We start from the raw sequence: 256184 nt of genomic DNA, 5'->3' as shown, positions 1-256184 counted from the left end.
GGATGCTATGAATGCCGGTTAAAAATTCCCGGCGAAACGGGGCTCCAAATGGCTGCGGGAGGCTGCCTGTGCCCCACAGCATGCATAGAGCAGGCTGCTCCGTCCTGCTTGAGCCTTGCAGCGCTGCAGTGGTGGGCACTGCCTCGGGGAATCACTCACCCTGACACTCACTCACTCACTCCCCCAGTGGCTGAGGCTGGCAGGGCCCTCTGGAGCCCACCAAGCCCAAGCCCTGCCCAAGCAGGGCCACCCAGAGCAGGCTGCCCAGAGCCACGTCCAGGCGGCTTTGGAAGATCTCCAAGGAGGAGACTCCGCAGCCTCTCAGGGCAGCCTGTGCCACTGCTCCGTCACCCACACAGAAAAGACGTGCTGCCTGGTGTTCAGAGGGAACCTCCTGTGTCTCACCCCTCCAACCATCAGTGCCCGGCTGGTGATCATTCATCTACTCAGACATTTCACTTAGCTCTATCAGATTTTTGCTCTGGTTTGGGCTTTGAGCTTTTAGTGGGGAGGCAGTTGGTTCTGAAGGAGTTTATGTGTCTGTGTAGGTAGAAGTTCAGATACCTGCATCCCCAGCGCAGATGAAACCTCTCGTCTTTCAGGCTAACAGTAAAGCCCAAAACAAAACAGGTTAATGGTTCCGTGTTACGCTGGAAAGCTGTCAATAGGCAGAAGAGTAGATGTTGAAAATACAGGTCTATACTAGCTCTACTCCTTAATGCTCAGCAGTAAAAAATTATTGAAGTTGATTATATTTCTATTTGCCAATCAAGCATTTAATGAAGCGTTGACTTAATGTTGACTCAATTAGCTCTCGCCTCAAAAAAACACATTCTTACCTTCACGTTCATCTAAAGAGTTTTGTTAGAAAGCTATTGAGCTGTGTTTTAGAAAACACAATTTAGAAAAACGATCCTTAGTGTGAATTCTTGCCTGCAAAGTACTTTTCCCATTCTGTCAGACTCTTCCTCTTACAGACACTTCCTCTTACATGAAGAAGAGCTGTCGTTGAGACAAACACCAGTGTTTCGCTCCTTGACATTGCCTCCCATGAGCAGCCCATCTGGCTAAAAATGTGTAAAAATCATGTAACAAAGTAATTGTTTGTAATACTTCGTGTATATGGAGAAACACTGTGATGTATTTCAGTTTGAGGGTTGCCTCGGCTCCCCATCACCCAGGTCTTCCTGCAAGGCTTGGGCAGCATCTTACCTGCCCACCTCTCCCGTGGGTTGAGCACTGCAGCTGGGCTTTAGCTGCATCTGCCATTGCTGTTAGATTTATTGCTTCTATCTTCTATAAAAAACATTGGCTTTTTTTTTTGTTGTTGTTTTGTTTTTTTTCAGTGCCAAAAAAGGCTTTGTGTTCCCTATGGTCTGTTATATATTAACAGGAGTTATGTTGTGGTGAGTGAGGTTGGGCTTGAGTGCCCAAAACAAAAATGCTGACTGTCAGACGTTTGCATCTCAATAAGGTTGTCTGTACTGGAGAGCTTTCAGGGATAAAGTCCCAAATAGTTTAAGTATCACGCTGCATGTTTTCCTCAGCCACAACTGAGAACAGCTGAGTAGGTTTCAAACAGCACTTTTCTCTTTTCTTATTAAAAAAAAAAAAAAAATCTCGAGGATATTCTTAAGGCCTAGAAATACAATTCATTTTATTAGCTACGTTTTAAGCTGGCATGATGACAAGGGTCTCTAAGCCTTAAAATATTGTTTTTTATATATTCATTATTATGGAATGAGATTTTCCCCTAGAGGTAAAATTACCACCAGGATTTGGTAGGATGATCTTGATCTCCTTTGCCAGGCAAAAACCAAACACTTTGTCTTTTCAATTCAGATTTTTTTTTTTTTTTTTAAGGCATTTATTCCTAAAATCTTGAGGAAATGAAGTGCCTTGTGGGATTGGGCACATTAAAACTGATTCCTTTTTATAAGGTTGCGAGTTGTTTCAGATTTTTGTGACTTCTGCTAGAAATCCAACCAACTATCCAACCTTAATGAGGTTCTGTGTACAAACTTATCTGAGCCATAATCTTTTATGAAGTGGCATTTTTCAAGGGCTGGAAAATAAAACATAGAACACATTAATGTATTACCAGATGAGCAAATTAAGGAAAACATCCCAACTCCTGGCCAATGTCTGTTTGCCTGCTGTCCCCAGGCTCTGGGTTAGTGTTTGTTGTACCCGCTGATGCCCATATGCTCTCCACAGAAACATTCCCTCCTTCTTCAGCATCTTTGGAAGCTCTCCCTAAAATCTTTGCGGAGACTGCTGCATTTCCCTGCCTGTCTTTTGAAAACATACTTTTCCTTCCATTCCTGACTTTACCCCAGCTGCATCTGTCTTACCTGAGCATCCCCGAAGCTGCTGCTTGGTGCTCCTGCCTGGTGTGCCCTCCTCTCCTCCCTCTGAAGCTCATTCAGCCAACAGTTTTCATGCTGCTTCTCCCAGCACAAACATTGTCAGTCCCCTGCTTGCTCTGCCTGCTCCATCACTCTTGCAAAATTTATTCAGCTCTCTCCAGCACAGTCCCATTAAACCTCCCCTTTCTGCTGCTTTGCGTTTCACCTTCTGGATAATCCTCACCCACACCACTTTGTACCCCAGATAACCTATCTATTTCAGTGAAATCTTACTGCTATCTGTTCACAGAAATACCTGCTTCTTTTTTTATCCATAGAATTTCAAAAGCCTACTCTTTAAACCTTTCCCATTAAATGACTTACTGTAACTCCTCTCTATCTTTCTGTAAAAATCCCCACCTGTGCTGCATGAAATTTCTAAAGTCAAATCTTCATGTAAAAGTAAAATGATCCTATGACATAGCACTGCTGTCCTTCTTGACTCTTCTTTTAACCTTTCCTTGCTAATGCTTTCCCAGCCAATGCCCTGCTCTCCAGTGGCAATGCCTGCTTTCCTGCCTCAGGTCCCTCACGCTGCCACAGACCACATCTCTAGGATGAGGCAAGATCTGGTGAAGTACACTTTACCAGGACGTGTCTCCCTCCTTGCACTCTCCTGCTATTCCAGTTATATCTCTAATAGAGGATTGTATCTCTGTCAGAAACAGTCAAAAGAGTTTAAAAACTTTGGTGGTGTTCCACAGCCTTGACTGCTGGTCTCTTCCCCCTGCTTCAGAGGATTAATTTGTGGTGGTGAAGAAGCAAATCTGTGAAGGATAACATGGAGACGCTTTCCATTTGACTTCAGGACAGCAAAGCGATTACATATTTTGTCTCTAGCAAATTTTCTTTTTTAGGCATGTAGAGAGAGGTTTATTTCTGTTTACATCTGTACTGTTTGCTTTTCAAATTCTCTCTTAACCTTTGGTTATTCTCATCTTACCTACCAGCTTCTCTTATCACTTGGTCTTGGTTGGTTTTGCATTTTTGTCTAAATGTGGATAAGCTGCTATCCCTTGCAATGTAATACAACTTTCTGCTACTTCTGAGCTGTACACGCTATCTAAATCTGAGAGGCTTAGCCTATCAGCATGGATTTTTATTTCCTAAACTTTTCTTCCAGGTTTTAATTAAATTATTCTTCCCCTCCTTCATCCTCCCCCCCTTCACTGGAGCTTACTGCTGCAGTGCTAAACTTCTGGCGAGGTTTTCTGCTGTTAGGTTCTGACAGTTAGTGCTGTTCTAGTCCCTGTGGTCAATGGTTTAGCTGTATTACTTTGTTCTGGCTTTTGTCTGGAAACTCATACAAATCTGACATTCCCTCTTTCACTGAAATATCAACTGTGTACTATTTGCCGTGTTACTGAATTAGATGCCTAAAACATATATTTTTTTAAATACTAGGTCCCAATTTGAAATCTTGCATTCAATTATAACAAAGCTTTGTAAAATATTTGGATAATATTTGGATATGAAAAATGCTGGATTTATCAGCAGCTATTAGCATTCAGGATCAGTCCTAGGGGCCATACCTTCTAGTCTGGTTTCTGTACGTGGCTTTACCATTCTTGAACTCTGCTATCATTTAACCATAAATACCTGAATAGTTTCTTCAAACCATGTAGTATCAGCTCTTGCAGCAAAGTTCATTCATTGAACTGGTGGAGGCATGCAGTGTGGAAAGAAAAATAAAAACTTACAGAAGGAAGTTAATGTGATTTTTGAAGTATTTCATTTTACAGTATGAGAAACTCATGCAGAGATTGCCATCTGTCTCCAGTTTGCAGTTGTTGGATAGGAACGAGGGTAGAGATGACTTCAAAGGCTTGATAAGAACATTTTCTGCCACAGTTCACAATCACTGCTTCTCGCGTTCTGCTCTGTATGCTTTTCCTGCCTTACAGGAAAAAAAGACCTATGGCTCTGTTTATCCTGCTGCTCCTTTCTATTTGTGATGAAGTTCAGTCAGCATAGCTTTGAAATAGTTTATTGAGCAACCACACTACCTCTTTTTCACTGTCAAAATAGGTACTCTCTAGGGCCAGATCTGCATGGTGAACCGAGTGCATATGCCCTAGAGCAACTTGCTGAGGAGTGGGATGGAAAACAGACATGGAGTCAGAATGTTACATGGTGAGGTATAAGGTGGAGGAAAACCAAAGCTGACAAATCTTACAGAGTCTGGGGAAGAAGCGGGGAAAGGGTGAATGCCGTTAGGCAGGCTAGGAATATGCTTTGGGACCAGTTTGCAAAAGGCATGGAAAAACTCCAAAATCCTGGCAGCAAACCAGTAGGGCCAGGATATAGGATATGAGCATGATACAAAAGAAGCACATAGAGGAGACGGTCTTTCCATTCTGGCTCCACTTTCATGTTCCCTGTGAAGGAACCTAGGGAGGTTCTCACAGAACGCTTCGTTATGGAGGATCCGTCAAAATTAAAGTACTGAAAAGAAATAACACAATTTGATAAAGTGAAAAATCACAAATTGCCAAGCTGAGGGGTGGTGACAACGCAGTACATGGAATTCAGTGTAGACAAACCTGAAGTGACTTAGGTTGGGAAGAATGTTCTAAGGTGCTGTCTGAGCACGTACCATCTTGGTGCTCAGGGACATGGTCTAGTGGGTGACATTGGTGGTAGGGTGATGGTTGGACCTGATGATTTTGGAGGTCTTTTCCAACCTTAATGATTCTATGATCTAGACATACCTGAGCAGCACTGAGTCTGTCAAACCAAAATGGTCCCCCAGAGTGCCCGTGTTCCCTCACAGTGTGAATGTAAGGGAGGCAGTGGGTTTGGCTGCATGCTGGCTTATTAGTCCAGCCTCTACACTTGTGCTTCAGGGAACAAACAGAGGTGCTGAAGTATCCTTGCAGTCCTCTGCAGGAGAGACCATGCAGTCTTCTGGACATGAGCTACCCTTAGCTGCTTTCTGCAGTGTGTACCTGTGCACGTTGTGCTCCGCACTGCTCAGGGAGCCAGCTGGGCTGCCACCCGCACAGAGGGGCCGCCTGGTCACAAAGCTGTTGTGCCACCTCAGATAATATCTGTCACCCTGGCAATTCAGTGCTGGCTTACTTAGCTGTATGACCAAAATAATATCATGGGTTTACATTACAGTTAAGATAACCTTAAGTTATCTGAATAACACCACCTTTGTTGCTTTTTGTGTTATGTTTGATACGTTTCCAGACTGGATGTCAACATCTGATGACCTCCATTAGTGCTTAATGTAAAACTCTTTGTACACCAAGAAGCTTTTACCTGTGCTGAAGGACTATCAGCACCAGCAGAGCCCATTTCCTCCTCTTAAAGACAGCAAGCTGTGAACAGACTTGCCTCTATACAGCTGATGCTCAGGGTAGGTTTAAAGCATTGGCCAACAGATTCTGGTCCCTGACAAAGATAATTCAGTTCCTGTCTTTCTGTTTCCCCAGATGTAAGCATGCAAATGAATAATTAGAAACCAAATCCAGTGGTGACTGGGCTGCTGTCTGTCCGTGTCTGCTAGTTACACTTCAAAACCCTCTGGGGATTTTTCTTTTTCCTTTTTTTCAATAAACAGCCCTCTAGCTCTTATGAATTGTTTTGATCCTTTGAAGGGCCAATACAAAGCCAGTAAAAATGAAGTAGGTCTCCAGGCTGTCCCGTGTCCCTCTGGCAAACCTGTTCCACAGCTTCATCCTGATCCACCCCGTGCGGGGCAGGGCGCAGTCATGTGGGGGGCTCAGAGCCGTGTCCCCCCAAGGCATGCGGTTAGGACAGACTGACCAACCTCTGGGGGACCACTGGGAAACTGGGTGTTCACTGGGGTGCATGCAGAATTTAGTGCCATGGCTTTTTACAGTGCTTTGTTTGAGCTAGCTGTTTGTCTGGTGATTACTTTTCTCTTACACCACAGTATTTCTAGGACCCAGGGTTTTTCATACAACGGGCCATAAAGAAGTTGCCTTGTAGAAGGAATCAGGCAGATATTTCAGGAATTCAGTACTGGTTATTAGTAGCAATCATCTGGAAGTGTCCAAAACAAACACAAACAGCAATCAATCAATGGCCCTGACATATCAGTGAGTGTAAGCAGAGGAGGGGGAGCGGTGAAAAGAGTTCAGAGTCTTGCTAAGAGAGCAAACGAAATACAAAGGGAGAGAACAGCTTAAACAAGATAAAAATGAAATTTGCTTTCTATTGTTAAAATTATGATGGTATTTTACCAAACTTTGTTCAGTGATACCTGTCAGTGCTATAAACAGCTAGCATGAAAGCTTGGGGCTGAACATCAAAACTTATGTGCCTATATCATAACCATTTTATATAAACCAGCGTGGGCAATGCTTAAAAGTGAGCTTTGAGTTTTGTTCATAATATACATTCTTTGCTATTTCAAGGTGAAAATTGCTAAGTCATTTAAGCAAGTTTCAAATATGTATTGAAAAGAAGTTTTAAGTTAAAAAATTACTTGGAAGAAGACAAGCTGCATACTTTGTCCTGCCTGCAAGCAAGTCCACAGCCAATGCTATTTGTAAATTTTCCCCAAAGTAGCCACATTTCAATGGAAAAAGTGTAAGACTTTTAACTGCTTTCAACCTGAATCTGTTTAGAGGTACAAAGAATAGGAACAAAGCCTATGAAAAATAGTGCTGACTCCTGAGGAGGGCAGTAACTGGATTAAACAGGAACAGGTGACTTGTATGGTGCTTGGTTTATGGTAGGAGCACTCCCTTGGGTCAGAGAGAAACTGGAGTAGGTGGGAACTAAATGGCTTGGTAGAGGCATTCCTCATTCCTCCTGAGTAAAGATTAGATTATCAGGGGAAAAAAGATCCTGTGGTCAGGAAAGATTAATGGCATCTCTGAAACCATTAGGGATGTGTGCTTGTGAGAGGCTCGGGATAAGGAGGTGCAAGAAAAGGGGGAAGGGGCGGCAGGTAGCAGGGGTGGAGGGAGAGGACACCAAGTGTTGAGGCTGCAGAAGTTGTGGTCAGCAGAGAAGTTGATGGAAGATACCATGGTGCAACTATCAGCAAGAGAAGAAGTAACCCATGGTCAGCTCTAAAGAGTGAGTGAAACAACAGGGAAGCAGCAAATGAGTAGAAAATGCAAGGACCAAGCAGAAGGGTGGGAGACAGCCTATCTAGGCAGAAATTGGCAGTGACTACGAGAACTGACTGAGGAGTGCTGGGAGCTGAATGCCCCAGGAGGGTCCTGGAGATCTGGGTGGCGTACAGGAGCGGCTGAGGAGGCTGACAGCCGAGATGAGAAGAAGATGGAGTCAGTTTTCTCCAGAAGCTGTGGCATGTCAGTAAGCTTGTAGGGACTTGTTAGTAAAACATGAAGGGAGTTCTTACACTGGATGTCTGTGTGTAGCAATGCTGAGTGCCACTCCCCAGAAACTGTGGAAATTCAGAGTGCTTAAGGTCTTCAGGGCAGTGGCTTCTTGGATCTTTCGGTTATTGCGGCTATCACCCTGAACTACAAATAATGTAGCTCAAAGCTCTCCCCAGCACACAGAACAGGTATAAATGGTGGCTTGGAAATAGGGGCAGAACCCTGCCAACGCAGGGCTGAGGAGAAAAGGTGGAGGAGACTGGAGAATAATGTTAAAAGGAAAGTGAGCAGTGCTTGTGATATAGTATACGTGTTTGCAAAGCAATGATCAGGGAGGAGAGACTGACTGAGGCAAAGGAAAAGGAGACTAGAGAGATATTGCAGTGTACACAGTGCTCTGGTTACAAAGCAAAGCCTGTAAGCAACACACTTGCATGGTGGTCACACTGCAATGGGGTTGGGCAAGGAGTTAATCTGCATTTGGCATTTCAGCCAAGTTCAGTGCTGCTATAAAACACAGGCTTGCCAATACCCGATACAAAGGATTTTTTTTCCTTTTTAAAAATTTGCCTTCCCCCCCTCGTCACTGGGCTCTAGCTGAGCCTTCCTGGGGTGCTTTGCACGTGCTGGCTCCCCGGCCACAGGGCTGCTGGCACAGCGCAGGGCACCGGTGCCAGTGCCAATGCCTGTGCCAATGCCAACACCAATGTCGAGAGGCTCCAGCAGGACCATGCTAGCCAAATCTGTTCTCCCAGGCTCACCGGCCTGCCCTGAGGGGACAGTTTCAGCCCAGCAGGCTGGCCGAGAGCTCTCTGCACCGGTCAGTTTTTTGGTACGCGGTGCTCGGAGGCCTTGCTGTGCTCAGCCTCACTTCACGCCTCAATTAACTCGAGATTTCTGCTCCTCGCCCCGCTCCCTGCCTCAGCCCAGCTCTGGCTCGGCTCGCACAGAGGCAGAAGGACCTGGAGGGGCTGCCCCCAAGCAACAACAAGAGCGGGCAGTCCTGGAAACCCCCCTGCCAAACGCCTCCAGGGCGCCCGAGGGCCTGGGCCGGGCCCGGGTCGCCCCCGTCAGGGCAGCGGGGCCCGGCTGCCGCGGCCCCCGGGTGCCGCCTGCTGGCTGCCGGCACGGCCCGACCCGGGGATATAAAACGGGAGCGAATCGCTCCTCGTCGGTGCAGGGGGGAGAAACAAGCGGCAGAAGCAGGCTGGCACGGAGCTCCGGTAGCTGTAGGAAGGGGTGGCTGCGGCTGAGTTAGCAGGGTGGCAGCCCGCACGGCGTGAAGCAGCACCCGTGGCTGCAGGTTTGGTGGGAGGAAGGAGTTTCGTATCCTGCTGCTTGCCATAAAAACCTGAGGGGTGAGCTGACGACAGCTGGAGAACCGCGATAAGAGCAGTTCGTGCAAATGTGGATTTTTTTATTTTTTTATTTTTTATTTATTTATATATTTTTTAAACCATTTCACTTTTCCATTAAATCTTGTGTCTGGGCAGCAAGTACGCTGTGTCCCCACACATGTATTTTGTGTACCTTTTCCCTAGACGTGTGTTTAGTGCCAGCTGGCAGGATGAAGCTCCTTTCCCTTGGAAGCCTCAGGGTGCAGGGCTGGGTGAGCCCCCCAGAAAGCAGCAGCTTGATTTTAGCTGCAATGTATCAACTCCGAGTCAGGCCTGTCCTTTCTTGAGGCTGAGATGCAGCCTGAAAACAAGTGGCTGATGTAGACACTAACACAGGCAATGGGGCTGGCTCCCCTGTCCGCTTTGGTAGGGGAGAGCTGGGGCTGGCATAGCCACCCTCGGGGCTGGGGGCTCTGGGGTCCAGAGATGCTTCAGCTCGAGGCCAGAGGTCTGCAACCACTTCTCGCTGTGTGGTTTGCTCTAGGGGCCATTCTGCCCAGCTCATCTCCCTGCTCAAAGGACACCATGTACTGCAACAGGTGGAGCTCCCAAAGACGGTACCAAGGGTTCTTCTCCACCCCCATCCCCCCCCACTTTTTTTTTTTTTTTTTTTTTTTTTTTTTTTTATGTTTTTTCCCCTTTGTTATAAAGGCTGGAAGGACCACACTGGAAGATGAATTGTGCAGCCCTGGCTAACTACTTCTGCTAAGCTTTAATAGGCTTGCGAAACAGATGGGTAGAACCCAACCAAGGAGGGTGAAATAATTAGGGTTGGAATGCGGGGCTTTTGTCCCTGCCATCATTATCCCTGGGCCAGATCAGAAACATTAGACATCCAACAGGTGATGTTTTCAGACGAAAAAACGAACAGTTCCTCCTTTCTCTAAAGGCTACATACTTTTGCTATCTAATCAGTAATACAGACCAGGGAGGTGCTGACAAAAGTAAGAATAGCTGATGACTTCATCGGTGTGGCAGCAGCTCTCCCTTTAAAGCGTCAGCAATTCATTGTGGGTTTTTGAAGCTTTTTTTTTTTTTTTTTTTTTTTTTTTTTTTGGGGAGGGGGTATTAATTCTGTCTTTCATGCAGGAATCTGCAGTCACCTTTGGGACTGGTACATTCTTTAAGTCTATGCTGAGGCAGAGCACTGTCACTGGAGCAGGGTACTTGCTGTTACTGTCTAACAAACCCCAACTGCTGCTCTTGCACTCAAAACAAATGTAAAGCAAATACCTCCAGTCACCAACATTTTTTTTCCCTTGTTATTAGTGGCTTCGACCTAAGAACCCGAGGAAGCTGAATCACCATAGCTAAATGTTAACAATGTGTACATAATCATGCAGAGTAACAACTTCTGAAAAACTTCAGCAAATTGTCTCCTCTATCCCCAGCAGACAGACTGGCTATTCCTACATGGGGAAAAAATGTAATTTCACAGAGATGATTATCAGGACTGCAAGAATACTGTCCTAAGATTTAAAACCCTGTATAGGTTTGCTGTTGTTCTTTGTTTTGTTTTGTAGAGTTAGAACAATCCTGTGGCAACAATTCCATAAGCTTCTGGAGTTTTCTATTTAAGAACTCATGGGCAGCCTGTGCTGGAAATCCTACAGAAGATGCTGCAGTAGAAATGGAGGATTAAGGTACTTCATAAGCCACTGAAATAATAAACAATTGCAAAATGTAAGGAAAAGAAGAAATTAAAAAATAAAATTAAAAAAAAAAAAAAACAACAAAAAAACATGGGAAAGCAACCCTCTACAAGGCAACTACAATTCTTTCTTTACCTTCTTTAAAATTAGGTTCCACAACTTACATAAAGTTCATACAGTTGTGTAGTTTTTCAAACTGTATGTTACCCAGTGATTTTGTCTGGCATTTTGCTGTGACAGTCTTCAGGATTGTAGCTGGAAATTAAATTTTATCTATAAAACATTAACCTATCAGCTGTACAGTTGAAGTGTCAAAATTATCTACGGACCACACTTTATCATGTGAAGTTGAAGCTACCACTAAAAGGGGAAAAAACCTCTCAGTGTCACTGAAACTGGCGCTGCCCTCACCTTCCATATGCACCGCTCAACTTCTGAGGTGGTGATGCCTTACAGCACCTGGCATTGTGCTGTACTTCCTCCTTGCTACCTGCTCCTCTTTAGCACTAGAGATCTCCCGTCTACCATCTTACTCATCTTTTTGGTGCCTTTGCTCTTGAATATAAACCTCACTGTTAAGTCCGATAGCAGAGATAGGAGTCATCTCATGTGGAGCCCATTTCTGTATGATAAAGATGAAGGGAATAATTAAAATTTCTCCCTCAAAGCACATCTCCTGACACAGGTATCTTCAGCTCCTCAGGAGCATATTTTTCTCTCTTCTACAAGATGACCTGTATGTATTTACATTTTCTAGAAAGGAGAGAACACTTGCTCTAAGACAAGACCACCAAACAAACAGTGGCTTACAACTATTGAAGAGGGAAGACAAATATCCATTGTTTTAATGCTTATCTAAGCACAAAACAAAGTTTAGCAGGGAGAGTAACACCAAGACTCTCATGTTTTGTATTTGGTGCTCAACGAACAAATGCGCCAATCTACACAGAAAGAGCTTCTCAGACACATTTAGCATAAGTCTTGAAGTGGTGTATGGTAGGAACTGGGAAGGTCCAGAGGAAATTGTTCATGATGAGGGAGATGCGGTGGGTAAAAACACAGTTCCATCTCCAGAGCCTCTTATTCTAGGCAACTGCTAGCATTTGGACCCATTAAGTCCTGCAGCCCTACAGACACACTCCTTCCATCCTCTCTGCACCCAGCGCTGCTTCCCCACGTGTGCTCAACCCCTCCTCTCGGGGTGACAGCTTTGCTACCAGCTGGGGGTGGTTCTGTACATTCCCATTTTCTCTTCCTCTTCAGCACCAGCTACTTACATGCTGCCATCTGTTCTTGGTGTAAACTGTGGCACTTAAAGATCCCTTCCCACACTGGGACAAGTCCCCTGAAAATGTAAGCTGCTGTTTGGAATTACCATTTAAGCCATTAGTTATTTAAGCAAGCTTGCCAGTCAGCAGCCAGTTTCTTATACGCAAACCATTGCCTAAATAATAAAGTAGTCCCCTGCTACCATTTTGCTTCTGTGGTAGCTTGATTTTTTTGGGGGTGTGTTTGGTTTGCAACACAGTCAGTACAGTATGATGGTGACACAAGTTTAGCAATTGCTTTGCGAGATTGAGATAGTATTACGTAAAAAATGGTTCTCAGATTCTGCACACATACAGGTTTATGTAAAACATAGAAACATTTGTCCAAGTTGTTACAGATTGCATAAATATGGCATTTTTACTGTTGCATTTACAGATGTGCATGTACAACGATGTGCAAATAATCACAATTCGATTACAATCTTTGAAACGTACTTGAATTTGGCATCCAAGTAGCGCAATGAATGAAAAATGCCCACCAAAGAATTTAAATAGCAAACTTATAACATGGTTTAAATTCATAACAAATTTCAATGACTTCTCAGTAAAACTTTCACACATTTAAAATAGTTTGTATTCATTTTATTTGTATATGTCAAAATACATTTTTTTTTTTTCCAAAATAGTGGGTTTTGCAACTAGTTTCATGCAGATACAAGGTCTGCTCAGTACTACCAATAAAATCAATATAGCACAGTAGCCATTCATTTTTTAGATATAAAGAATAAATAACCTAAATATAAAACACTAAAATATTAGAAACACTTATTTAATCATTCACAGGCACCCAAACTTTACCAAATATAACCCAGAATATGCCTAACTGTCTTGTAACAGAACTCAATACGTTGCAGCCATTCAAACTGTTCAATTCTTTGCTTATTTTACGTTAGCATACGACAATGGAAGTTCCCTATGGTTCAGACCCACCTCTCATACAGATCAATTACAATAAGATATCTCAAACTATCTGTGTACCTTTAAAATCAAGAATCCTGAGCTTGGTAGTAAGAGCATAACCTTACATCTTCAAAAAACCAATCAACAGAGAGAGGACATCATGTCTTCCTTACCAAAACATATCCCACCCCCATAAAACTACCCTCCCCCCCAAGTAGGCAGTAGAACACAATGACCTTTTTAAATGAAGGGGTACAAATTCACATTTAATATAGTATACAATATAATCAATAATACAATAGCTACTACAAGCTTTACAATGTACAATTTGTTTTAATGGCTGATCTGTTCAGTGGTTTTAGGCAATAAACTATGTGCCAATAGGATGTTGTATTTTGAATGGTTTAGTGAAAATATAAAAGCTGTTTCTAACAAAAGCGATCTTCACTTAAGTACTTTTTTTTTGTTTTTAAAGGCCACTGAAATGTATAAAATGGTCTGACATGATGGTGTTATCAAATTAGATGCCTTCTCACATGGCAACAACAGTGCATATAAACATTAATGTGAGTGTAATGGGTTATGTTTTTCAAATGATTTAGTAACATTACTTTGGCTAGCACAACAGTTTTGGACAGCACTCAGATAAATACAGGTATGTGAAATGTAGTGAAGCAGTTATATTTATGCAATTTTTATTATGGTGAACACTATCAAATGAAAAAAAAATGGGAAGAAAAGATAATAAAGTATTTTATATAGTTTAGACCTTTTGTAAAGATAGGGCTCCATACAATGTACAATGTCTAAATTCTTTATACCATAAAAATTAATGAACTTTGTTAAACACACTATTCTGGAGTAGCCTAATTTGCATTAACAGACATTTGCAATAGGGAAATATATTCAAGCATGCCACGTGGTGGTCTGAAAAATCAAACCAGTACACATTTATATATACAGCATCACTCAGTACCTGCTCAAATGAATGTGACGATTACAGGATCTAACATCTTTCACTACAAACTTTTTTTTTTTTTTAAAGTGACCAATAAAGGCAGAAAACAGGACTCTTAAAATAATTCTAGTTTCAACTGACTTTTAAAGCATTTTGTATAGGAAATAAATGCATATTGCACAAACAGTGAAAGCAAATGTTCCACCAAGCATCTCTGTTCCAGGTGGTTGGACAATACAACTCTAGGTAGCTACACAGTTATGTAATTTAAAAGGGTGTGTGGTCTCTGCAAATGGTAAAGCTGTGAAAACACTGTACAAGAAAATCTGGTACATGAATAATTAGAAGGGAAAAAAATCCAAACTTAAGATTTAAAGAAAAACTGAGTATAGAAAAAAACCTGGGAATTGTGGCACAACAAAAACATTATTGAGTAACTGTCTTCTGTGAGAGCTGAAAGCTTTTGTTGATGTAAAAGTGTTTATGTACAACTAAGGCTTACTGGTTAAATATCTGAGGCGTATCTGGCCTTGAACACTTTCCTTATTATGCTGTAGCTGTAAACAGGATTTCTCAGTCATTTTATCTTCTCAGCAGCTGCATTTTAACAGAAACAATGATCTTGATACAAAAAACACACAGGTAAGAGGGCGTTTTGGCAGGATATCTGAAAATGACAGTCTCCAAGGGATCTTCCCACACTTCCAGTGACTGCCATACTATGGTCCACTGGAGTTACTAGTGATGTGCAATACCGTTATTTGCTGCTGTAGTAAACCCTTTATTTCGAAAGTTTGCTTATAACTCTGATCAAGGCCCCATTTTCATCTTTTAGCCTCTGGTTGTCTGCCTTCAGGTCTGGTAGCATCTATCAAAAACGAAACACAATGGTTATTTGCAATTATACACTAAGTAAAAGCAACAAGACTAGACAAGCACTAGGGACAAAAATACTTAGTTGAGGTATTTTGGCAGTTACTGTCCCCCTTTGTATCAGCAGTTCAGAAATTTCTCACCTTTTAGCACAATACAGTTAGGAGCTCTAGATTAGGATTTTCATTTGCTTGGTCTAGATACATTAAAACCAAGTGGTGCAGATGAGCAGCCTCTCCACAAAAGCATTTACAGTAGCATAAGGAAAGCAATTAAATGCTCCAGATTTCAGTGCAGAACAAAAAATGTTAATTACTGACAATTTAAAGAGGCTTGTCTATACTGCACTTGTGCGGTTTCAAAACAACATGCTGTGGCTAATTAAATCTACCACTGTGCTCTTGGATGATTTCATCCTGATCAGATACTGTGTGATTCAGCTTATTAACGCATTGCCTTTATCTTCCAATCACTGCCAAACTTGTGTTGAAGCGCACATCCTATAATTTGAGATCACATCCCTGAATAGCATGGCTCACACAAGATCAGATATTGAAACACCAGGCTGCATACTCGGGCACACAAGTTAGAAGATGGCAAGTTAAGTTTGCCACAGGAGATGGGTGACACACAAGCACAAAAGCTGGAAGGCAGAAGCCAAGTGGGGTGAGAGTTGGACAGGATCAGACACGAAAGGAGGACAAGTCAGTGCACAGAGGCTTGTACTGGTAGAACATAACTTGTCAGAGAAGCTAGAGGTAATTTCAGAAATTCTCAGTATCTCTGTTCACACACTGATAACAAGCCACCTATAAAACTCATAGCTGCATTATGTGTATGGTTTCGAGCAGCACGTTCACACAGGAGCTATCAGCCTATTCTTGCAGTGTGGTTATTCAGTAACCTCAGGTCCAAGAGCATACAAGAGGTCTAAGTCCAACTGATGACCTATGTAACAACGGCTACAGAATTGTTCATGATGAAATTTCCTTGTCACTAGTTTTGTTTTTGCTTTATCCAAACAAAATTACATCTTTGACTCCATGATACTCAGGACATTATTATGGAATAGAAGGAACTGTGAAGTTTTAAAATGTGGGGTTAATTAACCATGTGTTACGCTAGAGGCTTCCTTTACACGTCTCCAAAGGATTCCTCAGATCCTCACAGAGTGGAACATGATGGTGCACTAGGGATAATTGAGGCTATAGGATCTCTAGTTTCTTTAACTGCAAATACCAGAGTATGTGAAATGAAGATTACAGGATAACATAAGAGGAAAAACGATGGTCTCCACAGAATAATTCTGCTAACCTGGATTCCTACTCTATCTACTCACTGGAGTGGCTTAGGGCAAATCACCTAAACCGAGCTCTTCACAAGGAATCAAAGCACTTTAATTCTACAGCTTCCATTACAGTCAAGAGAAAGCTGTGCTTTGAACATAAAGTGCTGTAAAACACTGATTACTTTCAAAAACCACGTCAACATGTTTGAACTTGAGCAACACAAGTAATCATTTGCCATTTTTCAAACGTTATCTGTGCTTTCTACACTGTTAAATAGCCCATTATCACCACTTCTTATCACGTATATGCTATGAAGAGACATTAATTTACTTTTTGAAAAACTCACAGTGCAATGTGAAAAATCACACACACACGCAAAAACCCTGAGAGTAAGAGGAAATGATTTTGTGTTCTATGAGTTTGGACAGTTAAATTAATGCTGCTATCGACTCAGTGAAATAGTGCCTTCAGGAGGAAAAAAGCAAAAAGCTGTTCTATTATCCAAGGCAATTCTAATATATAGAGGGATCAAATGATTTGCACATTCTTCATTCTGACGCCTTGATTTTGTGATCTCAGGTCAGTGTCTTATCTTGACAGTGGAGAGGGTCTATTAGGAAAAGGAGGGCAAAAACTGGAGACTCCATCTAACCACCATACTGTGGGTTGAGATACGTATGCTATTGGTCATATGCAGGTAACAGGCAGGTGTGCCATGCATTTGTGCATGCACCTGTAATATTAGGATAAGCCTACGGTTGTTCTGATGTGTATATGCAAACAATGAAATAACCGTTTGTTTGGTAAAAGCAACCAACACCTTTCTTTCCTACTTTTCATTCTGTTACAGACTTCATACCAAAGATCCTGGGTGGAACCACAAAGCATTCATCTAGCTATGCACAAGGAAGCAAAGGAGTCTGACTTTGTTCTTGTTAATTGTGTATTTCTACAAGCGTCACCTTGTATGCCTTCCAGTGAAATCTCAAAGCAACTCCAGTTATTCCACAGTCCTCTTTCAGCTTAGTGACTAGGGAGCTACAGTCAATAATAAGTAATACAAACAGGCAGACACAGAAATTGATATATTTTCTGGTAAACGATTTTAACAAAAAAAAAACACTGTTCAAATTTAGAGCTTTAACATAATCCAGTACCATTACATGCCTGCAAATCTCTGTAGATTTTAATCCTGATTAAACTGATAGGTAGAATAAATATTAAGAAAATATTTTCTCCTTTGTTATGAGTCTGCTAAAGAATAGGGGAAGTCTGGCAGGAGACAAAAGGATTTGTAAGTAATAGGAGACTTATCAGAAAGTATAAGTTCAAGTAACATAAAATACTTATACTTCCCATCTATACTAATCCTGACATATAAATCCACATACTAAGCCCAGCCAAAGACATTATGCAATTTTCTTGGAGCAGTGCATTCCTATGGTACTCAGACTTCTTGTGAGGTGGTACCACATGCCTTTCATGTGCAGAGGCAGAAGAAAAAGCTTTTCATGAAATTCACTAAAATTACAATTACATACTTTGTAATTCAGATTTGCTTTTCACTAAATTGAGTAGCTTGCCTTGATGAGATTCTTGAATAAGATTACAAGTGCACTATCTGTATTGTATTATATTACTTATAAGTATTATACATAATAATACTCAAAATAATTATATTTTTTAATTATAATACTACTTTATAATACTAATTATTATATTACTTTTGCGTATCTTTATTATATAACTAGATACTAACTTCGCAGTACTGTAGCTGATCAAATAATTTTTCAATAATCACCTGATCTATGGAGCCAACTCAGTAGTAATGACTGTGTTTGCTGGAGGATTTAAGTCTGTACCTATAAAACAGCTTTGTAAATTAATATTAGAGAAAGCTCACGAGCTGTTAAGGTACCTGTTCAGATTAATCAGGCACACTGCTGTGGTTAAGCTACAATTGTAATGTCAAGCCTCGCTGCTGTATTTCCATTGCTTGTCTTTTGCTAGCCCAGATCCTCAAGCTCCACAATGATCTGCCTTTGAAAAATTCCCCTACAAAAAGGAATGCCAAATAGTTTAACATCCTGAAATGGCTTAACATAGTTAAAGGAACGCCAGTACGAAAAAAAAGAAGATGGTATGGACGTGTGGCTGTGGACAGCAGTCACTAGGTTAAGCTCGGTTGTGTTGGAAACCCATGCTTAGCTGAAGCTGCTGTAAGACAAGCTGCCCCAAAGGAACAGCTCTCCCTTCTCCTGCAGCAATATGCTCCTGCTGCTTTCTGTGTGTTAGCTTGAGCAACACAGCCACGCTGGGGTGAGATGGATCAAGTCATAAAACTGATAAAGGGATTTCTTTTCAGCCAGGTCATTGAGCGGACTTGATTCACTCAACAAGGGTTAACACAAGGGAATGCTCAGGAATGCAGGGCCTGGACCAAGAACAACCTTTCTATCTGCATCCTATTGTTAGGTGAACTTCAGGAAGACATAAAGCCAAAGGATAAACTTGCTATTTATTTCATACCTCTTAGTGGGGAAAACCTGAGATCTGACTCTGAGCAGAATGAAAAAAAGTGTATGCTCATCTCCTTGCTTCTAAGAGAGAAGGGGGGTAAGCAAAGGGAAGCAGGTTAGCATGAGCCACTGTGCAGAATAAAAAAATATTTTATTTTCATCTACAGATCTTAAAAGCTCACTGAAACGTCCACCGCATGTAGTTGTTATGTAAGAGGCAGAAGAAAGGCCAATAGATTTGGTCAATCTGTCAGTCTAGGCAGGGTATTTTTGTGTCTGTGTTTGTGTCGTCCTTGCATGATAAGATTTTGGTCCACGACTGGAATACCTACATACACAGCAACATAACTCAGTAACCTTTGACTTAGTGCTAAAATTGGGTATTTTAAGCTTAGTCTGGATAAAAATACAGATTGTCCAGAACTTCACAGCAAGTTAGTATAGAAAATATCAACTGACTTGAAAGTCTGATATGTTCTAACAGACGACACCGTTGGTCCCCTCTAAACACTACATCAGACAAATTTAAGAAACTAAGTTGTTAATGCAACTGTTCAGAAATGCACAGTACTGCAACCGTTTCTCAAACTTTCTTTAGTTCTGACCAGATTTGTATCAGTTCTATGCATTTTAATTTTACTGCAGTAAGAAAAGGTCACTTCTTAATTTCAATTTATTGGAAAACCAAAGACAAATCTATCAATTTGAGCATTTACTCAAACATCAAAACAGGGGAGTGACTTCGGTTTATCCTAGTGTGAACTCAACTCCTTTCAAATTGTTGCCAGGGTTTTAACATGTGAAAGGTCTCTCAAAATCCTTGCCAACTTAGCTTCAAGTGAAAAACGACAAGCTTCAGTGCTAGTATTGGCAATACCACACCATAACAACATATCCATGACATCTCTATTCGATACACTGGACACCATGCTTTAGCCACACTTCCATAACCGAGCAGTAAGTCAGTTTTGAACACACAAGTGTTAATAGTAAAACTCTGCTCAAGCACAAACTTATTGTCAACACCTGCCTGGCTACACAAAGAAGGAAGGAATTACAAGTCCACAGAACGCAGTTGCCTACAGGACCCTGACAGTTTGGCAATCACACGGGTCAAGGCCCTATTCTCAGTCACCAGTCGCTCATTTATGTGTTTCAAAGACTGAATCTGCTTTATTTGTTGCAGGTTCTGCAGGAATCAAAGAAATAGGAGTGAAAATGGAAAAAAAAACAAACAAACCAACAAACCAACACATATATTGTGTTGAAAAGAACTAGAGATGAACGGAATTGAAAGAAAACTTAGAAGAGACAGTCTTGTTTTAAGTAGATAAATTGTTTTGAAAACAAGTATCAAGCAAGTGGCACATTCCTGAAAAGCAATCTAAGAACCAGCAGTGATTAGCCACAGCTTTCCAAAACAGTTCAGAATACATTAACAATGAGAGTTATTCCTGGAATTCTTTACTTAACATCCCAATTGCACAAACTAAATCTCCTATTCAAAAGTCAGTAAATAATGATACATTTAACATATACGTGTGCATGAGAGTGCAGCAAATGTCAGGAAGAGTATTAATCTTTAATTCAAAACCTTCACATATTGCATATTGAAAGTAAGCTTTTGACAAAGGCAAGATGTAAGCTTTTGAAAAAGGCCAACCATCCCTAACAGAAATTTACAGGTTGGTGACAGAAACTCATATCCTGTCTTCCACTTTTAGAAATAATTATTTTCCTATGCCACAATTAGCTTTCTACATATTTCACTTCTAAAGACCTCTCCCCTCAAGGAACACTGTGTTCCCCTCCTTACAGGAAACTACCTTGGCTTGAATCCAAGGGAGCTACAGACATTGTGGTTGCCTTCTGTTTACTGCTGCTGGTCAGTCTCAACTGTATCAACAAACCTTACTGCAAGTATTTTAACGAAAAGGATTTGGAAGTTAATGCAGTTTTCAAGCACCAGAGGGAGCTCAAAAATGAGCTTTAAAGGAAACTTATTAATCACTGACAGCTATCACATGTCAAAACAGTGGTACTGCTTTAAAATTATGGGGTACAAAAATGTTTTCTATTTCATCATGGTCCACTGGTTGTCTAGTTACAGTTTAATTTTATCAGTTTGGTTGGGTCTGTACAATATTATATCCAAAGTGAACCTGCAGGATTTCTCTGTCTTCTTAATTATATCAAAGAACTTAATGTTGATAAACCAGGGAATGAGAAAAATCATACCACAACTTTTATTATTCGGTGTATGTGGTAAATGGGACTTAGCTGTCAACATCTGAAATCTAAAATCTGCTGCTTTTTGTTAACTAAAAAATCATTACTCATTCTATACAAATGGAAGTTTTTCTTTTGATATTGATAATGTGCTGCCTAATACATAAATTAATGAGATAAAGTTTTTTGAGCAAAGCAACATTTAATACTTTACCTATGGAATTATCTATGCTTAATCTATGGAATTATACGATAACATTGTTTTTAAATTATTAAAATATGAGAGTTTTGTATCAAAAACATAGATGGCAATTCTGTCTTGATTATATCAAAACATGTTTCACTGCAAACATCTCTGAATGCTTCTTGTCAGCCAATATGTTATAGAACTGTAAGCCTCAGCACCTTCCTAGAAAGTAAGTCGTACATGTATGACTGCTTATGCCAGGAAAACAGCTTCACTACAAACTAAATGAAACAAATGACTTTGAGATGTGGGTATAGTTTACTTATTTTCTAATGAAATTATAGAGAGCAGTAATATTGCTAGACTAAGTGTCGTTTAATGCCAATGACATAATCATACACTGTGTTAACAACAGTTTAACAATACTTACTTTCAGTTCCTCTTCCATTTCAGATATCCTTCTTTCTAGAGCTCTTCTTTCCTAAATCAGAAAATGTCTGTTAATACCGAGCAATAACATTCTTTTTTAATTAATGATTGTAAATATTGTGAAAACTGTGAAATACTTCAAGTTTCAAAGATCATACAACCAGAAGCATAGTGTAGACAGGAAACTTGTGATGGCAGTGATATATAGAAAATATTTCAATATTGAATTTCAATAACTTAGGAGGAAGAGATATAAAAATTTACATCAAGTCCTATTTTGTAATATACCCCTTCCTTTACAAAAACTTAGACAGTTTGTAAGCACCATTTGGAATTATTTTTCATAAGCTGGGTTTCCATAAAAGCTTAATATACAAGAAATGCAGAAAATGATCAGAAACAAACAAGAATATTAAAAGAAACAAGCACAAAAGCATAAGCTTTCATAGACAAGCAAACGTAGCTGAAAAATCTGCCTCAGCTCAGTGGGATCTGTCCACACTATAAACTGCAACGTAGTGTAGATGCAACCCAAACTTACGTTATGTGAGTTCAGCTGAGTACCAAGAAATCTAGCCACGTAAGACTACCTGCTTCCTGAGTAAATGTTTCCTGAATATTTTCTGCGTTTCTAGTATAGTATAGTTGGTAGGATTTGTTTATTTATTTTTTTTTTCCTTTTTACCTGAGAAGCAGGAGGAATTAGCCTTTGTCAAGAACTTCAGGTTGTTTTGATATCACTGATCGGAGTACCCAAGCTACTTGAAAGTTAGCTTAGGGTTTTCTATACTATGCTGCAGTCTGCAGTGCAGACACACTACCATATTTCTAGTTGATATTGTTTTGTTTAAACCTCATTTTCAACGCATCTGACAGATCAACAGCTAATGCAGTAGACTTCAGGGGTTTATAGCTTGCTTGCTTGCTTTCCTGTGTCAGACAATGCGGTGTGTCTCATGTAAAAGCAGCTGCGGTTATTCACTATTCTACATTCAGATCTTTCCAAAGTGTGAAAGGCAAAAGCAACAGATTATTGCAAAGTGTACATATGCATCTGCATACAATGGTGTTATGCAAACAGCAAGCAGCATTGACTGAGGTGTGTAAAACTTTGGTTAGATCATACCGCCCAGTAGATACTGACTCTTGCCGGTCACCTTTCAGATACAAATCATTTAATTTAGTTTAATCATAGTGCAGTTATTCCCCAACATTTTCCCATTTTAGAATACAACTTTAAAAGTTTACCAAAGTAACAGATTACTGCAGTTGTTAGTACTTAATGTACTTAACTACTTCAAGTTACTAATTTTCCTATAAGGATAAGAACTGATAGTAATGGCATAGTAAGTACCAGTGAGTTAACTGCAGTAAGCAAGTGACTAACAAAAAACCCACACCATCTTACATGACTTAGAACATTATTAGTTACCTACTGGTTTTGTAGGACTAAAAAACATTCGTCCTTTTGATGTATTTGCTTACCTAACGTGTTGAGGTTGTTTAAGAATAACTATTAGCAATAAAAAACAGTTAAGTAAAATCCTTATTTCATCAACTTTGCATACTTCACATAATACAAAGGAAACATTTAAATGGACTGGCCTAGATATAAGATTTGTTGCAAAAATATATAGTTCTAACTAGATGAAGCTATGTTTCCTGTTTTTCCTTTTTACTCTGCTAGGAAGTGGCTAAAGAAATGCCAACAAAAGAATACATCAGAGTTTCAGTAGGAAAATTTGCCAGTATTATCTCGTTAGTCCCTGGACTCAAAGATTAAGGCTTTCAAATGCCTATGCAGTGTAAAATCTTGTGATATACGTCACCATTTCTTTAATGTACACCAAGAGCATTTGTAGTTCTCAATATGAAAAAAAAGCACAAGCCAGTTTCTCATTTTATAAAAGACAACAGCTCATTTGTATGTTTTGAAGCAACCAGAAACCAGAGTCTTGGTGCAGTGAGACTGAGGTACATGGATATACGCAGGTGAAAAACTGACCCCAGAGTTTTAAAATTAAGTAAACCCAGATATTTGTTTATTCAGTAATATAAAAAAAATAAGCTCTCCCCAAAACAAATTCCCAGGTGATGAATTCCAGATTTAGGAGAAATGGGTTAAACATATCTCCAATTCAGATCCATACTGAAATCTTGCAGTGTGAGTTGCATATGACCACGTCATGAAATTCTGCAAAGAGCTTTTAACATAGTTTTCAGAGTGACAAAAACTGTATTTTTGCCTATGTACTTATTTCTAGTCCTCAAATTAAAAGTGTTGACAAAGCATCATCAAATCATATCATGGAAACCAATAAAGGATAAGTTCAAATAAAATTAAAAATCCGTATTTTCTAAATTTTGTCACAGTGAAATTCTAGGTTTAATAAATGTTCCTATTTTCCTTACTGAACAGGTATGCTTCAACTGGAAGATATCATAGTTCAAAGATGTCTTCAGTTTTTTTTTTTTTAATTATTTTTATTTTTATTTTTGTCCTCCCTTTTTCTCTGTGTACTTATATGAACATCTTTAATTTGGTATTTCATTTTACTGTAGTCTTATACTTGGAAAAGTGTATGTAGAAAAGCTCTATAGTTTGTTTTTACCTTTTACATTTATGTGGTTACTTCACACATAGATAGATGTTTTTACAATTATTCTTAAAGACCCACCATCTGAACTGAATTTAGTCAGCTTATTTCTAGAGATCAGCTACTGGTAAGTAGCAGCTGAGAATCTCACTTCAGTCACTTTCAAAGTGAAACCAGCTCCAGATTATAACAAGGAAAATATACCCACAATTAAATTCCCATCTTAAATTCTTGTCTGAAAAGAGGTAAATTAAAAATAATAAGAATACAAGGAACATATCCTAAAATTTGTGTAAACCATGTTTCAGCCAGGCAGCATCGTCACTATTTTATCTTTTTACCTGCTAGCTTCGGTATTAATAACTTCAGAATGAGTAACATTTCAGAAAGACATTTCTGCTATTGTAATAAGTGTCTTTACAAGAAAAAGGTGCAAGAATTCCTAATGATAGCCAATTGATGCAACGGCCTATTTTGGAGAAAAAGTAGCACAGTAATTTAGAACTGAAATAACGTCAAGATGTACACTACAGAATATTCTGCAGTATAAAACCTGTATAGTAATGCATACAGCTAAATCTATGAAATAATTAAATGTCCACTTGTGTGGCCATGATAGCAAGCAAGAAACCAATTAAAGTTGCTAATGAAACTTTTCTGCTGATGAAATCACTGCCTACAGCAGGATGTCACAAAAACAAGAAGAAATAGGCACTAAAAGGCCACTGCAATTATCTGGCGAGATTATTAAGATAAAAATAATAGAACTTCAGGAAGTGCCTGAGAGCATTTCTGCATCTCCATGTCCTCTTGTAAAATCAAGCAAGGGTTTGTTTATTTACCAGATAGGTTGGCAGAACTGAAATGTGTTTTCTAAACCACAAATACTGGAAAATAAACATATAAGGCTAATAAATGTGAAGTTTACTAGGGATAAATAAATATATACCATATCACATATTACTGTCAAATTCCATTTAGTTTTCTTCCCACTGAAGTATCCAATGCGTCACTCCAGGGTTAGGGGAGGAGAAAGGTACATGTAACCAGGGACATAAAAAGAAGCCAGGACCACAACAGAAGAAACTGAGTTTTCTTTAAGTTTCTGCAAAACTTGGGATGGGCTTTAAGCTAACATGAAACTACAGCTTAAAATTATCATGGGCACAACTTCTGAAATAATTCCTGCAGTCTATCTCACATGTGGATTTATTACACATCTCCTTTCCCTGTCAATTTAGGGCTGTCTCTCACCCTAATGCCCTTTTTCCTACGCTGCTCATTCATTTGCCTCCACTCCGCCCCAATACAGTGTCATTTTCCCTCTGGAAAAGTTACAGTACAAGGAAAGAGACAGACTATGCTTAATTTTACATCATTAGCAGGTTTGAGGTCTGATGTCTGTGGGGTAGAAACAGCTACTTCATTACCAATAATAATTGGTAACACGACACACATGCCTCCGGAAAGCTCTGAGGAAATTAAAGTCTCTGAACGTTGGAAATGCATTAAAAGATGAGACGTTCTGAATCTGCTTAACTCTCTGGAGAGCCAACATTGTTTTGGATGAGATGGAACAAGCAGCAGAATCCTGGAGGGCAGTGAGGTTTAGAACTTGGTTATCACTAACCAACAGACAACCTGAAGGCATTTCTTAAGAGTAATTCCATCTCACAGTATCTCACATTCATTGCCACTTTGACACCTAAAATCCCCAAATCTTCTAAAAAATGAAAGTTGTAAGAAAGGCTATCCCACTAAAATACATCGAAGCCAGGGGTTGCAAAACAAACTAAAACAAAGCCTGTATTGGACTACTCAATAGGTATTTGGCAGAAACTCACCCTTTTCTCCATTTCCAAGAGTGATCTGTCAGCAAATCTTTCTTGTCTCTGAAACACAGAATTAATAGAGACACTGGTACTTGTCCTCAAACAATGTAAAACTGAAGAAAAGTAATACAAAAGGCATTTCAGCTAAGGGCAACTACTACTGTATACTGTCCAAAATATGTCTTCAAAAGCACTTTAAAATATGTTCGGGGAAGTAACACTGAAATAAAAAAGAATGAGCTGGAGTTATCACGGACTTCCTCTGTGACCATCCCTAAGTAATTTAATCTTACGTAGCCTTTGGCAAATAGGAGCAATATAGTATATCTATCTAAAAGCTTTACAAAACAAATATCTTTTTAAATGCACTGTACTGATATTTACAGGTTGCGTATGGAAGACAGTGAAGTACATACACAGGTAAATTGTGGCAAATGTGATCTGAGAAAGGGGAACATTCTTTCTACAGCAATTTAAGAAGAATTTCACTTTTGTGTACATATATAATATTACTGTATGCGGCACTGTTATCTGAGAGCAGTTACCTGTAAGTGAAGTGCACTATTTGCTCTTCAGTTCTAAGATAAGGCTATCTAACCAGTCAGGAAGAACTGGCAGGTTATGCCAATCTGCCAGCAGGTTTATGAATTAATTAATCAAATCAGACTGACAGTTTGAAAATAGGCTTAACAGTGTAGAAAGCGTTTATCCCTACCCTGCAAAGAAGTTCCACATACATGTTGGCAAGAACCACCAGTACTTAAATAAGCAGGAGATGGTCTCACACATTTTGTTCACAGCTGAGGACCAGAATCCTGTGCTCTTTTTTCTTTAGAAACAGAGAGGTACTCTTCTTCACTCCCATCTTTGAATAAGAAACAAAGCTGATGCCTAGTAAATAGCAACCCATATACTGGGGTGCTTCTAATTTGCTATCTACTTGTCAGCAAAGTACGGGCCTTTTGTTTTATACAAACCTGAGTGGTCTTCTCCAACTGTAGTTTAAGATCTGTAAGTTCCATGTTGGTATCATGTAACTGTGCTTTCAGCTTTTCGTTTTCAGCTAGAATCTGTTCATAAAGCTAAGAAAAAATATTAATTTAATAAGAATCGTGACATTAGCTGAACATTTTAAAACCTGTGTCTGAGCTGCATGTAAAATGAAGAAATACATTAATAGTCTGAGAAGTAAAGATCAGTTACAGAGTTTAAAAATATTTAGAATTAGCAACTATAAAGAACTGCTACCAGACATTTATAGAGAAAAGCAACTTTGCACAGGGAGCATACAACTTACCTTCCATATATCACAGATTAGACACTATGGTAAACCTTTTTTTTCTTAACAAACTCCTCCTCTATTTTGAAACAAGATCTAAATAAATTTCTGTACTATATGTTTATAAGCTACCTAAGATCAAATATAGGATTTCATGCACGTATAAAGCAGTTTTAATAATACAAACAACTACAAAAACAATCTGATAGCATTTGTCATAAAAATACACATTTTGGCTCCTTAGGTTTTCTCCGTTGCATTTGAACTTTTGCACTTCGAACTCCTTAGAACTTTTTTTCAGTGCAAAAGCCATAAACTGTTCTGTAATGTATGTATTCCCCCACTGCAATGGTTCCTCTGCTCCTCCATTAAACTGAGTTGCTCTAAGCAGCATTTGTGAAATAATGTGAGATTATTTCCAATTTATGAAAAAAATATGAAAAACATTAATCAAACATTACTTTCACACCAAAATCACTGGACCAGATACCTTCTTAAAATCAGTGCTATCTTCTTTTTCTAGTCTACTGCAGTAAGGTTTTCGATCTTCAAGGTAACTTTGTGACCCAGATCGCCCCTGTGCTGAATCATAACGATCACCGGAAGACACGCTGAGTGATCCTGTATCGTATCTGTAAAAGAAAAGTTCTTATTTTTCTTTGCTTTTGTACTCAAACTGAGACTACTCACTGTATCAGACATTGCGAGTGCACCATTACCCAACTGAACACAACCACTTGCAATAACATATTTTAGGTAAGCTGCTGCATACTAATTTAATGCAAATTAAACTTTGACATTCCCTCCATATTCTTCAGTATACTTCAAGATTCTCTGAGTGAAAAAGTTTTAAAACTGCCCACCATGCCAAGTAAATACCTACCTTTTATGCTGAGAAATTTTAAAAATTAAATTAAAATATTTAATTCAAGTAAATATTTAAACGTTTTAAAGGATTTTATGCTGGTTTAGATATTTTACTTCTTTATTTTTGAAGACCTATTCTTAAAAATGTATCATAGAATACTGAGGAAGGGACCCACAGGGACGACTGAGTCCAGCTTCTGGCAAGGATTACTTTAATTGCAGTACTACTTTCAATGTAAATTTTAAGTGCCACTAATGCCATTTGAAGTTCAACCCAACTCAATACTGAGGTAAAGCTGAATTTGTACGTAAACAAATTTAAATGAGAATATGTGACTAAAAAGTGTAAAAAATTTAAATTCATTTACTTAAATCACACATACCTTGAAAGGCTATCGCTCTGAGGTTGGGAAGGGTAAAAAGAGAGAAAAAGAAGAGATCAAATTAGTAATTTATTTAAATAAAATATATAACAATCTGTAAACAAGCATAACTCAACAATTATGTTACAGCGCACATGCTATCCAGTAGTATTGTCAAGTTGCAATGTTGTTGTCTGGAACAGAAGAGAAGCATGTGCTAGAAATGTGTTTGCCAAAATGTGGTTTACAAGGATATTAGCATTACACTTTAAAATTTTGGACTGTCCTTAACGTAACAATCAGTTCAGCAGTTGGTGCGTTCTGCAACTTGACCCCCAGCTGGGGGACCCTGTTCTCTGAATTCCCTATTCCTCTTCTTCTTCTGTAACAGTAGCAATAATGTTTTTGAAAGGTCAACATAATAATGACTTCAGCTTACAATAATAATGTAAAATAAGCTACAAGATCATTGCGTCAACATACGTCAATGGGAAACTAGCTGCTGTACCAACTACATAAGGAAGCACTTACTAGACTAGATCTAAATTATGTAATTTCATTTTTTATATTAATTAATTAATTCATTACAGGTGCATCCACAGGCAGATAGTACATTCACTTTACTTGTTGAGTGAAATTTAATTAAAAGTGATGACTTAAGACTGAGGGAGTATCCTCAAAGCATTACATCACTCACATAAGCCTTTTTCCTCTCTGGGTGGTCAATACATATTCATCATTTATTCTGATTTTTATACTAATCTTGAGTGAAGACATTTCACTCAAGAAACTCCACTGTAAATCCCCCTGGATATCCTCCAATGATGTTCACCTGGCAGTGGCTGGAGCTTTCTCCTGTGCTTGTTTTTTGGGGGTAGTGGAGTGGAGGTGTTTTTTTTTTTTTTTTTATCCTACATTGAGGAAAATAGTCACATTCTCCATAACACACTCAATTTCCCCTTTGACACCTTGAAGTGGATTTACTACACATGGTTTATCAAAAGTATGTGCAACAGACTAACAACTCCTATCAAAATATTGTTATTTTCTGTAAGGGCATGAATAATGCTGAAAACTTAGGAGATTTTTGTAGAAAACATTGCAGTTAGGTGTCACGTAGCTACGCCTGGTTAGTTTTTAAGCTACTGGCCACAACATTTTTAAGTTCCACCTAAGTATGAATCATATGTTGCATATCTAAAGATTAAGATCTATATGAGATTACCGAATATCACTCCATAATTGATGACCTACAGAAACCTTTTTCCCACTGCTTACTCCTTCCTTCTCACCTTAACAAAACAGAGGATCCTTTGTCCACAAATACTTTATGTTTTCTCTTTTTACCTTGAAGGGACACCATACGAACAAAAACACTAAGCCTTTTACCCTTTAGCTAATGTGATGACACCACTCCTGCATTATTCCTTAACAAAGAGGGTTCTAAAAGCTGTTTTTCCTTGCTTCTAGTGGGCTCCCCATGATGTCATGGGAATGTGAAAGCCTCATGGATCTCCATTAACCTGCTGCTGTACAGCTTCCCAAATGGAAAGGCAAGTTATTAAGTCACACATGGAACATTTTGCAAACAGAACTTTCCAGCTCTGCAGAGGAAGACCACAGGAGCTAGTGACATAAGACAGTCCTGGAGACAGGGAAGCAACGACCCAGCCCATTCCCATTCTCCCAGCTAAGATCTGGAAACTGAGCAGCAGGGCCAGGACTCCGTGACCATCAGGAAAGTATACGTCAGCAGTCTGCATTTCCTGAAAGCTGTGAAGCCCTGCTGCTGGGCTTCAAGCAGCATCCAGCCCCCAGAGCTCATGAGGAGAGGAGCACGTTTCTCAAGCACATGCCTGTTCTTTCCCTCACTTGTCACAAAATATGTTTTTTTGAGGAGTGGTGTTTTATCTTTATTTTTTTTTTCCCCTTTGATTTCTCTTAGTTCATTCACAATTTTTCACAGTTTAATTTTTTACTTTTTTGTTCTTTTAATTGGAACTCTAAGTCTATGGATTTTGCGTAAAGTTGGTCTGAAGACAAATGAGACCAACACTGCTATATATCTCTGCACATCCAAATTACATGAGATGGGTGCTCTTAACACATTCACAGAACTGAGCAGACTGTGACAGCTGAAGTTACATAAAGCAGCACCCAAGGAGTAAGGAAAAATGAAAGTGTGTATGCATCCTCATCTACACCAGCTGACTTGACACTAACCGTAAGCTATCAGTTTATACAGACCATAAGAGGGTCCTTCCCCTCAAACACACTGTATTTGAAAATGTACACTGGGCTTCCAGACATATGTCACATTTTGGTGAGGTTAGGATAATTTCTAGTAATGGAAATAAAATATTAATTTTACGAATTGTCTACACTGGGTGAATCAGTACTTGTATAAAACTGCCACAGCCATGAAACTAAGAAACAAGGTCTGAGTACAATGTATAACCAGTGCTAGTAATGCCAGTTTCTCATGTTTATTCCCGCAGCAGAGCTAATGACATTCATTATTCTAATATTGCTATCTTTCAACCTTCAGAAGTCACATATCTGATCCCATATTAAATAAAATTTAAGTTAATTTAATTATAAACTAACCACTGTTGTAGTGACTATTTAAATTTGTAATTATTTTTAAATACATCATCTCAGGGTAGATTTTAGTTTCGCTGTTTTAATGTGTTTTTTTTATATGCTGCCCCAACACTTCTATAGGTATCTTTCTGAGTGTAGTTCAAGTGCACTCCAAGCTTCAATGCTAATGAAAACAGGACAAACTGATAACAGAAGTTGTACAATTTGTATCACTGTCAATTGATATCTGTCTTTTGCCCACTTCTAAGCAGATCATTTCTCTAACAGATCATGTTCCCATTCTCATCTCCTGCCCAAGTACAAGCTATTTCTCCTTCACCACAGATATTCCATATTCTTTCCCCTGCAAATATTCATACCACGAAAAGCTTAACTGTCAAATACCCTTGATTTCGTGTGCTTGAATTCTACTCCAAATTTCCTCATCTCCTAGAAGTTACTGGCTTCTTTTCCATTCATAATCTCTTACTGTGCCACGGGGGCACCATTTCCAGTAACAGAAGACATACTTCCATGAACAAAAGATGGCTAGAATGGAAAGGAATGGCAAGGTGGCTCACTGAGAAAAAAGCAGCAATTAGGGGAATAAAATTTTAAAAAGCACAGCAAACACCACTTTCCACATCATCACAAGACTTGGCAACTCTGTTATACCTTAAGTCTTTTTGACTGTCTGGTCAGCATTCCACTAATAATAAATCAGATTTCAATATTCATATTTGAGCTATTTTTGCTTCAGGACAAATAGCTAGCCCAAATAACTTCAAAAAGCAAAGAAATCTTGCGAATCTTAATCCACAGATGAAGTTCAACTCAAAGTAAAATCTAATTATCAAAAAGGAAGAGATCATACTAATTCCTGAAGACTACATCAACAGAACTTAAATCAGTTATCTAAACACATCTTCCCCTTCAGCCAGCCAAGAAAGAGAGCTGTTCAGGCATGTTTGACAATAATGTGAGCTGTTCCACAGATCGCTTTGGTATGTACGTTCAAAGCTGTGCTTTATGGAAATTTATTACTGAACTATGTTCTGGTAAAATTGTTTTTTCACCTTCCTGGAAATTTGTTGTGCTTTTCAAAAATAGTTCTTCTTCAGTGACATAACAAATGCCTACATTGGTTAAGACTGAGCAATCCTTTACTTTCTGTTGTTCCCTATTCACTAAATTCAGGTCAGATTTACCCACACGTAAAAGGTCTATACCTATTTCTGGCACACTGGCTACCAACAGCATGGTTCCTAATTCCTATCTCTTTCTGTCCCCAGAGTTCACACATAACTGTTCCTAGAAACCAAAAGTTAGAACAAGTTGGTGCAAGTAACGTTCTCCATTTCCCAAGAATGCTACACTGGTAAAACGTATCTGTCTACAAAAACAAGTTATTTTTTCAGTCTCAATTTCAGAATGAAATCCATGAGATGAGTGTTGGACTATAAAAGCAAAAATGTAACTGAAAAAGAGGCTTCACTGGAACAGTTTGTTATATAAAATCCCTCAGCTGCCAAAATGATCTGCAGACTTGCTTATATTTGAACTGCCTTCCTACAACGTAAGATTATCCTTCTTAGAGGAACAACAATTTCCTGTAAGTAACATGTCATTTGTTTTGCAAAGAATTTTTCATCTCTTAGCCTAAACAAAATTTCATTACAGCAGCCTCCAACTGTCATAGTGCTAGCAAAATCTGACTTCATTTTAATAGTTCTCCTTTTTGTTCTCCTTTAATGATCAACTGAAATGTCAAAAGGTAGTTCTGTATAGGGAACAAGAAAGCACAAACTGAAATCTTGTAAGACAGTTCTTTCAAAGACCTCAGAAATGAAAAGCATAAGCATTTGTCAAGTTCCTTAAAGATTTCAGGCTAGAAATTATTTTGTCTAAGGCCCTTTAGTTTTCGTTGTAGCATGTGCAAGGCTTGTTTTTGACCTCCTCTAAATTCCTGAGTTACCGCCAAAGCTCTTCAAAGTTTATAGTTGCCATCTTCTACTTCTGGCTTGTAGCTTCAACAAGTAAAAAAACCAACAGCAGCACCACATAAGGGAGTAACAGAGAATTTCAGTCTTTCCATTCTGAGTAGTGCATCAAATATTCAGTACAATTTAAAAAGCATAAATATTTTCTAAATGTTAGCCTCCATTTATAATTCTAATTTATTCCATCTCTTTCCTTCTCTCAAAAATGAAAAGGATTTATAGCCAAATAATCACGCATTTTCTACAATAAAACATGCAAGATTTGTGTCAATTGTAAGTGGATTTAGCGACTGCAAAAAGAAAAGTGGAATTGATGTAGAATCAAAAAATACATTTTTTTTTTGTCATAGAATTGGGAACAGATTGCCATTAGAATGCTTGAAGTCTATTCCACTTCTTTTTTTCTAGAGGCAGCAAAATACTGTACTGTAAAAAGTTAGTAATTTAGTTCTTTGTTTATAATTGAAAAACTCTAAATAGCTGTTCATCAAAGAGAGGAAACTACTTGAAATCTACATAATGTTTTAAAGCTCTGATAAGCTGTTTTGCGCCTGATTTACCATTATTTCACTGTAGTTTTATCTAAGTCTAATTCTATTACAATGACTGCATTCTACCAGAACAAGTTTCTAGAGAATAGAATATGAAATAACTACAGATCTAATAATTAGAGATCTGACAACAGCTACTGGTGGGAGGAGAGGAAACAGGACTAAGTATTTATGTTAACATGACAGTGGAATCAAAAATAGAGCAAAACAAAAGGGAACAGAACGAATCAACATCTAAACCAGTTAAGGAAATGTAATGGAAGCTTTTACATCACTCGAGTTTTATTACTCAATAATGACCCTGATTCCCTAGTGTGTTACTCCAGGCATTAGGTCAAAAGAAATACATTCTGCTACACCATTTTATAGTATAGCTTAAGTTGCTACTTACTTTTTAAGCCCACTTTATCCCACTCTCATGCATCATTTTATAAGGATTTTTTGCATCAAATAAAGCCATACTGTTTGCCACTGACTTTTTAACAAAACTAACCATACTGAATTAGGATGTTCAGAAATCTTTTTTCTTCAACACAGAAATAAGGTGCATTGTGCTCTTTAACTTTCTAAGCTTTCTCATATTAACATTTTCTCACATTAGATGTTAATTACATTATCAACACCACTTTTTAATTTAAAAAGGTTCTATTGTGTATTTGTCAGAGGACATCATTCCACTGAAAATAACAGAGCAGATGAAACAAAGATATTTGCATGGTAGAATCTGAAAACTCACTCCAGTTACTTGCTGCAACATGTCCCTGACCTATATGTCAGAAATTTCACCGAGACCTTCTGGGTTTAGTACCCAGAAATGTACTCTACATAATCAGAATGGAAGAGAAAAAGACAGTTTTACCTGTTGTTAACATATTAAAATTGTTATAAAATTCTGTAGTTCATATGTATACTAGAAGACAAGATTTTCACTATAAATCTGCAAAGGAAATGGCACTGAAACACAGAATCAAATTATGACTAAGAAAGCACTCATAAGGACTTCATCATGTACACTACTTTATTTGAATCCAACTGCACTGAAAGTTTTACAATTAGGATATATGTTATTAAGTTAGCATTTTTTTTGTAATTACCTGAGTTTCTTTCTTATTTGTTCCTTCTTCTGAATCAGACTGGTGTTCCTGATCATTTTCATCACTCTGGTGAAAGAGGAGGGATAAGGAAAACAGTTAAGCTGTTGAAAGCTTTCTGAGAATTTAATGTGTTCTGTATTTTTAATATCAAAAGCTAGGAGTAGTAGAATTCTACCTATCCAAAATATACAGAGCATATCCGGGATGTAAAATGAAAATTCTCAAACAAGCACTTGCTTTCAGTACCAGCAGAGGAAACACAGCTTTGCATTTTGCATTTGCACAGAAAAATCTTTTACAAAATTATATGCTGTTCCTATGACAAAGAAAAGGGAAAGGTAATCTGCTGAAACACTGGCGATATTCTTTCTAATTTGACAACAGTTCTTTCAGCTTTAAGTACATAGCTACTTGTAACATGCCAGATAATGAGCCTCATTCTTACAGCTTTGGTATGCATGCAATAGGAAAGAATTGTTCAATTTTTTTTATTTTTATTTTTTTTAAGATTATGATTAATTCCTATTACATTAAGGTTATTACAGTATTCTAGATTTTTTTTTAACCATTATCAGCATAACTTAGACTTGATTTTGAATTTGCTCCTGAAAGCTTCACAATGGAGAAACAGAATGAACGAGTACCATTTTCTCCAGAACAAGTTAGTGAAATACTCTATTATTCTAAATGGTTCTCCAGGTTAAGAATGCACTATAAGCATTCCATATTGCTACAAACTATGGCTATAAATCAGCAGTAGCTGATTGATGGTAGTTTGTCTTTTACTTACATCTTGAGTCCAAAAAGAAACTCCTGTAGATCGTCGTTTTTCTCTTGGTCGCCGCCTTTCCCGTATAGATTTAGGTTGTGACTTATCTTCTTCCTTTTCTTCCTCTTTTTTGCCCCCTTCTGTTAATGACAACTTTCTTGTTCATTTGAGACAATCTGATTTTCTGAAAATCTACTGAAATTTTCTCAGTCTCTAAAATGCTTAAAATTAATATTTTTACCTGAAATAAATTCGCTACAAACCTCACCACAGGGTTTGCTGTAATATGCATTCCTCAGAACATAGCTCTAAAATAAATACCATTCCAATTGTTGAACAACAATTGCAAAATACTAATTCCACCTAAACAGTTACGTAAACAAAATGCTTCAGTGTAACAGTAACACACCATAAATTGCACATAAAATTCGATTTTCAAAACTTTCACATAATAATTCATTAACATTTGTGTCAGTAGTTATATAAAAGTACAAAGGATAAGATAGTTCCTTATCATCCTTCAAACAAGATTTTTTTGCTTACATCAAAAATTCCTTATTAAAAATATATGTTTTAAACGTTTGTTAAGTCCTCCTTAGTGTCCCCTTTCTCGTTAGTCTTCTTCATTTTCCCATCTAAGGAATAATAAAATCAGACCTCAAAGACCTATAACTCTGTAATACAGATTTCCTTTTTCTTTAAAAGAAATGCAATTGCAGTTCAAAACTGACCTAATACCTCAGAATTGTGTTTGGTGTCCCACAAGTAACTTGCACAAAAAAGAGAATTAAACAAACCTGCCCAAACAGAAGTTATTTACCTGTTAGGTAGTTTGTTCAGTTTGCTATTCCTTTATGAGAAAGAAACCACGGAGTTGAGTTCAAATCACAGCATCCCTACTAACTTAACTGTATCATCACTGCTTTTCAGAGGTAAATGAATTTTTCAGCATGAAGCAAGAATTAAACAAAGAAGAAAGAAATATAAGTATTCATGCTGAACACCGACCTTTCCTAGTAATTGATGATTTACCTTTGAGCTTTCAGACAGTAATGTATTTCTCCTCCTAAAATCATAATTTGAAAAAAAAAACTGCTGTAGCTAATATTTACTTTTTTTTTTTTTTTTTTTCCATAGAACAGTCTAGAAAGAGTTTCCTAAAGTAAGCATGTAGTACTGAAAATTTTTATTACAAATTTCAGTTCGTGTTAGGACGGAGGGGAACAAAATCAGAAATCTTATCACTGAAGCTTAGTACTAACAACTTGTTCAGAAAATACCAATATAGAGAACAAGGTGATACTGATGCATAGTTCATGGAGATTTGATCAATGGATCATCTAATCTGAGCCTCTATATAACAAAATTATCAATTTCAATCAGTAATCCTATATCTAATCAATAATTTGAATTAATATATTTCTCCCAGCTTAACAGTGCCGCACCTCTCAGAGAGAACAGGGATCACAATGTATGTCAACAGCTTCATCCTTTGACAGGCAACTGATCAGGTACAGTATTTTTAAAGAATTATAGCAGATGATTCATATTTGAATAAAACTCTAGGCAAAAAATCTGTGACATCAAGGAAAAGCACCTTTCTGATCCCTGAATCGAGCATCTCATCTTCAGTGTAAAATTATATAAACCGGTTAGATATTAGTGTGGTTGCACATATGCACATATAATACATATTATGAACTAACACCACACTACCACCAGAAGTATCTCTTTCTCTCCTGTTTTCAGATGCTCATGAAACCATGAAAGCATCGTTTCATTCCCTCACTGTAAGACTAACCCTCCTCTCCAATTAGTTAGCAATTATTTAATCAAGTAAAATTCCTCCTCGATATCTGCACGTTTAAACTCTGAAGCGTGATATTCTGTTACAGTTGCTGTGTGAAAGCAGAAATGAACCCAGACTCACACACCGTAAGACTGAAAAACACCATCAAGTCCTCGAAGTCTTTTTTCCTCTCTACATGCAAGTTTTGGAATTTGTTACAAGATCTGGAGTGATGTATATCTACGAGAGGTCTTACACATCACACCCCATTTTGAACAGTCTTTACAAACACAAATTGCCCTTTGGCAATTAAAAGAAAAATAAAAACAGAACTTCACAGACAGTAGTCCTACCTCTCTCACTTTCCTTTGTTCCACTCCGAGAATAGGCAGAAGTTATACCTATAAGGCTGTTTGGTCTGTTTAGTTGACTTGAAGTTGAAAGAGAGCTAGTGGAGGTGGAGAGCGAGGAGGTGGATGATGAAGAAGTTGAAGTTGAAGTTGGTCTATAGCGATGATATGGCTATTCAGCAGAAAAATGTCAAAATTAATTTACAAAGATTAAACAAACATAAACCACAGGATATTAAAACATTTAAATATGTAAATGATTGTTTACAGTAATACAAAAATTACAGTGTTATAGTTGGAGTTAAGATTCATATAATTTCTCTACCTAAAGAGACCCATCATGAAAATACCTCTTCAACAGTTCGGGAATATCTTTGTCTATAATCATCATCTTTAGTTTCAGATTCTTTCTTTTCTTCTTGTTTTTCTTTGTCTTGCTTTTCTTTCTCTTCCTTTTCCTTTTCTTCATTTTCTTGTTCTCTGGTTCGTGTGGGACGATTTCTTCCTATAGTTTTTTCTGCTTCTTGAAGATCTGTCAGTGTTACACCCTGTGAAAATAGCAGTCAGCAAACAATGGTACAACGTATCATTCAGCTTGTATTAATGTAGATGATCACATTATTTATTGTTAAATATAAAAATCAGCTTAAGAAAATTAATTCTCTCTATTAAAAAAAATGCATTCTACCTACATATTCTACCTATAAACTTTTCTCTTGAATCCTGGAACCAAATATTCCTCTCTGATTAGCAGCAAGTGTTTGCTCTAATGTGATCTACCACAGGTTCTCTAGTAACACCATTTTAGTTGAACTAGTACATACAGATCATGTAGAAAATCATGTAGAAATCATTAAAGAATACACTAGCTCCCTCTAATATCATCATAACCATCATAAACATTTTTGAAAGAACCTGAAAATACAATACTTAAAAAAATCGGAAATATTGGTACCTACAAATTCACCCACTGGAACTGGATTTTTAGGTAAACGACACATCAAATAAATACACTGAGAGCACTACAGAAAGTTGTAACTAATATCTTATCTCCTTGCTGTATCTAGCTAAATGCTAGTTTTCAAATTAAGCCAGGATGCAAACAACTTCTTATATAAAGAGAACTTTTCTATACTGCAATTTTCAGCTTATCTATCTTATGGAGATACTGCTCAAAATTCTTTGTGACCTATTCCAAAGCCAAATTCCCAGCTCATTAGTTATTTAATTGATTGTTATGCTTTTCCACTGTAAAGATTCAAAAAGAATTGCTCTGTGGTTTAACAATCTTCCAGGATCTGGCTTACTACCAAGAAGTAGAAAAGAACTCCACTACGATAAACCCATGTCAAACAATGTGATCTCTCAATAGGAAAGGTAACCAGAAACATTTGAGGGGTTTAGAATTACAAAGGTTTGAAAGTAATGTCAGTAAATAATTTAGTTATAGATCTGACCTTAATGCAGATAAGGATGCTGGCTGAAGTATTTCTTTGTTCTGTTTTATCTAAGGACAATTTTGCTGATTATTCTCAGTTTGTCAGAAGACAAAGAGAGAAGGGTAGACACACTTTACAGAAGATAGTAGCTGGTAATTGCTCCAGGGCCCACAAAGCATTCAAGTCCTGTTCAGACATCATCTATTTTGCTACTATCACATATTTTGCTATGCAAGGACTGCAATGGCTGCAATTCAGTATGAGGTAGCTCTCACAGAAACTGGGAAAAACTTCCAAATATATCAAAATATCAAATATCAAAAACCTCTTCCCCAGTACTCTTACGTGTCCATGGAAACTAGGCTGAATGTGTATTTTCAGTGTCACAGATCACATCGTATATCTATATGTTGGTCTACATATTGTATGCCATGCCTAATTCTCAAGTAAAATCTTGACAGAGAAGCTGTTAGTTCTTGGTGAATTGAAAGCCGATATCTACATAAAAGCAATACAATTACTCGAGTAAGCCACTTTCACATAACACAAACAAAAACTTCAGTGGAAGCATCTCTGCTTTCAAATTTCTGTTAAATTACTCTGTGGTGATCAGAAAAAGCACTTTCCAGGACATAATGAGGGCTCCTCAAGCTTTCACGGAAATAAAGGAACTAAGAGGCATTTACTTCATCTGGTAAAAAGTTGTTTATACCAGGAAGATCAACTGATCACTTGGAGTTTTAATGGGAAATTAAAACTTCACTGTACTCAGGGAGTTGTTATATATGTTCCCATAAATGTAGAAGCTGTAATAAAACCATACCTGTGTAGATCTTCTAGACTGTCTTGCTTGCCTGGATCTAGCTTTTCTTTGGGACTCCGACTCTTCATCCCGTACTGGAGTGAGGTATGATCTAAAGAGTTAATTACAAATAAGTCAGCAAACGGTAATTTTTGTACAAATGCATTAAATGTCAGAAAAAAACTCACAACGTATGAAAACCAAAGCAGTTAGAAGAAAACCTTTAAAGATATGAAATGAATTACTGTACCATATATACTATATACATTATACATACTATATCATCTATATCATAATAACGTGTTCATCATGCTAGTGGCCTTACAACTCACTTAAAATACATAGTGTTTCCTATTTAATTTAGATTTGCTTTTCTCTAAATAAAACATAAAAAATTACAAACAAAATGTGTGTGTGTGATGTGAGTGCCCATGCAAGTAAACCCTTAACATAACTTTTAGGCTTTCAGAAAAATCTGTATGTACTGCTAATGCAGAAATGCTAATTATACCATCTATTGCACCGGAGATTAAGAATCTTTAAGGAGGTAGTTACCATATTTTCACATGAATCATCCACGATTTGGGTAATCCAATGCCCTTTAAAAACAACAGACCTTAAAAATAAATCCTCAGGAATCCCACAACAATACTGCAGAGTAAGCAAGTAATTGTAATCAAAGCCAAAGGGCTACTACAGTAACCATGCAAGGTCAGGACTCTTTAAAGAGACTTTCCAACCCAGGCAATTTGGGTAAAAAAATCAATACGTACACATACATAAATATATATATGTATGCATGTAATATATGTGTATATGTAAAACCATTGTTAAAGACCTTGAAGTTTTTAATGCATTTGTTGGTTTTCTATTACAGAACATTCTGAGAACGCTGTTATAATTTACCATCATGTTTTTTAATCCTTAGATTAAACAGATTGGAGAAAGTTGAAAAAGTAGAAACTGAAGGTTGCTAAAGGGTTGCTTACGACATAAAGCCCTTCTGAGATCCTTTAGGTAAAATTAGCTACATTAAAAGCAGAATTCTATGATATTTTCTGACTATATTATTTCTATAGTTCATTCGTTAATAATTGGCTAACGATTTCACAGAATCACAGAATGGTTGAGGTTGGAAGGGACTCCAGAGATCATCTAGTCCAACCCCCCTGCTGAAGCAGGGTCACCTAGAGCACGTTACAGAGGATGGCATCCAAGTGGGTTTTGAATATCTCCAAAGAAGACTCCACAACCTCTCTGGGCAGCCTGTTCCAGTGCTCTGTCACCTGAACTGTAAAGAAGTTCTTCCTGAAATTCCTCAGATTTAAATACTTTGGGAAGCTATTACCTATTAACACTTAAAGCATTTATCTATGGAAAACAAATCTTTTTGGTCACCTAATTATGTATTTCTCGGATTAAAGCATATTAAAACAGTTCTGAAATGGTTCTAAGTTTTTAAAATAAACTTTATTTACACAGATTATTATGCCTATGTTTTACCACCCATGTTCTATCTCTACTAACTGAATTATCTCCAAAATAGAGAAAAAATATAACTAGCTGTTATATTTACAAATGCAGAAATATCCCCTCTCAAGAACTATATTAATTTCATTCCTCTATCTTGTTCTCCTGCAAATAATATTTTTGATAAGATTTTCTGTTTTCCTAGACCCTTAGGCCCTATCTATATTAGGAAAAGGGTGCCTACTAGCTGCTTCAGCTAGCCTGAAATACAATTCATCACATAAATCTGACTCCACTTTAGAGTCAGCCAATGTATTCCTCAGCCACATAGGTAGACACAAGCTTTAACCTACCTAAGACAGCTTTGATTGCAGAGCAGGTGTAACCTTTATAGTTTGAAAACTGCTGCAAATTGCTCTGTAGGAATCCTACCCTCCAAAAATGTGAAAAGCTTTAAACCTTGCTGAAGGAAAATGACAACTCTATAGCTACTGTCAGACTGGAAACTGCCCCAGCATCCTCTGTGTATGCCTCACGGGTCAACTGTGTATTCATGATACAAAGATATTAAAGATTCAAGTTTGTCACTCTCTTCCGTGTTTCTCTAAAGCAATCCTAAAAATTAGATAAAGAATATAGCTTTTTCAGTACGTTCTGAAAGGATTCACCATTACATATTGCATTACTCAAAGTAGTTCATAACATGCTTACTTTTCATATACTATTTGAAATACTACTTCAAACATATTTTCCAATTAACATACTTCCAGTCTATATGGATTAATCAACTTCATTTCTTAAGAAAATATTTAACATATTTCATGAACAGACAAAATTTCTTTATGTGCATATAAACATACATGGATACACATACACACACACAGAGATATGTATCTGTATATATACAGATAGATATGCATGTGCCCATATTGAGGGTACTACCTTCTCACATGCACACAGGAATTATTCAGACTTTGCTGACTGTTAACACTTAATGGATATTTTAACACGCCATCACGAATACATCTACAACAGTATATTATACAATTGGCCCTGAGTCAGATTAAAAGGAAAGAATTTCAGGCCAATTGCAGGTATCTAAAACATATGTAGTATACGTATATTAGTATACACATGTTAGTGAGAGCAAACGAGACAGCAAAAGCCTTAATTCTAGATCTCCTCGTTTTTCTAGCTCATATGAGACTGAAATAGGATTTGCATTTTAAAGTTGAAACTGTTTTTGGAGAAATGATACATTTTCTTGCTTTTGTTTTGTCAAATTGCACTACGGAAAATGCAGGTTCTGGCTATGGTTGTTATGACAATGGTGGTAAGCACCTGTGGGCATCTCCCTGATCATGGAAGAGACAGAAAAATCCCCATTTAAAAGAAGGTTGTTCATCGCAGTTTCGGATATGAAAGGAAAATGGACTACGAATATCCTAAACACAGTTAAAGGTCTGTGGAATCTATGAATGTTTTTGCTGCCTTTCTTCTCTAACAACAAATAGCTATGTTCCCTCTATAAACATACAGAGGGATACACGTCCACCACTGACATAGTAGCTGCATTTCAAAACTAATACAGCAGCAACACAGAAATCTGAATGTGCATTTCAGCAGAAGGGATAAACTTTTATAAATATCAAAAATAATCAGAACCCATGGAAAACTAACAGGAATTAACAACCTTGTGAAATCTTATTATTTTGCTTTCACAAATAGTAGGTATCACCTGTTTATGGAAACATAAATATGCATCAATTGTAACTCATCCTCCATGTAGGTGTAACAGAAAAAAACCGCTGTATTCTTAAAATTTACATCAGCTTCTTACTACTTCTTCATATTGAATAGCTCGTAAACCATTGTACTTACAACTGTATATAATGTTTCAAATGGAAGAGACCCTAAATGATTGCAATGAAATGAACAAAATGTGTTTGGTTCAACACTCTTGTCTTTGTAATGGCAGACATACAAAGTGACTGGAAAAAATAGTACGTGGTAACTTGTCAGCGTACTGCCTTTGGCACAACAGATGTGCCATAGTAGACAGCAGCAGTGCATTTGCAATAAGTAATTATTGATTTTCTTATTTTTAACTCAGTGTTTTTTACGTAGTTCCATTATGGATATTTTTCAGAGGACTCATGTATTAACAGAAAAACAAATATAAAAATACAGCATACCAAATGAGAACCCAAGGACAGCCAAAATACACAGTATCAAAGCTTAAGTTTCATGGATGAGATTTATCAATGGATAAATTGAGGCATCTTGGTAGTTGTTTCAATAAACAGCAAGCAAATACCACTGCTTTACATACTGTACTATCCAAATTTGTGGTAACCAACATATTCCTTTAAATAAGAAAAAAAAAGATTATTTTTGTACAAGAGCAACATTACTCTTAGGACCTTTACACACCTCCGTCTCTCCCTGACCTCTGATGTTGAGGACACAGTGCCAGAAGTAGCTGTAGTCATGGCTGTGGTAGTGGCCGCAGCATTTACAACAGATGGTGCAACAGGAACCGTCACTGCTGTAGGAACATTTTCCTTTTCTTTCTCAGTACTATCCTCAGCCCACAAACGATTTGAGGTACTACAGCATAACAAGCAGCAACACAAAAAAAGAGAAAAGGAAACAGCTAAACAATGAAAGCACTTTACTAAACAACTAATAACATGTAACTTGAGGGACGGATTTTTTTTAAAAGCAAACTGAGAAATGTCTCTACAGTGAAAGCTCAACTTGAGCTATTAAATTGAATGAATTAGGAATTGAATGGTTCACAGTAATTGGATTCTTATTCTTCACCCTTCGATTCGAATATTGGATTTATTTATTTATAACAACATGGCTGTCACTTTACAGTAGAAAGCCATGCATAATTTGAGCCAAATCGTGTAAAATTAAAAGAAATTGAACAGGAAAGTGAAAAAATCCAGAGCCCCATGATCTACTAAACAAGAACGCATGCACGTACATAAGCACATAGTAGACCTGACAAAAAAAGAACAACAAAGAGTATACTGGTGGCATTACCTGCTTGGTACACCTGCTGAAGTAGAACCCGTTGTACTCTTTGTAGTAGTGTTTGCGCTGGCGGGCAGTGTTTTCTGAAGACCAGCGGACGAGGTAACTGTTGATGCAGTACTTGGAACATTAGAACTAATCAAATCATCTTGTCTTCTACCAAAGGAGCCACTGAAGGAGAGACATTTACAGTGAATACATTTGTATGACTTATCTTTCTTTGTTCATTAAAATATCACAAAGCTGTGAATGATCCATTGAACTTCTGCCTGTCTATTCTATGTTTCAGTTGAGTTCTGGAAACTTTTTGGGCAAAAGAAGCTTTTCCAAACGCCATTTTCTTCATTATTTCATCGAGAAGGACTTATAACTTCAACTTCTGAAAGCAACAGACCTGACCATTCCTCCACAGTAATGGGAGATAAAGTAGCATCTCACTGGTTGATACTTGTCTTGATTGCATCTACCAAAATACTCACACAGAGCCCTCAACATTCCATTTTTAAGCTGCTCTTTCACCCACACTGAAGACCTCTGAAAATACAGAACTTTACTCCACAGCTTGTCAGAAAAGAAAATGTCATTAATATCACTCCTGTAACAATTTTCAACAGACGTCCTTTTTAAAGAAACAAGCAAACAAACAAACAAACAAAAACCTCACATCACTCCCAGAAAGATTAACCCTCCCACCCATGCTTTTCCCTTGCTCTTCTAGTTGTAAAGATGATCCACACATTTCCACGTTTTTATCCCACTGGTTCTGGCTGAACATATTTTACATTACCAAGACAGGATGTTTTCGTGTGTAAACATTAGAACCCACAGTTAGGAGCATCAGAACATCACATCGCTAACTAGAAAAGATGTAAGGAAAAATGGCTGTTTGTCATTCTGCTACTGATCTTTCTTTCTTTTGCTATCAATTCTAAAACGGCCAAGAAAAAAACATCTGTACAAGAACAACTAAGGAAATGCACAATTAAAACACCATGTACCACATTAAAGGGATATGTACATGGTGTTTGAAGTCTGGAGCACAATACTGATAAAAGCTATCATGCAACAATAGTTTTCGTAAATCAAACTGTTAATATTTTCCACCCAGAATGTGAAATCTGTGCAGTATTTCTCCTACACTCAATGTTAAGAAAACTTAGTTTTCTTTTTAAGGCAAGAGGTTAGCAAAGATCTAAGATGTACTGTACTGTATGAAACAGCCTGACTACATGCTACTGAAAACACATCAATGTCAGGACTGAAAAAGATAGCATCCATCACCATGTACGTCATCAGCATGTATCAGTATACAGCTTAGCTACCTGAATGTCAAACTTTTGATCTATTCATTTAAGATATTTATTGCCCACTTCATTAATATCAATGAAAAACTTCACTCAATTAGCTTCACTGAAACTACACAGTAAAATGAGTCATGTATTAATTCCTGGATATGATCCATTCTGAGAAAATCCTGCAAGATGAGAACCATGTAGACCTGAAAATTATGTTCATATTCATCATAATTTAGTTTACCTTCAAGTGAGTTTTAGTTTTACGTTTGCATTCTATGATGGCGATACTCAAGGTAGGCATGGCCTACCACTGTGGACAGCAGACCAAGACCTCTGATACTATCACTAGCAGAATTCAGCATTTTTTCCCTCTTCTTTTCGGATATCAGGCAGAACTACTATTCCAACAGTTAAAATAGTTATCTTTGGTTCCTGATCAAATCTGGAAGGAGTCAAAATAATCTCAAACTGAAATAAACAATAGGAATAAAAAAGCATATAACTTTATATAGCAGTTGCTGTAACACTCTAAGCTGGTAAAATGGCGTAGCTTTAAAACAAGCACATGAGCTTGTACCTCAGCTTAAGTACATACTTTGTGATTACTATGAACGCCATTTTAACATGTCACCATACAATTTTAAACTGTCCTTACGAAGTTAAGGATTCAGGAATTATTTGTTTTTCTTTTGATTTGTAAAATTATTTTGATTTTAAAACAAGAGAAAATCCCACACCTTCTTTGATAACTTGTGTTTAATGATGTAGGACCTTCATTCAAACTGTTTTTCTTGACATCTTCCTCCCATTTTCTCCTTGCATAGGAACTACCACCACGTATTGAGCTAGCAGACGAGTCCCTGTAAATAAGATTTTAATTTAGCACACTCATATTAAAGCAGTTTGATTTTGATGCAAGCTGAAAATGAGTTTCAAATTAAAGATGAAAAACTTGTGTGTGGATAATGCATTTAAAATAAACGTAACAATGCAGAACAGGAATAAAGTGACCTGATACATACAGTAATTTTCAAGCTCCTGTAGAAAAATATCAGATTCATATTAACATTGCTTGAAGTATAATAGAAAAGAAGTTTCAGAAAAATACTGTTAAAGGGGATTTAATCAATAGGAAGTCAAACATCAGCTTTTATCTGTGATCATTGTTGGCTTTTTTTCCCTCCAAAAAGGATCAAGAGGCTTCTTCGTTTGCTCCTGCGATAATCCAGTGCAATCAAGGGAAAACTACCTTGTGATTTTAGAAGTTGGTTTCATAGGATTATTCATTTGTGGATGTTATAATAAGAAGTTCAAAAGCTGACTTCTCTTTAGAACTCATGATATTGTAGGCTAGTGTAAACAGGTCCGCAGTAGCCATTCCTGAGTGGCCTGCCACATATCACTAGCTGACATTACTTTAGTCATGAGGAATTTCCATTCTGTTGTTGCAGTTTATAGCAGCAAGAAATAACCTTGCAAAAATCTGCTTAGAAAAATGGCTCTGAAAACTGATACTAATACAAAAAACTCAGTGTCTAACATAAGCTCAAGATCTGAAGTAAAGTTCACATAGAAGGAAGAAAGAAATGTCTTGCACAAAACTATATATAAAAGGCTACTGTATATGTGAGGGAAAATAAAACCTTGTAAAGAGGTGTTTCATGTTCAAGATACTTGTGAACTTCAGAATTTACTCCCAATATATCCTTTTGCACAAAAATGTATGGCGGTATTTCTGTGGTTGCAAACAACCTCAGAAAAGGATCAAACGCAGTCCAATGCAATGCTATGTCTTACAAACAAAGAGAAACACTAATTCTGAGATATTGCCTACCATACATCCTAAGTAAGTCCCGCTGCATGACAAATTTTAATAATTGCTGAAGGTTTAGCTTTGCCAAGACTCTACAGACTTCAGCACTCGTCTTGTAGCATTGGCTAAACTTCTGAGGCTGGATGTCTAAGATTTGTTTATCTAAAGGCCCAACTAGGATTCATCTGGAAGTCCTTTCCATTACTCACAGTAGGAAGTTAGATGGATTACACGACATCATCTATTATCTAGACAAGCAGGTGTTCAGACAGGTGGAACAAGAACACTGCATTAAGCTAAGCAGCAAGGATAGGGATCTGGGACAAGGACAGAACCCTTATTAATTAATTAATGGATCTGTAAGGCAGAGAGTTAAATTAGTCACCATAAAAAAGGTCAGACTAAAAGTCAAAAATCTCTGATGGTTTTAAATAAATAAGCTGGGTTGTCTGCCAAGTCATACACTAGGCAAAGTACTGGTGCCTAGAAAGGCTGGCCTAAAAGCACTCTTCACCTTTCATACACCAAGGAATGAAGAATATTCTCAGGTCAACTGCTCAGACAACACTGTCAGGGCTAATGACACTGATCTAAGGTCACCCAATACATATGAGGAAAAACATAATATTGCTGGTACCCACTTTTGGAACTGTGTCTGTGAGTACGTCATGACGGTATGCCAAAGAGACTAAATAAACCTCAACACTGCACCAACATTTAATCCCTTTGTTACAAACAATAAAAAAATTGAAGAAATAAAATTACAATTAAGTATTTATCCCAATCTTAAGTTATCACCTGGTCAAGACAGTTTCAGAAAGTCATTTGAGAAGCTCTTAAAAGAATAAAACATGAAATAAGAACAATCTGTTATAAACAAACCAAAACTGATTAATGAACTCAACTTCAAATAAGAATATAGCAGAATGATAGAATGGCTTGGGTTGAAAAAGAACTTAAAGACCATCTGGTTCCAACCACCCTGCACAGGCAGAGATGTCACCCACTAGATCAGGTTGCCCAAGGCCTCATCCACCCTGATCTTGAACACCTCTAGGGATGGGGCATCCCTGTACTCTGTACTCCCTGTACCCAGGCCACATGTCCCTACTTCCACTGCCTGTGCATCTCCTTCTTACACCTCAGTCTGAGCAACAGGTCCTTGCTCAGCCATCCAGGCTTCTTGGCCTCCCTGCTCACTTTCTTACACATGTGGATGGAAGAGTTCTTGGTCTCTAAGGCATCCTTAATGAGTTGCCACCTCTATTCAAATCCTTTGTCCCTTACGATAGTCTTCCAGGGGATCTCATCCACTGGAACAAACAGTTGGAAGTTTGCTCTGTGCACGTTCAAGGTCCTGACTTTGCCATTTGCCAGGTCCGTGTTCCTTAAGATCACAGACTCAACCAGGATGTAACAAAACAGATGCCAACAAACTAAGCTGAACTTCAGGGGAGTATGAGATCTGGAATATTCCTGTTTCAAAACAGAATTTGTCACCCAGACACTGAACTTAAGCAACAGCATTCTGCAAGCTTAAGAGAAAACAGCATTTATCTCGTGTTTTCTCCGAACTGAAACGTTCTCAACAGTAGCAACAAAAAAACTCCTCTTCAGACATACGGAGATTTGTCAGTCTTATAGATAATGATTATTGTGGAGCAATGAGAAGTATTTTCATTTCAGCTCATCCAAAATTCAGCTATCTAGACACAATCTGACAGAAACAACACTTAACATTTTGTACTATGTATCATATATTGAAACTTAAGAAAGCAGCCAAGTAGAACCGTAATAAAAGAGAGAAGTGAAAAATTGGAAGGTTCTGACAACGTAAATATGTCATGAAAGTACTCCAAATACTAACAGGTGACAGGCCTATGCACCTGAACTTTTTATTCCCTTTATACTGAAAGCTGAATAAAAAATATCAGTAAAGAGAGTATTCCCAAAAGAAGATAAAAGGCCAACATGCAAACAAGAAAAATAGAAGTGAAAGCTACAAAAGAACCACTATGATTTCTGCAAACAGTTGCTGACGCATGATATAGTTTTACCAAGCACTATAAGAAAAATATTTTTTTCAGCAGAATAATGAATCCCAATATCCGCACCAGATGGCTCAAGACAAATCAGTAAAATTCTTTCAGTACCCTTCAGTACAGTTTAAAGTTTAATTTTTTTTTAATTTTGCATTTATTTTCTCCCCTAAAATGACAACACTCAATGACCAGATCAGCTCCTGTAACAAAATAATTTATGATTTACAAAATCAAAAACCTTTGGGACTACTCTACAGATTAGTATAATCTATGGAAAAGTATAATGCTCTAAACCAGCATTATCTTCATATCTGCAAGTTTGTCAGCCACTCTAAAGTCACATAATTTTATATTTAAAAGTAATTATAAATTTAGAGTCACCTGTTTTCTTTTTCATCAATGTCAGAGGTACTGGCCAGTCGTCTTGGTATTGTAGGTGCAACATATGCAAGTCTAGTTCCTTTTCCATCTTTCTCCTGAAAGACATATTTTTACTAAGTGTTACTATCATTGATTATAGAACTATAAGCTGGAAAATCATCATTATGAAAATTTCATCTGTATTTGTTGTGACCCAATTATAAAAATGAGTTTTAAGCTTTAGTTAAATATCATAAAGACTAAAACAGGGAAAGGGAACTGTTTATGTTTTCATGCTAGTTATGCAAATGATTTGATTTCCGTTTAAACTGCAAGAAAAAGAAAACTGCTTACTGAAAACAACTATTTCAGTATTTTTACATTAGTTTTACATTAGTTCAGTATTATTCCCTATCCCCAACACAGATTTGAACATTCGTACTTGAAAAAGAACCATATGTTATATGCATACCTGTTCCAAATTAGTCCTTTGCTAAGGACTGCAGTACATTTGTGTTTAATTATGCAATTAAAGTTTTGTAAATAAAAAAAGACTACAGAATACAAAAACAGCTTCCTTTTTCAGACGATTCTATCAACACTGCTCTCCAAATGATGTCAAAACTGTCAACCCTCTGGTCTCCCTTAACTGTAAAAAATACTACTACTGCCAGTGAAAGTCCCAGAAAGGGAAAAGCCCCAGACCCATGTACCAGGTCACCAGACAGTGAAGGTGCATATTGTACTTCTAAAGTACTACACAGAAGCATATATAATTTAACAGTTCAGAATTTTAGTAAAGAATAAATGAGCAGTAAACTCTAAAGAAAATGTCTTCCTTTTACAACAAACACCTACGCTAATCAAAGTTCCTCAAAATGCTGTTTCACACTGAAAAAGATTACCTTCTCTTTGTTGTCCAACGAAGAGGAAAGTCTAGGACTTGAAGCAGAACGCATAACACCTGCAGCGTCCTTTTCTTTCTGAGCTTCTTTGGAAGCAGTAATCTCTGCAAGTGCACCATAACTACCAGTTTTTCTAAGACCTAACCTCCATGAAGCAGGAGATTCATCTTTCCTCTCTTCTTCTTTGGGAGAAACCTTGCTTGTAGATGTTGGAAACTGTAAAACACAGCAGCAAATTAAAGGCTATTAATTTGCATTATCAGTGGTAATACATGATCTTTGCAGAGATTTGAGAACACAATTACTTTTAATAATCATGGAAATACTGAATTCTTAGGGGAGTTAAGGTGAAAGAAAACCTACACGCTCTTCTCTTGAATTAGTTAATGAGATAAGAAACATAAAACTGGTCAAGGAATACTAGTCCTCTAGAAGTTAGATTATAAAAACTCACACTTTGTAATAAACACCGTGGTCAGGAGATGCAAACTTAAAACCATGCAGATCTGGTATCAACACTTTGATTAAATATGTTATTTTGCAACCTATACACAAACCTGTGCACACCAGAACCTCACCATGGATTTTTCACCCTTATTGGGCACAAGAACAATGCCAGTTTTGCGCAAGCCCTGCCTCCATGATGCAGGATCTACTGACTCCACGACAGGCATGATAGGAGGAATGAAATCATACTAAAGCCAATTAAGACAAGACAAAGATGAAGATTGAAAGAACAGAAAACAGAAACAGAAGGTTGTTTCAAAAGCACATAGTTTGTTCCCACGCTTATGTCATGTAGCTCTTCATTACACCACATAATACCAAAAAGCAGAAAGACAATTACAACTTTAGTAACAGATTCTTATTAAACACAGCACAACATGTTTAGCTAGCTCAGTGACAGAACTACAGTTTGCATAGAATAGGACAGCAAAGCCTGTGGACCTAACAGGTCCGTGCCTAAATCATCATATACTGGAGAATATTACAAGATTCACACTAACATATTCATTACCTTTCTGATCTTCTTTCATATTACATTCAGATCTCTTAATATGATCACATGCTAGCTTAGCTATCAAACCCACACCTTTACTCACACACTTGCCCAAGTTTAGTGTCCTCAGACAGAAAGTAACAGTACTGAATGTGACAATGATTGAGGAAAACCCAAGTTCAAGCTTAGCACACTGCTGTGAGCAACATATGGTTCAGACACCTATGGTGTAAAATCAGAAGAGTAACTGAAGTAGCACAGATGTTGCAAGCCTGAAGAAGCAGGTGCAAGAGTAGGTTCAAGGCAACTTGTACCTGTACCAGTGCTGTTCCACCTGTTTTAGTAAAAACACTTTCAATCCTGTTTGTTCATTGACATGAGCTGCAACTGCTTCTCCAAGTCATATGTGCATACCATTTTACAAAATGATCAGCCTCAATATAAACAGGCATTTATTTTGTAAATACAGAAGACCCAGTCTTCATATTTAATTGTAGAAAGATAACTGCAGTGTACTTTTAACCTGCACTTTTTGCCTCAAAGATGGAAAAATAAGATAAGCTATTAGTTACTGCACAATAAAATTAGAACAAACTAAATGCCAATATGTTGCTGATTTGCAAAAGTTTTTCAATTAGCTTAAAATCATACTTACTTCTTCTTATCAGAACTTTTTCATACAGCATAATTTAATCATGTACCAAGAAAAAATTCTGTATAACTGATCATTCTACTCTGGAATACCAAGCCATACCCCAAGCATGCAATGATTTGATAATATCCTGTCACTGAAGGTTATATAGCTCAGAAGACTTTTGCATAGTATGAAATAAATGGATTGAAAAGCACAAGCTGGAAACTTTCACTGCACAATTTCAAGAAAAATGAAATACTTGAAGTGTTAGATACCTTAGAATATGAAGCATGCAAACATAATTAATTCCAGTACAAAAACTGGGTGGAAAGAATATTGGTTGAACAACTGTCAGAAATGCTTGTATTACTAAACTGACTTCAAAAAGATAAACTATACAGTAGGCCTGTTTCCCTGAAGTTAACTTCACACTGTATGTTTGTGTTCTCTACATTTAAGTACAGTTGGCAAACCAGAAATTCCTCACAATGTCTTCCCTTCCCCCAGAGCCCCATTTGCTATGGTTTGAGAGCCCCATTTGCTATGGTTTGCACTGAAAACTTGCGGCTCTTGAGTTCTCTGCAGCTCTTGAGCAACTCTTGTTCTCCCATAACAGAGAACCGTAACTCCTAACTCAGCCAGTGCAAACTGTTTAGATTAACATCACAAGATCACCCTGGAATCTAGTTGTTTGCCCAGCCACAAGGGCTCAGAGAGGGGAAACAGTAGTCATTCCTGCCAGTGAGCCATGCCCACAACTACCTTTTGCTCTTAATGCTTTTTTTTAAGAGAAATCTTGTGGACATTAGTCATGATGATTTTTATAAAGCAGCTTTTAGGATCAGGAAAGCTGGCTCAACCCTTTTGCACAGTATAGCATAATATGATGCTGTTGGGAGATTTAAAATATATTCCCTTTATCTTTTACATGAAAAGGTGCTAACCATTAGGTTCTAACCTATGCTTTTTAAGATTAATTATTATTATGTTCCATCGTGTATATGAAAGCACAACTCCAGTAAGTGCCAGGAAGCTAAATGCAATACATAATACTACCCCTATAGTACGTCTTCCCTCTCTGATGTGGATTCAGTGTATCATAGTCAAATTTTTTCAGAAACATCTGTAGAGGGTTAAGCTTTGATTATGACATGTGAAGAAAACTTGTAAGGGATGACAAAGGAAGCCCTACTGGCTTGCTATCCAGTTTGTTTATATATTCTGAATGATTGACTTGCATACAACCTTGTGACTGTATAGTATCTATTGTAATTTTTTTTTTTCTCCAGGCATAGATATCTCCCTTTTGACAAGCAAACCCAAGATTCATTTCAACTAACTTTTCAAATCAAGCTTCCTATAAGCAATATGGCTTTGATGGCTATGTTTTTGAGACAAATTATTTGCACTAATCACAAATTATGTGCTCCAATCCTCTGGTTCTTCCATTAGATCCTAACCACACTGAAATCAGGGCTAGAACCTACAGCATTTTCTTAGTTCAAATATCATTTTCAATTTCTGTGCCTATCATTTTCAACTTCTAGCACTAGCTGAATGTTTCTAAGGACTCTCAAAAGTACCTTAGTCATACTTCTTGCTAAGGCTTCTTGCCTTAGGAGTGACAGTAGATTCTAAAACTTTAGGAGGCATTTGGCATTAAAAAAAATACTTTTGAACAATGAAGTTTAGCTTCAGAAAAAAAAACAACAAACACAAGAATTACAGTCACTGTGCAATAGGTTTTTGCTTTTTTAAATGGATCTCGTGTTCAGCTACATTGTAGCTATATATTTTAGATTCCTGTTTAGAATCAAAACTGTTCACTCAAATTTAAAAATTTACAAAAATTGAACACAGTTTCTGCAGAAAAACAAAATATGTTAGGAATCTATTCATATTTTCATCACTGGATAACACAATTCAATTTTATACAAATATCAAAAAATGTATGCTTACAAAGAACAGAAATCTAAAATCACAACAAGAAAAGTATTTTATTTTACCTTCTTAATAGGTGATGTGGGCGTCCCTTGACCACCAGCTACCGAAGGTGCTGTCACAGCCACTGATGATGCTTGTGTACTTGTGGTATTTGCATTATTAGTTACACCTGCCAAGGTTTTGGTCTTATCTGAAAAATATTTACAAGATTCTCATTTTCATTTTTCACTCATAACTCCCTCACTTCTACAACACAGAGTTGAATTTCTTTTGAGCAAGTTTGTCAGTCAGCTTTCCCAACAATATTATTTATCCCTCAGTATTTTCCCTTTCCCTCCCACTGTATCTTAGGTTCATCTTCTTTCCATAATGCTCATACATATATTTTTTTTACTTATTTTCATTCTTCAGGAATTATTAAAACACTCAGAGATGCAGAGACAGAACCACACTCTTTCAGAGTGAAAGTGACCTAATTCAACCTCCTGCTCATAGCAGGGTCAGCATTACATACAGACCAGGCTGCTCAGGGCTTTGATGAGCCAGGTCTTGAAAACCTTCAGAGGTGCCACAACCTCTCTAGGCAAACTGTACTTTAGCAGTTGGTTAATCAGCGGGAGGTACATTGGCACGTAATAGTTAATTTGAACTACAGAAGATACTAATTCAAAGTAAAACATTTATTCTTGAATAAATGTGTATGTTGAGGATAAAGAAATAATTAACTGCATAGAGAATCTAGCCAGGGACTCTGATCAGAAGAATTTAGCTGAGGCAGGAACTTGCTCTTCCTTGGAGAAACAGAGTCCATTTGCTTCCTTCCTTCTTCCTCCCTTGTTTTTCTTATGTAAGTTTCACCGCCTACCTTCTCTGACCTCTTCTGCACTGTCTTTCCCTGCCCATGCCTTCTGCTGTGTAGCTTAATTCCTCTTATACAAACACATATAATATCCTGGTTGTCATCCAACTGTTGTCATTCACTTGCTTGAGCTTCGTAGCCACAGAATCCCAGCATTGTTTGTGTTGGAAGGGACCTTAAAGACCACCCAGTTCCAACCCCCTGCCACGGGCAGGGACACCTCCCACCAGCCCAGGTTGCCCAAAGCCCCATCCAGCCTGGCCTTGAGCACCTGCAGGGATGGGGCATCCATAGCTGCTCTGGGCAACCTGAGCCAGTGCCTCACTGTCCTCTGAGCAAAGAATGTCTTCCTTATATCTAATCTAAAAACTACCCTCTTTCAGTTTAAAATCATAGCCTCTAGTCCTGTCACTACATGACCCATTTTAAGAGTGTGCAACATTTTTATAGCGTTCTCATATCTACCATTCACATTCAGAGAACTATCAATGGTATGATTTGAAATCACACACTTAAAGCTGTTACTGTTACACACTTGCTTATGGATATAGTTTAACAGATATTTTGAAGAATTAGTTATGCAGAAAACAAAAATACATAAAAAAAACAGCTTGCACGACTAACTAAACTTAATAGAAAGCTCTTTTAAACACAAGGGGAATTAAATGGTTTTAAACTGCTGGGTCATGGTGATAAAATGTTCAATGGCGCAATGTGGGCTGACAGTATGAACTGAAAAAGGTTTACAGATGTACAAGCAGATCTGCTGGAAGTTTGTAAACAAGTAATACAGCTTTAAGATACACAGTAAAAAAAAAACAAAAAAACAGGAGTGAAAGCACAAAGAAGAAAATGCATTTTTCACAACAGCATTCTGAAATTATTTCAAGGACGGGCAGAACGCAGTACCATGCATGGCTGAGCTAATTTTCAAGAAACAGAACAGAACTCAAAGGAAGTATGTTTAAAAACTGAATTGCTGAAAGTTTTGTTTATTTTTAGCGTTTTTTCTTGTCCTTTAGGAGATGCTAGTTTTGAATTCATATTTTCCTGCTTGGTCTTACGGAGTAATGTATTTGTTGTGAAGCTGCATACCCACATAATCAATGAATCAGAACAGAATTTTTAGGAAAACATTTCAAATAACCCAACAGATTAGAAACCATACAGTTTCCAATACCTCAGAATACTGAATGACGTTAAAATATTTTACAGCTAGAATGCTCTTCCTAAGCTTAAGATTTTTCAACAGAAAACTACCTTAAGCTGAATAATGGGAAAAAAAGGAAAGCACAAGCTTGGAATTTAGAGATGCAGTTCTACAGGGAAAAGCTTAAAGTCTGGCTTGCCAAATAAAGTATGATAAAGCTTTGTTGATATTAAAAAACCAAAGTTTACATAAATTAATTCTTGTGTCACAGTCAAATTTTCCTGGCACAAACTATCTACTGGTAACGAAGAGAACACAGTTACCAGAGTCATAAAGTTCAGGAGACATTACAGTTAGTCCAGTTACTGAGAAAGTACTACATGTTATGTATCGTAAGTGTTCTGAGTTTATCCAAGTTCAGTCTCTGCAAGCAAGGGATGCAAGTACACTAAGGTGACAGAATAATTACAAAGCGTGACAGACTTTTGTTCCTGCTTATTACTGAGATGTTGGTTTCTTTCAAAATACAAAAATAATTAAAGCAAACAGAATGTTTGGTTTCACAATTCATTTTTGTTTCTGCCTACATCAAGTATTTATGATATACTGATTAGCTCTAAAATCACTCTCTAACCTTACTATTTCAGGTGAATAAATTAGAAAAAATGCTTTAAAATGAGAACTAACATGATGAAAATAGGTTTACGCATTTTAACAAGCATAACTATGAAATATTAACAAGACATTTGTAATGCCATCTGCATCTGTCTATTATGTTACTGCACCGCAATTCTAAATTCTAATTCAAAAGCTATGCTGTTCTTACATCATTATTTGCTTTAAGTCTCTGATAATCTTTCAGGAAGAAAAAAAGCTAAATTCCACTGAAGAGCAAGCTGTTGACCAAGGGAATTATTCTAAATGCTCTAGAGGAAAGATTCAGCTTCCCTGAAGGTTATCAAGGAAACCTAGACAAAAGTTAAAGAAAGAGCAAAGGTAAGCCTCATTATCCTCAGAAGGCAATGTATTTTACTTTCTTGGATTTCAGATCAGTACCAGACCTTCCAGGTATCAGGAAAAAAATCTGAAAATTGGATAGGACTGGTAAAAATCTGCAAGAGTTTCCATCTCTTCTTCTACAACAGATTTTTTCCTACATGGATAAAAACAATAACTACAGTATAGCAATACCCACAAATTTTTACAAATAAAGCAGTGTTGAATGTGCCTGTAACTTCATGGTAAATTCAATGTACGCTCCTACCAGCTGTAACAGCATAAGTAGCTTGCCTTTCAAAGATCCTGAGTGCAAGTCTCACGCTGCACTAGAATATGCACATCCCATAATGAAAAGAAGGAAAATAACTGTTATTTTTGAAATTTAATCAGTCACAACAGCAGTCAAGAACTGAAAACCTATACAAGCAACGGAAGGAAAAATATAGGACAAATAAGAAGGAATAATAATATGTGAATAAATGCAGGATTTATTTTTTTTTTAATTTCAAACACAAGGGTACTTTTCTATATTTAACGATAAGTATACGAAAGATTTATAAATCTGGAAAGTTATTAATGGTGAAATAAGAACACATGGTTACATTGTTTGATTATAATTCTATTCACCTCCCTGCTTCATTCTCTCTTTTTCTTCATTTTTTCCCACCTAATTTCCATACACAGACTTTGAGACTCAGGCACCTTTAAAAACTTCTAGAGACCTATGCATAAACACGCAAAGCATTTAATGTCTCCCCTCATCTAGGCTGCATGAATAAATTTAAACATCAATACTCAGCTTATTCTCAGAAGAACTGAGTAATGTGTTTTTTTGTATATAATTCCAAACTTTTCCAAGAACGTTCCTCTGGAAATGAAGTTTTATATGAAGCATATGTTAAAATAACACCTTTTGAAGTTTTTTTTTTTTTTTTTTTTTTTTCCCCCCAGTACATAATCGAGAGTAAGTCTGAACACCATTACTTTACTAATATCTAAGATTGTCATACTTATACTGGTTTTTACTTCAGGATGGCAAGAACAAATAAGAATGTTTGTGCACCTGCTGTTCCAGTCTCTGTACCAGATCCATAAGCAAACACTACTAATAAAGTCTTCATTTCTCATTTCTGCTTTGACCTTCTAACTTTGTTTATGTTTTTTTTACATGCTGCTTAAGGCTTATATATTCCAAAAATTTAATGAAAATAAACTGTTAAATAGACAGTTAACTAAGTCTAAAGCATTATCTGCTTTAACCTCAGTAGCCATCAATAAAATCACTCATGATATCTCTGTCATGACTTGACTTCAGACGTACATAAATGTGCTTTAAAATGATTGGAAGCTTAGTGAAATGCAGAAGTGAAACTTAATACACTTATCTATGCATCATATGACATTAAATAAGTAAATTAATAAAGCAAAAACTTAGACAATACTCAACATACCTGTCTCTGCTTCAGATTCTGAGTCGTCATCTTCCTCCTCTTCACTAGAACAACTGGATTCATCCTTCTTTCCCTCTTCCTCTTCATCTGCTTTCTCATGCTCCAGAGACTCTATACTAGATGCATTCTTTTCTTGTTCCATAATCAATGTCTCCTTACTGAATTTGAAACAAAACAAAACACCAAACTTACTAAGTCCTGAAAAACTTATTAAAACATGTCAACTAGGACCTTGTGACAGCTTGTGAAGTTATGTGTTTCATTAAGAGCTCATAATTTTTCCTAGTTTACTTACTTTTTGAATGTTTTCTGTGTCTGATTATTATCCATGTTGGCTGTGGATTCAATTAGGGGAGATTTCTTTTCCCGTTTTTCACTATGAAGCTTCAAAACATAGAATAATGCAGTTAAATTGGTAGAATGGTAGCAATGTGACAAAATTACTGGTGGAGAGAACTCTTCTTTAACTACAAAAAATGCTAGTACGTTCATACACTTTCTAAATGTCAAATCTCAACGTTCTAAAATCTCAGAAACTGTTATTTCCATTGAGATGCTGATTGCAGAAGCAATAGATCATAAAATGCCTACTGGAGAAAGCAAGTAGGAGAGCACCTTCTATCTTCCAGAGCCTTCCGATGACTGTAACTGACCAAATAATGGCCTGAAAGAAGAGCTGAGATGACTGGCATTACCTGAATTGAAGGCCCAAATCATAACTTTGATTTTAATCTATATGCTACTCTGAGATAACTGTGCACCATCATCACATGTATAATAAAGTATAACATATACATATGCAAAAATCCTACCAGATTCTGCTTCTTCTGTAATTCTTCTAAATATCCTAGAATATCTTCATCTGCCACATCAAATGCTGTCTGGCCCTGGAGAAAGGGAGAAAAAAAAACACAGTTTTGTACAGTAGAAATTAAATATAACAGATTTTGATGCCTTATCACATTGATGATGTAGGTAAGAAACAGAATTATACAGAGAAATTAGAACACATAAGCCAAGCTCTATTGCAAACTGTTAGTCTGTCAGTGACTGAAAACAATTTTGCAATATTACTTTTTTTTTTTTAATTGAAACAGAAGCATCTATACCTCATGAGTAAACACTTCTTTTAAGACAGAAAAACATGACTCAATAAAATTTTATTGTCCTTTGAAGGAAAATAAATACTATAAAGGAAAATAAAACAGGCTGAAAGAATGTAATGCTCACAACATTAGTTCCGAACAATTATTCCAATAGAAATTGTATGGATGGCCACTAACTAGTTAGTACACTATCCATCTTCAGACTACCATATACAGTTGATTTTTTGAAATTTAAATTATTTAAGAAAACATAAAAAAGTCATACTTCCACATTTTTTGCAGTAAAGCTGTATTTACATTTTCCACTCTGTTTAGAAAAGATCTTCTACAATTGTTTGCTCCTATCCCCCTTAGTGTGTGATTTTCATGGGATGTACTTGAATAAATGTCCCACTGTGATTCATTAACAGAGAGTAATGCCATTAGTTGGAATTTTCTTTGGCTTGCCGTACCTCACATCTACATAGTCATTACAATTCTTGAGTAGGCCAGATGCCCACAAGACAAGAGATTCTATCTTTAAGGTCAGAATTAGTAAAGGTTTCAAAAACTCCTTTTCTTCACCTCCACGTGAAGACAAGAAAGTCTGAATCTCACGGTTTTACAAAGAAAGACTAGCTTACTTGCTTCAAGACTGCAATAGAATGTTTTGTATTTGTAAGTCTGCATTTAAACGAAGTGAGGTTGGGATCTAGGTTAAGTCATACATCCACTGGTACAAATGCAGCTGCATCAATATGCTGGGTGGACATGTTGAAATATGGTGAGATGACAACACTAGTCAAGTAAATACTTCTGTACAAATGAACAGCAATAAAGACAGAGCTGTCATTTTAAAGTGGTCACAGCCGCTTATAAAGATAATGAAATGTGTTCATATTTATCTCATTGTCTATTTTAGTCTGTCAAAATGTTAACTAGGGACAAACATGCTCCCAATTACTTTGCAAAGTCTGTCTTAAGTGGTTAGAAAGGACAAACCTTTAAACCACTAATTTTCTCATCTATAAAGCTTCTGACCATACACCAGAAGCACACACTCCTTTCAACAAGTACTACCCAAAACAGCTTGAGGTCCTCTGACACAAACTATTCCACATAGTGTAACACAGCACTAACTTGGAAACTAAACAAAATTATCTCAAGTTTATACTTGCATTGTGATTACAGCTTTTAATCTAGCTTTCTATTTTTAGGTAGCTATTAAGTGGGTTTATTTCCAAAAAACATCAAATCAGGCCTATCATGGCCATCACTTTACAAAAAATAACTTTTTTTTTTTCCCTGTTGTAGTTGGAAGGTTTTATCTAAACTCAATCCGTAGATGTCAATACCTGAAGTTACCTCAAGTCAATACGTGAAGTGCCTAAACAATAATTGCTGAGATCTCTGTGATGCTAAGCACCTAACAACTGAAACTAAATGCAGTGGAATTCTTAATTTTCATCATCTCTTAAAGCAAAAACCTGTACTGGCTTACTTAAAAACATAACAGGTAAAATTTTCCTACCTTACATGGACAAGCCTATACAACAAATAAAACAGCTCGTATCTCTTTGTACCTCCTTTTTTCTTAATCTTGTCCTAGGTGAGCTGAACACAGGTTTATGACAGTGCTTTCAGGAATACCACCCTCCACATTTTCAAAATCCCTGTGAAAGTCTAACAGATAGCCTGCTAAACTGGCTTCAATTGCAGCAGCTTTTGATTACCTGACACAAAACACAATTATATACCTGATCTTAAGAAGCTCTGTAAGTATTATAAGGAAACAGAGTTGAGACTGTGTGAAACCAAATTCCAGATTTCTTTCATTTTACTATAAGCAACCTGAACTTCTAAAAGAAGTCAACAAAGAATAAAAATGTTAAGCTGCAGTAGTTTTGCCTTTAAATAGATACTAGCAAATTCATGACCTAATTAAGAGCCTATCTCTACCTATTTCCATGATTAACTTAAAAAAGTTATGAAAAAAATCAATGTTAAAAGTTGGTTGATATACGATATTGACAGAAATTGGGAGCAGTTAAGAATCTAGCTGAACAACATGGTGCAAAGAGAAGAAAGAGAGCTTCATCACTTACACCGTTCATCAAAGAGTCTCAGCTCCTTGTGACACCTTTGTGAGTCATTAATATATTTTTGTGAGTCATTAATATATTTTTTTTCTGTTGGGAGCAAGAACTTTCAAAGTCAACAAACTACAAAAGCTTTTGTGTAGAGGTTGAGGAAATACAGCTTAGGTAGCATCCAAGTTATGTCCAGGGAGTCCACAGATGCCTAGAAGTTTCTTAGAGTGCACCCAAAGCAGCTTAGTGGTAACTTTTTAGTATTCCAACACAAGCTGTTTTTAAGAGTTAAAAGCAGAAGCTAATGCCCAACACTACTCAAAGGCATCATCACTGTATTCAGCAAACAAATGTTGACTGAATACACTGCCTCTATGCAGTCCATCTAGTCACTAATTTTGTACCTCTGAAATATCAGTAAAACTGTTCTATTTTGAATTTTGTTGTAAATGATCACTTGGATCATTTAATATAAAAGTAAGTATAAACTTGGCCTAGAAACTAATTTAGACAATCAGGAAATTTAGTTTTGAACACAAACATGCTGTTTTGACAAAACATGCATTATATAAAGCTCCATGTACAGTAAACAGCAGTTTATCATCACTTTTCTTACCCTGGCTTCTAAAGTCACTTTAGAGACCAGAACTTTGTATCTTGACAAGGATTACATAAAAATCCTACCACTTTGTTGACAGCCTCCATATCACAAAGGTTTTCCACTAAAATGCGACATGCTTCTTCTTTACCCCAGTGAGCAGCAGCATGAAGTGGTGTCCAGCCATCATAATCTTTAATATTTACATCATAGCGAGCCTGTATTAAAAGCCTAAAGAAATACACACAATTAGATCTCGACACTACTGACATATAGCTGAACCGTCATAAAATCATTTAATTATTCTACAATAATACTCTTCTCCTTTCTCATTAATGTCAACTAAACGTATTTATTTGGGTTACTGCCATTAATTTTATTTCCCCGCAGAAATATTTGCCTTCTCATTGTTCAATGGGCATTTTTACTTTTAAGGAAAAGTCAGGAAAAATATCCTTTTCTATTTTATTTGTTAATTTCTCTTTTTTTTTTTCATTTACCCTTTTTCATTTCTTCCTAGGCATTTTTCTCTCTATGTGCAGTGATAGTGAAAAGTCTTTTTAAGAAAAAGCCTGTAAAATGCCAAAAAAAGTCAGATACACAGTTCTAATCTGTTAACTTATTAAAACTTCCTTCTATTTTAGTATTAGTTGCTTGAAGCTTGCATCTCCTCCTGTCACTAACATTTGATGCTGTAACAGCCTAGTGTTTACATATTTCAACTGGTCTCTTAGTGGCGGCTGAGCTCCTTAAATGGAGGACCTGCTCTGCAGCATGCAAATTCAGTATGGCTCTGTCGTGCCTGTTGAACATACTCAGCCCAACAAACTGTTTTGTGTAAATGGTTTTCGACCCTCTGAGCTGAAAAATTAATTATTAATTAAAGTAATTATTTAAACAATTATTTAATAATTATTAAAAAAATCAAATAATCGTGAAGTATTCTTTAATAAAAATCTCTCAGTTTCTTAAGAGCCAATATACTTATACTAATATCCTCCAATGAGTCAACTTTCACACAAAGTCTTGCAGTCTTACCTCCTACACAGAGCAGGTTTTTTGCTATTTTGAAACCATCAAGAAAATTGCCTCAACATATATTTTTACTTCTCCTAGGAAAAGTACAGGAACTGTACTACAAAAAAGACACTAACTGCCAAAGGTTAAAAAACAACAACTACAACCCAACCTCACAGTTAAAGATATAAATCCCTTATAGATGCACACTATTTTAATGTACAAATTATTATTTCAAACGGAATTATTTCTCTTTATCATGTTGAAGCATCAGGGTTTTTTTTTGTGTGTGTGTGTTTTTGTTTGTTCTGTTTTGTTTTGTTTGTTTTTGAAGCAGAACTCCTATTCTATGTAACGTGATTAAAACAATTTTCAGTCAACTTTGGTGTTGACACAGAACAATACTCTGCAAACCTTAATGGTAGCCATACTTAAGCATGGGTGTGTGCTCATCTTCATTAATTTTACAATATATACAATATATAACTGTTACTAGTCCTGCCAAGGCAGTCAAATACATTTATAATCACAGTAAAACAATGTATTAAGTATGCTGTACTTCACTAAAAGCTGAGCTTTGATGAAAAACAAATGAAACCTCTGTTACTGCATATACTTTGTGTTGTATTGTATTACTGAAATGCTACGGGTGAATTAGGGGACACCAAAAGCCTGAAGCCTTCCATGAAAGCTTTCAAGAGTCATGATTTTCAACAACAATCTCAAAAGACAGAACTAAATTCTCTATTCTTTAGGTCTGAAAACCTTTACTCTGGATCACAGACTCTGCTCTATGTATGCAAATAAACCTGGTATTGTGAAAATATGCTTCACCCAGAATGCTAACTGGCATTATAAAAATAATTAAACTTGTTTATAGAATTGACTTTAGAAACATGGAAAGCTTTTTGGTCAACTTTCTTTCGGAGCATTAAGGCTCGTTATGTACACTGTGTTCACATTTTGAATGACATCTAGAAAACCAACAGCATCATGAATTATGAGTACTTGAAAACTTAAAATCAAATTCTGAGGAAAATACAGTTTTACAGATTGTAATTTCCCAACATACAATCCCCAGCTGTCAGATATGCCCAATTCTAACAATTCCAAGCCACATTACCTCAACAAGACAATCAAATGGGAAAAATTCCCACTTAAACTATACTTACTTTAAGACTTCCGTATAGCCCTTAGCTGCAGCAACATGAAGTGCTGTACCACCAGATTTTGCATGCCTGACATCATTTATATGGCCACTGTTGAGCCACTGCCTTGCATCTCGAAGCATTATTCGTTCTTCTTCTTTTCGAGCTGCCTCTATATCAACTCCTAAAACAGATAGGGAGAAAACAGAGAGGGAAAGAGAGGACACAATGTTTTAATTCAAATACTTAAATGCAATTATACAACAAATCTTATATGCATATCAACCCCAAGAGCTTACGGAAACATCCATTACAGCATCAGTATGACACTTTGCATGCATTACACAGTTTTCCCCGAAGAAAAAAAAAATCTACTAAAACTGGCCCTCTGCTTTTAAGAATTTCTACCATCACAGTAACAATCACTAAAAAGATGTGTTCAAAAAGAGAGAAAATTTAAAGTTTAGCCTTATTAAGCATTAAAGTATTTATCTTGTTCATATCTGTAGAAACCAGAAAACAGCCACAATATTTTATACTAGTAGAAATCTGTTGGAAGAATAACGACCTAGCTTCTGAACATTGTCAAATACTTACAAGGTAGAACTATATTTTTCATACTCTCTAAAGAAATTTTGGTTAAAAAGATTTGTCTTCTATCACTGTGGAACAGAAACCTCAAATAGCCAAACCTTTTGAGATCTCCCTCTGGATTCTCAGGTAAAAATCAACCAAACAAAAAAAAAACACCACGCTGAAACCATTTGTACAGCAGATTCTCACAAAAAAATACCTCATACACTGACGAAAGGGAGGAACACAATATAACATTTACAATTATACATAGCAGTTTCAACAGGTAGAAAAAAAGCTCAAGGCCTAAACAGTGCAACAGAAAAGTGGACTTGAAGAGAACAATGCATGAGTATTGGTCCATCTATGCTAACTGAACACCAACAACTTTGCAAGGAAATGGGACCCAGGAATTGTGGTTATAAAGAGTGAAAATGTAACTGAGTTGACCTCTAAGAGAAAACTCATCAGTGGATCAACCTTGTGCAGGGTCTTGAGAAATATATACTGTTCTTCTGAATTTTTATTTTCTCTTGGAGCAAAATGTAATTTTGACATGACAAAAACAAGTGAAATCTGGAAACAGGTACTGACTTACTGGATACTATCACAAACCTCAACAGTAACCTTCACAGCCTATAAAGCAGAAATTAAACTATTTTTTTTTTTTTTTTTTTAACACTGAGATATGAAATCTCTCTCCCGCTCCTGGCCTCTGAACTAATTGCACCTTTTTTCATCTGTCCCCAAACTGTTTTTTTCCAGTAGTCATTTTTGTACCACGTAACTCTTCTAACTGCCCAGCTAATCAAAACACAATATAAAGCGATCACAAACAAGCCTATGGAAACCTAGAACATCTCTTTTCAACCCTACTCTACATAATTAATTAATTTTAATTGATTTTCAAAGCCTTCATAATGAACTGCAATTTCAGGCTCTAATGTCTTCAAAGAAACTGAGCTATTCATCCTTTACAAAGCAAATGAATGCCTAGAGTATGGAAACCAAAGAAAATCCAACTCAACTGTTGCCCGTTCAGACATGCAACAGGAATTGAGCTGAGGGATAAAAAGGTCTGCATTAAAGAAATTATGAATATCATAAAAGGAAAAGACAGGAGTGATATGTAAATGATCGTATGTAATGTAATGCATCATTTCTACTGTAAAGCAGATATATATGGTAAAACAGACTACAATAAACCAGATTCCTCAAGTTTTACTAATCCACTAACAACTAAAAAGCCAGACTTGGAACAACAAACTGGCAAACCAAAAGCAATTACGCTGGCACTGCTGAAATACCCTTCAGGCAGTGGATGGCAGATTGAGGCTTGTATTACATTACATATGAATTAGATTTTCCTTGATTGTTTTTTTATAGCACAAATATAATAAAATATCTTTCACTGAGAAACCCTTTGATTAAATTAGGGTATTATAGCACATCTATTGCCATAACAAAAACTGCAATTCACTCATTATATAAGTTAAACAAACAAACAAACAAACAAACAAAAAAGAAGAAACAACTTGACAATGACATGCCCAAATCAAAATTTCAATGACATCCAGACAGAATGAGTGGAAGCATTACATGTTTCTGGAAACATAAGGTTCCCTTTGTTTGTTTTGTTTTGTTGCCATTTTGTTTGGGGTAGCATATGACATTGCTAAACTCCCTTTTCACCCATGAAAAATGCCTGTGCTACAAGGAGGTTGAGGTGCTAATTTCTTCCCTTTTGGTATATACGTACAAGCAATACTAAGATCTAAATAGTCATTTCATGGAAAACTAAGAAAAGACCACCATACCTGAAAAAGTCATTTTTTTTTCATAAATAATTTCAACTTTTTCTGTTTTTAAACAATATTATATAATGCAACTTCAAAACCCGAGGCTTTCCTTTTTATTCAAATTAGCTACAAGCAAATTTACAATAGACTATTTTTTGTATTCTTCAGTCAATTCAAACCATAACAGATATTCCATAGCAACAAATATGCAAAAAGGAATTTAATTGCAAAAAAACACCCACAAAGTTGGACAAAAGATTCTGTTCAGTAAGAAGATCTGGTAAAATGTTATGTCAAGGATGAATTTAAAGACATAACTTTACTATCGTAAAATAACTGAGGCAGGTAATACATTAAGCGTTTTAAGCAGTCAACTGAATTTCTAGACTCATTCACTTAATCTGCTAAAATAGTCATTTCAGCCTCCGCAATTTAATAAAAAATAATAGAAACTGCTGAAAACCCATTAATCTGGGTTAAGTCTGCAAGATACAGGAAGATATGATTGTTGAAGCACTAAGCAGAGCCTATGGAGAAGCTAAAATATTGAAAGAAAGTGGAGTAAAAATTAAAGAAATGTATGTTTCTAAAACTGTCCATCTTAACCCAATGCATGACAAATCTGAACAGAGATTAGATTTCACATATCTAAAAATCTTTAGAACTCTGACCGATATGAAGAATTAAACCCAGAAACTCTGAATAAATAATGTGTTTATAATCATGTATTCTCATTCCTCCAGAAGACTTCTACATATTGTATGTATGAACTAGTGCAAACTGTAAATTTCTGGGGCCTTTACATTTCATTTTCTTTCAGAATGACACAGCAGTGCAGATCAGCAGATCTTGGGAAAATAATTCTCTGGAGTAAAATCATTTACATTTTAGTGTTTCTTGCCAGGCACAATTATGCCAATAAGTGGTTTATACATCACGTTAGGCACACTTATGTCCATCCCCTTCTTGCATGCCAGAGTTCTAAGTGAAAATGCTCGTGGCACAAGTAACTTTCTGCAGGCGAACAATCCTACATAAATTCCTTTCAACGGAAAATTGCCCACGTGTCTGTTTGTTTTGAAGCACTTTTGAGAAAACGTTCCTCCAAAAGCCTGATCCTGAAATTCCAATGGCGAATGTTTAACCATAATTTCTACGTAGGCCTAGAGAACTAAATAATTATGTCAAAATACCAGTGCTTTGGCAGAAAAAGTAATAAATGTTAAATATAATACCCTGTGAGTATCACAAATGAATGTATCTGTGAAGCCCAAACAAGACATAAAGGCTGTACAGGACCAACAGCTGCATCAATACGTTATTTTACAAGACAGTACATTTCTGATCGTGTTTCAACAGATGAAAGTAAGAGAATCTTGCCGATCTAAATAAAACGCCTCACGGTGCTAACTGGCACGAAAATGGGTATTTCTACGAACTTTGTGTCATAGAAAAAGGGCTGTGCTCTGAGATAAGCTAAATATAGCTCCCATTATTAAATACAGCTAAGAGAACACGAACAGCCTTTATTATACCTTATATGGACCTTCCTCCTTGCTTTTGCTTTTGAGACTCTGCCCTGAGACGCCAGGGTGAAGGATCCCGCTGCTGCACCTTTCCACCACCACTTTCTGCCTCCGGCCCGTAGATGGCAATGTGCTGCTGCCTCTCGGCTCCAGCCTGGCTTCCAACTCCTCTGCATTAACCTCTGGCAGCCCAAGCACGGCTCCGATCAGTAATAATTTACAGCGAAATGCTCTCATTTCTCCTATCAAGGCGTGTCAGTCAGCAGCTGTGAGGAGGTCCGACACGCTGGGCTGCGCGGGGAGCAGACGGCGGAGCTGAGCGGGACCTGAGGCGCTGAATCAGAGCCCGAGCGCGGCTCGGCCATATAAAGGCATGTTTCATAGATACCGCCGGGAACAGCGGCCCGCTTTTTGACTTCATCGAGTTAATGTTTATATACAAACGTAATAGTTCGCATTTCAGCCGCATAAACAAAGCTGAGTTAAGCAATACATTGGAGAGAGCCTCATTACATTTACCTATAATTAAGAATGAGGAACACTGGCTTCTGCTTGGAAATGAGAAGCGGCCTGCCTCCCGCCCCAGAGGAAGTGCCGCGCTGTATCCTCACCTCCTGATTCACCTCACATCACCTCTCCCCACCAGCTCACCTCCCAAGAATGTCGCCTACCATCCAAAATAACCACTCGAGCAGTTAAAAACACTTTTTAAAAGACTTCTGATGATAAATAGCCTGCCACCACTAAAAAAATCACTTCAGACCAATGCTTAAGCCTACTGAAGACTTGAAGGAGAGGCAGCATTGAGAGCTGACCGGCTTTAAATGTGATTAAAGTGGCAGCTAGGATTGTGGCCAGGGCCAAGCAAAACAGCTCTCAAGTCTGCCAGCTTTCACCAGTGCATATGAAAAGGCTTTACTAGCAAAAGACAGCTTCCATAGCTATGGTATGCTGATACGCCACAGAGCTGAAATATAAAGGGTCACATCAAGAAACTGGAAGTAGTGCTTTTAACGTAAAGGTTAAAAATGCTGTGGATTGCAGTGGCATCTATATACATGGGACTGGTCCATGATAAAGCCATCCGACATATGGAGGAAACATCAAAAAAGGTGCTAGGAGAAGTTTTTGTATAGCACGCCAAACAGTTAAAACATATGGTGTGCAAAGACTAGTTGTTCAGCACTGCACCTACGTAACTTCCATAAACCAACTACTTTTGCTACCAGTGAAGTGTTTTGTTCAGATCTGTGTCAAAAAATCTGTATATATTACTATGGCATATTTGTAATTTACCTTCTCATGAAGTATAAAATTAAATTGTGTTTTAAGCTTAAAAATAATTAAGCCATTAATTGTTCACTCTAGAAATAATGTAATAAATGTAGCTTTATTTATATAACAAAACAAATATAAAAATATTAGAGAATGTTGCAAAATTAGTCCAAATTAGACAAAATTCAGCAAAAAATCTTAATTTTCCTTTGAAGGTTCACGTAGAAAAATGCTTTCCCTATTATCAGAGTGCTGTGGCTTCGTCTATAGGATAACAAGTCCGTTAGTTGAGAATGACTGCAGAGCCCATTATATCAACGAAGGCCTGCTGTATGCTCAGCAGAATACAAGGTGGTCGCGTTGGGGGACCTGTGGCCCACATCAGAGGACACAAGAAAAGAGAGAAGCATGAACCAAGGGTCGCAGTTTAGAAGTGTTACGCATAGAGATGAGAATAACTGAAGAAGGACAATAATAACAGGCAAGTTCTGTTATTTCGTGTCCAACCAAAAGGACATGTAGAACAGGAAGCTTAATTGGCATAGTTGAGCACCTCCTCTCTAGACAGTTCAGATTTTGTAATCTGAATGCTAGAACAGGATGCGCAAACACTTTGGATCCTTCTCTGTATTAAGCCTGCAATGTCACATAGAGCTGAATTGTATCCTATTCTATCATTTCTGTCTGTGAATTTAGCATCTCCAGAAGCTCCCATTTTTAGTGCTGTCGTTAGATATATAAGTCAATGTTTGTGAAAATTGGTCATAAATACAAACAAACTAATGAAGGCTGAACTGAAAGACTCTGATTTAAACTCTTCCTATATAGACTCAAGGTCTGCAGAAGCAGCAAAAAAAGGATAAGCTAGCATGGTGATTCTCCTCAGATCTCTAACAGAAACAATGTCAAACATCATCACTTCAAAATATCTGAAATCACAATGAATCAGATCAGAGTGATCCACAAAATAGCCCTGACTGCTGATGCCAATATGTAGGAAGCCATATTCATCACATTAACTAAGCAACACACACAAAAAAAAACACTATAATAAGTGTAGGAACACATTAAAAAGTTGCCAAAGACAAGAATGAGACAGAAAATGTCTACATAATTGTCATGCTGCATGTTATACCTACACAGGGGTAAGATTTTTGGTACCCAGATTTGTTCCTTTTCAAAATAAATTGGCTTATTTTCCACTACCAGTAACACTGAAATAGGGTTTAATGTTCCAGAGACCCCACAGTCAATTTGGTTTATCAAAACTGCAGTATTGCTTTATTTTATACAAGGAGCAATGGTAAAGTTGGAAGCATATTTGCATTTAACCACATGTACATTCAAAGATGAAACTGTCACAATACATCAGTGTTAACTCCCCACTGACATAAATGATTATTTTAGAAATCTGAACTTTTCTAGCTACAACATATGTACAATTGGGCACTTTTCAAGTGACCATGATCATGGCTAAACAGTCATTCTGTATGTAATACTACTTTATGTGCAAGTTAAGGATGCCACCAAATGCACATTATTTTATGCTGGCTCCTGTGTCTTGTAATTTATTAAGATATACACTTCCATTTTATATTCAGATTCATACCCTTTCTATTCCATCCTCATTTACAATCATTAAATATTTCCTGTGATTTTATCCCTGCAGGTAAAAACCCTTAGTTTTACATTACATGCCTTCTTCCCTATTTCTACAAAACTGCAACTCCTAAGTGGTCTTGCAGTCAAAGAAGCTAGGTAGAATATATATATATTCTATATACACACACACATATATATACACACATACCTTACATATGAAAGAATATGTATATATAAAACAGTGAAAAGAATAATTTATATAAAACAAAGCACATGTGAAATACCTAGGTTGAAACCCTACAAAACTAGTTCTAGATAGATTTAACAGCAAAGAATATAGACCTTTCCAAGTTCTGTAACAGGTCTATAAGCAAGCATTAATACCAGTTCCAAGTATACATGCACATATGTGCGTGTGTACACACACACACATATACACACATATATATATTTATGTATGTAGGTTAGACTTTAGAGCACTGTTAGCACCAGGAAGGCAGAAATGCTGTCACAAATGTTCGAAGTGTGGTCACTCTTCAGGACAACACAAAGTCCCCTGTTCTCCAGAGGGCAGTCAAACCACTGCAAAGCGGAGTCCTAGGAAGTTTCTCACCTTACATGGTGCCTCCCTCAACCAATATATTGCTTGAATCACCACAGAGAGACCAGTCTTCTGAAAAACCTTTAGCCAATCCAGTAACTGGCATAAACATGTAGCAGGAATGCTTGAAAAATAGGTTTTCCCTAGCAACTGAAATTCAGTATTTTAAAATAGCCTGGATTATCCCTTTGGAAGCTAACAGCTACACTGTGGGAACATCTCCTTTCTTCTCAGGCTTGTAACAACAGTGCCATAGATATTCTACTGTAAGCTTTATAAAATATGTAAACTACACTGAAATTTTCAATTAATTGTGCCATTTAGTTCAGGTTACCAATGCTGATTTTACAATTGGGCTGTTCAAAATAATTACATTTGAAAAAAGAATAAAAATTAATGTTGAACCTGCACTATAAAAATGTACATAAAAACTTATAACAATATATTATCATTAACATAAAAGGGAGGTTTTACAAGATAATTCTTTTTCTGAATTATGTCAGTTTTACAAAGAACTACAGCCAATCAATATAGCATGCCAGTAAAGTCAAACGTATCAAAAACTACCCAAAGAATTTAGGCTGAGGTACATGCCAGAAGTGACTCTCCAGCAAGAATTAACAGTATTCTTAAAGAAAAAAAAAAAAAGAACTGTGCTTTTTTCCAAACTAATTAAAATAGACAAAAAATATTCATATCTATCTAATTCCGAGTCTTTTATGTGCTAGCTATAAGAACTATCAATTAAAATTAAGTTAACAGCAATAAATAATTGAATCAAAGCCTTTGTTGAATCTACAGTCTGCTTCTATGTATTAGCACCCATCTCTTATTTTCTGTATATCGTGTACTTTCTTTTCAACATTTCCTTTGGGCATTAAACAGGTTTAAGCGTACAAATTAAATCATGACAAAGCCTGAAGCAATTCTTGTCTACTATTACGTTATGTAAATCTGTTTTAGAGATATAAAATCAATGCTACAAAAAAGTAATGTAGGAGGAAGACTTTTAAGAGAGAGTAAGATGGCCAGAAGTAATGGAGATGCAGGTCCCTAGCACGCCCCTCACAAAGGCTCTGTCTTCACAAACTGACATCATCCTTCAGCGTATGATGTAACTCAGACTACACCATCCCTCTTCTTGTATTTAAGAGTTTTGGGATAGTAATGCATGTCTATCAGATTCAGGACAATGAGTCAACAACATCTGAATGTTCTCCCATCTGTGGAATGGGAAAACCTGAAATTTTCAAAAACCCTGGAAAAACCACTAGAGGATTGCAAAATGGGAAATAGCAATGTAAGGAGGTAAAAAGGATCAGAGAAAAATGAATCAGAGAAAAATGAATCCATATGCTTCTTTAGAGGCCAGTCCCTCTTGCAAAGATGTCACTGCTAGCATTGCCCTAGCCATTTTATAGAAGTAAAGTGGACATATTTAGGATATATGTTTTAAAATGATACTATCAAAATTTGATACTTTTCCATTAACTGTTACATGAATGCTCACCTGCATGGTGCTCTCAGGAGGGCACACAAATTACCAGAGAGCTTAAAGTTTCCTGACTGGTTGTCAGACCTAAAATAGTTTAAGAATCCTTATCCTAACAAGTAGTTTCAGACATTTGGCATAGTAGAAGGGTGTTCGAAAGGTCAGAACTAGATGCAAAGGGTGGTTTATGTAACACGGTATAGTTGTTTACTCTTGTTTCAGTTATTCTAGGCTTTCAATGGAAAGGAGTTCCCTTTGGGCTGGATTCACTTCATGCTAACACTGACATCTGAGTCACCCTAAAAGTGCCTATTTCCCTCCCACGGTAATTTACTTCAGTACAGATGTCTTGCTTCAGACACAGTTTAAAGCTGGGATATAGCAGTCTACATCCCAGATGGACTGTATACCACCCATACTATCTGAACACCAGTTATATTCTGTTGAGGTGAGTGAATATAAGAATGCAACCAACACCTTAGTTCAGTGCTTCCAAGTTCTTTCTTCTCAAAAGGCTGGGATGACTTAAAATGCCTGGAACACAGCTTTAGCACTGTACATTGTATTGACAACCCTCTTTAAAAAATAATTGAATTTAAAGTTGCTAATTTAACATTTAGCATATTTAGTGTTCAACAGACAAAAACAGCTTTTCATATTCAAAATTACCTTGTCTATTTACTTCATTCTGAAGCAGCTCTTCCATTGCTTCTTCTTCAGCAATATCTAATGGAGTGTCTCCTTCACTATTTACAGCTCCTACATGTGCTCCTTGGCTAATTAAATACCTGCCAATAGAAAAACAAACTTTTTGGTAAACAAGAAGAGAACATGAACTTCAACATAATAAAGCTGATGTAAAAAATAGCAGCCACCAGGATATCACATGCAATGGATATATATACATACACATACAATTAATAGAAGCAACCGTATTTGGTATAAGCAAAAAAAAACCCTCATGACTACCCTACAATCCCTGAATACCTGTACATCTTTTTATCATACTACCCATTTACATGAATAGAACTTCAGTTTGCCGCAAGGATTTCCAATCATATTTAAATACACACTTACATGAACTGAAAGAAGAAAATGGTTAGGTGATGAACAAAAGCAAACATACAAACAATGGCTGAAACACCAACACTCATGAGCTCCACATATTAAGCCACTCTTCCTAAAGCATCCATATTTAGTGGCACATCATCTTTCTATAATCATTCTTTCTATACCCATATATTCCTTGGAATGATGACTCTTAGTCTCTAAGCCAGGTTCATAAATTTAATAAAACGAAAATCACCTCTGGTCCAAAGTATTCCCAAAGTTAGCTTTTGTTGGGGAAATGAGAGAGAGAGGAAGCAACAGTACTTTGCACTCTATTCAAGTCCCACGTGTCTAACTGGTTTGTTATTGGAAGTACTGCTATCTTAGGATGCAACAACCTGGACTCAGTGGAATTGATTTCTGAATTTCATATTAAGTCAAATGGATGGATTCCAACAATAAATCAAGAAAGGATTAAGTTATTTCACAGTTTTAAACCATAAGCCTATGAAACTACTGAGAACCTACTGCATAAAATGTAGTCAGCTTCTAAGAAGAAATGAACAATACAGAACAGTCTTACACTTTCCGGCCAAAACATTTCTATTTCCCTAACAAATTAAACTGTTTGAGCCACAATAGCACTCAGTAAAAGCATGACATTACAAACACACCTTCTGTCCTACAGAGCTTAATTTACACCTTCCATATATTTGAGGGAAAAAAATAAAAGGAAATACTCAGACCTGAAGAACTAGTTCCCCACTTGGTAACAGGTATCGGAAATCAAAAGTGCTTTTTTAGCCTCACTATGGTGGAATGTCAAATTATGCAGAAATCAATCACAAAATTAATCCACCACTCATACAAATAATTGAAAATATTTCTATTTAACTACTGCCAGCTATTAATGACAGATTCCAGATCCAGGATAATTTTTTCCTTATCTTTATTCAACAACTTGGAGCTTCAAGTATCCTCCTCCTCTTTTTTTTCTGATGTATGATTTTAACAGCACTTGTTATTAAACCTCTGCAATTAAGTCAAGAAAAGGTAATGACTGACAGGCCACAAAATGGAAATGAATTCCCAGAAGTGTAACTGTATCTTCTGGGACACATACCATCAGTTGACACTACTAGCTTTGATGCTGGTATGTTGTGCTGTTTTTATTCTATTCCTCTTGAAAGAGCATAGCTGTGACTCTTAACCTCTCTTGAGCTTAAAGAATTAACTTCTGCTTGAATGAAAAATTAATTCAAAGTAACTAAATTTCTCAACAATACTAGTTCCACTGTTTTGAGAGTTACACAGCATTTCAGGTTACATATCAGATAATTGCTATACAGGGTATTTGCTGAACAGGCAAAAAAACGGGGAAACCTAACTTTCTAGCAATGTCAAAACTTTGGACTCAAAAACAAAGTCAACCACCAACAATAATATCCTTATAAAAAAAAATCCCAAGTCAGCATTCAGGTACTTTTCAATTTCCTTTTTCTAAAATAAACATAAAATTGGTTCTTATAAAAAGTGATTTTACCTGTTTCTACCTAATGCCTGCAGGGAAAAAATAAGCTACTTTTGCAAGGAAAATACGTACCTTATTGAAGTGGTTGTATTTTGTTCAACCTGTTCATTCAGTTCTAGACATATAGATAAAAGGATACAGTGCGTAAGATACAGGGCATAAGACTACTCCTGATAAAAGGAGCAAGCAGTGCATAAGAAAGTGCAGGGAATGAACAAAAGGCTATAGTAATACCTCAGAAAGTTATTTAGCCATGTGAACAACTTCATGGTTTTTACTTTAAAGTAAAATCCAAAAATAAAGCACCTTACACATCAAAATGAGACCAGCCAAGTTGGAGGATCAGTAGGGCTGGAGAAGTGGAGCTACTGAGTTCCCCTTTGCATGTGCTTACAGGGTTTTGGTTTTACTGGGTCAGAAAAGGAAGAACCATCTGATGAAGAAATGAATTGGTGAACCTGCTCCAAATTCACATTTGAATTGAAGGGATGGAAGAAGTAGGAGAAAGCTGACTTGCTGGGGAAATGAGAATATCTCTGTGGTGATGGTCCCTTCTCAGCCTTCCCTTGGCCACTCCATCCAGGGATCCCCCCTGCTACCCACACTGCAGGGATGAATAATGAAATTGGAATACCCAGTCTAAAAAAATACTCAAATGCCAACTCTTCTGAAGAAACCTTCTAAACCTGCTAATGAAAACAAATGTTTGTTCTGTTTTTCACGCCATTCAGTAACAGATGTCCCTAACCTGAACAAGTTTATGCATTTGTTTATTTTCCTTTACAGTAATAATAGTTTCAGCAAAGCAATGACAAGGTTCAGATGGTGCATGAAGTTACCCTGGTGCCTACAGGATGGTAGCTTTAATTAGGAAACCTGGCACTGCCACGGGAAGGGAGCACAATCATTTCAGATGTGTAGGTGGCCTGGCTCTGCATCATGTACAGAAAACAGACTTGGTAAGTGAGATCAAGAACGATGCTCCATGTTTTTAAGGCATAGCTGAGCAAAACTCAGTACAAAAACAGCCCTACAAATCAGAAGATTTATTTTTTAAATCACTTTCCAACTGAACTGTACTTCAAGCTGAATATTAATTAAAACTAATATTACGACTTTGAATATGGGCATATTTGACATTTCAGTTATTCCAGTACCATATAACTGAAATTTTCAGATGCAACAACGTATTATTTTGTGTAGGTATGTATGCATATTTAAAAAGTTATCCACGTTTCAAAATGAAAGCAAAAAATTGCTTTTTAAAAGCTTTATCAAATAGTTATTACTTTCAAATTGAAATTTCACCTTTCTAAAGTAAGTAAGCAAAATATAACTTTAATTTCCTCAGCTGATACGTAATCGATACATCCACATGGTATACAGTGAAAAAGAAACTGGAACAGTGCAACAAAAGTCTAAAACTGTGGCCTTTGATACCAAGTCCAGAAAGAGGTGCTTTATGCAAAGTAGGATGCAATAGAAAAGTTTTAAAAAAAAAAGGACCCCCACAGTCACCCACTTATAAAATATTTTGGAATGGCACTTAAATTTGCATCTTTTGTAATTTGTTTGTTGTGCTATAGCTATGTTCAACAGACAGCTATAAAAGAATAATTCAGGAAAATATGGCAATTTATACAATATTCTGGTAGGTGCTCATTCAAAATATAAGTAAATGAGAAGAGAACAGTAGTTTGATCCATATCATGCTTATTTAGGGGGACAAAGCTTTCAAGTGTAGATATTCAATCTACAGCACCTATTTTAGATACCGCTGTGGTCCAAGTATAAAGAAGCACAAGCATCCTACAAATACCAGGGAAGACAAGAGCAGGAAAACAAAATTGTCCCTGACACTTTTACCCTGAAGTTTCCACGATAAGCGTTATGCAGTCTGGGTAAGGCTGGAAGAACAAGTTTGCTTTTGTGATAGCACTGCCTTAGGAAGGTGAAAATACTTCTACCTGAAATCTCTGTTTTAGGAATCGTTGCTACATATTCCTCAATAACTAGAGAAGTATAAGCTAATGAGTTAATAAGTTAATGACCTTGAAAAAAAAAAAGATGAAGTGTTTATTTAAAATCACTATTATGTAACCCAGACTCCTATCACATTATGAGAAGTACATTTTAACTTTTTTTATAAAGAGATGGGATCTCGGTATCCCTGAGACAATAAATAATAACTCTCTGAGATTACTGTATGAAAGTCAGTGAGTCCTTACCGAAACTAAGTTCAGGAACTGCAAGTTAAAAATTTTACCCTGCAACTTGGCCCACAGTCTGAATAAAAATAAAAGGAATAATCATCTTCAATTGATGATTCTTTACGTTGAAAATTTATTAACAAAATGCACATAGAGACACAAAGTAAGCTGAGAGGAAGATGCCTCTCTGAAGACAGTACATACAAACTCAGTTATTTAGGAAGCATTTCCTTCTGAATCTCAAACTTTGGATTTTCTGAACTTCTTCAGTTGCAACCAGCTTGCTATGCTCAGAAAGTATTTTAATATTATTTACTTCGGCAAAAGAAAGGGGCATTCATTTACATTCAAACCTTGTCCCAGTTCACCATATCTGGAAACAAGTTTGTGAAGTAATTAGGGATATAATTAACTTTAAGTACTTGCTGAACCTGAAGGTCACAAAAACCATGGCAAGCAAGAGGCAGGGCAGAGACGTGGCTCCTGAACTGATTCAGTTCATTACAACTGCTTGCTGGACTCACCAGGAGCTCAGCAGCAGAAATGAGCACTGCCTGCTGCCTCATCAGACCACTGGACAGGATCCTCTAACCCCAAAAATGTGAGGAGAGGGACCCTCCTAAAACATCTCTTATATTTGAAATAAGGATGTCTGGGTTGGCCTTGCAGGGAAACAAGATTTAATGTTAGTGGGGCACCAACCAACAGCACAACTGATCTCCTGACCTTTTAACTAATTACCCATTTCAGATAGGCCCAGCTGTTTGTTTTTTTTTTCTTCTTCTTTTTTTTTTTTTTTTTTAAATCCAAAGGTGGTGGAGTTCAAGTTAATTCCACAAGAGCCTTAACTGAATGATACCGTGGAGCCAAAGATGGAAAAAGTGTCACCGTGTTCACAGCAGCTGTACAATCATTTGCAGGCACAAACAAACCAAACATCTGCCCCTGAGTTCACAGGAGGTAAAAACAAATTAAAAAGTTGCAAATCTTTGGAATATATATTTTAATTGCCTTCTTTTAGCACAGCTTGCCAATTTATTTTGCTGTATTTTTTGAATAACGTCTCGAAAAACTTTTAAAAGCACATCTTTGTAAATCATTCAAATTACTACTAAAAAGACATAAAAATCTGGCCAAACAATCAGACTTTCAAGCCACATCTAACAAGTTGAAACTATACAATTTTAATATTGCTCTTTATTTTTAAGTTAAAGTACACTAAAACTGTAACTCCTGATCCTTTTGAGACCTTCTATTGGTTGGAGTGTCTGGGAATATTTCTTCATGTAACCCCTACCAGAAGAGTTTCACTTCAAATTTAAATTCTTGACAGCACTGTTATTCACTCAGACCAAAGTGGAAATGCTACCTCAAGCTGCCTAGCCCTTCTCAAAACCATTTCTGGTTTGTTTAGCTTTTTGTTTTGTTAAATTTACAGCAAAAATGTATAATACGTAAGGCAGCAAAGCAGTAACTACCTGTACACAACCTGGGAAACAAGATATCGAGAGATAGGATCACAGCCTTTACCTGATTCTTGCACTGTTCAGGTGCACTGCTCAACATAATCACTCAGAACAACAGATTAAAGACAGGCCTTTTAAAATTTAAAACCAAAACACAACTTAAATCATACAAAATTGAAGCAAATACCCAACATGAGGCAAGTGCCTCACAGGTGTCACTACAGATGGCCAAGTTCTCATTGCCCCTTGAGGTGACACAGGCCAGGCAGCAGGCCGCTCTGCACAGCCGGGGCCTCTTCACTCTCTCCAGTGACCACCTACAAATAATTTCCCCTTTTCCCCTCTCTATACAGATGAAACACTCCTGCAGTTGCCTTTTCTCCTGAGATGTATTAATCTGATGTATTTAATGTATCAAATGTATTAAAGAAGAAAATGAAGGCTCCGTGTTAAATACTGGAACCAAAACCACACACATTTCATTGGGCCTAGAATACTTTGTGCTGAATGATTTGAAGACTGATGTAGAAGAAATCAAGTGGCCTGAGAAACAAGTCAAGTTCACAGGAAGTCTTACTCAGGAACTTTGCAAACTGCCATCTTATGCTGTCAGCCACCGCTGTGTCTCAACCTGCTGTCTCTGAACATTCAGGATCAAGTTGAAGCAGACTTAAGGAGACAGGCCACAATGAAGCCATTTAAGCTACTATTTAACCATAATAAAACTCAGGAATTTTTAAGGTTATGCTTCTTTGTAAATTCTAGAAGATTCTCGATCACATCTTTTTCATTTGGGAGAAAAGAAGCTGCAGCACTTCCTGAAGAGGACTGTTCCCCTAAGAGCACTATGATCAGCGAGCACCTACACAAAGCACCAGGTTAAATAAGGACAATTAGGATTATTTGGCAAAACTAGATAATTATTTCTCCTGAAATGCATGAGTGAAAGATTTTTAGACAGCAGATATATCAATCAGAGATATCAGGTGAATTTATGTTTTCTTCTTGCAAACTACAAAAATTAAGAATTTCAAGTGGGTAGAAGCATTTTTTTTAAATAAGTAAGAAATGGGAAATTGGAAAATGAAAAAGAAATGGGAAACAGATGACCAAAATTGTTTAAGAAAACAGCAAGTGACAATTTCTTTTCATTTTTCACTAGTCGAATCCAAGTTTCAGAGTATGTTTTTTCTAAATTATGGACCAATTTGAAAAGATTTTTATATCTTTCACTATGCAAGAGACAGAAGCAAATCCAGCTTGTTCTGATTCTCCCTCTTGAAGCTGTTGTGAAAGCGCCTTGAACAGCTACGCACCTTTGCTTCAAAATTACCAAATACTCCCAAAGCTAACCAAGTAGTATGTCACGGAGATGAGAAAAAAAAATCCACTCAGCAAACAGCTCTTTCTATTGATTCTAAGTAATATATATGCATACTAATACATTTATGAAGACAGTACTCCAAAATGTACCAAACCAACATTGAGCTCTCCCTGCACGTAGGTGGCTGTCCCTAGCCCCCACTGTAGCTGGCACACCCAAGGAAGCGCAGTAACTAGAATCACATCTGTTTTCCTTTTCGGTATGCAGGAACATGGAAGAAACAGTGTAAATATCTAAACAGAAACTGGTTATTCTTAGTCCTGAGTTCCAAGTAACCTATGAAAAAAGCCAGCAATAAGCTCTAGAAATACTTGTACGTAGGTGGCTACCTAAATATTAACTGCACAAAGATGGAACAGTAAAAATTCCTACCCGCAGCAAAAGAAAAGCAACTAAGCCTGCATATTTTACTGTATCCATATAGAGGAAAGACATACGAGGGGTGGCAGAGCAGTGTTTAGGTGAAAGTAAACAGTAACTGAGACGAGGGAAGTAGGAAACATGAAGAAAGCTATATAGGGAAACATGCTAGAACATATTCCTCCCCCCCCTAAAAAAAAATGGAGCCTGGTACTGACAGAATGAATACAGTGCAAAAACTTTAGTCAAACAGAAAGTAAAACAAAAAAGTATTTTTAAAGAGCATATTGAATGTTAATTTCATTATGCTCTCTGTGAACAAGTGTTTCCCCTCTTTATTTTGAAGTCTTTGAAAATTAAGCCACACTTTTTATGCTAGCTAATGAGGCATGCTGATTTTTCAAGCTTGGGCATATGAAATTTTATAGCAAATACTTTCAAAATTAGCATGATTTTTTAAACAAAACAAAGCAAAAAAAAAAATCAACCAAGTTTTAAGCTATCAGAACAACATGTTTTGAAGTCTAACATTCTCAAAAGATACGAGAAACAATGAAACATAATAACATATGTCAGCAAAAATACATGCGGTTTTTCAACCACAGATAACTGGTTTTCTGATTTTTTTCTCCAGAAATACTGTTTGTTATCTAAATTTGATTATTTTTCTTGTATTCTATTGTGCAAAAATGAAGGTTAAGTTTGACAAATATCTTGCCCCTTCAAAAGAGTACAGTAACTTTAACTCATGATGCTCTCTGTGCTCAGGATGCTTTCCTGTAGTAAATTTGCAAGCATTTATGGTGTTCTAAGGAAGTGTCACCAAGGTGAGTATCTAGGACTGAGTTATACTGGTTGAAAAGAGCCAACAACAGCATGGAAGCAGAAGAGGAGGAGGAAGAAGGAAATGTTGCTGCTGCCCACTCTGCTCAACTAACTGCTCACCAGAAAGAGGTCATCACACAGCTAGCGTGCATCATCCCTCCTGCCTTGAGCTAAAAGTAGCATTGCTAGATTTGACTACAGTAGCACCACAGATACTGATTTTTAGCTGCTTCTTTTTATTATAGCAGAAATTATGAGGACAGACTTAAGCTGACAACCTTATTTTCCTCCAACAGTGATGTGTTGGCATGTACATCAAAGAAATTTAAACCAAGACCAATTCTGAAAACCCCTTTTACTGCACTTAAATAGATATTAGCACGGATATAATCACTACACCATAGAACTTATCTTGTTTATAATTATTTTATGCAATAATATAGTGACCAAACCTCTATATGGAGCAACATTACCTTCATAGTACAGCTTTTAGCATCACCCAGAAGTACTATATGCAGTCTGAGCCCTCACTAAGTATCAGCAATCTGCAATGCATAGCAGCTGTGCACCTGCCCTTTGAATTCCTTGAAAAAAACTGTGTCCAAAAGAAACTTATTCTTTATACAAAAATTTGGTGAGTAGTACCTCATCTGCAATTAAGAGGTGCTGATAATTATAATTCCCTTTTTATACTTTTATCTTGTCAGACCCACTGTTTATAAACAAAATTGCATTTCTGTATCTTCATATCTGAACTGTATCCAAGAAACTCCACTCTCACTAATGCACAGCAGCCTCGTATCTCTACAGACACCACACTATATTTACACAGATTTCAAAAGAATTCAAGCAGCTTTTATCCTGCCCCAGTAAGGGATAAGAAGACTAGAAAAATACACACAGATTAAGATCACTTGCACTCGAATGACGTAGCTTAGGATATCCAACAAGAGGCACAGCTGTAAGAAAGGGTAAGTAAGTGCACAAATTGCGTTAGTGTCATTAGAAAGTGCACTGGATGTTGCAGAAGAGGGTCAAACTCACAGCAGAGTAAACATTAATTTAAAAGCTGAAAGAAAATGAGGTGCAAGAAGTGACAACCTACACCACACCCATGTTTTCTCCAAGAAAACCACATTCAAAACCAACACCTTTCCATATTTATCACTCAGCTGCTCATATTTAATTAACTTCACAAGTCGTAGTTAAGGTATCTATTACAAATTGTTCTTGGGATACCAATAAAACCTATGCTGTGTGATAAACAAGTAAGATCTTTCCTATGCATATAACATCTCAAAGCAGGATGTTTTTTTAGACACCACCCACCATTTTAAATTACTTTTCAGACAAAAAAAAAGAGTGCTCTGAGCTTTACACTGGCCATCAGTCCCTTGACTTTTCATTTGACCCAATGAACAGCTAAAGCATATTATAAGAAAAAAGATACCTTCTACTAAATCATATAGCCTTGAAGAAGGTATTTCCAAACTTAAAAATCTGTTAGATTTACTTCTGAAACAACAGAACTGCAACATACAATATTATCAAATACTATGGGGCACAAGTGGAGATGCATTCAGTGAGCCAAGCTGAAGAAGGCAGCTCCAGAGCACCAGAGCTCAGCCTTTCTTCACAAGAGAGGTGCTCCAGCCCCTTGATCATCTTTGTGGCCTCCTCTGGACTTGCTCCAGTCAGTCCATGTCCTTCCTGTGCTGGAGGCCCCAGAGCTGAGCGCAGGGCTCCAGGTGGGGTCTCAGGAAAGCAGAGCAGGAGGAAAGCCCCCTCCCTCACCCTGCTGCCCACGCTGCTTTTGGTGCAGCCCAGGACAAGGTTGCCTTTCTGAGCAGCAGGCACACATTGCTGGCTCATGTTGAGCTTTTCATCAACCAACACCCCCAGGGCCTTCTCTTCAGGGCTGCTCTCAATCCATTTCCCACCCAGCCTGTATTTGTGCTTGGGATTGCCCCAGCCCAGCTGCAGGACCTTGCACTTGGCCTTGTTGAACCTCACGAGGTTCACACAGGCCCACCTCTCAGGCCTGCACAGGTCCCTCTGGATGCCATCCCTGTCCTCCTGCACGTCAACCACACCACACAGCTTGGTGGCATTGGCAAACTTACTGAGGGTGCACCCAATCCCATTGACTGTGTCACTGAGAAAGATATCAAACAGCACTGGGACCAACACAGAGCCCTGAGGAACACCACTTTTAATTCTGCTCTTCCGGTTAGCCTTTCCTTGTGTTCTTCCAAGTAGCATCTTGTATCTGTATGAAACCGTTCACTCACCATGTAGCACTTCTATCACTCCAAACTCCGAATCAGTTTGCACAGTTTGCATGCAGTTTACATCAGACCACCAACATCACTGGCACACACAAATCAAAACTTCCTATTATCCTCCAAAGATCCATTTCTGGACATACCACTAGTAATATCACTTCATGCTCTGTTAATTAAGTCCGTAACTGAGAAGAAATCTAATGGAGAAGGGAACCATTCCCAAAAGTTTTTGTCAGTCTGCTTTGCCTAAATAATATCCTCCTCCTCTAGGATTACAATGGGTTACAGTAAAGGAGTTGATATTAAAAACTTTCCCGTAAGTAATTGCTCCAGATGATTAAGTCAGCAAACCTTAGAGAGAAATATATTAGAAACAACTGCTCTGAAAGCTATTTTGTGGCACCACCACTCTTGTATATTGCAGAAGAACATTCAACAGCACCAGCTGGTTCAGGCTTATGACGTGGGGGAACAAGGAGAGGACTCCATCTCAGCACAGACAGTGCTCCGCAGGCAGGCTTCTGATCAGAGGTACAAGCTATGTCTGAAAAGCAGCCCAGACATTTTTTTTTTTACTGCCCGCATATTTGTGCCAACTGCTGCTGGCAAGCCAGATCAGCTCACTGATCCAAAAGAGAGTAAGTCCTCCCAAACCCCCCAAGGCTAGTCTTACACTAATAGTTACCACGCTGTTGGGTGATCATTAGGTACTGCAAGGGGGGGGGGGGGTAAGAGTCCCGAGCCTGTGGAGGGGGGGAAAGCGGGGAGAGAAAGGAATGTTTGCCCATTTCTGCAGCAGCCTCAAGTTAGATCACACTGGGTGTGTTGTGAAACTGCCCTGAATCCCCTTCACTAGGTGCTGCCGGAGGAGCACTGGGACCAAGCTGGAAGAGGCAGGAGCCACTATCACCCACCCCAGATGGCAGTCCCCACGGGGCAGTTAGTAGGTCAAGTAAAGCACCTGTCACTGAGCACTGATGTATTCAGCTGCAGGTTTGCAGGTCTGTCTCACTCGCTGCATGCATGACAGCAATCACTCACGTAGTCTTAATGGGTTGTTACTAAAATAGAGAGATCTCGGGTCACTGGCTTGCAGAGGTTTCAGCAAACACGTCTGGCTGGCTTCACTTACAGGTGGCTGGAGCCCGGAGAAACGGATGGGCGGCAGCAACAAGGCAGTGGCCACACAAAAGCTTTTTCAAGTGAGCTTGACATACTGGGGCAAGGAGGGGAGACAACACAGGAAACTCTGCGCCCTTTTATATTCTTTAAATAATGAGGCTGTCCAAACCACACATAGTACTCAAAATATGAGCAAAAGGTTATCTTCATGTTCTGTTTTTTTTTTTTTTTTTTTTTTTTTTTTTTTTCCCTTCTCTCTGCCGTTATACTTCTTAACAAGGGATCAGCATTTTTGCTGAAGAATTAGTATCTTAGGAGGTGCACAACGTTACCAGATTTTCAGGAATTTAAACCATCAATGGCAATCTGGGAAGCAAGAAGCGGATCTTGCAGCACTTGAATTCTGTGATCTAGTTATGAAGAAAGAGCATTAGAAACATCATAGCAGTAATGTCTTTGGAAACAAACACAATTACAGAGTCATTCCTCGACTGGACTCCATCTAGACTACAAAGGTATGATTCACCTGCGGCTTTATTAACTAGATTTCATACATCCGTTCTGCAGAGCCCAGAAGAAAATGAATAGATGATCTCTGTAAGGTGCTGGAAACAATTTATATTAACTTCAAAGTGCTAGGAAGACTTTGAAAGTTTGCAGTATTTTGGGAATACTTATTAGCAAGCACAGATTACAAATGATTGAGGAAGCATGGCCATTAAGTGCTGGCAGAGAGTCACATTTGCTAATTACACCAGAGGGCCATGGAAATGGGTAGCCACTGGCTGCCATTGAGAGGGAAAACATTTCATCATACATTTAAGCAAGATCGTGGCAATTTTGCATATTTCAAACTGATGAGTTTTGAGTTTTAGCATTTAAAGAAAGAAATTTTAGGGAATTCAGAAAAATCTAATATAGATGAAAATTAAGTACAAACAGGAAAAAGGTTACTGTGAACCAAACATTTCTTTCACACAACTTGACAACAAGGAAGGAAATATAGGGGCATTATTTGATGATTTCAAGTTCATCCCAGCGTTGTACATTGAGTTGTATGACACTCCTCAGTTCAAGAAGCATAAGCTATCTGTGAAGTTTCTAATACAGGAAAGCACATTATCTACTGGGTACTAATATCTATCATGATAAACAATATTCATTATAAAAACCCTATTCTTACCTCGAGACATCTCCCTCCCCCTCTTTTTCTGCACAAAAGTGTAACTGTCAGTTGAAGAACTGAATTTTGTGTTATTTTTGAGAAAAACACATTTCTTACATTTCCTGAAAGATGCACTTTCTTCCATTCTGGTGAAAATGAAAGGACATTCGCATTTAAGTAGTAAAACTATACGATTGCCTCTGAATACTCACAAGCAAACTCAAAACACATCAGCTACACACAACCAGGCATGGTACACAACCACAAGAAAACGTATTCTTAACACATACTCTTTCAAAACCAAAGAAATTTATGCCATTTCAGATTTATTTTACATTAATCTGGTACAATACAAAGCATTGTAAAGAGCAAGCAATTTAATATTCTGTTTCTTAAATGCCAATTTGAACTGCTTATTGCTAATCCACTACATTTTTTTGCTTTCTAAAGAGGAATTTGATTATTCCCCAACACTGAAATAACATACAGGCTTTTAAACTGAAGAGGAAATCTATCACATAAAACAATTCTTTACATCGACCCATCCAGTTTTACTAGATGAGTTAATGTTTCAGTAACAGCTAACTGTAAGGGTCCTAACTGTTAAATACCATCTTAATGCATACACAAAATTTCTGTTAAAAGTGCTTCTGCACTGAAATTTATTTCCGTATAACTATAATTTTTCAAAGCATTTGATGCTGATATTTTAATTTATACTAACGCATTGAAGGAAAAAAAAAAAGCACTAAAAAAAAAAAAACTCCATATAAAGCTTTCTGTTTATGAAAAAACAGAAACAAATGGAAGGAGAATATTCTAGACATCTAGACAAAATCCACCTTTCTTGGCAATGTTGAATAACTTTAAACCATTCATTCTACAATTACTTGTAAGCTAATTTGTATGAACATAAAACAGATGAACATATAACTTAACGGGGAAATTCTAAAATCAAACTATTCAAAGAACTCCCGATAAGCTGAAGCAGTCCCAGCATTTGGAGATCTCAGAAACACCAGAAAGAAAAGAGCAGTTGCCTTCCATGGCAGAGTATTTGCTTATACAGCACAACCCTCCATCTGCAACCAGTTAATAACTTGTCCCACACTAAACTACATTATCTTGCTGTATTTCTACATGGGTAACCTCTTGCTGTATTTCACCTGAGGCAGGTTTCTACACAGCTAACACTTCCTAAATGCCTTTTTTAAAGGAGATGGGAAGCACAGACAAGAGAAGATGTCAGGATGAAGGTTCCAAAGAAGCTGCCAACTGAAATGGGCGGGGGATGCTGCTGGGAGAAAGTGCCACAGAATGGGAGGATGTGGTGAAGGATGCCAGGGACAGTTCTGCCCACTGTTCTTGCCCATTGGCGAGAGTGCAGTGACGCAAAGCAAAGGCAACAGCAATCCCTAACTCATTGGGGCCATGCTACAAATTCATGCAGCCCATTAGCTGTAGCCCATGCAACGGGACTAGAGCCGTTCAGCCACATGGCTGAAGGGATGGCTCCCTGAAACATCCAGGTGTTTGTTTTTTAGTGAGAAGCTCCCTACCACATCTCCTGTACATACATATCCCTACACACATATCCTGTACTTCCCCCAGATCTCCAGTACGCGGGTGCACTCACTCAGGAACACCCGAGCAGCAGCAGGGAATATTTACGAGGAATGTGTGCATTGAGAGTGAGAGATGATCAGGTGTTCAGTGAAAGCACAGAGATGGGAAAGCTCCTGCATGGATCAAATAGGCATACACAATTCCCTATTAACCGGAGAGTGATTCTCAGTCATTCCCATTTACTGTACATAATAGGAGATGGTTGCTAGTAGCAAATGGATGGAACGTGTAGAAAGACCATCTGAACTGTAAGGTGAGGGGGCACTGATTCAATTATAGAGCTGTCTGAACAGAAACCTTTCTCACTCTATAAGTGCATTATCCATCCCAATATAATCCTGCAGAAGTCACGTGAACATCAGGAGAAACGATTAACATTTAATGACTGCCGTGTGTGTGTGTGTGTGTGTGTGTGTGTTCTGAAAGCAGGAGGGTTTCACACCCTATTAACAGATCTGCAAACTTCAAAATCTTGGTTTTATTTCATAGACTAGCCCTGGGGATCATGCAAGAGATTACACGCAATGTTAAGAGAACAACTGCTTTCCTTCCTCCATTTTCTTCCCTCCCTTAAGCCTAGGAAGTGATGCACGCACATAAACAAAGAATACTAAGGTTGCAAAGGTATACATATTTCGAAGACAGACATAGAGCTAGAGGGTCACTAAATTACCTCATGAACAAAGAAATGCCCTTCATAGCAGAAAAGATCCCCATTTTCTAGCTCTGATGTTTATGTACGATTTTAGACTTTGAGAAATGAAATCCTGAAAAAATGAAAGTATGCTGTACTATGCTACATTTTTCTTATGAGTTGTAAAAATGTAAGCATTGTTATTCCCTTACTCTTCTATTCCCTGACTCTTCTCTTTTGCACCTTGGAAGAAAACAGGAAATGTGAACAGAAGCCATTCTGCACAAAAATGCCAGTCCATATCATGAAGGACAGAGATATGTCATGCTGTAATTTTTTCAGAACTTTAAGTACAATCCATGTAATTTATCCAAAAGTAAATGCACCTTTCCATGAACCAGAAAATTCAGTTCTAAAACTGCTATGTACCAGATTCATCCACAGCCACAGCCACGCAAACCACACCTTTATGCTTTCCAGGAAAGGTGTTTTCTCATTGAAACTGATGCTGATGCTGAACCCAATGTGCACTATGGGCCAAATAAAAACCAAATTTCTAATGTCTGCTAATTTCTTTCATCAGCCTCTCCTCCTTCTTCATGTTTTGCCTGAGCTGCAAACTGTTGATAATTTTGTGACTTATTTGAAGCTGAGCTCGTTCCTGGAAAAGCAGTTAGAAGAAAATCTAAGCTCTACGGGCCTCACCAGATCTAAATAATGCTCCATTCAGGTCAGGTTACCCCTCCCTCTGCTCTATGTGGAAATCAGTTTCAAGAGCTTATCCTTAAAACTCCTCACATCTTAGAAACACTGAACTTCCAACAGCTTAGAGGTCCTACATCCCACAGAACTATGCTTCAATAACCTTACTTCTTTAAAGGACATCTAGGGAAGGTATGCAAACCTTCCTGTCCTGTCACAGACTGAGAGAATAAAAAACATGACAACCTTCAAAACTATTCTTGATTTCAGATACATGGGTCAAAAGTGAAAAATGTTCTTGTGGACAAGGGAATACATTCATCTTTCTTCCCTGAACATCTGCCTATTGTAGGCTGCAATGCCAAATGAAGAACATGTACTCAACATTTTCCTATTATGGAAAAATAATAGTATATTCCTAGGATAGTAGAGTTTTACCTCTACTATACTGAAGAAAGGCGTATATTATCTCGGTTTGTAGGGAAATTCTTGTCATAGTATGGCCAACAAGTCAACACTTCCAACATGCATGCAAGAGAGATTACAGTATCTGCATAGTGTAGAAAAGCAGATTACACAAGTTAGCAGTCACACTGTCCCAATTCACAAGGATACACAAAGCACTCCAGTCTCTGAAAACTAAAAAATAAAATTTTCCCTGTGAAAGAGGCAAAAAAAGCTTCTCCTTTCCCTTCAAAACTTGTTTGAAACAATCAAGCCTCTCAAACTTGCAGGACAGAACACCAATCAACCATCCCCTAAACTAAAAATTTCCATCTTTTGCCACTGTAAGTAGTCCTCTAGCATTACTGCTTGATAGAACCCTACCTTATACTTATTTCATCTGAGTCTTACACCGGGTCAGACATCACACAATGTTTAGCAGAATTAGTGAAGTCTGTGTATTTCTGAAGGGTCTTTGGAAAGGTGCTGCTACTCTCTTTACTGCAAGAACATCGTTTTGAACAAAATATGCCACCCATTTTCTCAGATCAATTGGTACAGGTTACGACATAAAACTTCTCGAAAAAATGGATTTTCGTGCATCTTCAAAGGCCCTCCACAGGCTTAAAAGATAATACAAAAATCACTCATAGAATTCAGCATCAAAGAAACTTTAACTAATAACAGGCATCTAACTTCAACTGTAAGATTTTGGTTTATGCCCATAGCAGATATCCCCAGTTCACACCACACGTGAAAAACAGAAATTTCAAGACTGCAAATATAATTGCACTATCAATCTCCTGTATGTAGACTTATCCTGGGGTAATATTTCAGACTACAAATATAATCTAAATTTGAACTTTCTCCCCATAGCAACATTTCTAAAAAAGAAAAATATTTCTGATAAATCGTGTGACAGTCGTGAACAGTCTTAAATGTGTACATCTTATGCAATGCACAAATAGCTATACACACGGTACACTTCATAACCAAAACACAATAAAATGCAATATAAAAGCATTCTCTCTGACTGCATGTCCCAGGGGCAACCGAAAAGACAATTTATGAATGCTATTTGCTTCTCATACCCCTCCAACAATATATTAGCAAAATAGCAAAATACAGGTATTTCAAATATAGAAGAAAAAGCCTTACTCTGCTATATCAAGATATCCACAGGAAGCAGCTGCATGTAGAGGTATCCAGCCTTCATTATCTGGTTGATTAATATTTGCTCCATTTTCCACCAGAAACTTCACCATATCTACGTTATCATCTATACAAGCCTGTAAAAAAAAAGAAAGAAAGAAGTTCACATTAAAGCTGTTCTACAATAATACACATGTTTAAGTAACATATTTAGGATAAAAATAAGTATTTTCAGGTATGATGCAGGAGTGAGGTTTATTTGTTGGGGTTTGACAGCAAGACAGGAATATTTTGAGAAAAAAGCAATAGTTGTCACAGATTTGTCAAAAAATCCTTAAACAAAAGAATTCAGAGTTTAACAAAACCAATAATTATGATTTCCTCAGGTAAATTTGCTCTATTTTTCTGAAAACCCATTTACAGTCACCAGTACAACCTTATTCTCCTGTACAAAGGGGTTCCCCTTGTAAAGCCCCCAGACCCTAGCTCCATCCCAAGTCCAGCTAACCAACTGGATGCTACAATTGCCAACAGGATCACCATGCCATGGAGCAGAATTGTTGTAACCAAGAGATGGGGAGCAGTTTTGAAAACAATATCATAACATGGTTTTAATTACGACATAGAGGAGACTAAGGAGCGTGCAAGGGGATGAGAGGCCGCACTTCAGCAATACCCTGCTGTTTTCTACTGCAGCGTGCTCTATACCACCATACATCTTGCAACAGCCTATTAATCACTGTATTTATGAACTTACTTGAGTATCACTTCAGCACATGGTAAAAATACTATCGTTTGTGCACATACTACCATCTTCTGTGCACATATCCTAATTACCAAGGCAGCAGTGCTGCACGGATGCAGACCTACTGCCGCTCTCCAGATCCCCATCGCCTGGCTGCTATTTTGTCTTTCTTCTCTGTGTTTGAGTATTTTTCTCACAGGGTGCTCAGTGTGTTTTCTTGCCAACTTCCATACTGCTGCCCTTAAAAGGGCAGAGCAACACAGAGAAAAGTCCCTCTGCATTTCAGGACGGCAAGGACTCAAAACAGCTAGACCCCACAAGACTGGCATTAATTTTTTTTAGCTTAATAAATCAACAATACTACAAAACCAGAAGGCTGAAATGGGAACTGCTATTTCCAGGCTCCTAAATCCTTCTAGAGAATTATTCCTCTAATAAAAATGCAGCTAAGGTGTAAATTTTACTTTTTAGAACAGTTCTACAGAAACAAATACTGAAAATTATATATTGTTGTACTATTGCAGAACCCACAAAGTTCCTTATTTAATCATCTGTGCTTTCCAAGATGAATCCTGAAGCTTTCCTCCATTCTGTAGTGCTGAGGAAACAGTTACAGTGTAAGGGAGCCGTATTGCTGGCCTGTTTAATCAGCCCAGCAAAAACAGCAAGGAATTATCCCTCTTTGACCCCATTTGCTGTAGCAGGGTATGAACTTTAAGGCTTTGTTTAGAATGCAACACAGAACTGTTTTAACAACCAGCCTCATCTGGACTTGTTCATCCATGCACTTTCAGCTGGGCTGTAACTAGACTGCAGTAGACAGCTTGCTTTATTTGTTCTTCAATTAAAAACAAAAATACACTTGTGTGTGTAAACATAACATAAACCTGAGTCCCCTTCCTACCTTTCCAGGTATTCTAGAAAAGTGCCTTCTTAAAAGATTTTAGAAATCATCTTTTTAGCCATTTCCATCCCTATAATCAGCAATTCTTTTAATAACTGATGTACTAAGCTACTCCAACAATAAAGACTACCAGTTCCTCTAGCATACTGTCTTCCATTTCTCCCACTTACCATCAGTGTACAACGTTTACATGGTAATAACAAGCTCTTAAAAAAATAATTGCCTCTCTTTGCAAATCGTTTTGTTACTTAGAGGAAAAGGAACTAAAGGCAAGATGTCGTAACAGTTCAGGAAGAGAAGAAATTCAAGAAACACTGATGTTTACACTTAACAGAAGCAGTAACCCAACCATGTTTCACACATGCAATATGCCTAGTTTCTCTGGCAAAAATACCATATGCCTGACCACTGATATCCTATGTATATTATAATATCCACCAGGTAATCATATGCAAAATATGCTTTTATCAGAAAAACTTAGAATTTCCTGAGGACTTTTAATACTACATTCCGGTATGCTACATGCTCATGTATGTTCCGACCCTCCAAATGCATAATATATGAAAAGGGTATCTTAAAATTGATTAGCACTATTAAAAAAAAGCCAGGCCATCTGTTAGTGACACAACCTATCACAGAACAAACCTTGCCCGTTTTTCAATTATACGTAAGAAAAACTGGCAAGACATACTCATAAAAATACTGTTGCTAAGTGAATCAAAAGCTTACATATGCAGCACATTAAAAGACATATGACTAAGTGGCTAAAAATATTTGACCAAATTTGGGCAGTTTATTGTGCCATATATGGCAAGAACCAGCAGAGCTCAGATCCCCTTCTAATGTATTATCACAGATTGCACACCCATGACAAGCAAAGATAAACAATCAGCAAGATTATATATGTTGGGATGAGAGAAGAAGAGCTATTAAGATAATAAAAGAATTTACTTGTATGTGCAAATGGGCACTGCTGGTGATCTGTGAACATCTGTGAAGTTTAAATCACGTTTCTCACACCCGATTATACAATCTGAGAAACAGTTAGAACAATTTTGTTAGTGGACAACAGGAGCCACAGAAGCTGAAGTTGATGAAATGGCAGACGGTTGTGTAATTTAAAAATCCATCGCATTTGAGACTCTTTAAACAAAGATTACTTGAAAGTAAATCTTGTACCTGGAAATCTGTATCAGAAACCCACTGAGACATCCAAGAAGGCTATTACCTATTTTAAGGTGAAGAAAAGCAAATGTAATTTGTAATTGATCTCATTGCTGAAGAACGAGGATAGAGTGTGCCCTATTTCCCCTTGTCCCCTTTTTCCCTTTCATAGCATCAGAGGTGTTTGAGGGACCCAAGAGCCCTCATCACTTGCCATATGAAAGACAACTTTGATGAATGCCGAGAAACAAATGGTATAAAGGAAATTTTATCTCATTGTTTTTCCATTTCTACTCCGATTGTCGTTGTGTTATCTTCCCAGTCACTTCTAAAAGCAGTATTTATCAAGTGCCAGGAGAGCCTCTATTGTTAGAGACTGACATCTCAACCCCAAAAGGAAAGCTTTTCAGAGCCGCACGATAAACTTAAAGCAACAGCCTCAGAAAAGTCTGCCCTTCTAAACCTCAGGAGGCCGTAACCTGAATATCATTAAAACAGAAAAAGCCACAAACAGGCCACTTGCAATTAAGAGGAGTTCTGCTGACATGCAATGGGGCCAGAGCGCTGCTGCCTCCTCCCCGCTCCCCACGCTGCCTCGCTTCCTCACCCCAAATCGGGCAGAAACGTGGCGTTTCCCAAGCCAAACCTGACGGGAATTAGCCAGCGGACCCCCAGACGAACAAGAGCTGGACCACGGACCGGCAAAGAGCAACGGCTCGCTGCTCTCTGGCAAACGCACCCAGGTAGGTCCGGCTCGTCCCTGCAACAAGGTGCCCATGTTTTGGACTTCTCCTAGAAATACTTCCTGACCACTCAATAGGGAATAACCAGAGGCCCACTGAACATGCTGGATTTTAGCTGTTTCCAACATGACTTCATATCCCAATGCAAGCGGCACGTGCTCGGGCTGGCTCTCCTTACTATCAGGTGTTAAGGACAGAGGTGAAGGGTAGCTGTAAGTTAGTCTGTAATCTTAAAAATAGATAGCTTTAAAAGAGGTATCTGGGGTGTCCGGCCCCTCAGTGAGCAACCACCCTAAGGATTCAGTAGACAGGGCTCCTTCCCCACAGCAACGAGAAAACAAGTGTGCTTTTAAAGAAAAGAAAACCCACAGAAATCTTGTAGGGAAAGAGACAAGCAATCAGCTAGAGAGACCACCTCTGTCTCACATCCATGCAGCAAAGCACACTTCATTCCTCCTCATTTGCCCTTAGTATGGACAGGATTCAGAAACCATCAACACAGAGCAATATAGAGACATAAAGGTCTAAACAAGCCAAACACTTTGAATTCCCGTGGAAATGCAGGAAACAGAAGAAAGACCTCATGCAACGGCCTGTAGAATAGTTATCCCTTCCCTTGATTTACCTAGTGAACCAAGTCCAATGAGTCCATTGCAACTAAGCAGGATGTTAACGTCTTTGTTAATATACCCAAGAATTAAATTAGGGGAGAGCATCCACATCCAGCAGTAGAGATGCTCAGAAGAGGCTCCTGATCTTCCCCCTCAGCTGCTGGTTGCACACCACACCTGGACCATGGGGCTAACATACTTTGCTGAACTGGATCTCGAGTGCATCAGAAAGGCGATTAGAATTTAAAATTAAATAAAATAAGAAAAGGACTGTAATAAACTATTATCTTTATTGGATTAAAACTGCATGATTTGTTCTGATTATATTAAAATGCTTTTTATATTCAGGGAAGGCGCGCTCTGAAATTCATCTTCACGCCCTAATTCCACTACCAGAGAAACAAGACTTTGCTTTACTGTGAAATTTCACCCATTAAAAGCCCGGTGTCAAGGCTTGTTTCAAACCGAGACTTTTCTAAGAACACATTTCTCAATTTCAACCAGAATTTCTACCACTCGTTTTTTGATTTTTTGCCACTGTGAGGAAAGGGTTTTGGTAGACAGAGGAAATGAAGGTTCGCTAGTCACGCTGTTTATGAGCATCTTCTATTCGTCTTCAACTCTCCTTGGGAAATAAAAGAATTAGCTTTCCACATTGCAATTCTTAATTTTTTTTCTTTCAATAAGCCACTAACTGTGGAGGTACAAGAAGAAATTTGCTGAAAAGATACAAAGCAAGCTTGAGTAACACTTCCCACCTTTGGCAGGTCACATATTTATGCTTCATGTTAATTAAGAACACAGCATAAGAAAGTGAAGCAGCATTAAGATGCATGAAATGAAATCATAAGTTGTATCTAACTCTCCAGCTAGTGCTTTGAGGTAACCTGGCAGTTATAACCACAAAAACAAAGGAGGAATACTTTTTTTGTACTTGAAATTTAGCTGTGGGTCATTAATTCAATGTTTTTGTTCAAACCATAACAGCTGAAGAGCCCAATATTAGTAATGACAATGTCCTAACGCTCACTGAATATTTGGGAATACTTCCAGCATAAAGGGTAATAAGAATGACCAGCAAATTAGGTCATAAATTATTACTGATTATTGCACTTATTTAAGGAATCGCTCTAAATGCAGGCATTTTACACTTGCTGGCTATTCTTTCTAACAAAATACAATACACACAGGGTAGAAGGGCTGCTGTTGCTGTTCACATGTACGGTAAGAAACAGGGCAGGTTTGGTGTTGTAACAGAACTTCAGGCACTAATCTACTATTAAGGATGACAAGTGTTGCTCAATTATGAAATTAAGTATAATCTTTCCAGCGTTCATTTAGCCAACCCACAAGTTATAGCTTATATTTTTCAGTAAGCTGGGATAATACCGGATATCTCCACATACTGACAAAACACAGTTTTTATGATTTAGTATTTTATTTTTAATTGTGTTTACTAGTAAAAACGGAAGAGTTTACCTGCAAGTATTCTTGATAAACTAATAATAATATATTTTTTTGGCAACACTAGCCTTATTTTGTTGAACTTTTGTGCATGTGTGCATGATGCATCTGTTATTTTCAGTTAACAAAGGCCTACTACTTTAAATCCTGGAGGGCTGATATATACAAACTTGTTAAAATGATAGTTGCCATATTAAATAACCCAAGAAACCATTTAAAAAGCATTGCTTCTGAAGTTTTGGCAGTTTGAAATTAATTGTTTGTATTTTCCTCACCCCAGAATATGAGTCAATTTTGGCACAAATTTCATTAGCAAACCCATTTAACCCACTGCAGAGCAGCAAACTATTCTCAGGAGAAATTTCTTGGAAACCTTTCGCTTCTAACTGTAGAAAACGAGGGTCCTTCCAGACACCTGCAAAAGCAGGTGGAGAAGACACTCTCTCAAGGAGAAAACATTAATTGAGGCTGATGCAATCTTTCGTGTCCATTCATGTCTTATGGGGAAGGCATGCAGAGACTATTGAAACAAAGCATCCATTAAGCATCATTACTTAAATCAAATGCTGTATAACTGTCAAGCATTGACAAAAACAGACAAATCACTCCAGAATGCAAACTTCTGTAGCTATTAATTCCACCTCATGTAAACACCCTGTCATATACAAGAGCATATCCCAACAGACGCTCACTTAGATTATACGTGCATTCAAAGAGGTGCACATACCAGGAGCTATGTAAAACTGATCACTGCTTAGGGCAAATATCCACTAAGAACATACTGTCATTTCTATGCTGACTACAGTTTTGCCCCATTTTCTCTGAATTACTATACAAATTACTTGCACTGCAGGTTTGCCAGTTTGCAGTTTACAGTTAGCATATACCTATAATTTAATGAAGGGTACAATTCACGAAAAACACTAAAATCTGTGGCTGACTGACACAATCTACATGTCGGAAAACTAATTTCATAGGGATTTCCCACTATTTAAAACCTATTGGATGCTTACACGTGGTTCTTAATCTGAACTGTAATAGAATACATATATTCGGGTGGTGGTAGTGTGTTTCAAGTAGATAGAGATGCAATTATTCTTGTCCTCTAGCCTCCTGCTGAGATAAGTAAGGGGAACGGGAGAGTTGACCGCAACTTGTTATCTGCTATAACCAGAGTTACTTCCATTCCTGCTAGGAATCCCACTAGCTATGGATCAGGGCTTTCCTATTTTTGTTCAAAAAATAAATAAAATACTGGCCGCCTAATATTACATGCAAATCTTCTTTCAAATAACTGTTTGTTTTCTTGTTTCAGCCACATGCAAATCTGTTTTCAAGGACACTTGAAATTCTCACAGTAGAGATTATCAGTAAAAACTACCATGCTAATACCATTCTAAACATATTAAGCTTTATTGACATTCATGTATTTCAACCCAAAGAAAAACCTCAAGACAACTTGCCAACAACAACAACCAAAAAAAGAAAAAGGCATGACAAAATAAATGAACAAACATGGAAATGAGATGTCATGGAAAAAATGCTAGCTTCTAAAATTGTTTTAGAGGAGATACTGATACTCCAGCAGATATATTTGGCTGAAAGCACTTTTGTCTCCTGGCTCGGTATTTTGAAATTAACCTGGTGACGATACAGGATACAAAGGAGACTATGAAACAACCTTTGCCTAAACTTCACCCAAATCAGGCTCTCCCTTGGTTCCAAATGGTACTGTTCCTTCTCATTTCTTTCAATTTAAAAATAAAACCGGTATGTTCTGCAGAACAACATTTGCTTTTAGAAATAGATTCAGACTTATTATCAGCTTTATAATCACAGTGCAGGTGAAAAAGCATGAGTTCACTGACAGAAACGGAGCAATGAAGATCTAATTGACAGTATGGTATTACAGCTAATGTGATGTGCGACTGAACCCTAAAGGCTTAGGTATTTGTATGTACAAATTACGTATGACAGATGCTCATTTGTTATACACGTTGGTGAAAGCATTCATTCAGCAGCACCAAATCTGTGAGTGTCAGAAGCTGGGAGTTCAACCCCGAAGTGACTTTCAGGCAACAGAAATTGCTGCCTGAACAGAAAGTCACCACGCAGGTGGCCTTCCCACTCTTGCGACCCCTGGCTTTGCAGTTTTCTTTCTGGGACCATTTCAACAATGTTGGCTGATGCACTGTGCTCCGTGTGGCACACACACCACAGCACTCCACACCCACCTCCTGACAGGTACAGAAGCAGCCTTTATTAGGTTTAAAATATGTTTCTTGAATTAGAATTTAACAAAAATCCCACACTGTAAGAATACAGTGCCACTGTGCAGCTCTGTTTTTATTAAGCATTTATTGTTATTGTCTTGGCAGATAGTGTTAGCTCTCATGATAGAAATCTGGTAACACAATCTGTAAACATTAAATTTGAGAAGGAAAAGGCTGAGTCACATAGTGTATTTATTTATGTCCCAGACAAATTTAAGAATATGCCAATCATATTTCAAATTCTTCAATTTTTCACCAGTAAAGACAATCTTCTTTTAGCATACTGGCAACTAAACGAGCTCACGTGCCAAAGCAGCTTTTCAGTTTAAAATGCCTCGCATTCTGATATCCTCTAATACACTTTCTTAACCAAATTAATCATCTAACAAAACAAAAAGGCATCAAGAAAACTTGCTAGAAGAATCCATTTTTTTAAATAAACAGGTTTGTTTGCTTTCGTGTTTCTTGGATCTAAGTTAAGCCACATGTGCCAAGTTTCCCTTGTTACCATTGTGTCTATCACCTCCATAAAGCTCCGAGTTCTTCAGTGTGGTGAAAAGACAGAAAGAAAGCAAAACTGACTGCCTTTAGGAGCTACGGCCATGATCCATAGGCCACCTGGCATCTAGATCTTTTGCTTCTGCATGACCTCAGTGGGTTTTTCATTGCTTTCTACTTTTAGCAAAGTGAAGTGACACAACTGAGTAGAATAGAAGCTGCATGAAATTTCATAAAAGCAATAAGTCTACATCTCACGATGGAAAATAAAAAAAACATGCTCAGATGTTGATTGGGCATACCAAGGTAAACATTCATGCTCACTTTTCTTGCCCCTTTAACAGAAGAAACCATGATTACAGTTACGAAAAGGTAGTAAGACACTCAAATTTGAGAATACAACTGGCATCTATGCATGCTTCCTCCAGTTAACATCTGCCACATGTGGTTTTGTCCCCATCTTTATATGAAATACTAGAAGTAAAACCATATTTTTAATAAGCTGGCTTAACTGGTATTGTTCAGCCCCGCCCCTCTTAGAGAAATCTATGTAAATAAAGAACTAATTTCTATAATCTGATTTAGCATAATATATAAAACAAGCACCCTCTCCAGTGAGATTTATATATATTTTATGCATAAATAAAGAAATAAAGTAATCACTTTGCACCTGGATGAAAACAAGAATTAAATGAGAAGTGAGTAAAAGTGGCATTTTGGATTGCTTAAAATTATCTTAAATGTGTCAAATATATTAAAGTTTATCAAAACTGCTTTTGCATGTAAAACTCATTAAACAAAGCTAGCACTGCATATAAATAGGAAGCGTAACTAATTGTTTCTCATCATTCCTATTTTTAGGGAAAGAATATATTGCCACGCCTAATTTCTAATCCCAGACTGGCAAAAGAAAAGCTACCTTTCTACAATATTAATCCCGGCAATTTTTTCAATTTATGATCAAACTTCTAAAGCATTGAATAGGCTGAATAAATTAGAGTTTTCTGTTCTTCAAAAACACTTCTAAGTCCTGAATTTGACTCAGGCTGCAAGTCAGCTGGTGCCAAATGAAAGCAGAGCACCCCGAGTGTTGCTAAAATTCTAGCAGAAAAGCAAGGACTGTTGAAGTAATAAAAAAAAAATGGAGTTTTAGTGAAGTTATCTGAAAGTTTTTTTGGCAAACTTACTACAGTAAGAAGCTGATCTTTCTGAAAACTGTAATTTTTCACAGAGACTTTGTTCAGGCAATAACACGATGACAAGCCTTCCACATCTTGTCCCCTCAACATCAGCAGGTACCAGGTAAGAGCCTTTGTCAGGTGTAAGAGCTGCTCAGGGCAGCCCTAGCCCCAAAGCATGCCAGCACCCACGTGCCAATAAACCTTTAGATTCTGGCAGCATTTTAAATACCTAAAGACAGCACAGTACGTTTTACACTCATCTGTAATGCATACCCATTTCAACTACAATAAGAAAAAACAAGCAGCAGCTCTTCTGTTTTCCCTTACAGAATACACTGGCTGTCGTACACACTCATTTATACATAACTACATTTTTAAAATAGCCCAATTAATTTCTGACTTGAGAAATATATATGTTCATTGTAATACCTCAGTAAACTGGGACTTGGTCTGCATTTCTCATCTGTTGAAAGACTGAAGGTATTACTTGGGAGCACCACAGGCACAGACAACGTTAACTGTCAAATTGATAAATTTGTGGTCAGGTAATTTCATTTTCCATATTGTATATAGACAGCATCATTTTGAACAGCCTGCCCAAAGCCTTTTTTCTAAATTAATCAGCTGAAAAAAACATCGTTGTGATCCCCAAAAGGTAAGGTACTTCCAACAGACAAACACCACCTAGACTCAAATCTTCTGCATGGATAAGATCAACTCAAACTACACCTGAAGCCAAAATTCAAGTCAGACTAGGCACTCCAGGAATCTGTTCGAAGTTAAATAAGGGTGTTCTCGTGCTGTGCCGCAGCTAAATTTGCTAAACAATCTTCTAAAATAGCTTACATGAAATACATCGCAATGTTTTAGTATAGTTAACAAAAATGTTTGTATAAGCAAATAAGGAGATGAGTATCAAATGTACTATAATCTTTATTAAGAATAATGAAAAAGTGCATTCAACACTCATCTCTGTTTCTTTCAAAGGCTAGTTACGCAGCTGTTCATCCACACAGATATGGTTTGCAACTTCTAAAAAAGGCATTTTTGCCACAGTGTAACTTAATACCCTAATTTCAATAGGCCAGCCCCATCATGCAACCTACTGCGCAGATCTTCCCTGGCTGCAACAAGGTCGAAGCTCCACACTCGCCCCTGTGTGCTCCCCCCAGCCCGGCAGGATCCGCCATCCTCCTCCAACCCGTATCTGCCCAAAGCCGTAACTGGCACGGGAAAACAGCCTGGGGTGCTTCTTAGCAGATGATATATAATGACTCATCTCCTGCCACAAACTTAAGACTACATCCACTTTGTGAACCTCCCCTCTCCCAAGAAAGCACAACAGAAGCACCAACTTTGACATCTGACTGCCTCAGGTGTAGAGGAAGAGGAAGTACCTTGCCCCACTATAAACTCGTTGTGACATTAATGAACAAACTGCAGGTAAACATGAGTGCCTAGGAAACCACCTACATCTCAATGACACTAAAAAATGGGCAGGAAGACAACAGTCCACATGTGAAATAATCTAAATTTAAAGATTAACCCACCTGCAAAAGGAGACACCACCAGATATATACATACATGACACCTCAAAAGAGGAAGAAGAGACTCCTTTTTTTCCTTTTCTGTTTTTAATGTGTATCACATGGATGAGAAGCCATTATTCTACAAGAAAGAGCAATTTATGAGGAAAGTACACTAGTGCCATTACAGCCAAGCAACGGCAGCAATTAAAATAAAAAAATAACAAAAATGTGAAAATCACTATAAAAATTGAAAGGGTATAAATCAATATAAATTGCAAGCAATTGGCAGCAGAAATTTGGAAAGAAGAGCTATGAACATCAACAAAAAAACAGCTGGCAGGGACAGAAATACTGAGCCATTTTGTAAGTGTATTAATAATGGGGGAAAACCTACCAGTGATGTAGGGCATATATGTGAATGATACGGGGTGAGAGAATTGGTCAACAAATGTCTCTATTTCATGTTTTGAAAGAAGCAAAAAGTTTAATTTGTATTGCATAATGATGATTATATACCTACCATTCTACTAGTAAAAAAAAAAATAAATGCTAAAAACCCACAAATAACCGTGTACCTCAATAGGCCTTGGTAATATGAATCACAAGCATGCTTAGGCAGCTCTCTAGCCACTGTTCAAGAACTTAGGGCAGCTTCAAGTCTGCTGATACTTATTTAAACAGATCTTGAAATACCTGGGACACAGCAAAGGACTGTTACACTGCACCAGCACCACAAAGCAGGAACATGGATGGATAAACGAGTTAGCCTGTCAGCCATACTAGATAGAAGAATTAGAAACAAAACCAAAAAAATCAGCATGATTTTTCAAGATAACTGACGTCCATTAGGCTTATTACCATGCCATTGCTTACACTGCTTCAAAGGCTTGCTTAGCTTCACCAATGCTACCGCTGCTTTTTGGCACCACGCAGCTGGACTCGACCACCACTGAAGGACCCCAACTGACATTCCTAAAACCTGGGGCACCAGCAGACACAATTTTGAACCAGCTTGGGTCCACTGAGGCTTTTTAAACCTGTAGCCTTGCCAGGTAAAAGCTGACCCCACACAGGAAAACTGTCTCTGTTCATCGATGTTCAAGAAAGCTCATTAGTGTTCATGCAGCAAAGACACCTGAGGTGCTGAACCCGAAGAGGCTTCCCTGTCAGAGGACACCTTTAAGCATGTCCCACAAATTGGAATTAAACAGATGCCTCAATTTTTTTAGCCATTGTAGCCCCTCACCACAGCAAGCAGCAGAACCTAACTGCATGGTTTTGGCACACAATGCATGAAAAGCCAGCAGAAAGGGGATGTTTCTGAGAAGCAGTTCTTTAGACTGCATCTGCAACCAGTGTTATTGTGCATCTACTAACAGCACAAGAGGGAAAAGCAAACCCTTCTTCAGCTCCGTGCATATTCTGATGCAGGAGGAAAAAAAGCCACATACTGACTTTTGGTAACTGTATTAAGAAAGGCATGGTACTACGAATATTCCAGCCTTTGGTCAGTATGTTAAGAAAGCAGCTTCTTTTTCTGCCAGTTGGTGCGTGTGCCCCCCTGCTGACACCACCTCATGCCGGGCAGCTGTTTGTGTGCTGCTCCACAGCCACCGCTGCCACCGCTTGCTTGTGCAGTACGTCTGCAGCACCTCACGTGGCAGGACTTAAGGACTCTCCAGGTCACAGCTGTTGTCACTGCCTATTTTGTGTGACATGTACTGCCTGGAGAAGTAGCGCCTGCCATCCCCGAATTCTCTGACAACTCCACCACACTTCCTTCAGAGATCTTCCTATTTAAGGAGAGAGATGTGGGGAGGGGAGTAGCAAACAACTACTCTCTCTTCCCCCCCCCACCAACACGTTCTATTTGTGCAGTACCAAATGCCTGGGGAAGAGCTTAGGAACAGGGAAAGGACACAGCTTTATTTTCCCCATCTGCAGAGCCTTAGGTCCTCACCAACCAGCACAAGGAATTCAAAGATCCATACACGTGGTCAGGCGGTTTGCCTCTGCCTGCTCAGTCCCACGTGCCAGGCTTTGGAAGCACAGACATCAGTTTCAAGGAGAAAAGGCACTGAAGAAAATTGCTAGAAAATCAAAGGACGTCTTAAAACGGGCACAGTACTACTACTCACTCCTTCAGCAATGATGTCACTTTGCAGGAAGCTTTCACCTGAGTCACAGGGACACACAGGTATTTCTTCCTGTGCCTTTAACAACACATGATGTCACTATTAAGAAGTTAGTAAAAGATAACGTTGGTAAAAGTTATTGTAGAGAAATACTGACAAAAGCAAGAACTTCATAAAATTATTCTAATTGAGCTTGTAGGATCTTCTTCCCCTGCTACATTCGGTTTTAGGTAGTTATCCAAAAATGGCATCCCAGCTGATAATAACTAAGCCCTCACGTGGAAATTCTGCATTAGCATCTCTGCCCTTCAGCAGATGACAGAGTTTCAAAGTACGTATAAAATATCATTCCTATTGAAAATTTTTCTTCTCTGTGTTTCAAGATGAGTTTTAAGCAATATTCTGTTCTCTGCAGGAGGTAGTGTTATAAAACTAGCAAACCCTAACCTCTTGGAGCTAACAAATGCTATCCACCCAGGGCACGATCCTGCAAGAGCTCACTGTTGACAAACAGGGAGGTCCCAGGCTCCCTCCTCATTCTCAACTGCACACTCCCAGAAGCATTTGTCAGCCTCTCCATTAGCCAATTGAGCTCACCAACATGGCAGAAACAACCCTTTCTCCTCCCCCACCCACTAAAAAAAAACACACAACAAACACAACAACAGGAAAGGAAACAGCAAGGTGGGAGGAAGAAGCAAGAGCACGCCCTTTTCAAGGCAGTAAGCCTATGACCTCAGTTGCACCTGGAGCCGCAGCCACGTCTGACTGCTCATTCTCGTGACCAATTTTGGAGAAAAGGTTAAAAGTCTACATGTCAGATTATGTAGTAAGTCATCGGTGCTGACTGCTGACTTCTGAGAGACCACTGACACCTCTAAATGCGGGACACAGAACACGCTGCCTTTCCCTTTACCAGTACTGTGTTGGCTTGAGAGAGATGACTAGGTCCTAACTAGGACCCCCGAGTCCACCGTTTACCTGACCCTGGCAGCGTGCACATCATCACAAAATTAATCATAAACGCTCTGAAGTCTGCTTCTTGTACATCAGGCTGCTTGTTAAAGATTATAATTATCAAAGAGCACAAAAATGAAAGCCTGGTTTAAAAGCACATTTGCTTCAAGTTTAGTCAAAGAAATGGGACTGACTTTACTGATTGCATTTCTCTTGCAAATATGTGAGAACAAGAGCTAAAGTAAAAAGGGGGGAGAAATGCAAAGAATGACACAGATTTGATTATATGGAGAAAGCTGCCTGAGAACAGGGAAAGCCCCTGTGCTGCAGAGCTTGGGGACAGTGGGGACAGAGCGGCAGCAAGGGCAGGACAGGCTCAGACAGGGCCGACTTGCAAGCCTGCCATCCAGACAAGCTGACAAAGGCCCACCTGGCTTCCTCTGCTATTCCATCATCCACCACTCCTGCTGCAAACCAACAGCTCCTGCTACACAAACTGTTTTTAGGCTGGGTCCTCAATTCAGCCTCAGGAGCTATCAAGCCATCTGGCTCAGGCCTACGCTCCAAATACCTCAAAGCACACAGCAAGAAACTGCCTCCGTGTTAATCAGAAAACTGAAACTCGCCCCTGACGTGCCAGGGGACTGACTACCTCTGCTGCCTGGAGCTTGCTTTTTCTCCTCCGTGGTGCACATCTCCACAAGAATTCCTGGAGGGGAAAGCTGTTCTGCCACTTAATTTACAACATTAAATTAGCCAAAACGTGCTTAAGCTTTATGCTTCTCTAAGGACTTATATTAAATATCGTTTATGCACAGACCTATATATAAGCAATAATAAGGCCAACCAGCCAAATACTCCAGGAGTAGGAAATGCTTTAATTAATGCTGCCTAAGCCCAATCAACTGGCCCCACAAGCATGACCCATGCACAGTCCTACGTGACCACTACTTCCCTGTGGCCAAAGGATCTTGCTTCATTCAGTCCATGAGATTATCAGTGCTTCCTTAATGTGAAGCTATTCAAAACTTTGGATTTTTCTTCACTGTTGAGTGTTTGGCCTGTGCTACTCAGATCTTGTTCCAGACAGAAGTCATTTTCTCATGGGCTCTTCTGCATACCAGCGCTTATCTCCATTTAGGTACATAAGCAGTATTTTTGTAAAATCTCTGGCACAAAAGTATGTTACCATTTTACAGATGGCAAACAGACAGAAAGGTCATCATAAATAGTATCCCCTGCTTCAACCATACACTTTGAAATAGCACTGAACAGAGATTTTAGGATATAAACCACCTCATATGTTTGAAGACATTTCCTTTTGTTATATTCACAGGCACACAAGTACATCGTTTCTACAAGCCTTCCTGCAGTCTCCTACTCCATATACCATTTTCTTTTTTTTTCCCCCACTGATAAAGCAGAAGTTTCTCACACAACAGCATCTTTAATCAGTTGGTCTGAATTATCCCAAGAGCAAATCCTCCATACAGGTTCTATAAGCCAGGTATGATGACAATAAATTAGAGCATTAAGAGATTAATGTGTTTAAGTCCAAGCAGATATTTCACAAGTAGCATTAACTTAACTACCTGATATCCAGTACACCACCACCCAAGTTCCATTATTTCAGTGCTCCAGGTACCATCCGTTCTTTCCTGCTTCCTTTTCCACATCACCATTTAATTTTCCCAACTCTTGGTTCATGTTGACAGCCAGCCCACATCTGACAGCTCCCTTTTGCCTCCACTCTTGTGACTCACTTGTACATCCCTATGCTGTGTCTCCATCTGATGGCTTCTTCCTCTGTGCCACTGAAGGCAAAGTGGTCACAGCACAGATAGTACCAGTGTATCTCTAGAAGAATTTTGGAAGTCTATAGCAACCTGACATCTGTATTGCTTCTGTGATCTGAACTATCATATTCAAAAGTAACTTAAATATATCACTGTACAGTGCTACAGTCTCTTTAGGTCTTGGTAAATTCTCTTGGATATCAGTTTTTCTCTGAAGCACTGTTCTCCTCTGGTGGATCTAAAAATATTTGGAAAAAAAAAAATCTTCCAAAAAATACTAATACTCTCCATCATGCTGGAATATTAAAAACATGTATCCATCCAGCAAGACTTTCTCTTTGCTTCTCTCAGCCTCATTAAGTATAAAAACATCCAGCTGTCATTCTGCAGCTACAACTGCCAGAACATCTTGTTGTGGTGGCAAACCCAACACTGACTAGCGTAAGAAAAAAGGCAGTATCATCCTTCCTTACAGTTCTTAACTACTAGTAGTTAACTACTAATAAGAATTAACAAATAGTAAAAGAACAGCCTTTGCAGAGACCCATGTTGTTGATCAAAGGCATGGACTATCTGCCATGAAAAGAACTCAATAGGCCAGGCCTCTTCAGCCTCGAACAAGATTTCTTCAATGACCATGTAATAGATGGCTACAAATCATGAATTATACAGAGACAGCAAGCAGCAATCAGCTGTTCACCCTTCTCCTAGGACAAGGAGTAGAAGTCATTATACCAAGCCAGTGAGAGCCGGGACCAAAAGCCATTAAAAAACAAAAGCTGCTTTTTGAAAGCTGATTGGAATGCCCCGTATCAGCAGAAGCAGAGATGACTTATTACTGAGCTCAGTAGATTGGCCTTTCCTTTTAACACAAATCAGGCACTGGAACTATGTGATTAACTGAAAGAGTCCTAAAGGCCTTAGGCAGCCTGGATATAAAAAAAAAAAACACTCTTCACTACAAGTCAAGTGAATACTGTAATACTTTCACAGCTCGATCTCCTCATCTCAGGAGGTAAGTAATAAAGTGCCCTGTTTTTCCCCTCTGTGATAGCACACGTCGTTGTTTCATTAATATTCCAAATTGAGGTGCTGACACTCTTGCATCTTCAATTTATTACGCTTCTTGTAAAACAGGATTCTGCGTATCTGGAGAAAGAGATGTGATTATGTGCAGTCTCTCATTCAGGAGGGTTTTCTAAAGTATAGGTATGTAAGTTACCACAGGAGAATTACAGCAAAGCCTACGTGCGCCCTAATACTTGCGAGTAAATACAGGGTAGCTCACACCTCACTGCAAACACAGTCATTTTCAATGAGTGGTGCCACCATACTCGGATGCTTTTTCCAGAGGAACCTGAACCAGATCTCTCTGAAGCAATAGCTTCATATGCAAACCTGCACAAACGCTTATTTGAAGCATTAGCATCTATTCAGGCAACTAACAAACAGGTCAAACGCATGGAAAAAAGGGATGCCGAATTGGGTCGCCTACCTTTGTTTGTAACAGCTAGAAGAAATTATCTATCACCAGTTTACAGCAAGCTGGGGTGAAGGCACAACAGCTTATCTGAGAGCAAAAGTTCAGCACGCAACAAAGCGGGACTATCAATGCATTACCAGTCTTTATTAAAATAGCGTTAAATCTTCGGTATACAGCCACTGCCACAAAAGGAATTTCTTCCACTGGCTACATAGGCTCTTGCCACACTTTTAGTTTTAATAATTAGCTACTGTGCTACTGAAGGAGGCCAAGAAAGAGGGTATTATGGACAAAGCCAAAGCCAGCTGGGCTGTGTTTTTTTTGTTGGATGGCTGCCTTCGTTTCCCTGAAACACTACAAAGCGAGTTGACCATATAAGGCACTGGGATTCCCATGGAAAATGCTTACACAAATCAGATCCATACCGTCTTTTTAGCCTGTATGTCACGGTTAATGCGAACGCTTGCCCTACATTTTTAAAAGATACTTCAGGATTAAATCGTAGGTATATAGCATTACTTCTGCTTTAGCCGAGTTTATGTAAATAGCCTTCCAGAAGAATCCACAGCATAACATTCATCTGAACGCATTTCTTCTGGCAGTATTAGCCCAGATCAATTTCAAAATTGCAGGCAGCATTAATAAGCACAACATCGCTGATTTTGGTGCAAACGAGAAGTGCCAGAAGAGCCTAATTCACAATTTAGGGGCTAACAGCGAACGAATCTCCCTGCCAACCGCTGGCTGCAGCCCGCATTTATCAGAGGCAGCAACTTGCTGCATGGAAAGATTATTTGTAGCCTAGATTCCAACGAGAATAACTCTAACAAGCAAGGGCTTATAAGGAGATGGTAATACAGAGTCTACAGAGAAAGGGCAGGGAGAACTGGAGAAAGCACCATTCTTGAACAGGCGGGGGGTGAGAGACAGGCTGCGGGGAAGGGAAGGGAAGGGAAGGGAAGGGAAGGGAAGGGAAGGGAAGGGAAGGGAAGGGAAGGGAAGGGAAGGGAAGGGAAGGGAAGGGAAGGGAAGGGAAGGGAAGGGAAGGGAAGGGAAGGGAAGGGAAGGGAAGGGAAGGGAAGGGAAGGGAAGGGAAGGGAAGGGAAGGGAAGGGAAGGGAAGGGAAGGGAAGGGAAGGGAAGGGAAGGGAAGGGAAGGGAAGGGAAGGGAAGGGAAGGGAAGGGAAGGGAAGGGAATCTTTTGAGTCAATGCAAGGAAAATGTTGAGAATCTCAAAGAAGGGACGGTAAAGAAATACATGAGGACTTTAGAGTTAGGGCAGACAAACACAGGAATACAAAAAGCCTTAGAGCTGTGTGCCTGCATGACAACTGGGTCTTCGGAAGTCTAGGATATATTATTTTCGAAGGAATCAAGCACTCAGATGTTGGGAAGCAACACTTCTAACACGGTATCAAAATTAGCAGAAAACTCTGCCACTCCTCTTGTATCCCATTTTCACTTACTTTTTGTATTTATTAAAAGTTGGGGGATTTTTTTTCTTTTTAGGTATAGAATTTCACAATATGGATGAATGCTTTATGAGAACTTAATTTTGCCAGTATGTTGTACAATGTGGCGAACAAATGCCCAAACCTCACAGTATTCTGTACAGCAGACAACCTGCGCTGGTAAATTAACTAGGACGTTTGCATCTGCTATAACTGGGACTAGAAAATAATTCTTCAATAAACACAAAGTCGGTTGGCTCATAAGGACAAAAAATGCGCCTGTAGTTTAATACAATCTAAACAAAACTATTCCTTCCAATAAATGCCAGCTGCTGACAAGCCTAGCTGCCTTCTTGCAGTTCACAGAACATCCTCCATAACCTAGCATCGAGACTAACCTCTCTAGTTTTATTAAAAAGAATATTCAGCAGTTTTTGAAACCAGCCCTGCTTCCTTATTACTATATGGACTGGTGACCAACTGACTGTATGACACAGGCTTGCGTGGCGTGACGTTGGGAGTTGGTACTTCCAGTACAGTACTATCCATCTAAAAACTCCCTTCTCCTACTGGAGATGGGAAATTTTAGATTATCATCATGCTGTCCATCATGGGAATGAGATATGTTCAGTGAAACAACGTGCATAAATACTAAGCAGTGTCAGTCAGCAACGATTCTATTAATTACCCCAAATTTAAATGTTTCTTCCATTACATACAGCTTATGCTATCCACAGCTGTTTGGGGATTCCCTCTGCCACAATCCAACTGTTTACAAACTGAATAACTATGTCACCAACCTCTTAGCTACTATTTCAATCACATCAAAGAATATGCAAAATGTCAGGTTGTGCACTCAACTTCATATATCCTTCATAAAAATACAGGGGGTTCAATTTAACCATTCTCATTCCATTGTCTACAAAACTATCTGAGTTTTTCCCATATGCACACTGGAAAATTTAGCTATCAGCACACAACCACCACCTGCTCTAACACCTCACCACTCTATCACAGCACCACAGCATCCCTACATAGAGCAATTCCTGGGCCAAAAACTAAAGTAAACTTCAAATGTTTATTTTAAATTACACATCCCCTAGGATCCTCCTGATTTTTCTTTCTAATTTTCTGAGGAAAAGAGGAAGACTACGTTACTGCTTACCTCAATGTCTGAATTTTAAATAATCTGTACCTCGCATTTTTCGTTAAGGTGACTGCCAAAAGACAGGGTTCTGATTTGGAAAAGCAAAAGCACTCACAGAAGGATAAATCTATTCTAACTACAATGCTGATTTATGCTTGCATCCATAACCAGAATACAACAGCCATAATTTATAAACGTGAACAACTCTCTCCTCATTGAGAATTTTAAGGACAGGCCTCTAAATATTGTAAGAACATGAGTTTGGTTTTTTGTTCTTGTTTTTTTGTTTTGTTTTGTTTTGTTTTCCTACAATGCAAATAAACAGATTCCGAATGGGATGGGCCGACAAAACAAAAAGGTAATTTAAAGGAACAGTCCTCAAGATCTGGGATAGAACAGAAAAGTAGCAAGATGCAGAAATCCACTAGTCTCTATTCCCTTAAGAAATTTATTTAAAAACAGGGACACCTTTCAGGGACGGGTGATGTTGTTGGGGTGTCTTTTCATAGTCACTAAATATAAAATGATGCCTACTACAGAAATTTCTGTTTAGATATTTTTCCTATCAAACTAAACAAACATATACATATATATCTCCTGTAGATGCCTTTTCTATTCCAGATGAAGGGCTGAGTTACTAAGAAAAATCTGAAAAATCGGTTGAATCCAGATGTTCCACTTTTCTCTTCCTGGATGAACTTGGGAGTTTCTGTGCATAAGTGAAGAGTAACTAACCACATCGCACCATTTCACACTTACTATGTTCAGTACTGAAGTTCAGCTAAAAAACTAAGGTTATCCTGGACCAGTAAAGACAGAGAAATGAACGCAGTGAAAAATTTCTGGGTCAGATCTCTACCAACTTTTATTTCTCAGTTTTGCCTCACAAAACAGTAAGTATGATGTTAAAGACAGCCTAAAATCTTATAGTCACTAAGATTTATGTAACGAGCAGGATAGGCAATACCCCCAGTTAGAAAAAGTAGCAGAAGAAGTAGCATGTAGCCAAACAGGACCCATAATCACTTTTATTACGGAACTTTAAGTATGTATGTGACCACGGTATAAATACAGACATGAAGTGGAGAGATGCCAACTGCATTTCTGTGTAAGATGAAATTTCAGTCTGTTGTTAGATTTCGCCACAAAGCTAACCACCTTTGAAACCTATGTGCCACACAAGGAATCAGAGCCTTTTCTGTGCAAGTCTAGAATTCACTTGGCTAGTGCTCCCCCAAATTAAAAAGATCACTTAAGGAGGTCTAAAGTTTTTAGATTTATACAATTTTATCCACCGAGGAGAGCTATGACTCCATTTCTCCACGTCTTATCATTGGGTTGTCCTAAGCAGTAATTTAATGGACTGCTCAATTAGTTCTTAATACCAGTGTTTTGGGAATTACTGCATTCCTATTGCTAACTTGTCTACCACGTGATTTGCCAAGCAGACAAACTTCTCTCCGTAGAGTAAATGAGCCCAGAAACCTACAGGGGCTGCCAAAAAGTACTGTGCTTAACTAGGCATTTAGTCTATAATAATGACAGCACGGAAGTTCAGTGTATCCACATCCCAACCTACCTAAAGTAAATGCACATAGTTCAGAAAAAGGTACTTCAGATAACTACAGTAGCTACAACTGCATTCCTGCTCTGTAGGATATTAATTTGCTAAAAGCATGTTTTATGTGGCCTTGGACTCAAAAATCCACATACCCTTGCAGCTTGAGATACATGGACTCTCCTTACAAGTTTCATCTGAGGAAGTGTGCTCTCATTCAGTTTCTGTGGGCACCCCAGACAGGGTATCCTCTGGGGCAGCTGGTATCACAAACACTTGTCTGGAAGTACTGCATGCAGTATGGAGACACTTCCAGAACCCATCAAAGGTATTCTCAAAAAGTCCTGCACTTTTTATACATAATATATTTTAACTATATATTTGATATATAGTAACATGTTAACATTGCGGTAGTATAGCGTTAAAATGCTGTTGGCCTTAGGAAAGGCACAGAAAATACTTCCTGTTCAACTGAGGACTCACCCTTGTTACACTAAATTAGGTTTAACTGAAAACCACAGCACAACCGTAGTGTGCTGCAGACATCTGAACGCTATGACCATGGAAGGTCAAAGTCCCCTGCAATGTGGTAGCAAGCAAGCGGAAGAGGAAAATGAGATAGCATGTGAGATTTTATCTTTCCCAGTCAGTCTAGTCCATAGACTACTTCATTCTCATAGGAACAATGAATGCCTTAGACCGTACAGGTTGATGAAGCAGCTAAGTACTTAAATGTCCTAAGTTAGTCTGGTGTACAAGGAGGGGGGTTCTACGCAGACAATAGCTGATGCTACACGGTCACTCTGGACCTCCTTGTCCTGTCACCAGCAGTCACTGCCTTCAGATTTTACAATCGCAGAATGAGTGAATCGGTGAGTATCTCACCCCTTTCCCCTCCCGCTGCCTAGGAACTGAGAAGAGGGCAATCGCCTACCAGCAGAATTTAGGCCAGCAGTCTTCATGATCACTTAGGAAAAGAATGGAAAGTCAGGTCAGGGCAAAACAAAAGCATACACCCTTGTTAGTTTAATGAGTGACAATCTAGAATGTCTTAGGCCTTGTAAGGTGACAAAGAGTAATATGCACTCCTCTTTCAAAACCCGATCTCGATCACATGCTGGGGCACTCCTTCCTCATCCTCACGGATCTTGCGAAGGCACATCTCGCACAACTGGAGAGGACGGTTGTGAAAGATGATGTTGCAGAATGCAACCGCCACTTTCTGAGGTCACAGTGAAGAAGGATTTAGATTCAGGCTAGTTGAATCCAAACCCAACTCAACAATCTTCTGACCACGAAGCTTTCAGTAACTTTGTGATCACTCCCTGTTATCTTCGTACAACATGACACTGTTGAATATTCATCAATACAATAATGTGTACATATTTGCACTAAAATCAATGTAGGCGTAGAGTTTCAGAAGAACAGACTGACTTAAGATGGTTGTAAGAATCAATTCTCTCTTCACAGCCCTAATGAAAAGCAACAGGTCATCTGGGACACCAGTGATGGCACCCTTATTAATGAGATGGTGAATGAAGAAATGGAGCTGTGTTGGGTCACTCAAAGTTCTCACATGAAGAAGACAAAAGCAAAAACAGTGAGTGGTGAGACAGAAGGCACTCTACCACCTTCCTGTTCTAGAGGTTTGAGTTTAACCACACTAAGCAGTGTGCATACTTACGGAACAGACCAGACCAAAAAAAAAAAAAAAAAAAAAAAAAAGAAAGAAAAAGAAAAAAAGATAAAACAGCACTTTGATACTGTCTGCAGTAAAACAGGTTTAAGTATTACCATAGATGGTTCCCTTCACTAAGCAATGTATTTAGTTAAAGCAGATGCAAAGTGGGCTTAGATAAGAGTTGTTTACTGCATTTAGAGATGGGGAAAATAATGCATTTGCAAACTGGGAAGTTACTACCACGAGCTACATTAAAATTATACCTATAGCTTTGAAGAATCAAGAAACTAGAATGTATGAATTTACATGTGAGCATTGACAAAAGAGTGCTCCAATTCTACCAAGAAATTGCTGTAGCTTAGCCCTGGCTGAGGAAACCTTATGGATGATTTTTTTTAAAGCTACGGAAAGCACTTCCAGGTGCAGATGCAAGATTCAGTTTTTGGGTCTATGTTCCCTCCTGAATGCAGCAGGAGCCTGTAAAGAGTTCCCAACAAATTAATCATTGTCTCAAACAAGTACCGATAATTGAGGTTTTTGGATGAAGCTGTCACACTTGGAGTAACATTGTTCTTAGACTAATGACATGAAGGGCCTGGAACACAAGTCCTATGAGGAGCAGCTGAGGGAACTGAGGTTGTTTAGTCTGGAGAAGAGGAGGCTCAGGGAAGACCTTCCTGCTCTCTACAACTACCTGAAAGGAAGGTGTGGGGAGCTGGGGATCAGCCTCTTCTCACAGGTAACTAGTGATAGGACTAGAGGGAATGGCCTTAAGTTGCACCAGGGGAGGTTCAGGCTGGAAATTATGAGACATTTCTTCTCAGAAATAGGCATTGGGACAGGTTGTCCAGGGAGGTGGTAGAGTCGCCATTCCTGGGGGTGTTCAAGGAAAGGCTGGGTGTCATGCTCAGAGACACGGTTTAGTGGGTGACATTGGTGGTACGGGGATGGTTGGACCAGATGATCTTGGAGGTCTTTTCCAACCTTAATAATTCTGTGATTCTAAGTGTAATTTGAACCAGTTTTATCATGGGACAAGATAAAGAGGATGAATTCTAATAATTCTCCCGGTAGCTTAAGCCATCTCAGTCATGACGGTAGACTTATCTCTAATAAGACTAAAAACACTGCTAGACTTCACCTTTGTAGGCACTGGCCAAGTTAACACAAAGCCCTTGCTCTGGAGCCTCACTGTTCTTACGCTGAAAGCTAATGCTATCTGCAGAGTGTGCCTATGCACACTTGGGCCTTGAGACACCTTTATTATATAGACATCTTTCACACAGCAGAAGCCAACATCACAGATTGGATGTGGGAAGGTAAAAGCAGTGTAAGACTGAAAATTATCACACTAAGAAAGTGATTATGAAGCTTTAAGAGTAAGTTGTGCTTAATTTTCACTTCCTCTCGGGAAACCAGGTAGCCAAGCCAGTTTCCTTTTGAAACTCATGAGCATACCATAAAAAGAGGAGCTTGCTCCTCTAAGTTCCCATGTTACAAGTGTGTTTAAGGAGTAACTTTAAGGAATAACAAACAAAGTGTCTATAAAATAAATGTCTACCTAATTGCAACACACGTTACAACACAAGTTCCAGGTATTGCTTTGGCAGATACCTGCTACGTGCACAGCAGCGTAGTAATATTCAGCTGTGTCATGCTCTATGTAGTTAAAGCAGAATATTCTAGTAGCTACTTTTAGTTCGGGCAAAGGTACAGTTAAGGCAGGAATCCATGGAAACAAGCATGTTATTGTTGATTTGATTAATGCTGTTCTTTGGGAAAGATGTCTATGAACTAACCCCACTCAACTATGAAGTAATGAATCCTTAATTACAGCAATCTTCTCTATTAATGCTTAACATTTAAAATTAACCTGTACTTGAGGTCTTGAACTGAGAGGTCTAAAGGAAGGTTAAAGGCAGAACTACACTACATGATTTGTCTTGCTCTGAAGGAAAGCATATTTTCTCATCTGAGATTCATTTGATCTCCATCTCAAAACCCTAGCACATAGGCACAGAACCTGAGAAACTGAACAGGCGATAGCTCTCATCCCATCAGCAACCTCCTCATCACTCCTAAGCACGTGCTTCATGACACAGCAAGTGGAAGATGAGCACACTCGCCCTGTCCTTATTCTTCAAGTGATATTGTGAAGTGTGCAGCATGAGTTTCCTCTGTTAAATTGTGCCTTAATCTCAGCTGATGGCACTTGCTTGAAATAAAGCAGCAATTGACCACTTCTAGAATATCAAAGTGTGAAACCTTCTCAGCAAAACTGGGAAGTTTTGGTAAAAGTGATACAGGAACCCTTACTGAGGTAGTTGGGGAACTGGACAGAGAATAAACTGATCTACAACCTACATGTCTGAGAACAGTTTATGAAGCGCTTCTGTTGTAAGGATTACTGCGTATTTGCCTTTTAGCTAATTTCTGTTTCCAACTCGTACTGAGTCATTTTTTCCATTACTGCAAGCTACTTTGTTTTTATTGGATGCTTTCAGTCTAAGCATGTTCAGAACATCACATCTTCAAAATTATGGTTAAAAGCAAGATAAAATTTGCCAAAATTAGCAATTAAAATGAGCCTGAAGTAACCAGTATGGCTATGTACTTTAAAAAAGATTTCTGTACAACACTTGAAATACAAATTTAAACAGTTCCTTCAAGTAATTCATAGTAACAATTTTACTACCTTGTCGATGGATGTTTGAGACCCAACATTGTTTCATCACCAGGTAAAATCATACCATCACAGTGGCTAAAAGGTGATCAACTCAACAGTTTTAATTTCTTACTTAGGATCTTGGCTTTACATAAATGAAGCTAAATAAAGACTACAGACTGTATGATCTGCTGCTTCGTAGTACTACAAATAAGACTTCTGAACAGCAAAATGGTATTTTTTCTTTAATAGCTATTGCATTAAGCATAAGAAAACACCATTACAAAAAAAAAGTTTACAGCATCTGATAACTTCATACAGTTGTGAGAATTTATGCTAGTTTTCACAGAAAATACATTTTAAACTTATAATTATTCCTTAAGGCAGTCTTGCTACACCTATCCAACTACTCAGTTTCAATTCATCAAGTACAAAAAAAAAACAAAAACAAAAACAAACAGCAGTACTTGAACAGCAGACATCTTATGCTTATTACACTTCCCCACAATTTGCAGGTAGAGATACAAAGTAAGTACAACCCACATTTAATAGTATAAGTCAAAAAATTGTTTTCCTTCAACTTGAATCTGACATAAAATTATACTAGCTTGCATTTTTTTTTTCATATTTGATTATATTAATCCACTCCAGATGTCTTCTATTATAGAGAACCGTAGAGCAGGAGCCATGTCTTCAGAGGTCTGTACAGAGTCCAGCAGAAGTGAAGTCACTGTCATTAGGAACTTCTGCTCACTCTGTATGTCAGGCAGATCACGGGCTAAGAACGATTTAATAGTTAACATAGCTTCCTGGTGTCGGTATCACTGTAACACCAAGGAGTTACAGCCATGGACCAGGATCAGGATGTGGATGAAATATATCCACATTCATGGGGCTATTCAAGTTTTCTGGAAAAGGCTTCCTGCCTCAAAATCCAGAAGTCTGTTCGAGTATAGCAAGAACAAGAGTGTCTCCAAAATGGAACAGAAAAAAAAAGGATGATTATTATTAGCACACCAAAGGTCTTGAACTCCATAAACAATACTGTGGACAAACTATCTAGGGCATCTGAATTTCTGCATCCACTTCTAAGAATGACTATTCAGCACAGACAGGCTGAACTATGTTTTAATTAAAAAGATACTGCTGTTCAAACTGACTTATCATCAAGTCAGAGACCCCATTTTTTTATTTAACCTATTTACTATTTTTTAAACCTATTTACACAGTTGTCATTTTCTAGACAGAAGTCAAAAGCCACAATCTTTCTTTTGAAAAGATTAAGCCTCAGCCTTGAATAATCAAAAAGACAATCTAAGGCATAGTCTTCTGGAATATCTAGAACGATGCTGCAGGATAACCAATTTATGAATTTAATACTCACTTACACAGAACTGAGAAGTGAAGGACTAGATTTTACACTGTTGCTTTGCAGAACAAAGAATGCTTTGGTGTAATGAGATTTATTGTTCTTCTCACATCACACCTTTCATTCCATACACTGTTGCTGTTCCTCCTTTCTTCTAGTTCCTCCATTCTGCATTTCCTACACCGTGCTTTTCAGGAACTATGACCACTTAATGAGTGCAAGTTCTACCCAGTGGGAAGATACCTACCTAGCTGCCAAAGAAACAGACTCCTGGGCTTGTGAACAGGCTGAGTGGAGACACGCCCTTCTCAACGGGGTGACACCCACATACTCACTCAGACTAGAGAGAGCCCCCTTGCTTGGTCTTGCTGGAACAGGACACATTGCACCACAAGCTACAGAGGTCAGTAAAATACCAACTAGCGGTCTATAACTGTCTACTGCAAGTACATAGTTACGAGAAGACAATCTTACTGCTTTTTGTAACCTTGAGAAAACAAGAGGCCACCCAGAATACAGCAGGAAACAGAACAACCAGTACCCAACTGCAGCAAATACCTAGCCTCCACATATTTGTGTCCCACAGCCAGGGACCTGCGGAAGCTGGAACTCCTTGGACCTCCTTAAAGTAAAAAAAAAAAATATATAAAGATTAAAAGGTAACTTCTGAGATAAACAGACAGCCCTCCTCCCATTTTTACTGCACCTAAGAATACCCAGAGTAAGCAAATACCCTCCAGATACTTGAATGGTAAAAGCACTGAAGAGTACAGCCTTCCACTAGGTACTCAAAAGCGGGGGGGGGGGGGTCCTAAAGATGCTTTGCATTAAAAACAGCCCACCTCATAAGAGAAGGCAGTATCACATTCACAGTACCTACTCCTTGAGCTGAATCGAGAAACCCACACAAGGGCAGCTCCTTGTTGACGAGGCCCAGCAGAAAACATTCCCCCTTCAAAAGAAATTTTGAGCAAGCCACAGCTCTGCTTCATCTTTCAGCTTCTCAGTAATCCTCCAAAACAGCACTTTCTATCAAAATTAGTTACTAGCCTGACCTGCCTATTGGGAAAGATCCCAGCTATCCTGCACATGCCATTATATTAGTTCTGTTTTTTTTCAATCCCAAGGCACAACTTCAAGAGCCTGCTATCTTTAAAGGCAAGGTCGGAACACAGCTACAAGGTTTGACAGATTGCAGTTACAGGTTGCATCACTTTTCTTCCAATTTACGTAGGACATTTGGGAACATGTAAGCATACCCATTTGGTAGTTTGCTTGAATATCTTCCCAGCTCTACTTTTGCTTAGAAGTCATCAAAAACAAAACCTGAAGTAGTACTAGCAGCAAGCCTCCACCAAAACCTGAAACATCCAGCAAGCTTTCCCATAGGACTAACCTCAGGTGGTTTTGTAAGTTTAACTCAATAGTTCCCTGAGAACAGCACAGACCACTATCAACAGTGGTAGCACAATTTCATCCAGGTTCTCTTTAATTTCCAAAGCTGAGACAAAAAAAGAAAAAAGGCAGTAAGCCTTCCATCTAGGCAAGACCATTTAGACTGAATTACAGTGGAGCACAGACTCATGGAAGCAGCGTTCATAAATATGCTGCTTCTCACATGTTTTTATAATAGTCCTTTCTGCTCAGGAGTTCCATACCAGCCTCTCAGACTGCAGGTCACCAGTCACCACTGCATGCATAGGAAAACACGTGCACACAAAGCTGTCAAACTATTCCAGTTTCATGCCAGTCAGTCTGAAAAAGATGATTAAAGGCTAAGAAATAAAAAAAGTTCCCCGAAACAGCAGCCACAGAGGTGAAGGGTGAGGGTGGATAATGAGGGCTTGGTATCTAGGGGAAGAAAAGGAGTAAAAATAGTTAGGGAGAGAAGGAATTATGAGAAAATGACTTTTAAAAAACAAAACTTTAAATATTAGGCAGTGTCCTCATACAACTACTATCTCGCTTCATGGAAGAGATCTTTAAGATACAGAAGGAAGCAGTAGCAAATGATGGAATCAACTGCTGTTGTTGAACACGAGTAATGTTATGAATTTGCCTCAGTATTTGTCTCCTGGAATTCACAGCTGCTTGGCTCCGATTTCCAACTGCAAAATGAATAATTTCCATTTTAGGAGACCAACTTGAAGGAGGTCAAAGCAATCCAGCTATCCTTGATTACACATCACAATTGGTTACAACCTGATGGATCTGCTTGTACTGGTACATGCACAAAAACAAACTTCAAAGCAAGTGTACTAGATCTTCATCAGCTGAAGCAGTAGTACTAAGTTTTACTAGAGATTCTGCTACTACTGGACAACGTCACATCTGCTTCTGGCAGTTTTAGAAGTAGTGCTGGATGAAGTTAAAAAAACTAACAATCCCATGTAAAAGTACTGGTGAATAAACATCTTGATTTCACAACATCCAAAGACTTCTCCTCTATCTTCAAATTCAATAAGATGTACAACTCAACATATGCTTGCTGATTAGCAAGCACAGAACATCTCTCTCTCCCCTTCCCAAACTCTTGGGTTTAGAAGAACTCAGAAGATTCCTGGCTTATCACCTTTAGTGGAAGTACAGAGTGTTATAATTCTTTCATATTATGCCAGTAGTTAAAACAATGCAAAAAAAAATCACAATTCTTTCATTTAAGTGGCATGTATATCAAAGTCATGGTAGAACCCAGCACAAATTTAGGACAAAGTTAAAGCTTGCTAATTTGAATGCTCTTCTAAACAGAAAAAGTTACTGTTAACATGGTCACTTGAAGCCCCAAGCTTAAGAAGAATGTTGTCAACATTTATTACATTAAAGATACAAGATTCAGAGACATAAAGCCAGAATTTTAACTATTTGTTTTACAGCTGAGAAGTGTTACCAACCAGCTAAGCACCTGTACTGTTGGGTAATCAAGGCAGCCAAAAATATTAGTAAAAACAGTATTAAGGTTTACTAACAACATGGAGATATTGCAACCACTTCACAATCCAGAGGCTCTAGCATACACCTGCCTATTCAATCCTGTACTTGCAATGCCACAGCAGTTGAAAAACTACACAATGTGGAAGTGTCTCCTCCTAATAGCTACAAAAAGCCACTCTGAATGTTAAGAATTACTAGCCATGCATGCAGCTTGCATTTGAAGTGGGAGGGAAGAAAAGCCATACACACCATAACCACCATATATATGCTACCATTCTTTGGCTTAGAAATTAAAAATTCTCTAGCCAGAAGAGATCAATTAGAAACTCATACTCCAAACAACTCTAAAACTAGGTAAGTAACCAAAGCATTACTAGTTTGTTCTTATCTAGCACCTCTTAATTTCTTGTAAAGGACACCAAATGTAACTTTTGTTCTCCGTAGTTGCTACTAGCTACAGCATCTTCTGCAACATGTTTCCATTGAGCTTCACTTCGTATTTTAACATCTATAGCATTCACCATAATCAGTCCAATCTGACATTTTGCTGTCTCATTCAGCAAGATGCAGCACTCCCCTTTGATTCTTGCTTTTGTGGACATGAGCTGTGAGAGCCAAAGGGAACAGCAGTAGCTGATAACTAGTCAAAAGCCTCAAGATAAACATGCCTGAGAATACACATTCAAAAACAAGATAGGAAAGTAGCCAGAACTACTGGATCAGCTGCAGAAATGTATGTCTTGCTGGCTGAAGAAAGGATTCTTCTGGCATGATTGAGCAGTCTCTTTGGCCAATAACTTGCTGCCTAATTATAGTTCTCAGTTTGACATCGTGCCAACCCAAAGGTGCAATTTTACAAATCAAGGGTTGTTCTCATCCCTCCCACCCCCTCTAAAGCAGATGGGTCAGACAAATTGTCCTTCCTCAGTTATTCCAACAGGCTACCAACAGCCTGCTGCTCACCTTTCATGTGTCAGCATGATCTTATAAGCAAGAAGTTCCCTTCATTCAACATCTTCTAAGTTGGCCACAATATTATTTTTGTAGGACTGAAGTGTTTTAGGAGAGAGGGGAAATTGTTTTCTTCCAAGAGACCGACCACTTTTGGCAATGTTCACCAGAGTGGCTAAGCTTTTTTCCAAGCACTGTTTTCTCATGGAGTCATGCTCTGCCAGCTGATAAAACAGTCACAAGTATCTGGAACTTCAAGGCTTGTATTCAGAAAACAAGGAAGCCATGGAAAAGCCAAAACACCATGCTGTACCAAAGCAGGCAGATTATCTGCATCTTGTAAGAATTTAAAGAGATTTACATGTGATCGTTAAAGCCAGAGCCTTACTAAAATTGGCCTTCACCCAGAAGTATTTGAGATTAAGGCAGCAACCAGCCTACCAGAGTCATCAATATTCTCAGTGAATCAAGACTCCCTGAAAGCATCAGAGGCATTTCATGATCTACACAAAGACAGTGACAAAAGCAAGAGTTCAAGTTCTTTGGTTCATGCATGTGACTTTATAAGTGGTTCACATCCCTTTCCTCACACTTTGTCACTCTGTGCATTAAGCTAAGTCAAAAACACGCTAGAGAAACTTACAGTGAAAGCAAGTAGAGCCTAAGTCATGATCTTGGGTATCCTCTTGAAGTCAAGTCATATCCTGAGTCTCAGTTGTATGTATCAGTTGCTGATATCACCAAAGGAAGTAAACAAAGCAGCAACAGACCTTTCTTGGAGCAAGAAAACACAGTAGGGCACATGTTGTGTTTCAATAAGCACCAGCTCCTTGCCCAATGCTATGCAGATGCAGACTTGAATTGAGTTTGGTTTTATACCTCAAAAGCACAGCCAATACTCAGTAAACATCACTAGCTGTTTTGGTTGCCTCATAACTTCTCATGTGTCAAGATCCAGGTTCCACAACACAAGGAGACAGGAAAAGAGAAAAAGGAGCAGTTTATCTGGATTAAAAAAAAAAGAAATTGCATCTCTGACATTGTTTTATCTTATGATCGGGGTAATTAATATTCTCTACCCTCTCTTGCTCTGTGCCCACCTTTGTCTAGTTTGAAGGACTTCTTCCAAGAGCAGCTTATGCAACTGCAGGATGTAGTACGGGACTCATGAATCACAGGTAGCTACAAGTAAGTTACAAGAGTATATAAAAATAGCAGTTTACTACTCATTAAGTGAAATGTAGTTTTACAGTCTATCGTGTGAGCTTCAATGAATATTTGAAGCTAAATTTTAGGCCACTTATTTAAAAAAAAAAAAAAAAATGAAGGTTCTGGCTTAATGTTTAAAGGGTTTTACTACCCAAACAGTATTTACAGTTGAAGCTGCCACACAACAGTCCAAGTTAGTGAAATGTGCTATTATGTTTTTAAACTCTGTATAAACAAACACCTTCCACTTATTAACAGAATGTAAAGCACATGCATGTTATCTAATACATTATCAACAATAGTGGAACATGACAAGGCAAAACAGGGAAAAAAGTTAAATGAGAGAATTTTCTTATCTAATATTATTTTCTGCAGATAATTAGAGAAGAGTTGAAAATCCTCAAAATCCAAGAGGGGACAAATTAAGACACCAAAGGCAGCCATGAGTAAATGCTTACCTTTGTGTACAGTAACAAGCTAACAGCTACAGAGACAAAGTCCCTGGAGGAACTCCAACAGAGGGGAAATTACACATCAGCTCTTTTAAGCAAACACTTGAGTCATATCTGTGTAGTTGATGATAAACTATGTCACTGATGACTCTGTGACTCTGAAGTCAACAAAACTTCTTATTAGAAAGTTACTTTTAAGTCCTGTTGGTAGGACTTTTACTGGAATCCCCCATAGCTTGCACACCTCTACCTTTAGCCACATTTAGGTATATGCAGTATTTTGCAAAAAGCTTAAATAGAAAAACATGTTTGGTTAGACTATCATATAAGCCTTTCCACACCAGAACTTCCCAATTTGTGCTTTAATCCAGCATTTACACCTGACATGACAGATCACATCCTCTAAAAGAATACTGAACAGTTAATAGCATCAAAAGAACTTTTAAAAACCACCATCTTCATCAATCAAGTACTTTGTTTTAGTAGGCTCTTTGACTTATGAAAACTTTACCAAAACCCAAACTGAGGTTGACACCCAGCACCTGACTTTCCCTCAAGAACTGCCCCACAAACATCCAGGAGGACTTGCCCATTTCCATGTTCCTTATGCCAGAGGATCTGCTAAGTCAAGCTCCAAAAAGCTACAGTAACATCAATTCTCACAAGTAGGTTTCTTACATTCACTATGAATAAACTACAGAACTTCACCCAGCACACCTTCCTCATTTTGAGATGCAATTGCTTTCCTCTGTTGCACTGACCAAGGAAATGAGCATCTTCCCAGCTTACTGCAGCATTCCTGCCTTGGTGACAGAAGGGACAATTGTACTAGCATCAAGAAACACTCAGTTACCAGTAGGTAACTGTACCAGTAGGATTAGTGAATTTCAGTAGAGAAACCTATAATCTTAGGCAGAATTCGGAATGTTCTGAAAAATCAGTTTTATCTAATGGCTCTTTGCATAAGGGACTGACAAACACTGTATCCTCTTCAACACGACCCTGACTTCATATATACTAAACTTCAATTGGTAGATACAAAATAAGCCCATTACTTGACCAGTTGTAGTACTACAATCATTGTAACAAATATAACCAGGTCATGAGTGTGGTAGCTGCTAATTATGTTTCACACTTTGCATTACTTTCATGAATTGTGAACCAAAAATGCTGATTAAGAAGCCAGAACTCCAGTAGTCATTTTACCAAAGCACTGCCTTACACTCAAAACTATATCTGATATTTTTACTAGTCTTCAGTAAAGCTTGTTCAGGGTGGTAGTTTTTCTTGCAGGGAGAAGGGAAATGACATGTTTGAGCATGAAGTTCTTACTGAAGGTAATATGACATTCAAATACTTCACGGGAGCCTCTAGCCTTAAACAAAACCAAAACCAACAAACTAAACCTGAATACTAGCTAACCTGTAACTAGCAAGAAGATAAATCAAGCAGTCCTTCTCAGGCATGTTAAGACAGTACCACACAATCACCTGGCACGCAAAGCCTACAGTGCTTATTTTCTATCTATCCTTCTCCAAACTTTATCTCCATCCTATATGGAGTGTACTATACATATATGTGTAGAGCTATCAATACAGTATAATTTGGCTCCAGGGACTGAGAGGGAAAATCTGTTTAAGAACTGCTAAAGTCCACTCAACATATCTAAGGTGGTTTTGTTTTTGCAAGTATAAAAGGCAGCTTCTCAAGCTGCCACAGATTAATTGTGACAAAAAAGGCAAAGGGACAGCTGGATTGAAATGGGGTTTCCCTCCCAGTGACATAAATAACTTATCTTGCATGTTCTCCCTCATGAAAAAGGAACGAGCTACATTTAACATGCTAATTCTTACATAAAGAAACAGAAATAGCCTAACATCTACTGCACTACCCTGTAAACAGGGTATCTGACACTAAATATTTTTCCTAGTTAATGGTTGCAAACCAGCTACAATTAGCACCATGTGAAACTTAATTCCCCCTATGGGGGGACACGGGGAAAAACTTCTGGTCCATATTTATTTAATGTAACCTCATCATAAGACTGAGGTCTTTAATACCACATAGACACCAGAACAGCACATTGACTCCAAACTCAGCCTTATGAAATGCGATTATCTTTGCTATTCATTAGTGCAAAGCTAGCCCATTAGCAAGGAATTAGTCAGGAATTACTAATTTTAAGTGAAAGACAGCTACATACTGAGGTTAGCACCAGGATAATCTAATTCAAGAACAACGCTCAAGAGCAAATTAGGGAAAGGGTAAAATTCCCCCAGATCTCTCATCCGATTTTCAGCAGCCAGAACCAGAAAAGCAAGTACTACCTCTTCTTAACAGGAATTCCTACACAGAAACTGTGAGAGGTTGCTTGTGTTTCCATGCTTCACATCAGTACCTACAGCTGTATCCAGCACCTGTATGCATTGCCAAAGCACGAATTTCTCAGGACAGCCTCTTCCTGGATCCCAACCGCAGCTCCTTGGAGATCTTTCTTTCCACAAACTATTATGACCTACAAATGATTTTAGGTTTTTCCTCCTAGTTTTACATTTGTTATATTTACACCTGGAATTATTTATGTAATAACAAGAAAAAAATATCTTATTCTAGAAGCAGGAAGTAGCCAAAGAAACTGATGTTACACACAGATTGTTCTTACAAAAAGAAAGCATTGAGCTATTTTCCACAGAGTGCCAGACAAAGAGCACAGTCCTTGTGAACAAAAAAAAAAAAAGGAATTATCATTAGGGCCTAAAATAATTCCAGTTGCTGAACAAGGTAGAGTAGTTAAGTTTAGTAATCTTCCTAAAAACATTGTTTTATACGGTTTGATGGAAGCAACTTAACAACAGGAGTCCCAGTTTAGATGAGAGGCACAATACTACCATTCTGATCTCACTCTTTACTGAGTAAAACCTAAGGCAATTCTCAACAAATTAGACACCTGAAATATCACGCCAGACTGATTTGGAAACATCTCCAAAAAAAAGACATGTACTGAGATTTAAAAAAGCAAACAACTTTTGAACTTGCTTTGCTAACTAGATTAAGTAAAGCTACACCTGTAACAGCAATAATCAGGGTTACTTACAGTTTATAGAACCATCACAGGGAAGGCAGTCGAAATGCAGACCAATCAAGAAGATGCTACCAATAGCTTTGGGTTGTTTTAGTTCTGGCATTTGGATGAGAGAACGGGCAGGTACTTTTAAAAACTCTCCCTGATTTCATTAAGGTTACTCATGTAATTAACCCTACTCATTCAAGCATAATTGCATATATTTATAAACAAAGCTTTTGTTAAAAGTTGGCCTGATATCCACTGTAACTAAAAATAACAATTCACTTCAACAATGGAAGTATAGGTTTTAAACCAAGAATGCTGTAGCAAGTTTCAGGACATTAAGCCAAACATTTCAGAGCCAGAAGTCCTAGATGGTATTTTGGTTTCCAAAGGGGCCCACAAGGATCCCAAATTTGACAGAGGAATGCAGCTTGTCAGCATAGGCTTCATCCACTTTTAAGTATTTCAGAAGGTAGCACTGACCACACGTACAGCAGTGTACATGAACAGTCAGCAGAGTTCACCTTTGTTGCCAAATGAAGACACTTGTTTTGCCTTGGAAAGGTACTCAATTCAAGTATGAAGTTTTAAGAAAAAAAAAATGTTAGGCAAGTCCTTCCTGTAAGTTTGAAGCAAAATCTGATAATGAACAGTTTTTGTGTTGCTAGTTTATCTTAGCCATTTTGTGTAAGAATCCAAAAAACTAACAGGTAAATAAGTCACACAAACATTTCAGAGCCACAACACAAGGCTAAGACTTGTATACAGTTTCCTGATGTAGAAAAAAAAATCAAATACTCAAGTGTGTATAGAAGATGCTTGGCTTCCTCTTCCAGGATCACTATCAGGACAATAAAAACAACAACAGCAAAAGCAAACAAACACCCCCAGAATTAAAACTTGAGTTGTAACCACTCCTGGCTGGCCAACTGATCGCTTCAAAGCGAACTGCCTCAATTTGCACTCAAGACCATGCATTGCAACCATAACCTAGGAAAAATAAATAGAAGCATATTTCAGACTGACTTTAAGAAAATAATCCATGAAACTTGGCCCCAACAGAAAGTTTTAAAGCTGGAACTGTCTCTAACAACCATTGCTTACAGATATTTTGGTATTATAATAGATGGTTTTATGCTGGTTTTAGACAAAACGTAAAGCTAATGTTTGTGTGAAGTTACACTCATACCAGAATCATTTACTTGCAACCTTGAGAACAAACCTTTTGATATTTCCACGCTTGGGCCCAAAATAAGACTGTATTGGCTGGTCAAGTTTTTTTGTTTTTTCTTTTTTCCCCCCAGGGGGTGTTTCACCATCTTAAACTCAACTTCACTCTTCATTTAGAGTAGCAGACCTTTGGAAGCCATTACTCTAAGAAACATATTCATAGAATTGTATCACAGAATAACTTGGGTTGGAAGGGACATTTAAGATCACCCAGTTCCAACTCCATGCCATGGGCAGGGTCACCTTCCACTAGATCAGTGGATGTCAATGGGCTAAGTGCTAACACAGTTCATGCAAAAAAAGGAAACAATCTTGTTCAAAAACTTCATCGCACTGTTAATCGAATCTTTGACTACTGATTCACAAAAACAACATTTGCAGGATAAGCACAGTGGCTGAATTAGTGCTCTAGCAGAAAACAGAAGCCAGGTACCAGGTCTTGTCAAAACAAAGCATGAAAAAAAAAAAATCCTCAAGTACTTCACCCTACAAATACCCTGATCATCTTTTGTCTTCTTATTCTATCCTTATCCTCTTGAAGCTACTAGAAAGGAAACAGCTGAGGAATGCCGCCACTCTTATGCCATGCTTTCCATTGACTGTCATTTCAGGAATGCGTATAGGAAAGTAAAGCAGCTTGGAATGTCTCCACCCACCCAGCAGCATCAGGAGCTGCCCAGCTCACCAGCAGCTCCATAGCCTTGCAGCTGCATCCCAGTTTACACTCCTGTGGTCATCCAGATCAATAAAGATAGATAAATTGTTAAGAACTGATGTAGTAGTTGTTACGTAAGTGTTCTCATATGCTGCGCTTTCTACATGGCATATAGTATGCATTGGTAGTATGGCAGTAATGACGTAGAGCTCCCAATTTCTTGGTTGCAACAAGTCCCAGAAGTATGTACTCGTGCTATAGTCATCCAGAAATACCACCACACTTGTACATCAAATGTATTTGAATTTGGGGATAAATTGAAGCTTGGTTTTTGAGAGAATTGCAGTGACTATCTTACTAGCCCAAGTAAGATGAGAGAGAGCGAGTGCAAGCATGCATAAAGGCATAAACAAGTACAGGACTGGCCAAGAGCCTGTCAAGCCATCTGTTCCAACTTAAGTTTAGCATGTACCCTTAAGCCTGGAATACAGAGATGTGACTTAAGACTTACAACTGAGGAGCTGCTAATGATCTACACTGGCTAGTTCTGTCTGCTAACCTCAGATCTAGCTAATAAATTGAAAATTAGTAATTTGGTAAGCAGCAACCAAATGGTAATCGAGAAGCTTGCTACTATGATGCCAAGATCAAGAAGGCCTCAAACCAAGCATGCTCACATCAGTTTTATTCACACTTATAATTGCACTTATTATCTACTCTTAAAAGCTGCTTTTGATGATTTATCATGAAAAGAATGTTCTAAGATACTGAACATATGCCAGAATGCACACAAAACCATGGATAAAGCTTGAGTGTAAAGGCACTATTAATGCCACAGTGAAATTCACAGCTAGAGACCAGCAGAAGTTGTTCCTGAGCATCAGTGTCAGCAAACACTAAAGCCTTATCATCTGAACATGTCCTTACACTGAACGCAGAACTCTTCGTACATGACTCAATAAATGTCAAACAAGGAAATCTGCTTTAAACGCTTCATTACTATGCGCTAGAGTTCATTTGAATTTTCTATTTATGCATATTACCCATAGTGATGAAAACTGTTACAAAACCAGAAATGAAAACCCTGGGTTTAGACTTGACAGAGTTTAAAGAGACCAAGAGACACTTGGAGATAACAAACCTAAAAAGGCAGGAAGATTGCCACTGATTTTCTGCTTGGTATTACAGAAGTAACAATTACTTCAAAAGCAGCATTTAAAATTTCCACTACTATACTTAAAGTATATTGTGAAGAATTACATCTTTTCTCTCCTCTTGCCTCCATTTCAAAGGGTAAAAAAAAAAAATCTTAGATGACATGATCATTAGAAAGCTAACAAGTACATATTGTAGAATCTGAACCTAGCTACTGTAACTATGGAGAGACAGATCTATGGCCCACACAAGAACCGACTCCAATTACAAAGGGGATTTTAAACAAATATGCCTCTGTAGTCTAATCACCAAGTGAAGTCAAAATTACACTTATTTCAGGACTCATTTTTTGCTATGCTTTGTTGTACAGCTCGAGAATTAAACAAGTCAGGATAACATAATACAAGCTCAACAAATGACTCCAAAATTCTCACTTGTGTATCATCTACAAGAGCTTCTGGGGGCTGCGTGGGTGGGAAGCTGTTCCCCCTCCAGAGAGGGGGAGGTTTAGACATCAGGTTCATCGCCATGCACAAAGCCTTTCTGTGCAAAAGGAAGTTCTCCTACTTGATAATCTCAAAAAAATGAACAGGTTTACCATACACAGCAGTATTTCCACTCCCTGAAAGAAGCAGTGCAGAAGTCATAGCTGGGAGGTTACTAAGATAGCTTTGAGCTATTTCTATACCTTCCTTATCCTTGGATGATGGGTGCTGCTGCTATGATGCAAACACCCTGGAGATTTAAGACTGCAGCAACCTGTTCTTTGCTCTTATGACTTGACGTGCTCTGCATGCTGTGGCCCCAGCTCAAATACATGACCTGTGTTATCATTTGTCAAAAAGGATTCCGGCAGTGCAGCCTTAATATCCTCCATCCAGACCTAAGGCAGAGAGATCCAGTGCTGGTCAAATTTATGTCCCTTTTTCACCTTCTGTTTGAAAGGATGTCATAACTAAGATGACATTGATGCCTACTGTAATGATACCCTTTACCATGTCAGGTACTGTGACGATACCGCCAGGAATCCTGACAGAATTTTTCCTATAAACTACCAGGAAGCTTCCTTCAAGGAAGCTACTTCTTACTCACAAAATAAAACCCAAGCACAGGACTCACAGGATATAGTAGGTCAGTGGTAACAGTGAATAGTTTGGATCACTTGTGAATAGTTTCTCAGCATCTCCTCTACTACTGATGGACCAATGCAGAGCACTATAGCAGTGGCATCAATAAGAGTTTCTATTCAACCCTGCATACTAATCAGGCCTCTAAACTGTTGTAAAATTATAAAGTTGACTATTTAACCTGCTTTATATGTACACTTAGTACTCGAAGAGTTACAGAAAAACACTGAAATTTTGCAACAGAAAGAGGGAACAGCCTTTGGGAGACTTTGCTTAATTAAACTCTACTTGTCCTGAAACAAAAGGTGCACACGCTCTTCATTATGCATTAGGAACTTCTCTTGCTGTTCAGCCTTCAGCAGTGACAACACCTGGAGAACACAATGCCCCCTACGCACCAATAGCCAAAACCCTGTCCTTGTGCTCCCCAAGCAGAGCACCGACCAGGCCTGAGAGACATCTTCTACGCTCTGTAGTGGCACGAGACTGCAGCACCCGCCTCCCTCACGCAGACGGAAGGAGTGCAAACAGCAAGCCACCACCTCCTAGATCTGCGAAGCCTCAAAGGAAGAAGGCAGCTGAGAAGAAAGCCACACGAGTTGTCAAGGCCTGATCCCAGCTGCCTGCTGTATCAGGAGCACGCAGGTACTCACTCTGCAGAGCAGGCCTGCGCTCCCCAGGGAGCTGCACGCGCAGGAAGCGCGGCCTTCCAGGAACCCGGGCACATCCCAGCCCCTCCCCAGCACACGCAGCCTTCCCACGCTGCTGCCCAGAAAGGGTGGGCTCCTCTTTCCTGTACGAAGCTCTGTGCAGCTTTTAGGCCAGCCACTTGCAGTCACTCAGCAGCAAGTCCCAGCCGGGGCGAGCCAAACGCTTCCCCTTGCGTGGAGGGCAAGGGAAGAGCATGCAAACCCCGAGGAAGGATAGGTGCTTTGCTTTAAACAGTACAGAATTGAATCCCCCTTTTGGTAAGTATGCCCCATAAGGTTTCACTGAAAAACACAGTCTTTTCTTATTTCACAATATGCCACTTTTCCCCTCTCTGCAGCAGCCATTAATCTGGGAGGCCACAGCTCACCTCTGGGCCCTGTTTTTCTCCAGTCCAATTGTTACTGCAGATAAGACAAGCTGCACTATCTGTACGCTGCATCTCAGCCTGTGTGACAGCTGTCTGGGAATGCACTATTTAACAACATTATCAACTTAGCCTCCAAGTTAATCGAACAGACCTCTGATTTCAAGTTAGACCTCATAAATTTATAAAGGTTTTCTGGTCTCACACACATAATATGTATATAACTTAAGATACTGCAACAGGATGCATAAAAATATCCTGCTGCAATATGCTACACTATGTACATCCTCCCATAGATGGATTAATTGCATATCCACTTTTGTCTTTTTTTTTTTTTTGCTGAAGGCCTAAGCTGGATGTATGCTGAAACAAGTTCCTAAACGAAGAAAACGTCCAAATCCAACATTATATACAGGAATAAAAATCACTATCTAACAACAGGGTTTTTCCACAGTTCAAGATTTAACTCAAAGCAACTTAATTGATATGCCCTCAGCTATAATGCACTCAAGTCTGCAGTGAAATAAAATGAAATCACTCACTAACATTGATGAGAGATGAATGAAATGCCTGCATATACCCTCCCTCTTCCTCCTCTGAGCAAAACCAACCCAATTGTATTTTTCCCCCCACCATGCACAGTAAGAAAAATAATTCTACACAGAGCTTTCTGAAGGTAATGACATCTTACCCCACTGAAATGGGAAGTTCAGCTAATTACTTCAGTAGCAAAGCTTGATGCTCCATTAAAGACAAGATCTGAAGCTCACCAGAATTTCAGGATTAATAGTACTTCCCCCTCAGCATTTCCAACCACCCGGGGTGTGGGAAAAAAAAAAAACAAAAACTACACAGCTTAGGCCTTTTCCTATAACTGTTATATATAACTGGGGAAAAAACAAAGGCCAAGTAGGAAGAGAATTAAACATTTCATATACTGTCAGACACGCGTTTGTTCTTAATAATTGCGGAAGAAAAGTTAGACGCAAGACAAAAACCTACCCAAACAAGGTAGAGTCACTTTGTCTTTGTGGACAAGTTTATTCCTGTGAAGCAGTAAAACCTACAGGGAATCTGACAAACAAAAAAAACTAACAACAATGCAACAGCAGCCATGGCAGTCTTAAACACAACAGACTTCAACATTATTGACATTTGTCACTCTTCCTGACAGTTCTGACTGAGTAGTTGCGAAGAGTTTCCTTTGGGAACAGATAAAGCTTTGTTCTATTCTGCAGCCAAATCTGATTAAATGAATCAATGCTATAGGCTGCATAATGTACGATTTGCACCTTTTATATGGCATACTAGAGAAAACATATTGATGATAATAAAGTGAAACCATAACAAAACGGTTGCGGGCAAGGATTTGTTGTTATGTCTGCCCCCCTCCACACCTTTTTTAAAAAAATATAAGATGCCTGGACTGCCTCAAGAGGATTATCGTTTCACAACTGATCTTCTTATTTGCGTTTAATATCATAAGACCAGAAAAGGCTCTTTGGTATCACTAAGAGCAGGAGAGTGAGCAAGAGTTTTAACAGCGATGTAAATCTTTACCTCTGTTCTCTTAGACTTCACCCTTCCCAACTGCAAACTGACTACAGGTAGAAAGAAGGGGAGAATAACTCCCAAGAAATTTTGCTGCAAGCTTTGCTGCCCACAGCGTCAAACATTTTGAAAACGCTATCTAAATGCCATAGAGAAAAGCAGCACCATTCGTCTCAGGGAGTTAAACCAAACGTCATCCTTCCCTACCAATCACCGGCCCACAGTAACTCGCAGACCCATCGACCTAACCAGTTAAGGAATGACTTCCAATACAGAGCTCCCCCCATGCACAAAGCAATCATAACTTGATTCAAAAAGAATAAATACAAAAAAAAAAAAAAAGCAACACACTCTGAAAGTGACAGGGTAGCCTGGAGTCAGGTAAGCCTGCTGCAGTAACATTGTGACAGAGTTAACCACAACATGCAGTCATTCTTCCAGTTCAGTTCACAACTGAAAGTAAACCAGCCCTTTCCACAGCCAAATGAGAGATGACTTACATACAGGAAACAGGGCAGAAAGTAGTAGAAAATTACATCTTATGTTCAGAATTTGGCTCTGTCCTTTCTTACTTCGTTACTGTGGGGCAGCTAACGCTTGGAGAAATTCACATCCTCAAAAAATCTTTATGGGGCGGATAAGATGCACTGAATTCGCCACCTAATTTTTGAGAAAAGCACGACATAACCGTGTCCTCACCTAACCGTTTGGGGAAGGTTTCTGCTTGATCAACCTACATCTCATCCGTTCTCCTTTTGCTTGAAAAAGTGAACAACTGCTAAACTCAGGAACAAGAAGCCAGCCTGTCAAAGACTATGTTTTTTTTTGCTTTTTGGACATCCAGTGAACGTAATATCACGTCGAAGCTCTTGGCCTTCTAGAGAAAGAAAAACTATTCAGGCAAACCCGCATTATCTCCGGATTGCCACAGCCTTTCCTTATTTGGCTAACGTTTTGAGATTCCAATCAGACTGCTATGAACTTCAACATGCACAAAGCATCCATTTTGAGGAAACTTCACAGCCAGTTTCCCTTCCATTCCCCCCCCCCTCTGCCCCGAGCGCGAGTTCCCTCCGGGCAGCGCCCCCCACGCCCCGCACCCCCCCCTCCTTTTTATTTCCCCCCCCTCCCCTCGCCGCAGCCCCACGGCAGAACAAAGCCATCCGGATTCCTTCGGGCTGCTCCCAGCGAGCGGCCCGAGCAGCCCCGCAGCCCCGCTCGGCTCCCACACTGCGGCAGGAGCCATGGCTACGGGCAGGAGCCCTCCCGGCACGGTTACAGCAGGAAGCCGCCCCCGGGACCCCGGCCCCATAGGAAGAAGGGGAGGGGAAGGGGGGCGAGACCCCCTCGGGGGAGGCCGCCCCAGCGCTGCGGCCCCCCGGGGGGGGGCACCTGCCCCGTTCCCTGTTCTCCAGCCTCGGGAGGGCCCGGCCGCTGCCCCCTGCCCCGTGTCCCCCCCCCCCCCCGCCCGCACGGACCTGGTGGAGCGCCGTGAGCCCGTCCACATTGGCGTAGTTGATGTCGGCGCCGCGCTCCAGCAGCCGCAGCACCTCCTCCGTGTCGCCGCTGGAGCAGGCGGCCAGGAAGACGGCGCCGTCGTCGAACTTCACCTTGGTCTTCTTGCGCTTCACCACGGGCGGCTCCAGGTCGGTCTCGGAGCCGATCCAGCGCTTGAGCTGCTCGTTCCGCTTCTGCTTGGCGTCCGCCATCTTCATGCCCCGCTCCCGCCGGGCCCCCTTGGCGGTCGCGGCGCGGCGGATAGGCTTTATACCGCCACGATCCCACAGCGCACCGCGGCCCGCGCTCGCCCTCGCTCGCTCGCGCACCCACCCAGCCGGAGGGCGCGGAGCGGGAGGGAGCCGGAGGGGAGGGGCGGGGCGGCGCCGCCGGCCTCCTTAGCATAATCCCGCGAGATTTCAGCGCTGGGGCAGGGTGGGGGAGAGGAGGAGAAGGGGAGGGGAGCGCGCGGGGCGCGGCCAGTGGCGTCATGGCCGGGGGTGGGGAGGAAGGGGCCTAGAGCCCCCCTCTTCTGGTGGTGTTAAACGAGTTAGAACACACACACACGCCCCATTTGAAGGTGCAGACCCTAAAGTGTACTTCCTCAAGACACACAGCTTTCAGGAAGCGAGCCATGCCGTGCAGTTAGTGCCCTTCCCGGTGCACAGCGTGTTTTCCTGACTGTAAACAATACACGTTTTCGCTTAAATTGAGGCATCTCTGGGGATAAAACGTGGTTTTAATCTCACTGGGAACAAAAAAAATAAAGTTTTAATTTCAAGTAATTACAGGAAGCAAAGTATAGCTTGAAAGGGTCACCAAAACCTCACGCTCTTCGAATTTTGCATGGTTTGTTCTTTCCTTAATTATAATGTCTCCTTCTTTTGTTACGGTGGGCGGCCACAGAGCCCGCTCTGCCTTCTTATTTCCGTTTTTATCCATAAGAATGTCAGTGGCATTGCACAAGAAGTGATGGTTCAGGTTACATACCTTTAGCAGTGTGTTCTCACTGGTGCTCTTCACAGCAGATTATCAACTGCAACTGTTTCAGTGGTATTGCTCCCACAGTGGTGTGTGACCTGCAGCCCACCGAAAATTTGCAGGAGCAACACAATTGTGGGTGTTTGAAAGACAGTACCTGGTAGGCAAGACAAGAGATTTGCCTAAGAAAGTCTTGCAGTCTAAATAGGTGGATGAACAATGACTTGGCATCTAATTAATACATTCCCATTGATGACCCATGTGTCTACTCAAACATACAGTTTAGGTTCCTGGACCTGATTGTGCATAATCCCCTTCAGAAGTTGTCTTTGTAATGTTTTTTACTCACACGGGTAATTGAGTGGTGCCCAACATGCACAGTTACCAGCCTGCAGCTTGGCTGCAACTCCTGACTTGTGGCAAAGGAGAGGATCTGTGCGGCATCCAGCTGCATACTGTGGTCTTGTCCTCTTGGGCATCCTTCCCTGGAGACAGACTCTCAATCCAATGACATTCTGTAAGGAAAGTACCTTCCCACAAAAACGAATGAACGTCCTCTGTCCCCAGGTGTCTCCAGTATTGTGGGTGTACCCTCCCCAGTGCCCTGCAGAACTCTTTCCCTCTGAACCAGCTCAATCAGCTGTCTGAAAATTTGGCTCTTCAGAGAAACCACATACCTGAAGAATGTAGTACACTGATTTCAGCAAGGATTTAACTCAAGAATCAAGTGCTTTACTGACAGCAAAGTAATTCTAGGCAAACTGATAGGTATTTACTTGAAATGCCATCTCAGGAATTTCATTGGTAGGGAGCGTTTTTTTAGGTTTCCATCTGGGCTCCTGTGCCCACTCCTTGAATTTTTTCCTCATGCTCAGCTTTTTCTTTCTGGTCATGGGTCCTAAGGAGCTCCTTAAACTCACTGTCCTTGGCTTGCTAGGGAAATGCAGAGGTTTTCCAGCTCAGAAAGGATGTCCCTTTCTGTTCTTAAGTAACATACAGTCTGCTTTTAAAGACCATGTCTAATAACTTCCTCTTGATTCCTGTCTCCAGGGCATTTTTCACGGATTCATCTCCAGCTTCACAGAGAACTTTGACAAATATCTTTTCTTACACTGCAGCTATTGGGATATTCTACATTCTTGACTTCATTTTTTCTTGACTTTTTCATTTTCTTTTCTTTTTTGGTTGTACCTCATTATTTGGGAGTTATGTCATGTTTGAGCCTTTTAACACACCCCACAAGCAATGTATGATTCATCCGTGCAGCTGGTTTAAATTCAGATGTTCTGTGTATATGGGGTATATGTGCCTTTCCCAGATACCTGTGTGCTCTGTAGTAAATTATTTTAATTGTACCTTGAATGTGATTTAGCAAACATATGATCTTTCTTAAATAAAAAAGTATATAGCTGTCACTCATGTACATTCATTCATCTCTACAATTGTCCCCATTTTCTGTATCCAACAAAATTAAGCCACACTTCAGACCAAGAATGATAAGAAAAATAATAATAATTCTTAACGCATGTTCTTATTTTTCTTCCTTATTTTTCCTTTTTCATATAAGCTTATAATTTCATAAAAGCTTATATTTCCAATAGTAAAGGCATACTGGGCCTACTCAGTCATACCAGTTTGATGTCATTTGTTATCAGTGTAAAATCAGAATACCTGAGAGGAGATGAGACCCTCTACAGCTTCTAATTCAGTACTAATTAAGATGAACACATTCAATTGAGATAAATATAGACAAGTACCTTTCTGCAGAAAAGTACTTGTATAGACATATAGACATATATGTCTATATTCTACAGAATATAGAATATATAGACATATTCTGTAGAAAGGTACTTGTATAGACAAAGGTATAGAGGTATAGACAAGGTACAGACAAATACTTTCTGCAGAAATCTAGTGAAATTCATCTGTACAGAGTCCGGGCCCAAACCCTGTATATTAAGGCTCACTTTGAAGACCATGTTAATATTGAGTATAAAATTTTCCCTGAAACAGGCATTACTGGTTGGTTTGATTACAAAACAATGTCACAAAATGGCATTAGATCACTGTGTAAGCGTGTGTGTGTGTTTACGACAATATCAGTGTGCTGATAAGAGTCACCATTTTAGGCACATGATCTGTGTCCAACATAAGGGTACACCAAGTAGACCTAGTTTTACCAAGCTGTTTTGATATGTCCCTAGCAGACTATTTTCTGTAAAATCCTTTGTATGTATATACATAGCACTAAAAGTGATTGAATGTATAATTTTCCACATATGAATAGTAACACTGAATTCACTAGGCATACCTTTCTCTTGAGATAACTGTGTAAATACTTGCAGAGATGGCATCTATGCATGTATATATTTGCAGTTAGTTTAATGACAGGCTCCAAATGATCAACAAAGTGATTTAACACTTGGATTTTTATCAGTGTGTTTTCTGGTTTTCCATTTTCTCTTAAAAGAATTGCAGGCATTGTTCAAAGCTAATTCCTGCAGTCTTCTGTACAACAGAAGTACACAGATGAAGTTTTTGCACTGCCCGAAATAGTCAGCTTCTGGGATGTAGAATTTTTCTTCTGACCTCCTAAGGATAATTGTTGAATTGTCTTTCATCTCAAACAGCAACAGACACATTGTGGCTTCTAAAAATTTTGTCCTAATGTTTTTCTCTCCCCAGTGAAGAAAACTAATATATCAAAGTTAATTTAATCAACTCCAGCTCTGGAAAAAATGAATAATTTGAAGGGACAGTGACAAATACTGTATATATTGACATAAAACTTCCTGATAATTCTTCCAGAATTTTATAAAGAATAACAGATTTTAAAATGAGAAATGGGATAAGAAAATATAGAAGCCTTTTTCATCATGAAAAGGCCATAATAGAGATACTTATCATAAGAATAAGACATTTCTTTCATATTTTTTGATAGTCGTATTCATTTCTATAAATATGTTGTATTCTCTTCTCTGATTGTGTGACAAACCCACACAAGTAACAGTGAAAACTCTCATCCATTCTTTATCCAGAAAAAAAGAGATAGAAAGAGTATGCACAAAGTGCTATCAAAGTTTTGAAGTGAGTTATGTAAGAGGCAGACTTCTCATTCTTTGGTTTCTTTCAGTTCAGACTAAGGTTCTTCCCAGAAATGTCATATTTCAAGGTGGTTTAGTTTTTAATGCTGCATAATCCTGAGTCACCAAAACCAGAACTAAAACTACCATAGCAACCTAGGCACGTATTTATAGGCTGTGCAGTTCTGAATCAGATTTGCAATGGTGTATTCTCCCAGCATCTTCAGTAAGCTTTATACAGATTGCCATCTTAATATTCTTGGATGGCAATGCAAGCTAACATTTAAACTTGATTCACATACAGATTCTCTGACATTCTTCTACTTGTACCCATCTGTTAAACTGGCATGCACTCTACTGACAATTTCAATAGTGTATGGGTTAAGCTAAAAATAGTTGTTTTGGTTAGTAAAGAGTAACACCATGCCCTTTAGAAATGGGGAAATATGCTTATTTATAAAATTGACTTTAGAAAACCATTCTTACTTTCAGTTGTATTTAAGTTTTGCCTTGTCACTCCGTGAAAAATATCAAGATTGAACTGTATTTTTTTTAACAGAAATAGAGGCACTCCATTTCTTTGTGGTCCCTGCAGTCCTGGGAATTCTGCACATATGTAAGTGCAGACCTCTTGTTAGACAGTGCTGTGACAATTGTCCATTTTGGCCTTGTGCTGTTGAGAACAAGTACCTTAGCTTTATTCTAATGTAAAAAATGCCACATAATCTTACATGTACGTCTGCTTTTACCAATCTCTGGTAAGCTGGCAACATGTTTCTTTTCCACTGTTCCGTGCGGTTTGAGTCAAGGAGCGTGACACTGAAATGCACAATTTAAATACTTGGGGGAAGGGAATGACCTGTCACTCTGAAATGCATGCAAGATGTTCCCTGGGAGCTGCATTCTGAACATATCACAGCTGAGAAACGTACTTCAGGGCTGCAGGAGGACGCTTTGGATAAAGAGAAATGAAAGACATCCAAGTCTAGCTTCTCACAATGCAAATATACGTACACTAAAGGGTTATTGACAGTTGCGACACTTAGATTTCTGCCTTTGTGCTACTGGAAGGCATGTGACTTTCCTTTTTAGATACTCGTCTTGGTATGTGAAAGTGTCCTTTCTCAAACTGTAGGTTTAAAAATACTAAAATCTCAGTTTGGGCAAAATTGGCTTGGCTTGGATTTTGGGCATCTATGAGTATGCCCTGCTGGTCATGGTGCCTACAGGCTCTATTTTTGTGAGCCAGCAGAGCATATGACATAACTGCGCACTCACATCATGACTAGTCTTAGCAATGTAGTAACATAAGTAACACACCTATATCAGTGACAAAAATAAAAATGTCTCCCTTTGGCTTCTTCAGGAAGCCATTAAAAGGAAAACCAATTGCTTTTCTTTAAAAGAGAAGTGGCTGATAGTACTGTGATGCTTTTTTACAAGGATATTCATAATAACTATAAGAATATTCATGATAACTATAAGAATATTCATGATAACTATAAGAATATTCATAATAACTTTTTTCTCTAAATACAACAGAGAGCAAAAGTGGTTTTCTTCTCAGAAGTCACTTTTTCTAGTAGTTCAGTGTCCTAATAAACACTTCCACTATTGTTTTTTCCCCCTTTGTTTATTATTAGCCCTGTGTTTGCTATGTAGAGTTACTTCTGTAGGTAACTCCTCAGGCTACAGCTTCACTAATCAGACTTCATCCTAAGTCATCAAGTGACTTCTGTGGTGACCTCCTATTGTTCCTTAGCACGAGTTTACAAAGAAATTGACTTGCTTTATCCTGTCAGTTTAAAAGAAGGGTGACTTAACTGTGACAATTAATCTGACACAACATTAATCTGTGGCAACCATTAATGTAACACTAAGGTACTCCAGAAGCTTTAACTTCAATATTGTGAATACAGAGAAGCGTGCTTCCAAACCTTTTAATATGTCTTCCTGTTCAACAGGTTTATGATTTTCAACTCCCATCTGATAAAATTAATTTTCTTACCTATTCCCAAAATGGATTGCTGGCCTGCAACTCCCCCATTCAGTCATCATGGTAACTTCAAAGGCCTGATTGAGATGGGACCCATAACAATATTTTTCTCTAGCAGATGCTTGAAGTAACTCAAAACCAGCTTCTTCCCACCAAAACATTATTTAGTCACTTAGTATAAGAAGAGAAAAAGGTCATAACCTCTAGATCTTGTCCAAAATTTATTACTTTCCTAGACATTCTGGATTTATGACACAGACTTCTATTTGCTGAAAGAGAAAGCATCTCTTCCCAGCATTTTCTCAGTCTCTTCTTTAGAGACTGAGGCTAAGTTTCTCCAATTAGCTGAGGCATCCAGGCAAGTTACTGCCAGGACAAGGGCCAGTCCTTCACCCTTTGTACTGCCCTCTCCCTACTCCCAGAGGCACAGACACTGTTTCCAGCCTTTCCGCAGGCTTTGTTCATTTGACACCACAGTGAGCGGTCAACACTGGCAGACTTTTTACTTTTTGGCTTGGTTAGTTTCCAGATGCTCTAGAAAATTGAATAGACTTGTAAAAGAGTCACAGAAGCTTTCCAGAAAAGATGTGAGTTTGTGGCCAGGACTGGAGAAAGACAGAGCTGCTCTTCTCAGAAGCAGGGAGACATTCAGTAGGCTCGACCATCACATGAAATATAACCCACAGTTCTAGCTGTGAACTTTGTTATTTTTCCTGGGAAGGGTTTTGTTTGTTTGTTTTTGTTTTTGTTTGGTTTGGTTTGGTTTGGTGTTCTTTAGTCCTAGGTTTTGTCTTGTGTAAAGTAAATCTGCAAGCTGGAGTAAGGCGAGAGAGCACAGGCGAGTCAGTTCTTTCGCCCAGCATTATGTCTTCTCAGTGGAGGTGCTGTACGTGGGAGGGCTTCGCTTCCTGTTTCCTTCTGAGAGCTGCCAAATAGGATTTTGTACAAACACGATGAGTGGAGGGCTAGAAAATTTTCATATTAAATGATAAAGCTAATGTTCTCATTCTTGACAGTCTTCATTTTAAACTGAACTCTCAGTCGTGGGAGTACAGCAACAGAAAGCCAGGACCCCAGCCGAGATTCACCCCAGAGACAGAGACAGGCGATTCCGAGGTTCATCTCCCATGTCCTCCTGCCCCTTCCTCCCAGGCGTGTTTGTGTCCCGGTCACTTCCCTGTGAGCACTACTGGTGTAGCTACTTTTTGTAACTAGGAAAGAGTCATAGGGTACTTTTACTTCAAGCACTAAGTCAGATCTAAAGCTCTGAGATTGCTAAGATCAGACACCTGGCTCCAGGTTGCATTAAGTATTCCTTGATTTGTGTTTTTATTTATGTGCATTTTGTTGCTCTCTCCTTCTGATGGAACTCAAGAAAGTAAAGGCTGGTCCTCTGAAAGTTTTGCATTATGCTTATTTTAAGACAGATAGATAATTATGTATTATGAATTGCTACTATTTAAGCCAGATTAATAGGAATACAATGAACTTTCTAATTGTGTGATTAATTACAGTTTACTGATATGATTTTAAAGTTAAATTGTTTTAACTCTTTTGATTATTAACATTTTAATTATTTCTTTATGACTGTGTCCTAATGAGCAGAATAACTAACAAGAAGTTAGAACATTTCTCGCTCTGCATCTCAGTCTTGATTTTACATGGAATAAATAACTCCAAGTTCTTAATTTTCCATTCCTGACCTCATTTTGTATTTAAACCTCAGGAGCTGAATAAAGTATGTTGATCACAGTAATTAGATTCTTTCCACTCCCAGTCCTCACAATTTAAGGTTTAAAACATTTAAGTTAAAGCCTTAATAAAGATATAAAAGCTGCAGGTAAAGCCCCCAGTGCTACAGCTTCTTTTGCAGTGGGGTTTTTGATTGAGCAAGGAGTGCTCAGAAAACCCACAAATACTTTATGTTTTAGAAAACAATACACTTATTTCTTTGATAAAATGTCTGTGCTACAGTTTTGTGGGTTCTCATATTTCAAAAACTTATTTTTATGTATAATTTTAAAAATAGGTGTAATATTAAATCTTAGGATCTTGCTAAAATCGTAGTGTCACTCCCAGGAAAATAAATGTCAAACAATTACTGCAAAATGAGAAGGGTCTGCCATACTCTCTCATCATTTTGCATTTAGATAAGATTGGAGAAGACGGGCAAATACTATAGAAAAGGAAAGACTGTAAAAAATAATAGCTTAAAGTACCTTTCTGATGTCTGCTTCCTGTAAAAAATAACTAATCCATATCAAAAATTCATAATCTGTCCCTGCTTTTCTGTATCACATATTTAGGAACATCTTCACTTTCAAAGAGTCATCAGGCAGTTCCCTGCACAAAATGGGAATATCCTGCAACCACATCCCGCAATATCATCACCATCATATTACACTCACACTTCTCTGCAGCAGCATAAGCACACTGAAAAATGTATTTCTTAATGTTTTACACCAAAAATATATGCAGATTTAATATACATTTATTCTAGAAATATAGTAATTTCATAGATGATACATATATAGGTCACGTTAGATGCTTGCTCCAGCTAGCGAAAGTATAGATACCTTAGTTTATATCTATTTAAATTGGTCAAGGCTAGATTTGGGAACTTCTGCTCTTTTCAGTGAGTTTATACAAGCTGCCACTAATGTCCCACTGAAACCCACTGCAGCTACTTATACAAGTAAATGATTTCCAGTATAAGTATAGGTTCCAAAATCTGAAATTTAATTATATGTTAACTTATTGTGGGGTTATACACCACACAGACAATTTACAGCCCGGCTGTTTATTCAGATTAGGCATATTATGGCAGATTGGGAGTTGCATTCCCTTATTATATAACATTCCCACAGCTTTGCACTTCGGCTTTGATAAGGAGATGAAAATCAGGCCTCAAAGCAACAATTACACTACATGGTCCTCACACATAGAGAGATAAAACTAAATATAACATAAAGAATGCCATTTGCCCATACAGTGCTAAATGAGCTCCATACCATAATCAAAACATAGTTAAACAAAAACACGCAGTTACCTAGAAACAAAGGCACAAAAGTCTGTCTCTATCACATGCCTGAAAGTGTTTATGGTCAGATCCTGCCACTGTTGCTCACATTGTACAGCCCTTGTGAGCAGCCCCATTGAACCACTAGGGCATTGGAAATGATTTGGAAGTCAATAAATGCTTCATAGCTTTTAAAACTGCCCTGAAATGTGCACTGTTTAGATCCAACATTTGCTTTATTGCTTCCAGAATACAGGAACGTTTGTTAGGCTTGCGTTACCTGGCATGGGTACAAGCTATAGCAGCATGGAGCTCAGCCTAAGCTGCAGAAGTCCGGTAGCCTAAATCAAACCCGCAGTAGCCGACACTAGTTTCCACTGAGCTTTATGCAACCCAAGCATGCTGCTACCAGGAGCTGCACTGGTTAGTTTTAAGGTAGCTCAAGCACATTTTTGTGGTGTACTCTGACCCTGTTGAGGTTTCATCTGTTGATGTGGAAGTTACACAGGATCAAACCAACAGCTGGTGTGAATGTATTGGATGGAGGCCTGAACTTCAAATTTTAGTACTTCAGGTCAAAGATTTGATTTGGGGCTGAAAATGCTTCTCCCATTCTCAAAATGAAAACAAATGCTCAAAACAGCAAAAAGCAATCCAAAGAATGGGACACTGAGAGAACTGTCTTCCCTTACCCTGTAGCTCCTACATCTTACCCAAATGTTTTGAAACACAATTTCTATGCTTCAGCTGAGTTGCACAGTGAACATAGACAGTGTTTTCAGGTAAGCTAAGAACAGCTTTTAGATGAGATGAGACAAGTTTAGTAGAGATCTTTCTGCTTTCGCCTCTGTCCCACACAGAAGATTTCTATCTCCCTATGTGTCATGAAGGATGCCGCTCAACATCTGGGCAAACACTGAGACATCTATACATTCTGTCTCTATTCAGCATTTACATTTACTCTGTGCCCTAAAAGTTAGTATCAGTTACTACAGGTTTTTATAGGTTTATATATATAATTGAACAAGTATAGGCAGAGATGGTTTCATTTTTTTTCTGTGCTCCACGTTGGCGGTGTGTCTTTTCTGGAAATAAACATGCTCTTCCTTTCAGGCTCTGTGGGTATAGAGCTTCCAGACCAGAGTTAGCTTGTTTCTGCCCAGCTTGGAGCTGTATTGGAACAAGCTGCTGTCTGCCTGCACCTGTCCGTGTAGACTGTTGTGACGGGACAAGGGTGTTGCACGCCTCATAGTGAGGCCCCAGGCTGAAGTCTGGGTGGAGGCAGGAGCCAGGTGATGTAATTAAGGCAATCTGAAATCAAGAACCAGAGACATATAATACTCATTAGCCTAACAGAGCAAGGCAAGAATATGGTCAGAAGTAGGGTTTGGCAGCAAGAAGCCAGGGAGTTTGTATGCACTTTGACAAGAACACAGCCAAACTTCAGATGCCGTCAGGGCAGCAGAAGTGCAGGTCTTAATGTGAGGGCCAGGGGAAGGAGCACACGGAGCAGGAACAAGGACAGATAGCTCAGGCCAGAACTATGACTATGCAGGCAGCAGGCGTGAGCTGGGTCCTGGAACTGCGAAACCAAAGACAACAACATAGACCAGGCCTAGAGGCAAGGCAGAGAACAGAGTTCAAGCCTCTGTGCTTATTCCGGGGAAATCATTTGTGCACACACCTATCTACCGACATCTAAGGACATCTGTCTGCTGGCTGTAACAGCTGTTTTGGAAGCCAGGTCCACCTCCTGAGGGCATGGCACACAATGACTGGCCTCTTGAGGGATGAGTCTTCCTTAGCTAGCTGTTGCATAGTCATACCTAGAAGGGACTGCATTTATTAATTCTAGCAAAGTTAGAGAAGGATTGTAAGGAAACTTGTGAAGCATTTGTTTCCATGCAATATTAATCAATATAATGAGGTGCAATCATGTAATCAGTCCCTCTGCGACCTATAAGGCCTACTAGGTATGCATATATTTATATCTATATGTGCTAGGTAAGCATGTAATTATTAAGGACTCTACTTCAATGCAAGCAGGAGCCTTAATTTTCTAGGGAATGAAAGGCTGCAATAAACAGTGGAACTGGGTATTTCAGTACCTGTAGGGCTGATGATGGTGCAAGAAGATAGGTTAGCTTTCTGGCATGTGTGTCAGTCAGTACAATAAAGTATTTTGATGCAGAGGCATGCACATCTTTTCAGTGTCTGTGAAATGATTGGCATGAACATGAATATTGGAATCACAGAATCATAGAATGAGATGAATGCTTATATAGGTTAATGCTATATAAATTATGATATTTAGATTAATCTAACCAAAGGGATACACCAACAATTCTGTCCATGTTGCCCATTGCTCTTGTGCAGTGCAACAGAACTGGATAAGAGCCTTTTTTGCTTGGTGCATCTGCTTCTAGCTGGAAAACAGTGAAGATTACATGCAAGTGCGAGAAGTTGGGCTTCTGCCAAAATGCCATTTGACATGATGCCAGTTTTTGGTCCTTCAAAAACAAAAAGCTTTTGGCCTTTACCATTTAGGCACTGCACCAGTTCATTCCCAGCTTACCCTTAGACTTGCAAACTATTAGTAAAACTAATTACTCAGCAATGAGATAGGATTTTCAGGGTGGGATGTTCTTACATAACTGTAAATGTAAATGAGAAAGCTAAAGTAAAAAAAATTAGCCAGCATGCTGAACTATCCACATTTGCTTATTTCTGTCAAATACCTTCCTCAAACAGAATTTTCTTCTGGATTTGTTGACAGTTTATCCCAGGGGGAAAAAAATAAAATAAAAATTCTTTGATATTAAATAGGAAATGAAAAAGGCAATATTATCCCTTATATTATGTTTAGGATATGTATCCAACTTATCCAACTCAAACATAAGGTTTCCAGTGCCATGTTCTTTGGATGAGTTTATTGTGTTCTGGTAAACAAACTGCAGTTTTGTATTATCCTTGCTCTAGCTGAATGGTTTGGGAGCTTTACTTTTTGAAGCAGGCGCTCTTCTGTTTGCTGTTTAGCAGGTAGTTTAAAAAGTAAATTTTTATAAAGCTTTAGGATTATTTTCCTCTGGCTCCACAAGGTAAAATTCTAGTGCATCACATTTAAGAATCACATGGGTTTCTCATGAAATAACCACATTTAAAAAAAAATCCATGCTATATAATAATCACTTTTTTCCCATCATTTTTAATGCATTAAAATACATTTATTCACTATTTTAATGCACTGTTACGTTCTAGAGGTCCTAATTCAATTGCCAATAGGTTATATTGCTATGCCTTAGGGTGTGTTTCCATTGCCTGAGTTCAGTTATCTAAGTTAGCTGATCAGGGTTGTCCTCTGGAAGGATCTTTGTCTTTCAGGTGACTACAGAATAAAAGAAGATTGCTCTCCGAAGATGGGTAACTGAAGTTTGTCAGTGTTAAGATCCCCCACTGCGCACTCATTTAAATGAGCAAAACGTGAGTGCAAAGTGGACTGAAAGGACTGAGTTCTGTTACATTTTATTTGCATGCCTGTAAATGGCTGGACAGGGAATTGAGCTGTTTCAATTCCATCTCAGCCTGTAAAGACTCTCATTGAATGTATGCAGCTTAGATGAGCAAAGGAGGCAGAATCCAAAGTGAAACTTACCCCACAGAACCTGTAAGAAGCAATTGTTCACAGCTTTCACTGTTGATCCATGCTTTGTAGATCTGTTTTGGAAATGTGTGTTGACACAGAACCTGAATCCCTGCTCAGTACTCAGTAGTCAGCTCCACACTACTAGGTCCCTTCCAACTAATCTGTTCTATTCTAAATATTATTTGTAGGCTTCAGTATGCTTTGTGCATTGCTAGATGTTAGTGTCACGATCACGTCTACATTACTAAGTAACTCAGTGCAACAGCAGCAGATCAGCAGCTGGAGATGGCTGGCTCCAAGTTCTACATTTGTATGTTTTATGTATGGGCATTATACCTCAGATCAGATTTACTGTGATGTTTGAACTATTTCTAGGTTTGTATTGTGGTTGGTCCCTATCACAGATGTGGTTCATAGTCCTTATGCCCTAATTAGGCTTGGAGCAAAGTAGATACACTTTTGAAGTGAAGATTACTCTTTCATTTCCCCCAGAGAGAAGATATTTTGTATGCACCAAAACCACTCTGCAAAACAAACAAGCTTATAGTAAGTGGGGATGATGACTTCAAAACTTCACTGCTATTCTCAACAGAAACACTGCTGTAGATACAGTTCTGAAGACTGCTTACTGAGACTGTTCCTGCTGCACTGCAAAACAATGGCCAGGTTGTCCACAGGATCAGTACTGCTGCCCTTAATTAAAATACAAATCACATTAGTGCACGTCTGGGTGATGAACGACATCACTGCCATTTCAGCACTGCTAACACTTCCATTTAGAACCGTGGAAAACAACTGGAACATTGCATTTTTCACTTTATTTTGATATGTGATATTTGACTGTATTTTGTGGATATAAGCCAGCTATTGTGGGTCTTATATGCAGGAAGACGAATTTACTTTTCATATAAAGAACTGAAGATAGATGCTTGCTTTCATTTTTTTTTTTAATTTTTTTTTTAAAGCAAGATGACATTACAGAAGCTACTGTGCATATGTGAACAATATTAGTCTAAAAGCTTGTATTTCATTAAATATGCTCCTAATAAATCACCCTTAGTCTTCTTACATTTTTAGTGTTTCGAGAACAATTTGCCGCTGTCCCAAGGCATGAACTTTTCAGTCTGACAATGAGAGCATTTAATTTCAGCTCACTTTAAATAGATTCTTCCAGCTCAGAATGAAGAGGCCTGGCAGCAAAAGTATACGTTAATGCCATAGTGATGAATGATTTAAAATATGTTATTTAACTTGGCTACTAATAAAAGTTATTTTCCTGTAACTTTAACATTTCAATGTAAATAATAAAAATGGTCTTTTTTCAGCCTCTGTAATATTTGATAGCTGCTTTGCTGAAGCTAACATGTCTATCAAGTTCTTGGGAAGAGACTTGAAAATTCAGGTTATAATATATTAACTCAAAAGCTCTGTTAAAAAAAAAAAAAAAAAGGCAATTTACTGAGAACTTCTAATGAATAGTAACAAAAGTAAAATGGAAGAATGGAAGACACACAAAAAGGTTAATTTTAAAATAATTTGAGTTAGTAGTATACAGTATATACACTTTATGAAGTTTTAGAAAATCAAGTGTGAACTAAGATAACCCAGACTGGCAAAAAGTATTTACAAACAACATCCATATGATAAATATAATTTAGGAACTGTTCAGAAGTACTGGGAATGTTGTAAAATGAATCACAGTCTAGTTTTCTACTCCACACTTACTATAGATAATATGTGTTTGGGGGGGTGTGGTAGGAGAAATGCTGCTTTTGCTGGAAGTCAGTGTCCTAAACCTGTAAATATCCAAATGCATAGTACATAGTAGAATAGAAAGATCCTGCTTTAGACTGAAATATGCTGTACTGCATGGGGATGCTTGCTCACTGCAGAGATTTGGATATTTCTCTTTAACAGGCAGCTACTGAAGGATTTTTGTTGTCCTTGGTGTAATAAAGCCTTTCCAGCACTCCAAAGATGACACGTGTTTCAGAGGTGTCTGTTAAGGATCAAGTCATCGGCTAAAAATGAGATAAAAAGAAACTACCACTGAAGAGGTATTGTATATGCCATTAGTGCAGAGAAGCCTCAGTTGGTTCCATAGAGTTATAGCAATAGTGACTCAAAGTGATTCAGCAATTGCTGTTTCACAATAAGCAAAGATTAAGGAAAATAAAATAATAAGAAAGAAAGAAAGAAAGAAAGAAAGAAAGAAAGAAAGAAAGAAAGAAAGAAAGAAAGAAAGAAAGAAAGAAAGAAAGCCATTATTTGAGCTGGCTCCTACAGATTTAAATTTTAGCAACTATTCCAGATGGATTTGTGGTATTCAGTCTGGTTCTATTGGATGATGGAGACTCAAATTAGAGAAGAATGCAAGAACTGCTTTTTAGTTGCCTTGTCTTCACTGATAATTAGTGTGGACTTTGTATTTACCCTGAAAGCCAGACATAATCACTCTTTCGACTCATCCCTCTGATGCTGAGTCTTCCAGCCTGGCCACTCTGCTAAACAGGGACATGAGCTATATTCTGCCTTTTCTTGTTTCATAAACCAGAATGGCTCCCAGGCATTCAGGGACTTAAAGAAAGGCAAGGAAAAAATTCTCTCTGACTTGAGCTGTGGAAGGAGATCCTGAGCAGTGGCTATAGAATCTAAGATATGAAAACAGATTTCCTGATAGATGAAATTAATATACCAGAGTGTAAGCTGTAGACTGCAAGCAGTAGAAGCAGAAAGAGATCTTGTCAATACGATTGTCAGCAGCCTGTCTGCATGCATAATGATAGTTTCTGTGATACAGTGATGAGTAAAGATTGGCATATTTTAGAAGATGTCTTCAGAATAATGATGAAGACTATTAACATTTAGCAAATCCAAAGTTATTACTGTTAAATATAGGTAGCCAAGGTTGAGCCATCATGATTTTATCAGTAGAACCACCCCTGTTTTGGCATTTACTTCCACATTGCAATGTGAAATCTGGTTGTTAAAATCTCAAATGTATGCTTATCAAATAAAACTAGCTGATGTATATTCACTTTTGATCCTTTTCCATTAGTGTATCCCTGGATGCTGCATTAATCCTCAGTGGAAGCAGTCCTCTGCCAGCAATGCCTATGTTCCCACAGTTACAGTCTTGAACTCTGTGGCCTGAAGTCACAGTAATTACATCTCAAAGCCCTCCTATCCCTCCATTATAGTACCCAGTGTGTTTATATATATCTCTTCCCTGGTACTTCCACCTCTAAAGCACAGAGGTATGACTTGGTGCAGATCTAAAAGAAAAACTCAATTCAAAGCCTAGTTCCTTGACTTTCTTGTGGAAGGAGCCCTCAATTTCTCAGTCTATGTAGAGAAGAATTGGTTATGAGATTGGCTGCAGAACAACCCCAAGAGTAAAGATGAAACTCTGGCAGAATTATCACTGTGAGATATCCCACAGAACAAACACAGCCCATTTCAGCTTATTCTAGTATGGCTTTGGCATCCTGACAAGCAAAATATCAGCCAGAATCACAAGTATTATCAGTTATCTCATCACTATCAACATCCATCAGTCCACTGGTCATGTCCTTCACATACTCGTTTCACTGGGATTTGTTGAGCTGTCCTGAATGAGCAACCTAAACCACATTAAATAATTCTAAGAATATCGTTATGGAAAAGTTGGAAGGTTTTTCTCATTTACATGTTTCTCATCAGATAATTCTCAGTGTTCTTTCTGTTCTATACTTGAACAGCTAGTATGGGAACTTAATCAGAAGAAAAAAGAAAAAAAGAGGACATGGTCTCTTTTTTATTAAATTTAAGAGTGTGGAGGCTAGCACATTGGACACTAAGGAGTGGACTGAGTATCTTTTTAAGAGAGGGCAGGAGATCCAGAAGGCGGTTCAGCAAGTAGACAAGATGTTTTGCAGCCCTTCAGATACCAAAAGAATGTATTAGGATGCAGAAGAACCTGAGACATACTTGCAGGAACTACTGTACTGTATGGATGGTTTTGTGGTCTAGGTTACAGCCATCTTCTGCCTCACGGTAATATATTATGGCCAAACTAGGTCTTTCACTTGACCACAGTGTGCATTAAGGGGAATTATACGCTAATATGTGATTCATATAAGAAAGGTCAGCACCTTGAACTCTCTTTCTCATAGTTTAAATCTTCATAGAAGCATCTCCATTTATTATTATTTCCTATGTGGATCACGATTTAATTTGTCTTTCAAAACTGACATATTCATTTAAAATCAACACTACAAGTCTATATGCAAGCCAACTACCACAACACAACTTAGCAACTTAGCAACTTAGCACAAAGCAGATATTCCTCTGATTCTGACATACTGTCAAAGTATGCCCTTAAGGCCTCCTTCAGGTGTGCATCTCTACTGTCTGCTCTGATAATTACCTTTGTGTCTGGCAGTTCTTAATCAGCAAATGTACTTCTGTCCCTACCCCCTTTTCTGGTAACATTTTCCTTCCTACTTTACAAATATTCTCTGAAATGCAACATTCAAACATCAGAACAAAACATTTTTGTCTTACTTAGACAATCAAATTCTGAGGCATTTCCAGCATCAGTCTTTAAATACGTGTTAAACAGTCATTTTGTGTGGCAATGCAAAATGCTCGGGTGATGCTCATATTCTTTTTTATATCCATGATGAACAGGAAAATAGTTGTTTCCTCAGAAAGCTGTTAGACTGGCAGCAACACCAATGTTAATATGGCAGTCTGGGAAGATGGAGTTAGAACTTGCAAAAAGACTATAAAAAAATCCTCTCTGAACATAGTCCTCCCTGATCAGCTGTGTTCACACTAATATGATATGTCCCTGATGATCTAGTAACATTTTCTCAACTGTGGCAAGTTAGCTCTTTCTTTTCATTGGCAAAGTAGAGAAGATGCTGTGGGTGGCAAAGTGTTTATATTATTTCTCTCTAAAGCTCAGACTGGGAGGAAATTGCATTGTGTTCCTTTGTTATTTTCCCTCTATTGCCAATGGTCACGATAAGATGCAGCAAGGCATACTCAGTAGCTTTGCAGCCTTGGATCTTTCAGATTCCACATAGCTGTTAAAACACATACTGTAGCCTTCAGCAGTGCAAGTGTTGTCTCTTTTTCCTCAAAAAAATCTCTCATCATTCAGTGGATGTTGGAGGGCTGGAGCTGAAATCTCCAAGAGAGCTGTCTTCCATAGCCCCTCTCCTCCAGGTGATCATCAACACTTGTACAACAGTTTAGCCTCACCTCTCATTACTTGTTTCACAAGCTCTGTAGCTTTCCTTTACCAAATGTAGACATTATTTTGATGCTCATAGCATTCAGGATCTAATTTATTGTCCACCCCAGTTATTCTCACTGCTCTACAACCAGGTATTTTAGTAACTGATGAAATTCTGCAAATCAAAACCAAACCAAAACAACAATGCTCCCCCTTCCCCACCCAAAAAAACAACAAACAGCAAAAACAAACAAACAAATGCAAACCAAATTGATGCTCTGTGTCTCATATTCAAAACCATATATTGACTGGTTTACCATCTGTATTTCTATGCAAGTTAAGCAAGAGAATGAATTGTAGCAGGAAAAAGATTACATATATTACAGAGAAGATATAAACAATAGGCACAAGAAGAGAAGATTAGAGGAAATATAGGCCAGGAACTTTCCACCACAAGGCCCACAGCCCTGAAGAAGGGTTTCTGGAGTCCCAGGACACCGCTGAGCCATCTCACCGGGCGGTGCCGCAGCAGGCAGTGTGCTGAGGGGCTGTGGGACACGTTGCACTGGGAAGGCCAACCCCAGCAAAAGCCCCGAGTGCTGACCCCATCCACCCAAACTGCCGTGCTGCCAGCTGCGTGCCAAAAGGGACACCGGCAGGTAAACATCCTCCTGCTGACATGGCCCTGAATACTTGAAAATAGGCCAACTATGCGTAGCTGCTGTGTGTCTGAGAACCTGTGCTCTGCCATAGTGAAGAGAAGTGTTAAAACAAGTACTTTCCTGCAGTATTCATATGGTTTCTCTCCAAAGTGCATCTGCAACTGCAGCTTGCTCATACACGCAGCGTTGGCCTGGTAGGCCTCAGGGCAGAGCGAAGGTTGTGTTCCTGAAGTGGATGTGTTTCACCTTTGTACTTCCTACATTTTAGAAGCGTGAGTTTCTGCCATTTTAATGATTCATTTCCTACTTCTTAGAGAGGTAATTCCCACAATAGAGGTACATTGCTCAGGGAGTGTTCTTCTCCCTGGCAAAGACTTCTTAAGCTGCCACTGACTGTCCCAAGTGGCAGGTGCAGTCCAGCTTCACCACCTAATGTTAATTTTTATATGGCTTGAGATTTTTTTGTATGTGCCGAGTCTGAAGCATATGTGATCAGAATGGAAATGGAGCCAGTCTGAACTCAAATGTGCTTAAGAACATGGTAGCAAAACCAGTGATTTTTAAACACATATGTTGAGGGAGATTATAATTCTTTAAGTCAACCTAATGTCGGTCACTTATATTCCTACAGCATTAGCTACAGCAAATGTCAAGAGCAACAGAAAACAGAAAACAGGAGAGTTCTTTATTTAGTTCAAAATTCCTGTCTTTAAACAGTAAGCACCATTCTGTTTTTACAGAGATATCAGAGCAGTGGTGCTAGTCTGAAGAGAATACACTCAGACCACAAAATGCCATCTTTAAGAGGAATTGAAGTCTTCTGAAAGCATTTAAATTATATCAATTTAAAATTGCAGCAGAAACATTCGTAACTCAAGATGATCTTTGTAAAACATTAGAATACCAACATACTTTACAATGCTTGTCCTGTAGTTAAGCAAAGTTTATGACTTTTAACCAAAAAAAAAAAAAAAAAAAAAAAAAGAAAAGAAAAAGCCCATTTGCAGGACACCTTCTGCTTGTAGAGGCAAATGTGGCAGCCATTATGCACTTAGCATTAATCACACACTGTTTTAATACTACTTCTGCTAAAGACTGGGATGTTGGCCGAGGCATTGGGGTTATTCCCCTATTCTTTCCAAAATATCCCCTGAAACCCTAGGTCAGTGTCTTGCTTGAGAGATGAAGCCACTGATCATTCAGCCTTCTGTCTGCAGCAACAGATGTGAGCTCGGGCTGCACCATTAGATCTGGACACCACCTTTCTGCCAGGGGGCAAAGGGGCAGCAGCCCATGGCTGCTGGGGCTGCCCAGAAGTCCTGCCTGCATGCTCAGTGCCATCCTGTGATCCCCAGGACATTTTACTGAGCTCTATTCTTTATGGACCATGTCTGCCCATCCTTATACTGAATCAAGACAAGAAGAGTTTTTTGAAAGGTTAAAGACAGTGCTTCACTGTAAGCCATATGTTAAGGACCGATGAAATGAATAAATAAGTCAGAGTTAATCAAAGGGGAGGAATCAAATTTAGAGTGGATGTAGATGAAAATAAATTAGTCTTTGTTATTTTAAAATCATAAAACACAAACAAAATTCATTCCTGAATGAATGAATGAGCAATGTTTTGGTACATGATTAGTGCAGCAACAAACTCTAAGAAATGAAAGGAATAACAATTTTTCCGTATTGGTGCCTAAAAAATACCTGCTTCTGATATTATATAAAGGCTCTATGGATACTTTGTATATTTAGGATTTAAAATCCCTTCTATCTTATCCATTTCTAAAGTTTTGTTTTCCAAGGGTATCCATCTATTTAGATTTTTTTTTTCAGTTGACATCAACAGAAAGTAAAAAGATTGTTCAACCTACATAAATAAATGTATCATAAGATAAATGTATGGAACAGAAAAAACAGGAAGATAGATAGGATGTAGGGAAGGAGAAGGGATGTGGACACACAAACACCCCATGAGTATACCTGAAGAGAATGAATGAAGCTGGGTGCATCAGTAGGCCCTAGCAAACAGTAAATTGATAGATTTCAAAAATATGGTTAGGAATTGTGAGATAGAATATCCATAAAAGAAAATCTTTTTAAACTCTTAGATTTGCATGTAGGGGCAAATGTTTTCCCCAGAGCACAATCTGAACAGACCAAAGATGTGCAGGTGTCAGGGTGGGGCTGCAACAATAATCCCTCAGGGTCTCTGTGTGTCTGTTCCATAAATACTAGACTGGGGTTTTAGGATTAAAGCTGGTTAAAAACTTCCATTGAGTTCACCTGAAGTGAAAATGTCCCCTTGGCAGAGGGACTTCTGTGAGAAGGATCCATTTTTTATTGATTTTTTTAAAACAGAGTTTCAAAGGTACTTTTAGCTAAAAAACATTTCCTGACCATCTTCGCTCAGGAATCTGCATGGCTGCAGGCTGCCTGTGCAAGACAGAGTGACCTTTAGAGCAACATAGTCCCGGCATGAGCTGTTTCCCACCCCCTTCTGCTACAAAAAAGCCCTGTCTGAGACAATGACAGTGCAAGTCTGTCTTAACTCTGGTTGGCACCTTGAGCTTAGATCTGTGGAGAATGCTGATTTGAATTTGAGCTATTATCCAGAGTTAGACCCCAGATTACCTTGTTCTTCCTGCTGCTTTAACCCATTAGCAGCTGTTAGCAATGTACTTCTTGGCCCCAAGAGACAGAGGGAATGACAAGTTACCACCTCAGTGATTTCATGATCCTGTTTCAATCACGTAATTGAGTACAAGGAAAATTAACATTAGGAAAGCACTTAATATGTTTACAGGCATCTTCTAATACAGTTTTGGCATGGAAACAAGGAGAAGCCAACATCTTATAACCAGCTCTTTGCTTACATAAATGAAGTTACTAAAAATTGGGAACTACTGCTTTAATATGACATTGAATGGTTATTCCTGCTGACCCTCCCCTTTTGGAATATAAATCTGTGTTAGAGCCATGTGGCAATACTTTTCTTTGCCACACATCTGTTCTAGAGTTTTCCTCTTCCTGGAGGTTTCTTCCTACCAGTAACCCTCCTTTTCTGAAGGACACGACTGGATCTTCTACCCAGAAATTTACCTGAATGGTAGATGAGGGGGGAATTAATTCCCCTGCAGAAAGCAACAAAGTTATTTAGTACAATAATGTAAGTAGTAGTTTAAACGCTATGAGGAAACTTGGAAGTAACAGCAAGGCATCAAGAAACTGAACTCATGTTTTCCTGTAGCACTACCGAGGGCAGTGGATTCCCCTCAGATTTATGCTTCAGCTTTATGCTCTCATATGAGCAGCCTGATTTCACTTAAAGATAACAGTCATATCCCTGATAAATATACATGAACAAAGAAGTTTCATAATAAAGATCGCATGCAGGTAGCCCTGCCCCTCTGTGAGAGCACAGATCTTAGATGAAGCTGTAGAGGAATGCACAAAGTTAACAGCCTTGCTCTCAGTATTATAGGCCATCCCAGAGCAAGGTCAGACTCACAGTTATGCATTAGTATGATTTGTTATGAAAAGTGGCATTTAAATATTTAAATGTACCAGGTCCTATGTGTTTAATTTCATTGTTTAATCGTTGCATAGTTTCCCAACTAAGTAGTAGCTGGCACAGAGCAGTGGGCTGCTCTTTATTTATGCACTTCTGCAGCTTTCCAGAGCAGTTCAGTGATGGTGAGGCATTTCGGCTATACATTATTCCTTTTTTGCTCTTGAAAGTTTACATCAAGATATATAGGATATTAGCAAGCTTTTCTTCTGTGGAAAATGGTTAAAAAAAAAACAGCGTCCCTGTATATATTCAGCAGTTCCTATACAGAAATCTTTGCCCTTTTAGAGAGCAGCTATGAATCCATGCATAATGTATCATGCCAAGAGTGAAACACAGGGTAGATGTATATGCTACTGATAATAGCAGGAGTTGCGTATATATAAAAGCCTTGCAGCATGTTAGAAGTGCACTTTGAGGCATTTATACAATGTTTAACAGGTTGTAGCTACTGTATAGAATAATCAACTACAGCAAAAACCATAGATGGCATCCTAGCTGTCTCACTGTATACGCTAACAAACCTTTCTAATGTCACATGTTTTATACAAAGTAGGCATCCTCACTGAAGGAATGGGATTGCCTGCTAAGGTCTGTAACTATGCTGATGTCCAATTTAAACACACAGACAACTGAACAATTGAGACCAAAATGCAAAACTAGAATTGTTTATATTGGTTTGCTGAGCACAAAAAGCGTAATAAAGTGAAGTCATAGATGCTCCCACATTCACATTTACTATGATGTTTACAAAAAAAAGTCCCAAACTGGAGGGATGTAAAGGCCAAAATAAATGGAGACAGAGGGGAAAGACAAAACAGGATTCAAGACAGAGAAGAGAAAAGAAAGGATGTCAAACATCATAATGCAAACATGCAACAAGCATTGGAAGTAAGATACTAGCAAAACAGTGCAGCTGGGCTTCAAATATTTATTCAGATATTTATTTCTATTCTTTCCCTACATGCCCAGAAGGAGACTGTTCAACAGGCCTACTTCTGATGGAGCTGGGGCAATGCAGGGTGTGTGTTTCCTTGTGTTTGCAGGTGTAGGTTTCTGTATGTGTACTGATTCCCCTGAAAAAAGCTCCTAAGCAAGCCTCCTTTTCTCCCAAGAGGATTACTCTAGCTTCCCAGAGAAAAATCTGAAAAAAACAACCCACCCTGAAATCCAACCCCCCTTGTGCCTTGTGTTTTGGATAACTGTTCATTAGCATTGTGGTGCATGCTAAATTTACTCTTGCAGCATTGGCATTTGCTCATCTTAGGACTGTTGCATGCACTTGGTTAATAAAAGGGATATTTTAAAAATCAATGGATTAATTATTTCAAATGTGCTCCTAAAACTTACAAAAAGTTATATTGCAATTCTATCTACAGCATTCCCTTAGTTTATGTCACCAGAAAAGCCCCCACAAAGAATTAACAGCATCTTATGCACAGTTCACATAAGGACAAGTCCTTTTTTTCCCTCCCAGTGAATCCTTGATTGCACTGTAAGTAATGCAGTCTGCTGCATAGTTTTCTATAAACTGCCTGCACAGGCACAAGGTTTGGGTAGGTCCAGGGGCTTGTTTTCCCTCAAAAGTTGTGGGTTTGTTAGTTGATACAAGCCAGATTAAAGCAGAGGTAAGACTGTCCACAAAGGTGTCAATTAAAAAAATCTTGACTACAATTTGTTGTTAAACTGGTATGTATCTTGACTGAACTGGTCTCCAGCTTTGGCTGTGTGAGAGAGTGTTTACGCAGATGGAGAATTCTCTGCAAAGCTGCGCACACGGGAATTTCCATCCATATTAAAGGCATATACAAACTTACATGGAATGAAATTTATTTTTTTCTCTGGGAAGATGGAGCTGCTGCTGTGAGTGCACAGGGACATGGTTACAGCTGCATCAGACACATGTGCAGATGGTACTGATGGGGACACATTCTCCCCCTACTTCTGTGAGAAATGTATACCTAATAAATGCACCTATGTGTATAGACGTGGATAATGAAATAGATGTTAAACTTTTTTTATTATTAATTTATTAATTGATTGATTGATTTTTAACAGGTTGCTGTTAAACATCTTACAAACTATGCTTGTAACTGGTATATTCAGCTATTGTGAAGACAAACTTTGTTTTGGCAGCAGCCTGTTCTCTGCCAAAACAACTCAAGTGAGTAATTAAAAGTATATGGTCACAGAAAACAATGTACTCCTCCCTGAAGTCAGTAAAATGATGCTTCATTACTATCTATGTCTTGTTCTCTTCAAAAACAGAATAAAAAGCACTAATACAATCCAACTCTCCAGCAGCTGGTGACCCAGCAGTCGCTATGTCCTGCAAGGATTGGCCCTGGAACATTCTTTCAGACACGGAGAGCTCTGCTTTAGATTAGATTGCCCAGCCCTGAAGCTCACAGCAAGCCCTACTGAAAACAATTAAGTAATTTATACTTAGAAGCAACCGTGACCTTAGCCAGACAAATACCTTCCCATTATTAGGACAAAAGAGACAGCATGTTATTTAGCTTTCACTGGTATTATCTACTATACTGGTATTTTTAAAATGATGGGGAATCAACTAAAAAATGATATGCTGTCTAGCAACAAAGAAAACAGACACAAACAAAAGAGAAATGGAGCGATAATTCTACTTCTGATATCATATATTTCTACCTTCAGGTAAGCTCAGTAAAACTAAAACAACAAACTAGTTAAAATGAACTGGAAAATTAACCTCCAAACAGTGAATTGATACCAGGGCCCTGGGTCAGTCCAAATGGGTGTTTTATTTCAATTTCAGAAGCATCTGAGATTCATTAAGTTCTTCTAGGGATATTTAACTTTATAATTCAATCTTTTAAATTTAATCATTAACTTACAGAACAAACAACCATTATTTTCCCCTTCAGACATTTCTTCCCTTGAAGAAAAAGAGTTTAACTTTTCAGTTTTCTTTAAACTCCATCGTGAAAACCGCTTAACCCCAAAACAGGGATATCCTGATGAAGTATATGGCTTTTTGCAAAATTTAGTAGTAGTATATAAATATATTAGTTATGCCATGATAATATGCTAAATGGCATAATAAAGCTACTACTAATAATGTTGACATAAACAAATTCTACATTTAACTTTGCAGCATATGAACAGGAAAAAAAATATAATGAAAGAAAGGAGAAAAGGACTATGGTAAACAAACAAACAAACAAACAATATATCAGCTAAGATCCACTGAAGTCAGTGGTGGTTGTAGCCATACTTTTAAGAGAACAATGTCAAGGCTTAACTCACTGGCCAAATGTAGTGACCAGTCATCCTCCCCACTTGCTGGTGTGCTCCTGGAGATACCCATATGCTATGTTTGAAGAAAACCATCAGCTACGCCCCATGCTTTAAACTATACTTGAACCACCTCCAAGTGCCTGTCTGCCATTGCAGTGGCAGCACAAGGTCACTGCTGGACAGATGGGGTGGTTGAGGTTGACACCTCGGTGTGGTCCCAACACGTGCTGACTGCTGCAGCTCCAGGTGGGATTGCTGGGCAGGCTGAACTCGGGTCTGTGAGGATGGCGTGAGCTCACCGGGCAGGATCTTGGCTTTCTCTGGATTGCAGAAAGCTCCTGAGACAAAGGAGAGACAAAGTAAAAATATGTTAAATGTTGTCCTCAGCAAGGAGTGGATTTGAGATAGAACCCTGTTGGGTGAGGCGGCATGGTGCCAGCGCGGCCTTCCTGCGGACCTCAGGGAAGCGGCCATTTTGAAGATACCCTGAGCTCTGGAAGCGCATGTGGGACCTCTCCACCTTCCCTGGTCGCACACATTCACATGTATGCATGCAGGAAACAGGAAAAATATTCCAAAAAGCAGCAAGGAAGAAATCTTTTTCACATTTTCACTGCGACTTCATTAGGGGTGGAGTGAGCTTGTACAACAGGAGCACTGGAGGAGACTCGGTCTTTAATCCTGGAGCATGCCCAGCATATGAAGTGAGCAGGGTTAGCTCCTGCACTTTCATTAGTGCAGGAGTTTTGATCTGCACTGTCATTGTAACAGTTCCACCTCTCTGGGTTTTTCTAGGATTGAACTAGAACTGAACTGTCTGAAGGAGACCATTCAGACTAAGGGGAATGTTCAGTGCTCATACCACACAACTCTCACCTGCTGAATTTGGACTTAACCAAGGCTTAGCCTGCACTTCAAGTTTTAGAAAAAGAAGTGGCAAGGGATGCTAATCACCTCATATACATATATATGTGTGTGTGTGTATTATTTTATTTTTTATTTTTTTTTCGGAGAACCTTAGAATTTATCTCATGGACCTAGTCTTAGGAATTCATTATGCTTAAAGAAATTCAAGACAGCATAAAATCACATTTTCACACATGGTGATGTTTCATTTCCTTCATCTGTATGTTGTGACAACACACACATCTACAACGTACAGACTTGGTGAAAAGGTGTCAAGAAAATGGCACAGACATCTAAATAGATATTCAAAGAATTAAAAAGAATTCAAAAAATGTAAATAAGATGTCACTGACCGTAACTTCTTTGAAATTCCTTATTTTCCAAGGCCTTGTTAGCAGCTATGTAATCACCATATTAAATGAAACAAAATAAATTATTAGTGTCCAGCCTATTAAGAATATTACTGATGCCATATCTAAAGCAGCAGTGACAGATGTCTAACCCTTGTAGCCACCTAAGCAACAGTAAGGAGAAGAACTTTGAAAACTTACCATTGTCTTTGAGTGAAAAATATATTTGACCTATGAAAGTGATTGAGTTGCAAGACCATGCCAGAAGTAATTGGTGAACAATGTAATTTGTTGTACCACTCATACTTGTGGTGTGGGATTTGTCATCCCTGTACAACAACACCCTGAAATCGGAACTAAATCCATGACTGTTGTACAGTTTACCCCGAGCCTTGAAGTTCCCAATTTGCCTCCTGCAACTTCTAGGACAGTTGCTGAAAGCAAGAGCTATCAGAGCACTGGAGATGAACCGTGAAATTCAAATGATGAATTAAAAGATACAGCAGTGATGTTAGCAACTTCCTTTCTCTAGTGAAGGAAACTATAGTCTGTCTGCTCTACTGCATTGTGATAGAAGCTAATGACCTATGTCATGCTGTTGCAAGCAACTAGCATAACTAACAAACGGGAATCATCTGAGACAGTTAAGAGGTGGATCATGTGCATGTTTCCAATTTCACCAGTCTGTTGTAATCTAACATGCTTTTACAGCATCATTTTCATACATATAAAATACATATGACTTTTCAATCATGTTATTTACTTTCCAAAGTAACTCATAACACATCATTTTCAGATAGGCAGCCTAACCAGGTCACTAACTGATAAGGTTCATATATATCTTTACTGAATTTAGCAAATATTTAAGCAAAAATATAGCCTTTTTTTTTTTTTTTTTTTCTAGCTGCTGAACTAGAGATATTGCAAAGTCTACTAGCTCGAAAATGAAAATAAGAGGAAGTATGCAATAGTCCATATTGTAGTAATAGTCCATATCTAAAGTAAAATCTAATTTTGCTTTTGCCATAAGAAAATGAGTTTTTAGCAAAAGCAAGCCCAAATAAGAGACATCCCAGTCAATCTCTGCGCATCCTGAGAGGATAACAAAGCAAGAAGTAAGGAGTAGTAGCCCCTAAGGAATTGTCAAGAATAATTTGTCTATCTAATTTCCTTTTATAACAAGGTAATGGGCCTTGTACCCTGAAGACTGAGCCAGTGAAGTAGAAAATAAATTCATCAGAAGAACATAAGAGGAATAATGAGGCTTGGTCAGACCAAAGGTTCTGTATCCTGTCTCTGACAATGGCGAAGGCACTTGTTTATGGAAGAATATAAAAACATGGCAAACACATAGTGATGCATCCTTGGTATATTCTTAATTTTTCCACTACTTTGTGGCTTAGGGATTACATAGGCAAGAGGTGATCTCTTTATTTTTTCATTTCTTTTTTTTTGTTTGTTTGTTTGCTTGCATTTTGCAGAAACGTATCCAATTGTTCTTTGAATTCATCTAATCCTTTGGCATCTACAATACCCCGTTGTAGATTGTGTGAAAAAGTATTTCCTTTAGTCTTCTTCGTATCTCGTGTTTTGAATCCTCCTTGTTTCTTGCATTATGGTGAATGATAGTTCTATGCTCAGTTTCTCCAAACCACTCATGGTTATATAGATTATTGTATTCAACCCCAGCATCTTGCATCTTTTTTTTTTTTTTTTTTTTTAAACCTAACCGGTTTCTTCCTGTATAGAAACTGTTCAATACCTTTCATCTTTCTTTTGGGTCAGCATGTAACTGTTCCCATTCTAAAATATTCTTCCTGAAATACAAGAAGACCATTTAAGAGGTGGATGCACCATGGATTTAAAATATAACATAACAGCATTTTATTTGTTTATTTTTTTAGCTTCCTTTCCTTGATTTCCTCTTCTGCCCTCATTTGCCTGACTGCCACTGAGCTGTGTTTTCATAGAACCATGTAATATAACTCCCAGACCCCTAGAGATTGCTAAGCCATAATATGGGGTCACTGTGCATATGAACTGTCCTTCTATGTGTGCATCATTCTGCATTTATTAACATCATCTACCATTTTATTATCCAAGAATACAGTATCACTATATCTTTTGCAACTCTTTGCTGATTGTTTTTTCTTTTACTGCCCTGAATAATTTTAGTCTGCAAACTTCATTACCATATTTGCTTCCCTTTTCAAGGTCACATATAAATGTTTCACAACAGAAGTCCTAGCACAGATCCCTGTGGAAAACCATTGGTGATCCTCCTCCCCCCCCTCCATTGTGAAAACTGGGCGTTTATTTCTAATCAGTTTCCTATCTTCTAACCAGTTACATAGGATATAGAGAGTTTAGTTTTTTTAAGAGATTTTGGTGAGGAAAATTACATTTTGTAACAAATTTGAGACCCTCCTAGACACATACAGAGCGAGGCCTTCAGGGAACACTAAAAAGCTTCTGAGGCAAGAATTCACTCTGTGAAGGTTGTTATATTTGTCCATATGCCTGTTAGCTTTGTTCTAATGATTGTTCTAGTGAAGGAAGAATTTTGACAGAACTTTAATTGTTGGGTTGCACTTTTAGGACACTGAACAATTTATTTAAAGGAAGAGCTAATGGAGAGATAATCATGACTAGTAATCTATTTTCCATACAAAAAAATATGAAAAAAAAAAAAAAGAGAGAGAGAGAGACTGCATAAATTCAACTACTCATCTTCTGTTATCATCTGAAACTAAGTAATATGGCAAAATTAAATTTTCTGGAGGTACATTTGCCTATACTGTCTTCAGCTACTAGATATCTTTGAATATTATCAAGCAATGAGGAAACCCCATTATCTGAATTACAGTGTGTTCATTTTCCTACCATTCTCAAAAATACTTGCTAAGAAAAGTTATTAAAGAAGACACATCTGACTGAATATTAAAGCCTTAATTTATGAAAAGGTAAATGATGTTCACTTAGTGCTCTATACAAAAAATAAAATAAAATAAAATAAAATAAAATAAAATAAAATAAAATAAAATAAAATAAAATAAAATAAAATAAAATAAAATAAAATAAAATAAAATTTGGGGGGAGGAGTCCATGCTAGGTTTACTTTTTTTTTTTTTTTTTTTTTTCTTTCTTTCCAATGGAGCTAGACTTTCTGATGTGAGCTACTGACAAGTACTCACTTAATCCCTTCGGGTTATTAGCAATCAAGTCTCCAAATGCAAAGTGCAGCCCAGCACTCTCTGAGGTCAGTAGAGAGACTGCCGTTAAATTCAAAAAGGTTTTGAACCAATTAATGCAAAAAATAAGTCACAATATGCTGTCTGCACTAGGATAGATTTGGATTTGAATTCCTCAGTCTGTGTTTGGAATGAAAAGACCATAGGCTTCCATTACGTGAATGGCTTCCACTAGCACAAAATTCAACAGCAGCAAAGGATTCCTGTAATCTGTTTTCAGGGGACTAAAGAGTCTTAAAGGCTAAATTTTGTTCTGGTATGGTCATAAATGATCATATAATACACAAAGGATATAGCAGGTTTTGTGTATTTCCTAATAATTGCTGTTAAACTGCCTGATCCTAAATGTGATTATATCCGCATCTACATCTTCTAAGACTTCATGATGCCTACAGTCGTAGTTAAAGCAGTACATTACCTAAATAGGCATCACATTGCTCACCGCTTAAATTTAGCCATTTCTGGGATAATATCTGGCAAGTAGTTAAAAGGCTACACAAAAATTTAGAGTAGGAAATAAATAGCAGGTCCATTAGAAGAGATAGCACCTCGAACGGCACACTGCCTCCTAGCAACTGGCCTGAAAATTTGTTTAATAATGAGTCAGAAGAAAGGGTCCAATATACACCAACACTGCTTTCCATGGCGCTGCATATTTTTCTTGGAGGATTTCCAGCTAAGCACAGGCTTAGCTCAACCTTGCTCAGCTCAGGAGCAGCGAAGAAGGCATAGGTCATTATGATAGCAATTCAGGATAAATTTGTAAAAATATAATACCTTTCTCTGCTGTTTACCTCAGTCAAATGGCAACACCTCTGACACTGTTTATCTCTGCCTTAACTAAAGTCAAGAACTGATAAAATATTTTCTTTCTCTATTACGTTAGTAATGTTGATGGATTGGGGGACGCAATGAAAGTGCAACAATGCTCCTTCCCAAAAAACCATGCAATAGTTTAGAAAGAAAAATATTTCTGAAAGCCATTGCTATGTTACACTAAAAATCAGCAGGTTTAATCGAGACAGGATTGCTTTCAATGATTTTGATATGCAAAATGCATAAAATGAATATGATACATATTTCTAATTCATTTTTCTTACATTTATTTCCTGTGCCTGTTTCTGTGATCAGATCTTACACTTATCACTGGAATTTCACAGAAAATGCTGTAACAGCATTTAAATATGGAGGTGATGAGTCCCATCAGCAGCTCTTGCTCCTGCATAAAGAATAAACATTACTACATACTGTAAACATTATGAAACACAAAATTATAAAACATGATAATAAATGCTGTAATAAACACCATTCTTAATTTTTAAAATTGTATATACCTTGTACCAAAAATAAAGCAAGAATAATATGCCATATTGGAGCATTATTTACCATTCTATATTCTTTACAAATCCAAACCTAAGAAATGGTAGAGCATCTGAAATCTGCAGCTTTATTGAGAAGTGAGTACTTGAGAGATCTATGGAATACAGTCAAATCTTCAAATCTGTCATGCAATTGGAAATTTTCACTTGGTCTCCTCACTGCAGAGCACCAGCAATGATTGTCCTCTGAATAGAGCCTTCTTAGCAGCCGAGAAGACAAAGCTGGATCATGTATCCTAACAACACCCCACCTCAACGCAGGAGTTTCCATATCACAAGTATGTCAGCCACTTCAGTGAGGCTATCTGTGGAGTAATACAGTTCATGTGGTGTGTAAATACAGGATGATATGGCCCTCTGTTCAGCTACAGAAAAGAGCCAATCAAATGGAAAACAGGAATCTAATAAACAACCTCCTCAACATTCTCTTTATGAGGCTTAATACACAATATTCAGGTCCCAGGGGAGGCACCAACTAAACTCTCAAAAGAAATCACGTTGTTATCACATAGCTTGTTTGTTGTGGCAAGCGAGCAGATGCTAGTCAACAACCAGAATAATAAGGCTTTGATATAATTATCTGATACAGACCTGCACGAGACATAAGGAATGCTGAAAAGGTGGTTTACCACAGATTCAGTCCAGGGATACAAAGAGAAATCTGAGGTTTTTGTTCCAGAGCTCTAGTAAATTCATTGTGCACCATGCATTTGGGGTTATTTAGACTTACATGACTTACTGTTGGAGTGTTTGTATATATGTTAGTTTATAATGTCACCTTCCATGATGAAAATATTTTGCAGCAACTGTTTTAACATCATACTGTGTCAACCTTAGTGGGGATCTGATGGCTTAGTTTCCAGCCAGTCTGCTTTCCTGGAGGGTTTTCTGCTTGGAAAGTGTTTCCTGCTTGGAAATGCCCACTACAGTGAAGGTATAGGTCGAGAACATCCTCTTAGATTACAGGAAACCCCAAAATAGAGCTTTTTCCTAATGTAGCGTTCCCTAATGGGAACGCTACAAGGTAGATTTAGCTACACTATTCCTATTCCTATTATTGCGCTAATGCCTCCTGAAACAGGCATTAGGTTTTTGGTGTCTGCTAGTCAAATATTAAACAAAAGAAAAAAGGACATTATTGAAGGTGCAAGTTGCCCAACCAACATTTGAGGCATATTTGGTGACAGTACACTCACATAGATTAAATTAGGTCTTTAGGTTGGTTCAGGTTCGTAAGAGGAACATTTCAGCTCATATAATCATGCAGGGATCAAACCTAGCTCTTAGTTCTCTGCTGGTTAATGGAATAAATGGCATGAGGGCACAAGACTCCAAAGTAAATGGGAACACCAGTATCACAGTGTACATTAGTAAGTTCCTGTAGTCTCTGCATTTGTGGGGGACATTTTGAAGATCAGTTCTCTGACCTCTGTGTCAGAGAATATTCAAGTCAGTTACTATTCCCAAAATTGCACTTAAAGTCTTCAGCAAACTGTTGATTATAAACAATGGTCTGAGGAGATATGACTCTCTTTGACTTCATTATAAAGTGAGCAGGTTCATAGTTTATAGCTGAAGTTTGATCCTGACTAGCAAAAAGATGTAAATGTGAATTACTCTTTAATCTTGTTGGTTCCCCAGCAGCACAATTATTTTGATCACCTGGCCAAAAGTGGGAGAAGAGTCTCATATACAAAAGTGTGAATTATCTCATATGTTCCTGGAGAAGATTAACACAGAAACAAAGAGAAGCAAACTGTACTTAAAAACTATTTGGTACTACACTTAATAAGTGGCATGCCTTAAAATAGATCCTTGTCATTTTCCATTAATTTTCTTAAATTGGAAACAGCAGACAAAAATTTTAAAAATATATAAATTAGCCCAAACTAGGCATATAATTTTCCTCAAAGAGGGTGGTTCTGTTCAAACTCGAGAAGCCTGGCACCATTATTGACTGTTAGAAAAACATATTGCGTTGGGAGGATGGGTTCCTTAGAACTGTGAAGTATCCACACAACCCTCCGGGCTCATTTGTTTACTTATTTGGATAGTTCTGTTTACGGCCATGCAGCAAAAGCCCTAAATAAAAAGCAACATATGTAGTCAATCGTATACAACATTAAAATCAAACAGATGTATACAAAATACATCTTACAAACTTAATACAAACTTAAACATATATAATCACCTTTACCAAACACAACAAATAACAGGAGATACAATCCAGGCTAGAATTATCTGGCCCAGTTAAATTATAAAGTATAGCAGCTTCAGATTTATTTAAACTAATTACAAAGGTGATGATATAATATGCCTGTGATGCTGCTGTCAGTAAAGATAGCTTTTGCAATAATAAATATAACTTTTCTTTCTTGTTCCTCTCTTTCATTTTTTAAATGTGAGGTAGCGAAGAGTAAATAATTTCTCTAGGTAATACACAGCTTGTGGAAAAACTTGGTTTACTTCTCTGATGCTGGCATAACATAATAATAAGTAAATGTTATTATGCAAAGTATGTTGTTAAATTAATTGTTTCTGCCACGAGAAAAAAAAAATAAAACCTGCTTAAATGAGAGAAATACTACCCATCCTATTTCTTCAATAACATATGCAATAATATAAAAGGTTTTGATTTGACAAAATGAAGAATAAAAAAATTCACACCTGTGAATACTGGTAAATGTCTAAACAGGAATGCATCTTAAAGGCCCAGATCCCTTAGATTATGGAGACCTTTCCTTAGTTTTATGCTGGTGTCTGCTTTGGGACTGCACAACAACTGTACTGAATGCCTAGGAAGCTAAAAAGAGTTGCCTTGATTTGTATGGTACCAAGATAGTTTGTCTAGACTGTAAAACCTGCACTAATCTAACTAAATTTACAGCGTTTGCCTAGTTACAAACAGAAAGTCCTTATGAACATGTTCAGAAGGCTGAAACCACGCAAAAGCCAGTTATGTTTGTATCAATAAATTACCATATAAAGCTAAACTAAAATTTGGTTTGGTCAGAACCCTATCCACTCCAGTAAAACAGTATGAAGCAAATTATCATCCCCCAGTTAGGTGATCCCTAACTGGTTGAGCAATCCTTGTCAGTAGCATACAAAGTAAATCACTCATGATTTGTTTAAACAAATGCATTTGCTTTGCGTTGAAACATATCAGGGATACATGGTTTCAACTCCTCTCCTGCAGATGTGACCTAAATCGTAAAAACCCTATAAACCTTGTTAAACCATCACGATCCTTCCAGCGATTCTGCAGTGTTTGTCATTTGAATACACGGCCTGAGATGCCAACCTCCTACCCAGGTAGGTTTGAGCCAGCTTGAATCTAAGTTTTGTTTTCATCCTGTAAAAACAAGGAGAGGTTACAGAGCTGTCACTGGGATATGAAGTTTCCAAAATATGAGGCTGCCCATGCATGCTGTCAACAATCAGACCCACGTAAGCATTTAATTTACAATCACGAACAAAGAATATGCCGTGAGGTGCAAAACTGAATCTCTCTCCTGGTTGTGCAAGCTGCTGACAGTTCAGAGGAAATCCAGATGCATTTGCATGGAGTAAACTTCTGTAAACATGTTCTGCACTCCAGCAAAGAAATAAATGTCAAGGTAAGCTTGGCAAGCAACAAAAAAGGATGAGTCATATTTCTCCAGTTTCATTCCAAAGATGCTATCTTTTACCTTCCTCAGTCCTGTAGTCACAAGACTGACAGTGTTTCTGCTCCTTTATGGGAAACAGTATTCAAACACTGCGGGTAAATGATTTAGTGGAGCCCCATAGTCATTTTTCACACATACTTTGTTTTCATTACCAAAATCTGGAAGGAATAAGTTTCCATATGCAGCGATCGATGTGAAATTACCTATCTAAAATGTTTATAAGTCACTCCTCATCCATTCTTGCAGTTGATGTATTTACATTGAAATATATAAGATGAAGTCATTTTATGAAAGATTTGTCAAGTAATTAATGTAAAATGCTATTGCAGATTTTGCAAAAGAAACTGAGGTGGCATCCCTAAGACTGGGCTTCCAAGCAGTCATTAGATTAGGGGTGTTTAAGTTCAGATTAACCACGTTGACATGCCTTGGAAACTTGTTTTCAAGAGTGCTATGCATTGTAATTTTCAATTAACATTAACAGGGTCTATATACATCTACTGCATCTGAAATTCAGGCCAAGTACTCAGAAATTAAGGAATTGGGAAGGAAAGGCCACTTTGGAAAAGATCTGCACAAGATTACATGTGATGTCTAGGACACAGCCCAGAACTAAACTCTGTCCCATAGTCTCAGACCAGAGAATTAACAGAGTAATTATTGTTCCTGCTAATGCTACTGATTAGCAAGTCCTTTCCTAACACCGACGGTTAAAAGATGAATAAAAAGTACTTTCTGTCTAGCTCATCCCTATTCCCTACAGGTTTGCTAATCTGACTGTGCCTAATTAACATTATTTTTTTTCCCAGAATGCTTGACTATTTTCACTTTGGTGAACAAAAGTCAGTACATGATACAAATATTATGTATCCTTGAAAATGCAGTGGAAATGTTCTAATGACTTTGTGTTACTCTGCATGATTAGCATTGCAGAACACAGCCATGCTCTTTTTTTTTTTTTTTTTGGTAAATTTCTATCTAACAGAGATAATAAAATCTGGATTATAAAACCATTTGTGATCTGTTGAATTCATCATATTTCTACGCATATCAACTCAAGATGAAATAAGTTTAATATATACAAAGCTCAGCATTTACAAAGGAGTTGGAAGTTAGGCTTTAAGGACTTTATTCATGCTTACGTACATCGATATGCATGCTGATGCATAGAGAAGACATTTATTTGGGTGCCAGTGAACAACACCATGACTATTTTAAAAAGCAAAGTCACCACATTTTCATTCAGTTCTGCCTAATGTCATTAGCTAAGCGCAAGAAAGAGCAGTATCCAGAAAATCCATTCTGAAACCTTACAACAATTATCTCTAACAGAACAATAGAAACATTTCTAAGACATGCATCTTGCTGTTATTGTTTTATAAACCTCTCAAAAGCAGGTTTCTGTATTTTTAAGATATTTCTGGTTCCTCTTAGTTATGAAGAAATCAGAAAGAGTTCTTACAGCACGGGCTCTGGAAGCTTAAGTTTTGCCATTTCCAGGCTACAGAAATAAGCACAGATGTGCAGGAGAGAAACACTAAAAGCAAGAGAGATGCAAGGCTGGTTCATGGAAGCTCTGACCTTTTCTGTGTGGTGGATTCATTCAGCTTTGCTTTAACCACATTTAGTGATGTGATTCCCCCAGCTGTGCCGGTGCACATCCCTTGTCACTGGGATGGCAGGAGTACAGCTGAGGAAGCTATCTGCCCCTCTGTGAGAGCAGCCAAGCAAGATCTTCCTTTACACCCCCTGTCCCAGCTCAGCTCTCACATATCTCTCCCTTTGCATTTCCATGTGTCAATGCTGTCACTTACCTGCTTCCTGCTACTTTCTCATGGTATCTTTATCTTTGTTTTTTCAACATTGGAAGAAAAAGATTAAAGTTAAACCTGTCAAACGATACGCATAGTCATGCATATTATGCTCTGTAACAACAAGATGTATTTACTGTGTCCTCCCACTGTACCTTTTCCCCTGTTACTGAGCCTCAGATCAGAGTTTCAAGGTGAAATTCATCTCTCCTGAATTCAGACATCAGCCCCTGAGCCAGTCTCTTGTGGGTCTGATGTATGATCATGGAAAGAAATAGGTGCTTAGAAACATGATTCATCCCCTGTGTTTTAGATCCCCGCGTGATGAAACGTGCATTTTAGAAGACCCTCTTTCTTTCTGCTGATAATAAGGGTAGCCCAGAAGATTCGCTCAACCACAGATAGCCCTGTTTCAGATAGTTACATTTGGTCAGACAGGTCCTAGTAATACTTAGGAGGCTATGTCAATTATTTTGTGTTTTTCTGACTCCTAGAAACTGTGAAATTTCCAATTCTACATGTAGAGTACAGTGGCAAGTTGTTCTGACATAGGACTGCAACACTTTAATTGTCCTACCACATATGGACTGGAAGAAGCCAAAGAGAATTAGAAACTGGGTGACAGATGAAAACCACAATTTCAGCTGTAAGAAAAATGAATATTTAGAATTGGCAGTACTAAATAACCCTTTACTTATGAAGGTTTTTCCATACAATTGCTGTTTGCAAGTGTGCAATTCATATGTTATAAATAAAATAAAGTTTCAACAAAATCCGAATCAACAGAAACTGTAACCCCCAACATGATCTTGTAAAAATACCCTTTTACACTACAGGTTTGGCTTGATGCTTTAGATATTACGGCTGCCACTCTTTAACTGGTTTCTAGACATGAAAGATTGGATTTATGGCCCTACAAGCATGGAGGTGAGGAATCATAAGAAAAATAAGCACATTGATTCACATGAAAAGTATGTGCCAAATAAAGCCTTAAATCATTTTATGTAGCCTGTCACTCAAACATATTTGACTGTCATCCAAATTGTTGGAATTGTCTTTCATACTGAAAAAAAATCTGTTTATTTTTAGGCTAATTGGAAAAACAACAGATTATCTTTAAATTAATGAATAAGTCAACTTGTTTTTATAAGCTTAGTAATATTTTCCATTGTCACTCCCTCCTTAACACCTATCTTTATTGCCTAATCATTCACATACTTTATCTTTTTGCATTTAGATGAGTCATGAAGAGCACATTACGATGATAAATATATCATCTGCTTCCTCTTAGTGTTAACTCAGCTGCATGATTCACGCCGTAAACCTATTTTACTCATTCTATCCTTTGTTGTTCATAACCTTGACTGTTCACATCAACAGTATTGTTAGAATCACGTTCTTACTTAAAAACTAACATAAAGGTGTTATCTGCTTTGCATATAATAAATTCAGTCTGGCACTTATATATATATATATATATATATAAATATATATATATATAAATTCTTCTATGGTAACTATTCACATGAAATAAATGTAATTGTAATGCAAGCTGAAGAAGATAGCCTTATACATGAAGGTGGTATTTCTGCATTGTGGTGCTATCTAACTGCTTTGTTTGATTTAATTAATTTTTGTAAAAGATGTTTTCTTTTACAGCTTAGACCACTGTTTGAAGCTCAGCTGGGACTGCTTCCCAGTGATGTGTTACAAAATTGATGCACCCCCTGTGTGGGGCCCACACAGAATCCCACTCAGGGCTTTCTTGCCTGACCCCAAGGGCTACACTTAAATTCACAACATCCCTGAAACCCAGAGTACATACCTTGCTTCTCTGAATTCATGTGAGTAACAAATGAATTTGTAATAGTTCTTAGACTGTAATGTTTGATGATCCCGACTGAGAGCAATTACATGTGTCATTAAAGCAACATGTAGCTGATATGAAACGTTCTAAAGATAGTAATACAGTCTTACGTGTCTGTGTGACTGAGGAGCAAGGTAACATAAGCTCTTCCTTAATAGGAAGTTATTGGAAAACTAAAAAAAAAGCAGCACAGCACAAGTTGTTTTCTGAACAATTCTCTCTGAGCAATAGGAGGCTCCATCTTGAAATTAAATTGCTGGTTCACCCGGTTCATGAGCCTGGAGGTCAAAGGCGCACAGGACAATTAAAAGTCACTGGCTAATGATGAGGTGGAGAGCAAATTGAGAGATCTTCTGGAAGTGAACATAAGGACACACACCTGCTGTAGGAGTCTCTGGATGCAAAAAGAACATTTTTCAGTTTTCAGGCTCCCAGCCTTAGAAAAAGACAAAGAAGTATGGAGGTGGTTTTTTTTTTTTTTTTTTTTTTTTTTAACTCCTGAAAACAAAAAAAATTAAATAAAAGTGTTCCCTCTTCCCTCTTCCCACCCAGCAATACCCAATAACCAGTGGTCTGTCTTTCCATTCAGGGCTGAATGTATGCCAGATTTATTTGGAAGGGGCTTTGCAGGAGTGTGATGTGGGAGTATGTGTGTGAAGGAGACTGGAAAACTTCTTTAGCTGGCTTATCCCTGGTAAATTTTTATCTGTTGCTTCGAAGGATCAAGAGCTACTGAATACAAATCTGCTATGGTTTGCACTGAATAGCCCTAGCCCAGTTCTTGGTCCAGCCCTATACCAGGAAATTGTGTGGCAAATTGGCCAAAGGATGTATTTTTCACTGATGCAAATGAAAATCTTGCTATTGACTTCAGTGGGTCAACTAAAGCTCCTGCTTGAACTTGCTTTTAAAATGCCTTGACCATGGATCTTTGAACTCCTTTGGTAGCCATTTCATTCCAGACATTTAAACAGCAATTAAACTCAAATTTCCATTTTCATTCAAGGATGAAAGTCAGAGTAAGTTTTTACATAACTCATATTTCCATGGTTAATTTTAATATGCAGATTAAACAAAACAAAAATAATAAAAAAAAATGATGTGCTACTAGAAAAGTTCCTTTCCTTGGAAATCGCCTCACCAGCCTTTCCCCCATCCACTCATTTGGTGGCAGGCTGCAGGCCACCTGCCCTCTCCAGGTGGGATTTCAACATCCTCCCACCCACAGCCCTGCCTCCTCCGGTGCTCAACAGCATCTCCCCAGCAGGTCCAACTGGCTCTGACATCTGCAAGAGCCCTTCAGAAGCTGGGTCCAGGAAATAAAACACGGTGACTGAAAGAGGCTTCTCCCAAGAAAAACAGGACATACATAGGAGCAGTATCACACTTGAGGAGGAAAACGTTCAACGTCCTTCTGTGTTCTGTGTCTACAGTCTGCTCTCGCCAAACTCATCTGATGAAGAAACAAGTTGACACTGGAAACATTCCACTGACCACCGTGCTTCACGTACTGCGTGTGGCACATCAGCACAGGAGGACTCCCTGTTTCTAAAATTGAGCTGTCTCTTTATTAACAGATTCACTTACCAGGACACTGAGCCAGCAAATCAGATGCACACAGCTCGCCTTTCTGTGCTGCCTTCAAGCTCTGCCTTCCTGGAACATGTGCTTTTCTCTCCAAGGTCAGAGCAGGTAATTTAGTGTGTAAGTCCCTGCAGGTGGCTGACTATCTACTTTCATGCTGTTTATTGCACTGGTAATCTGTGAAGAGCTCTTAAAATGATTTATTTATGCTATGACAAAGGCACATGTAATATTCAAAAAGATAATGAAGTGTCTCCCAAGATTTCTATAGTTGATTTTAAAACTGCTTAGAAATCTACTTGTTTTGTGTTTCATCTCATTATTATTTGAAACAGATGAATTATTCTAGAATTTATAGTCACACAGTAATCAGAAAAGTATTAATGAATACAGATAATACTTTTCAAAATAGTATATGTATATATAGAAATTCCTACTTATTTTGTGTGTTTTAAAATTATTCACATTAAATATGAATTGCCTTATCTGAAGACATAATCAAGGGATTTCTTTTTCTTATGAGCAGTGACTATTATCTTGATTCAGGAAGTAAATTAAATACTTCAGAATATAGACTATCTTTCCAAATATAGAAAAAAATGGGTGGGACAAATATTTACTGCATCTTATATTACTTGCAAGGAGTAGTAGCTTTCCTTGTGTCATTGCAAACGATATAAACGTGTTATTGCTTGCTTGCTGGCATACAGGCTAGAAATAAACTTATTATCTATTTAATATATTCTCTTCCTACTAGATCTCAGGTTTCTATCCAATTGTTTAAAGAGTTACTCTTAACTTTCATGCTGTGAGTTAAATCTCAGCCCCACAAAGATCAGTGGGAGCTTTGCCATTAAATTAATTGGGACCAGGAATTCACACAATCAGTATTTTTTGGAGAAGACCTTAAATACTGCGTTAAAAATCAAATGAGAGAAATCTCAACCTACAAATATGTATGGCATTCATTTCTATCCTAATGTTAAATGACTTAAGTCAATACCCAGAGGCAGTTAAATCAAGCTTGGTTAGAGCTTTTACTTTCAGCTAAAAATTCAGCAACTCACATCCAGAATAGATTTTGTTTTCACTAAGACAGAAACAGACTCCAGATATTTAGCCTGTGACATAGCTATGATAGTTATTTTAGACCATGCATCAGTCTACAGTCGATGGCTTAAGCTGTCAATGTCAAAGTCTTAAGGTTGTCTTAGAAGTCCTTCTTACTGTGCTGGAAAATACATACAGGTCTGTGGAAGGCACAGCGTGCAGGCATGTTTCCTGACAAAACAAGCAAATACCTTAGCCAAGGATTTCTGTCTTAAAAAGCTGTCGCTTCAGTGACAGCTGATCAGTAGTGCCCTTCCAGCTGAAGAAATTCAGTTGCCCCTTGACAGCATGAGTATTAGTAACTTCTTAATATACAACAGCGTTTTGAATTTGGAAATTACATCAGTGATACTATAGCCTTTATGTACCACCCAATAATATGCAACATTTTCACGGATGCTAGCCTCCCAACCATTTGGCTTTCAATTGGAGCAGGAGGAAAATACTACAAACACACTACCTAAAAATACAGCCTTGCCATTTCTGCGAAAACCTCAATACAAGCGCAAACTGGGATGATCAGAGTGAGGACGAGAGTGTTCAGTGCAGCACCCAGGCTGTGCAAACACGGCGTTGAGCCAACTTTATTTTCTCCTGGTTGGAAGCCTGTCAGGGCCAGTGTATAGCAGGGTTTAAAGGCTAGTGTAGATGCCAGCAGTCTCAAAGGGCTATTTGAGTAGCCAGGATTATTGGGGCATAAAGGAACCACAAAGCCCCTGCTCTCTGACTGCCATGTGCCAATATCACGCAGCGAGGGAGCGACAGGAGATGCTTCCAGCAGATAAAGATTTTGTTTTTCCAAGGGAATCTCTTCGTAACCAGCTCCTGTGGGATCCCAGACTCATGCAGATATGCCTCAGTTTACCAGGGCAATGGTTCTGTAGTTTTGGGGAGACAGCTGAAGTGCTGCAGATTGCATTTTAAAGACGTGATGCTGACAAATTAAGTTCAAAGTCTTAGCAGGGCCCTTCCAAATGGCAGCTCTCCAGGGCTAGACAGTTATAGCAGTAAGTTCTATAAATCTTTTCAGAAGCTCCTTGGGCTTCAAATACTTCCAACATTTCATCATACCCTTTAAACAGGGAAAATTGCCCAATCCCTTTTTGGAGACCAGCATAATTATACTCTTGGAAAATAATAATAATAATAAAGTTTAAAAACCAGAGCACTGTAGTTCACACCACATGATAGAATTAGTTAATTCACACAGTAAATACTGGCAAAAATGTTAATACAATGGCTGTCTTAGATGCAGTCCTGAAAATGTATGTTGATGCAAAGAAGTGCAAAAAGAGCTTTTAAGAGATTTGTTTGGGGCTTTTCATTGTAGCTTGGGAGAAGTTTAATTCCAGATATAAAACTTCTGTCAAGCTATTGTACATATCTCACACTGCAATGTGCATTTCGTAATTTAAACATGTCCCATACAAAACCAACTGGACAAAACTCTTGTGTTTCTTTCAATCTATTGCTTTTTCCTACTTCATATTTGCTTGCTACAGCTGTCCAGGTTAATTAGCATTTCTGAATATTTTGGAGGAAATACATGTGAATGCAAGTGTCAGAGAACTCCCTTCTCTTCTTCTACAGCAATAAAGCTGATCAAATTATTACAGCTAAATGCCTACAGGAGAGCTCACAGGACAGTATAAGCTATGTATCTGCAATTGGCTAACTCCCTGAACAATTCAAATACAGCATCACTTCTTTAAAAATGAAAACTCTTGTGTGAATTTGCACTTTACAATAACACTCTAAAGAAGACTTCCTTTTCTTCTGTTGTGACTGAAGTAATCTTGGTAAAATTTAGCATCCATCCTCACATGCTGTGTGTTTTTCTTACAATTTTTTCTCAGACAAGCATAAAACAAAATAAATCAGCTAGAACCTAGGACAGTTTTACATGGCTTCAAAAGAAAAAAATAATCAAACTAAAGAAGATTTAAAAAAAGAAAGGAAATAATGATCTGACAAATTGAAAAAATGTGATGCACTGCATTTGGACCCTGTTATATTTCAGACTCTCACAATACCTTCACTTGGCAAGACATTAATCATTCTTCATTTATTTTTTACACTGATGGATGATGAAGGTGATTTTGGTGTTCACAAAATACTCTAATTAAATTAATTCATCTGACACAAAGTGCTGTCCTATTCTTACATGAAAAATGGGAGACAGATTTAGTGCCATTTATATCATCTTAATTGAATACTCACATAAATGAGTTGCTGGATTTGTGCCAAAATTTCAGGAAGGTAGAGACCACAAAAAGAGTAAACCCAGAGGAATGCTGGACATGTAAGACTTTTCCTCAAGTGTATGTTGTTGACAGTTCATAATTTCAGGTCAAGCAAATTCTTCTCTGGATTTCCTCTTATGGGTGCGATCTAAAAGAGAAACTTTGGGGTAATGAAGAAGAGAAACAACTTATCTGGGTATAAACGGGTAGTAACTGGAAGAAACCCATAGGCATGGCTGCGATGCTGGTGTGTTTGCCATTTCAGCACTAGACGGTAGGACTGATGAAGCCAAAAGGCCAGCAGAGGTAAGGCCATTCCAGGCAAGTATATGCAAGCCAGAGGATGGAGCTGAGGAAGAAGACGTCTCTATGAAGCAACAACTTCTCACAGGGAGAAGAGCAGCAGTAGCAAAGAGTGGTGCCAAACCTGAAGAGATCAAATTGCCTCAGTTTCAACAAGTGGCTAATTACACACACACACACACACACACACACACACACACACACACACACACACACACATATATATATACAGTCAGTAAAGAAATTGTATATTCTCCTGTGAATTAAAAAATGCATACTTTCAACAAAATCTCAGCAAGGCTTGCATAGCACCTTAAAAAAAACAAAGCCTATATTTAAATGAGGAATACTCACAGAGCCAAGGTACATGGACTGTGAGGAAAAAGGAGCTTAGCCTGTTACAGTACTTAAATACTGAATCATTTCCAGTATTCTGTGCCAGATAATCATTCAAATGTAAGTTGTACCAGTATGATCTGATACATCAAGAAACAAGCAAGTTACATCAGTAGTCTTGATCTTATCTGAACACAAAACCTGTCTCTTTTTTTTTGTGTGTTCACTGTATCATTTCCCAAAGTTTTTTTTCTCATGTTCCCTTCTCAGATGAACTTCTCCATTCATTGTCTGCTAATTCCTCTATACAATTAACATGCCCCAGTATAATTCCTTTAGTTCATTGTTTGCTGCCTGAGTGCAACACCAGAATTTGTTTAGTTGTCCTTCTAGTAGCCTGAAGGCTATTTCAGTCACTAAGAGAGTGATTCGATTGCTTAACTTAGGTACCTGATGCTATTTGAGAAGCTCTGGGGTATCTAAGCCACCCATCAGAGACTGATAACACAGGATCTGTGGGAGTCCTACACACTTGGCAGGTAGAGATGAGGATGGGTGACCTTTGCTTCATTTGAAGTTATGCAAGATGCCTATATTTGGGTAGCTGAACTGAGGCTCAACAGCTGATTCTTATGTGTATTATTGTACTTTTCAGTTTAACTATAAACCAATGTTTTCATGCCTAATGCTGTAAATTTCTTCTTGCAATCTGTTTTCTGAATAGCAATTAACAGGTAATTATACTCTACTTCATCTTTAGCTCATGTATGGGAAACTCAAGTACTGGGAGTTAGAATAACATTCAGAAATAATCTGTTATTTACACATTTATTCATTTACCGTATTTAACATGCATCATTCAGTTTCTAAGCTTGGCTTTCTGTATCCATAGAAACTGAAGAACACTAAAAATGGCATCACTTATTTCCTTTTTTGTTTACTGATCTTGAAAAGATTTTCTGAATCTGCAGTGCTGTATCGTATCTCATGGGTATTGTTTACAATCTACTTTTATGTCAAGTGCTGTATATGACTTAAAAAACATATAACATACTTCATATTTTAGCAATAAAACTGCATTGTGGTTCATTGTGGTACTATTCTTTCATGTCATTGCATTAAAAAAAAATTGCCCTCCTTGGTTATTCTGTCCACCCTATGAGTAGATGTTTTGTGCGTTCCTGTTCCATAGTTTTATCATTTTTCATAGCTTGCTACATACCTTTCTTGACTGCTACTGAGAATGATGTTTGCAGGAGGAAATAGATGGTAAAGACCTGATGTTAGAAAAATACTTGGCACCTCAAAGCAGTTCCTATGGCAACTGAGGCCTACAGTGGTACTAGAACATCTATGAATCCTTATGTCATTTTTAAATATGGTGTTTTTGCAAGTGCAGTTAATTTTGAAAATACCACATCATACCAATTTTTCTCTGTTAAATTTCATAGACATACATGAACGTATGTTCAGTGTTTCTAGAAGCGGACTTCTTTTGATACCGTGTCATTAGATGACAATTGTCATACCATATTACTGCCAGATTTACAAAATTTAATCCTGTTAATATTAAAAAAGGGAGAGAGTGGTCAAACACGTTCAAGTATTTTATCTTGAATGATTTATTTATTTATTTATTTTTAATGAAGCATGGTTGTAACTATACCGAAGACTAAAAACTCCTTATTCTTCTTCACTGCCTTGTTAGTATATAAATACATACCCAGTTAAAAAATTAACTGTGTATGTATTTCCTGTGTGAGTTGCCTCCACTTTCTGAAACAGTCCCTGGACTAGGTCAGAAAACAGTGGTCTTGCCCAGGAGCCTGAGGTGAATCTTGAGATTTGTTGCTGGTGCTGGAGTTTGCCTGGCCAAGGTCACCCCTCTGGCTAGGGCTGAGCTTGAGCTTCTGCACATCCCTGGTACTAGCATCCAGCCTGCCCTGCTTCTGGGTCCCACCTGGGGCAGAAGGGATAAAACAGGGACAGTAGGGTAGTCAGTGGAAAGTGATTTGTCTTACAGGCTGGGTGAAGGGAATTTTCCACATTAATTCATCTCTAGAAGTGTATTTCCTCTTGTTCTCATGAGAATTGCTTTTTTTTTTCTACAGAAGTTTCTCTTATGCTTCAATTGGTTTCTTGTTCCAGGCTGTTTCCAACTCAACAGTTGACTACAGAAATTTAACATTCAAATTCTTCTGTCAGGGAGATACAGGAGCAAGAGTCTTGTCAGAAAAATGAATATCCATGCAATGGGTTTCATGATACAATGTTTTTTAAAGTAATAATTGCTTTCCAGTGTTCTTTCTCAGCCATTGTGTCTTTTGTGCTTTCCCCTAGGATGGTCTTTTAATAATATAATGCAAATACAGCAAAGTAATTGAAGAATCTATTATCGTATATCATTAGGATCCTTAAAAAGATATTTCAGGTTGTGTTTATGTCCTGCTTCCTACCTGAGCCTAGGTGGGGGACTACAGTCACCTCTACTGTGATCAAAGAAGTCATGTGCATACCATTCTTCACTGTATACTGCACAGAAAGGGGCCTGGATTAGTGTCTCTCACAGAACCTTCACTGCTTTTAGATTATATTTTTATTACAAGTTGTTTTCCTTCTATAGTCCTCATTTAGCATGACACAGAAGAAAGCGTAATCGTCCGGGAGATTTGTCTGGAAGTAGAGAAGTAGAAGACACCAGGTGACATCCTTTTCCACCACAGGCACTGCATCAGATATATGTCTCCACATAAAAAGATAAAGGTCTTATAATTCAAGATTTTGTTCTATAAGTGTAAAGCAAAAGTGACATCCAGTGGTCTGCAAATCCAGACTGTTTGGAGTTCATATTACAAAAGCACTGCAGAATGTTTCAAAGAAAATTTCATCTTCTTTGCTGACTTCTGTGAATTTGTTATACAAATTATATATTTTTTATATATTCAAAAGAGACTTCATTAGTCTCTTTTATAAAGTTATAATTTGACTTAAAAAATGAAATCATAATGCTAAAATTGTGAACAAATTTGGTGTGAACATATAAGGTCCTCAACTGTAGTAAATAAAACATTTCAAATTTGCATGGAAGTCAAAAAGGAGAAAGGTTAACTTTACAAAGACTTGAATGCTTCATTCTTGACACAAAATTTATGCAATATTTTGGAATAGTTTTCTAAAGTTACTTTAACACAAATGTAGACATTTTGTAGGAAATTTTTTAAATGTGAGTAAATAATGAGCCTGTTTAGCCTTCTGGCTAAACATTTCCCAGACTATTCTGCAAAGTAAACCAACAGTTCTGAGCAAAACTGGGCTAGCCACTCATTCAAATGCCACGATGGGAGGGAACATAACCCCCCACATGAAAGAGTTAAGAGCATCGATAGCCTGAAATCAGGGCACACAGAGATGCACTAGACAATGACATTTTGCACACCAAAACTATTTTGTACTCTGTGCTTCTGTACTGCCTTCTTAACCAAGACTGATTTCAGATAGATAAACCTGCCCTTATAACTCTGCTAATGCATTTCTGTCCAGAACTGCTGAAAGGGTTTTTATTCTATGAAGAGCCCAGAGCTTTCAACTGCTGGACTTCTGCCTTTTGATACTCAAGGCTATCATTACACAGAGTAAATTTCAGAAAATAAATGGGAGAAGACAAAAAAAATAAAAGCAATCCCATCACTCTCCACTTGTGATTCAGATGTACCTAAATAAATAGGCCTTTCTGTATTCAATAAATTTTAATAATAGTTGAAGAAAAATTAGTAGAACACTAACTTTTTTGACTTCTTTTCAGGGCAAGAGTGGCTCCCATCCTGACTCAGGGATAATGGGACTGAGGTGGTACTGACTCTTCTACTGCCACCACTGCAGTTACATCTGCTGGACTAGAGGTACATTTCATAAGGGGTTGGTACTTTTCCAATTAAAAAATAACTAAATAACAGATCCCTGTCCGTTTGATGTACCAATCAGGCAACTCTGTAATCAACCTTTCTGCAGATGAACATTCTTGTTTGGGTGACTTTCATTTGCAGCACAAAGCTAAAAGAGGAAAGAGAGTTTAACTAGGACACAGCCACCAAATTTGGCAGTGTTCCCTTTGAATATTTTTCTAAGGATTTTGTCCATATGAGTTCTGAGAGCAAATGCCAAATGACATGCAGGAGAAAAAGATTAAGCTGATAAAACTGCAGCAGCTTTTTCCTACTATTTTGGCTGTCTGTGGTACACAAATTACATTTTTTTTTTCTTGATTAAAATGAAAGGAAGTAAAAGTAGGTACTAGCCTTCCTTTTAATTAAACTGATTAAAATAGACCATCTGCATGTCTTTCCTTTTTATTTCATATTTCACTAGCCAAATGGGATCCCAAAAGCACTATGTTGCAAGATAGGATATCTCTAATGAGATAGCAATTTTTTTTGCAGGTATCTGCTCATTTTATCTGGACGCCGTATTGTTAATAGTCTCCTCTGCCCAGGCAGCTGTGCCTGTGACAGCAGAACAACATGTTCCCTCCAGTACAGCCTGTGGAGTTATTTCATGTCCGACAAGAGATAAAATGTAAGCTACTTAAAAGGAACCTCCAAATCACCCTGTAAAAGGAAACTGCAGAGAGACAGGCTGCTGGCAAGAAGAGAGATCAAAGGGCTATGTTAAGGACTTATAGACCATATTTCTCTTTCATCGGGCCAGATTATGCAACCTGCCAGGTGCAGAATACTTGCAGTTTCTAAGGGGTGAGCAAATATTGCAGATATGCGTGGAGTGAATACCTTCATTTCAATGACACACTCGGAAAACAAAGTCATTTTGCATGGAGGTCAGGATGTGGAGGGAACAGGTGCCAGACGCAGATATTTCAGATGGTTCTTCCACACTTTGTAGCAGGCGAGGGAAAAGATTTAATCTTCATTGTTACAGGGGTCGGTGGATATTTCCCTTCCCTGTTTAGCTAATATTTACTAAAAAGGGAGGGGGACAACCTGGTAATATATTTTTCAGTTTAAGTATTCCTGCAGAGCAGGGCTGTGGGGAGCTGGAGCCAGGCCCTCCTGTGGCCTTGCTGAGGCCATGGCAGACAGGCCCAGGGCTGATGCGGGGTCCTGGGCCTGGGGCACGTGGGGGAACCGTGAGGCAAGGAACAGAGACACGGCAGGGGGTGCCCTCCTGGCCCTGATGCCTCTTAAGGGTGGGTTTAAATGGAGAAAGCCACTCATCCCACCCTAAAGCAGATTAATGGTTTCCACTGGGTGCCTAACTTTCAGTCAGCTACATTCACATGAGGTTAATCCCCCACAGCAGATCTTGGCTTAGTCAGTCTAATGCTTCAGGACGAATTTTATCAGGCTTCATTCTCACTAGCAGATTTGGGAATCTTAAAACTTAAGTGCTTATGTTTTCTTTCCTCCAGCCCTTTGTCACTTGTGTGACTCGTGTGAGCCATCTGGTAGCAGATGTCCTTTGAGGAGAGTTTGGCTGCAAAAAGGCATTAAACACTTTGGCCTTCTCAGCATCTTCTGTTTATATCTTTCCTCCCCTCAGAGCAGCAGACCAAAGCTTTCTCAGCCTTCCTCTTACCAGTAGTGCAATTACAGAAGGATTTCCTGTTACTCCTTACAGTCACAGCCTTTCTGCTTTTCTCCTCCATAACAGTGTGTTACTTTTACTGTTGCATCTATGGTGGCTTTTTAAGCTGCCGTCTTCTGCATCTGGATGGGTAGCAGAACCTTCCCCAGCAGTGGCTTGCTTATCCAGCCTCTGTTCTCCCAGCCTATTTGTTTCCCTGTGGCTTTACCTATCACCCTTTGGGGATGGTGAAATCTGCTTTTTTGAGTATCTATTGCCTCATACTTTTCCTCTTTTCACAAAATAGTGAACTCCACAACTACAGAAGCAGAAGGCTGCTCCCATCATGACCTCTACGCTTGTTGAACAGTTAACGCCATTGTAATATTTTTCCAAATACTTGAAGTACTTCATTACCAACAAGTCCTTTGGATGTAGAAATATAAAAACATTCAGAAATCAAAATTAACTTCATAGAAGTTAATTCTATTAACTTTCAGAATAGAAAAGGTTCTTGCTTTTAAGTTTTTAAAAATGTAAGTCACCCTTGGTACAGTAGACTCAGTTCAAAGATAAAGGTAAATACAAATCTTAGGTCTTTTGTTCTAATTGAGCGAGCTGTTGGAAATGTGAAAACTGTACACAGCTTTTTAATACGTTTTGTACTTAATTAAACTCTTTTTTTTCCCTAAAAAATAAATAATAATTTAAATCTATAGGATCTCAACTGCAGCCCAATGAAACCAATGGATAATTACTTGCATTTGCTGATGGGTTTTCACTGTGTCTGAGGTATGGAGCAAGATTCAATGTAGAATGCTCTATGTTTTATGTTAAATCTCAATGAACAAATTTGAGAGGGATAATTTTATTTCTTGCTTATATACATAATACTATTATCTTCATGATTACCATGTCATATTTTATTGGTTTTACAAGAAGCATAGAGTATTCCTAAAAAACACAACACATTATTAATGATCTTGAACACAGATCTTGTAAAATATAGACTAAAATACCACTCTAAAGTAAAAATAATATTTTCTTGACATTGTCTTTAGCTTCGCTGTCTTTCTGAGTAATTTATACTGCTTTAAAGTGTTAACAAACAAATAAATGTTATGATAAATTACCAAAATACTGACGCAATTCTTTACAAGCACAGTTCAGTGCTAGGAACATAAGAAAAAAGAAAGAAGGCAAGAAGGCAGGAAAAAAAGAAAGAAAGACGAAGAGAGAAAGAGAGAAAGAAAGTAGAGCGGTGTTTTGTCTTATTTATTTTTCTTTCTTTGCACAAAGTGCAAAACCCTAAAAAGCTGTTTAGAAAAGGAGACAAAGCACTATTTTATCTCCTGCTCTTCATTTTCTCAGTAGTAGCAAAACAAGGATAACAAAAGTTTGAGCTAACATCCCCAAAGCTCTAAACAAAATTTGGGTGAGTATTTCTAAGTGAAAAAGCATGCATGTCAAAATGAATCTTTTGATGAAATGAAAGTATATCTGTATTTTTATGAAAATAAGACCTTTGAAATTAAAAAAAAAAAAAAAAGACCAGAACCAAAAGATTATTTCTAATAACATAAAATGTTTTCATCCATTTGTGTGAAATGACAACAGATATTTCCAGATTTTTGTTTCTTTATTCCAGGGAATACTTTGCAAATGAAGCTTGTACCATTCTGGACAAAGCTGGGACAATGTATGGTCCTGGGATGCCAAAAAGAATGTTTTATCCTTCATTGGAAATAGACACTGTATTTATAAAGGAGAACTAACAGGTTGATAAGGATTTTGCTCAGAAAGTGATGAAGTGTTTGAAAGAGGTGTGCATATTTCAGCAGATCTTGATTTAAAGCAGATCAAAATCTTTGGCTGAGCAGCCCAGCACCTAACCACACACAAGCTGAGGAAGCTGCATGCCGCATGGGTACTGTGTGTGTTAGCATTCCAGCTCCTGCTCCCAGACAAAAGCAGCCTTCATTTAAACTGAGAGGTATTGAGTAACAAGCCTCTGCATAGCACAACAAACTGAACACAACTGTCTCAAGTGAGACTCTATTAAAGCATGGGAAATTTGCCACCTCCCCAAGATTTATCATTTTAATTGGAACAAGACAGATTCCATCAATGATGACTGAACAGAGCATCAAGAAGTATTTTTTCTTTAGCAGCTGTTATTATGCAGGAGAGACAGAGAGCTGAAGTTGGGGCAGAAACCCTTTTCAGTGTAAACAGATAGCCATCTAATCTGTAGAAGACGGGCAGGAGAAGAAGGGAAACAGGATCTTTCAGATATAATTAATACTGAAAAAGCAAAATAATGTCTTTTCCAAAGACCTTATATGGCCACATCAAGCTTTGGTTACCTTTTACAAATCTTTCTGTTAGTACTTCAGTAACTTCCAATTCTTGTTGGCATATTTGAACAAGAGTCTTCAAAGATTCATTCTTTGACCTTCCCGGGTGCTGTTCTTTTAGAGTTTCTTTTTATAAGCAGTAAGTTAAGTAGGGATCAAAGAGGACCACCATCAAGAAGAAAAAAACAGTATGCCTTGTTATATATATGGTATTTTCATGTTGCTAAATTAAAGTAATTCAATATTGCACCCTCGAGATTGATATAAGAGACCACAACAATTAAGTTTAAGGTTATAATTTTAATCATAGATGAAGCTTAATGGCCATTTTTTCCAATGTCTCATAGTCTTTGTGGAAATTACATATTATTGAGCAGAGCAGCACAGTACTTAAAGCAGGTTAACTTTTAATGCAATCCTGTTTTCTGCTATCCAAAAGATCTCTGATAACCCACTGTTTACTAAACTGAAGATCACTATTCCATTCTCTGAATACATACTGATTTCAGAGCAGACAATATAAGATTAAGGACCTAGCCATCGGAGTGCAATAAAACAAAACAAAACAAAACATGTCTGGAACATAGGCTTCCACTTCAGGACACAGGGACATGGACATGTAGAGGTAATCTAAAAAATATTTATCAAACATTCATCTTGAAATCCACCATAGAACAGCAATGGTCAGCAACGACTGAAAGACAAATAATAAAAAATAAAATAAAATCACAAGATGACTGTGCCACTGTGATCCACGTCTGAATACAGTGATCAGTTTTGGATAGCAGTGGTAGAAAAATCTTAGAGATGAGTGATACATATGACCATTTGAGAACACTTAATGAATCAAAATTTTCACCTTGAGAAAGATACACATGAAGAAGACATGCTAGGGACCTACAAGAACATGGTTGGGATCAAGAACAGAATAATGACTCATTATTTCATAGAATCATAGAAGGGTTGGAGGGAACCTTAAACATTACCTAGTTCCAACCCCCCTGCCACAGGCAGAGATGCCACACCCTAGATCAGGTTGCCCAGGGCCTCATCCATCCTGGTCTTGAATACCTCCAGGGATGGGGCATCCACGACCTCTCTGGGCAACCTGTTCCAGTGCCTCACCAGCTTCTGAGGGAAGAATTTCCTCCTAATCTCTAATCTAAATCTCCCCTCTTTTAGTTTAAAACCATTCCCCTTTGTCCTGTCATTATCCAATTGAGCAAAGAGTCTCTCTCAGTCTTTTTTATAAGTTCCCTTTAAGTACTAAAATGTTGCAATGAGGTCCCACCAGAGCTTTCTCTTCTTTAGGCTGAACAGCCCCAGCTCTCTCAGCCTTTCTTCATAGGAGAAGAAATTTCTTTTTTACAATAACGGACACCCAATGAAATTGGTAGACAGCAAACTGAAAACAAAATGAGTTTTCATTGTTGTTTTACTTAATGTAAAGTAATTGAACTGTAGAAATTATAAGTCAAAGTACAAATAAATTTAAAAGAGGTGTGATGAATTCAGGGAGTGGTGATCCAAAGCTGCCTACTAAACAGGATAATCCACGTGCAGTTTCCACTGGAGGAAGAGCTAAGTGCTAGCTTTTCACTGGATAAGTGAGAAAAGAAAGAAAGAAAGAAGTGTATTGGTTCATGTGCTTATCCTTCCCCCCCCCCCCCCCCCTTTTTTTTTTTGTCTCAAGCAACCACTGTTGGAAATAGGATACTGAGATACTTCATTAGCTACACATGACTTGAAAATAAGAAATAAAATCACTATTTAAATCACTACAGAAAAAATAAATAAATTGTATTTTCATTACAGTAAGGACTCTTGCACAATTAATCTGACAAGCAGTCATTTTTGAGTGATGCACCATGTCTACATCTCATATCCTTCATTGTCAATCATTAGTAGGTTAGTGCAAGAAAGAGTATGTTTTAGTTCTCAAAGCTAAACTTGTTCCCATGTCCTCATTAATTGTAAAAGCATAATGAAGACTGATTCAATGCAACAAATGGGTTTTGATTAAATAACGTCATACAGAAACACCAGACAGGCCAAAACACCATCTTGCAGAGTTGTATTCCCCTCCAGTCCTGGTAGAGATTGAAACTATCTGTGTAATATATCATAATTAAATCTATTTCTGCTAATCACTTCAGCAAAAATACTCAGTCCGTGGTAAGTAGTAGGCTAAAGGGTAGGATGCTGACAGTTGCTGTCATGGGTTTGCAGGAGTACAATGCAGGAAATTGCCAGACCTCCCTTTTTCACATCTCCCAATACACAAGGGACTGAAAAGAGGTATAGTTTTCCCATGGAAATAATAAATAAAAACAAAAACAAACTTAAATTCTCCTACTCATGAAACTTAAATTCTCACTGCCTCCTACACTTTCCTGTGAGTTAAAACGCCAGTTTCATCCTGACCGGCTCTTGGCTTCTCGCAGTTACCCACTGTCAGCTCCAAAATCTGCAGCATATTAAAAAACACAAGCTGAGGACAGCCCAAAGTAAAGTGAATTAAATGATGATAAATATTGCAAGAAATACAATTATAACTCAGTAAAGCCATACCCTTTCTATTCACTTCTTTAGTAGAATTTCTACTTTGAGATATCAGAGGGGAAAACAAACAAACAAAAAAAAGGTCAGGGAGAATTTAGATAAAAATATAATGCACCTTGGTTTGAGCATTTATGATCGTCTAAAAACCTAGCTCCACAAACTGCATGCAAGTGTAACATGGTTCAAGAGAAAAGCAGAATAAAAATAAAAATCTATCATATCAGCCAATCTCTATTTCAGGAAGTGATGCAAACACAGTCCGCAGCGAAGTTGTACCTCCCAAAATATTCTGCCACCCACAACATTGTGTAACTTTCTTCTAACATGAAACAAAGTTGTGCTTAGCTACTGTCAGCACCAGCTAATTGCACCACATGTAACCTCACCAAACGTTAAAAAACAACTAACAGATGATGTTATTTCCCTCCCTCTGCAAAATCGTGTCTGATTAAGCTCGTGTTACAAAGCTCTACTATATCAGAAACAAGCCCTGCAGCTCCTGGTAGGAAAGCTGCCTGCTCCACACTTCACTGAAGGGAAGGGAAAGGTTGATTTGCTCAAGAGCTGTTAGTGTTCGTGATCCTGCTTCTTTTGCACTGCTGGTGCTTCTCTAATTTTAACTCTGTTGTTTTTGTTTCATTTCTCTTATTTTTGTCTCCCATCAGCTAGTTTTCTTTTTATTCCTGTCTAACCACAATTTCCAAAACTGAATAAACAACGGAAACGTATGGTCAAGTGACAAAATTCAACACCTGACACTTAATTTGAGGCAACACTTAGTCGCAACTGACAAATGGTTCTATTGCATCATTTTTAATTTGTCTACCGCAACAGTAAGCTTCGCATATAGTATCCAACTGCTTTACCTTAAAACTGGTACTTATTTTCAATATGCCTCTACACAAACTACTTCCCTGGCAGAGTGATGGCTGCCTCGAAACTCTTGTACCGGAGAGGTGGGCCTACAACCAGGCACAGAGCTGGGGGCTACTTATCCTGCTCTTGGGACAGCCATTTTGTGTTTTTCGGTTGCCCCACGGCTGCGAGGCCGCAGCTTCCCACCGCTGCTGCAGCGGTTCATCTGCTCTTGCTTTCTCGCTGAGCGGGGCTGGTGGCAGGAAGCCACAACTGCTCTGTGTGTTTATCTCTCCCCATCTCGCAGCCCTGCCAGAGCAAGGCTATTTGGATAGCAAGAGGCTATGGTAACCAAGCAGCCACAAAATCTAAAAGGGACGTTTCCCACTGACACTGCTAAGAGTAACTGCAAAACAAGTTTTGTAACACAACAAATATATATGTATACACGTATATATATATATCTAAACGTGAATGAAGTGAGAAAAAGCAATAGCAGCTTTTGAGTAGTTGCTTTACTTACATAATCTTAAAATAAATCTTCCTGCTTTAGAATAAAAATCTGCTTTTCCTAGGGACTGGGTGTGACTGACAAGGATATCAGCAGCAACTTCAAATTTCAACATCTCCAAAGTTCATCTTGAGCCCTCATGCCTTTACATGGCTAGTTCAGGCCCCTCTCTCTAGCAAGGAGCTCCCATTCCCTTGGGTAATCACCAGATGATGACCTTCACGAAGCAGCCAGAGCCACTGGACCCTTCTGGCCTGTTTAACACCTACGCTCTGGAAGAGGCATTTCGATCAAACACCACTGGGCAGTTACAGAAGACTTGTCAGGGGCAGGCTCATGGTGTGAGCTCCACACCTAGGTCCCAGCCTTCCCAAAGTATTTTGGTCTGTGGTAGCCTGCAGGGTCAGAAGCAGGCTTGCAGCACAGGCCAGGACCTGCAGGCACCATGGGGCAGCCTGAGCTCTCAGTTCCCTTATTTTCATTTATTAAACAAACAACGCTGCTGACTGCAAAAGGCTCCAAGTAGGACTAACAAATGGTCATGAGACAACAAAAATGGCATTTCAAAGATGAAAGGGGTATGCTGGCGTTCCTGCAGTGGTGAACTCCTGCTGCTGCGCACACGACTGCCCTCCTCAGCCCTGCAGCCCGTGTGGCCAGGGGCCAACCATGGGGCTTGCACAGCTCGGGGTCTGCTCTGAGGAGGTGTTTGTGCATACATGGCTGTTTCAGTTGATGGGTGAGATTTCCTGGCTGCCTTTTACCACTTCAGTGGTGCAGAGCAGTCATAAAGTTTAATTGCCCAATTAAGCAGGGTTTACAGTTGCTTTGCATTGCTAGAGTGCCACAGTGCAGATTGAATAAACCAGGGAATCAGTCCCATATATTATTATTATTTTTTTTTTTTGATCAGGAAAAAAACACATGGGCTAAAGTAACTTAAATAGAGAGGTGGGTTTAGCTTGGAGTGAAAGGTATGGATTTGAGCATTGTGGGACAAGTTGAAAGCGAAGATCCCTGATCTCTCCTGTTGTGGTTGCAGCACAGCCAGGAGGAAGCAATGGGTGCACAAGCACAGTGCCTTAAGGGCTGTGGGATGGGGAGGGAGGAGCACAGACTGAAGGTGGCTCCCAAATGAAGAGAAACAACTTGTTAGGAGGGAGTCATGGGAAAAGGCAACAAACAAACAAACAGAAACCAAAACCCAACCCAGCACACAGGAAGCAATGACACTTTTCAAATGGAGACTTTAAGGGGGAGTGGCATTCAGTGAAAGCCACAACAGATTATGGCTCAGCCAGCCCCAGCCCACAGCTCTGCCTCCCACCACCTGCCTGTTCTCCAGGTCCCTCTCCCATCTCTACACCCACTTCTCGTGGGTTCCTGCTTCTTTCCAAGCCTCCTGGCTGGGGGGGTGATGCCAAATGCATAAGCCCAAGTACAACGAACTCTTTAGGAAACTGGAGGCCTCTAGAGAAAATTTGACTAGACATAAATAGCACAGTTACCTAAATACTAGTAGGCACCTCAGTAAAAATGGCTTCATAATTTCAAGAAAGCTGCTTCACTACTGTCAGGCTAATATATATTTATATCATTTATTTAACTTAGCAGGTTGCTGACAATGTAAGCTATCGGCTAGAGCAGAATTTCTCCAGCTGCCCATTGCAGCTACCAGAGGATGAGCCATGGGAATGTTCAAAAGGCCAGAAACTCACAAAAAATGATCAGTTCACAATATCTTATATTGTACTGCCAGGACTTTAAGGCATAAGCATTCTTCTTGACATGTAGGTAGTATCCAGGGCTTGCAGGATTTTCAGAAAAAGAAAAATCAAAAAGAAAACTTGCAAAAAAAAACAAACACAAAGAAAGGAGAGGAGAGGAGAGGAGAGGAGAGGAGAGGAGAGGAGAGGAGAGGAGAGGAGAGGAGAGGAGAGGAGAGGAGAGGAGAGGAGAGGAGAGGAGAGGAGAGGAGAGGAGAGGAGAGGAGAGGAGAGGAGAGGAGAGGAGAGGAGAGGAGAGGAACACTGCACTGGAGCAATAAAAAAAGCAAATGTGGAACCTAAGTTAATAAAGGAAAATATTGAACATTAGAAAGCTTGAATTTTTTTATAACCTTTATGAAGATTTTACAAATGTTGCAGTTTTGTATAGGTCCCAAGCAACATAATGCACACTATTATATGCTTGTTAGGGACCTGAGGGCTCCCATGATCCCTGAAACCACTGCCCAGACTCCCTTGGGGTTCCCCTGCCATGATCCAGGACCCCATTTCAGCCCCCAGGCCATCTGCCTGTCCCCACCTGAGCTATGTAGCTCCTGCAGCCCTGTCTCTGGCCTTATCTCTTGCATGGACCCTGGACCTTCTTCACCTCTTGCCATGTCTGGGGCTGAGGGACCCTGTTACCAGCCCCAGCTGAGCCCCCATGGGGTGATGCCCATTTAGGGGAGCACTGCAAGTGCTGGCTCGCCCTCAGCTCCCAGCTCATCCCACTGTGACAAGCAGGCCCCCTCCTGCTGCTCCCAGACACAGGTTATTTGAAGGTTGTTGTGTTTTGGATCCTCTTCAAGCACATTTAGTGCAAACACACTTCTGTTTAATATGCCCACCATGTCAAGATGGGGTTTGAGGTGTAGATTTCCCTAGGGGGTGATGGAAAAGTTGAGGGAGCTTTCGCCCCATTGTAGTTGGTAGTAACACCAACCTCTCAGCTGCAGCTGAGAAGCCATGCAGCTTCCCAGTTTCTCCCTTCCCATCCCCTGCCACCCAAATGGATTTAGATCAGTGTTGAGACTGCTCCAGAGTTGTCACAACACTCTGGTAAAGTAACAAGACAAAGGGAAAAAGAATAAGGAGAGAAATAGCAGGAGTTGCAAGAAGGGGAGAGATGGAAAGCATCCACATGCTTGTGGTGTGGGAAACAGATATATAGGCGATGGGCTGAAAAAAAAAAGCCATCCTACTGTGTTTTTCAGTTATGTTGTGTTTAATAAGAACTCAGTAATAACCACTTGCATAGGATCCCAAGATGACAGGAGCTGCAAAGGTGAGACTTGGAGTATAACTTCCCCAGCCTTCAGGTTACCAATGGCCTCACTTCATTCTGTTAGATTGTGCTTTTCACAAATACGGCACAGTGACTGGGCTGGAAGTTCTCTCCAATTCTATTAGAATTTAAAATGAGCTTAAAGGGAATCCAAAACTGTTAATTTTAAAGCTTAGGAGTGGGAAGTGCTGAATAGGTCTGCTAAAGCACATGGAGACATCCACTTCAAGTAAGCTGATTTAAAATCTGGCATAAATTAGAAGGGTCTTGAGGTATGATCACTAGAAAGTTATGCAACAGTCACATGTAAAACCATCAGCTGGTCCTTGTGATCTGGTTCGAGTGATATGAGCCAGCACTGCAAAAGATCTAAACTTTGTCTGATCCAAACTCTCTGTCCAGTCTTTCCTCTTGAGAGTTAATGCAGGAGTAGCAGAAAGAAAGTGCCTTTAGTCACTGCTCTCTTGTTGTCAGAACAGAACAGACTGTAAAGCAGTTGTTTCTTTTTGATGTTTGGGAAAGAATAACTAAATATATTCTTTAGAGCAGAGTTATATTGTTTAGAGCAGAGCTACCTATTGAACAGTTGTCACATCACTACTTACTACACACATACTTTGAAATCCAAAGACGCAGAGGTTAACAGCTTCAACTAGGAAACTAAAGAATTTTGTGCATGGCAAACACTCAGCAGAGAAGTCTGCACTGATGTTGCTTTATAGAAAGCAAGATTTCAGTTGCTAGGGTTTCCAAATGGCCACATTTTGTAAGGAAGCAATAATGACACTGAATTAAAATTAAATCAGGAAGACTGACAGGGACTGTGCAGCTTCTGATGCCGAAGGCAAGGCTCTGTGCATGGTCAGTCAGAACTGTTGGTTAGTTTGCTTAAGTCTTTGTATTCAGAGGATTGGATAACAGCATAAAGGAAACTCATGCATGTACACACATGGAGATGAAAGAAGATGGAACTTTTTTCTTTTTGCACAAATGGTGGTTCAACTCTTTGTGCTGTTGAAAGGCAAGCAACCTGTCAAACTCTTTGAGATACTACTAACTGCAAAAAATTCTCTTTGTCGTGATAAATCAATATATCACATTTGAATATTTTGTTGAAGCATGCATAAATTCATCTCTATTAAATGTGAATTGTATGAATGGTATTTTAAAAATTGATGTAATATAGAAAATCTCATGTATTCTATTCTTTTTACTTAAAAGATTTAAACAACAAAAGCATTTGAAAGATTTGAAAGATTTGAGATCTGTTGCTGTTTATGGATAAAAAAATACTGATATCAGCTCCATATGATATGTCAGAAATTCATAATTATTACCAAACTGATTTAGAATGATGAAAGATTGTGAAAAGTTTTGTTGATAGCTTATCTATCTGTATGCTTAAACAGGATTTCAACTAAAGCCTGAAACATAAAATGTCACTGACCATGGAATGGAATTACATGGTAGAGATAATATGAGACTTTTTTGTCAAAATACTTTGACTCTTAAAACAAACAGCCAGCAGCTGAATCCAGAACGCACAATAAACAGACTCAAAGAGCTTTTAACTCCATTCTTAACAAAAAAAAAAAAAAAAAAAAAAAAAAAAAGGAAAGAAAAGAGAAAAGAGAAAAGCCAGAGAGAGTATTAAAATTCAGAGTATTAAAAAATAACAAAGAATGACAATTCAGAGTATCTTTAATCCAATGGATTAAATCCTTTTGGTCCTTAATGTCGTACTGCATTTGTCTGAAGGCACAACCTTAGAATGTCTGTGAGATACTTATACGCTTTTACTTCCTACCAAGTAATGGATATGCTAGAACTGAGAGGGCTACTCCACTTGATACAGGGAGCATGTTGGACATAAAATAAATGTTCCAAACACTTCCAATGAACAGAAGTCCTATATTCAAAAGTTACAGATATTATAAAAGTCGATTCTAATTAATTTTCAATTAGAAGAATCCATGTCATTTGCAGGCTCCTGATTTACTGAAAGGGAGGTGTTTTTTTTCCTTTGGGAGTTGGGCACCTAAATGTCACAAACATTTTACACATTTTTGACACCTGGGGTTCATTTCTGAGGTAACTACTAATTTCTCTGCTATATAAAATCGCCATAGTTTGTATTTCAGTACTTTGTATTTTCAGTACTTACATTACTCTCCAAACTCCACTTGACAAGACTTTACAAGCTTGTATCAACAGTGTCTTCTACTGGGTAAGACCACATGCAATGCTAATCAGGGTGGAAAGATTGTTGCTAATTGTTCTGAGTAATGCCTTTGTTTGTTGCTATGTAGTTAATACACCTTATTTTTATTCTTCATTAAAAAAAAAAAAAAAAAAAAGTGCTTGACCTGTGGAAGTGAAACAGTGTCTAAGGTGCCAGTGCTGGCGCTATCATTCCTATGATGTTTATTTTGGAAAGATAATACTTTCCAGTAAAAATTATGAAGTGGTCGTTGTAATGTCTGTATCAGCTTGACACATTTGCTACCAGTAAAAAAGAAAACTGCTCTGTATTTTCTGAATTTCAACAACTCTACTGAGAAGCTATAACACTTAACAAACAATTTTGTAAAGCTGAGCAAGAATATGGATAAAATGAAATTTCAGCAAAACTGACATCTGGATTGAATATAAGTGTAAATAGGAACAGAGTCCGGAACAGAACTCCGTTGAAGATGTGTTAAAACATTTATGTGTGATCCTTCATAAGGAATGGATGGAAAAAGTCTGTCTATTGTTTTTAAACTACATTAAGAAAGTCACCAAAGCAATTTCTTACTTCTCAATCGGTTGATTCTAATAGATGCATCACTATATGCCACACCTACATGAGACTGTGGAAATACATTTTCCAAAAATACTTTTATCAAGCATCAATAAGAAGTAGGATCAGCAAGAGAGAAAGAAAAAAAATGGTCTAAAAGCTCCTGTGAAATTATGACATATATATAGACTAGACACTCAAAAAAGAGCCCTGCTAAGACAATATAGATCATCAGCTGCCTGTGACTACTGTGTTGCTGGATGCTACTGTCTAAGCAGTAGAGCTAGCATCAGGTTTATAACCTAACATATTCACTTTATATTGAAATAATCTAGAATCAACCTATTGTTTGCCATTTGTCAGAAAACTGGCCTCCACCTGACAGATAACTGTTTTTTGGAGTGGCTGGAGCACATCTGAGTAAGTAGAGATGAAAATTTACAAAACAGGACATTTCAAGACACCTTGAGGTTTTAACTGGTTTAGATGGAGCAGCTTTTAGAAGTGAACGAAAAATAGGTTTGCCTAGATTTTATGGTTAAGACAAATGTACTATCTGTGTTTATAGCAAAACTAAAGATAAAGGTCTGGAAGGTCAGTTTGGCTAGTTTCAAGGCTGTTTTTCTGTCCCTTTCACGGATACTGAAAAGGAGAGTTATTTCGTAGCAGACACTCATCAAATTCTTTCAGTAACAGACTATTATCTCACTCTTACTTTCCTCTATAGTAGGTCAACTTCTGTGATACTTTTCACCTTCCTTAGACTCTAAACTCTTCTGAACAAGGTCTGTATCTTCCTAAATAATTTTAAAACACTTGCCAAAAGCTGGTCATAATCCTCACTAAAGTCTTTGGAGACGACTACAGTAAAAAGAAGCAACACCACCTCAAGAGCAGCCAATGAGGACCCCAATGACGTAATTATGATGATATTTCTATTGAAAAGACAACTGTCTACTTGATGAAACTTAAAGTTGTATGAATGGTCCAGTCCATCACCATTTGCCATGTATATAACTCTTCTACTTTGTGTGTGAAACCTTCTCTAGAAGAACAAAGTACCTCACTAAATGTGAACTTTGTCTGCATAAATAAAACCATCTGGTTTGCTGTCTGACCATCTGGTTTGTCTAAAGTTTATAGTCTCCTGAGTGTTATTCACAGGCCCACATATGATCAAGCCTCCAAAGACATTTTTATTTGGTAAAAGCTTTCCCACAGCACTTTATTTTTTCTATTTGTTTTTGATCTTGTAAAAAAAAAAAAAAAGTCATTTTAATACGTGTGTTGTAATACTGCATGTGTTTGTGTTTCTGTGAACTGCTTGTAGTTCTGCTAGTGGGTAGATATTACAGGCTAGATTCCCTTGGGAACAGGGGAGGAACGTACTGCAGAAGAGAAACTTGGAGATAGCAGTTCCTAAGACTTCTTAACCACTATCCCTGAACAAAATGCTAGCTTAGGGTGGACAGCTCACTTAAAATGCATCGGCTATTAACATGTGACTAGATATCGAGAACCGAACTGTCTCAGCTCAAGAGCTACAGCTGGCAGCAGGTAACCAACACCTTGTCAGATCTACACCAGGCAGGGAGTCTGCTGGCTTTGATGATTCCAAGACTCCTAGCAGCATGCAGTGTCCAGATAACCCACCAGTTTTCATCCCTGTGTGAATAAAATGAATAATTGCGCTCCCTTAATACTACAAGCTGAACGGTCACTACGTTTCTGCTTGCTCTCTCTGCTTCATAAACACAAGATTTTCCATACAGAGCCTTTACAAAGCCTTGCCAAAAGGGTTCATTCTCCTTCAGAGTTCAACTGCTCCCGTTTCTGGAGAAAATGCCTCAGTTCTCCGCAGGTCAGTAAGTATACAACAGTTCATAAGCTCTGATACTTCTGCCTTATCTGCCCTCTTACCACAGGCAATGGAAAATGTTTCACTTGAAACAACAAACAGATTCAAAATCAGAAATAGAAATGACCTAAGTAAAGATTAATATAACTTAACAGAATCTACCTCGTTCTGTTCTAAGCCATCACTGATGTTTCAGCAGATTAAGCCTATGCATAATTAACTGTATTTACACAATCACTAACAATAATCACACCTTTTCATCTACCTAGAATACATATTCTCTATGCGTTACATCTAAAGTGAGATTTAAGATTAAATGTAGACATACACCATGGAGTGTGATCATGTATTTGTAATGTGAACATAACTAAAGCAACTGGGGCAAGAAGTCTGTATTTTGAAAATGTGCAAAATAGATGTCCTTTTCTATAGTCACTCTTCCCTGAATTCCTTCAACACAGAAAAACAGAAAGGATGTCAACAGGCCTGTGGAAGCTAAGACCCAGGACAATTCCTCTCTCTGCAGAAGAGTTGAGAGAGGGCAGCTGGATCCCACTGGACCCTGCTGTGTTTAGTTTCTAAAAAAGGGAACTAAAATGAGAGTCAGCCTCCAGGGGCAGCAAAATACAGCAGGAAGCTTGGAGATGCAACTCTGTTCTATAAAAATAAATTGTTTCATGTACGTGATTCTATTTACTTGTTAGTTTATTTGTGTAGCTTGGGGGTACTGGGTTGTTTCCCAGTCAGCTTCTTACAACTCTAATTCCTGTTGATATATAAAAGTGTGAGTGTATAACCTCAAGCACATACTTAAGTGCAGCTTCTGTGGATGTACAAAAGAATTTAATAATTCTAATTTACTGTCAATAAATTCCACTAAAGCTTTGTAGACTTTAAGAGAGATCATACATAGACAATGTCATATTCCAAACGTAAGGCCTTGACTTTTAGACTTTGGCCTTGAATATATCGACATGTTCTAAAATAAGCAGTGAATACACTACTGCTTTTCAGCTAAACTATGTTAATTGAATATATGCATTTTCCATCTATTGTAAATGGGACACATGTTATAAGTTTAATTCACATATCAGATGCTAGCAACAAGTCAGGCACCACAGCTGAAACAGTGCCTCAGTGACTGTCTATATGTTCAGATCCAAGATGGGCTTTGTTTCAAACTTTGTTTATTGTACCGAAACAGCTTTCCTATTCATTCAAAACTAAAGTCAAGACAATCACTAGTAGTCATTTTTCCCAAGTAGCAATGCTGAGTGGGTCCCGAGTGATCTATTGAACTGGTAATTATTTACATGCAGTAAGTTTTAGTTTTAATATGCTTGTCACTTGTCAACTTCTACATTAAAAATTGTCTTGAGTTTTCAATCTCAGTGTGCCATAAATGTTTATAATCTGTGAATGGGAGTCAGTATTCTTACCAGTCAGGATAATGCTTATCCTATTTTCCAGAGCTTCTGATACAGAGCTTCCTTAGAGAAAAATAATTAAACTAAACTAAAAACAAACAAACAAACAAACAAACAAATAAATAAAAGAAAATAGGAAAAAAAAAAAAAGCTTTTGATTTTAAATATTTTCTTAGAAAATAATATTTATTAATATGAAAATCTTGTGTGTTCCTTATTTGTTTTCAGAACACTATTTCCAAGAGCTGGGAAGATTTGTTTTCTGGCAAGCATCAAACATTTTTCCATTGGTCACAGCATTCTTGTACTAATTGAGTTTAGAAAACTCTTCAGCTGCTGCTTGGATGAACATGATCTGTGAAAAGCAAGCATCAGAAATAATGGGATCCATTAGCTAATTATACTTTATCATCAAACATGCATCAGTTGCAAAATATAATATGAGAACTGTACTCTGGTCCCCAGATCTTTCAGATTGTATGAACTGCCATAAAAAAAAAAAAAAAACAAAAAAAAAAACAAAAACTTTTTTCCCAAAATACTTCATATTTCTCAGTTAAGGAGACCACTGATTTTCAGAATGTATAAATCTGTACCAGACATAATCCTTCTGAAACTTATATTGATGATTTTGCTGTCTGAAGCAAAAACTGTGGAGAACATGCTATATTTATTTCAACACTTATCATGCATGCAATATCCCTGGTTAAAACTATCCATTCTAATGGGAAAAAACAACAACAACAACAAAAACACCAACACTACAATATACAATTCAACTGCAAACTGGGACATTGGATAGAGGGCATGAATGTGATTACAGACTACATAGAATAAATATTTCTTTGTGTTTCCCTTAAATGCTCCTTTATTTCTACAATTTTATTTTATTTTATATTATTTATACTCCTATGACATAGGAGTAACTGACCATATTTTGCTGTAGTTCTCACCTTTCTAGTAATATTTTGGATATTACACGAGGAAGACAATTTCCCTAGTTCTCACGCTTATTTTCCACGGAGAAAACTTACATGTACCTTCTTTCTTTTAAATATGAGGAAATTTAGAGTCACAATACAGGTGGCCTTGTTAACATATTGACCTTGACTCTTTGTTGCCTTAACGCAGAAATATGTGGCTACTGTAAGTGCAAGTTAAAATACTGTCCTCCTGGAATGTTTACCTTTTGAACTTATATATGAATTTGACTTAGAAGACGACAAGGTCCAAGTGGAGAGCCAACATCATGATTTCACATAGAAGTCCAATCACTTAATACTTGAAAGTAACTACAATCTTATTTAAAGTGTAAAAAGCTAAAATCTTCAGTATGTTTACTCCTGTGCGAGGACACCAAATAAAATCTCCATTAGCATTCAGGTAATTAACGTATATGAATCTGAGGTGCATGAGTTGCACTACTTCAGCCTCACAGTACCGGTGGATAGTGGATTGACACCCAGGTTGTATACTGCAGTTTTCCACGTGCTCCACCCTGGCCAAATTCCAAACAAACAGACGCAATGCTGCTCTGGTCAGCCCAGCTCATGGACTCTGCTCGGGCCACCCTTGCCCATCCCTTGCTATTCCCTTCTTTTCTCCTCCCCATGGAGCCCTGTTACTTACACAACCTTTGTGCACAGTGAGGAAACAACCGGAGACAAGCTGTATTCCCCCGTTGTGCTACATCCTGCAAGGAGCTCTTTTCAGCAGACTGTCAGAGCAGAAGAACCTGTGCCTGGTCTGTGGGAGGACTGTTGGTCTTATGCTACATCTCATGCCCACAATGAGGTCAGAGAAGCTCCAGTAGAGGAGGTCAGTCAGCGAGAGACTTTCAATCCTTTAAAGCCTCACTAAAATCCTATGTAAAAGATCTAATAGTAGCAGTAGGATACTTGTTGGTATAAAAATACACAAGATATCATCTGTTAGTACAATGCAGAATCACTGTGAAATCAAGGACATAGACTGCAGCCAAATTCAAATATTTTTCCTCCTATTAGGAAATAATAAAAATGCCTTGGCAAGACGGGTTCAAGCCTTCCGACTTTCTCTTGAAATGCTCGTTCTGGTAAAAGTGTCTTACCAGCAAATACACTTTAATTTCTGTTGGCCTTAGCTTTTGCATACTGTGTGCCTCTTCGCACCTGTGCAAAGGAAAGTAAAAAAGGGTGCTAAACAAGTGCCTGACATTCCACAGGTATAATTATTTTACAAGTATAAAGGAAGTGAAAACAAGAGTCTGTAGGGGGTGCTTGGAGGTACTTATGATTTTATTATTATTTTTTTTAATGTTAGAGATATGTTACAATTTTAGAGTGTTCTGTGCTCACTAGTTAAGTAGGGATATTGTTAGTGCTTGGACTTTTTTCAGAAGTATAGTACCTTACCTGAAATTCCCCCCCTCTCCTCCCTTTTAGAGTCTTTCTTCTCAGTACTTTGGTGTATGGTGGTATTTATGATCTAATTCTCTCTTCCCACAATGCAGTGTAATTCCTGCAGTAGGTACTTAGGAAATATGTCTTGGTTCCTATTCCTATTATTATGCTAGAAAGCAAAGGAAGTAAGCAGCACAAAGCATTTAACCTTTTTGTTTGTTTGTTTCTAGACTATGCTACCAATATACGCTGGTTAACTTATTTTTGTAATGGAAAGGTATATATTTGTAGACACATTACCAGCTTTGTAAACAGACTTCTGGGATTAAGGGTTTTTTTTTTTTTTTTTTTTTTTTTTTTTTTTAGTTCTAGGTAGAATGTACAGCAGACTAATACCCAAATGAGGATGAATTTTACAGGACCTAAGAAAGCATTCCTACAAAAGTTGAGCTTTATACAGCAGACATTTGAATCCCCCCCTGCCCACACACACACTTTTTAAAGGTGCATTTATTATTAAAACATGGCTTTTCATTAGCAGACCTCAGATAATACCCACAAAAGGAACTGATTTAGATTTGCTTTCTGTTCCTTTAAAATACTGAACACCAAACAAAGCTCAGTTGGTAATGGCTCACCTTTGGGTTGATCATAAGTCTTAGCTGAACATTTTGGTCTACATGAGTACCTAGGTAATACATTTCCTTCTTCATCTGAATACAGGTTTTGTTATGTCTAATACCTCAGCTCCTGCAGCTGCTTTCATTATGCAAGTAAAAGATCTCTTATACAGAGCCACCTATTTTCACCAAATATGCACAAACTAAGTTGGTTTTGAAATTTCCATTCTTTGGTGAAAACTAACTGAAATTGGCCAACAAGCTGGCTACCATTTCCCTTCCCCCGATGATGGTGAAAGAATGGATGATAGATGTGTGTGACTGCAAAAACACTTTTCCTTAAGAAACGGCTTTAAAAAAAAACAGAACACCAACTTCTCAGGTCACATGTTGAAGCTTTGTACAATTGAGGGTTTGAGATGTGCTAAATCTTACATGCTCTGTACAGCACTATTCACTTGGAGAGAACTAATCACTCAAATTGCATAAAGCTAAGTGCTTGTTTAAATCCTCACATGACTGATGACTAATGTTCAGTATTTAAAATTCTGTCCAAAGACAGAAGAACCGATTGTTTCATTTGAGCAGTCAACTTTCACATTAATCACAGTAATCTAAATCTCTATTGTTTAAAATACCTAAGAAGCGTGACCTCGCTTAATTGATAGCTTCGGCTTTTGTCCTTCTGGAGAATTTTGCATACTGAATACAAACTGTAGAAGAAAAATATTACAGCCTGAAAATGACTTAAATTCTGTGTTTTATGACATAGTGAGAAGGAAAACGGAGATAAAAGGTCAATTTGACAATGCTCTGTGTGCTTGGATCCCTGAATGTAAGCAGAACTCTGATTTTAGACGTAATGGTTGGTGAGTATTTATGAGGGTACGAAGAACTGCCTGGACGTGACTCAGCGTGTGATGTGACTGCAGTGTACAAAGTTTAATGGTTTATGTTCTCCAGCATTTTAACAGATTTGGAGGACTAATAACGCTGCTTTTGCGTGTGGCTCACACTCGGCGCAGAAAGCGAGTGACTCCACCACACCCCTCCCAGGGCACGGTCTGCGCAGCTCCCCCCGGGGACAAATCCCCTCTGAACTGAGCGTTCTCACAAAGGAATTTTGTTTCTATTTCATATTTATTAAAAAAAAAACACCAGCGCCCCCCTCCCCCCCCCCCCAATGGCTGCCGTAAAGCACAGCCTGGCGGAGGCTTGGCGTTGCGTCGCGCGGCCGGAAGCGCGGCGCGCTTTGCGGCGGGGCCGCCCCTGAGGCGCGGCCGGGCGGCCCCGTGCGCCCTTTCCGCCGCGCCGCCGCCGACGCAGGGTGAGCGCTGCCGGGCTCCCCCCGCCGCCGGGCCCCGCTGTCCCCCCCCCGCTCCCCACAGCGCTAACCCCGCGCCCCTCTCTCTTGCAGGAGTCATCATGCCAGCCAAGGGGCCCCTGCAGAGCGTCCAGGTCTTCGGGAGGAAGGTGAGGGCCGCCCCCGCCGCCTCCCCCCCCAGGACTAGGCCGCGGCCTCCGGGTGCTCGGCGCCCACCCGGGCCCTGCTTCGGGGTGGCGGAGCCCGGCGCGGTCCCGGGGGTGGTGCCCTGGAGCTGCCGTGCGGCAGGGTCGGCGCTGGAGAGGCCTGCTCAGCATCCACGTGTTGTGGGGCGGCGGGCCTGCCGGAGATGGTGCCGCCAGGGAGCAGGCCCGGCCCCGCCGGTTCAGGGAGCCTCATGGGGGCTCCCCGTAAAAGGGCCCCGATCATCTGCTGTGGTGCCCGGGAGTCGTGTTAAATAGATTGGGAAATAAAGCTTGCGCTGGGGGTTCCCATCGCCCCACAAGTCGTAGGTAGCAAGCTTTTATGAAGAATTAGGCCACAAAATTGCCGTTTTGATGAACGGATTGGGTATTTCTCCCACACTCAGATAAATATAATATTGTTAAGATGGTGCTGTAATACTCTAATATGTTGGAACGTAAGAAATGGTACTATCTTGTTTTTTGAGGGGCGCACGAAACTAAGATTTTAGATTGTTAAAGTTTCAGAAGGTTTCACTTTATGTTGCTATTGTGAAAAATGAACTGCTTCACTAACACGTGTTTGGACTTCTAGAAAACAGCAACTGCTGTTGCCCACTGCAAAAGAGGAAATGGCCTCATTAAGGTGAATGGAAGACCTCTGGAAATGATTGAACCCAGAACTCTGCAGTATAAAGTAAGCATCCGCCTAGCCTCCCTACCTGCTTGGATATTAAAATACCTTTATTCACTTAATCACTTGAGGATGGAAGAGTTGATTGCCTTATTGACAGTACTAAATATTTTTTGTGTGTAGAAATGTAAACACTGCAGAAAACGCAGAAAACTCCTGTCATAATTATGGTGTTGGTAGAGGGATTCTTGCTTAATTGGGTTAACATACCTTATTTACACTGTATAAGGTGACTTAACTTTGATACGTGCAAATATCCATATGTACACACAAAGAGTCTCAAGTGAGCATGAATGATACGAAGTGCTGTGGAACAAAATTATGTAAAATCAGTTACCATGCGTTTTGTTGTCAGAAGTATTTTCAGGAGATAATCAATTTTTTACATTGAAACAGGAAACTTCAAAGCTTCCTGTTCAAAAGATTCGTTAAAACTTAATAAAACGGTTGGTTGGCCTTTTCACAGAATCACAGAATTGTCTAGGTTGGAAGAGACCTCACATCATCGAGTCCAACCTTTTGAAACTTAAATAAAAAAACCAACAACTTAGTTTTACAGTAGTATTAGTAGATGTCAAAGAATGCTGCAAGAGATGTACAAGTCCAATTTACATGGGACACGTACTTGTAAAATTAAGGCTCTGCTTTTCAGAATGTTTAGTAACTTCACACTTCGTAAATGTGCTACAAGCTCTAGTCCTTGCAGTCTCTGATCACAAATTAACTTTTTTTATTGTGTTTTGTTTCCTAGCTGCTTGAACCTGTCCTGCTCCTGGGGAAGGAAAGATTTGCTGGTGTTGACATCAGAGTCCGTGTGAAGGGTGGTGGCCACGTAGCGCAAATCTATGGTAAGGCTTTCTGTGGAACCTTCTTTGTGGGATAGAAGAGGTCAAACCGCACATGTGAGAGGCCTGAGTTGAGAGTAGCAGCTTGTGCATCTCGGTTTCACTACTCATGCAGTTTTTTGCATGGGCATAGTGGTTATATTTTATTTGCAGAGTTGTAACATCTGGAATAAGTTGAACTAAGGAAATTTGTGAAATTGTGAGGAGATTTGAGGAATGGATCTTGCATGTTGCATCATGATAATTGGAAGTGTGCCTCTACGCAAAAATTTTTGGAAGGCAGAGAATGGGACTTACCATTAGAAATTGTCTTTAATCCTAAATTTTTAGGTTGTCCAGAATCATCTTTAATCTGACTTGCAGAGCTAGGTGGTGGTTCTTACAGAGTAGATTGAGAACATACCTGCATTAGATAGGGTTGCTCTTTACCTATGATAGATTTGTTTTGCTGTTGCAGTTTGGGTGTAGATCAGTGGAGTTGAAGCTGCTTAAAGAGCAGGAACATGTTTCAGTCTCTTAAGTAGATTGCATTAATTTTTCAGAAAATTCAGTTTTTCATCAAAACACTGATCCTAAACAAAATGTTTACAGTAACTCCCATAGCCCTGTTTTGAGGTCTGATGGGTACGTTACAGGCTTGTTTTACAGAGGAAAGCTGACGACTACGCATGCCATCCTGTTGTGCGTTTTGCCTCTTTAGTATTTAAACTCACCAAAAACTTTTATTCTTGCTGAAAATTATAGACATGTTAGAGAGCTGTGTTTTTAAGGATTTGAAAATCATGCCTGGTAGAAGATAAACTGAAGTTTCTAAAGAAGGTGATCAGGACTGCCCATGTACCTTGGCTAGTTAGCAGTTGTTGAATCAGAAAATGAACTGTGGGTGGCCTCTTGGCACGTGTTTCTTCAGATTTGCCAAAATAAAGGTCACATGGAGTATGTGGGAGGGGAGATGAAGGAGGGGAAGGACAATTTGGCAGAGAACAAGACAGCAAGTTTCTCAGATAATTGGCACTTTGTGTTTATTTTGAGTTTTAAATATATTTGCAATCCTTACTGATCCATCTTCTTTCTTAACAGCTATCCGTCAAGCTATTTCCAAAGCATTGGTGGCTTACTATCAAAAATGTGAGTTCGTTAGTTTGTTCGTGAGTTTTGTTTGTTATATTAGCCTTAAGTGGAAATGTATTACTTCTGATAGGTGTGAAAATGCCAAGATTTTGTTCCTTTTGAAGTTTCTAAAACTGAAATCTTTTTTTTTTTCTAAACAGATGTTGATGAAGCTTCCAAGAAAGAGATCAAGGATATCCTAATCCAGTACGATAGGACTCTGCTGGTTGCAGATCCTCGCCGTTGTGAATCCAAGAAATTTGGAGGACCTGGAGCTCGTGCACGCTACCAGAAGTCTTACCGTTAAAATTGGTCAACAGTTATGTGACAGTCAATAAAAAATAAGAATTTGATAAATTCCGTGTTTATAAATTGTTTTTTTCCTGTATGGGTAGATAGATTTTCAGTTCAGATTGATTCACAAATCCATTGATATTAAAGTAAAATCAGAGGGCTTTCATCAGTTCTCTTTGATCCTTTCATGGTAAGTCTTGATAGACTTCAGGGTCTTGGGAAAGAAGAGCAATTTTCTGCTGTGGATGTATTTCAGAACATAAATTACCAGAACATAAAAGGCTTACATCCTTTTTTTTTTTTTTTTGGGGGGGGGCAGGGTGGCTGGTGGGGTGGGTACATGCAACAGCTTGTTGAAGTGGACTTTGCATTTCTGCTAAGTCTAAACAAATGCGGACCTTATCAGGGATCTGAATGGTCCTGGTGTTACGAGGGGAGATGAGTACCCTTGTTCTTCCCATGTGAAAATGTCTGTTAAAGCCTAGTTGCAGACAGCATGCAATGTGTAGGAGTGGGTCTGACTCCTAGCTGGTAATGCATATCTTACATGATCTTAGTATGCCATTCTAGAGTAATACTGCATTAAGTATCTCTGAATGCTTTGGGGTTGGCACTTAGTGTTCTTGCAAAGGAATTTTATTGCCATTATATATTAATGTGAAATAACCACTTTTTTAAAGTCCCAAATGTGGACATGGAATATTAAGTGACAGCACTGCATTTGCACGTACTGCTTATGTTGATGCATGCGTGAGGCAAATAATTCACCACCTTGAGGGCAACTCCCTCAGCATAGTCTAAAGTGTATATTCAGACACTATTTTAAAATTCCTATTTAAAGTTTACATCGTCAAAACCAAAGTAATTATATATGTTCATGTATGAAGAGAATGACCTCTTGCCCTACGAGCTGTTACCAGACAGTAAGAGGCAGTTTTCTGGATTAGTATGTCTAAATATAGGAAACTTTTGAAGTAAACACAACTTACTTTCAAAAATAGCTTTTTGTAATTGTAAAACATAAAAAGGGCTTTGTTTTACAAAACACATTGGGGCTCACTTCATCTTTTGGCCATGTTTGCTCATTACAAACACAGGTGGATATAGACATGGAGAACTGTATCTAATGATAATAAAATCCATTTGGTAGCCAGACTGCTCATGTCATGAGCTAGGTGAGGTGATTGAAGTCCTTAGGGAAATACATGTGAAAAATTCAGAGCTGAAAATCTGACAGTAGTTTGGAAGAGCATAACTAGTGTGTGTGTTTATGAAACATAAAATGTTGGAGAAGTTCCAGTTTCTCATCTCTTGAAGCTTTGAGGATTTTCATTTTGGATGTGGTCTGATTAGGAAGAGGAAGAGTTAAGTTCTGAGTAAAACTTGGGATGTGTCAAGGCTGTTGGAAAGGCTAATTCTGTCCCTTGGAAGAGTTGTAAGTGATTGAATGAGACCTTGGAAATGAGCTGACCCCACAGGCATGAAAACAGCCCTATGCTGTTGTTTGCTGTTTGGAAACCAATCTGGAGAGGGACTGGAAGAAACATTGAGGACAAATCAACCAATAGCCTAGCTTCTGCCCTACTGCTCTCTTCTATCTGGATATTTTTTTTGTCTGCTGTATGCTTGTATGACAATACTGAAATTGTTATATGAGCATCTTGATACTCCAGATTTTTGTCCGGATTTCTATGAAATGTGGTATTTCTTCTCTCACTTAACTTTTTTATTTCAGTGTAAGTCTATACAAAGTTAAACTGACTTCCTTGAGTTGAGTTGGGGAACTGGAGATATAGCACGATATTGTCCTTTTGCTCTAGTTTAGGAAAACGATTATTCATAGATTTTTTTTTTTTTTTTATATATATAATCATTGGCACTTGTTATCTTTTTGCCTTTTATGGATAAAGCTTTTATTTAAAGTACTCTCACTGAAGTGTAGTTACTCAGGAGTTAAACGTGTAACTTGAACAAATTCTTTCTGAAAAAGAATTCTCCATCCATCTCTCATTTTAGCTGTCAAGTGTCTGCCACAAAATCCTTCAATTCATGACCTGAATAGAAGTAGAAAACTTATTCAAACCTTTCACACTTTCATTGGAGGGGACTGTTGCCTATTCTATTGCCAATTGAAATACCAGGATTTTTTGTCTTATGCTAAGTTAATGATATATTAAATCCCAGACACTTGCTGTCTCTTTGGCAAGATGAATAGTTTGCTTTCCTCAGTCCCTTCCTTCTGCATCCTCAGTGTGACCCATTTCTTGTCCAGCAAGTTGCTCAGAGTCTGTACCTTTTAAGAGTTGCTCACAAAGTACTCTGGCTCTTGGACTGCTGAGAACTCCAGTGTTCTGACTTGCAGCCTGGCTTTCTAAGGAAAAGATGCTATGTAGGGATAACTTCAAATTTGATTACTGAATTCCCATGAGTTTTGTGAAAACTGGCATCTTGATAGATGTTAATTAGTTTCAGCTGAGGAAAAATAAGCCTTTTAGTTGTTTGGCTCGTGTGGTGACTGACAAGCAATGGCTCACTCAGGGCTTAGGAAATGTGTACTAGCCTGCCAGTTGGCACATACGTACCTTATGCTGTGGCTTGTCCAAAACTGATTCTTGCTGAGCTCTTAGACCAGTCAGATGCAGGGGAAAAGGGGGGGATACAGAGTTCCTGGGATGTGAAACTCAGGGGCAGGGGAAACGGAATACCCAGTGCCAGTAACCTTAGAGGTGTTTTCACAGTTATGGGGAAACCTGATTTATCAGTTTTCTGCCCACAGAGCAGCTTGTAGCAACTGGGGGGTTTTGTTTTGTTGTTCTTTTATGGAAAGGCTGAAAATAAAACTTGCATTGCTACTAATATATCCAGAGATGATATCTGTGTGTTATTTCTTCAGACAAAAAGCTCTTAACATAATAAAAATGCTTTCTGAACTGAACTCTGATCCTATGAAAATGCCCTATTAATACTGGAGGGTGATGTCATTCCCACAAACTTGTTTTTTACATGAGAAATGTTTGCGGAATTGGACTAGTGTCTGCCTGGGTGGTGGAAGGCTGGAGATCTTTATTCTAAATGGTTGTTGGCCGATTAACCACTAGAGGGCTTAACTTCATTGCAGAAGGGTAATTAACATGAAGTTTTAAACGGAATATGTAAGGAGAAAACATTTTCATAAAAATCTTCCTTCCCCTTTTTCCTTTTCTTCTTTCCCCCTTTCCCTCCCTTTTCCTGATGTCAGTCAAGCTCTGATGATTAAGCATTTGCTCTGGCCAAGGACACCCTTCCACAAAGAAATAAAAACAATTTGATTTCAAGCCCATAGTGAGGTTTTTGAGCAGCTGTGGAGGTAGTTCTTGGAACAGAAGAAATGCCCCTAACCGTATCACCCAGCTCTTTCATGAGCTTCGCTGATATAAATTCTTAGGAAGATCAGGCACACACATTGGAATGTGTCCCCACTTTAACTATTCATTGAAAATACCATTGAATCATAGAATATCACGAGTTGGAAGGGACCCATAAGGATCATCGAGTCCAATTCCTGGCACCACACAGGTCTACCCAAAAATTCAAACCATGTGTCTAAGTGCACAGTCCAAACGCTTATTAAACTCTGACAGGCTTGGTGCAGTGACTGCTTCCCTGGGGAGCCTGTTCCAGTGTGTGACAACCCTCTCAGTGAAGAACCTCTTCCTGATGTCTAGCCTAAACCTCCCCTGTCACAGCTTGACAGTATTCCCGTGGGTCCTATCACTGGTGACTAAAGAGAATAGATCGGCGCCTGCCCCTTCACTCCCTTTCGTGAAGAATCTGTAGGCTGCGATGAGGCCTCCTCTCAGCCTCCTCTTTTCCAGGCAGAACAGGCCCAGTGACCTCAGTCTTCTCATACATCTTCCCCTCTAGGCCCTTCACCATCTTTGTAGCCCTTCTCTGGATGCTCTCTAATAATTTTACATCCTTTTTGTACTTTGGTGCCCCAAACTGCACACCGTGCTCAATTATCACTTCAATTAAGGCTGGAGTGTGAGCTCTAAAAAGTACCATGTTTTGTTACTGATGATAATGGATCCAAATCCAAAACAGGGCAAGCTTGAACCCAAGATAACTGAAGGCTGTTATTTCTTCAGCCGTTATTTATAATCATGATAAAATGCATAAGCTGTATATAAAATTAAGTCATCTCAAATGTTATGTTGGAAAATCTTGAGCAAATTTATTTTGATGGTAATAAGCAAATATTAGTGTTGAAAACTTCTGACTTAATTTTGAAAGAAAAATCTATAACTTGAAAAATGACACCAGATTTCTTTAAGTGTAGGCCAACGTGTGTTCTGTACTGTGTACTTTTTCTCACCAAAGTGATTATTTTCTAAGGTATTGTTTCTGATCACATTGTCCAGAAGTCCCAATCTGCAAGTATTCCACTACTTGTGTAGATAATTTGTCATTGCTTGAATATAATTTGATTCTTTTTTCTTTTTCTTTTTCTTTTTCTTTTTCTTTTTCTTTTTCTTTTTCTTTTTCTTTTTCTTTTTCTTTTTCTTTTTCTTTTTCTTTTTCTTTTTCTTTTTCTTTTTTTTTTTTCTCTCCTAATATAGTTCTATGAGCTACAGTTCAGTATACTTGGATGAATAATTCTTTTTCCTTATTAGCTAATGTCCTTCATGTGCTTGGGACTGTGCTATTTCCTACCCTGCCTTGAGCAGAGATATCCAGACCTAATGAAACCTATTGCTCTAACTCTTAAAAAGACCCTTTACAGCTGCAGAGGCTTGTTCTACTTTTAAGACATTAGAAGTCAAACAACAACGAAATACTAACACTGTATATTACCTCAACTTTACTATAGAAAAATTGAAATCAAACAAACAAACAATCATTTTAATGGCTTCTGTTAAATTAAAAGAGTTAATTTATATTAATGGAAAGTTTTATTATTTTTGATGCCACATATGAAACATGGTGTGAAATATCATCTTGAGGAGTGGAAGAATCCCAGATCAGATTTCTTACAAGAGTTTGAAATGTTTTCTACATCAGACATAGCTTCAGAGGAAAATAACTCAGAGACTGGTAATGGAAATTGGAAACTCTAATGCTGTATTGGGTTCATCTCAGCTTGACAGCAACCTCAAGGCATCATCCTCTAACAGGAGATTTATGAGAGCATGAAATGTTGATTAGCCCCTGCCACCTCCTACAGGGTAGGTGCCCCCATTAAATGTTTGCAGTCTGTGACTATGACTACATTAGTGTGTTAATTTGGATAAGGAGCTCAATCCTTTTACTTCAGTCTGCAGACTGGAGTGGTTTGGGATCTTGTGGAGCAGATTAAAATAAGCTGGAAAATGCAGACTGGCTGCATATTCAGTGAGTGGGAGCAGCCTGGAATTAGTCAAAAGTAAAAACAAGGCAAAAATCTCCTTGAAATGTGAATTGTGTAAGTAAGTTTCCTTTAGGATTTACAGAATAATGAAACACAAGATGGACAGATAACCCATTTCAATGGCTGTTTGGTAAATATTTTGTGCATGTATGTATTTGTAGAAAACTGCATCCAGAGTCACTTAAATACAGTCAGTAATAAAACTTAAGAAATAGTGGAACTATAGTGTACTGTAATAAATTATATGTTTGCAATAATTGTCCTTAGGCCACCAGTGATCCTAAACCTGCATGGGTACTGCTGTGTGGACTTGTCTTTGACTATGGTTGAAAAGGTTGTGTGTTTTCCTTTGCCCTCTCTTCCAGTCCATCAGGGGAGAGGGGAAGAGAAAGGGCTAAAAGAGTTGATGGGAGAAATTTGTACCTGAGAGAGACACAAAACTTCTGAATTTTATTTTGTTCCACAACCACCTTGTGCAGAATGCTCCCAGCATCCTACAAAGTGCTAGGAGGAATGAAGTATAAGGCAAAAGATAGGCTTTGCAAATGAAAGTGAATTGCAGTAATTTCAATTACCGTTATATGTGTCATTAAAACTGCACTTTTTAATGATTCTATTAATGTTTAGAGTAAAGTGGGTAAGGTTTTTCCATTTTAATATATGTTCATGTTAAATTTTGGTTAATTTACACTTTTCCATTTTAATGAAAATTAGAAACAAAGCCCCTTGGCTCCGTTGACTTCTTTCTCCTTTTTGGTAGTATGAAAATTTCCAAACAAGTTTTTTAATGAAAGTGAAGTACAATTATCTTCTGGGAATTTTTATTTTGTGACAGGAGCAAACTATATACAAGAATGTATCTCAAATATTCTTAAGAATCCAAATGTGTTGTTTGATGGAATTTTGTGTCTCTCCTTTTGGAACAGATGAGGAACATTCATATGTTAATCTCTGAAATAATCTGGTTATATTTTATGCATTAACATAACTGGAGGTTCTTGCTAAATTTTTTCACTATAAGAAGCAAAGGGCAGAGATCAACGCAACCTGTAAAGCACACAAAGGTGTAATGACAACTGAAGGATCTCTCAAACCATCATGACATGGCAAAATTTCTTTCTGTCATTGTCTTCTGTGTTATAAAGGGCCGATTGAGCTCAACAGAGGAGTAATACTTGCAGGTCTAGCAAAAGTGTAACTAATACAGACTCTGCTGAGGAGTTACCATGCATTACTAATGAGAGACATGCAGCCGGAAAGTTGTATGCAACATTTGCAAAGCTCCTGAAGCTGTATGTATCTACCAAGCTTGATGTCTTCTTTTTCCCTTTTTGTGTTGTATTATTTCAAATAATGCATCCAACTGTTTATCTTTGAAAGGATTTAAACACACTGTAGGAATACGTAGTTATAAGATGCCATCATAATCAAAGCCATCAATTTGGATAAATTTCCTATTACCAAATTATACTGAAATGAACATTGTGGGAAAGCTGAATTTAATGATACCGTGGAGTATATTTTTGCTTTATTCACTGCTGTCCTCTTTGCAAGGTAAGAACTTTATTCCATTTCTGAAGAAATACTAACTTTTAAAATGAGTTCTCTAAATATTTTATTAATACAGCTCCTTCTTTTTCTATCATTATCAAACAATATTTTTAACCCTTCTTGGAATTCATGAAAGAATAACATAGGTTAAATAACCCATTTTACATATCTCCTTTCTCTCTGACAGGTGTTGAAGCTAAAATATAGCTCTTATTTTTTAAAAAGACACATTTTCTATGTCTGAATTTTGTTACAAAATAATTATAAAGGAACTATGTTTAAGTTTCTTTTATTTCTTGCCACTACTGTCAGATGAGTAAGCAGGTAATGAATTTCAACGAGGTATGACTTTATTTCATCAGACTGCACCTGCACTTTGTTTAAGCATTTTTGGAATGCTAGAATAAATAATTGCTCTTCTGGTTATAGAAACAATCCTATTTTTAACTGGTATATTCACTTCAGATGGGTCTTGCAGATAGTTTCTTTGCAGCCATTATGAAGATTTCTAAGATAATCTGAGAAAGAGTGTAACCTGATTACAATTGAATTTTGCAAGTAATATTAAGAAAATGATTACACCTAACTGCTGAAGGAGCTTGATTCTGGATAGCTCTGAGTATCCCTTGTACTTATAATTACCTTCCGTAATTTTATCAGATTTAGTCTGAGCCTCTGAACAACTAAGAACTCTTCTCTCTTTTTGGTGGTAGTATTTACCAGAGTTGAGACCATGGAAAACTGGGGTTGATAAGCCCTTGAAAGAATCAAGCTATCAGGAAGGAAAGCGTCTGTTGCTAGGTCCCTTAGGAAGAGAAAAAAGTTTATGTAAAAGTGCTCTGGAAAACTCAGGATCATTAGCTATTTTTTAAAGAATAAATTTCAGTAGTGTTGTTTGCCAAATGCAGAGTGAGTTTGTAGAAAAACATTTAACTTAATGACTTTTTAATCTACAGGATCTTATTGCAAGCTTTCTCTTTTGAGAAGAACTTCAAGGTAAGTTTTTATTCCATATTTGTCAAGTTCTACAAATAAAACAAAAACATATAAGACTTATCTGATATAGCATAAGTTAGAAAGTAAAATATAGCCTTGAATTTGACATGTAAGATGTCAAGTACATGTGCATTGGATGTAAAACACACTTTCAGAATGTTTACATCTCTTTTCAAAGAATTTACACAACAGGCATGGATCCTCTATTTGAAAAATGAAGGCACTTATGAAAAATGATACTTCTATGGTCTCAAGAAAGCTTAGTGGAATAATGGAATGAAACCAGGATGAGATCATTATTTTATGTCTGGAAAAATACATTAAATGAGTATCCTTCTACAATTTTAATTGCATGATAAAATCCTAGCTGCTATTTGAAGCACAGAAAACTAAGTGCTATACAGCCATAAAATAAACATTTTCAATACAAGTTTTCATGTAGAAGCTGAAATCCAAACAAAACCCAAACTAGGGAATGTTCCTGATCCCATTGAATTAAATGGGAACTATGCCATCGATTTTAGTAGAAGTGTCCAGTTGGACATAGCTTTGGATGTCTAGTGACCTCTGTATCTAGTGAGCACACATGCATATCAAATGATATGCCATCTTGGACTGTTGATAAAACTAAGTATGTTTTATAGCCTGTTGCCCTTGTTTCTAAACTTAATTGCAAATTTAAGTCAGCTATAGCTGGCAAGCCATCTTTTGCTATTTAAAGCCCTATCACAATATATTCAAATCATACTTGGGGGAACTTGCTGCCACACACACTGCCAGGTATCTATGAAACTGCTTTGCAATTTTGTATCCTGTCATAAAAGCTTATTTTGCCTGCTTACCTCTCCCTCATAAGACCTATGTACCTCCCTAATAAAGCATCCCATGTTTGAGAGCAGAGATTGGAGCACTATTGAATTCTGTAAAATGAGACCATGAAAAAAAATCACCATTTTAAATGTTAAGCCAAGAAAGACCTCTTTGATAAAGTGATGGTAATCAGAGAGAAACACTTCTCTCTTGGGAGCTGCTTATTCAGGCTGTTCCAGGGACCTTTGATTAAACAGGTTCCTTTTTGTTTTCTTCCAGAAATGAGTTTAATGCAACTCGACAGAAAAGAGATCTCTTAACAGCAGAGGTAGGTTATACCTCTGAAAGGGGGATGGTGGGGAAAGCCTCCCCCTTTTCTGCTCTGGGGCTTTGCTGATGTTACAATGGGGCCTTTGTAAGGAGCAAGGCTGTGGTAACAGGAGGACAGTGAGGAGGAGCTGCTGTTCCCTACCTGCTCACCTCCAGCCAAGACCCATGGCCTCACACATTCATTTGTTCTTGGCGAAACGCTCTCTGAATCACCCACCCTGATAGACTGACTGACGCATACCACGGGAAATAACACCGTGGTTCTTCTGCCTTTTGTGAAGGCAAACAGAAAGCCCTAGAAAGCTGTTGGTGTTTGATGCAAAGCACAATGATGGCTGTAGACAAGGAGCCTGCATGTGGTGTGGTGATGGTGGCAGTTCCAGCCCAGGCCCGGGTCCTACCACTGCAGCCTAAGGTCTGTCCCTCCTCACTCCACGCTCTGTACTGCTGCCTTATGCTGCACAAAGGTGATGTTTGACTAAAATTTAGTAGTATAAGGGGAAACTCATTCCCCTGTGGGTAGACATCTTGGGCTACAGAGCCCAAGCAGCTGTTATAGCCCTCTTCTACAGGGGCAGGCATGGAGCCCAAAGACTCTTCTCAGGGTCTTGCAGGCAGGCTGCAACAGAACCACAAATCATTTTCTCTATGTCCCTTGGAGAATTTTGTGTCTCCTCACCAAGTTAGAAGGTAGCCAGTATGAAATATAACACTGAGGTGAGTCATACCTCTTCTCCTCACTAGGAAGACACCTTCTGAGGGAAATGGGCTCTGGGAACTGATGGTGGTCCAGAGGTGTGCTCAATAGGAGAGCAAATAAGCTCTATCTCCCCAAAACAGCACAAAAGCAAAAAGCTTCTTTGCTGAGAGGCCTGGCTCAGGGTAACCAAGAGAGAATATGAAGAGGGGTGTTTTTGTGCAGGGGTGGTGGGGAACATCTCTGGCTAATGATGGACCCTGGAACAGCTTTCTGGTGAGCTGGTGAAGTCCATTTCAGATTGATTTTAGACAAATTGTGCTACTTGGGTGCATCAAAGTATTTCCAGTTGGAGGAGGGAAGTATTTATGTCACTGCATGAGGCATTGGTGGGACTTCACCTGAACCATTTACTGTACTGTTGTGTTTATGCCGAGATCCATTAGTTTAAGCTCCAGACATGGAGAAGTACTAGCAGAAGGAGTGAAGAAAGAGTATCTTGCAAATGAAGACTTAAACAAGTTGCTTTGCTCTGTTGTACTGCTGAAGGCTGGTGTTAGACGTGTGGGGAGCATGGAAGGGTAACTGCTTTCTTGTAATACAGCAGAGAGGGAATTTTTAAAAAACAAAGCAACAAAACAAAGCAGGAATGAAGAGCTATTTAAGAAAAAGGGCTAAGCTTTGTAAAACAAAAAGATTTTAAATGACCACGAATAAATGTACAGGGGAAATATTCAACTGCCCAGCACTTCATCCTGGTAAACTTCCCAACCGTACTTGTCGGGGCAAAAACCCCAGAGTGCTTGTCACGTGGAACTTGATTAGTTCTTGGAAGAGATGATGTGACGCGACAAACTGCAATAGCAGAGTGTTGGGTCAGATCCAGGACTTCCTTACAGTCCCAAGTCCCCCTGTTCCTATACAAGACAGGATGCAGATCAGGCAGATCTCTTCTCTCTCACCCCCCCCCCTCCCCCTTTTTTGTTTGAGACCAGCTTAAATGAGTTCTGAAGGATCTCAAGGGGGATGTGAAATCCATCACAGTTGAAGTGGCCACAGTTAGATGACTGGGGAGTGGCACAGGGCATGAGTTAGGGGAGAAACATTTGGTATTTGACGGAAGCAAAAAAGGCAAGAGTCTTGTCTGAGCCCTCACTCTTCCTCCTGAATGTAAACACAAATCTCTCCCAGTGGAGCCCTGCTGGTTTGTTGCCTTTGGTGAAGCAGAAAACATGGAGAGGAGGCCAGCAGTGACCCCAGGGCACAGATGTATCCTTCCCTGTCCCCCAGAAACCATGCTTCCCTTCCCCACAGTGCCAGGTGCTGCAGTCACTGCCTTTCCTGCTAGTCTGGGCTGCCAATCACAGCACTTGAGGCCATGCCCTGTGCTGGACCAGCCACAAGTCTCTCTCCTGTGCTAAAATAACCCTCAAAGTCCTCACTCAACGCTGCTGCAAGTCCCTGGGCTCATAGTGGTGCATTCATAAAGCAGAAACACACTGATTTTCCTTTTGTGTTTCTGTCAGGTTCGAGCTGCCTCTCCTCAGTCACACCTGCACGGGACCTTGATGCGCAGCCCACCGGGAGGTCAGTGCTGCTCGTCCCAGGAGGAGATGCCCCTGAACACGCTGCCTTCCTGTTACTTTCCCATGTTGCCAGTGGTTTTGTCCCCTAAAAAAAAAACAACACACTAACTCATTACTTCATTTTATCCATGTTAAATAGCATATGGTTCCCACTGAAATTAGACTTTCAAAATAATGATTTATGACCAAATCTGAACAGCTAATTAAGCTAATCCTTTGATTTTTTTTTTTTTTTTTTAAAGTTTATTTCTAGTACAATTTTCTTACTACCACTTTTTCTGTCCTTGTGAGAGGATGTAATTTTGTCTGAGAGCCATGATCTGGTTATGTGTATGTACAGTTGTACCCAGACAATGAGCACAGGGTTACTCCTAGAGGGGTTCAGGCACTGTCCAAACACCTACAGCAGGTCCAAGTTATTTTGCAGAAATGTTTTTTGTATGCAACTGAACTTCAGTATCCTTGGAAAATATGTATGCCTGGGTAGGTGTGTTTTTCCATCTCAATGAATATATATAATTCATAGTTCATAGTTGTAACAGCAAAAAAAGTTTTCCACATTAATGCTGTTCTATAAACAGTATTTTTGCCTTGTATTTTCAGGGTATCTGTGCATATTTGGAAAGCAATTCTTAAATGGGAAAAATTCAAAACTAAGCATTCAAAAGTAAGCTTTACTGTAAAGGTCTAGTTTTGTTCCCATTTAGCATCACTAGTAGCTTACAGTAGCTTCCATTAGGTGTGGAAGGGCCTATTTATTTCATTGCCTTCCTGCTTTCTGGAATGTTTTTTAAATCTCTGTAAGCAACTTTGTAAATGTTTGTATCTAGGGTTTTAATTCCTCCCCAACAAGGAAATCAACTATCTGCAAACCCTGAGATTTGAAATTTCCTTTCTCCTTCACTTTTGGGGAACTATGATTTAGACCCACCTCAGTGAATGGTTAGTAGACAGTGAAGTCTTAGCGTCCAAGCAGACCACATAACTCATTAATGAAACTGCATTTAGAAACAATTACTAATTATAACATAAAACAAGCCATTCCCATGGAATCTTAAGTCTCTGACTCCAGTCACCTCTTAAGCAGAAATAACCTTTTAAAAGTTTTAGCATGCGTGGAGGGTTATTTTTATCTGTTTTTGACTTTGTAAATTATGCATTCCAGACTGTTCATAAGCTGAATATACCCTTTGCTGTAAAGCCTTGGAGGGAGGAGTTGAACATATGCATAAATTGTGCTGAATTTGGACAATTAGAATAATCTGTGTCCTGTGTATTTCAAGATCAGGAGGACTGGGATTTGGTTTCTTTACATGGGAACTTGACCTTTTGTTTGCTGGGAGGAGGTTGACCTTTTGCTCCTTTGTTAGTGTACAAGTCTCAGACCAAAAGAGAACCTTGTCTTATAACCAAGAAACACAAAGGATAAATTTAAGTAAATGATAAAAACTGGAGATTTTTGTTGGTTAATTTTCTTAGCTAATACAGCTGCTAATGATTTTACAATAAACAAATTTAATGTGGGTCTCAATTTGTTTGCAGAATGCTGTATCTGCTAAAAGGCTGCTGTCCTTGCTTACAGGTTCATGTTCTCCAGACTGCCTTAATGGAGCAGGTTGCACAGAGGCAGGTGACTGTGATTGTCAGTTATTTCAGGCTCAAGGAAGCAGGTGCCAAATTGGTAAGTCTGGGACCAAAAGAGTCAAGTTTTGGGTTCAAGTAAGATTTAAGAGGAAAGTTTTTAAAACAATATTGTTAACAGCACTTTTATGATTCCTTTGTAGTAGGGATGTTATCCACTAGAAGACACGGGGGTTAAAATTATATGTTAGGGAAATATACAGAGCACCGTCACAAATGCCTACGTTTTAACATTTGGTGTATGGTGATTCACAGATGCCATAAGAAACAGATCACTGTCTAGTGTGTCAGCGGCTGGCCAGCTTTTTTATAGTTAACTGAACAACTAAAAAGTCACTGCATTTTTCTAGCAGTGACCTACTGCAAATAAAATAATTAACTCTTTCAATGCACTGGTTTCTGGAATCTCCTTTAGCAAGAATCATCTTTCTGGATCTTCAGTAGACTTTAATCTCTTGCTTCTACTTAGAATTAAAATGCCTCTACCAAAGCAAATCCAAAACTTGCAATGATTGCATGTGACTAAAACTGCATTCTAAAGATTAAAAAAAAAAAAAAAAAAAAAAAAGAAAAAAAGTACTGGCTTTAAATAAAGTTGAAGAAGTGAGGTTATCTTTCATCCTTGTTGTCCATTTTGTTTATAAGCTCTTATTTCCCTTCTAAGCATTTACTTCAGTGGACACCTTTGCCACCTGTCAATTTTTGAATACCATGCGTGCTTGTTGTAAACTCAGTGTGTTCTTTCCAGTTCCTAACACTGGTAAGGACCGAGATGGGATTTGCAAGTCATGGGGACAGTATCACTTTGAAACATTTGATGGCATCTACTACTACTTTCCGGGAAATTGCTCCTATATTTTTGCAAAAGACTGCGGTGCTCCAGAACCCCAGTACACTGTTTGGGTAAGTATGTGAGCATACATTAGAAATAACATACTGCGTATACGTGTATTTCATAAGTAAAGTAAGTAGAGAGAAAATAAATAGATCAAACTGTAGCATTACTTACTTAAATACAAAACTATGCTGCTGGAAAATGTCTAAGCATGTGTGCAGCAACTCAAAACACCGATGAAATGATAATCAGCAGAGTCAGTATATTAAAAATAGTGTTTCTTACTCCCTCTCTCCTAAAAAGGATCTCTGTTCTCTCCTCTCTGGGAAATCCTGTGTAGCAAAATTGGGTCTTAAGGCAGACCTTGGAAACTTCAATAAACTTTAGCTGTCAGATTGTAGAAAAAAATTGAGTTGCCAAGTAAATTGAAAACAGTTGTTACCTGCCTGGTAGCTGGGCACCCAAGTGTACCAATCTCCAACTTGCAGCCATTGACATGCAAGGATGTGGAGCTACCTCCCCTGGCCCATGAAAAAGTTTGTCCCTGCTGTGGATTTGTGTTCTAATTTTGGATTACCCCTGTGTCATGCAGAGAAGGTTAACAGCTCAAAAGCCTTCATCTTGACCTATGTATAGGGGGCATTCTTTTTAGTAATTTCCTCAGATTTATGGGTATCCATGGTTAATGATTTTGAGATCAGGCAGAGTTCAAACCTATATCCTCTTTGAAGGAACGTGCCCTAACTACCAGGCTGTAGGTTACTGTGGGCAGAGAACATAAGCTCATTATGGTATTTTTTTCAGTGGTTGGGATTTGCTGCTGGTTGGGCAGGGGAGGGGGAACAAGAGAGGTCCTAACTGTAATGCAACCATGGTGGCCACAGTGATCACAGGGGCAAATCTAGGTTCTGATTCCTGCTCCAAGAACAAGTTTTCATTTATAAACATATGATTTCCTGTCCCCCCAAATACTAGCATCTTGAGAAGATTAATCTGCCCTTTCTACTCACTCAGATCATAGGCTGTTTCATCTACCTTCCATTATTTCATTTTAATTCTTTGTATGCAGCTATTATCTCTTAGGAGATTTCAGAAAATGCTATAGCAAACCCCGAGATTATATTAAAAATCTAGAATCTTTATTTCAGTGTATTCCAGTTGCTCTGGAAAGGGAGAAATTACCTTTCAGTTGCTGGAACAAATGCCATACTTTGTTAAAAACTTAAAATGTTTATTCAGAAAAGTCACAAGTAATGCTGAAGCAATACAGTCACAATCAGCTGGGCAGTGGAGAGCTGAAAGTCTTGCCAAGTGCTCACATTATGGTCCTTCTGGTTTTAATAATCCACCTCTCTAGAGCAGAATAAAACAAAAGACCTATTTTGATTTTCCTTGATTGTGTTTCTGTCTTAGGACAGGCTTACATAGAAACCATCTGTCAATACTAGTAACATTTATTATGTCTTTAATTATAACTTTCTTTATACACGTAAAAACCCTAATGCTTTTACTGGCTTGGTTTATTTCACTCAGAGAAGCAGTAACTGTTTTTCACTTCCAGCATTAACTGTCAACCTAGGAAGATTAGTTAGTGTATGTGTGAGTGCTGTATGTGTTTACCAATAAATCTTTTCTACAAAAGTGATAGCTCTAGTTACTAGTTACAGCCCCCATTACTATGCTGGCAAAATGTTTCACAGTTACTCATCTATTTAGCTTCACAGCACTGTCAAGTAAATTGGTAACATGGCTCAAATCCTTCTCGCAGAAAGCTGATGCACATGGTCAGAGGAGTCACGCTTGAGCTGTCTAAACTCTGTCTACATTTTAATTTAGGTAATGGTAGCTAAGATTCACAGCATATCCCCATGCCTCCTCAGTTGTTACTAAAACCAGCACATATGCTTTTGAAGCATAGTAGTCTAGAGCATCACACCAGTTTGGGTATTCCTGCTCCTCTGAGATTAGCATAGCATAGATTAGCGGGAGTTTTGCATAGGCCCTTGGACAAGGTATGTTCTTCAGACTCACCTAAGCTACTGTCAAAGTAATACAAAACTGTGTCGTAGTGATTAACTGGGTAAAGCATACACACAGAAAGTTGGAGACCTGCATTCTTATCATCAGTCAGAGTAAACCTGAACCAATGTTTTTCATGTCCTGAGAGTGCACCCTGGCCAACAAAAGCCCTGTTGTCTCTGGGGATACAGACAGACCTTCTATGACAGAGTGACGCGCTGGGTGGATGAGGGAAAGGCTGTGGATGTGGTCTACCTTGACTTCAGCAAGGCTTTTGACACCGTCTCCCACAGCATTCTCCTCAAGAAACTGGCTGCTCTTGGCTTGGACTGGCGCACGCTTCGTTGGGTTAGAAACTGGCTGGATAGCCGGGCCCAAAGAGTCGTGGTGAATGGAGCCAAGTCCAGTTGGAGGCCAGTCACTAGTGGCGTCCCCCAGGGCTCGGTGCTGGGGCCGGTCCTCTTTAATATCTTCATCGATGATCTGGACGAGGGCATCGAGTGCACCCTCAGTAAGTTCGCAGATGACACCAAGTTAGGTGCGTGTGTTGATCTGCTCGAGGGTAGGAAAGCTCTGCAGGAGGATCTGGATAGGCTGCACCGATGGGCTGAGGTCAACTGCATGAAGTTTAACAAGGCCAAGTGCCAGGTCCTGCACCTGGGGCGCAATAACCCCAAGCAGAGCTACAGGCTGGGAGAGGAATGGTTGGAAAGCTGCCAGGCAGAGAAGGACCTGGGAGTGATGGTGGATAGTCGGCTGAATATGAGCCAGCAGTGTGCTCAGGTGGCCAAGAAGGCCAACGGCATCCTGGCTTGTATAAGAAACAGGGTGACCAGCAGGGCTAGGGAGGTGATCGTCCCCCTGTACTCAGCTCTGGTGAGGCCGCACCTCGAGTACTGTGTTCAGTTTTGGGCCCCTCGCTACAAGAAGGACATCGAGGTGCTTGAGCGGGTGCAGAGAAGGGCGACGAAGCTGGTGAGGGGCCTGGAGAAAAGTCCTATGAGGAGCGGCTGAGGGAGCTGGGCTTGTTCAGCCTGGAGAAGAGGAGGCTCAGGGGTGACCTTATCGCTCTTTTTAGGTACCTCAAGGGAGGCTGTAGCGAGGTGGGGGTTGGCCTGTTCTCCCACGTGCCTGGTGACAGGACGAGGGGGAATGGGCTTAAGTTGAGCCAGGGGAGTTTTAGGTTAGATGTTAGGAAGAACTTCTTCACTGAAAGGGTTGTGAGGCACTGGAACAGGCTGCCCAGGGAAGTGGTGGAGTCACCATCTCTGGAAGTCTTCAAAAGACGTTTAGATGTAGAGCTTAGGGATATGGTTTAGTGGAGGGCTGTTAGCGTTAGGTTGGAGGTTGGACTTGATGACCTTGAGGTCTCTTCCAACCTAGAAAATTCTGTGAAATTCTGTGAAATTACTACAAGGCAGGAGTCATGCTCTGCCATGGCTGATGACTGGGAATGGAAAGGAAGCCTGACTGCAAAGGTAGCATCCTTTCTGCAAACTATAAAAAGGATGCATGCTGGCATATCATGCCTATTCCAAGTTCTGATAAAACATTATTTTTGTTTTGAGATTACTTCATTGCCATAAATCTGTATGCACGCTAAGATAAGAATTACACATTTTTCTTTTCTAGAAGTACACATCTGGGATCTGTTTAACACCTCTAGTAGTGGGCAGTCATGGAAATTACATATTGCCAATAGTTGTGAGACCCTATTTTGCAGATCTCTCTCTGTCTGAGTGATGCTTTCTGTGCTGAAACTGGGGAAGCTGATGTCAGATTCAAGGCAACACCCTGACTCACTACCCTATCTATGTACAATGGGGACAGGCAGACTTTGGAAGAGCCTACACTTCTCCAATGACAATGCTGAGAAACTAATGCAAAATGGGTTTTAACAGATGTGTTTATGTTAGATGCCTGCAGTAATCTGTGGGAGCACTCCAAAATCTCAACAAATCCTGAGTGGTTCAGGAGGGCATGCTGGATCAGGTGGTGCCAGTCTCAGCTGGCTCGGAGAATGCTGGCACTATGCTGAGGTTTTGTATTGCACAGTAGTCCTTTCTAGACCTCTAGAAAATGAGCAGTAGGGGTGTCTCAGTGCAAGTAACAAGCTCCTACACTGGCAGTGATAAAACAGCACACTATGGTGTCTATGAAGTTCATCTGTGTAAACTACCTATTTCACACAGTGCTTAAGCCACTAACTTGTGATGCTTTGTGCTGTTAGGCACTTGCTCTATTTCTTAGTAGTACTGGGTAGTATGAACTTCTGTTTTTGCATATGTTTGTAAGTATGACCTTTTTACATTTTAAATATTTCTCTCTAAAACTCTTTCAGTGGTTCAGTGATTCAGAAAAATAAATTATCATATATGACTTTATGAAAACTTGCACGAAATTGTTGAGAACAAACATTTATTCTGTGTGTGTATTCTTCCCCTCTAAGGTTCATAACAGTCCTGACTGTTATGGTTCAGTATATTCTTGTCAGAGGTCAGTCAGCTTATTCTTTTCAAACCAAGAAGAAATAATTATTTCAGGACATGAAGTAAGAAAAGAAGGAAAAAGGTAAGTGTTCTAATGATGGTTTCAAATATTTTATTGCAGAATGACAATGTGAAGATGCTTTTGACATCAACCAGAGAAAATAACTTGCTATATATTTTTACTGATCCCTGGATATTCTATATTGGGACTGATAGAGTGCTAGTGTGAGAAGATGTAATGCTGTTCATGTAATACGTGAATGAAGTGAATACGTGAATACATGAATGAGCATGTGCACCCCATGAGCCTTGTGTTCAACTTCTCAGCTCTGACATTGGGATTAACCATATAAATTTTGTATAGACAAGGTCTATATCACAATAATCTGGTTAATCTTTGGTGCATCCTGATAACATTTTGAACAAGGTAGTCTTTATTTATGCTTGGTGTGCAGCTATACTGAATTCAACACATAACCTTCATATAAATAAGCCTGAACTAATTGAATCAAAGATCTTAATTCTTCTTTGGCCCTTTTGGGCAAAACCTCCACATTTCTGAGGTACATCAAACCCTCAAATATACTTTTTTTTTTTTTTTTTCTAAATAAATAAATGAGTACAAGGCTATCAACTATTTTTACTGTTAGATAAAGTGCAGAAAATTTCAAAGACTTGTAAAGATGTGGGTTTTTTTGTATCACTTTGAAGGTGATTAGATTAGATTACCTTTGATGTAACAATGCTATTAACATCTGAGACTGATGGCTACTGTGCCATCTGTCTTCACCACAACAGAGGCAATTTTTGAAGATTAGGACTAAATCGTACTGAAATATTATTTTCCAATGGTCAATGGCTGAAGGAGGAGGATATACTTTTTTTTGGTCAAGGGTATTTTCTGTACTGAAAGTTTCTTTATTGGCATACGTCTAATCTGATGATCCATCTTCTGCCCAGAAGGGCTTCTGGTGTTCACCACACCAGGAACACTGGTAGTAGTTTCACAGAGCTTCTTGTGCAACACAGCATGCTCATGAAGTCATGTGCTCTTTAATATACCTCTTCTGGTCTTTGAAAAGAAGATTCTTTCAGGCTTAGAATTAGTACAACCGATAGATGTATACAGTAGAAAAGCATTCACTTTTGATGATCAATACAGAGAAGCAAATAGAAAAGAACATGGTAAAAATGTAACAAAGAATCATAGAATCATTAAGGTTGGAAAAGACCTCCAAGAATATCTGGTCTAACCATCCCCCTACCACCAATGTCACCCACTAAACCACATCCCTAAGCATAATGTCCAACCTTTCCTTAAACACCCCCAGGGATGGTGACTCCACTGCCTCCCTGGGCAACCCACTCCAATGCTTAACTACTCTTTCTGAGAAGAAATGTCTCCTAATTTCTAACATGAACCTCTCCTGGTGCAACTTGAGGCCTTTAAGTGACTGTATACAACTGGAAAAAAGAGTGTAGTGAGTTAGAAGGTGATATTTTATGTGGTATTTTTCTATCACTAACTTCATCTCATCTGAGCTCTTTGAAGTAGGCTGTTTATTTTTGCAGATTAATGTTGCCTCAGACAGTTGGAAATGTTTTCGTTGAGAGATTGGCTGACTATATTCTGGTGAAAACTACCTTTGGTTTTTCTCTTGCTTGGGATGGAAACTCTGGTATTTATATTAAGCTGACAGAAGATCATAAAGGGAAACCTTGTGGCCTCTGTGGAAATTTTAATGGCAATAAATATGATGACCTGATACTGCAAAATAGTAAGTAAATAGCTTAGAAATGCACCCTTACCTTTGTTTAAACAGGTTCAATGTTCACTTTAAAACTATTATATAAAAAGGCAGAGTCCTTATTTCAGTAGAAAATAGAATATTTCTACTCTTCAATGCCATTAAAAATGTTAAGGGGGAAAAAAACAGTTCAAGAAAGTATTTATATGTATGCTTAAGCCTTTCTTGCTCAGCAAAGCACTCAGGGTATGTTTATCTTAGCTGATGAAAGTGCCTTCAAATTATAAATAAATAAACAAATGCTTGTGGTTTTCTCTATGTTTAAGGATGGAGGGAGAAGGAGCAAAAAGCCAAAATATTAATATTTGGAAAAAACACAATCTTGAGTCATTCGTTTACATTACCATCATAAAAATATGAGTTGAAATATGTAAATCTTTAAAGCTCTTTCCAGAAAGTTGCTCATATCTCTCTGTTGTTATGTTGTGCTATGGGTCTCTTACTACCCTGTAGGATTAGGAGTTGCCCAATGCTGTATCTGAGGAAGAGGTGATTTGCCAAGTTGATAAAGTGTTCTGTAGTCTTTGTAGTTCTATATAGGGAATATTCTATAGAGACTTTGTCCTACTCACGACTAATATGAAAAAAGAGCAAGCTTGGGAATATGAGAAATCCTTTACTTAGTCTGGTAGAAATAAAGATAGGACTGTCTTGTTTGTACTGTTAGTTACCGAGAAAATCAAGTCCCATGTCCCTGCAGATCGTTAAATCACAAAGGTTATCTCACAGTAACTGTTTTCCCTCCACTGTTTTGCACTATTCATTGTGGTTAATGGGTAGGAGGTTTTTGACTTTCTTACTAAGGGAAGAAGCAGACTACATATCTTCGCATAGTCTTTAAAAATCTTCCCAATATAAATTCCTCTTGTCTTCAACCATGACAAAAGTATGTTCCTTGTTTCATACATGAACTTCTGCACACCAGGGTATAGTATTTTTAATAATTAACTGAAAGGGTTGATCTAAAATAATGAATAAAAATGGACTTCAGAGAAGATTTACAATTCACATGAATTCATACAATCTCTTCAAAAGTAATAATTTCAGTGTCTTTGAATATATTTTATAAAAGATTTGAAGTAGGGCAGCTGTTAGCTTTCTTTATTTACAGAACCACATTTTTTTTTCTATTGTCACGTCTTTAGTATTTTTCATTGTCAGAAATGACAGCATTATTGCAGCGTACCATCCAGAGCACTGTGAATCACTTAAACCTTGAACCAGTTGTATAACATGGTGCCTTGATTCTGTGCAAATACAAAGCAAGAAGTTCTGCTATCTTCACAAGAATATATTGCTAATTAAAGTTGCTTCTAAGCAGCAACTTTTTTCTAAGTGTTTCAAAATGTCATTAATCACCCAGGATGATGATTTATCTCCCCCAACTAAACTACTCCCACAGTAGTGTAAGGGAATTTTGTACACCTATCCTGAGTCTTACAGTCAGAATGCCCTGTATTTGCATTGCTGCAAATAAAGAAGGTGCTGAGACATGTTATACTCCATTTCAAAGTATGTTTTTAAAAAATCAGCTCATTTTTTTGTTTCCTTAATCATCATCTTTAATGGTATCTTTGCATTGCTTTAATATATGAGACTGTATCTGAGCATAAAGCTATTACAAAGACAAATATTTTATTTTGTGGCAATTTTTTTTTAAGACTTAGAACTGATTTTTCAAGCTATTTTGAAATGAAAATAAAATATTTTAAAATGTGCTTGCAGAACCAGAATTATGTCAACAGGTTTACTTCTTGATAAAAACAAACAAACAAACAAACAAACAAAAAGCAACAGCCTTTTATGTTTGCAAAGTGTTTTCTGTGTAAAATGAGCTCTTTTGTCAGAGAGGAAGAAAAGTTTTAACTCTCCCTGCTTCTTAAGTAAATCAGATTGGTGGTTAGGGTAATAGCTTTGTTTATTTGTGGAGATCCAAGTACAAACATATGATTATTGTGTTTCGTGGTTTTCCACATTCTAGAGTGTCAAATTTTGTACTTGTCCTGGAAGAAGTTAGATTAAATTTTGGAAAATACAGCCCTGTGAAAACAAAACAATACAAAACAAACCGTAGCTGATTTCTTTCCAATATCCCATCTCCTAACCATGCATTGATATAGATACCCATAGTATAGATACTAATTACAGTAAGGCTCTTCAAAGTGGAGGCCATACACCCTTTTTATCATATCTAAGAACATACAGAAAATGTAATATTTATTTCTTGCTGCAAAAATATGGAAATTTGGGGTCTGTTCCTCTACTGCCAACTTTCTTGTATGTTTTTGTGTGTATGTTCTTTGCCTGTTACTGTGACTTCCAATTATGCATTACATTCATTCATTCATTCATTCATTCATTCATTCATTCATTCATTCATTCATTCTCCCTTGCTCATGCTATGAAGAGAACTGGGCATGTAGCATTATGTTTGTCATAGGGCTTTTCTGCACTAGGGGAAAGGGAGTGAGATAATAGTGCTAACTGAGCTTTGTTAAATATGATGAAAGCTTTAAATTATTTTAAATAAATGCATTCTTTCTTAAGTATTCATTGCAGTCCTTCTTCGAATTTTTATTACAAAAATGTCAGTAATTGTATTAAATTTTTTTTGTTTGTTTCATTTAAATGTGGTATAAAATATCACTTGTAGTTAAAAAGGAAAAATAACCTTTTTCTACACTCCCATTACTCTGAACATATCTGTATCTGAAGTAATGAATATATTTTAAAACTTTCAGAAATTTCCAAGATACCTTTTGTGATTCTGTTGACAACCTTTTTTTCTGGGTGTTCTTTTCATGCAGTAGGTGAACATACAGAAGACATTGCTGAATTTGCAAATAGCTGGGCTGTGCAAACCCCAGATGATGCAGCTTGTGTACCTACTGCCTCAGATTTTTCCAGTCCTTGCTCAGCTGATGAAAAATCCACTGAGGTAAATTAATCATATAATGATTTTTTTTTTTTTTTTCATCTTCACTGCATAGTGACAGTACAAGAATCTAGCCATATACACCATACTGAAAAAAAAAAAAAAAACACAACTCAAATTCATTGAGGCTTTGTGAAGATTCAGATCAGGACTGTTGCTAGGGAATATCTGAAGATCTTCTGAAGTTTAGCTTAAGAGTACAAATGTTCAGATAGGATGTGCCAAGTGGTACAAGTCCACTGGCAGAGCTCTTTGTTGCTGCATTATTCCTGGGTTCAGTTACCAGTTCTGGCATCTTACACCTCATTATTTTAGAAATTGTGAAATATTGCAGAAGTACCATATTCCTGGATTGACATGAAATGCTTTTTTTTTTTTTTTTTTTTCTTTCTGTTAGTTTTCACTTTGCCATCTAAGCTCTATGCAGGAGCAGTTTGCAATCAAGACACTGCAGAGAGGACAAATCTTAGGAAGTACAGTAAAGGAGACATAATAAAATGAGACTGTGAGATTCTCAGGTTTTAATGGGAATATAAGGGATCCTGGATTAGCTCAACAAATCAAAACAATTATGCTCATTCAGAAAGTATTTGCTAATTATTGTTTCCTGTTTCTCCTTAATGTGTAGGACATATTCTTCAAGTGCCAAATATTCCTACAGTTTCCTTTTTTCAGCTGTCATGAAAGCATAGATCCGTATTCTTATATTTCTAGCTGTATGAATGATCTTTGCAGGTAAGAATGGAGTTCTTGTGTATTTATTTTTGATGCATGAAATGAATGCTCACTCTCTCTATTCAGACAAGAATTGAGCAGTACTGAGTGAAGTTAGTAGGAAATGAGTTAAAAGTGAAAGAGATGGGGTTTCGCTTAGTGGGTGATTTACTGTGGAACCAGAGGACGCACAACCTTTGTCTCTGCCAAGGAATAGTTTGATTGCTAAAGATTTACATAGATTCAAGGAAAAACTAGACAAATGCTTGGGAAAGAAATCTGTGGAAAATCACTAATGATAGAAGAGAGAGCTGCTAACCACTCACACACAATATACCTATATCTGGAAGTCTTGAATCAAAAGTAGATGGCGATTGGGAAAATCTACTGGGGAAATGTCAATGATACTGGAAGAGTAGGTCCATTTGTCTGACACAGTTGTACTATTCTTCTGATAAAAATATAGCAGAGTAACCTTTCAACTACTAAGTCATTCAACTTAGTAGGCTTTTTTCAAAATTGTTTTATTTGTATAAATTAAGAGATGTTAAAAGAATTCAGCACTCACTGGCTTTGGTGGGAGTTATATTACCTCAGTTGCTTGTGTTTTATGCAACTTGGTATTCTTTCCTTAGCTCCAGACTCCCATTTAGTTAATATCAGTTGTTCAAGCTAAACAAGTTCTCCAGAGCATAACTGAACAGAAAACTGAGCAATGTATAACTTCCTTTTAGAAAAGGTTTTATAACTAAGAAGTAATAGCAGATACTATGATGGCCTTCTCAGAGTATCATCGATTTAATCAAGAGCGTACAGAAAAATTCACAAGACTAAAAGTAAGAACCATTTAGAAGCATCCATTACAACTTTTTAGTTCATTTTCAATGAATTTTTGACTTTCTGTTTTGCTACCAAATCAGTATGGAAGAATATGGGTTTGTAAGCAGGTCTCCAAAGTGTGCTTCCTGAAGTTGATGATCTGTACATTGATTTTGCTAAGAGAAGAGCTGAGCTGCCACTTCATAATTCAGGAGTTTATTGTGCCTCTTCTTTAGCAAAAGAAGAATAATGAAAAGGAAATTTTCGAATGTGGCATTGAATCAGTGTCATGATGCTAAGGAGGATTTGATTTTTGTCAAATTGCATGTGTGTGTTGATATGAATTGTGTGAATGTTAAAAACCTTGAAGAAAGTTTCTGTGTCTGAGAACCTCATTAATTTAGGCTTATTTTGTTTATAAAAGAGACCTCTCTTCTTATGTCTTAGTGTAAGTCTATAATGTTTCTTGTGGGGCCACTGTATATGCCAAGTATTCTTTTTATTAAGACCCATTTAATTGGATTAGGTAAGGAGAATTGGAAGAGATTCTGATCACTGTCATGAAGAATATAGTGCAGTTTGATTTGATAACGTGTTGAAAGCAGAATGCAAACACTATTTATTGTATTCTCAAGAACATTAATTTTGGAAGCTTGATCTTTTGTGCTGAAAGACAAACTCAGCTAATCTGTCCTGGTCATGCTTTACTAGAAATGTCTTGTTGTGACTAGTTCATTTTGTCATCAGGTTCACAGTGAGTGACAGGAGTTGTTGAACTTTCACGGTAAAAAAAAAATAGTGGTGTCTTGCCTTATGTGATTTGAATCTGAATAAAATTTGAGGTTACCTAAATATTGATGAATGTCTCTTTACTTGACCCTGACAAAAGTGCACTGTCTGGTTTCTTCTGTACAGACTAAGGTGGAGATAATGACTTTGTTCAAGGTTGCACTGTCTTGTAATTGTCTACAATAACTGGTTGATTATGCTTCTAGTGCCAAGCACTTCAGCACAAGGTCAGGAGGTTACCAACAGGGTTCTCCTCACCTAAGTTCAAGGACTAACTATAAATCAGAAACTTTAACTTGTTACTTGGCTCAGAATGTCTCTTATCAGTGTAGGTCAGAGTTTCCATGTCATACAGGAAGGAGAGAGACCAAGACATAGATCTTGACGTCTTCATGACAAGGTCATGTTTCCCTTTCATCATAAGCATATATTTTTTTCTTATTTTGTAATAAATTACTATTTTTGTATTCAGTATAGTTTATCCTTCTTCACAGTATTTTCAATAAGTATGCCTCTAAAGCTGAGCAGCCTCAGCTGACTGAACTATCCTGAGCAGTGTTTGGTGGCAGAAATTTGTAGATGGGATTTGAGTTTGGTAATTGCTCCCTCGTTTTATCATTTCAGAGTGGATGATGATGAAACGTACTGCAGAGCCGTGACAGAGTACGCTCGAGCATGCTCTCATGCTGGGTCCCCTGTGAGGGATTGGAGGGACGATTTTCCTGCCTGTAGTAAGACTCTTTAATAAAGCATATCGTGTGAGCTTTGAAAAACCCCACATATCCGTTTCAAATAATTCCATCTTGACATTTGTTACTATTGGACTCAAACCTGATACCAAAGTAGATCATCCAGCTTCACTATTGCTGGTGAAAAATGAGGTAAATGATTTCCTAGAGGAATATTTTAATTACATTGTGATCTGATGCAGATCCATTCAAAATTCATGTTTATGCAGATTGCTTGAAACTTCATGTATGCTGATCATATTCTAGGGGGAAGAAAAAACATCTGTGGAGATCTGATGTTGCCCCTCTTCCCAGCTGACCTTTCAGCCTCTACTGGCTCTGTAACAGAATGAATACAGTGAATCCAGCTCCTTCTAGTCATCACCACCACCCATGAAATGCAGTTCAGTCTCATCCACAGAACTCTGAACTAGTTGAGATATGAACACATGTTCCCCTGTTACAGAAATTATAACTTCTAGTGGAGAAGTGATGTAAGAACTTGATAAATAGATTTCAATACTATGACGTTGTCATAGTATACTATGAAATACTAAAATACATAGAAATACTGTGATGAGAGATTTGTCACAGTTCATCTGCTACAGTTTCTCCAAACAAACACTGTACCTGATCTGAATAATTACCTATACCAGAAGTGTTGCACAACTGTTTGTTCAGATAAATAGGAGTTCTCCAGTATGGGAAGAGAAATTACACTAATGTGCAATGTAATAATGTTCTTTTTTTTTTTTTTCCTAGCTGAGACGTGTGAAGACAGCTTTGTACACCGTGATTGTATCAGTTGTTGTCCACCAACCTGCACCTTTGAAAAAGATTGTCTTGGCAGCAACTTGCACTGCTTAGATGGCTGTTACTGTCCAGATGGTAAGTACTGGTACTTTTAGGTGAAAAACATGTTTAAAGATACCATGCAGCATAATAATAAAGTTGTGTAAATAGACTATGCTTAAAGTTAAAACCAAAAAATATTGTAATTTCTGCTTTAGCTGTTGTTACTCTCACTGTGATTCTGCCTTTTGCTGTGTTCTAAACATTTATCTAGTCATTGTGGTTTAGGATGAAATATCAATTAAAACCTGGAGCCATAACTAATGCTCTCTACAATGAGGGATAGCATAAATTTAATCCACTTTATCTGAATGACTCCTAAACCTACTGAGGTTTTCTTTAAACAGAATGTATCTTACACTCTGTACAAGAAACCTTCTTTTGATCTGTACTAAACAAAAAGTAGGGACTGGACTATGAACAGTCCTATTCTGGGAGGATTGAAGATTATCTGTTCTCAGAATCTTTGTATTTTTGGCTCTACAGTTTTACACACTTCAGGCATATATTTTTCATAAAGCAACCATTCAGAGTGAAAACTGCTTTGAGAGAGCTATGTTGTTGATTGCTCTGGGCCATCTGCATTCACTAGGTGACTCTTCATGTTGGTCCCTGGCTAAGACTGATGAGCTCACCTTCTGGCATATTTGAGTATTTGAGTCAGATGGGGGAACAGCAGTGATCTGGAGTCCATTAACTTGTTTTTAATCTCAAATATAAACCTCCATCCCAATAGGTCTCATTATGGAAAATGGAACTTGTATCTCCGTGTCAAATTGTCCTTGTACTTATCATGGAACTGCCTTCTCTGTAGGCTCAAAAATTGAACAAGAATGTAGTAATTGGTATGTAAAAGCCTCATGTTTGTGTTTCCTCTGTCTGTGACTCTAGTCTGTAGTTAGTTTAACATGATAATCACACTTAAAATTTAAAGAATAGTTCGTGTTTATGCTTTACAGTCTGAGCTCTGTGTATCACCAAAATACACAGACTATTTTATGGAAACAGTGAATTCAAGACCTGTTAACTATCTCAAAGCTCCTCTTTTTGATAAATGTCAAAACAGTGAATTTCTGTGTTTTGTGATTTTTCTTTTTAGTATTTGCACTGGTGGCATTTGGAACTGTACTGATCATGATTGCCCAGGTATATATTTAAAGATTCCTTTCTCTCCTCAGTGAACATAAGAGATAAACTTTTCAAAAGACAACAGATTCAAATACAGTCTAAGAGTTTGGGATGTGATTTTAAGAAAGATTTAGCAGATGCATGCCCAGCAGCATTGGGCAAGCTGAGGCAAAGCTGTTAACTGTCTGACAGTACTAACTGTGCTTTTTCCTATTTGGTTCCATAACTCAGTGTGTTACATTCACCTTTTCTCTTCTATCTCTTACTTGCACTCTAAGTGCTTGGGGACAGGCACCTTATTCCACAGACCGGCACCACACTATCTGTACGGTGGGCCATGTTTAAGGATGTCCTCGCTTCTAGATGCTGCTGTAGTACAGAGAACAAGAAGAGCATTATTCTAATGCTCAGAATGCTATCTTGTCTTCCTTGTAACAGCAGTTCATGTCTCGATCATCATCTTTAAAGATTGCATGCCTCTGTAATGAGTTACTCAAATATCTATTAGTCAAGTACAGAAACTCCCTTGTCAGTTCTGTACTTTACACAAGATTATGGTATGAAACTTCTGAAAGATATATATATATATATACATATATATATATATATATTACAAATTAAGGAAACCCTTTTGAATGAAGTAGTAAACAAGACTTAGCTGGTGCTAAAAAAACCAACCAAACAAACAAACAAAAAACCTTAACAGGGTGGATCTGTAGAGTAAAAAAGCTGACATAGAACCACTCCATATGTGTCTCGTATTTGTTGTGTGTGCCTGTGAGGGGTTGGTTATGATTAGTCTTATCCTAGGGACTGAATGCTTATTAACATTGGGAGAGGGTTAGTTGTGCTCTGCTGTGGCCTCATGAACTGAACCAAGGTTGGCGTGTATGTGCTGGAGACTTGCTTCAACAGTGCACTCCTGATCTGAACTGAAGCATGAATATAGATGCATCCTGAGGACAGAGAGTGTCCTCTGCTCACCTGGAATTCAGGACAGCCCCCATATTCGGACACGGCATCTCCATGCCTGCAGTAACAGGCTCCCTGTGAGGGAGGAGAAAGAAGCTTGTTCTCTCCTTTACATTCAATCACGTCAAAAGATGAAGCTGATTCCAGGAAACTTCAGTTGTAACAAAGAAAAAGCTCTGTTTTTTTTAATTATCTCTTTCATGTATTCTAGAGAATTTGTGACTCATATCTCACTCTAGTTAGAACCAAAGCTGCAAATGGGTACGTGCAACATACCTAAAATAGAAATAAGTGTCTATAATATATTTCACTTCCAAATGCTGTAACAGCCATAAAGATTAAAGCTAGACTGGATTATGTGCCAAAAAAATAAGGGGAGAGTTTTTTTTTTTTTTTAATTATATTATATTTCTCATTTACAGAAGGACAGTAACTTCTTATGTCAGTGAACATTCTTATTTATCCTTTTTCTCTCAAGCTGAATGCTCCATCACAGGTAACTCTCATTTCACAACATTTGATGGACGTCATTTTACCTTTCTTGGGATTTGCCAGTACATTTTGGTAAAAGGCACTGGGAAAAACAAATTCACAATCACTTTACAAAAAGCATCTTGTGGACAGGTAAGTCACACTGTTATTGAACTTCCATAACAAACATGCAGTCATATATTTCATATGTATTTACTTTTGTAAAGGTGCTACTGTAAACTAGCAGTTTATGGTAACAGGAAAATATCATACATTGAAACCTTTTCACAGTTTTTTTTAAGTTGTCAAATTGCTACATGTTTTACTGTCCTTTGTAAAAGCAATGGTAACTTTCAAAGGATTAAGTCTAAAGAGTTATTAATTTACATACATTAAATAAACATATGTTTCTATGTTTACAGTACAAACAGTTGCATGAAGCTTTAGAACAGCTTTTGCTGACTGTATGGAGCATGCTTAATACACTGACAATTAGGCAAGATATTTTTGTTTTATAGCTTTAGATATCTATTTGTTATGTTATAGCATATTTACATTGTTGGAACCATTAGAAAATTATTGAAAAGACTAAGCACCATACATATTTTTTTGAAAGTATTTTGGCAGATATTCAATGACAGGTCTTATGAATAGAGGTGTTTATAAAAAGTACTTATTTGTGAGACTTGATTTAAAGACATTTTTAATCAACTAGGCTGTTAGGGGAAAGGACTCTGAGACTGCCTCACAGCAGCCTGTGTGCTGGTGTCTCTGATTTTCTGTACATACCTTCTTCTGCATAGGTGTTGAGATTCCTGTTTCTGCATTTCAGGTTGGCCTCAAGCATGATACAGTTAGTTAGGTAGCCACTGAGAGATAAGGCTGCTACTGAAAATGACCCTTAGCACAACTCCAAGCAACTTAAAAAGTTCCTGTGTGAAAACATAGAGGCCCAGGGGAACATAAGTTGGTTTTAGTTGGCTATGCGTCACCATTTGTCCTGTAAATGGTTTCATAAATTCTGCTTGGACAGCACTTTAAAACAATGGATGTTAGTTTACATGTCATCATTTTTTGATAGTCACACATTTATAAATTATTTTAGTATAATTCTAGAGAAATTATATCTTTTTGTCTGCAGTCAGAGGTCATGACTGTGTTTCAAGGAAGAAGAGAAGCACCTCCAGAACTGCAATAGTTTCTTTCTACTGCAGTACTATGTTTGGGCTCTGGTTGCACCAGCTTAGCCCAGATGTCAGAATTTTGCTGACACAGGTTAATCCAGCAATGAAGAGAACCCAGGGTGGACGTGCAAGTATGGTCTTGTGAACCCAGTATCAATTTTGGGGGATCTCTGTCTGCTCTGTCTACTATTAGACTGCCATAATAGCTAAAATGCATTCACCTCATTCTTACATCCATAAGCAAGGTTTTATTAAGTCCTGCATTTAATTTTGGGTACTCAGTTTAATGCTTTGAATAATAGTTTACACCTGATTTACCTGATGACAGTTCTCTCATTTTCTTTTTCTGTTTTCTCCCACTGTTTGCTTTTGCTTTCCATGCTAATATTGTCTTTGTTCTCTTTCTGATGTGAAATTTGTTTCTCCTTAGAACTTTGATCATGCCTGCATTGAGTCTATAACACTAGTTCTTGAAGATGATGCAAGCAAACAAGTAACTCTTACAAGAAATGGTCAAGTCCAAACTGGTCCTAATCAAGCTTTTAATCTTAATGGTAAGAAATAAAGAGTAGAGTTTTACCAGGATTCCCATTTATTCTTTTATATTCTCCAAAGCTTTTTAATTATATCTGTTTATCAGAAAAGGAATTTCTTCAAAGATAACATATGAAAAGTACAATCACTTACTTTTAATAACCTTTGTATTGGTTCCAGAAATATACCATTTCACCTCATGAAACTACGCCCTCCTTTCTTTGCATTTCTTATCTTGTAGAGCACCTAGAAATTCTACTCATCTGGTTTGTCTCTGTTTAGGGGGGAGGAGGTAAGAAAAAAAAAACAAAAAACACACACACACACAAAACAGAAGTTAAGAGAGGTTGAAAGTTGAAAGGTTGATGTTAAGGTGGAGCTTGACTGAAGTTTTTTAGAATGAATTGCATGGAATAGAATCCATGCACTCAGTGGGGTCTATATTGCTTTCAAGGCTGACTGATGATCTTGGGCAGGTTTCTTCACATTTTTGAAAAGGATAGTAAGATAAATTTACCTTGAAAGGATGTTATAAAATCAAGCACTGAAGGTGGGAATGATATAGCTAAATTTTGTATCTCAAAATGATCAGTAATAATTTCTTACTGGCGATACAATACCGGTCCTTTCCCAGCCTCTGGCAGTCAGGAGCTTAGGGAGTTCTGAGCTGTTGGCTGCAACTATTTCTTTACTTCATTGGATTTTACTAGGCATAGTTTTGCTTTTGACATACACAGCATCCTATGACAAAGAGTTTCACAGCTCAGTTATACATGTACTTTTAATTATATCAAAATTCTGCTTCATAATTTTGCTGGTAATTTAATTTCGTATCTTCTGAATCAGACCTTATTGACTTGTCCCTTTTCACAGTCTATGACAAATACTACCTATGACAAATGTTTTAGTGTCACATTCTTGATAATTGGCTGTATCTGTTAAGTCTTATCAGCTCACATAAGCATTTTATCTTCACTGTCTGTATGTCTCTGTGCATAGAGGCTGCTGTGAAGACAGACCTGATTTAAGTCTGCAGCTGCAAGTAGCCAAACAATGTGTAGCACATGAATGCTGTGACTGTGAAATTTCCATTTCCTCGCATTATGGATGTGCTAGGAAGGAGAGCTGGGAATTTGATAGGGCCTTAGTTCACATACAATCTAAGTATGTATGTGTATGTATGAGATATACTGATGTCATATCAATAGCAGTAAGAGAGAACCTTCTATCTGAAGATTGCAATGAACTTTACAGACATCTATTAATTTATCTTATAACATCCCTGAAGGCTAAGGAACAAGTGGTTTCTTGTCTTGTCTTCTTGTTACCAGAGGCATGCTGTTGCATTGCTTTTTGTAAAGAAAAAAAAAAAAAGTGCATGTCGTTTCTGGATAACTCACAGGTACAGAAAGGTGAGATTTTTTTTACTGTTGACAGTAGCTGCAATACCTGATTTGTGTTGTTAATGAAAAAGATTTGTAGTCTTATAACTTTTGATAATAGAATAGAATGTGCAAAGTTATTTGGCTACAGGTGAGGTTGTACATAATCTATTTTATTTTAGGGATGAATGTAGAATCTGGAAATGGATTTCAGTGACTGCTTTTCTTTTCTTTTGCTATTTGCAGGGGCTATTGAAATTCGGAATATATCTTCCTTGTTTGTTCAACTAAAAACTACGTTTGGTTTGAAGATACTGTTTGCTAAAGATGGAGAGAGAATCTATATTCAAGTTGATGTCAGCTGGAAGAGAAGAACATTGGGACTATGTGGAACTTACAATGGGAATTTAAGAGATGATTTTCTGTAAGTTAGATACAATACATTTAGACTGTTTTTAAAAACAAGTGAAAAGTTTTGTTGAATGTAACCACCTCATATTTTTATGTCATTAATTCTGTTGTACTTTATTAAAATAACCAATACAAAATATCTTAATTAAAACTTAGGCACTTCTAAATATAAAACTCATTAGAAAAGTCATTCTAAGACATTTAACTAAGTTGTTACAGAAAGCTTGAAGATTGGTTATTGGATCATGATATTGCTTGAATGCACGCCTTTCCCTCCCTGCTGCTCCCTAAGCATCAGAGCAAATAAATGAGCACTGATAAAAGGAGTGGATGACAGTACTAGTAGAATCCTCACCTAATTAACACCTACTACTGTTTGATTTTGTTTTCCCTATATCAAGTTCTAATGGAAAAATATATTCCTGAGCCACAGGAATAGTTTAATTAGAAGGGTACATTTTCTTTATTCTTTGACTTAATTTTCACCAGAGTTCTCCAAGCTATTATATCTTGAAACTTTTCTAGTAATAATGAATTATTTTGAAATATGTAGTGAAAAACATAATCAAAATGCAAACTGCCCCCTTCTAGAATGCTGAAATAAGCTAAAGGGTTGATCTTCTGACATTCCACTGAACAAAGACCAAATTCTTCTCTCATTAATGCCTTATCCAACTTATTTCAGAGTAATTGCATGAAGTGTAAAGGAGGGCAGACTTTGAGTGTTAAGAGTATTTTTGCATGAGCAAAATATTGAGAAAAATCTTCACATACCCTCTCTTCTTTTATACTTAACAGACAGAAATTCTTTTGACATGTTGAATGTTGAATGTCTCTATGCATCTAAGGCTTTTTGATGTACCTTGTACACATGTTCTCATGTGTAGTCTGTGAGGGGAGCAGGATGCTTGCAGCGTTGATCTTTTCATTTTCAGTTCTCCAGCAGGGATGATAGAAGGGACCCCACAACTTCATGCCAATGCATGGAAGGTTTCCTCAGCTTGTTCTGTGCCTATCAACATTCCCGTGGTTGATCCCTGCAACATTAATCAGCAAAATGGTATGATTTCACAGGGCAATCTGGAATTATTTGTATCTTATTGCTACGGGACATTTTTGTTTTCTCTGTGAGTGAGTTTCACTGTTACTATTCATTAATGAATATATATATATGAATATAAAACTCATATAAAACTTAAGTTTTAAATGCACACTCTTTATTTTCCTTTTCTGTTTTGGTAAAGATGATTTTTTTCCACACATTTAGCAAATAAACTAAAAAAAGTAAGTTGATCATTTTATGCTGGGCATACTGGCCACAAGCCCTAAATTTTGCTGTCCAGAATACGTGCAGAATGTTAGGCAGAATGGTGCAGTAGTCTTGTACTGTAGTCTTGTAAGTTGTTCCAGTTAAGAAGACCAAATGATATTTTTAATGCATGTTTACTCATTGAGAAAGAAAGTAATGGGACAGTGTCTTGTCTAACCAGTGTTCAGATCAAAAGTCCTGTCTCTGGCTTCTCCATGCTTTTCTAAGCTGTATTTAAAGGTTTCCTTATCCTCCATCTATGGTCTCTCACACAAACCAAGACAAACAATCTGAGATCTGCAGATTTGTTCAAATTCCTGACTGAAGATTTACTTTTGGCTTGTTGACATGCCCACATTTTATGTTCAACTTTCACTGTCTCCTTTCCATGTTGCTGTTCTTTCCAATTAATGCAGACAATAGAGCAGAGAGCAGTTGCCAATTCTGACAGAATTTAGTTTGGTGTTTTTAATGTTTCAGAAGTAAGGATGTGGGATTTGGCCATATTTAATGGGAGTGAGCCCAGAATAACCATAAACCTTTAAGAATCTGGGGCATTATAAGACTGTTTATGCCTCCAGCATTGTCTGTCTTCTAAAGCAGTATATGTCAGCCAAGTTAGCTCTATACAAGATACTTTATGCCTTACCTTCAGTTCTGTGTTTCCTCAGAGGAGATGGAGTTTGACATATAACTAAGCTGCTTACAGCAGGAAGGTGGACTAGATAACCTTCTGAGGTCCCTTCTAACCTGCATTTTCCTGTGATTATGGAAAAAACATTCCTCGGCTACATGGTGCTGTTGCATGTTATCACCTGTGCTGAGCCAGCAGAAGCATCTTGTCAGTCCTGCCACGATCTGTTTGTTTACTTATCTTGTCAGGCTATTTTTCAGTCAAGTCACATACACTCACTCCTTAAATCTTGTTTATAGATGGACTCCAGAAACCTTTGTGTCAGCGTGTAATATAGGAATGAACAGAGAGGAGGAAGGTTAGGGACACGCTTTTAGCAGCAAAATTGGTTTAAATATGACCCACACTATGGTGTTCCTGAGATATTCCACCATTGTAATGACAGCATGTTCCAGTGGCAGCAGTAGGGTCTGTTGGTACTAGAAGGTATATGGCTAGCCTGGGGCTTGTATGCTCCTGAGTTCCATTTTGCAATGCTTGCTGAGTTGACATGCCAAGAACAATATGGATGTTACCAATTTCAAAGCTAAATGTAACATTAAGTAGGAAAAAACATATTCCAAGCTTTGGAGGACTTTGCCAACTCCCTTGAAATATGTTATATTGCCATTTACATTTCCTTCATTGCTATGGGAAGATTTTATTTTATTTTATTTTATTTTATTTTATTTTATTTTATTTTATTTTATTTTATTTTATTTTATTTTATTTTATTTTATTTTATTTTATTTTATTTTATTTTATTTTATTTTATTTTATTTTATTTTATTATTTTATCTTATCTTATCTTATCTTATCTTATCTTATTTTTAAATAATTAACTGTTTTAAGTGGAGTTTGTTGTTGAGATAACATAACAATCTTAAACCATAGAACTTTTCAGAAATACATTGTATAGAAGATTTTGTTGTACAACTGGCTGATTATGTTTGGTGTTAATATTCTGTGCTATTAATTTGATTAATTACTATATTAACATGGATCTGGCTAAAACAATGTCACTTTATTTTAGTTGGGTATGCTTCTCACTGTGATATCATAAATCAAGAAGTTTTTGCTCCCTGCCATGCCTACATCAGTCCAGCATTATACTACCAACTATGCCGCTTTGATGCCTGCAAATGTGGAAGCAGCTGTTTGTGTAATGCTCTTGCACACTATGCTTATGTCTGTGGAAAGCATGGCATTGCCGTGGACTTCAGATCTCATATTTCTTACTGTGGTGAGTAATGTTTGCAAAGTAGACACTCTTTTAAAATGTGTTAAATTTTAGAAATGTCACTGGCTTCATGAAATATAGCAATTGATGATTTTTTGGTGGAAGCTAGAATTGTGCCAAGGGCTAAAATCTTGCTCAGGGGGAGAATGCTGATAGCCTTATGTTAGGCATTTGAGTCAGGGACCCTGAGCTGACTCACAGAGGTGTCTGTCCCTTTCTGCTGCACACATTAGGCTACAGCCAGTAGTAAACAGTGTCAGGAAGCAGCAGAAGCAGGGCTGTTCCCTAAGGGAAGGTGAAACAGGGTGGTGGGAACTGCCTTGGGGTGGGCATGGATTTACCAAATGGGATACAGCATATTTGTGGCAGAACAGGGATTTGAAAGAGGACATTTCCAAATCATAGAGCGATGCCTTAGTTTTAACTGGACCGTTGTTCCTCTCCTGAGTTACTGGATGAATGGAGATACACACCACTCACACATACACACACACAGAAATAGAAAATAGACTTAATTCCAGCCAAGGATTTTTCTAACATAAGGCCATCCTGAACATTTCTAACTTTAGAAATCAATTAACTAGTTTATTTTTCTCATGCATTTTAACTCACTCCAGAACAGCAAAGGACCATTTTGCACTGCTGTTTTGGTGTCCCATGATATATTGTTTTGTTTTTTATTTTTCACATTTTAAGAGTATGCTGTTTTCCCTTCTCTCTCCCTCTCTCTTTCCCCCAGCTGTGATGTGTCACAGTGGTATGCTTTATCATCAGTGCTCTTCTTTTTGTAAACACTCCTGTGCTTCACTTTCTATGGCAAATGTCTGTGGTGATGACTGTGCAGAAGGATGCAATTGTCCTGATGGGAAATACTTTGAAGAGTCGGTCAACTTTTGTGTATCAATGTAAGTCATACTAAAATAGAATATGTGTGTAGGCACATTTTTCTCTTTCCAGCAAGACTGAAAATAGTTTTTCTGCTGTTTCTCTCAATATGTAGACTGCCTAAGAAACGGAATAGCAAGCAATACATGAATATTTTTTACTAGGACCTGTAGTGACAGGACAAGGGGCAACATAAAGAGGGAAGATTTAGATTGGATATAAGGAAAAAAATCACAATGAGGGTGCTAAGACACAGGAACAGGTTGCTGAGAGGGGTTGTGGATGCTCTGTTATTGCAAGTGTTTGAAGTTGGGTTGGATGGGGCTTTGCATATCCTGATCTGGTGGAAGATATCCCCAAGCAGCAGGAGGCTTGGACTAGGGGATCTTTAACCATTCAATGATTCTGATTCTAAGATTTCATACACTGCTATGTACTAATCAATAGTGGAGCTTCTTCCACTATGTATGCCCTATTGTCTGTAAAGCCATCTAGGGAACATCAGAGAAAATATGTCATACTGCTTTAAAGAAGGGTGATGAAACTTTTTTTAATTCATGGGGAAGTATTTTCACATGAAACGCTTGTTTTTAACACTTAAGAAAAAATTGGAAGGGATGCACATAGCAGCACTCCATGAAGTCATAGTATGGATAAAGTGGCTAGAGGTATTTTTACTTTCTCACAATGCAAGAATTTCCAGTTAGATGGAAGGAAATAGTCAATGAAAGGATATAGTTTCTGTAATTGTGTACCTACAGCTTGTAGCTTACAACTGTGGGTTACTGAGTTCAGGTACTGAGTAAAAAATAGAATGAATATTTATACAAATTTCAAGATTATTCAGAGATACTGCTGTTCATTGTGACATGTATTTTGGAAAGATCTGTAAAGTTCATACTGTTGGGATGAGGACTGCTTCAAACAACTGAAGAGTGTGAGGTAACCAGGTATTGCTATATTACTGGGCGGCTTCTAGGAAATTCTGTTACTACTTCTGTCCTGTCTGGCTGGAACCCTGTCAAGGTCAGGGTTAATGGATTTTTCTATGACAATTCCTCTCTCCTATGATTTTTAAACTACTTTGAACAGGAACTACATGTTGCCACACTACTCCCATAACTAGGGAGGAACGCTTCTTTCTATAAGACTGTAATGCACAGAAATAGCACATACATAAGATGGAGATTGAGGAAAGTCCTGGCTTTTTTGAAGATGGTGGGGGTATTGCCATTAACTTCAATACAGATAGAGTGTTATCCTTTAATGTTAGAAGTATGTTGTAAATATAAATTAAAAGCATAGTATGGAATGGAATGGAATGGAATGGAATGGAATGGAATGGAATGGAATGGAATAGTCCAGATGAAGGGACCTTCAAAGAGATTGAATTAGTGAATTACAAAGCCTTCTTATCATAACAGCTTGATAATTGCCTTTAAATACCATTTCATTTTGCTTTTGTATCTATATGTATAAATATTCTTTTAACAGATCTGCCTGTCGTTGTCATTACAAAGGCAAAGCCCTACAGCCTGGAGAAATCGTCCCTACACCAACAGGCTCCTGGTAGGTTTCAGTGCCAAGGGTTTTATCTTTTGTGTATTACAGCTCAGATGCTACTCAAGAGTCCTGAGATTTGTTTGTTTGTTTTTTCTTCACATAGAATGAAAGTCTCTTGTATCAAGATTTGATTTCTTTTAGACACTTATTGATAGGTAGCTTAATATAAATTGTATTGTATACTCAGTTATTTTAAGAAGAAGATACCATAAATATTCTGTAAGCCAGGGACTAAAGAGTATCTCAAAATACATGCATCAAGATTGCAGTGCTGTTCTTAGACTTGGGGCATTATGATAGCAAAGTGAGGCTGGTATCCAAAGAATAAACAATGTGATTCTATCTTGGGAAGTCTTTCAAACAAAGGCCTGTAGGGAGCTATATTTGTGTCATTTTGTATTATGAATTTGTGATGGAATCATGGCCTCACTGAAATGAGTGAGGAAACCTCCCAGGTTTCCCAGTCAAACTTGTTCATTTTACAAGGAGTGCTCTCAATCTGCTAATTAAAAAACATGTCTGGTACCTGAGTGTCAAGACTGGCTCTTGGTGAGGTCTCATATATTGCAGTTGTTATAACTGAAGCTTTGTAATCATGCAGTTGAAGAGGTGAGAGTGGGGGTTTCACTTTCTGTTATTCCTATGCTCTGTTTTTTACATTTTATTTAATGAGGAAAAAGAAAAAAAAAAAAGTAGACTAGTTCTATTGTCTAATGTGTTTTTCTGCTATTCTGCGTTTTACTAGCAAAAGAATAAAGCTATGTATCCTACCTTTTCTGCAACAAGCAATTTTGCATGATGTAGCCTTCTGTATTCACGAGGGCAGATAAGGTTTTGTGTTACACTGCCAGCATCCTGAACGACCTGGTCCTATGTTCCCAGAGAGACTTAAGTACCCACTTTATTTTTTATTTTGGTGAAACTTAGACAGTTAAATAGTACCTAACCACCTTTGTGAATCTGGGCCTTCATTACACATCAGTATTTAGAAGAGCCAAGAAAATGTTGGTCAGAACTTGCACTTTCAGATTTTAATCACTGTTCTCCTCCTGATTTCTGTTGTTTAAGTCGGGGGTAAATTGTATTTTGTTATTATTATTATTATTTTTTAAACGTGGTGGCTATGTACATTTTCCCATAGAATAAAGATGGGTTCGCTTTTCTTTTAATCAGCCAGTGTTTGAATGGAACAGTGAGATGTATGGAAGCTACTACAGACAATACAGGTAAATCATCTTGTCTATTCTTACAGTTGCACAGAGGAAGTTTTTGACACTGAATAATCATTTTTTACCCTCATGTCTACAATAATTTTGATACACTTAATGTCCTGATGTATTTAAAATAGGAGATTAGTAGCACAACTTTTTTTTTTTTTTTTTTTTTTTTTTTTTTTTTTTTTCCTGCTTGTATAGTAAAAATTGTACTGCTTTGTCACTTGGGATTTTTTTGTTTTTAAATGCGAGGTGTAGGTCAGGATGTTTAGGAATACCTAAATTAAGGCTTGGTATCCAAATTTTAGGACCTTGATTTCTAGCAAGTAAATTTTAAAGAAATTTCTAGTGAATTCAGAAGGGATTCCAGTATACCGAAAACTGCCACTTCTAAAGAATCTGCCCACCCTGAGGCATAATGAGGCATTAATTCCTTTAAGAATTGACTGTGTATTAGATCCAGGGTGCATAGATACAGATGCCTAACATTAAATAGTTTTATTGTTTTACATTAAAACATATATCGTTATATATTTCTGTAATAAAAATGAAGCTATAGACTTTTACTCAGAATGTATTCCTGTATGCACTATGTTGTATGCTAACAGTGCACTAAAATAAATAGATTTTGAACTAAAACATCTAGAAAGTAGTCAGTGTAAGGGAGCAGTTAATCTCATTTAACCTGTATTTTATGGTTGAAGTTCACACATGCCCAGAAGGGAAAATCTACTATGACTGCAGATCTCCTGCACCTGGATTACCGGCAGCAGGTGTGAATTGCGGGATCTCCTGTGCAAACCTTGCCATGAACTTCTCCTGTGTCCCTTCACCACCCTGTGCCAGCGGCTGTATTTGCCCCCCTGGGTAAGCTTCAGCAGTACATTATGTGCATATTTTTTACAGTTTGACTCTGTGTATTCCTCTTTTTAAATTCCACTGGCATCACACCTCTAATTTTGAAACTTTATCAATTGCTCTATCTATTTTTGAAAATATAGTTACATTTAAAAGACTGTCTCTTTTGTCTCTCACAGTCCTTTTCTCCTTCCTGCTGATATGAGGCTCCATGTTTTCCTGGAGTCCCATGGTATTTCCATCCTGATACCATGATTCCAGTATCTCATGAGATACCCAGCTTACACAAACAGTCTGATTAACTGGTATTTGGGACTGTCTGGACAGGGGACGATTCCCAACATTTGCTCAGTACAGGTTATTATGAGTATAGAAGCAAACATGACATAAATCATAAAGTAAACTACCTGTGTTCCTGCCTACTACACAAGTAATTGTCTCACCCAGACTTCTAGTCAGGGTTATGGTATTGATGGGGGGAGGGAGGGAGGGAGGGGGTATGAGCTGTATCCTGCACACTTCCTCTTCATTCACTCTCTGCTCTTTTGAACTCAGCCAAAGTTTTTGTTCTCTCCACTCACATATTTTTATTTGATGCCCAGAAACAGTCTGCTGAGCTCTGTAGGGGTCAAATCAAAGTATGAAAGCTAAAAACACTTGTTGTGAAGTCTCTGTCAGGATCTACTACCACTCACTCCTTCCCCCGCCTGTTCCCCCTCCAATACCTTCTGTGTGCACTTTCAGATTTGAGTCTTGCTGCAATTTGACCTCAAGTGGATTGCTCACCATTTTTTTTTTAAATCAACATTTGATTTTATTTTCCTGAATAGTAGTCAATGGTCCCTTGACAGTATACTGGTTGTGCACAGATCACAGTGTAGTGAGACTGCTAGAATTGCCCTTCCAAAAACTTGTAATGTTCCCAGATGACTAAGCACTACTGTGAATGGTAGTGAAGCCCTTTCCTTTGGAAACACATGGCAGGACAAACTCTGTTATGCAAAGAATGGTCCTCTTAAAACAAAAGTGCTTTAAATTTTCTATTCTTAAAGCTCTTACACAACTTGTTTTTCTTTTAGCTAGTAACTAAAGAGGTGGCAAAGAAAAAGAAATGCTGAAGCTCTCTGGAATGTTCTATAAAACCTGAAATAACACAGCTCAAAATTTCATGAGGAAGTGAGCTGAGAATCCCAGTAATTTCATCATCCAAAGCTGTCCTTAAACATATCCTAACACTGAGATAGAGTTACAAGGGTATTGTCGAATCACAGAAGCAGAGTAGTATGGAAAGGACCTCATGGGGCCACCTAAGTCATTCTCCTGCCTTCAGGTAGTGTCAGCAGTACCTATATTATTCGTGGCAGATTTTAAACTCACTTCCATTCATGGAAACTCTAAATGACCTTCCTAAGGCATCCATTCTAGTGCTTTCCCATTTTAATCATATTTATGAATATTTAAGTTGACTTTCCTTAAAACCAATTAATTTTTAACGAACCTTTAATTATGTGGAGAAGAAAACTCTAATCTGTGTATTCCTTTTAATTTCAGCTTTAGCTTCAAGTGAAGCAATCTCCAGATCATATTTGAGGAAAAAAACCCTCTGCTTCTACTTTTAACAGTTGCAGTGACAACTGCAGAAAGTGCTCCCCTCCAGAGCAACACCAGCAGTATATCATTTTTAAAAAGTTAACGCTGCCAAATAGTAGGAAAGTAGGAGACAGCAAAAAGTAGTTAGCCACATCTCTGGGTCACTTATTCATGATCTAGTTGGAATTGCAACTTTTTGCATTAAATGGTCTAACCTTGCCAGTTGTTTCAATTTCCCTGGTGTAGGCAAGTAACCTTCAGCACTGCTCTTTGTAAGCAGTATTTTGTTGATTCTGCCAACTCTGCAACAGCTAGCATAGCTCGACTCGCTCTCCTGTGCTTAGAACAGGGTGAGTGCTGCTCTGGACAGAGGAGCAGGCATGCCAGTCCGACTGTTTCTCTGGTACATGAGAATGATGGAGCAGCACAGAAAGAAGGGCAGCCTGGCTGTAGCCTCAGCAGCGTGCATAACACAAGGATGCTGTATAGTTAGGTGGGGCACTGCCCTTGAAAGATACTTGGTTTTGCAGTTGCAGTTTGCAGGGAGGAGCATTTACACTACCTGTGCTCTTGCAGAGGAGCTGCTGCCTCACACCAACATCCTGTCTTTGAGGTAGAAGGCGGAGCCATAACTGTGAGCTTTGTGAGGTCTCCAGCGGTGCACAGAGGACACTTTTTGATCTGGGCAGCTTTTGCTGCTGGAAAGATTGTCCCTGGCTGGATGCAAGGCCAGTTGCCCTTGATGTGATTTGGGCATTGATCTATGTTGATATACTTAAGAATTTACTTTTTCATCTTAATAATTCTTTTATTTCAAAGGATGGCTGAACACAGAGGGAAATGTTATATTCCTGACAGTTGTCCATGCACCTGGAAAGACAGGGAATTTTTGTCAGGAGAAGTCATAGCTACACCTTGTTACACTTGGTGAGTGGCATGCATTTTACATATTTCCAAATCATCCCAGTCTAGTCACGCAATGAAACTGGCATAGAAAATGTGTTGACTAAATTGAAAATCAAAAATGTGTATGCTTGTTTATAGACAGTTGCAAGAAATATCTGTTATTAGGCTCAATAATAGTCTTGGAAGAATAGACAGACTTGGGTGAGTGCTTCTTCAGGTCTGAAAAGGAAGCAGTGGATAAGAAAGTTGAAAAGGCATCAAGAACAAATGTTTGGTTACACACATATCAGGTAATCTCTAGAGAAAAGACATCTGGTGTCTTGTGAATAGATTATCAGGAAAGAGAACCAGAGAGAAAAAAAGGAAAATTAAATGTCTAACTGGTAAATAGGCTGCACCTTGGAAATGGGACTGTTTGCAGTGTGAGTTTACCATTCAGCATGAGGGACTATAAAGGAAGTAAATGGGCAATAAAAATAGAAAGGAAATTAAAAACAAACAACAACAAAAAACCACATTAATACTGGAAAATGGGATAGTGCCCAGCATCTTTTCTGAAAAACCTGACTCATGTTGACACAAAACAATTTTTCATCCTTTATAATTTGCTAGCCAAAATAGCTGTCTTTACTTCAATATTCATTGAATTATCAAAATACCAAAAGTTTGGCCTATCCATTTTTAATTAGCTGAATGCATTATTGACAAGTTGATTGAGCTTATAAACTTGGACACGCACAACCAGAGGTTCTCATAATTTTTTGTACTGCTACTTTTGAACAAATTCAAGCATGTCTCTTAATATAGCTGGCAGGAAAGGTAATCCCTCAAAGTATAAGCATTTATTTCTTAAACTCATTCCATACTTGTATGATACCCTGAAATCTTACAGGCAGCTACTGAAGGTCCTTTGCACTGAATAAGTGCCATTTATATCTTAGTAAATGTAACAAAATTTCTTAAGAAAAAATATAATATTGATGTTTTATGAATGAGCATGTTATGATATAGTGTTTTAGCTCTACTGGAGGCAGTGATAGAAAATATTTGCGTAAGTCATAAAATTTTTAAGATTTTGTATTAATTTCTTATGGATCCTTGTATCTGTGTGCTGATGGCCAAATACTCAACACTGTGTAGAAAAGAAAATGCTATGAGATGATACTGATTGTTGCTCTTCCTTACAGTGTTTGTCGGAGAGGGATATTCAATTGCACTAGTTACCCTTGTCCAGCTGTATGCACTATTTATGGTGATCGACATTATTATACCTTTGATGGACTGGAGTACGATTATGTCAGTGACTGCCAAGCTTACTTGCTAAAGGTAGGAAGATTGTTCATATATTTTCATGTGTCCAACTGAAAGTTTCCATGAGAGGGCAGATATTTGGATCATCAGAAGATGATAGAGAGAAACAAACATCAAGAAAACAGGTGTAAAACAGATGTGTCTAAAGGAAGATTCCATAAATGACATTTTGTGCTAATTCATTTGAAAATGGTACATGTACCTATGTGGTCTAGAGAAGAACAGAAATCAAAGTTTTCTGTTCTACCTTAACCATGTTTTCATCACAATGAGGGAAGAATAATATTATAGAACTGGTCTACAGCTAGATACAATCTTTACATTTATTTAAAAATTATCTGTGAACTCTGCTTGGCAGAGGGTTAATGAGGACCTCAGAGGCTGCTTGGAATCTCTCAAATGTACTCTGCATCAGATCTGGAGTTTATGTAATAATATCAAGCATGATGATTTCATAATTGAATAATGAAATACTTCATTGACATTGTCTGGCAGCTACATGCTAATGTTCCTCATAGCACATATTTACAGTACATTGCTAGCCTTTTTTGTTTAAAAATACCATTACTGACATTTAGAAATATATTCTATTTCTAACAACACTATTGTTTATTATTGTTGCTATTATTAAGATTAAGAGTGTTTTCTGAGTTACAGTGATGTGTTTAGAAGAATATTCATTTTCTGTCAACCCTAAATGTTGAACTTTAAGAACAAGAATGGTTTCTCAACAAGGACTACTGAAAATAGTTTATTTCATGTACACTTTGGCAGAGTATTCACAGCTGCAAAATAAAATGTAATGGTCCCAGAATTTTTTTCTATAAGAATACCTCATTACAAACTCCTGGCATGTATCATATTGTCTCAAAACAGAGCTCTTGCTCTTAGAAGAATATGAGTATTTGCACAACCCTGCCTCCTTTAAGATGCAAAAAACAGAGATTACTTTAACTGTGAAACAATCTCGGCCATATGACAAGGCAGAAAAGTGGGTTGCTGTTTCTTATTTTATATGCCATCCAGCTAGAGAGATGTATAAGGCAAATCTTGGCTGCTTTTTCAAATTTTCATATGATACTTGAATGTTTTGCTTTTACAATCAAATGTCACCTGCCACTCTACTACATATGAAAACACCTATTTGGAAACAAACCATGGGGAGCATTTGGAGACCAAGAATAGCACTGGCAGTGGCATCATTAAGGCACATGGCACCCTGCCAACAGTCTTTTCATCAGGTGAACATGGTAACTGGAGTGCCTATGTGTAGTTCTGTTTTTCAGACTTTTCAGATCTCACCTCCTCCCAACTTAGTTAATGTGAGAAAATATGGCCTAATTTGTTCATGATCTTTCATTTCTCTTTAGTATATGGAAAACTTGATCTATATTGAAGGAATGTTTTTCACAAATCAGGCACTACGTAATTGTGTCTAGAATAGATTATATATCTGTGGGCTCATTTTTAAATGTGAAAAGTTTGGAGAAGTTTTAGGGGAAAAAAAGAAACAAAAGATGGGATCATATGGCAGATATACAAGAACTTTGAAGGAACTAAAATATAGAATTGATGAACTATGTGATCTGTAATCCTGGAATCAGAGGAATGGAAGATTGTAGTATAACTAAATATTTTAAGAGGACTCCTCAGCTGAATTTGGCAGAAATAGACTAATACATCTGATTTCCATATGAAGGAAATTAATTGAAATCATAATAAAGAGAAATGACATGATATTGGGGAAGAACTGAACTCCTTTTTGTAAAAGAATGTCACACATCATCAATCTTCTGACTTATTCAGTGAAGACATATGGATAAGAATGATCAGGTCAATATGTGTATATCTTAGACATAAAGACATTTTGGAGACAGATTTCAACAAATATTTTTTATAGACTAGTCTCTAATAGGATGAGAATGAAGATTCTTTCAAACATAACTTAAAAGTTACAATGTAAAGGATTGGAATAAATGGCTTTTTTTACTTTTTTTTTTTTCTTGTTCTCTGAATGGGGAGAACTTGGTGATATCCCATGAAGATTCTGAAACCTCTATTTAACATTTTCAGTAACAATTTTGAAAATGTTTTGCTGGGACTGAGCAAACAGAGTGCTGATCATATAGAAACAGTCTGAACAGCTGAAACAGGAATGGACCACCAAAAAGTTCAGAATATCTTACAGTAGAAAACACTGCAAGATAAAATGGAAGATAAAATTCTACAATGAAAAATACAGATCAGTGCACGCTTAGGAAAAATAACTGTGACTGTGCTACCATGAAGATAGACTCTAAATTGCCTATTAATATGCAGGAATTAAATTTTATGTGACAAAAGTATAAGAAAGAGTTGTAATAGGTGTCTTACTAGCAGCAACCTGAGTGATAATACAAGGCATCATCCATTCTGCAATTTCACATATGCTTTTATTGCCATGTACATGGTTCCACTGCAGCTGTGTACCATGCAGTGATGTGGTTAAAGTACATTATATGAGCAGACATGTTTGCGTGATGAGGCTGCTCTTTCAAAACAGGCTTTGTTGTTCAAAGATCAGAGGATTCCATGCCTGTATTTTCATCATTGTCCTACTCTATATAATGACCATGTGCAGCATTGTTTTTTTATAGTAGTCTCACATTAATATAATGAGTCCCCTTGAGCATCTTTTTGTGTAGAATGTATGCTAGAGAGCCCTGTCTCTTACAGTCTGTTCTCCAGATCACAGAATCACAGAATCACAGAATCACAGAATTTCTAGGTTGAGATAAACAAGCCAGATGAAAGGTGGGAAAGAAGATGTAGTTGCCAATGTTTAAGTGCCTTGCCTAACATCCTGGCAGGCAGAGCTGTCTCCTAAACCATACTACCTGTCCCACAAACCAATATACCAGTATTTTTTAACTTAAAAATAAATTCAAGTATATGCACAGGTATTACAGAGAATCATAGATTTGATAGTTACTAGTGAAAAATTAATTGGTTTACTGGTAGTTTGGAGTGCTATTATAAAGTTGATTTTTAGGAATAGTGTGTAAAGGGCTCACCAAACACCTGAAACTGAAGTAGTTGATGTG

General features: G+C 38.3%; 3 protein-coding genes across 7 annotated transcripts in view; 2 read left to right on the top strand and 1 right to left on the bottom strand.

Moving 5' to 3' along the window:
• Positions 1 to 12679: 12679 nt before the first annotated feature.
• PPP1R12A (protein phosphatase 1 regulatory subunit 12A) lies at positions 12680 to 136141 on the bottom strand. Of its 5 annotated transcripts, XM_082754455.1 has the most exons (25): positions 135774 to 136141; positions 91546 to 91676; positions 74253 to 74371; positions 64740 to 64899; positions 62637 to 62781; positions 59590 to 59664; positions 59073 to 59161; positions 58778 to 58935; positions 54381 to 54508; positions 50741 to 50956; positions 49857 to 49951; positions 46358 to 46480; positions 44335 to 44496; positions 43714 to 43890; positions 39832 to 39922; positions 37920 to 38117; positions 37573 to 37741; positions 35452 to 35570; positions 34662 to 34727; positions 28455 to 28471; positions 27695 to 27836; positions 26903 to 27007; positions 25938 to 25985; positions 21498 to 21548; positions 12680 to 14838 (listed from the first exon to the last, which is right to left on the bottom strand). In XM_082754455.1, the coding sequence occupies exons 1-25, from the start codon at positions 136008 to 136010 to the stop codon at positions 14752 to 14754; spliced, it is 3108 nt and encodes a 1035-aa protein (XP_082610581.1). In that variant the 5' UTR covers positions 136011 to 136141; the 3' UTR covers positions 12680 to 14751. The 5 variants fall into 5 exon arrangements, with proteins under 5 accessions (XP_082610581.1, XP_082610577.1, XP_082610579.1 ...); XM_082754451.1 differs by lacking the exons at positions 12680 to 14838; positions 21498 to 21548; positions 25938 to 25985; ... (1 more) ...; positions 27695 to 27836; positions 28455 to 28471 and adding an exon at positions 51319 to 51435 and having other exon boundaries at positions 34573 to 34727; positions 135774 to 136140; XM_082754453.1 differs by lacking the exons at positions 12680 to 14838; positions 21498 to 21548; positions 25938 to 25985; ... (2 more) ...; positions 28455 to 28471; positions 43714 to 43890 and adding an exon at positions 51319 to 51435 and having other exon boundaries at positions 34573 to 34727.
• A 69162-nt stretch (positions 136142 to 205303) lies between these two features.
• Positions 205304 to 208548, top strand: RPS16 (ribosomal protein S16). The gene is made up of 6 exons (XM_082752056.1): positions 205304 to 205363; positions 205454 to 205509; positions 206138 to 206239; positions 206988 to 207084; positions 208162 to 208209; positions 208353 to 208548. Exons 2-6 carry the CDS (start codon positions 205462 to 205464, stop codon positions 208496 to 208498), a joined length of 441 nt encoding a protein of 146 aa, XP_082608182.1. The 5' UTR covers positions 205304 to 205363; positions 205454 to 205461; the 3' UTR covers positions 208499 to 208548.
• Positions 208549 to 215325: 6777 nt separating this feature from the next.
• The window catches only part of OTOGL (otogelin like), a 97739-nt gene continuing 56880 nt past the window's right edge, over positions 215326 to 256184 (top strand). The window contains 25 exon segments of the mRNA XM_082752582.1: positions 215326 to 215425; positions 216379 to 216418; positions 217508 to 217556; positions 219782 to 219842; positions 221424 to 221522; positions 222231 to 222385; positions 226786 to 226907; positions 228398 to 228603; positions 231441 to 231571; positions 232197 to 232303; positions 234515 to 234621; positions 235381 to 235506; positions 236207 to 236315; positions 236570 to 236616; positions 238049 to 238194; positions 239656 to 239779; positions 241388 to 241565; positions 242488 to 242612; positions 244568 to 244777; positions 245514 to 245679; positions 247154 to 247228; positions 248396 to 248448; positions 249141 to 249303; positions 251704 to 251811; positions 252978 to 253116. Of these exon segments, the coding sequence (XP_082608708.1) occupies positions 215347 to 215425; positions 216379 to 216418; positions 217508 to 217556; positions 219782 to 219842; positions 221424 to 221522; positions 222231 to 222385; positions 226786 to 226907; positions 228398 to 228603; positions 231441 to 231571; positions 232197 to 232303; positions 234515 to 234621; positions 235381 to 235506; positions 236207 to 236315; positions 236570 to 236616; positions 238049 to 238194; positions 239656 to 239779; positions 241388 to 241565; positions 242488 to 242612; positions 244568 to 244777; positions 245514 to 245679; positions 247154 to 247228; positions 248396 to 248448; positions 249141 to 249303; positions 251704 to 251811; positions 252978 to 253116 (2925 nt within the window). The 5' untranslated portion in view covers positions 215326 to 215346.

Source organism: Aythya marila (genome assembly GCF_965140915.1).
Source record: "Aythya marila genome assembly, chromosome: 1".
In the NCBI taxonomy this organism is placed as follows: domain Eukaryota; kingdom Metazoa; phylum Chordata; class Aves; order Anseriformes; family Anatidae; genus Aythya; species Aythya marila.
This window is presented reverse-complemented; position numbering and strand designations above follow the sequence as displayed.

Coding starts and splice junctions, on each gene's coding strand:
- PPP1R12A (XM_082754455.1), bottom strand. CDS start 136,010: ATGAAGATGGCGGACGCCAAGCAGAAGCGGAACGAGCAGCTCAAGCGC. Junction 54,509..58,777: donor AGAATCTGAAGCAGAGACAG/GTATGTTGAGTA, acceptor AATATTTTTCAG/ATAAGACCAAAACCTTGGCA. Junction 49,952..50,740: donor CGTTGGACAACAAAGAGAAG/GTAATCTTTTTC, acceptor TATGTCTTTCAG/GAGAAAGATGGAAAAGGAAC.
- RPS16 (XM_082752056.1), top strand. CDS start 205,462: ATGCCAGCCAAGGGGCCCCTGCAGAGCGTCCAGGTCTTCGGGAGGAAG. Junction 206,240..206,987: donor CCAGAACTCTGCAGTATAAA/GTAAGCATCCGC, acceptor TTTGTTTCCTAG/CTGCTTGAACCTGTCCTGCT. Junction 208,210..208,352: donor GGTGGCTTACTATCAAAAAT/GTGAGTTCGTTA, acceptor TTTTCTAAACAG/ATGTTGATGAAGCTTCCAAG.